Genomic DNA, 246,636 nt, shown 5'->3' with positions numbered 1-246,636 from the left:
ATAGTTTTCTTCAAGGCAGCTTTTATCAAAAATACATATTTTATCACAATCCAGTCCCCAGTCGGCCAATACCATTAAAAGTTCTTATACTATTGCATTTCTGCACATATAGAATAACAGCTTTTAGCTTATATGTAACAGTATAATACATTTATATACAAACACAACTTAAACATCTGAACTGCTCATCAGAGCTGATTATAGTAACAAATGAGCAGAGTAGTTGTTCAGTGAAGAGTGCATGAAACGAAGGACGAAGGAAATTTACACCTTTTCTTATGCAAAAAAAAAGCTGCAGAAATCCTCAACATGCATCAAAATAAATTGTGTAAACATGTCATCACATATACATACATGTATATTGTGATATTTGTGTTTTTAGGATTCTATTTGATCCTCAGTGTCAGACTGGAGAACATGAGCAAAATATTGTGCGGTCAACATGCACCCAAATATGAGCATTCAGCAGCATAGTGCTGTTGCTGCTTCTTAAAGTAATTCCACTCACACGTCTTTGGCTTGATATTCTATTTGACATAATTAAACACAAATAAAAACACATTATCTCAGCAAATATCCCACTTATTTGCAAAACAAAAAATGTTTTATTTTAATGTTAATTCCTTTATTATTCCACATCAAGAACTTCTGCTTTTCATTTAGACATTACATGATTGAAGCTTTGCAAGTAGAATAACCTGAAGTGTTGCATGTGCTTGTGTTATCCTGCAGATTATAAATACAGGACATATCCACAACTCATGGAAAATTATATCTTAAGGTGTTTTTCCCCTGCAGAACAACACTGTGTGCAAAAAAAACAAAACACCACCAATGAGCTCATAAAGTATAAAGTATTTTTTTTACAGATTACCCAGAACCCCCCCTGAAAAGTTGAATCAGCTCCACAAATATATCATTTTAATGACTTCATAAAGAATAAAAGAGGAAAAAAACAAACAAAAAACTAAACAATAATAACAATATTGATAATAAATTATTTTAAAGCCTTTCGATAAAAGTCATTTTATGCTGCTATTTTATTGCATTTGTTTGACTGTGACGCATCTAAAGATTGGTGTCTGTGAAATGTGCTGCAGAAATAAACGTTGCTTTGCTCGCACCAAACATGTTTCCTATATACTCAGCATTGCGCAGAGTCACGTTCACAGTATATATAGGGGTTAAATTGTGCTCAAGGACATTACAGAAACATGCAGGAGGATCCCCTTCTAATGCAAAAATAATTATGATGAATTCCTATTAATTTATATTAAACCAAGACTAAACGGGTTAACATCAGAGGGTAGAAACAGGTTCATTCTCTGTGCAGCCGGAACCACCTAATGATGTTAGATTGGAGATTTTTCATGCATTAATGCGGGACATTATTTCAAAATATTACTCCAAGGTAAAACACACGAACTTATCTAATGTGTGTTTTTCTCTCCTGCAGCAGACATGAATAAAATATGGCGCAGGCTCTCTCTCTGTGTGTATTGATACTTCAGAAAGCAGCAGCAGAGAAATCCTTTAACGTTTAAATCTCGTGTGATTGCATCTGAGAGGAGGGAAAACCCCGGGCTCTTTCCCCTGCAGCTTCATGGCCGTTGATTATTGGTATTTTCCGAGTTTTCCAAACTAATAAGTGGCACTATCAAGCATTTGGAAGCGCCGGGAGACTACAGACGGGCTGCTAGACTTAATTGATATTGAGCGAGGCGCTGGTAGGCGCGGACGGGGCCGCTGCTGGGTAATTTGCAGTTTAATCAGCGTTTGTAATGAGAGCCGCTGATTAGCGCGGGGTGGAAATAAAAGAGAGTTACAAGGAACGTCTGTCAGAGTCCGGTGATAATTCACGACTAATTGTAATGATTAGAGCAAACTGGATGACTTTGGAGTTTTCTAATGCGCTGCCTCGCCTGTGTGTGTGTGCAGTTGTAGTCTTTATACGTGCATGTGTGTGTGTGCAAGCTATTTCTGCTCCTGAAGAATCAGATATCAATTCACTTTAGAAATTTTCTCTATCAAAATAAGCGTAAAGCATCTGCGTAAAAGCGTGTGCGCGTAAAAGTGTGTGCGTGTAAAACTGTGTGCGTAAAAGTGTGTCTGTGTGAGAACAAGGCTGAATCGCACAGATTTGATTATGAAACAAAACAGCTAATTTACAGCTCGGGAGGGAGGAGGTAAGGAGGGGGAGGAAATCGTTGATGGACTCTGCAGCAGTGAGGCCGAGATGTATTCCTCGAGACGTGCCGCGCGGCCACTGCTGGAATAGCAAATGAGAAATTAGTGAGAAATGTGTGTATGAACGCCGTCGGTCAATTAGCGAGAGGCGAGAGGGAGGAAGATGAGGGAGGAGGAGGAGGCGAGGAAATCAGCTGGTACTCTCATATAGTGCAGATAGTGCCTGGAGAGTGCGCGCGCGCGCACACACGCTGCCTTCTGTCTTCCCTCTCTGAGAAGCTTTATGTGATTTCCTCTGAATTATAATACAGTTTGGAAATAACATCTGTGCCTGTAATGACGGAGTGAGAGAAGTGTTTTATTATTGGCTGTTTATCTGACTGTACTTCCTGAACGCACAGCAGAGGCCTTTAAACATCGACTAAAGGGTCAGTTCGCTCATTTTGCTCGCTAACCTTTACATGCAGACTGTTTTGGTTGTTCTCGTCATGTTATTTTAATATCCATCACATTCTGAGATTCGTTCCAACAGGAGCAGAATGGGATTGTGTTTCCTTACAGCACAATTATGTTGAAACTAGGGCTGAACAATGTGATGAAAAAAATAGATATTACAGTTTCAATGGAATCACGATTAGTGGGAACGATTTAAAAAAATGAGGATTACCTATATTTTGTCTTTTGGACCGTCTCAACCTCCTCTGGAGTCCATCCACTCTAAACATGCTGCATTTATAATAAAACCTAACTAAAGACAGTGAAGAGAAAAACTGTGAAACCCAGATAAAATTGCTTTGTGGGAAAATCTTAAGTATCTCAGTCATATTTATAAAGAGTAAAATGTTTTGAATAAAACTTAATATGTCGTATTTCCTATGATTAACATATATTTACATTTGGTTACAGGGTTTCTCTGTTGCTCGTCCAGCAGTCTCCTCATGGCAGCTGCTTTGTTTTTCTCACCTTTTCATCTGAAATTTTATTGGACAGTGTTTCACTTCACCTATATCTACAATCATCTCTACATGCTCAACTAACCTAACCATTTAGTGAAAGGTGTACATAGTGTATATATTTCTTATTATTGTATTTTATTAATGACATTTTATCCATCACTTATTTTCACCTTTACTTTGAGCTGTTGTGAGAAGTGAATCATCCCCAGTGGATGCTCGATAAACTCTAAATCTTTGATGACGAAGGCACAAATACTGGTCGTCACAAAAACATCTTACATGTAATGTAAATAGTGTCAATTTCAATGTATTTTTTTGGGTTTCTTGCAGCTTTATTCTTCATTATTTAATTGTCAAATTGAAAAGTTAAACTTGTTAAACAGAAAGCAGACCATGCATGTGGGGTGCAGACCAGAGCTACAGCTAATGATAATCTGTCATACTGGCAGAAAATAAACCGGAAATGATTCACATTTAAGAAGCTGGAATCTGAGGATTTGAACTTTTCCTCCTAAAATATCACAAAAACCAGTTAGCCGATTATGAAATTATTTGGGGATTAGTTTAATTATTGATGACCAGTCAGTTATTCGTTGCAGCTCTGGTTCGGACAGATTAAAATGTGCTAAAAGATAACATTTCCTTTACAGCTCAAAGTACAGGACAGGGTAAACAAGTGAAACAACAACAAAAATGCGAGACAAAAAGACAATAATATTATTAATATGTACACTATGTACACTATGTACACCTTTCACTCTATGTGGAAGGTTAAGTCTGAACCTAAAAGAACACAGACTTTAGAGAAAGTCCTCTTTTTCTTTTGATCCTGAATGTTTGGCTGTTAACGGTGGACTCTGTCACAGTCTTTGTCTATTTTTACAGATATTTATCAATTCCTCATTTTGTTCCAGGAGGCCCCTTTGGTTTGCCCCCTCTTTGCAGGCACCCTGTTGGCTCCAGAACCCCTCCTATCTAAATGCATAAGGCCTCAGTGGGCACCGCAGTGGCAGCACGGATGACCTGTTCGGTATCAGGTGTGATGTGCCACTAAAGTGACCTTCTCCATCTGATCCTCTGCTCGGCTACACACACACAGGGAGCCGGAGCCGGACGGGGCCCGCAGGAGCCCACGCGATCGATTGTGCAGCGAGAGGTTATCTATACGTGGTATTTTAATGTCACGGAGTCAGGCCAAATTGATGGTGATAAATATTTGCCGGAAGATTAGGCGAGGGGAGTGTGTCGAGGGCGCTCCATCTCAGACCTGTAACCCCGGCAGAGCTGTTCCTCTCTGTGCCGGATTAGCCCCATCCATCCAGTGTCAATGGCTGTCTTGTTGAGAAAATCAGTGAGTAAACACGGCTGACAGAGAGAGGGAGCAGCGTGTGTGTGTGTGCGTGTGTGTGTGTAAGCTGCTAGAAAGGCGGCTGATTACTCATACAAATAGACTCCAAACTCCGCCTGGTCCCTCCCAAATGTGTTTTCCCTCTCTTCACCTCCTCTCCTCTTTCTCTCCCCTCCTCTCCAATATTTACTCCCCCCTGCTGTCTCTCAGGACCCCCCCTCTCCCCCCTCTCCCCCTCCCTCCCCTCTCTGTCCTGCTGTTCCCACTTTGTCCCCCATCAATCACTGCGGCATTGTGTCCTGGATGTTATATAGAGTGACTTAATATCCCCTCCTTCATCTCTATTCACTCCCAAAACTGCTCTCCACGAGGGGCCGGCGCTGCAGACGTGTGAATAAAAGAGGAAACACACTCAGTTTTTAGTGTAACAGAAAACGTTGTGTTCACTTTGCGTGTCATTTAAAGATTCTCACATTTGATTTTTATATAAAAGTCTAAAATGAAACTGAATGCAGAGGTGCCTATGTGGGCTATCGGGTATTTATGCAGATATGTGGGGCCTTTGAATGACTCCTGAGACCGTATTAAAGCCCTCTGAGACATAAACGCTACATAAATTAGCCTAAACATGCTCCAGTTGTTACACTGGTTTAAAGGATTAGACTGACTTGTTTGTTTTCTTTGTATTATTTGCTTTCTTGTGGAGAATTAGACGACAAGAACGACACAACTCTCATGTCTGTGTGATAAATATAAAGCTACAGGAGATAGTTAGATTAGCTTAGCTTAGCATAAAGACTGGACAATGGGAAAAAACATAACATGGTTCTGTCCATAATCTCTGTTTTTTCCGTTATGACGTGTTAATAAGTTAGCATTAGGCATGATAGTAGCTTAAAGTCTTTATGCTAAGCTAAGCTAAACCAAGCTAAGAGTCTCCTGAAGTAGCTTTATATTTAGTCCTGCAACAAAAAAGTATGTTAATGTATTTTATATCTGGAACATTTTTCCAAAAATGTTGTGGTTCAAAATAAAATTGCTGCTGATGCATTAGCTTATATATTTGTGTAAGAGTAAGAAGCGCTGGCCAGCAGGGGGCGACTCAACCGGTTGCACAAAGAGATCCGATTGTATAGAAGTCTATGAGAAAATGACCCTACCTAAAAGCCTATTTTTTGGTTGCTAGCTACAATAGCCAATACCCATTACTATTACACTTACAGTGAAGCATCTTGCTAATGAAGCTAGTGCTAACATGCAAACATTAGCTTCTCTCTCTTAAACAAATATGGTAAAAGTCCACATACCAAACCCTCTCTATTGCCCCCTGCTGACTGGCTGCAGTATAGGTCATAAAGCCCGCCTCCTCCATGTTAACAGATGGGACATGAGTCAAACTATAAAATCCAAATACATTTCTCTCAAACATGGTTTCTGTCATTATAGTTAGTTCTTATCATGCTGATTTATGTCCAAGTGTTCATTTTTCTGACAAGTTTATTTTCAATTAGTTATTTGATGCTATAAAAAGGATGATTGACAGCTCTGTTGACCAATACGGCTCCTGCAGCCGATCTGTTCCCGAGCAGCAGAGTAGAGGAGGAACGGCGAGAGGAGACGTAACTAAAACAATCACTACAGTCACTGAACTTTGCATATCTGCTTCAGACCAACACAAGAAGCTGTTCTGCTGTTAAACATGCTGGCGTGCAGGATCCTCGCTGGATTTTTTTCGGTAAGTTAAGTGTGTTTTTTGTTTAGCAGAAGTGGCTACAGCAGCTCCACCCGCCGATCTCTAACAGCTCTGGCTCCAAATGACGTCACCATCACAAGATGGCAGCGCCTATCACAGGGGTATTTATATAATCATTGGTGACCTCATGCTACATCCACTTATTTATAAAGTATATGTATTAATACCAGACCACAATCTCTCTCTATAAACTCAGAGCTGCCTGTGCTTAAACACGACCATCAAACATGTTCATAATGATGCTTCTGACACCTGCATGGTTGGATGTCAACATTCAACATTTTTGTAACTTGTCAGAGGCCCTAATTAAAAGCAGATTCTCTTTTGAGAGATCAATCAGCTTTACGTTACCCTTAAATGTATCTGTTGTTGCAGATTAGTTCGTTATAAATGTAATTCCTCGGACACACGGCTGTTAATGGACATGATAATCTCAAGAGAGCAAAGAAGAGTAATTCCCTTTTTAAAGACAAATTAAACACTGAAAAGGGGAGAAATTAGTTTCCAGTGACGCCGCTTTTGACAGGAAACAACACAAAAGGCTAAAAGAACAAAAGCAGCACGTTAATAAACTCATTTTAGTCCCTATTTAGACAATACAGATAGAAAATCATCCAATTTGCTTCGTGGTCGTTTACTACTTAACTTAATGTAGAAATATTCTGACCAGGCGATTAGCTCTGTGCAGCTTAATTTCTCTGCAGCGGCTCTTAAAGCGAGTAAAGAAGAAAATCCCTGTGGTGCTTAAATTCTCTGGAATAGTCTTTTAGCCTTTTTGCCCTCTGTGTGAAATGAAGACATCACTTCTCCGGCACAGCGTCCCCGTATTTTATGAAGGCTCCCTGACAAATAGGGCCTCCCCGCTACGCTCGGGTGGCCGCCTTCATTCCGCACTTGGCTTGTTTACATAGCACCAGGACCATTTCCACGGATTAAACAAATCACTGCCCGAGGGGGACATCCATAATCCGCTAACGGGTCACCAGCAAGACAGTTATAAATGCCTGTGTCTGGTATTAGGGGGGAGAATAGATGTCCGTGTCCAGGGATGACCTTCCCCTGAATGCAGCAGCGGCCGCTCCCTGCACTTTATTATAGAGGAGAAGAAGAAAGAAAGGCTTTGTCAGAGAAATGTGTTATTATATTGTTATTAAAGGGCCGAATTTAACACAAAAATAGGTTATTCTAGAAATGAGGTGCAGTGAAAAGGAAGATTGAGGCTCGGTGATGAGAGCCCATCACATTTTATCAGCTTCTATCACTGTGCGAGAGACTCTCTGACACCTGCAGTAATAGTTGGAGACATCTTTCCCACCAATAGAAGGCCAGTGAAGGAGATGGGTAAAATCTTGTGCCGATCTCGGACCAATTTGCTTCATCATTCCACATTACGGCCTTATGAATTGTTCAAATTCGATAACAAGCACTCAATCCACTTTATTATGTAAGTTAATTTGCACAGAGAAAGAAAAAGTAGCGGTGGCGTTCAGTGGATCCTCGAATAAAACGTAATTTGTGTGAGAATTTGTTGTATCTGTCACAAATATTCACAATTAGCGGCGGTAATTATTTGATAGTTTCTGCAATTACGGCTTAAACGGTTAAATTTGGAACTGTGTGGAGCCTTAATTGGCCTAAATGCGATATTTTGCATATTTGCATAATGAGGAAATTGGTAGAAAATTGTGTTCATTCATTTGTGAAAAATCCTATGAATTTTATGAATTTGAAAGGTCTGTTCCTGCAGTCTGTGACTTTGCTGGCTGCTCCCCCGAGGGGCCCCGCTGGAGAGGGGAGCACAGGCGGAGGGCCAAATGGAGGAGAAGCGGAGGAGGAGGAGGAGGAGGAGGAGGGGGGAAGAAAGGGAAGAAGGTGCACAGGTTTTTATAGAAAGTTATGCATGTAGTCGGCACCAGAACTTAAGTAAAGCTGTGTTTTTATTGTAACAAAGATGCTCCAATATGCTGATTAAGATGCAGGTTGCTTCGCAGACGAGATTAGTGAGAAATGTTGGTTGATTTGTTTCCCTTAACTAAATATAAAATACAATTTCGAACCTTTAACTCACTTCATTCATGCTGGTAAAGATTAAACTCAGGGCATCTTATCAGTCTGTACACCAGGTACACATATAATAACTCTAAGGTAACTATAGTGAACTTTTCCTGAATAATTACGGCTGTTGTTTAAGTCTGGGATATTGTACATTTTTCTTCATGTCAACAAATCTCATGAAAACATCAAAACCAGCAGCTAAACACTAACAAGTATCTGTGTCTGTGCCTGTACTGTGACTGTATACAGGAAGTGGATGTAGCCTCCTAAGCCAACGCAGAAGTGCCTTAAACCTGCATTATGTCTACTGACCAGCAGGGGGCGACTCCACTGGCTGTAAAACAGGAGTTGGACTGTATTAGGGCGGGTTCACACCAGCCTTGTTCAGTCCGACTGAACAGAACCCTGGAGCGCTCGTCCCCTCGGTGCGGTTCGTTTAGGTCGGTGCTCTGGTGCGGACCAAACAACTGAACCATGGTCCGCTAGAAAAGATGAGTCTCGGTCCGTTTCCAAACGAACCACAGTCCAGTTTGATTGTGATGAGAACGTAAACGGACTTAAAGTAGAACCAAATACAGAAAACAAACCATAAAAGTGTGCATGGTAGTTTACGGGTGCTGACATTTGCAGAGACACGCAGCGAGATGAGTAGAGGACAGACGTGGGGAAGCGATGAGGAAATAGAAATATGAGCTGACCAAACAATTTCACAAGTGCTTGTGGAAACGCACAAAAACTAAAGGAGAATTGAACTGTGGAACAATGTCAGTTAAAAGTAAAAAACTCAGACAACAAAACATTAAAGTCCGCGATCATGTTGAGTCTGATTGATCAGTGTGCTCTCTCTCTTTGTTTACTTCAGGGAGTTTTTTGTGGAAATTCTGACCAATCAGAGCGCATCAAAACTTTTGGTCCGCTGGTAAAAGCTGCCGTGTGAACACAAACCAAACTCGAGGCAAAATGCAGCATCGTAACAGTTTGGTCTTTGATTGTCGTTGATTCGGACCAAACCACCGGACTTTAGGTGTTCTTCAACACAGCATGATTTCATCGTGTAAATGATGGTCCCTTTAAAGCTCCTGTAAGTCACTTTTTGTTTGTGTTGATTTTGGCGCCCCCTGTGGACAAAGCCATACCTCTTATCTCTTTGCTGATCTTGTCCTGTTCATGCTAAAGTGGTGGTTTCTTTAACAGTCATATGTATCACTCACTTTAAATGTCTGCCCTGGAAAATGTAAACAAAGGCAGCGTGGAGATATGGTCGCCTCTGGTTCAAAAAACCAAGATGGCAACAACAAAAATGCCAGGCTGAGGCTTTAAACGTTAGGGTTAGGGCATCTGAAATGCAAAGCTGTCAGACTCAACACGTCTAACGACACAATACAGCTGGAGGTTGTACGAACAGTTAACGAAGAGATGGGGGACGTAGGGAAGGCTTTTTTTGTGGCCTGTAAAATGTTTTAAAATAAACAATTTGGAGTGTAAAGAGCGAGTAAAGTACCATAAAGAGGTTCTGTTAGTGGCTCAAATGTAAACCTCACGTGTTTCTTCATGTCCACGAACACACACGCACACACACACACACACACACACACACACACACACACACACGGTAGTTTATTCTGATTCGGTTGCTGACGACACCAAATGTGGATTCATCCACGGCTGAAAATAGTCCCTAGCAAATGTACTGTTTACTCCTGTTTGTGAAAGTTTGCTTAAGAGGAGCTTTATCCTTCATTCGTATCTGCTTACAACCATATAACAGATTGTTGTTCAGGCCAGTTCAGATCAATGATTCGCAACGAGACTTGATGCAACCGCCAAAAGCATCCCTCGACATCTGATCGTAAACGTTCTAAAACTGGGCCGTTCACATCAAAGCAACGGAATGCACACAGACACAGCTGACCGTCTCCATAGCAACGACGCACTGACATACCCCACTACTTCTGCGTTAATACTATAACGTTAGAATTAGGCCCAGGTTACATGAATTAACTAGCTGGATTTCTGTTGAATAAACGTCAAAGACGGAGAGTTTGGAAAGAGAGGATCTGGAGCCGTCTTTGGCTGCTGCAGCGCCAGAGCCAGGGTGCCTACACCAACGTATGCTGGTTCCTGATTGGCTGAAGTGAAATCGCGACATCATTCAGTTCTAAAACTGCATTTGGAGATTTGACAAGTCAAATCTTTTGCAACTCCAGGAAACGGCTTCAGACGCTCTGCAACTAACCAGCTCACACCGCTGCAATTTTCTCTGCAACATCCTGAAACGGTTTGGTTGCGTTGCGAATAATTGATCATGTCTTTATTCTGCTTGTAAATGCTTAATAAGGGAAGTTAGAGTAAAGTATGGATTCCACAGACGGTTTACTCGGGTGCATCACTGCGCGTTCTCCCTCCTCTCTGTCGATACGATATGAAAAAACGTTCCCCTCAGAACTCAGATGACATTATTCTCATCTTAATGAGAATCTGCTTTGTTTATGTTTTGTGTTTTGTGGATCATCCACATTAATTACAATTTGACAGATCCAATTAAAACTGTAGGCCCATAATGATGCGACGGGGGCCGCCACCGGGGGAGCCGCCTCAAAACAAACAGCACCGCTTTAATGTAAAGGTGGAGAGGCCGGATCACAGAGCGACGAAGAGCAGCGTGTGTGTGTGTGTGTGTCGTATAGCTGCTCTTCTCTGCCATTCCCCAGAACCTCATAAAGCTCATAGACAATAATGATCCTGCCATAGACTGTAATGATCCCGCCATTTCATGGGGTATTACACTATAATGATGATAGTCCTCCACATTTGCATCCCATCCCGGCTTCAGCTGCCGCGCTGCACCTCCATCTTATACCTGGCACGGGTAATTTATGGAGCAAAGGCGTGAAGAAGCCGCTCTGGAATAATACAAGCTGCACTTAGAGTCAACGCCGAGATTTATTACAGGGGTAAAGGCAAATAGAAACATGGAGCACGCTCGTGTGTGTGTGTGTGTTTGTGGACGGTGTTCAAGAATGAAGACATCCTCGACATGCCGCCGATGACAGCACATAAAGGATGATGGGGGAGGCGGGGGTGAGACCTGGGAGGGGAGGTGGGTGTGGTTGAATCGTAAAAATATTAGAGGGAGAGGACGGAGAGGGAAACTCCATAAATATGTTCTTTGCTCGAGGAATTCTTCTTTACAAACACGTGCGGCAGAAAGACGACACGCTAAAACACACAATCCGAGCAAGGTGGAGGAAAGGAGGATGAGGAGGTGGAGGAGGAGGAGGAGGAGGAGGGGGTAAAAAACAACAACCCTGTGCGTATTTTACTCGCAGAGTTAATGGGAATAAAATACCTCGGTGGATGAGTGCAGATGTGTTTGATACAAATAGTCATTTTCCTATTTGCTGCCTCATTGAGCATGATGAATGATGGGAGTCAGGGAGGCGGCGTGATGAATGGCAGCACCTTGGCTCCATTGCATGCCCTATTGATTCTCCTTCTTTATTACTCCTACAACCCAGCTGGCTGCTCCTGCCCTCCCTACACTCGCTCCTCTCCACTGAGGAGGAGAAGAGGAGGAGGGAGGGGAGGTCTTCTTCCTACTGTAAGGCCACACCTTTAACAGGAAGCGTGTGTGTAAACATGCGAGTGAACAGCGCGTGTGCTCGCGGGCTGCTGGGAGAAAATGAGTTTTGTGATTAGCGGATTAGAGGCCAGCAGTCGCTAATAAGGACGAGTCTGGATGCTGCTTCGTTAGAGGGATGCTGAGGGGGAGAGGAAGAGGAAACAGGAAGAGGAAGGAAGCAGACATCTGAGGGACGAGGAAGGGAGGCAGACAGCTTGAGTCAGGAAGGAGATGTTTTCAAGCATGTACAGGCCAAGTGTAAGCATTCAGATGGTGTAAGGGGGCGGGGGGATATAGAGCTCATTCTCTGTTCATACTAACACCCATGTAACAGTGAGGCAATTAGGAGGTCTTACCTGAGGCAGAGGAAGGGGTTCTGCAGGGTTTTGTACAGGCATTCAGCATTTCAGGAAGTCAGGTGACCTGGTAGAAAGACTGATATGCTACAGGTGGCAGTCGGGGGCAAAAGCATCTTTCATCTGAAACAAATATTCTACGTTTAGTTTTAATGTTTAACCCTGTAGCTTTTGTGCTTAAACTTAAACCCAACAGACCGTTTACACGTGGAAGAGAGTAAGAAAAAAGACGCTGAAGGGTAACTTTAAGGTGTCTAAAGCGAACACCCTAAAGTTGTTTGCGAACGATCTGATTCTTTTGCTCTTTGGTGTGAACAACGGAAACCGAGTCGCAGGTGAGAGCCGTTCTTTTTATAGTTGTGCCCAAGTTTCACTGCCTGCCTGTTACGACACCGTCCAGGGGGTGAGGGTGCAACACAAGAACAACAGGAGATTTTATGTGGAACTGCAAACAGGAGAAAAAGTTGTGAACAAAGACTAAAGACTAACCAGCTTTGGTTGAAGCTTGCAACTTGCTAACAGATGGGTATATTACACAAACACAAGGCTCAGGCTACAGCTAGCGCGAAGCTAAACCCAAATTTAATAGCACGCTGATCTAACACAACACAGTCCAAAACATCACTCGAATATGCAATAATACACCAAAAAAGGACGAGGAGGAGCAGAGCCCTGCAGCATCCGTCCTCTTCTCTCATCCCGATGACCCGGAAGCTCAATAGAAACACCTGCTGATCAGCCAATCATGCTCTGCAAACAAGAAGATGTACGAGGGAGGGAGAGCTCTCACTCCCCTCCCAAGATTAAGGATTCAAAAGAAAATACACAAAATATACATTTCATATAAACACGGCTCGGGCCGTAACACTGCCTTTGATCCACTCCCCTTTATGCCGAATTACTGCTTTTTCTAACTGCATCTCCGCTATACGAGGTCACGTGCAGAGAGATCATGTCGCCACAACATAGTGCCGACAGTGAGCAACATTATAATCCTCCCTCCGCCATCTGACGTCTCTGTAGTCATACGGAGTTGTATCATAAATGATTGGCATAAATTGGCAAAAGAAACGATGAAGAACGACGAGCCGGCTCTTGGAAAGGAACGGAGCAATAAGATCCGGCTCCCTTCACAGAGCTGAAATTCCTAACACTTGCTGCTACAGGGTACCTTGATACAGAGGATAAAGTGTACCCTAAATAGACACTTAGGGGTACCTTGAAACAGAGGATAAACAGACACTACCTTGTGCGCCTGTAGGAGACAACCTGGGACAACACATTGGCTCTGTTAGGATTAAACACTAAAGATTGTGTTTAACTTTTTATATGAGACGTGGATACGTCAGATAATATTTGTACATAATTATTGATGCTAAAATGCGGAACTACTCAAGTACTTAGAGAATACTTTTTGAAGTTTTGTTTTAAAGCATAATATTCATGATGCCAAGAGCAGCTAGTTCTTCATAACATATGAACATATCAGCTCATGAGCAGCCAGTGAAAGATCAGAGACTTAGACGATTTAGGGCTGAACCCAGAGATTATTTTCTTGGTTGATTAATCTCTTTATTGTTTTTCCATTTCATCTGTGAAGCCGGGGTTAAGATTACACGAGGTTTTTGTCTTTCACGATGGTGTCAGCTTAATCAGTCACAGTGGCATAAAGTCGTGCCGTGTCTTGGTCGGGAGACTGGCAACGCTACAAGTATGCCGCCGACCAATCACCCTGTGCGAGTGCATAGGCCATTGAGGAGGCGGGACAAGAAACTGTCAATCATACATTTACGCGTCAGAGCACTCTGTCATCCTATTGGTCAACGTCGGGGAACACGTCGTAGGAGATATCAAACCAGGAAGGAAAATACCGACTTCTGGTCGGGGTGTCGTGGAGTGTCCCAGACGCAGCATGGCTGTTACACGACACGTCAATTCATCGTTCCCGATGTTCATAATCGGGCCTGACACTTGAAATTTGTTGGCCACAGCGAAATCGTGTAAAAATCTGCCTGAATTTGTGTAGTCTGATCCTGGCATTAGTTTTTTTGTTGATAAAATGTGAAAAATACTAATCGTGTATTAATCCGCCATATAGGAAAATAGTTCCAAACAGATGTAGTATTTCCTCCTGTTTGATAACTTTAATATAAATTACGTTGACCAGAGGTTTTAGGAGCTATCAAACCTATGTGAGTAATGCAACAAGCAGAGAAACACTGTGACCTGTTTAGTTAGTATCTGAAGACCCGATCTGTCTGGACACGGTAAGTTACAGTAGATGTGTGAAGTCCGAGGTAAAACACTTATCATACAGAGTCATGTGAGTGACAGCTCCGTGTTCCTCTCAGACTGCATCCTTCAGAAGATCTGAAAACATCTCACCAGCGACTGTAACCTCCGTCCCTCAGGGTCTGTCACACACCGGCCTGTTCATCCATCCGTCCGCTCGTCTGAGTCCACATCTGAGACGCCTCGGCCTGCAGGACGCTCTGCGTGAGTGTGTTGTCACCGCTCCGTCTGTATGACAGGGACTCTGGATCCAGCTTAGCGTAACATCATCGGCCCGCAGGATGACACAGAGAGGGATTACATAAAGGTCACGACAGGAGAGACAGTTGTTTAAAGGCAGCTCCATTTACAGACTCTGCAGTGTGACGCTAGAATCAGGACGCACGGTTTAGGAAATTTTCCTGAAACACAGTCTAACGATGCATCACTTCTTGTTGGTAAAACTGTTTCCTCCATCACCCAACATGTCTCTTATTCAGAAGCTGGTTTAGCAGTTTGACCTGTTGCCCTGCCGTTAACAAGAAGGATCATAAACTCAGGAATGTTGTCTCTGTCGTCGAGGAGGAAAAAGATTTAGGCAGTACGTTATCTTCAATGCAGTGAGAATAAGACAGGAAGCTGCAACTGAGACAAATGTAGAAAATATGGAGGCCAACCAGACATCCTTCTGCTCGCTCTGCTCCACTCGCATGCTCTGATCAGTCTGACATCAACACTGTACGTGTGAACCACAGACTGTATAAAAAGATGGACGACATAAGTGAAGCCAAACCCTCTCTATCGCCCCCTGCTGACTGGCTGCAGGTTAGCTCATAAAGCCCACCTCCTCCATGTTAACAGATGGGACATGAGTCAAACTATAAAAGCACAACACACGTCAATCATTATAGTTAGTTCTTATCACGCTGATTTATGTCCAAGTGTTCATTTTTCTGACAAGTCTACTTTTAATTTGATGCTATAAAAAGGGGGCATGGTCTCATGATTGACAGCTCTGTTGACAAATTGGGCGTTCTGTTCCCGAGTAGCAGAGTTAGAGGAGGAACGGCGAGAGGAGACGTAACTAACACTAACGCTACAGTCATTGAACTTTACATGAGCGTGAATATCTGCTTCAGACAGACACAAGAAGCTGTTCTGCTGCAGACTGAGCCCACCTGAGGGCTCCAACACGACAAGGTAAAGGTGTGTTTGGGGTAGCGGAAGGGGCGGGGCCTCCATGGCTCCATCAGCCGATCTCTACTGGATACAAAAACGTCACCAGCAGAAGATGGCAGCGCCCACCTCGGGGGTATTTAGGCTTCAGTTTTATACAATAAGAGTGTATGGAGACGTGTCGTCTGTCTTTATATACATTACACCTGTAAGCATGGTGACTGTGCACAACAAAGATGGCGTCGGCTGCAGCCTGAAGACATAGAAATGATAAATGCATGATAAATATGATTCTGATGAACAGTAAACTTGACTAAAAACACAAAACCAGGTGGACAGAAGTCCCCTGCTGCAGAGTGTCTCATGTTCCTGCAGTATTCAGTGTTTCTCTGCGTGCATCATGCACTCTACGAGTTCCACTGAATCCCTGATTTGAAAAACAATACTCAGAGAAGTAATGGGCAATCTCTGCAAGTGATGAATTAAATTTCGATTCATTTCCTAAATGGGCGAGCCAGAGATAGAAACGATCCCGACCAATAATATGCAGACACATATTACCCTCCTGAACACACACATGCACCGTCCTCCTCTCAGCACGGCCCGCGTGAAGCTTCCCGACTAAATTACAAATGTTTCAGAGGATTGGAGTTGCAGGACATAATGAAGCAGTGCGGCACGCTGAGAGGTAATTACCCAGCAGCACTCCTGCAGCCCTGCGAGGTGAGCGAGAAGATGAATAGCCAAAGTACAAAACCACTGACCCCTCAAAAGTTTCATTTACCGTCTCCCCCCTTCTATCTGCCTCCCCCCTGGTTTTGGGGCGCTGGGAAGAGGTAATCATCGGGGGACAGTTTTGGTAGCTTGATGAATGGTGTGTGTGGATTTGGTGCTCGTACACACACACACGTATTTATCTGTCCGGGCTTTAAAACCGAGCCGAGCAGGGCTGGAGACGTGGAGCATGCTGAGTCTTATTGAGTCACCAAGCCTGGTTGAGCGGAGAGGAAGGGGAGGAGGAGGAGAGGAGGAGGAGGAGGAGGGACGGAACGATGGAGAGAGTACAGATCGCCTGGCTGGGAGACGTGGAGCCGATCAATTTTCCCCTCCAGCCTATCAGTCATGTCCTCTCACTCTGTCCGTTTCTGCTGATGACACACTTTCTCTGCCCATCGGCCCATTTCCAGGCCGAGGAGAGAAGTGTGTGTGTGTGTTTGTCTTGTGTGTTTGTGTGTGTGTCAGTCAGAAGAAAAAGAAAGAGAGAGAGAGAGAGAATGAGAGAGCACACCTGGGGGTTGTCCGAGGGGAGAAGAAGTCAGAGACGGCTGGTTTCTGTCAAAGTTTCCTCTCCCAGGAGCGCAGCGAGGAGGAGGAGGCCCGAAATATATCACAACACACGTTTACAACATGAAGCAAAGGATGGGGGAAATATCAGATTATTATTGAGTAAAAGTAGCAATACTGCAATAAATAAATACCAGATTACAAGAAAATGTCCTGTATTTAAAATGTATTGTTAGCTAAATGCTAAAGGCTAAATAATCAAACGTGAAAGACCTCAAATATTCTGCTGTCTGTCCCAAAGTGAGTCATGAAACAGGGAAAAGGTACGTTTAGGTTCGCTGCTCCTGCTGCAGGAGGATTTAGTTTTGGGGGAGCTGATCTCTTTAAATCTGTTTCGAAGTAGATTGAAGGTGTTGGAGGAAGACGCATCAGGTTGTAGATGCTTTGACGTATGACTTTCCGCTATGAGTTTACCTGTGTTTATAATTGTTGTGTGTTGTTTGTCTGAAACTTTGTTAAAATGAGTGCTGATGTCTGTTAAGTCTCTATCTATCGCTGAATGAGGTAACACAATGGTGATTGAGCCTATGGCCCACTGATGAAAGCCTTTACATCTGCAGTATTACAGACTGGGTGTCTGTGGTGGAATAAAATCCCAAGCGGCACCCAGTTAGTGACACGTTTTCCATCAGCCAGCAGTGGTTGGTCTCCCAGAGAGGGTAGGCGGAGCTAAGCAGCTGCTTTTCCGCTCTCTGCAAGTGTTGCGAGTAAACAGTAATCTACTATGGCTGAACAAACAAAGAAAAGATGGATGACTACAGATACAACTTCAACAAGAAGTGAAAATCCAAAGAAGAAGAAACAAACTCGACGCTCAGACGAAGGCAAACAACAAGACTAGGTAAAAACCGAGTATGTGGCTGACCGCTTCAGGTCAATGTGCGCTCTTGTGGTCAACACTGGAAGCGTGGCGTGTGTGTGGCGTGTGCGTGACGGCTGCAGGACGTGTTCATTTGAAATGCATGAAAACAGATGAGTCTTCACGCTGCTGCCGTGACACGCGCGTATCTCATGCGACTCACGCGCCGAAAATGTAGAGAATAGGAGGCTCGCCTATTTTTACCGCGAGCCGTGCGCGGTTCTCGGTGAAAACACACAGTGAGAATGAATTTTGATGAGTCCAATTGATCTCTGACAGCAATGTTAACATCTCTTCCTGTAGTAAAAGTAGCAACACTTCCGGTATGCTTTTTCAAAGTGAAAGCCGGATCTGGAATTCTGACTCCCCTCGTTTGTACACGATGCTTTTATTTTGAAATGTTTCCCGGGCCGTTGTTGTTGTTTTTCTGTACTTTATTTGGCTCTGAAAGTACCGTCGGTCAGTCACTCAATCACATACAGACCCATGTGTAGGGCTGACCCCAGCGGTCAGCCAAAAATACACTACATGTAGTGTGTTATACCTTAACCTACGCAGTATTTACAGCAATAATAGAGGAAGTAGAGTGAAGCAGAATGACCTGAAAATGATGAAGAATAAAAAAACATTTCCACATGTCGCATAAATGTAGAAAAATATACATTAAAAAGATAAACACAGCGGTGGAGGAAAGATTCGGATCATGACTTCTTTTGGTCCGTTTTCAGGCCAAGAGCGAAAGAGAACGTGTGTGTGTGTGTGTGTGTGTGTGAGAGAGAGAGAGAGAGAGAGAGCACACACCTGGGGGTTTGAAAGGGGGAGCAGCAGTCGGAGACAACTGGCTTCTGTCAAAGTTTCCTCTCCCAGGAGATCAGCCAAGAGGAGGAGGAGGGCGAGGAGGAGGAAGGAGGCCCCTCAGGTGAGCTTGACTCTGCCTCCTCTCCCCGGCGTGCCAGCGGAGGTGGCAGCATCCAAAGCCTCGTCGATGCATAATGCATTAGAGGCCTCCTTCTGCTGACAGCCCCCTCTGCCTCCTTCCACTCCAGCAGCCCGCCCGCTAATCAAAAACGACACATCCCAATGTCCAGACGCACACACGCGCGCACACAAACACACACACACAGAAATTTACTAATCAAAAAGTGTATTTCCTAGAGGCCGACTCCCAAGAGAAATCCAGCTGGAAGAAATTGGAATAATTTATTAGCTTACAAGTTTTCGTTGACAGTTAGCCCGAGGCTATTTATCTCAGTAATAGAGAACGTCTCCAATGTGGCAAAATTGACCAAATCAAACAGCTTTGATCAGAAAATGAATCTGGCAAGGCTGTCTGTCTGCGGGCGTCCCACGAGGCGAGCGGGAAACAAACAAACCTGAGAGACGGAGAGGAAGACTGAAAGAGAGAGAGAGAGTGACCACGGGCGGCAAGTGAAGGATCGGCTCACACGGCGAGTGAAATCTCCCGCGCTAAATTATTATTAACTCGACAAAAAAAGAGGGTTTAAAAGGGAGGATAAATAATGTGACAACGGCAGAACATCAGAGTAATTTGTAGAGTTTACGGTCTCTCTTCATTGAGTTTGAGACGCAAAAAATGGCCCTGCTTTTTCATATTACAGCGACACGACGGCTAATTCACTTTGTCAGCTACAGAAAGAGAGGAATGGAGACAAAGACGGCAGAAAAAGTCCCATCAACACCAGAAGTATATATCATACTACAGGATTATTACCGCTGATGCATTGTGGGAGCGTGAGTAGGATTTTAGTGGAGGTTGAGCTTATTTAACAATTTAACAAGCCGTTGGGTGGTTTCATCTCCAGCAATGCTTCATATTATATAAAGTAATCACAGGTGAAGTGTCGAGAGGTAAAAGGATGAAGCCAGTATAAAAACTGGACCTTCTTTACAACTGTTTAAACTACAACATTCTGTATAACAGTTCATACAAAAGTACGGAAGCCCGAGGCGGACATGCTTCCATACATACGTCGTTTTCGACTTATTTATCTCATCACGGGAATTATCACAGGAAGATTGTCCGCTTAGGGCTTCTGTAGAAAACACATAAAAGTCACACACAAAAACTACAACTCCCATGAAGTGTAGCATGAAGTGTAGTTTTCAACATTTCTTTCTACTCAGATTAGTTTAGTTAATAACTTATTGTACTGTTCTTCCATTAGGCACTGTGTCTTTACATTTAACCCTTAAACACTATATTTTATATTTTATATTTCACTCATATTTCAGTCACATTTTTGTTGTAACTTTGGAGCAATCTGGGGCCAGAACATCCTTCAGGATTATATATATGCTATTTTACTCACCTATTTTAACTGTTGATCTTTATCTATAACGTGCATATAAACTCTCCTTTAATGTAACATGTATGGATGAATGTCAAATACTCTAAAATTCAGTGTTTAAGACTTTAAAATATTTTTTAAATCTATTTATAGAAAGATTTATAGTTTTTTTTCAATAGCGTCCAGGTCATGTGACCCAGTGTCCTCAAATCAATGTCAGACGTTAACACATTCTGGGACAATAAGACACACCTCATTACATTGGATTTATTGCTGCTGATATTTTATATGAATATTTGTAGATCCTCAGTAGAGTCCATGATGAATGTTTTCAGCAACAATAAAACGCAGGTTTCCCTCCAAAGCTTCTCCTGTTGCAGCAGCTACAGACGCGCTGTCAGTCCAGCTGATTATTGCTCAGTCGTATCGTCTCTTCTTCTTCTGAAGCGGCAAAAACCGATCACTCTGCATCAGAGCAGGCCTCGGGCGGGTTTGCAGTTTGCTTTGTTTTCTGAGATCTCAACTCTTCGGCCCATCCTGTCGAGGCAGACATGTTCAACATGAGCCTCGTTCTGCTCGAGGTGTCTGCCTGTTAAAGGGACGTTTTCCTGTCAAAGTGCTGCTCACGGTGGACTTATGTTGAGTCTCTCTCTAAGTAACGTAAAAAAAGAGAGCGGTGTGGAGCTGCTCGTTTTGTAAAGTGTCTTAAGATAATTTATTTATGATTTGGTGCTATGTAAATAAAATTTGATTGATTGACTTATCTTAAGATAACAACGCTTTTATGCTTATTTTTTCTTCTTCTGTGGTTTATATCAAGTGTTTTACTCATTTTACACATTTACATGACAACAATAGTAACCAGATACTTTGCATGTTAAGATGATACGCTTGCCCTCAGTGGACATGCATCCGTACTTTTTATTTACTCCATTTTCCCGTGATCTCGACGTATTTATCTCGACACAACAAAGCTGGTTTTCTCGTGATAACCAAAAAAAAAAACAACAGGCTGCTCAGTGTGATGTTACAGAGCAGGATGTGCCGTGCTGCCATCGCCTACACTGATGAGCTGAGTTCAGCCTGTTTCTGTGTTTGTTCGGTGCCTTTGCAGCTCTCGAGATACGAGTTATGATCATCTGACGTTAGGGAGGTGCAACCAAGTGAATAAAATGTATGGATGCATGTCCACTTAGGGCTTCCGTATGCATGAGGTTTAGTTGAAATGTAGGTTTGGTTACTTCACATCAGGAAAGGGTCACAATACTTACTAATACAACATTTTCTGCAGTGATAAGAAGGAAACAAACATCGATAACCAACACAACATGTTTCAAACACACACGTGCACGCGTGGATCTGTGTGCAAGAGAAATGAGAAGTGCGCCTGGAGATGATTTTTCATTTTGTGCTTCGCTCCAGCTCTGCCCCCTTCTACAGAGGATCCAATCAATCTGCCAGCTATTAAGTTTGTTAATTGATAATGCATACTAATTAGGCCGAGCGCGCGTACTTTGGAGACTCCGAGGAGGTAATTGTAGGCACGGCTCCAAATGGAGTTTAAAACAGTCTGTGCCAGGTAAAAATTCATTAGGCGGATAGATTGGAGAGGACGAGGAGGGGGGAGGAGAACAGGTGGAGAGGGGGGAGGAGGGGGAGGTCAATGCTAATGCCAGTCTATGGAGAAATTTCCCACCGTGATCCAATCATTGTTTCACTTATGGAGAGACTTTGTTGTTGTTCTGCAAACTTCTTTTTCTGCTCGAGTGAAACTTATTTAACGCTGCAAATATCCGATTCATCTCCCACAACCGCAAACTCCCTCCTCCTCCTCCTCCTCCTCCTCCTCCTCTTCTATGTGTGTGTGATTGACATGCATTTAACATAATGAGACCTATCTCCGGGATCCGAGCGTGACGGCTGTGAATCAAAGGCCCCGGCTGCTAATTGAGACGGTTGTGGTGTGTTTACTGTCCCCTCTCGGCGTCAGCCTGACGACCCTTTGAACCGTCTGTCAGTCCGCCCGACAAATGAATGTGTCCCTCACAGTGAGAGGCATGCCGGGGGATCATGTCAGAAGCATGTTTTACAGCTCGCCTCAGTGTCTTTGTCACTGAGACGGACACGGAGTGACGTGTAGAGATATAGAGCGTCTGCAAAAAGCCCTGAAGGAGTTCACAGATTGCACATGGGAAGTCAGGAGTGCACATGTTGTTGAATGCTAACTGGATTGAAATATGTCCAAACAGATGTGCTGTATGTGCTGTTCTTCTATATCTATAGCTTCCATTAGCCGCCTTTTTCTCCTTCATAAAGCTCCTGAGTCTGAACTACAGCAGGTTTTCTTTCTGTCTCATATATAGTTATAACAGAAGCTTGTAAACGCCCCCTTTTTCTTTGAAGAATGTATTAAAGGACCCATTAAGTCCATTTTGAAGGATCGAGAAATAGTTGTCTTGCGATTTCTTCTACATTTTTTGGTGAAATTGTTGAAGAAAATTGAGCCTGTGTGTGTTTCTGAGCTCACCCTTGTGCTGCATATTGAACGGATATTGTCATCACTGTGTTGTAGTGACGGACAGGTGGATTTTTGATGTTACAATTTAGTAGACGCTTTAATCCAAAGCGACGTACGTCTGAGAGTTAATGCAACACAAGCAACGATCAATACAGGCATTAAAAATAACTATATAGAAATAATCCATCTTGTCGCCGATGGTCTGCTTTGCTTTTCTAGCTCATATAGAGGCATCAGAATTAATTTCAGTTTCATAACCAGTGAAAAACTCCTCACAGGAGCTTTAAAGGTGAAAGGGACTCTGCAGACCGAATGGAGTTTGGTAACTTGTTCCACCACCGGCGGACTACAGAGGAGAGGCTAGCTAGCAACTCAGGGCCCTGTTGTGATGGGAGTACTAGGCACCTTTCATTGGCGGGAGGGAGTGTAGACCTGGATGATGGCGTTCAGGTAGGCAGGAGCTGGTTTTGCTGCTGTTTTATAAGCGAGCAACAGGGTTTTTCTGTTTGAGTACCTGAGGAACAAGCCACCAGAGTACCTTTCTCAGTCTGTTAGCAGCTCCAGTCATGTCTTCAGACATATTAAATGCTCTGTTTAGCATGTCAAAATATGTTTTATTACCTTGTAAAAATCATCCCAAGGCATCTCCTCCTCCCTCATTAAAAATGCTTGAATCTGCATAGGCCCCGCCCACTATGCACATTTCCGACCGCCCCCTATGTCGCAAAAACAAAACACGTCCCTGCCATCGTTTAGTGGCAACTTGTTGAAACAGCAGCTTGAAATGTAGTAATTAGTAGTAGTAACGTTAACGTTAGTAGTCAGTAGTGAGTTTGCAAACATTACGATAACGGTTACAGCTGGCTCGCGCATCGCCAAAGTGGTTGCAATAGGTGACACATAATGATATGCATAGCGTCACCCCATCCATTAACGTGATTGGCTCCTTAGGTTTGTGACGTCACAAACCTGCCGATTTGAAAACGTGTTGTTCAGCCTGTTTTTAACTGTGTAAAGCACTTTATGAATTACTGTAAGAGAACTTTATATTTACTTTGACATTTGGGAAAAAGAGAAGAGCACGACAATTTGAGGTTTTTTGGTAGTTGTAGGAGGTAATTGTATTTATACTTCCTTTATTAAAAAGTTAAAAACACACCCAAAAAAAAACAATTTTGCAGGTATACAGTTAAAGCAAGAGATACGAGGTGCCATGCTTGAGTCTTTGTTTTAGCTCCTCATGTTGTTTTCTAAGTAAAATCTTTATCTGTGAAGCAACAAACAGTCTGAGTTATAAAGACACATACAAACTGATTTATTTGTCAGTGAGGATTGTGCTTGGTTTGTGCATCTTTCTACATGTCTGTTTAGTTTTCTCCTTCTGCAGCACAGACACGAGGCCCTGCTCTGTGAACACGACGTGAGGCGGTGAAAACACCTCCTGTAATTCAGAATTAGGATCTTTATGAAGAAGAAAAAGCGTCTGATGGAACCTGCGGAGGTGAAAAATGGAAACACAGAGCGTCTGCTTTCCCGGGAGGCGTTTGGCGGCCGCCGCGAGAGGCGAAAGAAACCAATTTATCAGGAAGATGATCGTTAAAGCGAGCATTCATTTTATAAGACACTGACGCTCGCCGTTAAAATGTGCTGTCGGACATAAAAGTCGCTGAATGGAGAGGAATGTGGGCATTTTTCACTCTTCTCTTAATTAAAGCCACCTGTTTTAGAGGCATTTCAGAGGGAGAAAACAGCTCACCTGCAGGGTTTGTGATGCTGTGAAAGCACACGTTAAAAAGGTTCCTTATTATGGAGCCATTGTGGTGGATGATCCTGCATCCTGCCCTGTTTTTAGGCAGCTTCTTAGGATCACTCTTCCAGCCCATACTCTCTTACTTCACGTGTTTTATGAGGGAAAATAATCCACCTTAAAACGCAGCACTAATGCACGAATAACGCTCATCAACGCATTACCAAAACATGTTTGACAGAGCCGTTTTGGATGCAAATTGGCCGAAACGTCCTCAGATTTAAAAATGAAAGCTGCATCGATTCTCTGCACGCTCGGCGTCGTAATGAATCCAACAATTTCACCTGATTCAAACGGTCTGATTAAAGGAACTCGCTTATTTACATAAATATCAATAAGAAGACATTATGACAATTACTCGCCCTATTGGCCACAAACTTTATAAGCTTGAAAATATACTTTATTTTCATTAGGAGCCATGAAATGCAGTCATTAGCGCATTAATTAAAGCCACTATAAACAATTATGTGGGTTAGTTTTTCAGTTATCCTGTAATGGGTCATTGTTGTGATGGAATCAACACCGCACTGAGACTAATTTCTACACGGCGGCGCCAGGACGGCACAAAGGGCGTGAATTCCTGCAGCAGCAAACAGACAAATAGAATAATGTTTGGGCTTTTATGCGACGCTCTCTGTGCTGCAAACAGAATCTCTGCACATCAGCAGAAGTCCAGAGGAGAGAAGAGGGGGGGAGAAAAAATCAAACCAAAAACAATCCATTACCGGCTGCAAACACCGCTTGTCCACATAGTTCATAGCGCGGTGATAACGGCGGCAGAAATGTGCTGTAAATGCAGGGAAGCAGCGAGATTGAGGAGTCACATACAATGAGCGTCACCTCTGGGGGGGGGGCAGTGGCCTCAGGGAGGGGGAGGGGGGCAGAGTCAGCAGCACTTCCTGTAACACTGCAGCAACTTTGAGGGAAATACAAGAAACTTATCTGTCCTAGAATGTAAAATACAGCAGCGACATGAACCTGTAGTTAAATACAAGCAATTAAAAAGTGTTATTTGAGGATCACAGGGGGTCAAGACGGAAGGTCAGAGGTCAGGGTGACACATTTACCTCCTGAGTTATAGCCTGGTGTACTTGATCTAATATATAATAATCAGTTTTAACGCCGAAAAGCCAAAAAGCTTATGAAAGAATGTTATAGGAATTGTAATAGTGTAAAAAAGTGCTGAAGTGGGGAGGATATGTTGCTTTTATAAAGAGTAGGGTCAGGTGGAAGCAAATGAATCACACGTACTTTAAGGTGGATATTAAGTTTTATTAAGTCTTCACCTGTGCTTAAAATGTATTTATTTGTTATTTATTTTTCTTTATATTTTATTAATACAAAGCCACATTTCTGATGTATTATTTACCCCTCTTGCTCTTGGGGTTACACGTTGTGTGTAGGGAGCAATGTGGAAGTGTGTATTTGTGCATTGAATGTTTGCATCATGAAAAATAAAAATTGCAATACATAAAAAAAAAGGCAAAAAATATCCAATTCAAGCTTCTTAAATGTGACTATCTGCTGCTTTTCTTTGTCATGTTTGATATTAAATTCATCATTTGTGGTGTTTTAGACTCTTTGTCAGATAAAACGAGCATTTTAAAGACGTCATCGAGCACTCAGACAAACTTTGATGTGCATTTATTTATTTACTTTTATTTATTTATTTATTTTTTAGCATCAATTCATCCTTTATATACTCATATATATATTTAAACTGTAAGTGTTGTACTTTGATTGTTTTTCACTGTATATGCTCTTTGTTATTGTTGTTATTTTTTTCATGTATGGTGCCTTTGAGTACCTTTTAAAGCACTATACAAAATAAATGTATTATTATTATAATTACTATTATCAAGGAAACAATCTGAAGGTGAGTTGATAATAAACAACATAAACAATAGATTTGATGCAACCAGTGCTTGATTGAGGTAATCATTTATTGTTATATTGTGGCATCTTCTCGTGTTGTATATAAGTGTTGTTTTTTTTACATTTTTAATCCAATAAAGCCAAATAAAACCAAGTTTTTCTATTGTTATTTATCTTTTTATTTACAGACTGGACAAGTTAAACTACCAAAACCTTAATAAAAATATATTGAACTACAAGTTAGGGACTTTATTGGTCTCTTAATTGGAAGTACAGATGTTGACACAAGGTGTATCTAAAGTACTCACTAGGCTTCTTTTATCATCTAACACATGCGTACAGTACTGTCAGTGATGCACTGATGTAAGCTTGCTTAGGTGATAAATGTCACTAATATATGAACATTGTTTTCTGTTTATTGCCTCCTCACTTGTTCAAGTTTTCTTATTTGTAACAAATGTTCTGAACTTTCTGCTTTGATCGAGTCGTTAAATGGTTCCCTAACAGAATATGTAGAAAGGAAAGTCATAATAAGCTCTACATCTTTTCGTCTGGTTCATCCCCAAATGTATTTATTCGTAATGTTTACATAACTTCTATGCTTTGTTTTTTTTAGGGGGGATATATTGTTAATGCTGACTGAAATAAATAAAGTAGCTTTTGCAGAGTTAGCAAAAGGTGAACTTAGCATTTCTAGCATTGCAGTGTATTTTATAAGTTCCTGATGGTGTTGTATGTAAAAAACTGCTTTTTATTCCTGTGGTGTAAAAATAAACATGTCGCCTCTGAAACGTCGAGAAGAACAGGTGTGAAGTAGAACCAGATGGAAGTACAAGCACCTCAAATTTGCACTCTTTTATTAAACTGAAACTGGTCTTTTCCAGATCCCAAATGTGCAAAGACAATAAAAAAGGAAGCAAACTGCAGACGTACGACAGGAAGACTCCAGTTCAGCTCTTTGTGACGGACTTAAAACGTGTGTAAAAAGGTGCAAATTAAAGACTTCTATCTTGTAATGGTTGTATTTGTGGAGCTAAGTGAACATTTGAGGGTTTAAAACGGCTCAAAGCAGCTGCTTGTTTTGTGTTCTTTTGCTCTGAATAAATACTGGAAATCACAGAATCAGGACTTATTTTCTTCCGAGTATGAAAGCCAAAGAAGCAGAGAAAAAGGAGCACACACACACACACACACACACACACACACGCACACACACACACAGAGGGCATGTGTGTGCTTCAGTCCTGTGTGTGAGCATGTGGCTCCTTCATCGTCTGTGTTTTTTTTTTTTTGCACTGATGTATATTTCGTTGTCCGCCGGCTTAATTTTGATTTATAGTCCGTCCATAAATTAGAAAAATATGTTTTAGAATTCGGCGGCGGGGAGAAGGCGGCCCGTGATGTCAGGGGATTGGGTGATATTTAAGATGTCAGAAATACATATTGGATTAGTGCGCTTTGTTCCCCGGGAACAGCAGGTGTTTAATCATAGCTGATGGCTGCAGAGAAATGTGTTAGGACAGGCCGGGCACCAAAAAACTGGAGCTGCGTTCCCTTCGCGATAAATCATACGGCCCCTTACATTCACTCTCCCTCCCTCCTCTCCTCCCCCCCCTCTCTCTCTCTCTCCCCCTCTCGAGCACTCAGGTGTGTTTCTTTTTACATCACGTGACTCTCACACCTTTCACACCTGCAGGTTAAATCAGCTGATCAGGGGTGTAATTGAAGCTTTGGTCCATTATCTGAGTCTGATGTGGTGACAGTGAAATAATTACACTCTAATTCTTTCGCCTTAATCAGGATTTACACACAACAACCACTCCAATTTAGAGCATTAATTTACTTTAAATACAATTTTCTACTCATGTCAGTGAACGCAGCACCAGGTAAAGTAAGGTATGGCATGCTGTTTTTTGTCATATTAGCATGGAGACTATTTCTGGCCAAAAAAAAAAGATCTTGTATTATATAGGAAAAAGTATTATAATGGGAATCTCTCTCAAAATGATAACTTTCAGTATTTTTCTCTAAATAATGACTTAGTATTTCAAAATAAATAATGCCTTAATATCACAAAATATTGGCTACGTTTCTTGTAATAATACTAAGCCTTCTTAAAATAATAACTTATATAATAATAACTAACTGTAAAAAGATAATGAGTTAGTTTCTCAAAATAATGATAAACCTTCTGAAGATAATGACTTATCCCACAATGACTTAGTTTTTTGAAATAATGACGTATCTCATAAAAATTACATTTTTTTCTCAATACTGACCAAAAATAATAATCGTTATTTAAAATTTCTCACTAACAGTATTCATCTCAAAATAGTGACTTAATGTCTCAAAAAAATTATAAACGTAATTATTATAAATAATATATAAACAAAATAACTAATTCGACTCAAAATAAAGATAAAGTCCTCAAAATAAAAGGTAAGTATCTCAAATGATGGTAAACTTTCTTAGAATAATGAATTGGTATCTAAAATAAGGATATAGTTTCCCAAAATATTGACCAAATTTCTTGAAATAAAATGTTGTTTTCTTCAAAAGATAAAAAGATTATCAGTTAGTTTCTTAAAATAATGATAAACTTTCTTAAGACAATGACTTATCTCAAAAATAGTGACTTAGTATTTTGAAATGAGTTTGTACCAAAAAAAAAAAAAAAAAAGACTAAACAAAATAGTGACTTACAATACGTTAGTATTTCAAAAAAATTGACTTATTTTCTTAAAATAATAAACTTTCTCAAAACAATGACTAATACTAAAAGAAATTAGTGACTTAGTGTTTTGAGTTTATGATTTAATATGAAAAAAAAAGTATTTTTTTCTTAAAACTGACTTAGTGTTCTAACATAATGAGAAATACTGATTCATTTTTTCTTAAGTCAATTAAGTCAACTTTCCTAAAAATAATGACTTGGTGTCTTGAAATAATAAAACACACAGTACTTATCTCAATTTAGTAACTTAATATCTCAAAATATTAGAAAAATTCACAAGATAATGACAACGTATCAAAAATAAGGAATTATTTCTCATGATCTCATTTCATTATTTCTCAAGTCAACAAGGTACGTTTTCTAAAAAAAATGATGTGGTGTCTCAAAATAATGAGACTTACAGTATCTGAGTTAATAACATCTAATAATGAGAAACTTTATTAAAATACACAGACAGTATTTATGTCAAACTGATGAGACACAGTCTGAGATTAGTGCTTAGAATCTCAAAATAACAACAATCACAAAGTCATGATAAACTTGGTATCCACAATACCGCAATGAGAAGTTTTCAAAAATAATGAATACGTATTTTAAAATAATGAACTTTCTAATTATAATGAAATTATATCTCAAAAAATTGTCATAATTTCTTAAACGTCCTGATAACATGACTCACAGCTCATATCTCGAAATAGCGACTAACTCTCAACATAATAATCATGTTTAAAAAAAATCTTAATAATAATTTGATATTGCAAAATAATTATGAGCTTTTTCAAAATAGTGAGTTATACCAATTCAATATTTGAAACATTTTCTAATTATAATGACGATCAGAATGTTTTATTTTTTTGGCAGCACTGGGCCTCCATAGCTGAGGACAAACCAACTTTTACACTGGAATGAATTGAAATGGCACAAATGAATGTAATCCATCATGCTCAATGTGCAACAAAAACATTAATTCACGCCTTTCCAATTGGTTTGTGCTGATACTGGTGTTTGTTTTGCATTTAATGACGATATAAATGAGTGTTTTTTTAATACCTGCACCTTTAAACATCATATCGTTCCATCTTTTGGGCCCAGGTCCGGCCCGTCCGTGGCCCCGTCTGAGGCTGTGTTTTCCTCGAGGATCAGCCGAAATGGATGAGTGGTGAGAGCTCAGAGAGGACTACAGGGAGGGGAGAGGGAGACGTTTAGGAGAGCAAACATTTTCAAGGTCACCCGGTGAACTGGAACCAGCGCGGGGGGAGATGCATGGAGAAAATAGTGCGTTTTGACACCAGCGCGGCGTTTGATTAAAAGGCAAAGTAATGGGTTTAAACACACGCAGCGAGAATGCCGCCAGACTCTGTTGGCTTTTTTCCCCCCGCAAATTACTTAACGGTGCAGTGATGGAAATAAGGTTGTAATGTTTGGTAATGGAAAAGAAAGCCTATATATTCTTTTTTTCTGGTCTTCTTGTTTTCTGACACACACAAAATAAATTGCCCGAGCTAATAACCATGGAGCGGGAGATTTTTTTTATCTGTTAGCCACTGTGGGAATAGGAGCACGCTCCTTTCTTTCTTTGTACATTCCTTACTATGAACAATAATGGTCAAAATGATGAGACATCAATCTTGTAATGTGACATTAACACTTGTGACCAGTGAGCCAAATAGCTGTTGAGGGCTTGAAAGAGGAATTAAAGAAGTAAAGAGAAGAAAGAGAAAAAACAAGAAGGAGAAATGTCAAGCTTGCAGTTGGAGGCAGGAGTCGTGCTTGTTACGTGGAGCCTTAAACGCCTCACAGAGGGACCGGGGGCACCTGCAGAATGAAGGAACCTGCAGAGCAGAACAAAGAGGGATTGCAAAACACACTGGAAGATGATTTAATGCTGTGAGCGTGGGGAAAACAACCTCGAGCATATTAGCTGCCAGAGAAAAGTGCTAATCATGCATGCTCGCCGGCGGGAAAAGCGGCTGCAAATCAAACCTGTATGGCTCGCTAAATATAGGCTTTATTGAACATGGAAATTCAATAATCAGAGGAGCTGAAAGAGAGAGAAGAAATCCACCGAGGGCCTCCGACTCGCTGGATTTCTTTCTGTCCGTGTCTGTCTGTTTATCCTGGAAGCACCTCCTCAATGAGTCTCTTAATTCCTCTCTAATTCGGCGTGTCAGGGCCGTGTTTCCCCGCTGTCCCGCCCAGTGGCCCTTTGTCGCCCCGTTCTAACTCTCCCCAGCATTACTCAGCTCAATGACACACGGCAAATTGCATTTAATAAATTAGCTTAATGGATTCGACGATCGGTTAGCGGGCACAGTGTTTCCTCTGGTTAAGCAAAACATTTATATCCCACAATCCCTCTCTCTCTCTCTCTCTCTCTCTCTCTCTGTCTCACACTCTCTCTCTGTTACATCACAAGCATCTCTGCAGGATTATGAATGTGTACATCTGGCTTCTTTAGGCCAATCAATCTGAGTTCATTCACAACGTCACATGCACGGTGTTGTTTCACTCGGCTCGTGCACATTTCCAGTGATGTCCGGCACTGGAAACCCAAAACCACTGTCGCCTTTTAACTGTGCAAAGTCGGGTCTCATAAAATATTAAGCATCTAAAATGTTTAAGAAATGAGATTCAACCTAAATCTTAAATATTGTCTTTTAAGTTTCTGTAAACTTTCCTGATATTGTGTTTGATATTTACACAATCCAATCATAGGAAAAGTCACAAGGAAGCTATTCAACTGTTTATACCGAGCGTTAACATCAGCCGTGGGCAAAATACTTATGGCCAACAGTAATTACCTAACGCCACAGGGTTTGAGGGGTGTCGAGTGGCAGGCCTTGAAAACCTAAATCTACAGTATCCCCATAATTATGTAATTTAGGGTCTTGTTAGGAGTGATAGGGGGGTTATAATTTCTGTCTTTCCTTTTCCTTCCTTTGGACTGGTTTTTATTGAGACCAGCCCTGAAAGGCTTCCGCCAGGTAGTGGACTTAGAGGTGAGCTTAGGGCTAGGTCACACACTCAACCCGAGACTTGACTAGTCCGTAACATAAATGGGGGCCTGTCCGGGATCTGAATTTGAAGATAAATAATAATTTGGGGTTCAGTGTCTTGCCCAAGCACACTTAGACATGTGATTGTAGCAGTCAGGGATCAAGCCGCCAACCTTCTGATTGAGAGACGACAACTCTACCACTGAGCCACAGCAGCTCTGTATTAAAACAGAACTAGCTGATGCAACAGAGCTAACATTTAGCATTGCAGTCAAAGCTTTGAGAACAAATACAGGCATCTCAGCTAACATTTGTGCTAGCAGTTATCCTTCATAAAGATAGCTAAGCATTTGGCAGAAGTGAGGACTTGAGACTTGGTGACTTGGACTCGAGTCGACTCGAGTCACTGTTTTGATGACTTGCGACTCAACTTGACAAAAAATAAATGACTTGAGACTTGACATGACTTGAGGCATGATGACTCGGATGACTTGCGTGTGTTCATAAGTTTGAATGTTAGCTGTTAAATATCAAATGATAAAATTGTTTCTGTCTAATTATCAAGTATGACTGGCTGTCAGTCAAACTCCTCGCTATGGCAACACGCAACATCAAAGCCCCCAAATAGAACCCTCATCAGTCGTACTCGTTACTACTCAATACGGTCTCAGACCAGACCATCATCATGGCTGCGTCTGTGCCAAGATAATACAGACACAATTCACTGTCATATTGTTTGAACAGGTTATATAAATTGGCCAATAATATCATTATTAGACGGGCTGCTAACACCTTGTGTTTTCTCTTTATAAAGACCGGATACTACAGGTAAGAGTGCTGGATGTCAGATGGCATGGCTCCTGCTTCCTACTCTGATTCTGACTTCAAACCGAGTAAGCTGCACAAGAATGATTGTCACATGCGCCATTATCACGCAGCTGAACCAGGTAGATCAAAAGGTGATTGGCCACGCCCACAAAGTCCAGAGTGTTTTGGATCGATCTGATTTATCAACAGTTATGACGGCATATTTTTTACACAGGTTTTGAGGGGCTCTAAAATTAAATATCATTTATGTATTTTTCCAGACACTTTAACCTCTGTGTCGTTTAAAGCTGCGCCTAAAGGTGATTCCAAAAAGGCGCCATATAAATCACCATCATCATGACCATCACCTGCAGCAGCAGCATCATCCTGTCTTGGTGCAGCCTCGATGATGCACGCGCTTAAATGTCATGACACCCCCTCCCTCCCTCTCCCTCCCCCATCACAACAATCCTTTATGGCCTCTGCATGTTTGGTTGCGCAAAACAATCTCATCGGACATTATTGATGTTACAGATGTTATAGTAATCAAATTATCGGCGTGTGAAGGGCCCCGCTGTCACCGCGCCGCGTGATGAATTATAGGAAAGGTCACAGCCTGCCGCCGCTTTATGGAGGGTTTGTACGGTAACGCTCAGGTGAGCGCCTCCAGGGCCGGCCGGGCCTTAGACACACACGCGCTAACACACACACTTACATGCACACGAGCGTTATTCGTTCAGGTTAAGGGGTTCTTGCACCTCTGGGGAGGAAGGTGGTCACCTTTTCTCATAACACAACTTTACCTTTTTGCATTTACAGGTAATGGGAGCTAAAGTTCCCAGGAGAGAGAGTTAAACAGGCTCTTTAAGCCAGGTGATGTTTTTCTTTTGCTCGATAAATCCAACGAAAAGACCGAAACCAACAAGTATTCTGTGTCTGAGTTACCTTCTTCCTCTGTGCCACACGACAGACGCGTCCTGCTGCCCCAAATCTTCACTAGAGCACCAAATGTAGATCAATCCGCCCCTAAAAATAGACCCCAACAAAAGCACTATTTCCTCCTGTTTGATAGATACTTATTGATCCTGAGGGAAATTCAGGTATCCAGTAGCGTACAAGAAACATGAAATAAACCACATTGTTTGTTAAACCCCGAAAAAAAATTACAAAAGTTTAAAAAAATCTAAATGAAAAGAGATGCTATTGAAGGTACAGCACAAATGTAACTGTGATGAGCAGAGAGGTGTTAATATGCTTATTAATAACTAACTTAATGTTGTAGCGTCCGAGAGAAAGAGCTGTACTGTAAACATCATGAGCTGTGTGATCCATGTGTGCAGTGGGTGCTTTAGTCCAGGAGGAATTCACAGTTGTTGTTGTTTGTTTCCTCCTGCCGTCACTCTGAGGAGTTGTATCGTCTCACGGTCAGAGTAAGTCTGCAGCAGAAACCTGCAGAGCTCAGTGAGAGGCTTCAGTGAGACGACGACTGAAAGGATCAAACGACTACAGCTGAGTTCATGAGAGAAACGTTTCGGCTTCTTTGCTGCCAAAGTTTACCTTCTTCAATAACTCTATAAGTCTTTATGTCTGGACTGGACTTTTAGATCGTCTGTTCACTGCACTAGTTTTAGTTTTAGTTTTAGTTATAACTTTTGCACTCACTAATATCCTGCACATCTGTACAGTTTTTAATCACACCTGTTGTACGTATTTTGTATTATACGTATTGCTTTTTATATTTTTATTCTTATTGCCTATTTTTTATATTATTCTGTTTAAGTACTTGGCAATAAACCTGATTCTGATGTCCTGTAACCGTCCAACAGTGAAGACAGACACAGACGTTTACTGAAGGTTAATCAGTCAGCAGATCAGCCATATTTAACTTTACCTTTTATTGTGCTTCAGTGTGCTTCTTCTCTTTCCTGTGTTTGCAGTGGTGTAACACTGAAAATGTCCATGTTGTGGGATCAATAAAGATATCTATCTATCTATCTATCTATGCAAAACAGTTCTCAACACTAACTAATGATTAATTAGTTAATGATTACTTTATCATGATGAGTGAAGCACTTAAAGGACACACTATGCCCCTCTAAAGTCACTGTAACAGTGTGCATAGTGCAGCATTATTACTGTACATGTTTCACATATTTACATCGACTTCTGACCTGCTTCATGACCTTTAAACTTTGCATTTGAGGGTAGTTAGTCTGGTGATTTAGTTGCTCTTTATTTCTTCTTTTCTTTAAGTTACAACCAGTGATTCTATTAGACATTATAATAAACCAGATATTAGATTGATAGGGTTATAGTTTTCTGTAAATTCATGTACTGTATTTGTATAATCTTGAAAAACATTGGTGATACATAACGTACAGTTTTCAGAGATTTTATTAATCTACATTCGTCCGCTCGCAGACGCTCAAACATGTGATGCTGTTTGTTTAAAGCATATTAAAGTGTGCAAACATGCAGTTATTTTAATTAAAGTTAAATCTTTAGATAAATAACAGACTAATCTGCTTTATTGACCTAAAATGTTCATAAATTCAAAGGCAGACGTGTCCTGATCTTCATCGGGTTTTAAGCTGTTTGTATTGAAGCTGTGCTGTCACTCACATTAATCCACACACAATTACGTGTCAGCGCCGCTGCTCTCAGTTTGATGATAGCCTTGGGCTGAGCGCGGCGGAGAGGGCCCTAATCAGGAGAGTAAACTCCGCTATATTTCAATTTGGGAGGGCGCTCTTCCGCTCCGGGGGGCTGTGGCACCGGTGATAAATAAAACGCCCATTTACTCCCCCGCTCGCCTACCACAGACATCCAAACTGCACTCGCCACCAGGCCCGTAATCATGGCTGCGTTTGGACGGCGAACATAAATCACACAATTGGAAACGCCATGATTAGGGATGCCAAACTCAAACAAATGCAGCGTGTAACCTTGTCAGCCCGCGAGCTGATCTGAAATCATCCTCAATGAGAAATGAAACTAAATGGAACCATCGACACTCGTCCACATATTCCTCAAACATCACGCCCACAGCACACAGTTGTAATCTTAACCTAACAAGATTAGCGCCTCCTCTGGTGTAATCCCTCAGTATTATGACACATCTGTTATTAACAAAGGTGACAAAGGTCTCGGCACAAGTGGACTCGGCTTTAAACTCCTTTCAAATGTTAACCAGCATGTTCCCCGAGCCGCTTAAAGTGTTAATTGGCTGATTGAGTCCATTTATCTAATCCCTGAGTTTCAGCGCTGCCCTCAAACCCTCCAAACCGCCGGTGGATTTGGGTGAAGTGCTGCACACGATCTCTATTCAAATATTTCCATATGACAACTGCTCACGGAGCGCTCCAATTAAAGGCCAGTCACTTTCTATTTAAGTCGCCTCAAAAGATCCCCGCCGTGTGCGTGGAGCAAACAAAAGGATCCTTCCAAAGCATTTAACTCCCCAAAAGTGACTCAGGGGGGCCGGCCCGGGGTCCGCCCCCTCAGAGGCCCTCTCGGGGGATTAGATGCTGGATTCAGGAGGAGAATTTGGGGTTGCAACACTCTCTCTTTCTCTCTGCTAAAGAGGGGGCTGCATGTGCGTGTTCAGCACCGTGGAAATGAGATGCGCATTTAAAATCCGAGAGCAGGGTCCGCCGCCTGTGGCCGCGCGCTGCCAGGAAACCTCCACGCCCGCCCCAGCGTCCGCCCCCCCTTCGCCCGCCCCCGCCGGCCGGCCTGGAGGTTAATTAAGCAGCCTTCAGAGGAGAGGAGGCCAGGTTTGATGCTCTCTACATCTGTGATTTCTAGCAAATTCATCCAGTCCCCCCCTGCGCTGCAAGGGAGGATTTTTAAACAGCAAATTAGCATTCAGATGAGAGAGCAGAGCGATGTGGAGCTGCCCTGCAGAGCGGGACGCAGCCAAAGATTACACTGCTGTTACATTTATAAATCTATGGAAGGACGGTGACTGAGCTGCAGTCAGACCAGTTCTCTGCTCCCCTTTAAGTTCTCGGTTTAAGGCTCAAACAGAAAGTAATGTAGCTGCTAGTCAGGCTTCAAACTTCCCTTACCCCATGATAAGTCTGAAACTAGGCCTGATGGCTTAAACTAACATTTCATATAATTACAGAGGAGGAATCTGCTGCTTGTGTTTCACTGATATGGTCCGCTCCAAAGGCTCCACAGGCTCCACAGGCTCAAAATTATGGTCTAAAACATATTCAGGGTGATTGTAGCTTAGTAAAGTTGGTCCTCGACTTTACTTGAGTTTTGTGAAATGTGCTACTTTACACTTTTATTCGACCACATTAATGTGACAGAAGAAGTTACCTGTAACATCAAAACTTTATCCTACATGTGGCGCTGGTTTAGCTCAGCGTGTAGATCAGGAGCTCCACATTCAGAGGCTGCAGCCCTCGACTCCCTCGACTCGACTTTGCTGCACGTCATCCCCCGCTCTCCTCTGTCCGTGTTTCCTCTCTTTCTTTAGCTGTTTTATCTAATGCAGGCAAAAAAAATCAGACATTTACATTTAAGATTAAGATCATTTAAGATAAGGTAGACCTTACTGATCCACCATTGGGGGATAGTCACCCTTTACAACAGCTCACAGTAAAAGACACGGGTACAACAAGCGATAGATTAAAAAATGGAAGACAACATAATAAAAAACAATAATAATTATATTAATAATAAATATATATAAACTATGATGTGGTTGTGGATAAGGTAAGGGTAATATTGCAGAATTGTTTCAGATGATACATCCGTCTAAACATCTCAAGTTTCACCAGAAAAGGCAAATATGAGGCGCCTGGAGAGGTGGGGTCTGCTCTCAAGGTAGAGCTGACCTGCAACAGGCCAGCCACCTCCTTCGGGTCTGATGGCGGCCGAAAGCAGACAGCAGCATGAAAACCACAGTAGGGGGGGGACAGGAGAGAGGTAACGGGAACAGAGGACAAAAAAATAAATAGATAAATAACAGAACAAAAACAACAACAAGCCAACAAACAAACAAATACAAACAGGTCTGCCCCGTGGCCTCTCTGACCTCAGGGCCACATCAGAGGTCATCTTTCTCTTCTTATTGAATCCCGTCTCCCCCCTTATCCCCCCTCCCCGTCCTCCACACAAACATTTTTTATATATAAAAAATATATGTGAGACGTTTGGCAAAAAAGGAACGTTTGGGTTAGGGTTATGTCATAACATGTTTTAGGAGGAGTGCCACCCTTCCGTTGGGAACCACTGATCTAAACAAGCTGAGTGTACGTAGAGTAAAACGCAGCAACACTGATGCTTCACAATAAACAGAGTTATAACAAACAGTCACAATGGAGCATCTTCTGCACAATGAGGACTTTTACTTGTGATACTAAGTAGTAAGTAAAAGTAAGTAAAATGTGCACAGAATACTTTTGGATTAATTATCATTTAATTCTTATTAATCTGTCCTTCATATTTAAAAGACCATCGATCCACTTCTCAGTGTTTAATCTTTATTCTTATCTCTTATTTATTGCGTACGTATATAATGCATATTTAATATTTTCTTACTTCTAGTTTATGTCGTATATTTCTCTAATCTTTCTGTGCCTGAGCATCTGTAACGCCCGAATGCAGAATATTTACAGTTTGTGTAATGGAGCATTTAGGTCCTTTTAAGTGGGAGGATATTTGATTTCAAACTATATAAAATGGAGAAAAGCAACAAAGCAATGAAAGAGTTGACCCTGCATTGGAAATAAGAAATGATTTTAACCCTGCAGGTATTTTTTGGGCCTTTTATACCTTTAATGAAAGAGAGAGGAAACAGTGGGGACGACGAGAGGCAGAGGGCCGAGGGTAGGAGTCGAGCCTGGGGCCGCACAAGCTAAACCGGCGCCCCACCCAACAGGTCATTTTGCTTAAAAAATTCTGGAACACAAGTTGATTTAAAAAGTCGATTAACAGAGCGATCCTGCAGCTCTGATGTTTTAAATAATACCAGGAATATAAAGAGTAATGTGCTCTGAAGGCAAATAAACTCATGCAAACATAATGTACCCTCTAACAGGAAGCAAATCAGCAGGTAGGACTTCGGCGAGGATGCAAATTCAATCTTCTAAATGCGACTAAACTCCTCGAACGAACAAAACATCCCGTGAAAGCACAAACACTCGTGCGATTCAGGCTCCGCTCCGGCTTTTACGAGCCCAGCGAGGACGGCGGCTGATGGATGCAGATGCGGAGTGTTTGCAGGCGGAGCGGCCCCGGCACTCTGCCTGTCACATACAGGTCTTCATTAGGAGCGTCTACAGACTCGCTGAGGGGGCTTTTGTGTGTGAATCACGGTGCTTTATGTGTCTTTTGCACCACTAATACGCCACTATGTCAGAGGGAGTCTGTTTTATGGGGGCAAATTGGTGGCGGGTAGGAGAGCGGAGCACTTTAGCAGCACTCACCTTCCCCTCACCCCTTTTAACTTATTAACTTATATTAACTCATTGTAACCTGTCAACAGCTCTGCATGTGTATCACTAATAAATCACAATAAGGGAGAGTTGCTGGGAGCAGAATGTGTTTATCGCTGTGTGCTTTTTGCCTCCCAGTCACCGTTAATGAAGCCGTCTCCTCTCTGACTGTGTGATCACTTTTTAATGCACTGAGTGTTTTTTAAAGTGCAATCAAACGCAAATTAAAGGCTGCAGGGCTGACCACGAACGCTCTTTGCTTTCACGGATGCTTTCCAAAACATAAGCATGAGCCAATTGTTAAATGCACCTGCAAGGCGGTGCTCGGGGCGGCGGGTTCCTTCTAAAAGGACACAAAGATGGAGGGTAAACAATGTCATGAAAGCCTTTCAAAGAATTTACAATGATGAGTTTTTCCTTGCTCTTTGAGTGACAGCGCAGAGGACATGAGAAAGTGCATGAAGCCACAGAGCTGCAGTGTGCTGTCAGTGTTTGCTTCTCATATTAAACAATATCATGTCGGAGTTTAAGCTATAAAAAGCTTTGTGTGAAATGTTAATCAATGCAAAACAATGACGAGGATTACAGGGCCGCGCGGGAAACATATCTCAGAGTTTCAAGATATAATGTCAAAGATTTTCATGTTAATAAATGTCTGTTAAGTCTGTCGCTGAATGAGGTAACACAACGGTGATTGAGCCTATGGCCCACTGATGAAAGCCTTTGCATTTGCAGTATATAGTATTATTACAGACTGACTGTCTGTGGTGACTTTCATGGAAAAAAATCACAAGCAGCGCCCAGTTAGTGACGCGTTTTCCTTCAGCCAGCAGTGGTTGGTCTGCCAGAGAGGGTAGGCGGAGCTAAGCGGCTGCTTTTCCGGTCTCTGCAAGTGTTGCGAGTAAACAGTAATCTACTATGGCTGAACAAACAAAGAAAAGATGGATGACTACAGATACAACTTCAACAAGAAGTGAAAATCCAAAGAAGAAGAAACAAACTCGACGCTCAGATGAAGCAAACAGTCTGAAAAGGAAAGCGACCGTCAGCCAGGAAAATCAAGAGTTACAACCAGAGCTGACCGTGGACGTCACACATGCAGCACTGTCTGGATATCTGGGAAGTGTGCTCCTGCAATTACAGTTTAACTCCATAGGTGCCGCCAAAGAGACTTTGTCGTCTGTCTTTTAATTGCTTCGGTAATGGATTCGATATCATTGTAAATGAGAGCTGCCCCTCAATGATCTCTCGAGTATACATAAAGATAAAGGTTATAGATAAAGAAAAATAAAGGCTGATAGAATCGACTCCAGACAGCTACCAACCTACGAAGGTTTTACATCAGTAACTTGTAATTCTTCAATGACTCAAAACTTTAAATACGAGGGTTTAGAAATAGAAACAGTGCATCCGACAAAAGTTCAGGCCAGTGAGCAACTTATAAATATAAGTAATATCATATTCATCGCCGACGCTCGTGGTGTCCAGCTCCGGAAAAACATTAAGAGACCAATAATGTGTTGTTCTCTGGTTCTTCTGTTTATAGGTTTGTGTTTGTGTCAAATGAACTTTTGTTTTATTGTAAACAACATTTCTCTCATATTCTCATTGAGGTCTTTTATTTGCACAAAATGACGACTGGTTAAGAAAACCAACAGATGTTTTTCAGAGCTCGAATAATGCAAAGAAAACAAGTTCATGTTGAAACAGCAGAATGTTTAAACTCAGGACGAGTTCACAGATCGGTTGGCTGACGTCACGTCGCTCTTTGTTCGATGGCTTGTGACCGTCCATCTTCCTCTCGATCACATTCAGGAGGTTTTCGATGGTTCACATATGATTGTTCTGTCCATGACATGCAGAGAGAGATGCTGACTTAAGTAACATGTGGAGGAGGTCTCTTTTTTCCTCCGGAGCTGTATGAAGATTTTACATCAATAAATTGCCATTTTGACTTAAATGCCTCTGAACGAAAAGGAGGTTCAAACAAAAAGTGAAGGAAGTTATCAAATTATATTCATCGCCAACACTCGAGGTGTTTTCAGAGAGGACACGGCGTCAGAGGAGGGAAATAAAAGTAAGAAAAAAGTCAGAATTCTGAGAATAAAATGAAGAATTTCACTTTTAGAACAATTAGAAGCTGAAATAAAACATTTTTCCTCTTCTGCACAGAACATCACACATCTTATCTGTAATGTTCTTCTTCACTGAGGAGATATGTCTCCGTACGCGCCCTGTAACCCGACAGAGCTCTCTCCTCCTCGTCTCCTCCCGCCTGCAGATTGATAAATGTGGGACACCGAAAAGGAAAGTGAAAAATCAAATCAGCAGAGCTGAATGTGCCTGTCCCCGTAATGAGGCGCTGATTGAACATTTCAGCAGGGAAACATGTAGTCATTAGTCTCCGTGCTCCAAAGAAGCATTTAAAAGAAACTTCAGAGAGGAGAAAAAATGTAATTACAACACAGGAGGCGCAGGAATAACTGTGAAGCATCAATTTAAGCATAATCACCACAATTACTGCTCCCAGGGGTCTGCAGGAGACGCAGTGATTGTTTTGGGGGAGAAATGTGTTTGTGTGGATGTGACACCTTTACCGTCACATGTCGCGCATCTTCACATCGTCACAGAGGTCTTTGTTGTAAGTAAGGTGTGTTTAACTCGTCAGGGGAACTTCTGTCTCTGTCGTCGCAGGATTAACTCTGTTAGCGACTCATAAAACAATCACTTAAAGGATGTGTGATGTTTTTATTTTGCCTGTAACAAGTTTGAGAGCTAAATGAGTCTGCATGAAAACTTTAAGATCCTGTTTATATGTTTAGTTCATCTAATTAAAGGGTCAAAGTTCAAGCTTGTGACAGAGATAAATGTTTTTCCAGCTCAGAAAATTACACAATTGCTACAAATCCAGCCTTTGCCAAACATTTCATCAAGCAGTTCAATCCATTTTTAAAGAGTTAAAGTCGTCTTTGTATTCTTTTATTTCTCTCTTTATTTGTAATGCTTCATCACTGCTCTAACTGTTTGAGATCTGCCTGTTTTATCACTTGTATTCCAAAAATAACAAGCAAAGACGGTTAAAGGTTAAAGGTCAGCAGGTTTAGAGGCTGGGTGGTTGCACCGATGGGACGGGGAGCGCTGAACTAGACTTAAACATAAGACATTACAGCTACATGATGGGAAGGACACGTTACAATAAAGGAGAGTGTAGACATCATGGATCAACAGTTAAAGGGCCAGTTCGCCGATTTTCAACCTCAGTCCTGTCATGCTGTTGGAGCCTATTCATATTTTTTCATATTTGTTAATTTTTTGGAAAATGGTAAATCAAAATCATGCTGGTGATAATGTTGATTAACTATTGAAAGTGGTGGATATATATTGCAGATAAATGATCATTTATTCTGATGGTTTTCTCACGGCCCTCCTCCTCCTATGATTGGGGACAGATAGAGGACAGCTGGGTGCTCCTCTGTCGGCTTTTTGTGTTGAAGGAGTGAGACAGTTTATCTACCGCTAAATTAGCTTTTTGTTTTGTTTATTGTAGGAAGTCAACCACGGAGATTATTTTTGTTTATGTACCTTTTTAGAACCTGGAAAGATCTCCGCAAGTGCTTATTATTTAGGGCGTCATAGACCTCCTCCTATGCTTTTTTTACACTTACATCTACGCGTATCTAAGAGTAGCCAGAACACTGCTTTTGGAGGACGCTATCTGCTTCTCCAATGGGCCCTGTAAGATAATTTGTTTGGCCTTAATTGACAGAGAGGACAGAGGACAGTGTCAGATGACACGCAGCAAAGGGCCGAGGAAGTTGAAGCCGGGGCCGCCACATTGAGGACGGTAGCCTCTGCATGAGGTCACCGATTTAACCTCTGAGCCAAACCGGCACTGTGTTTTTTAAGTTGAATTGCTCTTGTATATTGTGTGTACTTTTATTCCTTCTCTTATTTTTATTCTAGATGCCTTAACTGTTTTTTTTGTACTTTTCTTTGCTTTTAATTGAGTCCTTAAGCCACTGCAACATCCAAATATCTCTCGGGATCAGTAAAGGTTTATCTTCTCTTATCCTTCTCATATGTTCATCTGGTTAGTGTGATATGTGACAAAAATGTGTAAAAAAGTCACTAACAGCTTTCTCTTTGCGTATTTATGCAGAGTAAGCAGCCTATAAAGAGTTAAAAAAGCATAAAGAAGCTGAAATAAAGATGATATTTAATATCCTTAATAATTCAGGAGACTTAACGACATCAGTGACATTTCTGCCTTTGATTGTGTGTGTTGCATCTCTGCCTGCGTGTGCGTGGCTCCTGTCAGACCAACGAGGGGCTGATCAGAGACACGCCGGCTAATGAGAAGTTGCTCTCTGTGGTAAGGTCAGACAGGCGTTTCCTCAGATGGGATCCTCTGCTTTACTTCCCCCAGCAACGTCCCCTCCATCTCCTCTCCGCTCTCTTCAAACACACGCCGTGATAAGACCATCTGAGCAGCCCATCATGTCGCTGTGCTGCAGCCCAGAGAGGAGAGAAATCAAGCTGTCACTGCGCGGCAATGTGAGGGAGGAGAGGCAGCCCCCTGTTCTCTCATTCCCTCTCCAGAGTCCATTATAGCAGGTGCCAACACGGGAGATGGATCACACACACACATACACACACACCCTTAAAAAACTCTGCCCGAAAATTGAAGTTACCTTACCTTAACTTACGGAGGCCCCAAAAAGGCCAAAAATCTTATGCAACAGATTAGAATCTTTTGCAGGAGATAAAGCTAAGCGTTTACGACCATGCTAACATCTCTGTGAGGCTTTAAGCTAGCAGTGCTTTGAGCTAAATGCTAACAGCAGAATGCTAACATCCTCACAATGACAACAGGCGTTATCTGGACCCAAAAAACCTTCAGACTGAACATACCCTCAAGGCCTTTTGTCCTGTTTGCATCGGCACCTGATAGGAATGCTAAAGTGACGTTAGCCGACGAGCGCTGGGTTTAGCAACATGACATTAGACAACAACAACAACAACAACACACCATGGTTGGACCACTGTTTGTTGTGTGTCTCAGGTTTCCTGCTAAAAGAGTCGGGAAGGACACTCGTGATTTTAAACGTCACTCTCCATCAATTTGTCCGTGTTTTAGTCCATTTTTTAAGGCTACTGTTACAAGCTGTTACACAGGCTTTTAAAGATGGAAGCTCAGGCTCATGTGTTTGGACAATCACGGTACACTTGTGTCTCAATCAGTCAATCACTCTTTCTTCTATACAGTGTTAAAGGAGCAGTTCACCCCTGGAAGAAGCCACTGTCAGTCAAAGCTGGTGTTCTCTGTAATCGATAGAAGCAATAATATTTGAAAATGGCGCCATAGCTGTGGAGAAAGTTGTACAAACAGCTCGTGGTTTTGCCCATTCTACATTCCTACAACACCCAGCATGCATTGCGCCCCTCCCTCTGAAAGGAACGGCCCTGTGAGAGATGCTGGAGTGAAATACTACTACTCACTGCAGGCAGCAGCTCAGAGTGGGACAGAATCTGAAATACGACGAGAATATACCGCTGGATTGTCCAAAAAATCTTCAGGTCTGCAGTCTACATTTCAAACCTGACGATTTTGAACGAGACATGACATCGGAGGCGGGCATCCAAGATTGAGGAAGTGTAGTTTAGCGAGCTCCCTGGCCTCTGCCAGATTAATCGTTTTACATAGTCTGGCGGAGGTTTTCCAGGGCCCGTTGGAGAAGCGGATAGCGTCCTCCAAAGGCACAGAGCCAAATTGCATAATAGCATTAGCTCCTCATAACAGCATGATAGGACTGATGTTGAAAATCACGAACTGACCCTTTAACTGGCAGCTATTTTAGATTTAGTCTTCAGACGAAAATGTTTATTAGTTTTAGTCACATTTTAGTAATCTTTACCCTTTATAGTTTTAGCCGACGGAAACTCAAAACCATTTTAGATTTAGTCGATAAAAAGTCACATTTTAGTCGTTACTTTTTGTCAAAACGTTTCTCGAGAAAATACGACCCCCCCCCCCCCAGTCTCCTCCTTGTTTTTACCTGTTTGCTTCAGGTAAAATCAAGAGCTTAAATTTCAGCAGATCATCTTTACAGTAAATGAATGATGAGGACACAGCATCTAAAGATCTTACTGAAACACTCTGACTGAAGCAGACAGTCGATGATCGCTCCTTTCTGGGCGGAAGAAGACTGACGAGTAAAACCCCTTTTTCTGTGAGCGTGTTCAGAGCCTGAAGCAGAAAGCTTCACAGCCACCTTCCTGTTATCTCTAACTGGTGCTCGAGCACTAACATTTTAGTCCTACTTCATCAGAGTCTTTGTTATAAACGATCTATTTTTAGCTCTTCTCGTCTTCGTCATGGAAAAAAAAGAATCCTTTTTCATCATAATTTTCGCAAACAAAATTAACACTGCTTCTAGAGTGACATGATTCTTGGTGCATTACATTTCCTGGTTTGTAGTCCGAGAAGTGTTAAGTTTTTGTTTTGGTAAAACATCGTCACAGCTGCTTTAACGTCATGTCTCGCGCCGTCATAGAGTCAAAATCTTTATGTCTAATAATTTAGTTTATTACCAAACACCTGAAATATTACTAAAAACATTCTCATTATCCTTTTCTGTACTAATGTTAGCAAATGTAAGAAATCTTAGCAGCTTCGCCCTGTCATTGTTAGCTTATTAGCATGCTCATGTGTCCAGATACAGCATCTAATAGCTGCTAGCATGGCTGGAGACATATAAACAAAATAATTTAACTCTTGGTAAGAAGGTATAATTAAAACGCTCTTTCTTATGGGCAGATTTTGATGTAGAAAATGTGACACATGTGAATCTGAAGAGTCCAGATGCTCTCTGAATCTGTCAGCTCATAACTTTGAGTTTAAAAAACTTAAAATAGTAAAATAATGTGTTTCTGTGATAAATTAACATTAAGTAAGCGTTTGAAAATCTTCCATGTGTGTGTGTGTGTGTGTGTGTGTATCTGGCAGGCCTGACGCAGCTCGTGTGTGTGTGTGTGTGTGTGTGTGTGTGTGTAATGGGAACAGCTGGCTGAGGGAATGAGTACAGAGGGAGAGGTGATGGATGCGAGTGGAGCTCCTGTGACAGATGAGCTAACAGGTGTTCACCACAGCCCTCAGAGAGACGCTATTTATGAGCCGGAAAAGACAGCCAGACGCAAAGCTCACGACGCCACCGGCCCGCTCCACGCCGAGACACATCACGTACAAGCACACTACTTTACTCCACACAGCAGAAATGTCTGTAGGAGGTGGATACTCAGGCTTTAGTTTGCTACAAGCATCCTTACTCACCTGGCAAAGCGTGCGCAAAGTCCTCACACGTCTTCCTCTGTAGATCACTAATACAAAGTACAAAATGCATGCTGGTTCTGGTTGTCGATATACATCGTCTGTTTTCTTACATTTCATTTAAGAATAAGACTAAAAAGATCGTCTTAAGACTGATCTCAGGGCAGCTGGAGTTTTAGTCTGTGCCTCTTATAGACTGTAAACTGATATCTGGTAACGTTTGTTCCCTTTCTTCAGTAACAATCTGGCTCTAAAGATTTTTACTGAATCCTTAAAGAATCTTTTCACCATCTGGATAAAAAAAATCTTTTTCTGCTGCATAAAAAAGTTGCAGTTGTAGTTCCTTACCCACTATAATGGCACACTAACATCAGTGTGGTCAATAATAACTGATACTAATTCACATTCAGATCGAGCAAAGATAAACAACATGTAGTTTCCATCCATCATCTTTGCTTGATTTAGAAAACAAGTGTACAGATATATATATAAACAGATATTGTTTTTCATGTACCGTAAAATCTGGAATATAAGTTGCACCTGAATATAAAGCCCTTTTTACACTGCCAGGTCAAGGCGGGATTATTACGACTCTGTATCACACGTTCTGTCTTGGCGAAGTCGCTCCGCCTCTGAGCCGGCATCAGAGGTAGAAACGGAGGTGAAACACGAAGCGGAACAGCGGCGTGTGTGTGTCTGTGAAGCACGCGCCGTTTGTTTGCACCACGTACATGTTTTGCTTCCACAACACTGGAACGCATTTTAAAAAACACACACTGGGGCGGCTTTACGACGGAGCTGCATGGCCCAATTTAAAATGCTGAAGGCAGCATGACGGTGACACTTCGTTATTCTAAAAAGGGCTACTGTGTTACGGTATTTTACCCAGACCATGCACCGTCATGATCGCCAGTGCAGCTGTCACCCTCACAACTATCAACGTTAACGTAGGCTGCACCGGTAGCTAGCAGGACTGCAAACTCAACATGGCAAAAACAGATGGCAGGCGATAATTTATGTTTGTTTTAAATGAAAATGAATTGAAATAACTTGTATACACATTGTTATTAATAAACAGCTATAGAAGACATTTTTCCCTCTAGGATACCCCCCAAAAACAGACTGCGTCTTATATACATCTATTATCTTTAATGATTTAGAAAACAAGATGATGAAGAGATTAAAATGTTGTTTTTCAGTAGCCTTGTATTAATATTGATATAAAGTATATTTTGGAATAATTACAGAAGTTTTCATGTCATGAAACGAGATATCTGACAGTAATATTTTTGTTGGGGGGCCAGGATCCGCTGCCTACTCCAGGTTCAAAGGCGGAAACATGGGGAAGGAACATATGTGAGCAGGTGGAGCGACAGATTCATCAAAATCATGATGTCATGAGTACATGGTACGCGCCTCGGCCTGATAATTAGCAAAGATCATCATTAACGATTTTGTGTTTGAGCCACGATCATCTAAAGAGGATCAATCACCGCAGAGATGTTGGAGAGACACGGACAGCGAGGAGGGATGTGACTACCAAGAAATAAAACAATAAATACTGCTTTAATAAATTCACTTTTTATTGCTCAGCATGAAGCGATACAGATAAAAAGACCTTGATTTAAATCTAAAGTATGTTTGGTTTTCTAAATAACATTATTTTCTCTCATAGAAGGCACTTTGACACGGGGGGGGGTTCAGGGGCAGTGTAAAGGCTGGAATGTGACACTACATCAGGGACAAGACGAGAAGAGATGGATGGATTTAAATGGCACAGAAATCCTGTTTTTAATTAATTTGTTGGAACTAAAAAGGGCTCAGACATTACGGCCGACGAGATACAGTCGAACGTTAACGCTTTAGTGGAGTATTTTATTGTGAAGGCAGAGAAATGGCCTGTAAGTGTGGCAGAGTGTCATGTTTCAGAGGTATGGGACATATGTTCTTATCACTTCTATGATGCCTTCTGTGTGTTTAAAAAAGGGATCACACTTTATTTAAGACTTTCATAAAGTTCAGCAGTTCAGGACAATTACCTGCAGAAGAAGAGACCGGAAAGAGATGAACCGCTGCACGAGTGCTCTTCACGTGTTTCCAGTTCCTTCTCTGCAAGCTCACTTGTCCTCAACAACAGAATTAAATCATGAAATCCTTAATAAAGGAGTGTTCCCCTTTACCTTTACTAAAGGAAGTAGGGAGGAGGAGTGACGATGGGGGGGGGGGGCTCTATGCCTGGGCCAGGGCTTGTTTGAGGTCTCGGAGCAACATGGACGCCATGACGCTCTTCTCTGTGTTGATGGTGAGGAGGGCAGACAAGGACTCCTTCAGCTCCAGCGACACCAAGACCAGAGCGCCGCTGCTGACCGTCCGCCCGGCAAACCTGCAGGAGAGGAAGGATGTACGGGTCAGAAACACAAGACATGCACACTTAAAAGTTTAATGTTTTCAGATGCTAACTTTTGCAACATTTGCACCGAGCGTCCACATTTATTTAGGCTTTTTAAAAACCCCAAAACAGACACTTTTGAGCGTGCATGTTTGCTACCTGGTGTGTAGTCCTTGTTCTTTCTGCAGGCAGTTGTTGTGCAGTTAAATATGCATGTAATTGCTGCACACATTACAATGAAGATGATGCAGACTGTTTGTTACTACTTTGCATTTTTAAATACAAGCTTCATTTACAGAAAACACCTGGATGTGACGCTAATACAAACATTAAGCACCCTTCTAAATCAAAGGGAGAGATGTGTCGCCCTGCCAAAGGTCTGCACACTTAACTCACATTCTCCCCTAAAGCCATAAATCCTCGTGTAGGAAAATCCCTCACACCTTGTAATTACTCTAAATGAGTGAGTGAGACAAAGAAGGAAGACGATGTGACAGGAAATATAGCGAGCAGGGTAACAGACAGTCTATTATCCCGCTGACTAAAGAGCCATTAGGGGGGAGACACGCCCTCCGTGCCAGTCAAACTGTTTTTATGGACTCTGGGTGTCTATGAGGGTGTGGGAGCCTCTGGACGCCCCGTCCCACCCGCTCCCTCAGGACCATCGGGGGAATTCTCAGCGCGCCGTTTCTTGGATACGGTCCCTGCAGACTTGGGGCCAAATCTGGGCACACATGGTCCCCATTGAGAGCGCTAACAAGAGGCAGACAGGGGCTACGACCCAGCGTGACCCTTCTTTCAGGGGCGACAGAGCCGAGCCGAGCCCCCTCTGCATCCCTGAGCCTCACGTGGATAACTCCCCGCCATCTGCCTCCATTTAGCACTACATCCCCGCAACAAAGACCCCCCGTGGCAGCCCGCTTAGGCCTGACAAACAGCCCACAAAGAGCCCCACTTAGGCCTGACTAAAGCCTGTGAAGAGCCCCCGCAGGACGGAGGAGATGTCACAGAGCCACGGGGACGGCGTGCTGCGCAGCAGGAGCGACTAGCACGTCCACCAATTAGCACGCACACGTTAAAGACGGGCGGAGGAGGAGGGGGGGGGCATGTATGCACAATGAAACAGCCCTGGCTCACAAACACCAGTGTGTCTGTGGGCGTCTCTGGGGAGCTGCTAAATTACCATCAACAGAGGAGAGGGAGTTTATCAGCGAGCTCTCAGGGAGGAGAGAGAGAGTCCTCCTCAGGCTTAATTAAAATATTAGCCACTTCAGCAGGAAACACGAGACATTCAGGAAGAGGATTAATTTCTCTCAGAAATACCAACCTCGCTGCTCCGCTCTCACGTCTGCTAATCATTCAGGGGTGGTGCACTAATACACATTACTAATTGTAGGAATTCAGGGTGTAATTAGCTCCAGTCTTTACAAGAACTAATAATATTTATACCAATACAACTTAATTTATATTGCACCTAACATACAGGCGTGTACAATAAGGGAAGAAACAGAAGATTAAAACAAAAGTGACAGTTAAAGGAAATGTTAAAGAGCAGCTCCAGTTATTTTTCAGACGTATAAAATGCTCTGCTTGAAATAATAAATTGTGTCTGATATGTTTTTTCCACGTTTAATAACCTTGTAAAAATCAGGCGTCTCCTCCTTCTGCCTCATTAAAAATACCTGCATCTGCGTAGGCTCCGCCCACTGTGCACATTTCCAAAACACGTCTCTGCCACCGTTTAGTGGCAACTTGTTGAAACTCAGCTAGTTTGAAATGTAGTAATAAGTAGTAGTAACGTTAACGTTAGCAGTCAGTAGTGAGTTTGCGACGACGGTTACAGCTGGCTCGCGCATCGCAAAGTGGTTGCCATAGGTTACACATGATGATATAATTACGCTCCTTAGGTTTGTGACGTCTCAAACCTGCCAATCTGAAACGATTTTGACATGGAGATGTTACAAGGAGTCTGGGTCTGTTGTAGCCTCACGCAGAGCCTGAAAAAGCTGGTGTTCTCCGTCATCGCTAGGAGCGATAATATTTGAAATTGGCGCCATAGCTGTGGAGAAAGTTGTACAAACGTTCTTGTTAAAAAGCCTGAAAGCAGAGTTGTGATAAATTGTAGTTTATCAGCTGATTGTTTTTTAAGAAGTGAAAAATAATCCTTTATATGCAAAATAAATGAATAAATTAAACGTTCGTCTCCGTCCAGCTCCCCCAGCCGCTCTCCTGCCCCCGCTGTCAGCAGCCCGAGGTGTCTCCGTGGTCCCTGTGGCTTTGCTAATGGATTTAGGATATAAATCTATCATTTACTCAGCCAGTTAACACCACCCCGAGGCCGCTTTCATTCCGTCTCAGGAGACGCCGCCGCGGGCTTTTGTTCACGTGTTGTGATTGTGTTGATTTCCAAGCTTTGAATATTCTCTCTTGGCTGTTTGTGGCGGTGCAGGTGCAGGAGTTAGAGCCGCATCACATCCACATCTAACACAACATCAGTGCATTTTAGGGTCCTAGAAGGGGAAGATTAAAGGACAAGCGGGGGCCCTAAACGGGTCATTGGTATTCTCCTGTGCTCTTCTCACACCGGCCTAAACACTGGATTAATTGCAGCGTATGGAAAGAAAAGCAAAGCATAACCCCTGGACTTAGAGCAGGCGGATTGGCATCGATCGGCAGGGCTGCGGCTAAGCATCGCTCTCCAATTATCTGTGATTCTCCTCAGTGCGAGAGCCTGTGTGTGCCATCTGCCTCCCCTCCACCCTGCCACTGTGAACACAAAGCGGGCTTCACCTTTACATTCAACCTCATGCGGAGAAGACACAACGATTCTGCGGCTACGAGTGCAGGACTTAACCCACGGCGAGTACAACAGGCCCCTGCATCTTGGCATTAAATCGTATAATCTGATCCAACATAAACATTCACAACTGGGAGAAAACCTTCTTAAAAAACAGCTCATTTTGCAGCTTCGACCGTGTCGCGTGGACGGAGAAGATCATGTTTTGATCTTCATGTTACACTCGGCAGCGGCCCATGTGACAATCAGAGATGTATTAGTCTGAGTCAGAATCAGAGGAGGAAGCTGAAGCCACAACAATTCAGAATATCTCGTTTAAATGGTCACTCAATGATGAGTTACAGAATGCCTTGCTGTCCATATCATAGTAAGTAGTTAGTGAACACTCAGATGCCCCGATTTGTCTTCAAAGCTATGAATGCAATGCTTAAAGAAGAGGCTCTGTAGTGATAGATAGTGCTTTATTATTACTGAACTAAACTCCCCTGACTGATGCAAATCACCCGCCGTCGAAAATAGATCATCAGCAGCGAGCGTGCACGACACGCCTGCAGCTGACTCCAAGGTAATTACATAATAAATGTTTGAGCATAACCACGCCCAATTCAAACAAATATCAAGATGGTTTACCGGTAACTTAAATTTTAATTTAATGTAACCTTTATTTAAAGTGGTAATCTCAAAGATATCAGTTTCTTTCTCTTTGGCGTCACCCATGGTGATAATCAGTAACTGCGGGAGCACACTTCGCAGATATCCACACAGTGCTGCATGTGTGACGTCCACGGTTGGCTCCGGTTGTAACTCTTGATTTTCCTGGCTGACGGTCGCTTTCCTTTTCAGACTGTTTGCTTCATCTGAGCGTCGAGTTTGTTTCTTCTTCTTTGGATTTTCACTTCTTGTTGAAGTTGTATCTGTAGTCATCCATCTTTTCTTTGTTTGTTCAGCCATAGTAGATTACTGTTTACTCGCAACACTTGCAGAGAGCGGAAAAGCAGCCGCTTAGCTCCGCCTACCCTCTCTGGCAGACCAACCACTGCTGGCTGATGAAAACGCGTCACTAACTGGGCGCCACTTGTGATTTTTTCCGTGAAAGTTGCCACAGACACTCAGTCTGTAATACTGCAGATGCAAAGGCTTTCATCAGTGAGCCACAGGCTCAATCACCATTGTGTTACCTCATTCAGCGATAGATAGAGACTTAACAGACATTTATTTACATGAAAATCTTGAGATTATTACTTTAACTATGGAAAAAGCTGAGTGTCCGGGCCAAGACTTTTGACGAAGTTTCTGACCAACAATGAGCAGCCATACACACAAACATAACACAGGATACACGACTATAATAAAATAAAAGACACAAAAAGTGAAATCAGTCAAACTCATAAATATCTCAAGCAGAACATCTACAGCCAGATGAACCTGCCTCCAAGTTATTCTTAAGAGCACCTTAAAAGCATCCAATCAGACCAGTTCCTTTAGTTTCAGGTCTTTTTCTAATCTATTCAAAGTAAAGTTAAACACCTTTCTCCCAAAGCCTGTGAGCTCCTGCACTCTTCTGTCTGATGCATGTTAGAAGGTACGAGGGAAGCAGACTTAAAATAGACTTGTAAATAAGAATACGCCAGTGTTTTAGTCTCCGTGTGGACAAGGCAGACCGTCCAACGCGTGCATACTGCAGACAGTGATGAGTGAGGGCTTTAAACTGAGTGATGAACCTCAATGCACCATAATACACAGTGTCCAGAGCATGTAAGCTTTGAGTGGAGGCGTGCATGTCTGAAACATCACCAGCGTCCAGCAATGACATAAAAGTCATAGCAACCAGTTTTTTTAGACTCAAAAGAACGGCAGGATTTGATTCTAAAATAAAAACCCAGTTTAAGTATTAATATAAGATAGTAATTTCTAACACTTTTACATGCTAACATTGTGCTCATAAGAACCTTAACTACAGAGTTAGAAGGCTGTTGTTGATTTAGGTTTCAGAAGGCTTTAATTTAACGTCCACCAGGTTTAAAAAATGAAAACAGCGCTTCATGTTTTCTCCAAAATCAGAAGAGTTGAAGCCAAACATGTGGCTCCTGCTGCTGGATTATTATTCCTCCATCCTGGTTCTTTTTGGGCAGGTGGACAAGTGGACGAGTGTCCTTCAACTGAGTGGTCAGCGTGGCCAGAGCAGACCAGGCTCAGACCAGGCAGATGGCCAGAGCTATTAGCCCCAATTAAAACCAGGAGCCCTCCACACATCTCCAGAGCTCGAGCATACGGACGAACCGCAGGCTGCACGCGGAGGGCAGAAGGACGCAAGGAGGCGAGGTAGGAAACAGACGAGGAGGACGATTAAAGCGTTTACATCTGATAGATCATAAACCATGCTAAAGCAACCTACAACAGAGAGCAGGCGGTTAATTAGTCAGGTTATAAATGATGTCAATTAGATTTTAAACAGGAACAAGAATTCAACTTCACAGAGGAGAAGCAGAATTCAGTGATATTTAATTAAATCAAAGTGTAAAGTAAAGAGAAAGCAGAGCTTATAAATCAGCGGGCTCAGTTTTTCCTGCAGAATTAGTCTCTAAGCAGACAGATTGGCAATGCGTGCAGAATTCGATCAAATTTGCTTTCAAACGGACTGAAAAATAGAGCACATTTATTCTATTCCGCCTGTTTAGACATAAACAAGAACAGCGTTTTCTACATTTGCTTTCCTGCTTGATTTATTGCCATCCTCCTTTCCAGCAATCAATTTCTTGTGTTTCATGGCACCCCCACCCCCCCACCCTCCGCACGGCCTCGGCGCATGTTTGGGAAAAGCAGTGCTGCACCCTGCTGATAAACAGGGGAAATGCAGGGATGCAGAGGGGAAGAGGCAAGCTGCTGTCAAACAGAACCTGTGTTAACTTAAAGCTGCAACACAAAATGCCAGAGGTCAGTTTAAAGCTGCAGGCTTCATTCATATGCAAATCCCGTCCATTACTACGACAATAAACCCAAAGTGTCTCTCCTCCAGAGGGAAGATACTCCGTGTGATCCTCCCCGGATTACAGGATCCTCTCTCTGGGGGGAACGGAGGAGAAGAAGAGGGGGTTCTGGATGGAGGTCACCTCTCACATCACATCTAATGCAGAGTGACCTCCACAATAAGCTCTCAGTGGGTGTATCCGATCAGATCGATCACTCAGCTGCGCGTGTGTGTGTGCTTTTTATTCAGAGTATTCAGTCGACCGACATTTAACAACTGACTTCTCTGATTTCTGCAAATATGATGCTTTCTGCTTTGCATCTTCTCAGGAGCGCAACATTTATTATAAAAATGTGCAACATAATAAAAATACTTGTTGACTTCCTTCGACGATCACCTTAAATTTGACGTGAACACCGAGGCGACTGTGAAGACGGGGCGACAGAGAATTCACCTTTAAAGGAAACCAAACGCCTCCTCAGTCAGTCCTGTAATCCTCTTCTATTAAGAGTCGTCTTTGTTGTTCTTTTACCGCCTGGTTTCACAGCCTCACAGTAAAGACAGAAACAATCTGACCAACATTGTTAAAAGATCTTTTGTAACCAGCAGATCCTACAGTAGGCTGCGGGTGTTTTAGCTTCTTCTGCACAGGTTCTTTTAAGTGATATTTTCTCTGTTTCCATCAGGACGTCGTTCTGTTTTACCTGCTTGTAAAACTGTTTTTCGTTCTGCAATTCATTTGCTAAATGCTCCTTAGGTTTTTATATTCCTTCCATCTTTTTATCCTTTTATGAAGACTGATTCTTTCATTGTTTCATGGTTTTATCCAGTTTGTCTATTTATTAATCAGTCTACTTAATATCAGTATTCATCTTAGATCTTATTTAATATTTATAGCTCTCATGTTTGATTTATTGTTGTCAGTACGTCGCTGTGTTTTGTACAAGCTGCTCCAAATCAGTTGCCCCTAAAAGGGAATAATAAAGTTGTTTGAATTTGAATGATTGTGTTGATAATTTTTCTTGTTTGTACATTTAAATATTTAAATCTGAAATCTTGTGGTGGGAATTTCTCACAGTTTTTTGATGATTAATTGCAAAAGAAATCATCAGATAAATCAATAATTCAAATCTAATAATCTAATAATAATAATATAATATCTCTTTTTGCAGCCCTTATTATAACACGACTCTTGTTCTCTGAGATAAGACGACAACAGTCTGGATGCAGGGCAGGTTGAACGTGGTGTAAATAAAACCTTGCAGTGCAGTTAGTACAGGATGTGAAGTTGTCTTTCACTTGGAAAAAGAATCTGTTTACAAACGTTGCTTTCATATTGTCCCAACCCTAGCTCAACTCATATTTAATAACGGATGTGTTTGATCTTAAATAGATGAAAAAAGGCCAACTTGATGTTTAGGTCTTGTTTTGACTGATCCCTATTAGTCGCACGACCAGATTCTAGTACAGGAAGTGTGGTTGGAGTAGTATTAACCAAACATGTATCAGCAATCTTCAGAGTATGCAGGAAAAAACGATGATTTATCTTCTTATTAATCTCTATAAACAGACGTCTGCATGCTAACAGCTAACAATCTGTTCTAGATCTAAAATTCAACTTGAGACAAATTCCCTTAACGCTGCGACGCCAAAACCGTTCAGCATTTAGATTTCCCGACTTCCTCGAATGTACCAGAAATGATGGATCCGACCTCCGTTCAACAAACTCTTGAGGACAGACCTGACAGAGCCTCATGTTGACTTGTTCCTAATCTGCATCATGATGTTGTTATTTCTGCAAACTGAAGAGCCGTTAATTAAAGTCGATCAAAAGAAAATGTGTTTCTGTTTGGGCTTCATCCCGCTGAAGTAAGCCAGAGTGCAGCCTCTGTGTGACTTACTGTTTACAGTGAGACTGAGACTCACAAACAGATGAACGGGCGCTCCTCTGGGGGATGTGATGGACCAAGAAATTACGTCGTTTATTTTACAAACATATCTGGTCATATACTCAATTTTGATCTGACCACACAGTCGCTTCTCAAGCTGCTAACTGGACTGTAAGCAATGCAGCGTACAGAAAAGGGAGTCTTGGCTGGAAGTCGCTTAACGCTAAATGCTGGCTAAACCGGAATGCCTGAAATGTTCGCCGTCACTGTATGTAGAGCCGATGGGTTCGGAGGATGTCACAAACCAAAACATATTTACTTAATAGTCATGAAAAGTAGAAAGAAAACCCCCAAATGTTCACCTTTTACAAATTCAGTTCATGTGTGATTTTAGTTTTTTTGCCTTTAAAAGACTAAAATTATTAACTGATAGTAAAAACTGTTGCATATAATCTTCATATCAGTGAACTAATTATTAAAGGAGCAATGGAAGAAGCCGCTGTCAGTCAAAGCTGGTGTTCTCTGCAATCGATAGAAGCAATAATATTTTAAATTGGCTCCATAGCTGTGGAGAAAGTTGTACAAACAGCTCGTGGTTTCGCCCATTCTACATTCCTACAACACCCAGCATGCATTGCGCCCCTCCCTCTGAAAGGAACGGTGCAGCGAGAGACGCTGGAGTGAAATACTACAGTTTCACTGCAGACAACGGCTCAGAGCGGGACAGAAACTGAAATACAATGAGAATATACCGGTGGATCGTCTAAAAACTCTTCAGGTCTGCAGTCTACATTTCAAACCTGACGATTTTGAACGAGACATGACATCGGAGGCGGGCGTCCGAGATTGAGGAAGTGTAGTTTAGCGAGCTCCCTGGCCTCCGCCAGATGACGCGCTTTATGTAGTCTGGTGGAGGTTATCCAGGGCCCATCGGAGAAGCAGATAGCGTCCTCCAAAGGCACAGAGTGGCATTGTATTTTTATCTACCATACTGGCATTAGCTCGCCATGATAGCATGATAGGACTGAGGCTGAAAATCGGCGAACTGGCCCTTTAAGCTAATACTTGGCACAAAATCCAAACCAGGACACATTAAGAGGAACCATCTTGAGAGAATGAAACACAAACAGTATCCTGCTTTCTTTGTGACAACGCCTCAAAGGCAGGGTGGTGAAATCTGCCAGTTACGTTCGAGGAGGAGAGGACCGAAGATTTCTTACAATATAAAGAAGAACCTGTCCGCACGAGGACAACAGCAGAAAATAGTGTCTTAATTAAAAAGGCTGAGGTTCAACATCTTCCTCTGTAGCCGTCACAGAAGCAGGAGAGAGATTGATAGCATGGACTCATCTGAGCTATCGGTTATTCTGAATGAAGTATGGGCTTATTGGCTGAGGCCTCTCCCACTGGCTCACATTGATTTCCACTCACTCTCTCAGCTCGCGGTGCCCTTGTGCTGCTCCGACTGTCCCTTACTGATCCACCGTCTCCTCCATTCTTACTCTTATCGCATCCTAAAAACTACAACATAAAATCATTCGGAGACGAGAAGACGGAGCAAAAAGACGGACGGACGGAGACGAGCGGGAGGAGGACGGAGCGTGGCGCAGAGGGATGGAGCGAGAGACAAAGAGGAAGTGAAAGAGAGACAGCGGTGTGGAGGGAGAGACAGATGGGGGGGGGGGGAGCAGAGATGACGGGAAAGAGAGACAGAGCAGGAAACAGAGGGAGAGAGGGAGGTGTAATTATCTATCAGGTGTTCGGGTGTGCGTGACAGAGGAGGAAGCTCATTAGCACACTCTGTGTACACCAATTACACAGCCAGGCTTCTCAGGGCATTCCCCTGGCATGTGTGTGTGTGTGTGAGGCTGCAGGGGACACACAGACACTGTCGCTACATGAGACACACTTTTTAACTTATCATGTAAAATACAAAACAACAGGCACGTTCACTCCCTCACTCTCAGACAGAAGACATAAACACAAGGTATGGACTTGTCAGAGTAAGATTCTGTCCCCATTGTGCACTGGGCTTTACGAGGGACGACTTTGGTGACATAGACGGACAAGAAGGGGGGGAAAACAAGGGTAGATTTTCATTGGCATTATTTTTACTATGAAGACACCAACTCCCATGATTCCACGCTGCTTCACAACGCCATCAAACAACCTGCAGAGAAGCAGAAATTCTCTGCGTTTAAATATTCCTTGTTTTAACTGAGTGACGTCTTTCTTTCTCTACTGATTTTTATGGTTTCACTTCATCACACATCTTGTTTTTTATTATCCAATGTATATTATTGTCCTGCATTAACCAGCTTAAGGTTACCTTCGTTACATTCTCCTTAAAAATGACATTTTAATTGATTTAAAAAAGGCAACATTTAACAGATACTTAAAGTGATAATCTCAAAGATTTTCATGTAAATAAATGTCTGTTAAGTCACTATCTATCACCGAGTGAGGGAGCACAATGGTGATTGAGCCTATGGCCCACTAATCTCTATTTAGATACATAGAAATGTAGAACCTGTAGGGTTAGGGTTTGGGTTAGCAGGGACGTGGATTTCCGGGAAGGCAAGTTTTCTGTTTGAACTATGTTTGTAGTCCGAGTAGTATTGACCAATCATGTATCTGCAGGCTGCGGCGTATGCAGGAAAAACAGTCCTTGCGGAGCGTAATCCGCTGTAACGACCCATCAGCGTGATCTGACGATGATTTAGCTTCTTATTAATCTCTATAAACAGACATCTGCATGCTAACAGCTAACAATCTGTTCTACATCCAAAATTTAACTTGACTTCCCGACTTCCTCAAATGCATCAGAACGATCTGACCTCCGTTCAACAAACGAGCATTTTAAAAGTGTTTTTCTCTTCTTGAGAACAGACCTGACAAAGCTTGAATTTTTACTTCTTACAAATCTGCATCATGATGTTGAAATTTTAGCAAAGGTAAGACCCGTTAATAAAATCACACGGTTTCTCTTTCTGTAACGATGCAGCACGCGGAAAAGGAAGTCTTGACGGGAGGTTGTTTATCACTTACCGCCCGGCACGTTCACCGGTGTCCCCAGAGGCTGTAACGTCTCAGACTATAGCCGATGAGATCTTCGAGATTATAACTTTAAAGTGTTTTTTTTTTGCCAGTAATCAGATTATTCAAAGTGTCTGACAGAGTAACAGAAAGTATCCCTCGAGATAGATCTTTTTTTTCTAGGGAGTCGGATCCTTACAAACAGAGGATTTGATCTAAAATGATGAGTCGCACTTGGAGAGAGGACATAGGGTGTAACTTTCCAACAGCTGACAAGAAACTGCTAACACGTGTCACGTAGTGTGAAATACTTTGTCAAAAGTCTCATAGTCTTTGGCTGGCTTATAATTACACATGAAAGATTCTCAAATGAAAAGATAAAGAACAAAGGTCTCTGAAGAAGATGAAAAAGAACCCTTATATTTGTCTATGTAGCATCAGTGTCAAAATGTCTCACCTGTGGAGGCTGTTCTGGCCGGATGAAATCACCCCTACGTTGGCCACAGACAGGACGTGCTTGTTGATGACCTGGCTGGAGGAGTTCGCTGTCGCCAAAGTGATGGTTGCTGAGGTCTCGTTCATGCCCAGGAGCTTACCTGAGAGGAGAGGGGACAGAACAAGGAACAACACAAACAGAAGCTTAGTCCTGTTACAGAAATAAATTCAGCGCAGTTGTCGAGTTTAAACTTAAAACAAAGCAGCATGTTTATGTCACTATACACATCTAAAATGTCCATTAATCTGGATGTATACAGAGTATTCTAGGACCTGGTTTTGGGACTGACACTGACAAAACAACAGGATAAATACATTACTTAAAAGAGGGAATCTAGACAATAAACAAGTGCCTTTTTCGTCTCTTTAAAAATGCAAACAGAGCTGCAGGAAAGACTCCAAATGACCGGTTTATGTGCACTTAGTAATGAGCGGGGATTTGAAAGAATGGAGATAAATATGCACAAGTTAGTCGGAAATAAAAGAGTCTTAAAGGCAAATATAATGAAAACCTGTTAACTGAAAGCATGAATTAACTTCATTCAATAACTATAAAGCAGTCATTTGCTAGAGAGAGAAAAGCAACTTGTTATTTCTCTTCTGAGTGCTGCTGCATTCAGTGGAGCTCAGACATTAATTAATGCAGAAGCAGCATTAAGCAGCACTTAAGAGCACGCTGACGGCGAAGGCACGAGGACGCTCTCAGCTCTCAATAGCTGCCTCAGCGTGAAGCGCTACAGGTGTGTGTGTGTGTGTTTGTGCAGGACACACCATTAAGTGCTTGATAAAAGGCGAGCATTTAGCCCTAATGACAAAGGTGAACAAATGTTTATCAGGGTTTTGAGTCATTAAAACACAATTTAGAAATACGACAAAGAACGCAGGAAAAAAATCAGGATTAAAACTCTTTTGTCCAAAAAACTACAATTCATTGTTTGCACAACATTTAAGATAGTAGCAACTGACTTTGTAACAATTTGAACACCTCAAGAAAACGTCTGTTTCAAGTCAAGAACAAAACAACAATACTTCCTACTTAGTATTTTCAGTTTATCAACAGCCTGATGTTTCTCTCTTCTCTGCTTCATGGGCCTCCATTGTTGTCAAAAAACTAGATTAAGCACATTTATCAGCCCAGTAGCAGACGTGTCATTATTGGTGTCCATGTGGCCGATAAGTAACAGGAAAGTAAGGCTGGATCTGACTCTTGTTTTGTCTCTGAGGGTGTTTAATCGCTGGGTGGGTTTTCCTTTAGTCCAACGTCACATAAACAAGCCGCTCATGGAGCATGTTTCTTTAATAAACACTGTAGGAGCCAAAATGTGATGTATGCCCATTATCATACGTTTTGTTGCACTCCTTTTACAGTTTTATCCAATGACTGTGTATAAAGATGGACGACGTGTCTCCATTGAAGAGAAAAATACCCCTGTGACAGGCGCTGCCGTCTTGCGATGGTGACGTCATTTGGAGCCGGAGCTGCGCAGGAGAGCTCGGCGGATGGAGCTGCTGTAGCCACACGCGAACCAAAACACACTGTTCAATGACTGTAGTGTTTGTGTTAGTTACGTCTCCTCTCACCGTTCCTCCTCTACTCTGCTACTCGGGAACAGAACGCTACAGGAGCCTGATTTGTCAACAGAGCTGTCAATCATGAGGTCACACCCCCTTTTTTATAGCATCAACTAATTAAAAATAAACTTAACATAAATCAGCATGATAAGAGCTAACTATATAACAGAAACCATGTTTGAGAAAAATGTATTTGACGTGTAATCTGATTTTACAGTTTGACTCATGTCCCATCTGTTAACATGGAGGAGGCGGGCTTTATGGCCTATACTGCAACCAGTCAGCAGGGGGCGATAGAGAGGGTTTGGCTTCACTTTCAGGGAGCTGTCATGTCGGCCATCTTTTTATACAGTCCGTGGTTTAATCACTTCCTGTGACTGGCAGTGGTTTCACCTTTATTTTAAGAAAGAAAATAGTTCAACTTTTGGAACACGGCGCGCTCGACACTTCTCCCTCGCTGACCAATCAAAATCAAAAAGGGGCGGGACTTCCAACATCAACTTTGTCAACAACAATGGCGGAGGAGGGTAAAACTGAGGGTAAAATTTCCAGGTGTAGAGCTGCTGCTGACGTCAATAAAATCAAATATTAAGCAACCAGGCGTAACAGTCACCACCAAGGGAAGCGGAAGTGCTGCCAGACAACTTTCGTAACCTAGCAACAGTAAGTGCCGGGACTAACGGCATTAGTCGGCACAGGTCCTCAACCTTTAAAACTCATGCAAATTGGACTCACCTTGCTCTTTGCAGAAGTCCTGCTCGTTCATGCTGCTGGGCATTAGCAGCTCTCCCACAGCCGGCTGGATGGACACACTGAACTGATCCTCCTTTGTGCTGAGGAGGGAACACAACAATAAATAGTAGTGACTTATTCACAGGATGTCTAACGTGTAGAGTTAATAAGGAATCTTTTAAATTAGGATTTGGGACAGAAAAATGAGAAGGAGCAGATGATGACTCAGGTGTTTTGTGCACTTTGTGTATTAAATGTTTCTCATGTTATTGCCTCCAAACCGCGCTCTGTGAATGGCATTTTGGGCTCGATTGATTCCCCCATCCTGAACAGATTTTCTGATCAGGGTATTGATCAGCTGAGCAGCAGTGCCAATGGCATTCAAGCAGGTTGATTTGGGCCGCGGCTGATTACTGGAGGAATAATTGTTATCCCAGCGAACCAGGGATCAATGGTGGCTGATGTCTCACCTGGGAGCGCTGGCACAGAGCGGGGCAGGAAAAGGAGAATTAACAAAGAACAAATGAGAGAGGGAAAGATGTAAGAGGAGATGAAGAGGAGGAGGAGGAATCCGGAGGCACAGGGTAGAGAAAAAGATGTACAAGTGAAGGAAAAACACGCCTGACTTGATATGAGTGGGTGTCAGCTTGTCTTACCACAACTGGAAGTTGGCTGCTTGCGTCGAGTCGCTGAAGTCAATACCCATGGAAACTGTCACCGAGGCCTCTTGCTCCAGCCGCTCTGAGAGGGGGAGAGAGGGGAGGAAAGACGAGAGGAGAAAAGGAAGAGTGAGTGACAAGGGCACAGTGTGCAGCGTGAGGAAGGATGGAGCAAAGGGAGAGACGAGGAGGAGGAGGAGGAGGAGGAGGAGGGGGGCAGCAGCAGAGTGGAACAGACAGGCATCCACACCACTTGTGTTTTCTACTTGGCAAAGCAAGGCCACCGTGTGTGAGAAATCTATCCTTCAATCTCATTCCCCCACACCTCTAGCCTCGGGGAGAGGGGGGAAAAAAACACGTGAAGGACTAGCATATTTCCAAAACAACAGGCTTGTCATAGAGAGCATCAGCATCAAGAGAGACGGGGTGAGGAGGAGGGGGGGAGACAGAGCGGGAGAAATGTGAGCGAGACAGAGAGGTAAGTAAAAATGCTGAGGAGGACAGCTGGATGAGAGAAGAGGAGGAGGAGGAGGAGGAGGGGGGAGGTTAAGGATGAGAGGAACACAGACAGACAGAAACATCGTCCACGCTCCCTCCAGCCGGCCTGTGTTTCTCCCTGTGGAGCAGCGGGGATGTTTGACTGTATGACTCTTTCCACAGACGAGAGAAGAGAGGAGGAGACTCCAGAGGAAACATCTGAAAACAGAGCCATCATGGACTCTAACACATGCAGCACTCACAGGCAGTTCCTGCTTTTTACCTCTGTTTTCGTCTCTTTATGCCTAGTGAGGAATTTGTTTCTCTGTGTGTACAGACTGAAAACATTTACTCTACAGAGGGTAACAAGGAACGGATATAACTCCAGATTTGAGTCTACATACCTCCGCCTCATTCAATGATTCGATCATATAAGATACAGCCACAATTTAGACTACGAGCTGAAGTTGCTTCTAATTTCAACAAGGCTTTTTCTATTTTATTCTACTACTTTGTTTCAGCTGAGTCAAAATGTTTGTTTATCATAATGCTGCTATTATTACGTTGCTACTATGCTACGTCCAAGACTGCCATTGCTACTAAAAGCTAGTTAATTACTTACTTTTGTGAGCAAACTGTTTATATTTCTTATAGAAACGACAGCAACCACAAATAAATAAAACTATTGCTGCTATAAACCGGGATTAAGCTTTTTTTTATAGGTGTATGAATTATGAAAGGCTGAAGATGAGCTAGAAAAAAATGAGGTGTTTCCAGTTCGTTAACAAGAAAGTTGTTAATTAATTTAGCCGTTTAGCAATCACAAATAATGTGTCATTTTATGCCGATAAATTATCGGTCTGACCGCTGTTCTGCAGCATTGTCAAGTTTTGCACCTTGCAGAGGCATCGTGCAGTACTCCTCATCCAGTCCAAACCCTGTTGTGTATTTTCCTTTAACGAACACATCGAGAAACAGCCTCACATAAAGCTTTGTCTGTTTTCATCCTCTGCAACTTCTCCAAACCGACTCCAGCCACCCGCTCACAGTGGCCGGGCTCGATCGATCCAAATTACCCACTGTTTGGCTGCTTGAGTTCCTTCAATGCCCAATCAATCCGCTGCAATTGACAGTTTTAACATGCTCCACCGCACACCAGCTCTGTGTGTGTGTGTGTGTGTGTGTGTGTGTGTGCATGAGAAGGAAGATCTAGAGGGACCTCCGCTCTCAGTCTCATATGACTGTAGTGTAGCGATCATACGTGCTGAAATATGGAGATGGTGCATGTTTGTTTGTCCTGATCGATACTCATGAACAGGGATTAGCTGGAGTGATATCGGCTGGTTTCATGTTGGGGAATGGGACCGGGCTATTTGCTGAGCTGATAGCAGGTTTCTGATAACGTAATGATCATTTAATATCCGTATAAAACACAATCATGTCATAGGTAGAGCTGCAGAACCATACCTGGGGTTTTTACATTGCAGAGGGCAACATACTGAACAATTGTGTGAGTTTGTGGAACGTAGAACATTTTAACTGTTTTTGTATTTGCATGGGAAGTAAATGACAATGAGCTCTAATAATTACATTAAGATATAATTGCATTATAGTATGATAACATTAAACATCACACTTTGGTTAAAGGAGCAATTCGCCCTTGGAAGAAGCCGCTGTCAGGCAAAGCTGGTGTTCTCTGTAATCGATAGAAGCAATAATATTTGAAATTGGCGCCATAGCTGTGGAGAAAGTTGTACAAACAGCTTGTAACTTCGCCCATTCTACATTCCTACAACACCCAGCGTGCACTGCGCCCCTCCCTGTCAAGGACATTGATCGCTGCAGGCAACGGCTCAGAGCGGTACAGAATCTGAAATAGGACGAGAATATACCGGTGGATCGTCTGAAAATCTTCAGGTCTGCAGTCTACATTTCAAACCTGACGATTTTGAGCGAGACATGACATCGGAGGCGGGCGTTCGAGATTGAGGAAGTGTAGTTTAGCGCGCTCCCTCTCCAGGGCCCATTGGAGAAGCAGATAGCGTCCTCCAAAGGCACAGAGCCAAAGTGCATTTTTTTTCCTACCATAATGGCGTTAGCTCCCTTTAATAGCATGATAGGACTGAGGCTGAAAATCAGCAAACTGGCCCTTTAAGGCTCAAATTAAAGTATAACTACTAATAAATGTTCAAAATAAAGATTCTAAATAATGTTTTCTACAGGGTTAGATTAAAGTAGAGCTCAGTGGTAACATCAGAAGGGGGTAGAAAAAAAGAGCTTTTGAATTACTGCTGATAACAAGGAAACTATCTTGTGAGAAGGACTAGACGTTAGGCTGCAACATATGAAGACAAATGGTTTATTTTGACCGATAGCTGTGTCCCAATCCAGAGGCTTCATCCTTTGAAGGACGTATTCGAAGGCAGATTGCGTCACAGCGGCGCGTCGAAGGCTTTCCCATTTCAAAGGCTCCTTCAAACGCGGCCAAAAATGCGTCATTCTTTTCCCGGGCCATGAAGGATCCATTGAGTGCATCCCTCGCGACCCAACATATCCTGGGATTCATTGCACGGCAATTCAAACCAGATGGCGGACTCTCAAGCAGCCGAGGAATACACTTTAAATGTAAACGTTTCTGGTTTCAACTCAATCGAATAGCAGCGATACAAATGTTAAAAAAATGAAAGGGGGCCTTGATACTTTAAATTATCTGTAAAATAAGAGGCTAAGTTACCTGACGTTTGTAAGCCAGTTAGCTACCTGTTGCTAGGCGACAGGAGCAGAGTTTGGTGACGCAAACAGGAAATCCTCCGTAGACCAGACCGTCTCATTTAAGTTCGGCCTTAGCGTCGACAAAGGCTACGAATGACTCGTCCTCTGTAGACAGCGTCCTTTGAAGGGTGCAACCCCTGAATTGAGACACAACTTATGATTGCAATACGACTGGTAGGAATAAACTGTGCATATGTAGGGGACTATTTTTAGCAACGGATTAATCCACATTTGGCAATCTAGTTTCTTGCAGCAGGACGGTGAATCTGCGGATGAGTCAAAATAAACTACAGTGCTTTGAAATGTTCCTTAATTACCATCAACACTTTAACGGTAGTTAAGGAACACATCAGCCACTGCAGCAGTGTGATTCGACGACAACAACAAATGAGCTCTATAGCACCGAGAAAGAAGATACAGCAGCCGTTGGATACAGTCACATCACCTGTTTGGTGTTTCATGGGACTTAGAAGGTCATAAATGAGAGTGAAATATTGGATATACTTGATAAATATCCTCTTGTATGACCAGCAGATGAATTTGCTAAGAGCTCCTCATACTCCTACGGCTCTGTGTCTCTGGCAGTGGAGGGTTATACTCACCAACGGTGTTAAAGCAGTGGATGTTGAGGCCTGCCGGGCTTCTGTCTCCTATGTGGATCTCCTCCAGGCTGTGATCTGAGCCGTTGGTCAGTATGACCTGCACTGACACCATGCTGGGCTCGTACAAACACGGCTGCCTGGGGAAGTGGTACTTGGCTGACAGGCCTTTTCCCGACATATGGTGGAGAAGCTCGTAGGTTTTCACAGGACCGAAAGATGGAGTGGTGACCTAGAGGGACATGTGAAGACAGGGATGAACTCACAACAACAAACTTCTTCGTTATGAGAGAAATAAACTGCATGGACTGGATGTTCGAACAGCTAAGCACGGCTGGAAACAAAAGCCTGAGAGCAGAAGCAGAGAAGAAAGACGAGGAAAACAGTCAATGCAAGCATAAAGCGCTCCACATCAACACGACATCCAGGGACGCCTCGTACATTACAGCACAAATGCATCCACACGAGAGGACAGATTAATACAAGAAGCTCCGCTCTTTCCATAAACCTATATTCATGCGGTTTATTGTGTCCAATCAGCAGGAAGAATGCGGCACTTCTGGGACCAAAGGGTTGGCTGATAACTCCCCACCAACCCTCCCTTCATTAACTCTGTAGGGTAAAGAGGAAGCCATTTAAGAAATGTCCTCAATCAGCCCAGTTAGATGGAAATGGGCTGGATGCTCGGTCGAACCAGCTGAATAAAAACAACCTCTAATGAATGGAAACACAAGTGCCTGCATGGGCCAAAGCTGCCACTCGCAGGCCTTTATCACAGAGGCTTTTACCTTTTCAGAGCAGGAAATTGTATTACCTTTGAGAGATGAGGAAAGAAAGGATGTTTTCTCTCCTAAAGATTTACATCTTGGTACTCGGAAGAACATGTTCACACTTGGTGGCTTTCAGTTTTTTGGATAGAGGCAGCTTTTAATGGAAAAACGAGGAGGGTCGGTCTATACAATAAGGTAAATCTGCCTCGAGAAGATGCAGAAAAATAGGTCCTAAATTCTTTGTTTCAGGCTGGATTATTGTTATTCTAATTATCAACAAGTCTCTTAAAGTGGTAACCTCGAAGATCTATAAAAACAGTATTTGCAGGAGCACACTTCCCAGATATTCAGACAGTGCTGCATGTGTGACATCCACGGTTGGCTCCGGTTGTAACTCTTGATTTTCCTGGCTGACGGTCGCTTTCCTTTTCAGACTGTTTGCTTCATCTGAGCGTCGAGTTTGTTTCTTTTTCTTTGGATTTTCACTTCTTGTTGAAGTTGTATCTGTAGTCATCCATCTTTTCTTTGTTTGTTCAGCCATAGTAGATTACTGTTTACTCGCAACACTTGCAGAGAGCGGAAAAGCAGCCGCTTAGCTCCGCCTACCCTCTCTGGCAGACCAACCACTACTGGCTGATGAAAACGCGTCACTAACTGGGCGCCGCTTGTGATTTCTTCTACGAAAGTCAGACATTTATTTACATGAAAATCTGCAAAATTATCACTTTACGTCATCGTCGTGTTTTTCATGCTGTCCTTAGACATAACATTGTTTCCCAGAGCTGAGTTGCTGAGGGCTGAGCCACCTCACATCCTTACTATCTCGGCTGAGAGTTGAGCACGCAAAACAGCAACCATGAAGCAAAACATAGCAACATGCCGGCGGTCAATGCAACATCATCGCGTCCTAAATCTTGTAAAGTCTGCGAGTGTTTCACCCTTTACGCTGCAAAGAAAAGGATCGCCTGCAGGATTTGTAAAGCGGACCTTGTTATCACGGGATATATTGTTTATATCAGCACTTTGTCTGTCCTTAGTTTTACCTAGAGAGCAGACGACTATGGCCCCCGTTGAAAAGACGTTCAAAACTGGTTCAAAAGTTTTTTCACCGACTATTTGAAGACGTTTATTAAACGTTTATGTTTAGAGCAGACTTCACCTGCTTCTGTCACATGATTCATCACACATTCACACACATTAACGGCAATTTTCAAGTCGCATAGCGGCTAAAACGACTGTACAAGTGAGCAGTGCATCACGCTTGCCAACGTTTTCAACATTTAAAAAAACATGGATGAAGTTGGAGTCCATCCCAGGATCGCTATACTCGGATCAGGCGCTCATACCCGCTGCCCCGCCAGCATTTTCTTACAAATTCTTGTCCGTCAGGTATTAACGAAGTACTCCAGCATCCAGGGGTCGTCACCTGCAGGTCGTACCTGCACATGCCCAGTGTTCTTTTTTATTCTTCCGTGAATGTTTAAAACTGCTCCCTTTACGATGTCTCTAATCCTTCTTGTTAACTTTACACAGCCCATGAAGTGTTTAAGATTTTTGTATGAACAATAAATTGCGCTGAAATGACGTCCTTGTGTGGACCGGATTTTACCCACCGCTGCAAAATGATTTTGGAGAAACGTCGCTACAATCCTCCCTTCTGTCGCTCTTTCATTTATAAAATGAAAAAATCAACAAAATTATGAAACAAAAATGTGTTTCTGACACGTTGATGTTGCGACGTTCAGACCTGATTTCACCCTGTTTTCAACTGAATGTCAACGTTGAAATCCCGGTCGTGCTCACTGGGTAAATGGACAAAAACTTGATATTGACTTTTCTGTCAGTAGTAGCCAAAAAAAAGCTGATATCTAAAAGAAGCCATTAAGTAATTGTGTAATTCATTATGCGATTAGTCGATTAATCGTTTCAATAACCAAAGAATAGTCGACCATCGTTAGTTGCCGCCCTACAGACAAGTATCTAAATATTGTACTTGTCCCAGCTTGTTTGTTTTGGCTCGTTTTGACATCTAGAATTAGACTTAAACGAGTGTCATGAGAAAATGTTTGACTGATACAATCATGTTAAATAAGGTGCTTTCAAACATGAGATTATGCACATAAATGTGATAAACTTCAGACATACTTCTGCTGGATCGTCATCAACACAAAGTCAGACAAAAGTACAACAACTTTAAGTAGTTTCTTCTTCAATCTTCAATAAAGGTTAAATAGGGTCAGTCTGTGTCAAGTGACAGGACTAATTAATCACTAGGAAGGATACAGCCTTTTCAGAGGATGCACCTCAACGTATTCATGCACTGAGACATTCATGCCATCCTGCCTCGGAGAGATAATAAATCAATAAATGTAACGCTCAGGAAGTTGAAGAGTGTCAAAGAGGACGGTAAAAACAGCAGCATCGTATAAAAAAACAAGAACCGTCGGTATAAAAGCAGATCCAGTTAGCTAATTAAGCTAATTGAAAGTGACTGATAACGTGATATGGAGAAACACAGTGGGCTTCATGGTGTGGTGTCGGTGGGGGTTGTTTTATTGAAGCAGGACGTGCTGCCAGCGTGCGCCGGCTCGGGTCAGAGATGTGCGAGGCGTCCTCAGACTTGTCATGTGACGGGTGAGGCGAGGTGAAGACGAGTGGATGAGGAGTAAGGAAAGTATCTAGAAATAAATCATCATTAACCATCAAAAACTATATCTAACATCCTGGTACGATCATTTATCAGTGCTGTTTTTAAATGCACTAATAGTAACTTTGAAAGCCTGAGAGTCTCATCCATCCTGTTAACTTATTCTTTTATTTATTGGAGTTTATTAGAGACATTCTTTAAGGTGAGGTTCTTTTATTGTTGCTATTGTTAGAGGATAAAGCTTGTGTGAATCTATCCAACTAACGAGTGCTGCCTCTCCAGCTTTAAACAACTGACCCTCATATGGACAATAAAAACTTCTGAATTTCTTTATGCATACAATTTGCTCTACCTGTCTCATCTTAAGTCTTTGTCTCCGTAAAGCGACTTTAGTGTGTTTTTAATACATTTTGGTCTTAAGTCTTAAGGACGACAATGTAACATTTCTGCACTGATGTGTCAAAGAAATAAGGCGAGACCGATGTTATATATTTGAGTTGAGTACTTCAGTTATCCCAAATGTTTCCAGCAATATTCAACCCAGTGAATTAATCAAAGAGCATTTCATCTGGTCCCGTATCCGTGGTGTCGTATCCCATTTGCCTCCTCTCATGAGCTCCCTTGTCTCGTAGGTTTCCGGGGATCGTTGCGGCAGACCACCTGCTACAACTATTTATCTTCCTTATATTATCATTATTATAATTATTAATGTTCATCTTAAAGCTGCTTGAATCAAACTGCTATCCTCAATATAATCAGACTTCCTCATATTATAGTTGCTAATGCTAACAACAGACCTGTTGACTTCAAACTGTTACAATTATTATGATCAGCCTTTCATCATCACTGTGCCGTTCTTGCTAATTTTACACATTTGTACCATTATTACTGACATTTTAAACACAAGTGTGTAATATCTGTTGTTGTTGTTGTTGCTCTCTTTGCCTGTCTTTATCCTGCAGCTCCTTCTATCCCACTTTTCGGCCCATCCAGTCGAGGCAGACGGCTGTTCAACATGAGTCTGGTTCTGCTCAAGGTTTCTGCCACTGCTGCCAAATGTGCGGCTCATGGTGATTCATGTTGGGTCTCTCTCTAAATAACAGAGTACGGTAACAGACCTGCTCTTTTTGTAAAGTGTCTTAAGATAATTTTGGTTATGCAACAATCACAGTAAAAGCCCGAGACATCCTGGAGGGACTGATTTCCCCTCTGGTTGTTCTAACTTCAGATGTTACACGGAAGGAAGAAAGTCGGCCTCCACGTGAATAAACCTGACTTCACATAGCATGGATAAAACTTTAACACATTACTTCTTCTGTGAAAGTTTCTTCCTGAGTGGCGCCAGCAGATAAGGTTTAACAAAACTCCCATGATCCCACGCTGCTTCACAACATCAACAAACGACAACATTTATTATTGTTCTGATATTGAGACCCCACAGCGTGAGAAATAACATAATGTGCCTTTGTTAGAAATAAAATCGGCACTGTAGTTTATTTTGAATTAATTCCACACACACCAACCTGCTGCATAAACACTGGTCAAAATACGAACCATCATGATTTCTTATTCCTTGTACAAGCCAAGCCTCAAAAACACAAGATCCTACATTTCCCAAAATGCATCTCAAAAGCATCTTTAGTAAAACCTTCACGGCCTGTTAAAGGCTGTTATCTTTCAAACACTATAAAAGCTAGTAATTCCTGTTCTTTGTTTTAAATATTAATTAGTATTAAACCAACTCTTGCTCTGATTTATGATAGAATGATAAACTTTACTTATAGAGCCAGGTTATTATTGATTGGTTATCAATAAGGTCTTACAATCAATCCTTAAAACAAGCAGGGAGGCATGTAAAGCGGCTACAACCGGCTTGTTGTGATTGTACCTTTCAGCTCAGGTTAAAAGCCACTTTCTCCCCTCACACAGACATAATAAGTACTCTGTTTATGCTCTTTGTGTGACACAAGACATCACACCTGTTCCTTTGTGTCAGTGAAGGAAGGGAAGCGTGTTTGTGACCTGTTTTCACAGACGTCCACAGAGGTGTAGAAGCTCGGGCGCTCAGCTTTAGCCCCAATATATAAAACATCTCAAAACAATAACCTGCCAAACAAGACGCAGAATAAACGCTCCGAACACAACGCCATCTCTCAGTCCCCTTGACAGAGCAGCGGCGTCTCTCGTGCCCAGACCGCCCGAGCGCCTGTGAAGGAGGTCAAACAAACATTTGTCGCTGTGCCGTAACGCCGCTGCGCCCTCACAGGCGCCCGTCACGCCACCGCCAGCCTGCAAATTTATTGGGCCACTTTTGGATGTGTCAGAGCAGTCGGTGTCGATAAAGCCGGGCCATAATGTTTGCCACCCCATCACAACAGAGATTTACCTCCCTGACAGACACATCCTGCTTCAAGGTCCTGTCTGTCGCCTCGGGAGGGAGCAACGGAGACAGGACACGGGCTTCAAACCGCTTATTATCACCAATTTGACACAGTGGACAGTTAAAGCCTGACACCAGTGCCCACACAAGCCCCGTCACCCGTCCATCCATTGTTGCCTTGTTACGCAGCACAAGCCCATAACACCTCAAGTGTAAATAAGAGAAGGAGAGGGATGTAACCTTGACTTCTCTGGCAGGTTGGTTTTTTTTTTGTCTTTGGGCTTTGGCTCGCGTTCTCCGCCCCGGACAGGAAGGAGGGAGGTGACAATGAGGGAGGAAGTTGATTGAGAGGCTCTATTATGCATCAACTTAAAGGAAGCTCCTGTGATGGATGACACAGACAGCAGTCACCTTCAGAGCCCGGACGCCACGCTCCCAGCATCCTCTCTGGCAAATGACCTGAAAATCCCGCTGACATATTCAAAAAAGAAGGGGTGCTAACCGGAGCCGGGTAGCCTTGTGCTGCGTGCAGACGAAGAAAAGGAAGAGAAGGCCAATTTAGAAGAAAGTGTAGAGGCGCAGAGAGACGTATGGGCGTATATTGAAAATCCATTTGTGTTTTCAGACAGCAGGGACAGGATTTCATTACGCTCGACAGGAGTTGTGAGGATTAAGGTAAGGGACATGTGTTTGACTTTAGGGCCTAATTGTTCCCCTCAGTCTGGAGATGACAATTAATCGAGGGACGTCACAAAGACCTTGGCTGCAAATTGAATTAAATAAATGTTACTACAGCCGTCTTAAACTACTTTAATGTAACAGGAAGTCTCTCCCGCGCGTGCAGACAGAGGTTACTTCATTTACGCCAATTTGTCAGTAAATTCAGAAATAATTAATTTTAGAAATTTTCCATTAAAGAACATTAGATTTAATGGAGGAGTGTTATTCAGCAGCTGCATTGTCCTTCATGTAGTTGTGAAGTATTATAAAGAAACCGCTAACAGATTCTGTGTATTAGCACAATGTTTAATAGAAGAAGGGATGCACAATGCCGCCTCAATTAATCAATTGATCGTCAACTTTAGTGTTTCCATAAAGAAGGTGCGTGCAGCCTTGAGGGTAAATTGGAGAACTGCAGGAGCTTAATTTTAAAGATACCAGTCATGCACAAGTCCTAAAATAATTAGACTTGAGACCGCTCCAAACGTTCCTTAAAGGAGAAGTTCGGTATCTTTAAACCTGGTTCCAAAAACTTTTGGAATCGGTCCAGTAGATACGGCCGCAATGGCTGCAACATAATCCAGGGGCAACTGCGCCCGATAAAAGTATGTCCACTAAAAGTGTTTGTTTTTGCCCCCGACAGGCTCAGGTTGTTACTCCAGGTGTCCGACAACATCACGGACATGATCCCTACAAAGATCGTCCTTTTTTTAAAAAGTCAGATCCTTTTTTGTGCAACCAGAAACAGAAGTCTCGCTCAAGGTGAAGTCTCGCTCTGAAATCCCGCGGGTGGTGAGATGTGACCTGAACAGGACGGTGGAAACGTGAGTTGCAGAGAGGATTTGTTAGAGATTGTTGTGTTGGTGTACAGGAAGCGCAGGTTAGCGTATTTGTTTCATCCTCCTCTGCCTGTTGCCCCTTCTCTCTCTCTCTCTCTCTCTCTCTCCTCAATTTCTATGAGCTCTTCGTCCGTTTCCTCCGGCTCAAATAAAAAGGGACGGTCATTAAACTCAAATGCATCTTCTTCATCGAAATCAGCTCAGTACTCATGGCCATGGCTTTTAAAGCCCTCTACGTAAACAAATCCTCTCTCCAACTAAAACTCACGCGGGATTTCAGAGCGAGACTTCTCCTTGAGTGAGACTTCTGTTTCTGGTGGCACAAAAAGGATCTGACTCTATAAAAAAAAGGACGATCTTTGTAGGGATCATTTCCGTGATGTTGTCGGACCCCTGGAGTAACAACCTGAGCCTGTCAGGGGCAAAAACAAGCACCTTAAGTACTTAGATCAGGCGCAATTGCCCCAGGGGATTAAGTTGCAGCCACAATGCCGTGATCGCGGCTACGGCGGAGGACATCCACTGGACCGATTCCAAATGTTTTTGTTCCTATGAGACATTTCAACACCCAAATTTGTAAAAGAGCCGAGGTTTAAAAATACAGAACTTCTCCTTTAAATCAGCATCTCTCTCTACGTGTCATAATCCAGATCTGAATCCCATAGAAAACATCCTGAATGTGATCAAGTATTATAGTAGTTTTACTTCTTAACACTCCCTCCCTCACAGATCAAAACAAGCTGCATATTACAACGGAGATGTTGTCATGTAGGCCTGGATACGGCATAATTTGTGATCATTAGCTTACAGTAATTAGAAGTCTTTTGTTGAGACAGAAGTCTCAGCTGTTGCAGGAAACGATGCGAACACGTGATCTGACACTTTAGAAAAAGGACAAACTAGACGGACAAAATAAGGCGGAGAGAGTGGATGAAATACTTTTACACAAAGACAAAACTTGTCCTCACATCGTCTGTAAAACAAGCTAATGGGAAAAGAAACGCTCCAACAGCTGCATTAAAACATTTCCCAAACTGTCCTGTAGCTGCGCCGGCCGCTGCACTGCCTGCCTCTGTCTGTGTGGGCATTTATTCCTATTTAAGAGGCAATCTCCGCAGTTTGAGTGGCAGCGGGAGGTTTGCAGGGCAGCGGCTGCTATATTCGTGGCGCTCGGGGTCCTTCTGCTGATTCATAATTAGACGTGAACCCAGAGCGCCCACTACGGGGAGGTCAGAGGGGTGAGGAGGGAGACGGGGGAGGAGGAGGGGGAGAGCTGGCGCCCGCCTGATGGACACCAAATGAACAAATTATGATGGCCCCCTCTGGGCGTGATGGGGTCAAACGCCCTGCGCCCCGCCGCTGACAGTTCAATTTCCCCCCAACGCAGCCCCATTCGCCGACTGCTAATTATGAATGAAAAGTTATCAGCCTCAGCCGCCCCGCCGCACACACGGACAGCGGTCGGAAGAGGTTTGGGGCGGGGTGGGAGGGTGTGTGGGGGGGATTTAAGAGGCATTTGTGAGAGATCCTAATGTCAAAATGTTATTAGAGGGAGCGGCAGCATGCAGAAAGTGAGGAGGAGGAGGAGGAGACAGAAGAGGAGGTGGGTCAAAGACAGTGACCGGGGTTAATCTAAATGCCTTTGATAACCATGCAGTAATTCTCTAAAAGGGCCCGAGCGCTCAGCTGAGACAGACTCGCTGCCTCTGTGGGCAGATTGCTGAGAAATAGAAATGACACCGGGGCTAGCGTGTGTGTGTGTGTGTGTGTGTGTGTGAGCGAGCTGATATGTAAGTGTGTGCATGCACAGGGAGGGGTGTGTGTGAATAAAGGTGAGGTTATTTACCCTTGTCTATGAATCCCGATGCCCATCATGTATTTATGCATAGAATTGACTCTAAATCAGATGTTGATGTGCAAAAAGTTCCCTGTTCTAATCTGCATTTCTATTCTCTATTACTCCATGGCCTTCACCTGAGGAGGAGGAGAGAGCGGCTAACAAGAATGCATAAACGCTGGCCTGAGAGCAGCTGTCAATCATACTGACTGACAGGCGGGCAGGACTGACGGGCAGACTCAGAATATAGAGGAACAAACCACAAAGCTTAAAGAGCTGGGACAGTGTGGAGGCTGTGCAGACGGATGCAGCAGGTTCGTTACATTACAAGTTAACACAGACTAAGAGAACCCACTACACATCTTTAACATGAAGTTAAAGACTATCATTGTATTGTTAATAAACTCCTTCTTACTTATGCTGTGCCTAAAGCTCACTGACTTAAAGCTGCACATTGCACATGCATTCAAACATTGCATTGATTTTAACTGACTTGGATGCAAGCGCATGAGGCTGAAGATGTTTTGAATGTGGCTGAAAGTTTTTATCTATCTAATGAGTCTGTAACTTTTTCTATGTTTTTATTTTGAATTGTTATAAGTTGCGTTTTAGGTCTGTGTCGGTGTAACTGTGCTGATGCCTGTCTTGGCCAGGACAGGAGTTATTTGATATATGTACGACAGAACGTGCTGAGGTTCAGACCTCAAATTTAAAGTAATAATCTGGAAGATTTTCACATAAATAAATGTCAGTTGAGTCTCTATCTATCGCCGAATGAGGTAACACAATGGTGATCGAGCCTATGGCCCACTGATGAAAGCCTTTGCATTTGCAGTATTACAGACTGGGTGTCTGTGGCGACTTCAGCAGAAAAAATGACAAGCGCTGCCCAGTTAGTGACACGTTTTCCATCAGCCACCAGTGGTTGGTCTGCCAGAGAGGGTAGGCGGAGCTAAGCGGCTGCTTTTCCGCTCTCTGCAAGTGTTGCGAGTAAACAGTAATCTACTATGGCTGAACAAACAAAGAAAAGATGGATGACTACAGATACAACTTCAACAAGAAGTGAAAATACAAAGAAGAAGAAACAAACTCGACGCTCAGATGAAGCAAACAGTCTGAAAAGGAAAGCGACCGTCAGCCAGGAAAATCAAGAGTTACAACCGGAGCCAACCGTGGACGTCACACATGCAGCACTGTCTGGATATCTGGGAAGGGTGCTCCCGCAATTACAGTTTGTCACCATAGGTGGCGCCAAAGAGAACGAAACTGAGATCTTCGTCTCTTTTTGCAGCTTTTCCTCTTTCTGAATATCGTAGAGGCAAAAATTTAATTCACATTTAGTACTATCTCTTTGATGATGAATGGACAAGATGATCTGCAGAAAACAAACCTTTCCTTAATCATTATGTACAATCACGTTCTTGAATCTTCAATTCATAATGTGAAACAGAAGTTTGACTTCTTTTTAACTGTCAATTTAATTGCCACCATTACTTCCTGCTTACTTTTGTAGACGACTGCTGTCATATTGTTATTGTATTAGGCACGGTCTCTTTTACATTAACCCGTACACGTGTTTTTTCTATTTCATTAATTTTGTACTGTATTTTGGGAGCTTTCTGGCACTAAAATTTCCCTCGGGATTAATAAAGATAAAATCTTATCTTAAAATTATCGAAATTATCTTAAATTAATTTATTGTAACTGAATGTTTTGGGGTTTAGCCTGTTGTTTGGATAGATTAAGCAACTTAAAGATTGTGATGGACATTTCTCACAGTTCTCTCACATTATAATCTTTAAATATCACACGATTAATCTGTCGAGTAATCTATTTACAGCACGAATAAATCAAGTTCAAGTCAGTTACATCGTAAAAACACGTATCATCAATGCTGAACATATCAAAGACAAAGATATACTACATCAGTTTAGTGATTAAATAGACACACACAGACTCGCCATCGAGACACAAAACAGACACAGCAGCAGCAGCAGAAAGAAAGGTCTGGACATTTTCCTCCCGGGGGGGAAGAGACGAGACACAAAACACACAGACGTGCAGAGCCGCTCACACACAGAGGAGAGAAAGGAGCCGTCACACCAGGAAAGGTCAACCATCAGATATACACAACACCGAGACACGAGGGACACAACATCTGACAGAGAGAGATGGAAGGTGACAGAGAGGAGGAGAGAGATAAGAGAGAGAGAGAGAGGGGAGAAACGGAGCGAGTGGACTTCTAGATGAGACGCAGAAATAGAGTTCAAGGGTGTGGAAGAGCAAAAGACAGCGCGGGTGAGAGAGACAGACTATAAGAGATACAGGAAACAGGGAGAGCAGTCGGACTGTCCTGACTGGCTATAAATATAAGAAGGCAGAAAAGGTCAATAGTTGGCGTCTGAGGCAGAAATGTTCCACCAGGGAGAGAGGCTCATTTCACCATCTCATACGCCGCTCTGCTGTTCTGTCAGTGTCAGACGCACAGGAACAATTGACTCCCGGCACACGCTGATAGAGGAAGTGTCAGCCTGTGTGTGTTTCTAATGCAAACACACACACACACACAAGTTTACGACTAACCTGCATGTTGGAGGAGACGTTGGAGAGAGAGAGGCCCTCCAGGTCGGAGAGGAGGCTGGAAGAGACGGCTGAAGACTTTGGTGCGTTTGTGGGAGCAGGGGAGACTAAAGGAGGCAAAGACACACGTAAATTGAGTGAGCGAAATTTTTGCGATTTAAAAAAAATACAGGAAATTATACGAGATAAATGCAGTGTGTTTTTATGCACATATAAACAACGAACAATAATTTTATTATGGGGGACTTTTAGGGCTAGTTTCTTCTAACAAAACAAAATCCCCCCCTCCTACTTTCACCACTCTTAGTTCAGAGTTGAGTTGAGAGTTCAGGTGGAGCGACACGTTCTTCATAAAACAAATACAAACAAGACTCGTGGGCTGCGGATGCGTTAGTGCTAAAGGTGTAGCCGCTAAAAGTAAACCCTCCACGGCACGTCCGCTCCGTGAATGGTCGGTTTATGTAGCCACAGCGCGGACGAGCACCGGGACCAGGTGTCACTGTAAACGGGAATGCTCTCACTCACAAGACACCTAGCGTATCGGAGCGTCTGCCTCGATCGTCCTGACGACATGATCTGTGACGGCAGCAGCGTCACGTCGCGTGCTTGTTTACGGTTTACAGGCAGGTGACACACAGACCCTGCAGCTCAACGGTCAGTTCACTCTGTGCTCTGATGAGGAGCTGCATGTGATATCAAACAAACTTTTCCTGCATATTAATGATGGAAAACAAGCTTGTTCCAACATGTTCCACTGAATTTGCTTAAATATCCCACGTCCTGCAGTGTGACTATTGCATATGCACACATCACAATATATCATGCAGGGAATTGCAGTGAACATATCTTTGTTGGAAGGCTGGATTCGTACCGCAGGTCACTCTTTGCCTATCGCTGCATTAGAAGGCTAATGGGCAGGAATGTGTTAAAAACTGTCCAAGTAACAAAACAGCAGACACAGAGCAACACTGGCATTCATTTGGATCTGTGTTTCTGCCCACCTGAACATAAGCCCAATATAAACTCTCCTATAAGCTCTATTCTGGTGGCTCGTTTAGGTGCGGAGAAAGAACATTGAAGTTGTCAGATACCCGACCTGCAGTAAAAAGCACGCTGCGGTCCCGGCAACCGGTGAACAATTTTAGCGTCGGCCCTCGCAGCCAGAAGAGCCCGAATCTCTTCATCGTTTGTATTTGCAGACATCTTTGCTGTTGTCGTCTTTTAAATGATCCTTCTTCTTCTTCAATCTCTTTTGTTTTTAATCATCCTGTTGCATGTTGGGAAATGTTCAGGAGTACAGTGCATGTGTTAAAGGGTCTCCTTCCCTCTTTTGGTGGGGTAAGATTCCTCCTTTAGGGACCATGAACGTACCAAAAGTTTGTACCGACATATCCAACAGACGCTGAGTTTCACCTGTTTTCAAGGCGTAGAGCTTACAGGAAGTAACAGGAGTTCATCCTCTGGGCAGTTTACTCGGAGGCTTGCAGGCAAACGTCTGCATAAAGTTGGGGTGAAAAGTTGGCGTTCACACATGCAGCATGTGTTAAAGGGAGCTGTAAACTTAATAATAATAATAATTCACTGTACAAAAGACCGTCAATCAGCTGTGACAGCGTACTGCGCAGAGTGCAGAGAGCGACACGTGGAGGAGAGGAGGCGGACGGTTGTTTTGGATTGGCTAACGGACTGAAGTGACGTGTGCGTGCGACCTTGAGAACTGTAAGTTGGAAACTTTAATTACTATTCCTTGTTCTGTTAGATTGTTAATCACTCATGTGACCTGGGCAACTTGTGTTAGCTAGCTAATTAGAGGCACGTGTCTGTTAGCAGTAACTCATTAATGAGCGTTTTTGTATTTTGAGGACATTATTATTTCACACATGTATACAGTAGATGGACGTGTGCATATGTACATGTTGAAGTGCATATGTAGGTGGGTATATGGATATGTAATATCCATAATATGATTGGATTTATATTATTTACTTCTTTACAGCCCATGTTTGTACTGTGCCTCAAGCTCATTAAAGCCTTTAAAAGGAGAGAAGTTGTCTGCGTCCGTGTTTAACAGACACACCTGAAGCGAAGTGAGAAATCCGGCCCAGCCGTATATACAGTCCTTTAGCCCTCACTAACATTTACAATGACAAAATGAAAACTTACAGTCATCTAGATCCAGTAAGGACACTTCCTTCTTGGACTTCACCTCCACCTGAAAGAACAAACAAACACAGCAACATGACGACACACACAGGAGAGGAGCAGGCAGGAAATGGCGACTCAAAACAAAAGCACTGAAACTGTTTGATATTAAGGGGATGAAATGTTTCAGTTATGCTGACAGTGTCTTTCAAGATACGGCACCATCCATCCATTCATTCATTATCTTCCGCCTATTCGGGGCCGGGTCGCGGCGGCAGCAGGCTAATAAGCAAGTTAGCCAAGACGTCTCTCTCCCCAGGGCCCGAGGCGTTCCCAGGCTAGGTTGGGATATACAATCCCTCCAGCAGGTTCTGGGTCTGCCCCGGGGCCTCCTCCCAGTTGGATGAACCTGGAAAACCTCCACAGGAATGCGCCCAAGAGGCATCCTCATCAGAAGCCCAAGCCATCTGAACTGGCTCCTTTCGTGCGAAGGAGTAGCAGCTCTACTTCGAGCTCCCCCCGGATGTCAGAGCTCCTTACCCTGTCTCCAAGGCTGAGCCCAGACACCCTGCTTGTATCCACTATCTCATTCTTTCGGTCACTACACAAAGCTCATGACCACAGGTGAGGGTTAGAACGTAGATCGACTGGTAAACTGAGAGCTTCGCCGTACGGGTCAGCTCCTTCTTCACCACGACGGTCCGGTACAACGCCCGCAATACAGCTGACGCTGCACTGATCCGTCTGTCAATCTCAGGATCTATTTTACCCTCCACCTTCGCTTCTTCGCTGTAATGTGTTGAATTTTCAATGACCGGTCATGCACAGTGTCATGTCACACTTGATACACGCCACCTGGTGGGACTGAGACGGGCTCGTCAGGTGTTGCCTTGTGGGAATAACAACATACGCCTCTAGCGTGCACGACAACAGGCCCAATAAAAACACATTTAAACAAACAAGCGCTTTTATCACCCTTTCTCCACACCCTCCTAACTAACCACAGCTCCATTCACGTCACATAAAGAACCATAAAATCCCACTCTGCATACGCGGGGCTGAGCAGACAGGAAGATAAAGAAACAGCGAGACAGGGGAGGGAGTGAGGAATGGGAGTGAAAACAAACAATAAAGTTAGGAGGCCGTATCGTATCACATCGTCAGGTGTTGGTAATAGAGATGGAAACCTTGTTAGTAAATGGAGATCTGCAAGAGCACGAGCAGGAGAGAGGGAGACCAAGATGCATAATTCATAGGCCATGTCCAAATGACAAACTGTATGAAATGAGAATTTCATAGTGCAGAGAAGCAAAGGGAGGAGAGAGAAGTAATATGATGAGTATAACAGGTATAACAAACCGGTGAGGGCTGCAAAGGGGACAAATGAAAGACCTGAGGAGCAGAAATAAAGCTGATAACAGAAGAGCAGGATTTTATTCCACCATATCAATGTGGATTTTGATGCTCTCTGTGAAGACAACTCCTGAGGAGAACTATGGATGTGTTGGAAATGGCATACTGCACAAGCAGTGCGTACTGATTTGGCCAAAATGTAGTATGCAGTATGCAAACAAAAGCAAAATGTGCAGCACGCAAAAACGGATGTCGTACTGATTCAGAAAAAATCTCCAGTATGCATCGGACCAGTCTACCTCGTCTACTGTATCCCACAATGCAAAGCGCTGGAACGTCACCGCGGCAGTTGAAATGGCAGACAGCAGCAGAAGAGCAGAAGGGGAGATATAGATATAGAAGCAGCTGTTTGCTATAGGCGGGCTGTTGTTTACATCCACTTTCCAAAACCGGGAACTGCCGTCTGGCGTACCATACTGCAAAATACATTTAGACAGCTTAGTATGCAGTATGTAGTATGTAGTATGCCATTTGGAACACAGCCATGTGTTTGTACTCAGGTGTTTCTCCTTTATCCTGTGCACAGTAAAACCACAGTGTACTCCAGTTTAAACATACTGTAGATGCTTCTCAGTATCTTATCTCGTCACATGTCATATAGTACAAGCTTTAGATAAGTACTGTTAAATGTTGATAATCGCTCCAACATCTGTTGTATTTAACACTAGATAATGAACTTCAATAGAATGCAGTGTGTTTCCAGGGTGACAGGGATCTCAATGAACTATCATCAATCTAATCTAATGTTTCATTTAATGTAGAAATTCACCCAAACATTTTTTAGAGTGTAGTCGCTGTTTGAGGCCGTTATGGAGACCAGTAACTCGGCCGACGGGGTCAGCCCTACACATGGGTCTGTATGTGACTGACTGACTGACTGACGGTACTTTCACAGCCGTAGAGAGAGAGAGTTGCGACATCGCAATGGCGGATCATGGAGCATTTTGGACCTCCATTGACGCAACTATCTGTCTATACGGCTCTGGATACTTTGTTCGGGGAGTAGGCGGGGCTTCTCCTCCGCTGTCCTCACCTACGTCTGCAGCGCGCACCTGCTTTCAAACACGTTGTCATAAGCCCCATGAGGACAGCCCTTGTAACACATTGCCCGCAAAAGCGCACATTGACCTGATGCGGTCAGCCACATACGAGGTTTTGACCTCGTCTTGTTTCCCTTTTACCCCAAAAAACAGACTGCGACTTATATTCTGGATTTCACGGTAGGCCATTAGAGTATTGATTGTAAGACTCTTAACAACATTAAATATTTTGTATTGTTATTTTATCTATTTTTAAGCGTACTTGTTTAATGTATTTTGACAAAGCTTAAAATGAAACCGATCATGTGAAACTATCATGATGAGGGTTCAAAAGGTCAATCTGTGCTGCATGAGAGCTTTTCTGGACAGCTCCCGCCTCCAATTCAATTTATACATTTATATTTAACTGTTATTTATAATCATAAAGTGCAATATATTTGCTCCGAAAAGGTCTTTTCTCTTACGTCCGACTTAGCTACGACCAACCTCTTGATTCAAATTTACACCGAGTGCACCAAGCCGAACTGACACTGGTCGTAGCTGCGTCTGGTCTTATGACGCGCGTCCATGTGAACACTCCAAGCGGTGATATGGACAACACAAAACAAAAGTCAAGAGAAATAAAAAGAATCATATTTTCACCTTGGGTTTGGACTTGGGTTCACTCTTCTTCTTCTGTGGTGTGACGGGGTCTGAGTCGGAGTCATCCTCAGAGTCTGTCTCTGAGCCGGACGAGCTTTCAGCTGACGAGCTGCTGGCCTGAGCCACAGGTCCGTTAGCGTTTTCATCCGAGTCACTGAAACACACAGCAAAGTCCACGTCAGACATGGTTTCAAATCAAGTAAATAAATACAAACATGAACATATCAGTACCACCTGTTTACTTTGTTTTAAGGTCGTGGGGGGGCTGGAGCCTATACAAGCTGTCATTGGGCAAGAGGCGGGGTTACACCTGGACTGATTGTTTGTCAATCACAGGGCTGACACACAGAGACAGACGACCTTTCACGCTCACATTCACACGTACGGGCAATTTAGAGTCACCAGTGAACATGAAGCCGGAGTACCCGGAGGGACCACACACTTGCCCGGGGAGAACATGCAGACTCCACACAGAAAGGCCCACCGTGCAGCCTGACCCATTTTTTTGGCCTTTTATGCCTTTGTTTCTAAAGAGGACAGTGGATAGTGTTGGAGACAGGGGGTGAGCGAATCAGAGATGACCTCCCGAGGGTGGGGGTGGAGCCTGTGGCCTCTGTACATAGGCTGCTGACTCTGAGCTAAACCGGTGCCCTCTAATTTAACCTTTTAAAAGCCTCCTGTGGACAGAAGATGCAAATTAACGCCGTAATATTGTTTTAACCGCGTCAAATAAAACAACCTATATACCGTTTTAACTCGGCTTGTCTTTTATTTTCCTTTTAAACTGAAAGCTTCAGCGTGGCCGCGGTCAGAGCAACACCAATCAATCTGTTTTTGTTGGTGAAATTAATCCAATGTTGCTCTTAGTCAAAAAAAGATCTTTTCCATCTTTCTCCTCTCTCCTCCACTCGCTCCGTCCCTCTTCAATTTGTCCCGATAATGAGTGTTTACTCCGCCTGCCCGGGATTTTCAGCCGTTAAATTAATGAGGGGAATTGTGACGGTAACTGGCTTTTTAACTTGGGCGATGATGAAAAGCCAGTATTAATTTGGCCTACAGATTTCATTTGCTGCGAACAGGAAAAAGTGATATAAATCACTGTGGGCCTGATTAGGCCCTGCCTGAAATGACTGGGCCATAATGAGGGCATTATGCTGTGTTTGTTGTGGAAGCACTGGGGTGAGCTGCTCTAATTACTGTGTGTAAGTGTGTGTGTGCGTGTTTGTGTGTGTTTGAGCACTGGGGTGAGCTGCTCTAATTATTCTCTCTAATGGAGAGAACAGGGTCAGCCGGCGGCCTGTCACACACAGAAATCAGGTACATTCGCTGTGAGTCTGTGTGTCCGTGAGCCAATGAAGTAGAGTGCATAAGAAAGCAAATGTGCCGGTGTGTTAGCGCGTGTGCGCGAGCATATTCGGTCGTAATGACTCAAATCTCATTCATTGGTAACACCAGGCTGCTAAATGACCAATCAAAAGTCATTATCCATTAGCCATGTAAATGTGGGTTACGCTACAGGAGGAAAATTCTCCTTGATTAGATTGTTAATGGAACTCACACTAACGATATTCTAGCAGCTCTGCCGGCCTCGTGTGTGTGTGTGTGTGTGTGTGTGTGTGTGTGTGTGTGTGTGTGTGTGTGTGAGACAAATAGAGACAGGAGGGAAATAGAAGGTGTACACTCAGTCTAACAGGCTTGTGTTGCTTACAGAGTGCACTGATAGCTCTTTTAAGAAAGAAGGTTTGAGGACTTTTTTTCTCTCATCTCTGACAACATGGATTCAGACCAAAATCTGTGGCCTCATCTTTGCTTGTTTAAGTCAGTGGTTGTCATCCCAGCCAGTCCCTCTATGCAACCACAGATCAATATCCAGTTTGGACAAACTGAAGTCATACCCACTAAGTCTGCCCAGAACCTGGGTGTCACAAGTGACGACCAGCTAACCTTTAAGGTTCACGTGGCCTCGATTGCTCGGTCATGTCGATTTGACCTGTACAACATCAGGAAGATCAGACCCTACCTGTCAGAGCATGCAACACACCTGCTGGTACAGGCTCTCGTGATATCACGCATTGATTACTGCAACTCCCTACTGGCAGGCCTTCCTGCATGCACATTCAAACCTCTGCAGATGATCCAGAACGCAGCAGCGCGACTGGTCTTCAGTCAACACAAAACAGCAGATGTCACTCAACTGCTCATATCCCTCCACTGGCTCCCAGTCGCCGCTTGCATCAAATTCAAAACCCTGTTGTTCGCTTACAAAAACGTCTCCTGCCTACTTGAACGCCCTCATCCAGGTCTACACTCCGTCCCGCCCACTACGCTCTGCCAATGAAAGGCGCCTGGTTCTCCTCAGTCGTCCCCCGGTGGTGGAACGAGCTACCAAACTCCTTTCGGTCCGCAGAGTCCCTTTCACCTTTAAGAAGAAGCTGAAGACCCAGCTCTTTATGACCTCTGACCTTAATGATGTTGATGCTACTGATTGATGATGATGACATCGAGGATGTAGTTTATGCTGACTAGGATTTTCATGATGATGATGACGACTATACTGATCTTGTTGATGTTGCTGATGATGATTATTATTATAAAAAAAAAAATGCCCTATGCACTTCCTGTTGGCAGCAGCGTCCGATCGCACTTGAAGCTGTTTGTCGGCACTTACTTTGTTCCCTTCTGTCTCGATCGTTGCTTGTGTTGTCTTAACTCTCAGATGTACGTCGCTTTGGACCAAAGCGTCTGCTAAATTAAACTGTAACATTGTAACATTGTATAATAAATGATAAAATTGTGCTCATCATTAAAAACTGCATGTCTACAACGAGGACCATTTGCACAAATGAAACAAGCATATTGTGTCCATTACTCAAACCCACATTAGCTTTGGACCAATAGAAACTGACATGATTGTGACACATCAAGTCAATTTGTCATGAATCACTTAACTCACTCACGTCGCAACGAACCGTTCCTGCAGCTTCTTTTAAGATCAATTACTTAAAGTTTAAATACTGAGTTGAGTCCACAAGCAGTTTGAATAAGATGAGCCTCTGTTTTAAAATGTCTTAGTGGTGTTAACATGATTCAAATGGAGATGTTTTTCTGTTTATCACTATGAGAGAGGGCAAATGGTAGTAAGCATAGGCTTAATCATTGTGACAGTCAGCAGGGGGCGATAGAGAGGGTTTGGCTTCACTCTTAGGGAGCTGTCATGGTGTCCATCTTTTTATACAGTCTGTGGTTTGGACGTGTATCCAGCCTCGATATGGGTTTAAATCTCAGTTTTTCGACGAGGCAACTTTTACAAGGTTTGCATTAATCAGAGTAAAGGTGGAATATTTGTTTTTGTCAGTCATGTAAACAGCTTAGTAAGAATATTGTTGCTCTTTTCCAAAATAACAAACAAGAGTATTTTGTGCATGTGTAGTAGTCTTTTGGCACACACATGAGAGGAAAGTACTTCTTCTCCCTTGCCGCTCGTGCCAAGCTATAAAAATCCAGCCAACTTCAGACGCTGCTGGCAAATACATTAGCTGACGTACAGAAGGAAGTATGGTGCCAGCAGGTGGGCTGTCATATAGATGATAAAAACGGCTGAAGGTGTGAACAGATGGGAGTCTGAGATTATTGAAGCAGCAAAGCACTGATCACATTTGTTGTCGACTACGACTCTGCAGCCTCTCACAGACACACAGCTGGATAATTAGCTGAGCGAGGAAGAGAAGAAGAGAGAGAAACAGGAAACATCTGGACTCACAGGGAAGAGGAGTGATGCTCTCAGAGTCTGACAGACAGGAGGGGTGTCACTGTACCTGTCAGCAGCGGGCAGCTTGCTCTTCTTCTGTGGTGCCTTCTTGGTCTTTTTCTTCTTCTTTTGTTCTGCTTCAGACTCACTGGAGCTCTTTTCAGATCCACTGGAGCTCTGTCCAGAGTCACTGGAGGTCTTGTCTGACTCCTCGCTGCTCTCCTCGTCGCTGTCACTGCCCGACTCTGCACAGACACATTTCAAACACAAGCCTTGAGAGCTAAAACGACAATCCTTATATTTTCAATAATTTACACCCTGTTTTTTTTTAAGATTTCTATTGTCTTTATTTCCTCAGCAAAAGTATAAATCTATTCACAAGATAAAATAAGAGGATCTTTATTACAAACAGCTCATTGTTTGTTTTCTGAAGACTAAGCTGTCAGATGAAGATCTTCAGGTGACTCCTCAGCAGGCTACATACCTTCTATGTATGAAAAGCTAATAGCATCGTGTACAGTATCGAATTCCATTTTGGTTGCTCATGATGGAAAAAAGGCAGATTTCTGCCTCCTCCTTGATAAACAACATTTTAATCACCAGCTGTTCCTCTTTTGTATTTCAGACTCTTCAACCACACAGACGGACACAAACCTTCACTACTGCTGCTGCTGCTGCCGTCCTCACTGCCGCTGCTCTCAGATCCTTCCTCCTCTTTCTCCTCCTCATCGTCTGAGTAGAACTTGTCCTCAGATTTGGATTTCTTGGCCTTGCCAACCAGCGGTGCCCACTCTTTGATCTGTTGCAGAGAAGTGAAGTAAAACAAATAACAACATCTGAGACTCATTACTTAAGGCTGAGCGTACGGACAGATTTATTATCCCCACACTAAATACTTTATTCTTTTTGTGTGTTTATTGTGAGGAAAACAAATCTATTCCCTCACTAAAGAAAAGAGTAAAGCATCTCCCCGTTATTAGTCTGCGTAGAGTGTTTACCTCTAAATCGCTCTAATAAGATGCAATTGAACGAGTCAACTAACCAAAACAGAACTTAATTCAATCACTTTTTCTGACATTTGTTTTGTTTTACTTTTAAATCCACATTATATTTAAAACTAGGAATAAAGTTTGTTGAGAAAAAACACTTTTTGTTGCTTTGTTATTTATTGTTGTATTAGGTTCTTCATTAGCTGACAAAGAGGAACTAAAGCTTGAGCTGACGTTTAGGGGAAAAGCAGAATCAATGGAGTCCAACGCTGATAATAAAGGCTCTTTATATTTTTGTTATTTGTGTTTTTTAACTTATAACGAGGCACAAAAGTTATTTTTGAGCTGAAAAGAAAGAGGACTGAATGTTAACTTCTCCGTCACACTTTACATCTTTGTTTCAGTTGAGTGTGTTTCATCTCTCAGACTTTAAGAGTCACTCTGGATCATTTCAACGCCCTGAATAAAACACAGGTAACAAAAAGCTCTTTATTGTCATCTCAAGCTGCACTTTATTTGATTAGTTTTGCAAGTGTTTGTGAGATGTAAACATAATGACTCCTAATGTTATGTATTAAAAACATGCTAATATCTCAGTGAAGTTTTATCCTCTGTTATGTAAACAACATCTGAAACAATTAACACCCTAACGAGATCTGTGAATGATAAATTAAAGACGGGTTTTTGTTAGAATTAGACGTTTAAGAAGTAAAACTGTGATTAAAAGGTGTGTGGAAAGTGGATTTCTTACCGGCTCGATGACCTCTACGTTCCTCACTGATTGGTCGGGAGCGACATCCGGCCAGTCTGAGAGCTCCTGGTATCCTGTAGCTTTAGTGTTCAGGCTGTGGGACAGAGTGCCCAGCTGGAAACGGTCTCGATCTGAGAGCAGAGAAAAGAAAATGTTTTTATGCCAAAAACTGACAGAAGATTAAACATTAAAAGTAAATATACTCATGTACTGTAATTCATTCCAAATTTAAAGAAGAAGAGTCTTTTACTTGTACTTTTTACTCCAGTGAAATTGTCAGATAGCTTTAGTTACTTTATAAAATGTATTAGTTGATTGACAGAAAATTCATTGGCAGGTTTCTTTTACAATTGCTAAGTCGTTTTCATGGTCACAGATACAGATACGCTAGTGATTTTAAAGCTCCTCTGATGAACTTTCAGTTTGTGTTGATTTTGGCGCCCCCTGTGGACAAAGCTGATTTTGTCCTGTACATGCTTAAGTGGTGGTTTTTAACAGAAATTCTCATCCTGCTTTCTTTAACAGTCACATGTATCACTCACTTTAAATTTTCTACCCTGTAAAATGTAAACAAAGGCAGCGTGCAGTTACTCGCTTCGTCTGACACCTACCCCCCCACCAGCAGTTTCAGGCATTAAAAATAACTATACAGAAATAATCAATGTTGTCGCTGATGGTCTGGTTTGCTTTTGTAGCTCATATAGAGTCATCAGAATTAATTTCAGTCTGTTTCATAACCAGTGAAAAACTCCTCACAGGAGCTTTAATGTCATTTTAATCATTTAAAGGTTTGGAGTGAAGGTGTTACTTTTTTTAAGGCTTTTTTCACTATTTTCAGAATTTTTACAACTGAAATTATCAGTCGATTAATCGAGAAAATATTCAACAGAATAACAGATAATGAAAATGATGAGTTCAAGTCCTAAATAAAATCGTTCAAATGAGTTTTGCATCGAGCACTACAACAGTAAAATCCTGCTTTTACATTAATGCATGTGTAAGAAACATCTAGTGATAGAATACATAATAGTACAACAGTCACAGGGGACATCTCTTTTTAATGCAATAAGAACATTTACTAGATGATACTAACATACTTTTACTTCAGCAACATTTTAATGCAGGACTTCCTTGCAACACAGTGTGGTAATGGTACTTTTACTAAAGAAAATGATCTGAATAATTCCTCCACCCTTACGAAGGGGGAGGTCATTAAGATATTGTACTGCAGATAAAGGATTGTACAAAGTCACCTCTGTCTGTCCTGAGTGAGGGAACCAGTGGCTAATGTAACAGTATACATTAATACACTTTTAATATAAGATCCAGGCATCCTGTAGCTCATCTCACACACTTTTAATACCACTTTCAATCTCCTCTCACACACAGGAAGATAATCAGTGTCTGTGCCTCGGGAGGGTTGCTCTAAAAACTGTGCTTTGCTAACCAAAAGAGAAAAAACCAGTGAATATTAAGAATGACAGGGGTGGTTAACGCTCTCCATAAACATCCAGTAGGTGCAAACTGCCTCTGAATTTTAATGCTGCGGGAGGTTGTTTCCGTCCCCTTTGTTGAGGAGGGAGAGAGAGAGACGAGACAGCTAAATGAGGGAGATTTCTCTCCCTCTGAGCGTCTGAAAAAGGTTAGCATTATCTCAATTATTTACCCATCTCATTAGCCCAAGGTAAAGGGGTCTGACCTAACTGCCCTTCAGAGAGACAAACGCAGCTGAATAATAAAACCACTGTCTGAATCAACTTTGCATACTTCTTCAGATGGAGCCGCTAGACGAGAAATAGATGAATTACCGCAGAGGAATGGTCTCTAATCTTAAACGTTCAGTCTATTTAGAGGATTTAATACATTTCAAAATAAAGAGGTTGATATTACAAATGTATGAAGTACCTTTGAAGGCGGACTCCAGCACCGGGGCTGGTTTGGGGGCCAGCAGGATGCGTCGGGCGTACTTGTTGAGGGCGCCGCTCTTCTCGTTCGGCACGATCAGCTGTCGTATGAAGCGCGTTCGGTCTCTGATGTCGTAGTTTTGGTCGTACTTGCCGAGGTTCAGGATGTACTGGGTCAGCAGCTTGGTCTGGGGGCAGAGAGGGACGACATGTAAGAGAGCAGGCAAGGACAGAGACGAGGATGTGTGAGAAAAGATTGGTAAGCATGGCGTTTTTGGAACCGATTTTGCAGAAGAGAAAAACCCATTCGAAGGCATCTCCACCTGTTTTTAAAAATTAGCCCCCTTTTCTGTTGATTTATTACCTTAGTAAACATTTGACTTTATGGTTTCAATCCTAGTTTCAAGTCTTATTCGAAACAGCATGATGTTTATTTTGTAAATGATGTCCCCATGTAGAGTGAAATCATCCATCTGAGGATGCTACAAAAGCAACCTGTCAGTCAGGATAGAGGCAATGCATATCCATCCTCTTGTCCAGATCCCCTTTGGCTGGATAAAAACAAGAAAGAAGAAGCCAAAATGCCGGGCAACCAATCAGATGGGGCGGCACTCGTCACCCTGGTTACCACCAAAGATGGAGGAGCAACTTGTTTTGGCTGTTTCTGTCTCCCCGGAGCTAGACAGAGACCGAAAAGCACATTTGTGGGAGCAGATCGTCCGGACACTAAATGTTGCCGTAAGTGTTGTGCTTTTATCGCCCTACGCGTTGTAAACTTATTGTTGTCATAGAAACAAAACCAGCATGCAGAGTTTTTTCTCTCAAAGCACAAGCGCTTCATCCCAGCGCTTTTCTGCCAGAAAAAGGCGCTATGTGGACACGCGGCCTTACAGTCTATGCTTAGGGCACACACAAGAATGAATTATAGCCTCATACTTTATGTAACATCTCTGAGCTGAGAAAGGATCCCAGTTAGTGACTGTTTCTTCAATCAGAAGACATCCCCTTCACCCCTTCTGTCTCCTCTTCCTTCCTGCATTCTCGTCCATTAAAAGGCTTGAATCTTGTCTTAACCTGGAGAAGCAAAAATCCCGTCCTCTGGCCTAAAACAGAGGCAAAGATTGTCTCCATTTCTCCCCCTCTCCTTCTCCAACCTCTCTGTAACATTAAGAGGAGCAAGAGGTGTAATGAGGTGCTCGTTTGAGGAGGCAGCGTCTGGGCTCATAAACCCAGCTCAGAGGCCAAAATCACCCCATTGAACTGAATGGGCCTGCAGACACCAAGCTGTGCTAGGAGATGCCCCATTAGACGTCTCATTCGCAGCTCTATATTTAAACTATGCTCTCAGTTTGTTCAATTACTGGAAGACATAGCTGTGTGATTTTACGCAGGACACATTCTCTACAAGTTCAGCCCATGTCGTACCTGCTTGGAGTTGGTCAGGTACAGTTTGGCTGCCAGGTTGACCGTCTGCAGCTTCACGATGTCGTCCTCTGCTGTGAAAGACTTCGCCATCTTACGGAGAACATCAGGTGCAATTTTTGGCACCCGCTCGCAGTACTCTCCCATCAGCCACAGGATGCTGGCGCGGGCCATTGGGACCTGCCAATGGGTGACAAATAGCATATAAATAGCATCCGAATTGTCATGTAAAAAAAATACAAATGGACCACTAGTACGAGTAAAAAAACGAGGACTCGTACAGTGATGTTGTCGAAGAGCTTGGCCATGTGTTTGATGATCTCGCAGTGCTGGGTCGGCTGAGTCTGAAGCAACTTCTTGATCACCACCACGCTCTCGGCCACCACAGTCTCTGCCAAGAAGAAAAGGAGGAGTTAAACAAGCTGTGACAAAGAGACCAACCGCATATGTCTGTAATCAGTGAAGGCATCGTACCGTCTCTGTTGGAAAGCAGCAGCACCAGACCGTTGAGACACGTGTCCGTCACCTCAGTGATGTTGGTGGCACACCTGCCGATGGCCTGAATGGTGGCTGCTGCAAATGCTTTGTCCTGGCTCTTCACATAGGTCTGATAATACGACAAGACAGAGGACAGTGAAGAGAAGATGGAAAGAGTGTTATTTTAAAAATCTCAAATGTTGACTGTTGATATTAGTTCATAGTTATGATTTAGAATAAAAAGACAAACCTGAAATTCCCTCAGGATAGTGGAGATGTTTGCTTCATTGGCCAGATTGGTCAGGATCTCCAACTAAAGAAATCATAAGGGAGAGGTTGGGTGAATAACAGGCCCTTGTAAGGGAGAAGAAGACGTTGGTGTTTAGAAATAATATTAAAGTCTTTGTAAACCTGTGAATAAACCGCAGGAGAACATTAACTTTGTAAATGTACACAAAAGATTTGCAGGAACTTTTAAAATGTGTCTTTTAGATGCAGAAAACTGTACATGAAGTCCCCACTCTTTGAGCCTTGGAGCTGGATAAAAATAATCACTTCTATTCTGCATGCTGTTTCCTTACTTTTATCCGGACGCAGTTGTTGCGTGCTTTTAAGCAGCGTTAATTTAGTTAACGAAAATAAGGACGAAAAATGTTCGTCTGCAATCTTTTTCCACGACAACGAGACGTTGACGTGCTAAAAATATTTAATTGTTGATAATAACAACTTTAATGACTTTGTTTTCATCAACGAGAGACTAAAATGTCAGTGACTTAAATATGAGTAAAACTAAGAAGCATTTTCGTCTAAAGACTAAATCTAAAATAGCTGTCAACTCTGAATTAACTCTGCTTTTGAGTGATGTAGCTTTTTTTCTACACATTTACAAACTTCAATTTCTCATGCAGAACTTTTTAACAGGAGTGAAGAGGATGATTAACAATAAGCGTGTTAAATTGTTAATTCTGATTACATTATAAAGTTCAGCTCTTACCGGGTACACTATGATTACAATGCACAACATAAACTGGTAGTTACCTTCAGCGTTTTGATGTGTGTGGCGTCTGTTGATCTCACATAGAAGCTCTTCATGTAGGGCTCAAACATCCCCTGTTTGGAGACAATTCATGTCATTAGATAAACTGCAGCAGCAATGCATGACACCATGATTGTTGAGCTGTCTGCATGCAGACTTTACCTTCCTCTGAATGGACATCGTGGCGATATTCTGCAGAACAATGTACTGGACCTCTCTGCAAAAAAAAGGACAGAGAGATAAATTGTCAAAGAAGGATGGCAAGTCATTAACTGCAGATGTGTGATATTTATATTTGCATTACCTGTGGCTTCTTAGTAGTCGAACCAGAGACTTGGTGACAATACTGACTTCATGCTTAGGGGCCAGGTGCCAATAGAGCTGAGCGACAGACATCACCACCTAAAGAAAACACAGAAATCAGAAAGCGTTTAAAATCTTTTTAGACCAGCTTCTGTGAAATCTCTTTATTTTTCTTGCTTTTTATTCTTGCATTGTTGTTTTTAGTTTCTTACCACCACTGTTTGATGCCCATTTTATGATTCAACACATTACTTCTCCATGTTTTTATGCACTTTAACGCTCCTAGTAGCACTTTGCAACCTTTACAAGCTTGAACATTCTTAGTATTACACCACCTACAGTAAAACACTGGCTGTCGACCAAACCAAACTCCCCCACATGCATTTCTTTCGGCTCCACAAAGACGTTCATGAAGGTAATTTTTCAGCGCAGCTTTAAATAGCAGGCGGACGTGTGTCCATCGTTGCAGGCAGAATGAAAGGTGTTCAGGCGTCGATGAAGATGGAGGATGTCACTGTGTTGTCGCGAGTAAAGACACAGCATGTCACATTTTAATCAACACTTTCATTTGGGAGCATTTTTCCTCCCGCTGCTACACAGCGACAGAGACCTTGAGGCTCCTGGGTGATGGAGATCTGCACTCACTAGTTTTTTTTTTTCAATCTGGGGGGTGCACTGTGGCAGGTATGTGTGCAGATCCTCTCTTACTCTCTTGTTTTCTGCATCCAGGTTTGCCTGTTTCATATTACAAAAAGGGGAACTTGACATGCATTACTGTCGGGACTTAACCTGAAAGTCTGTTTACACAGCAGCACTGGCTGATGTGTAGTTTTTATGTATAAACCAGCAGTGAGACGCAGACAGAGGCTGCACTCAGAAACCTAATCGAGGTTTATAAATCTCAGGTTTAAAACTAGAACACAAATCTTCAACACTTCACCAATGAAGTTCACTTTAATCTTAGTCATAGGTAGCTTTTAGTCTTGCAATACAACTTTGTAAAGCCGCGTTTCCACTGCAAAAACCTTCCTCAGGAACTAGGAACCTTTTAGGAACTCATTTGAGCGCATCATTTGAACCCACAATAAGCCCCTGCTTTGGGGGTAGTATTTTCTAACAAGGCCTTTGGGGTGAAGGCTTACAGTCATGAACACTTCTGATTGATCACACATTGAAAAAAATCTCAAACTCAGAAACATTAAGTGTGTTTTTTTTTCATTGTCCTTTGGGTATCAAGTGAGTTGGAGAAGAAATCGTGGGACAGACAGACCCATAACAACGGCCAGGCCATGTTGAGCGTTCATGCTGAGGACGAACTCAAACTAGAATTGAAAACTGTTGATTATGTGTAAAAACGGCAGTCAGTTTTTCATAAATGAGCTGAATAATTCGCCGTATCTTCACAACAGACGGACAGTTTTAGTTCCTTGAAAAGTAGTTCCTGGAGCCAAAAGTTCTGGGTCCTACGAGTGAAAACACAACTTATATTCGAGCCCTTTTTACACTGCGGTTCCGCCCTCATGCAGCCTTTGCCTTTTTACATTGGACCAAGCAACGTCGGCGTAAAGCCGCCCCAGTGTGTTTGTACATAGCGTTCCGGCGTTGCGGAAGGAAAACATACGCAAGTGTAAACAAACAGCGCATGCTTCAAATGCACACACACTGCGCTGTTCCGCCCTGCTGGCACCACTGTTTACACAGACGCCGTTTCTTCTCTGTTCCTACCTCTGATGCCGGCTCAGAGGTGGAATGACTTCGCCCCACAATCTGCCTCCGTGCAATTTAACATAGAAGACGGAGTGTAACAGAGGTGCAATAATCCCGCCTTGGCCCGTGCAGTGTGTAAGGGGCTTCTGCGTTGAAGTGTCGAGCTAACTCACAGCGGTGTTCCTGCTCTGCAGGAGAGGCTTGGTGTTCCTCAGCAGCAGTCGGTGGTCTGGATCCATGATGTAGGGCTTTTCCTCCGCCTGGTCTTCCTTCTTTTCAGAGTCGGAGTCATAGAACGCCTTGTCGTTGTTCTCATCAAACATGGCGCCCTGAAACACAAACAACACGTAACATCACTATCAAGCCTTGTTCGGGAGGACTTTTTCTTTGGTGCAGACACTTTCTAACTGAGTAATTACACTGAAAGGGAATTACTGCCATATCTGAGAAGCCTGCTTACTACCAAGAATGCTTACAAACTAAAAACAGGAAAACAAAGTATATGGCAAGTTTATGGATCTTTTTGGTCCCCAGGGCAATTGACCCTTCGCTACGCCCCTCTCTTGAACGGCCACTCTCCAATCCTACGTTAGCAACCGTAACTAGGCGCAGGAGGATTGTCAAGCTTTCAGAAGTCCGACAGCAGACATCATCAAAGTTTAGAGGGGGGTGTCATATTTTTCGCTTTTCCAAAGCCAAAAAGCTCGAGAGGAGAGATGTCGGACCTCACTCGCAGCTTAATCCATCGAAATATTTTTCCAGAAATGTGCTATTATTTCCCTCGGAACATCTCTAACTGTTGCAGTTAAAAATATTTACATGCCGACGTGAAAGCTTGTCAAGCGTAGCAACAGTAACCAAGGGGGAGGCGGGACTTATCGATGGGTCACTTAGCCCAAACCGTACCTCCTTCCAGGGGCTGGTGAACTGCGTCCTGGCGTAGCGCGTCAGCATGGAGATGATGACCACCTGTCCCCACTCCTCCACATCCACCAGCAGGTTACACAGCTTCCTGTAGTTCTTGTGGATCAGGTCGATGCGATCTGGACACACTTCCTCAAAAGACATCACCACGCTGCCGGCCACGAGCTGGAGAGGAGAACGGAAAGAATCAGACGAAGAGAGAAGAGCAGCTCACGAGGGAAATGTTGATGTTTTTAAGTTGTGTCTCGACAGTATTAACATTGAAGTTAATTGAAATTGTAAAGATGCGCAGCTGTTTGTTAGACAAATTGAACAAATACTTAAAAAAGCCACTATATACAGACTCTAGAGAAATAACAGACTGCTTTACAGCTCTGACCCTGGTTAAAAAAAGGCTATAATTGCACTTAACAACACATTGCCAATCTACAGCTTTGATTAGAACGCTCACAGTTCAGCCTCTAAGTGGCTAGATGACAATTAAAAGGAAGATGTTGGAGATTTAAGTGACTCATTTTAAACAAACTGTGAAAGAAATCAATCTTTGAGATTGTTTCTGCGGTAAATGATGTTTTTTCTTCAGGTAAAAAACTCATTTTAGGTTCAATTCAGGGAGAAGAGAGGACGAGGAGGAGGCAGCAGCAGCCGAGAGAGCTAATAATCAACCCTGTTTTATTGGTAGAAGGAAAAAACCCATTTGGCTGTTGCATGCCCCCCACTCCCCTCCCTCCCTCCACCCTACTGCCTGCTGGCTCGCTGACTGACTGAGAGTCTGAGTGAGTGACATGGCGGTGTATTAATATGCAAACAGCATTATCATGGGCAGGCGAGGGTGAAGAAGAAGAAGAGGAGGGGAGCAGAATCTGGTCTTCTCAATTAAAGCCTTCTGGCCCCTGGTGGCCCTGTGGGAACCCGCTGCATTTACCCATCAGCATTGTCATGAGCCTGCATTGATTGTGTGTGAGACCGTGTGTGTGTGTGCGTGTGTGTGTGCACGGCAGCTGCCTGTGGATTCTGACAGAGAAATGTGGAGTTTAAATCCGAGCGGCCGTTAGCTTTTCTGTCATTCACACACTAACATTGATGAATAGATTACCGGAGGGTCAAACAAGTACATTTTATGGTAGCACACTGATCTATGGAGCCATATTTACTCAGGAGGAGATCCAGCTGGTGGAGTTACATGATAAAAATGCATGTACGCTTAGACTTATCAAACTAGCACATAACTCCTACGTGATTCTAAAGCTGCGTCAAATGAGTCGTCTTTATCTATTCGATGTAGCGCTAATAAATAATGTTTTATCTTTATACAGTTTCTGTAAAGGTTTCCAAACCAAGCACAGCTTTTTGTAATATTTTGGTCCTGTAACAGTCCACAGGTAATTAAAGCATGTGGACTTAAAAGAGGTATTTCTGGATTTTGCATCTTATTTTGTAAACAATATTGGTATCTTTTTCTTCTTCATTAAAAACAGGATCTTTACTGATTTAATAAAAGTCATATTTGTTGGAAACTATAATCCAAATGTATCAACAAAGTCGACTACAGCTGTGTCCCAATCCAGGGGCTTGAAACGTCAAATTATCTTTAAAATAACAGGTTAAGTTACGTTAGTTATGATAGCTAGTTAGCTACCTAGCTAACCGCTAGGCGACAGGAGCGGTTAGCGGTTTTGCTGGTGACGCAAACAGGAAATCCTCCGTAGACCCGACCGCCTCATTTCAGTTCAGCTTTAACGTCCACACAGGCTACAAATGACTCATCCTTTGTACGCCGCAGCCCCCGAATTGAGACGCAAAGCATCACACAACCCAATGCCTAATGTGTGCTGGAATATAACATTGGAAGGCCTCTATATTTACTTGTTTTCAGTTGGTGAAGCACTCAGTCTTTTGTTTTTCAATGAGGATAGTTCTTATTTTTAGGAGTTGTTTGACATTTTTGGATGCATGTGTGTGTGACAATTTCCGAGCCCTAGTCCTGACGTAAGAGAATAACAAATGGAACACAGCCACCATAAAATCCAATGCTTTTAGCTACACGTGTGCATTTGAACCTACAACAAAGCATTTGGCTGCTGTTGTTGTTTCTTGGTCTTTTTGCAAAGGATTTGAAGACTTCCGCCTGCGAGACTTCTGCCAACAATCCAGTACAAAGCTGTTCCAATGGAAGCTGTTCATAGTGACTTATATACAGTACAAATAAAACACAGGAGATCTGAGTAATACATGCTCCCAGCAGGGCTCCTTTGTTAATATCTCTGCACACATATTCCACTGTAGACAAACCTACTCAAAGCAGTTAATTAGAAGATGTACGTTCAGCATGTATTCATGTATATTTGCATCCCTCTCCCCCGGGCGTCCTCCCGTTTGGCCTCTCCCGTCTCTGAGGCTATTACAGGCAGCTACGTCTCCGAGCGTGTGCATGCTGCTTGCAAGGCTTTGTGCATTCTCCACCAACTTCCCCCATTAGACACACGCTCCAAGGTAAACTACATGCACCATCAACAAAACTGACACCCCAATCTATGGAGTTCATACCCCTCCTCCCCCTCCTCGACCATATTATCTACCCTGCGTGACAAGCCGGTAATGGAAAAATCACACTAAGCAAATGGTTCTTCTAATAACAATAAATTTCCTATAAAATTATGAAGGGCCCAAACCGTTTCCTTGCATCTATTTTGCTATGAATTCTAATTAGGGTGCCAGAGAGGCAGAGAGTGCTGGGTCATCACGCCAGAGACAACGTGCGCCTTTTTGATTGATGGCCCGGTGTGGGGTCGGCCTATCCTCCCCTCGCTCGCTTCTCTCTTCCTCCTCCCTTCTTTTTCCTCTTAAATTAATGGGCATCTCACCTAGCCCCTAATCATAGTACCCCCCCTCCTCCTCCTCCCTCCGCCTCCTGCCCCTCCTCTCTGTTCTCATTTCAATTTTGCAGAAGGTGCATGGGAGGGAGGATGGGAGGGATCGATCATTTATCTTGTAATGGCTGGATAATAGATCCATCACGGTAAAACAGCTGCACAAACTCCTATGTTGTCTCTGTCATCAGGCCTTCCCATTTTCTCTTTACACCATCTTGCCTATAAGCAGCCCCCTCCACCCTTGTCTCCCCCCCCCCCCACCCGTGTGTGTCACAGCCATTTAACCAAACAGGCACATCTGTAAAGGTAAATGTCAGGAGCGGCCTGGACACCCCACAGCCTGGAACAATAACCAAATGTTTCCGTCTTCCAGCAGCACGGTGACATCAGCTAAGTAGCATTTAGCTAAATGAAGTGCAGTTAAATAAGGTTCATTGATGTCAGGTACACAACGTAAAGCTAGCTGCCTTTAGCCTTTAAAAGCTCAAATAAAGTGCCAATAGAGCTTTTAAGCAAGAGACATCCTGACCTTACACGGAGGACAAGGTTTAATTCATACCATGAAAGATGAGATGAAGCGGCATTTTTTTAAGCTCTCATATCGTTACAAACACCTGAGTGAAACATGAAAGGCACGACACGATGATGGGAAGAGTTTGATTTGAACAATAAAAAGTGTATACAGTGTCAGAAGAGGAGTCAGTTCATCGTTCTAAAAACTGCTCAGTGACGCATGGAGACTTTGAAGGAGCAGTTCTCCCCTGGAAAAAGCCACCGTCTGTCAAAGCTCTCTGTAATCGATGGAAGCAACAATATTTAAAATTGGCGCCATAGCTGTGGAGAAAGTTGTACAAACAGCTCGTGGTTTCGCCCATTCTACATTCCTACAACACCCAGCGTGCATTGCGCCCCTCCCTCTGAAAGGAACGGCCCAGCGAGACATGCTGGAGTGAACTGCTACCGTTTTCCAGTCAAGGACATTGATCGCTGCAGGCGACGGCTCAGAGCAGTACAGAATCGGAAATACGACAAGAGTACACCGGTGGATCGTCTAAAAAATCTTCAGGTCTGAAGTCTACATTTCAAACCGAACAATTTTGAACGAGACATGACATCGGAAGCGGGCGTCCTAGATTGAGGAAGTGTAGTTTAGCGAGCTCCCTGGCCTCCGCCAGATGACGTGTTTTACGTAGTCTGGTGGAGGTTTTCCAGGGCCCATTGGAGAAGCAGATAGCGTCCTCCAAAGGCACAGAGTGAAATAGTATTTTTTTTCTACCATAATGGCATTAGCTCCCCATGATAGCATGATAGGACTGAGGTTGAAAATTGGCGAATGGGCCCTTTAAAGACGGGCACACTTCTGAGGCTTGGCGAACAACAGAAGACACTGTCGTACCATCCTGTTGCTAGCTTTCTAACACAATGCAACAAAAGTCTTTACATACACACAGTTTAAATTAATAACTGCTTATAACTTAGAGCATGCAAAGATAAAAGGAAAGGAATATTTAACTTATTAATTCGTCCACTAACAGATAATTAGGATTGTGAGAATTCAGTCCGTCTGGGATTTTGCAGATTTCTCTGTGATTGCTGCCTAAAATGCCTGATTTGGCAACAGATTTTTGAAAGTTGCCATGTTTTATCAGGCTTATTTGTGTATAACACATTACACATTCACTGTGAGCTACAAAAGCTCCAATAAAGCATCACTGTCTGTCAATTTCTGTGTCAAGACGGCAAATAAAATGTGAAAAAATTGAATGAAACTACAGGAAATTAAAGTGGAATGGTAATTTTGCACTGCGCCTGCCTATTTCGATGCTATCTATATGCTCAAAGACACATTATTTATTACATTTAAGCTGTTCTAGTTGTTATTCCGGTGCTCAATTGTATAAAACGACTGTGATTACTATCTCGCGGTACAAACACTCTGAGATCAACACTGATTCATGTTTGTAACACAGCCTCTGGTTGGTTGAAAGTTAAAGGCACCAGGAAGTGGCGAAGTAAACAGCTAACAATTTTTAACATGGATAAAAAATCACAAGAAGACATTGAATATTGTGTTTGTTATTATGGATTCACTGGATAGAGTCTCATCAAAGACTCTGTAGTTTGAGGCCGGATCAGGGAGCTCATGAAGGATAGATAGCACCATGTTTTTAGAACGGCGCAGCTGTTTGTCTCTAGCATGCAGCATTCTGGAGATATTAAAGGCACAGTAAACGATACTCTCTGATGCAGACCTGTGAAGATCAATATTTGATGATGTACACGTTGACACCCGTGGGGGAAGTAGAGTTGATTGGTCAAATTTGCAGAAAAGGTGCGGAGATCGTCCAAAATTGCACGGTCGCAAAGAAGTTGTGTGGATTGGCTGAATCTCAGCTTCCTGGAGGGGCATTTTTTATACACAAAAATGGCCGAAAGCTGGCTGGTTACATCTTTCCAATTTTGTTTTTTTTTTTGCATTTTACACGATGCCACCATTAGCATCTTTTCCACACTGCATGGGAAAGGCAAAATCTTTCAAACTACCCTGCCAAAACGACTTCCTGTAAAAAATGTGAAGCTAAAACAAACCTGATGACACCATCAGAGCTTGTTGTCTCAGGCTGAAGACATTACAGAAGTGCACAAATGTCACAGGCACTACAGTACCCTGTTTAACTCACCGAGAGCCTCTAACAGCGCTCCAGGATATCCTCACACAGCATCCCTCCCAGCTTACAGATTCATAAATAAAACAACAAGAAGGCCGGCCATCGTTACAGGACTTCTACATGCTACATAGTGTCGTCCTAGCATCATAAAAATGCATGGCTTGATCGACATTAAGTGTCCGCTGTGTTTGGCTTTTCACCATTCATCAGCGACTGATAGTGCTCGTGCGTCTGTGTGATGATAGTGCCCTCTCTCTCCGTCCCCAGCCTCACAATGTGGCTCCAACGGGGGAGAAGTCATCTGTCTTCGTTAGCGTCGGGGGCTAAATATGCTATGCATCTGGTACTGGGCTTTCCATCCCCCCTTGGCCTGAGCCGCTTTGTTTTGTTTGTATAACTAAAGGTATACGCTATGAATACATAATGACAACAAACAGTGCACGCACAAACACAACACAATCTGCATTCTGTAGCCGACGTCTAAATATTTGAAATTGCCATTTAAGCACCCTTAGTATTCACTGTGACCTCTTCAAATTAATGTGCTGCCTGCTGACTTCTAATGAAGCGCCTGCATTGTGTCTGTGACTCGCCTAAACACGAGTTTGAGAGTCCGACTCATTTACGGTCCATTTTGGGCGGAAAAAAGAGAAGAAGTTGGCCTTTGAGAAAATTAAGCTGACACTAGCATCAGTGCGAAAATGCCTTCCAAATGGACACTTAACAAGGAGCATCTGAAGATGTGTGGGTTTAAGTGGGTGTTAACAAACCGTGGCATTGCCGAATGAGCTGTGGGATGGAGAGCTGAGGGGAGAATCGCTTGACTGGGGCGCCCTCCAGTGGCCTCGATTCTCCAGCAAGTACTGTAACGCTGCTCGGGCTGTACTTACTGTGCTTTTGTCTTTCAGTAGTTTCTCTATCACTTCGATCAGCTGCTCTTTCTGGTCCGCGTCCAGGCTGAGGACACAGAGAGAGAGAGAGAGAGTAATTATTTATGAGAACATGAAAACTTGATGGACGTACAAATTAAATAATGTCCTCTCTGTGTGCTCAGAATGCAGAGCGGCCTGTGAGCTTACAGTGGCTCAGGTCAAACAGGTCAATCCTATCACTGCTCGCCCTGTAATATACACTGAGCAGTTACTCTATAGTGAGAGATATGCTTCTGTATTTTACCACACAGTTTGTATTTAATTGATTTCTTATTTTGTACCATTTTTGTGATTTTGTCCTGTTTTAGCTCCTGTTTCCTTTTGTCTGTGTAAAGAACAATGAACCCCTCTTCGTTTTAAATGTGCCAAAACAAAATGAAGCTGCCTTTCCTTAAAAATACATTGAAAACATTTGTGTCTCATCATCGTTTCATTTAATCACTGACGGGAGTTTTCAGGAAAATGTAAAACGACTTAATCTATAAATGGTTTGCCAAACATTTGCTGCTTAAAGCTTGTGATGATGTAATAAATGATTGCTTTTCTTTGCCGTAACTGATGGAAGAATCTTGCACTGCACTGCAGACCCCGCCCTGAAAGTTCCTGGACCTTTGGAGAGTCCTACCCCCTGAGCACGGACTTTTCAGGGGGTAAGTCAACTACCCTGGAACTAAATTTAGACCTTGGTTCCTGCTGTCGAAACAGTTCCTGAAAAGGTTCCTAGTTCCTGGGGAAAGTTCCTGCTGTTGACAAACACCTTTGGACTGTTGGTTGTATAAAAAAAGCTTTTTTAAATTATTATTTTGGTCTTTGGGAAACTATTGCCGTTATCTTTTAGTATTTTTTGGCGTTTCAAGACAACTTTTTTGAGGAAATAATCGCCACATTAAGGGCCTTATATAAATACACTTTATAATAAATAGGTAAGACTTTAGACCGAGTCTTGTGAAGAATTATCACCTGATATCAGCCATTAAATCAAATGTGATTTGCTCACATTTCAAGCTTTTATTCTTTAATCCATGCCCGTCATAGAAAGCTGATAGAAGAGAGATAACTGCAGGGGAAAACACCTTACATCAACATTAACCAACAGTTACTGATCACTTCACTGCTCAGGAATGAGGTAGTGCACGGACACATGCAACTGGCTTTATTGGTCCACTCCAGCTCACATGGTGCAACAACATCAAACATCGAACTGTACCTGTAGAGCTTCTGGATAGCGTGAGCCGATGTCTTCCTGACGTACGGGGACAGGTCGGCTGCCGCCTCTTTAATGGCCAGCATCATGATGGGGACAATTATGGAGACGCGGATGCTGGAGAGAACCCTCAGAGCGCTGGCTCGGATGAACTGGTTTGGGTCCTGCAACAGAGATACAGAAAAACACCTTGTGTTTATGTTTTTATACTGTTAAGATGACTTTATGTGAAGCACAGAGCCTCATCTCAAAGTCATGTTTTTTTATGGATTTCTGATAAAGTGCCTGAAATAGGGTCGGTGGTTAAAAGAAGGTGTTTTTAATGTTTTGTTCTTCAAATTTTGAAGCTGATTTGTGTCTTTAAACAAGTAGTTGCTAACAAGTGCCTTAAAGTCGAGCTGCAACAGCATTTCGAGAGTATCTAGCTTCCGTATCGTGACGTATTTCCGAGTGAAACAGGACGTGCAGGCGGGACATATCATTAGAGGCATTTGATTTGATCGTTGAGAAGTGGGCATAGACAGACGTTCTCCACAGCGCAGTAGCTAGCTAACTGACCGAGCGTTCTTGGTGCTCTGCGGCTAAATGTTGCAGATTGATTGGTTGAAATTGTTTGGTGCTAACTTACGTAAGCACGCGGGGAATTTAGTTTTACCGGAAGAAAAAATGATCGGATTTTGATATAGGAATGAATTTTCTGTAATTTTTTTTGCCTATATTGTCTAATAGATGCACAATATTACCGGGGATGTGATCTAAAAGGATTAAAATGACATTTTTCATTTCATTTCATTTCGACTTTAATAAGGTAACAGAAGTTATAGAGGACAGAAATGGTCCTTACATCGAACATGGACAAGTTGAAAGCTTATAGGTAGTGAAGTCAAAGTCATGTGACAGTGATGCAGTTTGTTACCAGCCTAATGTTAGGTTATAACTTCTGGCAATTACTTTCATGCTACACAAATCACATAAGTGGTGTTCATTTGTGACAACTGTGTATTGTGACAGCGCTTATGTTCTGCAATTATCCAAATCCAAAAGGTACAAATTCCATCGGCCTTTCGAGGAAGACACCAGAGCGTTGATAACTTACAAGCGAGCCCTAAATTAAGTAGAACATCAAGGTTAGACATTAGCCCCTTTTACACTGCAAGTTAAGGGCGGGATTATTACGCCTCTGTTACGTTTCGTCCTCTAGGTAAAACGCACGGAGGAAGAATGGTGGAGCGAAGTCGTTCCGCCTCTGAGCCGGGATCCGAGTTAGGAAGGAGTAGGAGTTATCGGAGGTAGTAACGGAGGCGAAATGACGCCAGACTTAACAGCGGAGCGAAACAGCAAGCTTCACGTACTCACACACGCTGCTGTGTTTGTTTACACCTTACGCATGTTTTGCTGTGTAAAAACACAAACTGGGGCGACTTTACGCAAACTTTGCTTGGTTAACTATAAGATGGCAAATGCGATATGACAGCAAAGCTGTGGGAGGAACTGCAATGTTAAAAAGTTACTGTATGCAACTTTGTTTAGAGATGAGGAACCACAACAACATAAAAGGATAGATAACAAAAACAACAGGGCTAACATCTCAACAATACACTGAAGAGGCGAGAAACTATATAAATAAAATAAATGTTACACTGAATATCAACCGTGTCCCATCCCCAAAGTTTCTGCGAGATTCGACAGTTAGCATGCACCTGAACTAAACATTTTATACATATAAGTAATAAAGAAGAGGGGATGAAAGAGTCAGCAAGAACAAATGTTACCTTTAGGGCTCGCTGGAAGGTGCTGATGGAGAGCAAAGCCAGGTCCTGCTGCTCCTCTGCATACCTCACCAGGTACACATACACCAGCTTCTTAAGCTGCAAAGGACAATTACATCAAACATCAATCAGTTCAAACAGCTGCAGAGGACAATTATTGCAGCACATAGGGGAACACAATCTGGGAACGCAGCTGTGTTCGCAAACTTTTGTTCGACAGGACAAGCTGCAAGTTTTACATCTAACAGAGCAACAAAAGCTGCAGCTATAAAAGGAATAAAACAATATTGAATGAAACAACAGGGAGAGTCGCTCCCAGCTTCTTCTTCTTCTGCGGGAAATTTGAGTTTATTATTTCAAGGGGTGAAAAAAGTTGGTAAAGAAAGTTTCCCTGATATCGCCAGCTGCAGATTCGCTGCCGTGTTGTTTCAGGCGGAGAACGAGGTTATGTATTTTTGTTCCTTTCAGAAAATTGCCATTGAATTTTTTTGCCCCCCTCTCGTTCCGTGTTTTGGCTTCCTCACGTCTTCTTTTCACGCAGGAAGGCCTGAGATAATATTTGCGCTGCTTCCTGACAAGTTCAAGCGGAGGCCAAAGGTCGCTCCTCTGCTGATTCGCAACACTTTCTCATGTTAGAAATGAATTACTCAGCTGGTTTCTTCCCATAAGTCTGCAGATCCACACAAAATGATAAACGATGAAAGACTTCAGGAACTATTTAAACTTTCATTTAAGAACAGCTTTTAAGGTCGAGGTCAGGGTTAATGTGACGTTTTAGGTACAATCGCAGAGAGCTTGATTAGTAATCAGCACCATGCCTTCTAATGCAGCGAGTATCGACCTGCAGCAGAGCTCCACAGTTCTCAATCATCGTTCTGGTCATTACTGCTGGAATTAATGGCATTACTCACTATAAAAGGAGACACCACCCTTCTGGCCCTTAAAGGAGGAGTCCAGTGCTTTTAAACCTGGGGCCCTGTTTTTACATTTTGTGGGGTTTAAACGTGTAAAAGATACAACAGGTTTATTTTAATTGCTCCAGCAGATTGCTTCACCTGAGCGGCTCACAAAGCGGCTGTCATGGTTGCAACGTAATCCATGCAGGAAAAGAACCCACATCTAAGTATGTCCATTGTTTCTGGTTGATAAAAGAAGCATCTTACCTTAACACAGCTGATATATCACTCTCTTGAAAGCCACCAGACTCCATTGAGAAAACACGGGAGTTGCTGATCAACCGCTGTCTCAATCGGTTAGTTTGTTTCTGTTTTTTTTTTTACTTTATTGTTCTACTGGGCTGGTTTGGATCCATCACAATATTTCTGTAACGCATGATAACACAACACAACTAACACTGAGGCAGCAGTAGACGAGCAACTCGTCTGTTCTGAGAGGTAAAATTACCGTTTATGTCAATGAGGTCTGGTGGATTTGAAGAGAGAAATGTAACACTGGTTTTTGGTTTAAAGTAATAACCTTGAAGATTTTCATGTAAATAAATGTCTGTTAAGTCTCTATCTATCTCTGAATGAGGTAACACAATGGTGATTGAGCTTATGGCCCACTGATGAAAGCCTTTGCATTTGCAGTATTACAGACTGGGTGTCTGTGGTGACTTTCACAGAAAAAAATCACAAGTGGCAGCGCCCAGTTAGTGACGCGTCTGCTTTTCCGCTCTCTGCAAGTGTTGCGAGTAAACAGTAATCTACTATGGCTGAACAAACAAAGAAAAGATGGATGACTACAGATACAACTTCAACAAGAAGTGAAAATCCAAAGAAAAAGAAACAAACTCGACGCTCAGATGAAGCAAACAGTCTGAAAAGGAAAGCGACCGTCAGCCAGGAAAATCAAGAGTTACAACCGGAGCCAACCGTGGACGTCACACATGCAGCACTGTCCGGATATCTGGGAAGTAGGTGCCGCCAAAGAGAACGAAACTGAGATCTTTGAGATTATCACTTTAAAAAAGCAGATTTCTCTTTAAGAGAAATGTCTCTCTGTAGGGATCTTTTCTGAAATGTTGTCAGACACAAGCACTTGTAGTGGATGTACTTTGATTGGGTGCACTTTCCCTCAGAGAATTACGTAGCAGCCATTTAAGCTTGCCTAAAGCTGCTGGTTGAAGCAATCACGTGGAGCATTTCCAAAACTTATTGCACCTATTTATAATTTTAACCGCAAAATAAATACTTGAATAAGATGAGACCCAATGAACTCAGGTGCAGGCAGTTTATTGATGTCCTTCCCAACTCTGCCCACTGACTTCTGAGAGGACGGGACTTCAACCGAATCATGTGGCCCACGTTTGAAAGTACCAGATCTTGTTTCTATGACCAGAAATGATTCAACTGACTGACGAATACAAATGATTTCACTGTTCAGTATGACATCAACTCCACAACTTGATCAGCATTTAATCAGACTCTTGTTGGTGTTAATAATCTTTTCTTCATGTCACTTAGATATGTTTTTCCAAAGCACAGAAATACTAAAACAATCATGTCTGAAATGTTGTTCAAATGAACTGAAGCAGGAGTGTTAAAAGAAAATAAAGTGCACTGATATTAAATCACGCATCACCGTCAATAACCTGCACGCTCGTGTGCTGTTTTCTAATTAGCCTGGATCAATGGCGGCCATTTTTAGTGGGATATTCTGTAGGTGAGTGAGGTGTGAGAGAGCCGGGAGAAGGAACAGAGAGAGAAAGTCGCGCTACCTTAGCAGCTGGTGAATCTGAGGTGGGAGAGAGGAGACGTGACTGTGGGCCCTGTACTGTCAATTACCTCCACCCACCTGCTCCCCTACCCTGCCATGAGCTGCTTCGGCTGCATGCCTCGCACACAGCGCCCGGCTTCAGGCCCCCCGCTCACATGCTGCCCCTCACGCTACCTGATTATTCTGCTGCTGCTAATCAATATTCACACAGGCTCTGGGCATGGGAACCCCTCTCGAGCTGTTGCTTAGTGTTCGGTCAGTCACTGGAAGAGTCTGAGCGAGTGTCTGTCATGGCTCACACATTACGTGATTTAGTATTGGAGGATTTACACAGGCCCCTTACAGCACCTTTACACTGCTGCTGCTGCACTAACCAATGATTCTGCAGCAGTAATAAGAAATAATCATTTCATCCAGTCACAGTTATGTGGATCTGAACAGCTGACGTCTCAACTGCTTATCTTCTAACCGCATATAACAAGACGATTACTGCGCTAGTTGAAGAAAAATGGGAGTGATAGTTGAAAGGTTACAGAGCCACATATCTATAACTCCTCTTGTTCTATTTTGCCAGTTATGTAGCCGGTATATACGTTAAATCATCTGATGATAAACTTTTTAAAACAAACTGGAGATAAGAAAGTAGCCCCGACGTCACCGGATGCTTTTCATGTCGCCAAAAGTGACCATATTTGGACAAGAGGATGGTTACTAGGGCGGCACAATAAATTTAATATTAATCCCGATGATGATTTTGTCTTCCCACGATAAAATAAACATGATTGACGGTGATATTGATGTTTAAAATACTTGCTCCGCCCGTTGAAAATTCTGCTGCATATCAAATCAAACGCTCTCTAAACAAACAGCCACTCCACCAGGGGGCGATGGAGAGCTTATGAGCGCCTACCTTGCAGCGGCAGTTTGGAGTGGAAGAGTGAACAACAGAGACGGTCGGGAGAAACAAAAGTCAAACGTGTGGAACAGAAGACGAAGAGCTGGTCCCCTGAAACTGCGAGTCGTCGCGTGTTTTGAGATATTTCATGTTTAGGGTGAGTGATGTTAAGCGCTGCAGTGCATGACACTTACACCTGCGCCGCAAAGCAACACGACTAACTTGTTCAAGAAGCTGAAAAAGCTGCACAAAGTGCTGCATGATGAGTGTATGAAGGCCGAGAGGAAGAAAAAGCTACTCCCCATCCTCGTCCAGCGTCAAGTCAGAGACGCCGCAAAGAAGACACCCTGTCCACTCAACTCCCAAAGACACACTGAAATTACCCATGATGCACCAATGCAAAGATGCACCAAATCCAGGTAAAGAACCTAATTTTGATGAAAAAATGTGTCCTGAAAATAATCGTGAGTATCATTCTCGTGACGCCCCATTGGTCACGCGTTGCTATGTCTCTACCCTGAATTACGAACGCAGTGGTAGTGACATGTCAATCACAGGCAGCCGCACACTTTCGCACACACCCTACTCTACCATCTATTTGACCCTAAATGGAACCATAATTTAAAAAATAAACAACATGCTGTATTTAAGATGTCTTTGAACTAACAACTGGCATAAACACGTAAAAAAAACGTTTACAGAGACAATAAGTCGAATGAGAAGTACGCTCATTTTCTGGTAGACCTCTATGTTTGATATGATCGCCCCCTTCTGGCCCTTAGAAGGATCTCAGGTTTGAGGCACTTCTGCGTTGGCTTCACTTCACTTTCAAGCCCAAACAGAATAAAAATGCTCCATATGAACACCTCAGTCAGAAAGAAAAATCTCCAAACCAATTGAAATATCTTTAGTTTGCAGAGGGAAAGTTTTAAATTTACTGATTTAAATTTGACCAAACAAGCCAAATAAATTAATCCCTTTGTTTACACTCTGTTTATTTCTCAACCCAAGTGTCCAAAAGACAAAAGAATGGAAGACAGATCTCGGACAACAAAAGTTGTCGTACACCTGAAAGGATGAATCGTTTTAATATCAAAGCTTTCTCCCAGACTGTAACAGAAGCTAAACTTAGAAACTTCCAACATATGACATGGTGGTGGTTTTAAAAGCTTGACTCATAGGGGGGAGAGAATATTGTATACACTTATGAAAGTGTTGTAATATTCACAATGGAATCAGTACAATGTACAGGATGTAGCTGGGTACACGGTACAAAATGTCCACTTACACTCTTATATCTATTTATTTTTGTTTAATTCTATTTTAAGTTTTTTAACAAACCGAATTAAACAAATAAATACAAACTTAATTCCTTGAGTGACGCAAACCCACATGACCTGATTATTGTTCTGTATGAGGAAGTTCCCTCTGTGACGCTCACGTGCTGAGTCGCACACAAATTAAATGAATCATAAAAGAACAACTCTACAGATGACAAATGTAATCATGATGTATCTCCATAATTAATGTCTTAATAATGTCGTACCTCGATGTTCTTGCTCGCCACGTTCTTCACGACAGCGGGAAACAGCTCGGAGGCGTTTTTCCCTTTGGCAATCAGCTGGAAACAAATCAAACAATTTTTACCCACAAATTTTATCACTTATATTTAACTCAACAGCTTGAAAAGTACACAACAATATTAGTACTTAAATGTGAATTCCCATGATGCACTCACCCCAACAACCCTTTTCATGGCCTCCAGTTTGAGCGACTCCTTGTTGCTCTCCAACATCTCTTTAAGGTCTTCATTCCTGAGGACACAAATGACTGTTACTTATAAAGTAGTTATTAGAGTCAGCATTAATGAAACATAGTGGGCCCTGCTGACTGGACTAATCAGAAGAGTTAGAGCTTGACCAAAGGTAGTGTGAAAGCTCCATGTATGCAGCATCTGTGTCCGCTTCACAGATCACAGGACATGCATGCTCGGGTCACAGTGGCTCCTATAGGCCAAACTATTCTGTACCCTGTTTAGCCTATAGGAGCTGAAGTATGAAGTGCACTGACAACAACACCACCCAAACAGCAAGAATGTCATCTTCAGCGACGCAACAGCTGCAACAATTTCTGCCAAATCTGCACTCACATGATAGGACAGCGCTCATTCCTTGGCTAATGCTAACACACACGTTGCTATTGTGCAGCTACACGGGTTGTTTGTTCCACACAGAGGCTCAGCACTGACACGGAAAACAACATGTGGCACAGAAATGTAGGGCACCTTTCTCTGAGGTGAGCGCAGAAACATACCTGAACCACTGTAGCTGTGAGGCTGCAGTCGGGCAGTCATCAACTTTGTTTCAGACTAAAAAATCTCAATAACTATTCGAGACTTTAGAGTATGATTCCTATTTACGAAGGTTATGCCCTGACTTTTCATTAAGCACCATAATCAGGTCAGAATTCTTGATTTATGACCAAGTACTTACACTTACTTTGTCGCCTATATTTAGCTTACTATTTTCATTTTATTTTTCAAGTAAATGTCTGTTAAGTCTGTATCTATCGCCCAATGAGGTAACACAATGGTGATTGAGCCTATGGCCCACTGCAGTATATAGTTTTATTATGAACTGAGTGTCTGTGGCGACTTTAGTGGAAAAAAATCCCAAGCGGCGCCCAGTTAGTGATGCGTTTTCCATCAGCCACCAGTGGTTGGTCTGCCAGAGAGGGTAGGCGGAGCTAAGTGGCTGCTTCTCCGCTCTCTGCAAGTGTTGCGAGTAAACAGTAATCTACTATGGCTGAACAAACAAAGAAAAGATGGATGACTACAGATACAACTTCAACAAGAAGTGAAAATCCAAAGAAGAAGAAACAAACTCGACGCTCAGATGAAGCAAACAGTCTGAAAAGGAAAGCGACCGTCAGCCAGGAAAATCAAGAGTTACAACCGGAGCCAACCGTGGACGTCACACATGCAGCACTGTCTGGATATCTGGGAAGTGTGCTCCCGCAATTACAAGCAATTACAAGTAATTACTGTTTATCACCATAGGTGTCGCCAAAGAGAACAAAACTGAGATTATTACTTTCTCATTGTTACAGTGAGCATTTTAGGAACTTACATTACCATTAAGCTAATAACACAGCTTTGCTTTAGTTGCACAGAGCAGTTATCTAATCACTGGCTGAATTGACTTCAATTCTGATATTATATTGTGGTTCATTCAAAACATAATCTTTGCAGGGTTAAAGTTAAAAGGCTACAGCATGATTGAAATGGCAACCTAAATAATAAATGTATTATTTCCCTTGATTGGTTTGCCCTTACTTAGATATGTAACCTTAATTTAAGAAAATATTGCAACAATTATCAGACTATTTAGTTTGCATATCCTTTTCTTGGCAAAGAAACGGCAGCAAACTTTAAAAAACTGTGTTTTTAAAGTGTAACAAGAGACACGGAAGCACTGATGAGAAAACAATAAAAACTCAAGAGAAAGAAGAACAGAGTCCTCAGAGTGCTGCGGTGGCTGATCTTACTACAGTACAGTACCCGGCTTTGTGTGTCTCCTTGGGGTTACTCTTGGTGTGTGTGAGGGCCTGTTCTTCCTGACTGAGCCCGCTCCTCAAACTGAGCTGTAAGTTCTCAGCAGACACCAGCGCCGTCCTCATGGCTCCCACCGCGTCCGAGCGCAGAGAAGACAAACCAACATCCATACCGGCTTTCCTCCACAGCAGTCCAACAACACACTCCTTCTGTGAGTGTGTCTCTCAGCCGTCTAAAGAAAAGCGTCCACAAACCCAACAGACTGTATTTCAAGTAACTCAGGAGTGAAGCGGAGCTGTGGTAATTACTTTCCTTCAGGCTGTGTGTCTCTCTCTTTATTTACAGTTGTCTTCTCCTCTCGTTCTTGTTCATAACTGTCAGATCTGGAGAGAGTGGGAAAACGGCTCAGGCTTCACTGGCTTCGTGCCTGTCAGTCACTTCTCCCTTCCTCTTCTCTTGGGCAAAAAAGAGTCACAAGATGCCCCGTCAGCTCTCTAACAGCAAGTCATACTCAAGCTTGAGTAGTGCCTGCTCACTCGGGTGAAACCTCTGCGCCTTCAGTCGTCCATGTTCCTTCTGAAACTTGCTGCCGGTCAGCTGTGCTCGACGCCTGTTAAGTTGTTTGCTCGTGGAAACTCTAGGCAGCCATCTCACCGGCTTTCTGGTTGTGTGTGTGACTCTGTGTCTCCTGTGTCCGTGGTCACTTCCCTCAAGGGGGAAAAAGGAGGGCCTTATCTACACTGGTGGGTAAACACTGAGCTACTTTTCATCACCTCCACTGTGACTGCACAATAATCCACTTTAGCTTGACACCGCTGCGAGCGCAAACACTGCCAAGTTGGGCCAACAGGACAGGCCCACATCAAAGATAACGGCGCTAATTTGAATGTCAGGAAATAGCTGTTAAGCCGTGAATGTAACAGTGGTGTTTACTTTACAACATATTTGTTCTTGAATCACAGATCTCTAGCTGTTAACATTTGTAATAAACCTTTAATGAAGCAGAGTTTCAACTGTTCTTTCGTCACCTGCATGCGACCTAGATCTGATACTGTTTAAACCAGGCCTGCAGGATAAGAAGAAAATCTGACGACGTCCGATAACAATGTTCAATATACTATTAAAGTTAGCATACTAGCCATAACACCTGCTGTTTAGCATGTATAACACAGTGCCCTTAACAAGTTCTCCCTTCATGAATCTAAATTTCCAAAAAGCTAAAGTGATGTGTTTTATGCCTTCGTGCTCGCTAACCTTTTAGTTGCCAACAAACTGACACCAATTTTTCCAAGTGAAGCTGACTGCGAGCCGGTGCTACAATGGTGCGAATCCATGTATCCAGGGCTCCCTCTGACAGCGTTCGTGTGTCGAACTTGTTAGCTTACAATACACAATTTACACATTCACCAGATGCAACACAATAGTAGCTTAGTTTGAAGTCATGTTTCAGGACATCTGTTAAAGTCTCCGTTTTAGCTCAGTTTTAGGTCTCCACTAATCTCTATTTAGGCAGTGATGTGGATTTTAGGGACGGCAAGTGTTTCCGTTTGTAGTACGCTTGTAGCCCGAGTAATATTGGCCAATCATGTATCCGCAGGCGGCGGCGTATGCAAGTAAAACAGTCAGTGAGGAGAGCAAAAGCCAGCAGAACGTAATCTGCCTTAACGACACCCCGGCTCCCATCAGCGTCATCTGATAATGATTTAGCTTCTTATTAATCTCTATAAACAGACATCTGCATGCTAACAGCTAACAATCTGTTCTAGATCTAAAATTTAACTTGAGATAAATTCCCTTGACATTATGTCACAAAAGCCGTTCAGCGTTGAGATTTCCCGACTTCCTCGAATGCATCAGACCGACACGACCTCTGTTCAACAAAGAGCATTGTAAAAGGTTTCTTCTCCTCTTGAGGACAGACCTGACAAAGCTTCAATTTTTACTTCTTACAAATCTGCGTCATGATGTTGAAATTTCGGCAAAGGTAATTCTTTCTGTAAACAATACAGCACGCAGAGAAGAAAGTCTTGACTGGAAGTTGTTTATCGGTAACCGCCGGCTACACGCCCGACATGTTCACTGTTGTCCCCAGAGGCTATATCGTCGTCAGACTATAGCCGATGGGATCCGAGATTTGGTCTCCACCAACTCACGAGGGAAGTTACTCACATCATGTAGCATAAAGTGGATTTTAAGTAACAGACGCCTACAGAGACTGAAAACAGACAGAAGTTTGGTTAGGTTTTAGACCATCATAAAAAAGGCTGCAGCTATGACGATGAGTCAGAGAAGAGACTGTAAATAAGTTAAAGAAACACTTTTATGCAATGATTGATCTTTTAGTTGTCAAAAATTATTTGATTATTGATGAATAGGTGATACATTTTGTCATTCCAACTTCTTTAGTTCTCTGTTGTCTTTAATCCTCAATGAAGGGAACTATCTCCTGGTTATAGAGCGAGCACCTTTTTTGTGGACACTCAATTAATTTTAGAACAAACAACTAATCGATAAATCAAGAAAACAATTGACAAAAACTATAACGAAAAACGATAACCTCAAAATGCCATAACGAATTATCATTATCTTAAAAACTATTCAATCTTTTTAAGAAAAATAGAGACAGTAAGGGAGTGATGATGTGATGTTTCAGTCGTTGTTTTTCTACGACAAACGCAAACACACACACACACACACACACACACACACACACACACACACACACACACACACACACACACCAACAAGGACTTCTTTGTTGACATAGGACTGTTTTCTACATGAAGAAACGTCGGCTTTAACAGGATATTATAGGCCCACACAAACCAAACTATTAACCCGCCCTTTAAATAGATTTAATGATCAAAATAGTAACTTTAACCGCAGCTTAAATGAAACTGTTCACACAACAAATCCATATAACCAAACCACTCAGCCACTGTGAAATACCTCTTCAGTCACAGATGATAGATTAGTCACATGGTTCTACGCCTGGCACACAGCTTTCAGTGAGAGCACAGAGCACTGCAGGAATTTCTTTGAGCGATTTCAGACAGCAAAAACACACCTTCATTAATGGGAAACAGTCCTCCACTCGTCCTAAAACACGCGGAGGCAACTTTTATTTAACAAATATGCAACACACATGCAGAGGAGGACAGAGCATGTGTGCTTGCACTAATATAAGATACTTGTACTGGCACAGCTCGGGATGCACAGATGTGTGCATCGTGGATTGTGTCAGACAGACACAGAAGCATCATTCATGGACCTGTATTTTCTTTCTGGTCTCCCAGCTTGGCCTAAAGAGGCAGACGTATGACCTGGCCTAGTGACTGATGGTCATGTGATGCAGCTTAGAGGGTCATTTGTGCATAATAAGCAACATGTACCACAATATAAAGTCATAAATCCTGCTGCAAAGAGTACTAAAAACAGTGAGAAGTTGTCGTGTAACCTCAGATATCAGGAAATTTAGTGACATAATTTCTTCTTGGAATGAATGAACTAATTAAGGCTAATAATGAGCGCTGAAAACCAACCAAGCAGCTCAAATCTGATTAGCTATTACTAGATCTACACATGCAGCTTATCACCAACTCAGAAAGCGTGAAACCAGAGTCAGATAAGCTGCACAAACACTGATTCTGCAGGAAATTACAAACTGCAAACAGTAGATATACTTATGATCTGCTGCCCTCTAGTGGCAGGTTTCTGACATGACCCTCAAAACAGAACCGAAAGATGCTGACGATCCAGTTTCAGGTTTATTAAGTGTCAGGCTGATTTAACATGGCTTTGTGCAAGCTATACGAAAGGTAAACATGATCTGATGTTTGGATAAAGTATCACAAGTCTGCACTTTTTCACCTTTCATCTTGAACACCCATGTGGCTATTACAAACCAATGAAATTGCTGTGCTTGGTGCAAAATGCTCTTATGTCTTTACAGACTCTAGTAGCTCAAACTCTGAAGATGTACATTCAAACACGACTCATTCTTTCCTTATCTATTCAAACCCATAAATGATAATAAAACACAGAGGGTCACTTGGCCGAGATGAAGCATATAAAACAGGTGGTTAAAAAGGCCTGACATCTCAAGTTCATATAAATAAAAGCCCACAACACAAACCTCTACTTTCAAACCAACTCAAGCCATCAAAAACACCTGAGCAACTTTTAATGAATGACTTAATTGCTAGTTTAGTCACAGATTGTTAAAGAAGCACTAAGGAATCAAAAGAATTAATCTACAAGTCAATATGATGAAGAAGAAGAGAGTCAACTAGCTGCTGATAAACATTCAATACACCAACCAACCCTGTGTGCAACATGTGATACACATGAACATAAATTAACCCCTGTCATGCATACACACGCCAGGCTGTAGCCCCGCAGCAATATCGCTGATTAGCAGGCCTATCATAGCATATCAGTGTCATTTATCGTACTCCATACAGTTTATTATACGTACAACATTTAACACTCCTTCATGTATTAAAGTTACTGCAGGGTAGAGTTTAGTTTTCAGTTTGTCATTTGACTACAGTATGATAAGGCCTGTGGTGGTCAGTCCAATCACCTGCTGGCTGGTATGTTACAGCGTTACAGTGTTACAGTGTTATAATTTCATCTAGCAGATGCTTGTGTACTCCTTTCATGCTGGTTTAATCAATGTGATAAATAAGAATTTTCACCTTTGTATAAGAAAGAAATAGTTTGTTACACCTTCAATAAAGTAAGAAGCTCACTCATTATTTAAGAAGACTTTACTGTGTTACACTCGCTCTCAAAATCCTCCAAAATAAGGAATTCTTCTGTCTTCTTGGGGAAACGAAAAGTGGACGTCATTCAGACTGAAGTGTCATTTCTGCTTGGATTAGCGTCTGCCTCTGATACAGTATACTTTAATGGTTAAAGACTTGTTTACTGAGCTGATCTAGATGACTTATCTGCTGTTGTTTTTTAGTTTAAGTAAGACCTTAAGAGAGTTGTTTCTTGTCAACTATTACAAGTCTACTCATTGCTTAAAATGTTATATTAAGTTTTATTATTGTGTCATGCATGCAACTATGGGAATCAGACTAAATGCTGATTAATATTGGCTTATTTTCCAGGCTTTTAACACAAATTAGGGGAATTTAAATGCATGAGAATAAAACAAATATGCTACTTCTTGATCACCTGGAGACCACCTGGATCACATGTTTGGGCAATCAGCATTTTCAGTAAGAGCAACAGAAAGGTGGAACTCAATTCCCACTCATATCAGAGACTGCACCAGCTTAAGCATTTTTAAAACAAAACTTAAAACATGGCTTCAGGCAAACCAGTCATGTGATTGAACCATCCTCCAACATGGAGAGAAGGAAAGATATATTGCAATGTGTGTTGTTTTGTCATACACTGTTTGTCAAATGTGTTAATTTGTACTGTTTAAACTGTTTGTATTGTAATGTGTATTTTTTTTAGATCTCCCTGCCCAGAGACCACAGATGTGAATCAGCTTGCTGACTCTGGCCCTACAGCTGTGTTGTGCACGGCCCCGTCAAATAAACTAATAAACTAAGCTAAACATAGGGTATTTTAAGGGTTGAGACAATTTTTTTATGTGTGTATGATAGAATTGTGAAACCTATTTCGTTTCCTGAGTATATAAGAACAAAACCATATATCAACTATGCAAATAAAGATCTTCAAGATGTTTCAAGATGTTATGATAAAACAAGTATATTTCACTCTGTAACGTTAAATTGTATCATGCAGCTGCGTAAACCTGTTTTCCCTTGTGAATAGCGGCTTTATGTCAAAGGGCCAGTTCTACAACACAAGGGTTGAATAAAACAGAGTAGCAGGTATAGAAAACACCTCAATAAGACATCAAAAACAATACTTAACCATATTTAATGATACCGTGGCAAACAACAGTCCGTCGCCATCACTAACTAGCTTGTTGATGATGCAGGGACTTGCTGGCCTTTTAAAAACAGCTAAACTGGAAGTTAGCCGCACAAAGTTTACTATAGCAATCTAATTAGCTAACTTTACCACAATGGAACAGCTTGTACAACAGACAGGACACATGCTAAGCTAGCTTACTTTTTGAAGTCAGCGCTGAACAGTCCAAAGGCAGCTCCGGTGCTGGAGGAGGTCGGGGTGGTCTCCTGACCCGCTTCAACGGCAGCCTCCGCTCCTCCTTGGTCGTTGTACAAGGCGGCTGTCGACATGCTTCAGCTTTTAAATAAGTTTACGTATGTTTTGCCACACTTCCGACTTATAAACTGCACATTAACTATATTACTGTAACGTAGCTTATAAAGTTCCTGCACAGCCAAACTTCTCCGAGATTTCACCCAACTTTTTTACACGCAGTAGCGGAAGTGTGAGCTGGACAAGTTGGTGTCACATGACAGGGCTTCAGCTGCAGATGGAACATAGATCCGCAATTTCTAGAAATGATAGCTTTAACTGCCCTAACTGACGACTCGTTTATGATTTCCAGATCTATGATGAAAACGCCCCGAACCGTTGTGTTGCCGTGGTAACAACGGTACTGTGGTTCTAATCGGAAAGGGAGAAAGTGAACGAAAATGTCTGTACTCGTCAAACTTTTTCAATGATTTAACATTAAATTATGGGATAAAAAAAAAGAAATACATCGATGATGAACTACTACTCCAGATAACTGTCATAACCTTATTACGTTTCTTTTTGAGATACAACAATTACAGTTACAACAATTAATGTACCAAACCAATTTGCCATTGTGATTAATATCATACATTTAATGCCCCTTTTAGTTTGAAATGTTTAATTTTTCGAAAACTGTCTCCCAAACCCTTTAAAAGCGGGGGCGGTGTAGGGAGTCAAATATTATTCTGCATGAATTTCTTAAAGAAATGTTTACATTAATGAGGAAAAGGAAAAACAAGAAAAAGGCAATCGGGAGTACACTGAAATAAAAGTGTCCCACCGTTTCATACTTTTTTGTTTACTAAACTTATAGATTAAAGCAGAGATCTTAGTTTTTGGGCCTTGGTGGTGACTTAGATCATTTCTGTGTGAGAAATAAAAACTTTTCACCACCCATTTTTTTTATTGAGAAAGATCATTCTAACAAGCAGGGTAAAAGCTTATTTAGAAAACACAAAGAAAAATAAAAGACAGGGGATCTTGTAAACACTGAGATTAGAAATTGATCCATAACATAAAGATATGTTTTTTATAGCTTTCTTATCTTGGGAATAAAGTATTGAAGAGATGTATTGCTTGACCTAATTTATAAATGTTAAAAAGGTGGCTTATAATTTGTAAGTTTGGATTTATTTATGTGTGATTTTGCAAGTAGAAAAACATTTTTCACAATTTTCTTCTTCCGCATCTGGGACGTGACGTTTTTCAACTTCCGCCTGCCGTCACGTTGTATCCGGTTGTATTGCATTTGATCCTTGATCAGCTGTTGGTGACCAATCCCCACCTCGATAGTATCTCTGGACACAGTCAACACTTCACTTTACCTCCGACCGTGACATCTCTTGCGTCTGACTCAAAGCCAGTCGACCTTCTTTTTTAAGTAGTTATCTCTGAGAAGTGGTGTAACTATTAGTTTTGAGAGACACGTTTAAGGGAAGGGAAAGGTATCCTTTGAGGAGAATGTCAGATTTCGACAGCAACCCGTTCGCGGACCCGGAGTTCAGCAACCCTTTTCAGGTAACGTAAGCTAGCTAAGTTAGCTATATTAGCATTAGCTCTTGAATTATTTCACTGTAATACCAGGTTGACGCTGTGACACTGACTGCTCTGTGTTAAGCAACGTTAATATAAGTAGTAACGTTTAAATAATAGTGACAGTAGCTGGCAATGAATGTTAATTTACTTTTTTGATTGGCTTTAGTGAGTCTGTCACTTATTACTGGTACACTTTGTCTGACTGGTGTGACATAACATTTAAAGGTAACCAGGCAGTGTTGTGTTAGCTAGCTTGATATGTTGTGTTAGCATTCTTAATGATACACCATGTGCTATCTTATGATTTATCAAGCAGCAGGTTGTTTATGTGGTGCTTTATTCAAACCCGCCGTTTCCCATTTGCATCTTCACTTTCACTTTCTAAACCTGTAAAGTGAACATGCTAATATCTATTGTTATATTGCATTGCTGTTTGCCTAGTGTTGTTCCTGTTTAGATACATGTTTGGATTATATGCCAATATCTGACTTCCCCAAAAAAAGATCATAATAACAACTCAATATGAGGGCTATGATTTAATGGGATGATTCCATAATTCATGCATTATAAATAAGCCTCTAAAAGGTCATTTTAGTGGCTCTTGAGAAAATTGATTGATGAAAAACACTTTTTCTTGCCTCACAGCAGCTCCATTTGCAACATAAGAAGTAAAGACAAGATACAAAGATGCATACACTTTAAATAACTTTATGAACACAAAACGGTATTAAAGTCCCTTCAGCGTACTTCTGATCTTTGATTAAGCTCCATATAAAATCTGTTTATTGACTGGTGTACAAAATAGTGATTAAGTCTTACTTTATTATTAATGCTGACCAGCCTCGACATGATTTCATTGTAGAGTTTCTCAACTGTTCTTTTGTGAAAGAAACTTGTACCCTGTGTTGTTACAGTACTGCAGGACACAGAAGTATAATACAAAACAAGAATTTGACTACTCTCCAGAAAAGATATAAAACAATGGAGGAAAGAAATTCTTTGTTTTGTCTTTTTTCAGTGTGGTCTCTCCAGGATAACAAATGGTCGATCATGCGACCCGAGTATACCTGCTCGATTTCCTCGTTATGGTTAACAGTAGGAGCTTCAAGAGTCAGATGGTGAACCAAATGCAACTTCCTCTGAGTTTAACCAGTTAGACCACTTTGTTTATAGCATTTTAGTGCTGCCTAGGGTCATCATATTTACTTACCAAAGATATGAGAGCTGAATCAGAACACTGACCTGAGTGGCAGTCGTCTGTATAGAACAGGAAAAGAGAGTAAATGAGAGCAGAACATGCAGCCTGATTGTGGTTCTACATTTTGCTTACTGTCATGCCTTTGCTATGTGGTTGGCCTTGTGTAAACAGTGTCTTGTCATTGTGAAAACATGCACTTATTTGATCATGTGCTCTTCAGCCCTTCATTCTCAGCCTCCCTCGCAGCACAGTGTTTCCTCCCCTATCTCCTCATATCAGGTGTACTTAACACGGGCACCAGAGCAGCAGCTAATTAGCATTTTCATTTGAGCTGAAAAGGCTAGCAGATTAATTGATTAGTCAAGCAACATGCTGTATATTGCAACTTATTTATAATTATTTGTTTGAATTTAATAATGCCAAAAATCTCTTACCTTCCAGATCATTCAGTGTGAATATTTGCTGGGTCTCTTAGTCTTGTTCTATTAAAGTTTTACATTGTTGGTCGAGTAGCCTACTTGCTTTTTTACCAAACATTTGATGGTTCCCGGCTCTCAGCTGTGAGAATTCAGTACTTTTCGTGGTCTTGCGTTACAATAAATTGAATAGTTTGGACTGTCGGTCACTTGGTCAGACATAATATGGTCCTGAGGGTATCGTGATTAGCATTCTTTACTTTATTTCTAGTGATATGTAATAGAGAAAATAAAGATCAATCAGTAATTTTAATAATAATTAGTTGCATCCCTTTTATGTTTGATTTAGTGCTTTATCTTGTAGCATGTCAAAAATTATATTGGGACTGGTTTATAAAGAAGGAAATAAGAAGTTAATTTCATAAGATTTCATATACAGAAAAGAAAACCAGCATTCACAAGTTATTATCAGCACATCTGGGAATTTAAAGACCCCCTCCAGTGAACATCAGGTGTTTAACCCTGTAAACATCTCCATGTGGTGTTCTTCATGTGCTAAAAGACATATCAGGGACAACATCAGCAGTCATCTCCATGGCTGGGCCTGTCTGCTTTTAAACTGCAGTGTACCAAGGACAGGCTGAACAACACGTATTCAGATTGGCAGGTTTGAGACGTCACAAACCTAAGGAGCCAATCCCGTTAATGGACAGGGTGACGCTATGCATATCGTTATGTGTAACCTATGGCAACCACTTCGGTGATGCGCGAGCCAGCTGTAACCGACATTGTAATTTACGCTAACGTTGCTACTACTAATGACTACATTTCAAGCTAGCAAAGTTTCAACAAGTTGCCACTAAACGACGGCAGAGGCGTGTTTTGTTTTTGCAATGGAGGGGGCGGTTGGAAATGTGCATAGTGGGCGGGGACAGATTCAGGAATCTTTAATGAGGGAGAAGGAGGAGACGCCTCGGGAGGATTTTTAGAAGGTACTTAAACGTATTCATCAGGGAAAAAAAGTCAGACACAATTTATTACTTCAAGCAGAGCGTTTTATACGTCTGAAAACATGACTGGAGCTGCTCTTTAAATATAATATACTTATACATCATGACACAGTCATTCCTAATGCATATTTTCTTCTATTGTAGTGGCTGTAATGTGTTATAAACTTAAAAAGCCACCGCCTTGCTCACTCAGTGTGTGGAAGTGAAAGAAGCTGACGGCACAGTTTGACCGTTGGACGCATCAAAAGCGAATAACTCAGGCAGCCACATTAACATAGTGACACGACCAGTGAACCCCTGCTGTCCTGCCATTTTCTCTCATTTGTTGGCTCACACTTTTTGGCCCGAAGGAGAAGTGGAGCTTTGTTCCCGTCTCTGAGCGAAACTCTTCAATAGTTTATGAAATCATATGGCGCTGTCAGAGGGACATGTGGTGCTCCGGTCCCCTCCGGCTGCTTCTTTCTGCTGAATTTCATCACTCCCAGTCATGCGTCAGATTGTTCATTCGGTTTTGGCCTAATTCTCTGGATGTAGGCTAATTACAGGGAGCTGAAGGAAATATGAGGAAGCGTAGATATCACAGAGATGTGAAATGTGGGTGATGAGCGTGAGCTTCCCCGTCACATACATCCAGGTGGTGGATACAACCTTCATCAGAGGGTATCACTATAACATGTATGTCGTAGATCAAACGGTCTATCACACATAAGAAAGGAAAGCTTCGTTTAAGCCGGTGGTTCCCAAACTTTTTCTGCAGGGCCCTCCTTGGTAGATGAAAATATATACAAGCCACCCCACCCCTCACCATACTCATCGACACATATACATCCATATACGCCAACACAAGCTATCAGACACGTGCTGCTCCTCCATATCTGTTGGCATGTCATAAATGCGCCTTGCAATGGTGTTGTTGACAGAGTGATGGCCTTAAAGTTCCTGCCTGTTGCTTCATCAATCAGAGGTGAAACCACAATAGCTGAGGGGCGCGAGTTGAGCGTCGTAAAGCCACTCTGTTTGGTATGACAGTTGAGAATAGGGCTTTGGCATGACAGTTGAGAATAGGGCTGAAACCACCATCACAGTTGTGAAGTGTAGTACAATAGTCACATTGCAGGACGTGTGATAGAGAAGAAAAGTGAAACAGGCCAGCTGCTACTTTATTGCTGCTCAGTGCAGAAGGAAAACTCCCAGTGTGTACAGGTGAAGCCGAGGGAGAGATATGATTCTTCATATTTCTTTGTCTTTGCTTTAGTAGTTTGATAAAGATTCATCGTCAGCCATATGTTGACCTGGCAGTCCAGGTTTGGGCATCACTGGTTTAAGCTGCGGATGAAGAAAGTGGATGTCTTCTGTTAAAGGGAGTAAAGATAATAGCATCAGCGACTGTTAAAGACAGCTCCCTTTAACCTTCTAAAATAAGGACATTGCTAACCGAGAGTGGTAAGCAGCTCTCTCGCTGGCTAGCGGCCCCCCTCACCTGACTTGTTGAGTACCAGAAGGTTTTAATTACCAGGTTTGTTTGTTTTAAAGAGGAGGAGACCTCTGTGGATAACAGGACTCGGTAAAAACCAATGACTGTATCTATAGATGGACGACGCGCCTCCATCTGCTCTCATTGTCTCAAAGTGATGCCAAAATAGCCCCTGTGATAGGCGCTGCCATCGTGCAATGGTGACGTCATTTGGAGCCAGAGTCTGCGCAGTAGAGATTCACAGGTGGAGCCACTTCTGCTAACCAAAACAGAACAGCTTCTCTGTGTCGGTCTGAGGTTAACGTTCACAGGTATGGAAACTTCAATGACTGAAGTGATTGTTTTAGTTACGTCTCCTCTCGCCGTTCCTCCTCTACTCTGCTAATCCGGGAACAGATCGGCTGTAGGAGCCGTATTTGTCAACAGAGCTGTCAATCATCCTTTTGACAGCATCAAATATCTAATTAAAAATAAACGCACACTTGGACATAAATCAGCATGATAAGAACTAACTATAATGACAGAAACCATGTTTGAGAAAAATGTATTTTGATTTTATAGTTTGACTCATGTCCCATCTGTTAACATGGAGGAGGCGGGCTTTATGACCTATACTGCAGCCAGTCAGCAGGGGGCGCTTCACTTTCAGGGAGCTGTCATGTCGTCCATCTTTTCATACAGTTTATTGTCAGAGAAATACTGATGTTTTCTCAAATGTATTATATTGTGAAGTTTAACACATGACCCGTCTGGTTTCTTCAGGCCTCCTTCATTAACAGGATAGGCACCGTTATCAAATCACTCGTGGTGATAGAAATCGATCAATATAGATATTTGTTTCCACATCGTCCAGCCCTAGAAAGTGTTGAAGTCTTGGCTAAAAGAACATCACTTACTAAGACTTACGCAACTGCTCGTGCAGCTACTTTGCAGATATGCAAGCTTGTTAGCTTGTGCTTTGTTTGGTGACAGGAAATCTATAACCAGCAGATGAGAGTTCACACCTTCATGCAACAGGCTGAGTCTGCATGGTGATGTTTCCTCCTGTAACTGTAGACTTCAAGAAGAAAACTTGTGAATATGCATGTGTTTGTTTGGCTGCGCAATAGGGCGACATTAAACTTTAAACGCAACATACCCTGAAATATTCATGACCCCGGTCTGGTGACAAGTTGCAGCCTTCGAGTGTGTGTGTGTGTGTATGTGTGTGTGTGTGTAGAGGAAGAGATGCTCCCACAAGAGTCTTCAGAGAGACAGAGAGAGAGCTGCACTGAGGCTGGATGAGGATACCAGAGCAGGATTGGATTTTAATCTCAGGCAGAAGATTTGAATGAGACTGGTGTGTGACTGACAGCTGCTGATGGTAAGCCCTTTATAATAAGAAACATATGGAAATGTAGCTGAACTGATGTGAGCAGGAGCAGGAATTATCATGCAAATAGAGGCTGAAGACGCCTTTGAAGTGTGCAGTAGCTGTAGTTGCATACACGCCATATGTAAACATAGCTCACTGCAAACAATGAGAGGCTTTTCCTGGACGTTCTGGCTCCATCCTTTACTTCACCTTCTGTGTTGACATTGTACTTTTTTTTTGGTCTTGAATTTGCTTGTCTTGCAAATCCAGAATGTTCTCAAAAGCAGCATTAAGTGCGTTCGTGCTTTGATTTTGTGCCTAGCGCAGCATACTCGTCTGTAGCAGCCAGAAGCATTCCCACCCCCCGCCCTCTGAAACTCATGGACACGGCTATTTTAAGACGTCTTCCCGTGGAAATTATTGGAATCATCCCATCTTTGCCAGCATTGAATTACAGGCCTGTTGCGTTTTGAATAAAGAGGGCTGTTTGGCCTCGAAGTGGCAGAATAATGGAGGGTTTTTACTCTCACTCTTGCTGCTGTCCTTGGTGAAAACACACGGATAGACGATGCCAAGGCTGTGGCGTTCTCACACCAAAACTATTCATAACACTTGAGTCATTATTTCACACCGCTTGTGAAGCTTTTCTTCTTTTCATTTAATGTGTTTTCATCTTTTATAAATGTGTTTTCTCAGGATCCATCAGTGACACAAGTAAGACAGGCGGCTCCTCCGGGGTTAGAGGAGTACAATCCCTTCACAGATGCCAAACCAGTGAGTACTTTTACACCTTTCAAGTGGCAACAAGTCCGTACAAAGATGTAAGATCGAAATTAACATACTTTAAGAGCTGCCACCACTCATTAATTAGTTGTAAACTAGTTCCAAATGTTTTAATAATTGATTCATCGGTTTGAATTCTCTGATTCCAGCTTCTTACATGTGAATATTTCCTGGTTTCTTTACACATTCGAGGACGTCCTCTTCAGCTTTGCGACACACTTTTTCTGATATATAATAGGCCAAAAACTAATCAGCTAATTGAGCATAATGTGGAAAATAACATTAGCTGCGGCCCGAGTTGTTTCTGGGCTATGATGTGACTCAGAAGCCATGAGAATATTATCGTCCCTTTTGATTTAGAGATGGTGTGAAACGATGAGTAAGACAATTATCTGAGCACGCCGTGTAATTCCCTTCGCTCATCACTCCTACATGTATCAAAGGAACCACACACACATCTCACACGTAGGCTCAGTCTCCTGAAGGCTCGGGAACTATTTCTGTAGTAACAGAAGAGATCAAAACAGTCAGACCCAGTTTATTATTTACATCTCAGCTTCACTACTTTTCGTTTCCACTACATTAGAATTAAATATTACAGACCTGTATAAAAACTAAATTAGATACTCGACTGTAATAACTGTAACTGCACAGTTCTCCTTACAAATAAGATCATAGATGAGGAAAGGAAACAGACATTTTTCACAATTAAGAAGCTGACATCAGATCATTCTTGCTGCTCATAATTTTTCTGTAAACTTGTATTTTTTTACCTTTTATGCCTTTTATTAAGAGAGGACAGTGGATAGTGTCAGAACAGATGGAGAGAGAGAATGGGGATGACACACGGCAAAGGGTCGAGGGAGGGAGTCGAACCCGGGGGCAGCCGCATCGAGGACTGTAGCCCCTGCATATGGGACGTGCGATTTAAGCTAATTTGAGCCTAAGCCGCACTACATGGCTTTTTTTTTTTTTTGGAAAGAAAATTCAAACACATTAAACAGTTATCAAAATAGTTTGGGATGAATTTGAGATTTGACAACTAATCTAGAAAATCCTGCAGTGCCAGATAACTCAAAAGGTAACTGGAATTGGTTGAAGTTCTCGAAGACGTTTCGCCTCTCATGCGAAAGGCTTCTTCAGTTCGGATGAGGGGTGAAACAAGCTTCAACCGAGTCCAGTGTCCTTTTAGATCACACTTCAAATTCCCATGACCTGGTTAGCGCTGTCGCCTCACAGCTGGAAGGTTCCTGGTTCAAATCCAGGTTCAAACGTAACAGGCTGTTTGTTTGCATTCCCTCCGGGTACTCTGGCTTCCTCCCACAGTCCAAAGACATGCTCGTTAGGTTCATTGGTGACTCTAAAATTGCCCGTAGGTGTGAATGTGAACATGAAAGGTCGTCTGTCTTTGTGTCAGCCCTGCGATCAGTCCAGGTGTAACCCCGCCTCTCTTCACAGACAGCTCTAGATAACATTCATCTTTATTGCTGCGTACTGAGACAACAAAATACAGTTAAGCATTAATTCCAGAGTTCATATACAGGGGGAATAAGTAGAGTAAAGAGTAAGGGGTAGTTAAGGATATATTCAGATACATAAACAGCATGAACATGTGCAGCAGTTATTTTTGCAAAATTAGTAGTGCTAGTTTGATATTGGCAACAGTATGATATTATAGACAAGGTAAAGACAGCTAGAGGTATGAAGAGAACTGTGTTTATAAAATAGATGGAGAAGAAGAAGAAGAGTGAAGTTAGAATTGTCTATAAAAAGCATCCCTGTCGTTACACCACACTGTTTATGACTGAAATGACAACCTGGTTTGGCTTAAAATTCATGTATGCGTTTCCTCCGAAGGCTCCTGCAGGTATGGCACCCAGAACTGCAGCCCCCACCAACACACAGCCCGCCATCATGAAACCCACAGAGGAGCCTCCTGCCTACTCACAGCCTCAGGCGCAGGTACGACAGACCAGAACACTCCTATTGTCTTTACTTTGTGCTCTTTGGTCCGCTGAGGAATCTTTATATCGTCACAAAGCTGGTTTAGCATCCATCAAGCAGAGATGGTGAGGGGAAACAGAAAACACATAAACATCAGAGCCGGTTTCATGCTGAGTTTGTGGACTGAAAAGCCGCTCAGTGGGAGGCTGCTTCCTCCTCGCTGAGGGAGACACAGAGAAACCCAGACAGCCAGAGGAAATAACTTGTGATGGTGCATCTCATTTCTCGTCAGCCTCCTGGGAACATGCTGTTGTGGTGTTTCCCTCAGGGTTGTGCTGCACCTGCAAGAAGGATGGATTTTCTTTAAAGCAGAAACAGAGAATTCCTATTGAGCTGAAAATAGTCTGCAGGAACAGTCTCACATCAATCCTGTTCGACATATGTTTTATATCTGTGTGTATTTGTGTGTAGGATCAGTCACGAGGAGCCGCTGAGCTGCTGAGGAGACAGGAAGAGCTGGAAAAGAAGGCGGCAGAGCTGGACCGCCGGGAGAGAGAGATGCAGTCACTCAGTGCTTCAGGAGGTCAGCATCAGACAAACATCAGCATCAGATCAGTGCTGTCATGACTGAAAAATGATACTGTTGATGCTGTACTGATATAGCCCACAGAGGCTCAAAATGACCTTCTACAACAGCAGGTCAAGTGCAGCTTTGTAAAACCACACTAACTTAACGCATATTATTATGATTCAAATATCTGTGTGCTAAATATGAAGCTCCAGGAAATTAGCTGAGCCTCCCACAGTCATTCCCAACCAGGAGTTCCTGGTGGCGTCGATAAAGGAGTACTTGATTATTTTATCGGGACAGGTTGGGAACCTTTGGCTCTGTTAGAGCACGATACATTACGACGCGATACGTTACAACACGATACGTTACAGCGCTATACGTTACAGAGCGATATGTTACGACACGATGCATTACAACGCGATACGTTACAGTACGATACGTAACAATACGTTACAGCGCAATACGTTACAGCGCGATACGTTACGATACGTTACAACGCGATGCGTTACAGCGCAATACGTTACAGCGCGATACGTTACAGCGCGATACGTTACAGCGCGATACGTTACGACGCGTTACGTTAGGACGCATTAGGTTACGACACGATACAACACTATGACACGATACGATATGACATGTTTTGACACGACATGTTACGATAAGACACGATATGATATATGATACGATACGACATGACACGTTACAACACGATGGGTTACAACACAATATGGCACATTACGACGCAATACATTGCGATATGACACAATACGGCACGACACAGCACGATACATTGCGATTATTCAACATGACACGACATGATACGATACACTTTGTCTCCGTAGGGAAATTGGTCTTGGACTCAAATGCTGCACACATGCTGCTAAGCTCAGATGGCGCTCTAGCTTTAATTTTAGCATACAGACATGGTGGTCGATCTTAACTAATTTGTAATGCAAGAACATGTTGAAACTCTAAATTCTCGTAGCTTCTCTGCAGAGCCTGAACATATGGCTGCTGATTTGAAGCTTAAGGTTTCTATTTTAGACCTCATTAGGCACAAACAAGTCAAAGCAGCTCCTTTGTATCTCACTGCCAACCATATGGTGGGTTTAATAAAAGGTGTGAAAGACAGGAAATCAGAGGATGCCTTTGTTTACTGTAGATAAGCTGCAGTAACTCAGTTAATTATATAACATGACTTTATGTTTCTCTAAAAACTTTACAATCACGTCTTGTGTGGTTCTGTTTCAGGCAGGAAAAACAACTGGCCTCCCCTCCCAGAGAACCTCCCTGTGGGCCCCTGTTTCTACCACGACATCACAGTGGACATCCCTGTAGAGTTTCAGAAGACGGTCAAGATCATGTATTACCTCTGGATGTGTGAGTGGCTTTTCTTTTATCCCTCATGTTGAACATTCGTATTTAGCATGTCTGATGCATCATTTTCAGTCCCAGGCAGTGAGTTCATTCACACAGGGGAGCGCAGCATAACCCACAACTGAAACAATCAGTCAAGTAATAGATTTGTTGATCCAAAGAGAAATAATCTGCAACTATTTTGATTATAGATTAAGTAGATATTAAGCAAAAATGCCAAACGTTCCCTTCTTCTTCTTCTTCAACTGATTTTGGTAATTATCCAACAATTTGAAGATGTTTCGTCTGGCCTTCTTTTCACAGTTTGGTACATTACGGACTAAACAATGAATACTCGCACTTATAACACTTAGTAGTCAGTCATCAAATTAATCCTTGTTGAGCGTCCTTTAAAGGAGCAATTTGCCACTGTCAGTCAAAGCTGGTGTTCTCTGTAATCGATAGAAGGAATAATATTTGAAAGTGGAGAAAGTTGTACAAACAGCTCATGGTTTCGCCCATTCTACATTCCTACAACACCCAGCATGCATTGCGGCCCTCCCTCAGAATCTACAGAATCTCAAATATGACGAGAATATACCGGTGGATCATCTAAAAACTCTTCAGGTCTGCAGTCTACATTTCAAATCTGACGATTTTGAACGAGATATGACATCAGAGGCGGGCGTCCCAGATTGAGGAAGTGTAGTTTAGCGAGCTCCCTGGCCTCTGCCAGATGACGCGTTTTACGTAGTCTGGTGGAGGTTTTCCAGGGCCCATTGGAGAAGCGGATAGCGTCCTCCAAAGGCACAGAGAGAAATTACATTTCTTCCTACCATAATGGCATTAGGTCCACATAATAGCATGATCGGAGGTTGAAAATTCGGCAAATTGGCCCTTTAAGTTTTGCAGCCCTAATTCATCCAGTTACTGACTGGATTTAATAACACTGGACTTACTGCAAGAAGTGATTATGATTTACAATATTACATATTTAGATTTGAAGTGTTTTTATACAGTAGCTCAGTAACAGGAATATTATATGAATTGAAAGAAACTTTGCTCTTTGATCAAACTAACCCAGAATGAGAGAAAGACACTGTTTAGCCATCTTTAAAGTGACCTAATTTAAAGAATAGCCTGGGTCAGTTTGACATTTTAGCTTTACAGTTAATCTACATGGTCAATAAATTATTTACCAACTGACCCCAGAATATTTGCAGCCCCTTTCCCTCTCTCTACAACCTCTGTATCTCAGTCCTACGAGGTGAAAGAAAATCACAATCTGCACTTCTGCGATTTAGTGAAAGAATGGCCTCGAATGGCATTCAGCAGCCACATGACGAGGGCATGTGGTGCAGTCATGTGGTCCGACGAAGGAGCTGGGTCAGATGATCCCTGAAAGGTTGGTTTAGATGCAGACTTAGGACAAAAGGAGATACTTTTTTAGGCATGTTAAACTCTCCCGAGTCAATCTTCACTCCCTCAAAGAACATCACGTTAAACCTGCTTTTCTTTTTGTGTCTGTTTTGGTGTTTTTATGTTTGTTGTGTTTTATTCCAGCTTTACTGTGAGGATTTTGTTAGACTGTTGCTGTTTTTCCAACACCTTTTTTATCTTTTCTAACACGTTATCATTTTATTGCACAATCAAACATATAAACAAACACACTTGTTTAGTACTTTACAGGTTAGAGCCTGATAACTCGCATCAGCTCCTCCCCCGCTCAGCCCTGTTCTGCCATCCAGCAGGCTGATGTCATATTTGACAGTGTGATGTGAAATCCCCTCGGTTACACAAACCCTGCTGCTGTACAATCCTTTTACAGGCACTGCTGGGACCCTAAGAACAAATGGTAATAATGAATAATAAATGTGAGCGTGTGTGTTCTGGTCTCAGTCCTGCGCCGTGTTACGTGTTGAAATATTAAGCGTCTGTGTTTCCTTCTCTTCCATCCCGAGCCGGACTTGGCAGGACACTGGACACTACAGCACCAGCCGCTAGCAAACACTCCTCCACCCGCTTATTTTCCATCATACACAGTGAACACAAAGGTTAAAACACTCATTCAGACTCTGACTGCACGTTTGTTTCCTTCAGTTCACACTGGGACGCTGCTCGCCAACATGGTGGGCTGCCTGGCCTGGTTCTTTGTGGATGCATCGCACGGGGTGGACTTTGGTTTGTCCATCCTCTGGTTCATGCTCTTCACACCGTGCTCCTTCGTCTGCTGGTACAGACCGCTTTATGGAGCGTTCAGGTAAACCACACAAATGCATTTACCTTTTATTTACAAATAAACAAACTCTCTGACTGTGTTGTTTATACTTTACGCACGAGTCTGACGGACTGACGGCACTTTCACAGCCGTAGAGAGAGAGAGTTGCGACATCGCAATGGCGGATCATGGAGTATATTCGACCTCCACTGACACAACTCTTTGTCTATACGGCTCTGGATACTTTTTTCGGGGAGTAGGCGGGGCTGCTCCTCCGCTGCTCCTCCGCTGGCCTCACCTGCTTTCAAACACGTTGTCATCGACCTCATGAGGACAGTCCATGCAACACATTGCCCACAGGAGCGCACATTGACCTGACCTGAAGTTTTGACCTTGCCTTGTTTCTGTTTTCTCTCTCTGCAGGAGTGACAGCTCGTTCAGGTTCTTTGTTTTCTTCTTCGTGTACATCTGTCAGTTCGGAGTCTACGTTCTCCAGTGTATCGGCATCGCCGGTTGGGGCGCCAGGTGAGAAAACGCATCAAGAAGAAATCTGAAAATCATGCGTCATTCTTCTGCCATGTTTAGAGCTTACCCTCTGTCTCATGGATTTTTTTAATGGCAATGGATGTTTAATATCTGCAACAATTCACAGATTAATCATTTAATTATAACATGAAACATGATCTTAAAGGTTCATGCATTTTCCAAATAATTGCTAATACATTTCCTGTGCGCTAAACTGGCTCCAGATTCTTAAGTATTTGTTGCTTTGTATTAAATATCGTTCAGGTTTTTGATTTGTGGTTGGATAAAACAGGACTTTTAAAGCAACTTCTCGAGCAACAAATCTAAAAAAATCTCTGATGCATTGATTTATTATCAAAATAATCATAAGTTTCATCGATTTCTGAAATGGTTTTATTTGAAATATTTGTTCACACTAACTTATTCTTACTTTAAGTCTTGACTTTGGTGAAAACAAGTCTCACATCTTCTGTATGTACCTTTATTATATAAAGAGGCTCAGTCATTTCCTGCTTGACACTTTAGTTTTTAGCAAATGCTACTCAAACTAGTGGTGATAACAAGTTTCTGAGCACTACCAGCTAAGTACTAATGAATGACTTTCTCGTCCTCAGTGGGTGGATCTCGGCTCTGATCGGCCTGAACAAGAGTATCACAGTGGGCATCATCATGATCCTCATCGCTGCGCTCTTTACCTCACTGGCTGTCATGTCCCTCATCATGTTCAAAAAGGTACACACACAGCAATCCCAGAGGAAGTTTAAGTAGCCTCTATTAAAGGGGAACTCCAGTGCGTTTAAACCAGGGCCCTAAAGATGATCAGTTAGTTCCAACAGTAATACACGTGTCTAACCACATTATCGAACGGATCCCTGCTGTGAAAGATCGTTTGGTTAAAGTAACATCCTGTTTTTTTGGGGGGGGAAACTGCCGTTAAATTGCTCGCTTGAAGGCCACCAGATTTCATTTACAAAAGGAGTCATTTTACTTGCAGGAACAACGGCGTTGCTGGTCTCCAGCCGCCTCGATCGAATAGTTTGTTTACATTATTGTGAGACTTTGGTGCTCTAAGTGGTGAGTTCGGCTCCAACAAAATATTTGTAGAACGCAAAAAACCCCGAACCAATCAAAGTAGCCGAACAAAAGAAACTCCTGTGTTCTACAAGGTAGCATTTGTGTCTTTTGTCAATGGAGTCTGGTGGCTTTGAAGAGAGTTATGTAACAGCTTTAACAGCAAAAAGGTCTGTCGTAATCTTTTCTGTAGTGATATCCGACACTCGGCACTTCTAGCTGACGTCATTTAATTTGGCACGTGACCTTTAAGTCATTAAACGCCAGAACATGTATAAAAAAATACTTCCCCCTTAGAGCTTCTTCCGTTGTAATCATCTCTTCATTTCCCTCCTCCTCCTCCTCAGGTCCACGGGATGTACAGAACCACGGGTGCCAGCTTCGAGCGAGCCCAGCAGGAGTTTGCCACAGGCGTCATGTCCAACAAGACGGTCCAGACGGCCGCTGCTAATGCCGCCTCCAGGGCCGCACAGGGGTCCTTCAAGGAGCAGATCTGATCGGCTTAAAGAGGTCGCTCATCTCTCCGTCCATCCCCTCACCCTCCTCCTCCTCCTCCTCTTCATCCATGCCCTGTTTGAACACATGGAGAGTCCCACAGCCTTCTGACAATATCAAAGGAACAATCTGACAGGATTTCACGTCTCTCGCCTCCACGTGCCCCGGCAACAATTGTGCACTCTCATCACAGACTCTGAGCCCCCTCGTCTACGCTGCACTCCTACAACCACTCAACCAGCGTGCTCCAATTAACCTTCTCTGTGTGAGTTTTTATGTGGTGTGTGCGAGTGTGTGTTTATGTGTGTGTGTGGCTAATTAAATGAATGTTTGTGTGCCTCTTTAAATGTCTTGTTTGTCCTCTGTAGATGGATTCTAATGTAGCTGAACCAAGTCTGACTTTCTAAACCTACCTGGGCATTTCCCTCCATCAGCCGTGTGTGTGTCTGGGCCTTATCTACCCAATCACAGCTCTCTATTTTAAGATTAATTTATTACTGCACAATAGGATGTCCTCTCTCGTCTCTGCAGCCTTCTCTCGTTAGTGTTTTTTAGCTGATTTCCATGAGCACATAACTGAACACTGCTGCCCCCCGGTGGAGTGACTGTGTATTGTTGAAGATGAATGCCGTGCATTCCTGTTCACTGCCTTGCCTTCTGCTTTCTGCTTTCCTCTAAATTATGTTATAAAAAGTGTCTTTTTCTCACCCAAAATCTTATGTGTTAAGTATCAAACAAAGAAAATATATTCTAAATTAGCTTTTTTTTTAACAGACGTTGTAAAAAAGCATTAAATATTCTAATTAAGACAAAGCCAACAGATGATTGGTGTATCTTGCTATGCTAGCACTTTGGTCACAAGGACACGAAGGTCTGTTGGACGGTCCAAACTACTTTGATCCTGACTGAAATAATTCAACAAGTATTGGATTTACTGCCGTGATATTTTGTCCAGCTTTTTAATCATCCCCAGACGATAAATCCTTAAGACTTTAGTGATCTTCTCACTTTTCCTCTGCGCCCCACAACCATCAGGTGGATTTCCCTGACATTCGGCGCCTACAATCATGCTCTCCAATTTCAACCCTCAAATTTAGACTGCTTTAGTTTGTGATCAAATTAGGGATGCACGATATTATCGGCAAATCGGCATATATGTAATTTTTCCGTTTAATTTTGCCTAAACGCTCGACGATTCCACCAAAAAAGAAAATGTTACAGACAAATAAATATGCCGTTTTGTACATAACCTAAGATGAAGTAGTTTTCTATTCTAGTAGTCATGTGCACATTTTAAGAAGCACTGTATTATGTTATTTCTGCGTGATAGGAGGCATGATATAAATTCCACTACAGGGGAGACTTGATGTTCTCTGCAATTAGGTGGAAAAAAACATGCGCTGAATATATCGGAAAAAGGGTTGGAAAATATCGGCATATCGGATATTGGCAAAAAATCCAATATTATCAATCCCTAGATCAAATACATGCAAAATATATATTATTCCCAACAGCTTTGGCAGATTTTAGCAAGCTAACATGCTAAACTAAGATGGTAAACATGCTCTACCGTTGTACCAGCTTAGCAATAGCATGCTAGCTTTTAACTTAAGCATTAAGCTCAAAGCACTGCTGCTCAGCTGCTAGCTAGCATAGCTGTAGAGTTGTAGTTTTCCATCCATTATCTATACCGCTTCTCGTGTTGGGGGGCTGGAGCCTATCCCAGCCGTCGAGAGGCGGGGTTTCACCCTGGACTGATCGCCAGTCGATCACAGGGCTGACACATAGAGACAGACAACCTTTCACGCTCACACTCACAATTAAGAGTCACCAATGAGCCTAACGAGTCTTTGGACGGTGGGAGGAAGCCGGAGTACCCAGAGGGAACCCACGCATGCACGGGGAGAACAAACTCCACGCAGAAAGGCCCGCTACGTCCAAACCGGGACTCGAACTAGAAACCTTCTAGCTGTGAGGCGACGGCACTAACCACTGCACGGTGCAGCCCCAGCTGAAAGATGACTGAAACATTTTACTGATTGTGAGATCATTTCCTGTCGTTTAACCAACTGACTAATCGTAGAAGCTGTAGCTCTGTAGATTGTTGCCCTCTTTAACTCTGCTGGTGTGTTTAGTCATACATTGGCAACATAGTGACTATATGGAAAGAGGAAGGAGATATTAATTATGTAGATGTTTGAATCTGCTTTGTAGCAACTAAATTTAATGATCAGAGTTGTTTTGAAGTTCAAAACGGCAGACTTTAAACCGCTGCCTTCCCCGCCTACACGCCGTGTTTGATACTTAACAGATTTGGGTGAAGCTTCTCTTAAAAGTTTGCTTGTTAGCTACGATCTTTTTTGCCTTTTAACAGTCTCCACATCCAATTTAAAGTTGCACTTTCAGTCTCGTCATTAGATTCCGTCTGCTCCCTGTAATCGGTGCAAATGGAAGGATAATTAGAATAACGGCCTCCCCCCCTTTCTGCTCGTTACTGCTCACTCGTACGTGCACCAGCTGAGTTCAGCAGTTTTCACATCCAGCCTAAACCGTTTCCATCGCGTCCTCAGAATGACGGTAAGACATCCACTGCTGCGTACATACAGCTGCATGTTTCTACAGGTGACCTGAAGAGCAAAGTGTGACTCGTCTCCAGCTTTCCTCTGTGAGACTTACCTCAGTTTCTACTCAGGACGTTCTCTTCACGTGCATGACCGGTTTCAAAACGTATACGAGATTGTATGAAATTAAAACACACGCTGGCCCTGCTGTTTTTAAACATATATGCTGTAAATCAATATATCGCAATATTAATGACAAAATATGGGCCAGTAATGCTGTAATGATACTTGCCTGCATATTGTGGATTGACTATCACTGACCTTCAGCTAATCACATCTCTGAATGTGTCTTTTTCTATACGATGCCGACCTTATTTTGCGTCAGTGAAAGCTGCAAAGTGTTTCGAATGTGTCTCATGTTAAAGCCAGTTACGCCTTCTGTATGTGTGTGTTCGTGTGTGTGTTGTGTAGGAGTGTAAACAGTGGGAGTTTGGCCTTTTAAGTCTGTTTGTGGGACTTTAAGCTTCCTGCCTTATTTTGCTCCTCTTTTATTCCCCACCTGTTTGATTTGGAACCAGTGCATGTGTATTCCTCCTGAGTACATTCATACGTACAAAGCGACATGAGATTATTCGGTCTTGAGTGGCTCCTGCTGTTGTTTTCGACTCGTTTAATTAAAGAGAGGCGTTAGGCTGCAATGCCACGTGACCTGTGTGCTGTACTGTAGATGGACCGTGGCTTTAAGCTTCATAATCAACCTGGTTTGTGGTAGAAACACTGAGAATGAAATGTTCAAAAGCATCTCCGACTGTAACATTTAAATGTATTGGAAAATAAAGTCGTGAGGGGTGTTTGTATATTTTGTACGATTATCAGACGGATATTTGCTCTAAATTTGGCTGCGATTTTAAGATGCACTCTGGTTTCACCTTCAGCCGCATGTTGAGTAGTTTGAGTTTTGTATATTTATTGTATTAACACTAAATAAAATTCTTCTTCTGTATCTGTTTTTGTCTTTAGCTTTTTTGTGTAGAGTTTTTCGACCTCGCAAGACGAAGCTTCGTGTCATTTTACGATAAGATAATTCTTTATTCATCCCACAACAGGGACATTTACAGCAGCAAAGTGGATAGTGCGACATTACAATAAAGAGCATATAAAAATAGGGCTAATAAGATAACTAAGTGTACAGCATGAATTCAATGAACAAATGGACCACCTGATGTAATAAAATAAGAGAAGTATTGCGCATGTTGAGAAGTGAGATAGTGATATTGCACATTAATAAATAAAAATAACATTTAAGAACGATGCTTTGTCTGCGACGGCAAATGAGTGAATATGTCAGTGGGCTGCACCAGCAGATAATGACCACATGAGGTCAGTAGTTATCAAAGAACCCGACAGATTAATTCACTGCAAATGTGATTAAGTGGATATGTAGTTTATATAGTTATTAACTCCAAAAGTATTAGAATACTCAGTAGGGAGGCAGTGTTCAGATCATTTACTGATGTAAAAGTAAACACGACTGACCGGGGTCAGCCCTTCATGTATGTGACTGACTGACTGACGATCATGGAGCATATTGGACCTCCACTGGCTGCTCCTCCGCTGTCCTCACCTACGTCCACAGCGCGCACCTGCTTTCAAACACGTTGTCGGCCTCATAAGGACAGTCCTTGTAACATATTGACCTGATGCGGTCAGCCACATACGAGGTTTTGACCTGGCCTTGTTGGTTTATAGTAACACTATGGTGTTAAACTTTCTTTGTACTCCACAGTTAACTTATTTTTCATGCCTCTGCGCCGGTGACAGCCGTGGACGGAGGCATTATATGTCCATCCGTCCGTCCCATTCTCTGCTTATAACTCAAGAATTCCTACGCTAATTATGATACAAGGCACAAACACCGTCTTGGACTCGAGAATGATCTCATTAGATTGTGAAGGTCAAAGGTCACTGGGACCTCACGTTCATCCCGTTCTTGTGAGCGCGATATCTCGGCAACGCCTTGAAGGAGGCCGGAGCCTATCCCAGCTGTAATTGGGCGAGAGGCGGGGTTACACCTTTACAGATCGCCTGTCAATCACAGGGCTGACAGGTAGAGACAGACAACCTTTCACGCTCACATTTAGAGTCGCCAATGAACCTAACGAGCATGTGTTTGGACTGTGGGAGGAAGCCAGAGAACCAGGAGGGAAACCACGCATGCACGGGGAGAACATGCAAACTCCTCACAGAAAGGCCCGCTACGTCTGAGCTGGGATTCGAACCAGAGGCAACAGGGCTAATCATTAAAGTCGCAATAAATGGAAATACCTGAGTAAAATTCAAGTGCCCAACATTTGACCTTAAGTACTTTCCACTGGTTTTGGCCGTGATTAACCATTAGGGAAGAAGCCGTTTAAAATATGTCCACACACACACACACACAATGAATTCAAAGTGCTGAGTCCTTCAGACAGAGGTGTGTGAAATAAAACAGAGAAACAGTCTCACAGAGGAGGAAGCTGGTAGCAGACCAGAGTGAGTGCCAACAGGAAGGGGCACAGAGGAGGAATAACACTGTGAAGGACTTCTTTTCTCTAATGACCTTCATACAGTACAGGAGCGGCTGGAAGCAGCTCCAGTCTACTGTACAGACAGCTGCTACATGTTTCTGACATGCTCTTCCTCCTCTGCTCGTCAGCTGCTCGGCTCACAGCTGTCAGAGGATTAGACGTGTATGATTTCCTTTCTGCGTTGCATAGAAGCAGGTTGGAGGGCCTACATGTTGACCTACATATCCATGATGAAATTAAAGGAGAATGAAAAGTAAAAGCCTCTGCAACTGAAACCGGCTCTGCTTCAGATTGCACGATCGGTCCTAATCTGGAAGTCATCAGGCTCTGTGCTCTGAGTGCAGTCCTTGTGGAGGAGCCACAGGGTTGTTCCAGAAGCTTCTCTGCCGTCCACATGGAGGAGGAACATCTGGGGAGGGACTCGTCGTTTTGTGATCGCACAAACACAAACACAGATGGGTAGTGCAGGAGTGAGACAGGGGGGGGAAAGAGAGCATACTTTCTAGCTTTAGATGGGTAAGGTATATTTGTGCATTTTCGAGCGGCTATAACTGATTTCCTTTTATAGTAGTGTATTTAACAACAGCGCAATTTCTTCATTTTAAGATAAATACATAATGAAAACGTAAGCCCCAAAGTTTAGGCTAGGCTCCTGAGTTTGATTTAAAGATGAAAAAGGCATCTGTCTTAAAACATCTCTTATAATCCCTCTGTATACTAACTGCTCAGCAGCGCACAGCAGACATAGCAGAGCATTTAGCAGCTTAAGAGCCAGATTTTCCCTCCGGAGGTGGTAGAGACCAAACACAGAGAGAAAATTGGACCCACATTTATCAAGTGGACACAAACACAACACAGAATGAGTGTTATGTTTCTCTGTTACTTCTGGATGACTTAATATAGAACTGTTTACTGATAAGTTAAAGTTGTAATCTCAAGGATCTCAGTTTCGTTCTCTTTGGCGCCACCTATGGTGATAAACGGTAATTGCAGGAGCACACTTCCCAGATATTCAGACAGTGTTGCATGTGTGACGTCCACGGTTGGCTCCGGTTGTAACTCTTGATTTTCCTGGCTGACGGTCGCTTTCCTTTTTAGACTGTTTGCTTCATCTGAGCGTCGAGTTTGTTTCTTCTTCTTTGGACAGGTGTTGTTTCTGTTGCCCCCAAAAGGCTAAAAAATACAGGTTTAAAGTAAGAGCAGTGGTTTAGAAAGTATTATGGTTTATTATTATTATTATTATTAAAAAACATCTCCATCACAAATAAAGATCCTGCATTCAAAATATATACATTTTCCCTGCGGGGATCCACTGGGAAATTTGATGTAGTGTGGCAGCCTTTCATTTCCTATGTGGAACGTCTGACTATGCCGCTTGCCCCTTGAAAATGGTATTGCTTTGTATATGCAAACTACTCTGTGAACTGGTGTTTTTTTTTTGTTTTGTTTTTTTTGTTTTCTTTATTTTGTTGTTGTCATTTGTCTATTTTTGTTTATTGTTGTTGGTTGCTTTTTCTATTTTGTTTTATTTAGCTTTTTCTTCGTTCATTATATCTGTCATTCCTGCTGTATCTGTATTCTGTATCTGTGAAAAAATTCAATAAAAATACAGTGACAAAAATATATATATATATATATATTTTACTTCTACATAGATTGTTTCAGTTGCTGTCCAACAGTTCCCGATGTAGGTGTTGGTCAATCCAAAGGGTGTCAAGATAAATCTGAGGTGTCATGAGATGATTAATTGTGCAGGAAGGATAACACTTCTGCTCTGCCACATAAATTTGTTTTATTTTGGTGGATTTTTTCGTTGAATATTCCCCAACAACATAAGCCACACAGGTTGGAAACTATCAGTTTAATTTATAACCGTGTTGTATTTTGTCAGCGAACCACATGATGTACTTATTCATAAAAATGTAGACTAACTAAAGCTTTCAGATACCTGTATTTTTGTAGAAGTACAAAGTGGCATGTGACAGAAATACGTCAGTAAAGTATAAGTATCTCAAAAGTGCTCTGAATATGAGGCGCACATGATACACATGCGGAGTTCTGCATCAGTGGAAAAACTGATCACCCGCTGGCTGGAAAACATACCCACCCCCACCTCAAGGGCCAAACCGAGGTCTCAAGCTGGCTGCTCCACTTGCTGCATCTCCTCCTCCTCCCACTCCTCCTCCTCCGCTGGATAAAAACACTCAAACTTCATTTTTTTTCCCTTTTCTTTATTCGTTTGGCAGAAACAAATGGGAACAGATAGGACTCTATCTATGACTCGACAGGCTCCCTGAAACCAGACATTACTAATAACAGCAATACTTCATTTGTGTGTCCTCATCATTCAGTCTTTGTGCAGAGATTACAGGATGTCTGCGGAATGAGGACCAGACGCAGACCTTTCACAGGTCAGCTTCGGCAAGGATTCAGCTCACTTCATTTCAGGATTCAGGACCTTTTCTCTCGTCCCTGTGCAGTCTGTGTGAAAAACAATTCCCATCGATACATTTCAAAGGTCTACAGACACATAAATCAGTCAATAACAGTACATTCTGTAAGCTTCTTGAAGGACATCCACTCTGATTCTGCAAGTAGTTTATTCTGGCTGAGTAGTGGTTCCCTTGTTGAGTTTAACACTCGCTTTGCAGCTTCAACAGGTTCGCTGGTCGTGTTTTTAAGGCAAGAGTGACCAGCCTGGATCGAGCCGACCGATCATTCTGCGGTATGTACAAAATATATATAATCACACTTATTTACAGAGCATGTGGAGCCCCTCTGGGCGTCCACATGGCTAACATGAAAACAGACACAGCACCTCTAGTGGCAGAAAGACAAAGACACTGAGAAAAACTTGGCACTTTCTTCAGATTTCTCCCACATACACGCAAAACAGAAACAAAAGGGGAGTCAGTTTTAGTGGTAAACAATGCAGGAGCCTCCGTTTGTTGAGTGTTAATGGCCTTCTTTTACTTTCCAAAAGTTTCTGGGTCTCAAAGGAGGCAGATGAGGCTTTTCCCCTCCTCGATCTCCTCCTGAACCTTGTCGCTGGACGTGGCGATCTCGGCCTGCGCGGAGAAGACGGCGCACAAGAAGGTGAGCACGGTGCAGCCCATGGCCGTGTAGAAGGCCCAGCCCATGGAGCAGAGCCCGGCCCGGTATGGAGCGGCGTCGGGGCCGCAGTACAGCAGGACCTTGTCTGAACCCCAGCCAGCGGGGTACAGCATCAGACCCAGGATCAGAAACAGACCTGCAGAGGAGGGAAACAGAGAGGAGGAATGTTAACCAGTGGTAATTTATCAAGAGAAGTCCAAACAACATAACCATTAAAGTTCTTGACCTTGGAAATAGAAGTGTGAAAATGTCATCTTTACTCCATATCCACTTTCTTACTTCAATTAAATTCAACGACCTCCATCCTCTGGTACGTCTCTTGCCAAAGTGCCATCATGGCGTTTAAAGCATCTTATTAAAAAAACAAAAACGTTCCACCACACAGAAATGATTTCCTGCCGACTGCCTGAAACGTGCCTGCAGAAGAATCACCGTAAGCCCTTTAGGAAACAAAGACCTAGACCTGAAACTTGACATACACGTCTGTCAGGTCAGCACACGACAAGAGAGAGGAGAACAACAGGAAAAGGTGGCCGGAGGGCTTTCCCGCCTGCCCCAGTCACTCGCTGACCCTCCGGCGTCCTGCGTCTCGCTGGAAGGATGGGGTCACTTCCTGTCTTACAGTGACCCACTTTTACTGCCGCTCTGTGCAGACTTGGCTTCGATATCTTAAAACAATTCCCGACAAACAATTCCAGTTCTTCTTTTAGATGCAGCAGATCATCAAACACAACCTTTGTTCTTTCAATTGGGGCTGAACCTGACTCCAAACTCCAACATGAGTCTCTTGTTTTACCTTTAAGACTGTATATTGAAGTTTTTCATAAGTAGTGGCTGTCAAACGGACATTAAAATATTTTCTTAGTGTTTTAAGTCACATTTCAAGCGTTACCATTTAACTTGAAGAAGGGTTTTAGTTAGTTAGCAAGCTAGAGTTAGCCTGTAAGCTAGCCTCTCCAAAGAGAGTGGAGAGACACTTTATTCAGTGTTTTTACATGTTTAATTGACAAGGTTCATTTGTGTTTGTGTAGAGACATCTACAGAAACTTGGCTCTGGGTAAAAATGATGAACAGTGAAGAAATCCAAACCTCAAAGCAAACTAAGAATCGTGAAACAAGCTAGCAGCAGCTAAGCTCACAAACCTGCCCGTCATCCTCTGTCAGCTAGAAAATAAACGGCTTCTCCTTCTGTGAAACTGCTTTTAAAAACCTATCCTATTAGTTTTGGAGAGTTGGACACCTCTGCTTTAATTTCGCTACAGGTAAAAACTTTGTGAAAGATGAACAGTGACGTTAACTTAACCGAAAAACAATCTACAGTAAGCATCGTCAAAACAAGCTAGCAGCAGCTCAGCTAACAGCCACTCCTGATGTCCTGTGTTCAACACATAACAGCTTTAGAAAACATAAAATAAAGCAAGTTCACAATATAATCTGTGTTTTTTTTCTGGTTTTAAACACTGGGTTTGTTTGTTCTGTGCATAAATTAAGCTTTGGGTAAAAACAAGCGAAGCACCGACAAACAAGCTAGTGGCCAGCTAGCAGCCCCTTCTGATGTCTTGTTTCCAACGAAGACGAGTGTCAGCCTAACACTGATTTTTCACATAAAACTGCTTTATTAAGTGTTTTTATAGGTTTTTATCACTGGGTCTGTTTGTTTTTGAGAGCTTGAGATCTCTATAGCTGTTGTGCTTAAAAAAAAGATCCTCTTGAACAATGACAACTAAAAGAATTCTAACCTAGAAACAAGCTAGTAGCAGCTTTGCTCACAGCCTTTCCTGATTTGAATGTGCCAGATGGAGAAGAGGGTCAAAGAAAAAGGGATTTTTTTTTTACTTACTTCTTTGCTTTATTCATTGTTTTTTTTTAACCTGTCATCATCACTGGCTCCATTTGTTTAGGAGAGGTAGAAACCTCTGTGGTAAATTCGGCTAACGGCTAACAAAAACCTTGTGACTGAAGGTCATTTTGAGACTCGGTTTACAGCCTGCCGTGCACTTGCTCTTGCATTGCTTTGTGTACAATAACTCAACAAAAAAAAGCCTGGATTTGACTAAATAGTTTGGTTCGACTTGATGTTTTCTCGACTGTTTTTTAGGGGGTTGCCCTGCTTCAAGTATATCACTGACATGAGGTTTCAATTCTTCCATCTGCTCTGCACTTTCTCCAGTGATAGCAAATCAGTCAGATGGCCAGACAAGGAGGCGGGTCACCAATCAAAGCACAGGAGGAAACATTTACAATAGTACAATTACAGCTAATAAACCAGATGAGGAGAAAGAAGAATATCAGTCTTAATGTCTTCACCCTGCAAAGAGCCGGTTTCTCTGCTTCGCTTCGTAAAAAACAAACGTGGAGGTGAAACAGTCTCGCTCTCCTTACTTTCATTCTCTCCTAATCTCTCCCTCTCTCCCTGCTTCCTCTCCTTTCTTTCTCCTCCTCGCTCTCTCGCTCTTAAAGCACCCAATATCGTATTAAACAAGGAAATGAAAACTAGGTCATAAATTCTTTCCACATGTTGCTGCATTGCCCTGACATCCAGACCGGCTCTAGTGATGGATTGAAGGTATGGTTTTAATTCTCAACTCCACCCCTCCAAAGACCCCCTCCACCCTCCTCCCCTCTCTCTCTGCACACACACACACATGCACACACACAACACACACGCAAATCCCCCCTCTACGAAGCTGGACCTTCTAACCTAATATCCCACAGCACTCCACCCTCCCAGCCTCTTTACTCCCTGCGCTGGCTCTTGTCTCCGTTAACTTCCAAACTGTCAATTCTTCACCATCAATCCATTTCTGATAGCTGCTTCCATGCCGCCACCACCACCACCTCTCCCACCCTCCCTCCTTTCTTTAACCTCTGCTCCCACAGCCTCCACCCTGTAATACAGCACAGCAGGTCTGCTCTGTGCTCCAAGAAATCTGGCCTCCCTTTCCCTTTCCAGGAAAAAAAGAGGAGCTGCTGATGAGGAAATAAGAGGGGACAGCGAGAGGGCAAAAGGAAATACTGGCAATCCGTCAGCTATTTTCTCTATTTATTCATCATGCTTTGGTTTGTAAACCAGTGAACTACCATTAAGCGTCTTGTTCTGTCCAACCAACAGTGTAATTAAGACAATGAGAAGCAAGCAACATTTGACACGCTGCAACCATAAAATGCTTAAAAGAAAAAGGGCTTAATCGATAACCAAAATAGTTTAATGTAATGTAGAACTGCAATGATTAATCGATTAATTAAAGAATCTATTTGCCAACTATTTTAGTAATCAATTTATCTTTTCAGTGATTTTTAAGCAGAAATGTCCAACGTTATCTGGGTTTGCTTTTTATAACAGTAAATAAATAGTTATTTGGGTTTTGGGGCAATTTGAAGACTTTGGTCTCTCATAAATTTTATTGACTAAAACATTGATGAATGATGAAAATAATCGGTGGATTAATGGCTCTAATAACTAACAACTTATCGATAAATCCTTGCACCTGCAATTTAAAGAAATAAAAGACCCTCTCTTTAGCTCTGTTTCAGGGAGAGGAGGTCTTACCATACTCTAACATTTTATTATAGTAAGTTGCCAGTTTTCTAATCAGGTTCACCTAGCTTAAACTAGAGCAGGCCAAAGTGCCAGCCTGGCAATAAATCCTCCCTTCATGATGGTTATATAGTTCAGTGTTTGCTGTTTTATTAGAGAGGTGTTGATTCAACTTTATGGCCATTACAAAGGCTGTGATTTGTGGTGCTGTTGATTGTACGGCGTTGGACAAGCAGGTGTTTCTAATACTTTGTCTGTGTTATAGAACAACTTTATACATTTTAGCTAGGCGTACCTAATTAATTGTCAACTGAGAGCATGTTGTATTAAAATCACTCGTCGTCTTTTTAGTGCGCCTGCTAGCATGTTTAGTACTGTTTGGCTAACAGTACAGCCTCTCAGAGCCGTTAGCAAGCCTCTTAACTCTCAGTATGTTTATATCTAATGTATTATTTGTCCTGAGAGCTTCATTCATTGACTGTTTGGCAACTTGGAGGTTAGTTCAACAAGCTAACACACCGTACCTTATAAACTAATATGGTAAACATGTCAGCAAAGAGACCTATTACAACATCCAAAGGATACAAAGCAACGTTAGCTTAATTTGGTTGTGTTTGTGTCCACTGAGTGAATGCTAGATCAATTTTCACTCTCTTTTGTTTCTGTTTTTGGTCTCCACCATCTCCTGAGCGTAATATCTTCCTCTATAGCAGTTAAAGGTTTGGCTATGCTCACAAGCTAGTTGCTAACAGTTAGTGCAGCCTCATAAAGGCGTTAGCAAGCCTCTTAATTCTTAGTATGTTTTTATTTAATTTATTATTTGTCCAAATCTTCATTCATTGACTATTTGGCCACTTGGGGGTTAGTTCAACAAGCAGTATTATCCCCTTATAAAACTAATAAACATGCTAGCAAAGTTACCAACACTCATCCTAAAGGATACGAAGCAAAGTTAGCATTAATTTGGTTGTGTTTGTGTCCACTCGATGAATGTTAAGACTAGTATTCACCCTCTTGTAGCTCTGTTTATTGATCTCCACCATCTCTAATTATATCTTCCTCTATAGCTGCTTAATGTTTGGCTCACAATGTTCACAAGCTAGTTGCTAACTTGGTCCGTCAGTTAGTACAGTGGGTTTATCAGAGCTAATAGGTGTGTGATTACAGTGTTTGTAGGGAGCTGCTGGAGTGAATTAAACTGGTAAACCTACAGGCAAGAAAAACAAAACAATGAGCTTAAAGACGCTAAAGTGTAAGTTTTAAAACGCCTCCCATTTTAGAAATCACAGAGATATAAATGTAAATGTTAAAGTGTAAAAATAAAGTCTTTCCTAGTGCCACGTGTCCCCTACTTTGTAACAGCCACACCTCCATTGTAAACACTGATATCCAGTAAAAGCATGAATGGAAATCCCATTTCCTATCAGTCAGAGGAACAGTACTGCTGTCCTAATATCTTATGTCAGAGTTAACATCACACAGTAATGCAGCTTTAATTCCTGTACGTTGTTATGTTTGAGTCATGGTCGACGCTTAAACCTGTGACGAGGTCTGTGAGTCACGGCGGGAGACAAAGTTTATGGTAGGTTATATAAGCATTAGACCCCAAACACCAAACACACAAGATTTGGAGACAGTTTTATGGCTGAGTTTGTTTGCCGTCTTGTCTCTAATCCTTTGAGGCTGACTCAAATGAGGAAATCTTTTCAATAAATGCATGAAAAAATAACTTAGAGGTAGACTAACTGGAGCGCAAGGAGCCTTCAGGGGCCCTGCAGGATACACAGCGTACCAGACTGACCCTCAGCAGAAGACCGTCTGTTTTAGCCATTTGATTACGTAAAGGAAACGGAATGGATCTACCTTCAGCTGAAATCTCTAAACCACCTGAGCTCAAACTGACCGTCAGTTTAATGGCATTCGTGGCCATCGGAAAGTGTGTCATAGGGGACGAAGAAGTAAAAAGCAAGAGTGACATCAGTGTGAAGACTAGGTCAATGGGCTTTGGAGTAAATCCAGTGAAATGACGTGACCATCTCTGGCAAGGGGATCACAATCTTCCCATCTGAGGTCAATCACTTCCCCAAACATCTGCCGTCTGGCTCCAGTTTTCTTATTAGCGGAGGGTCGGCAGCACTAGTGGAAATAGTGATTAGTAGGGAGTCAGCGTGGTAGTATCAGTGAGTGTGATATCATTTACAGGCCTCATGAAAAGGCAGCAGTTTGAGTTCAAGACTCAAACAAAGCAAAGGAACCTCAGCAGTGACACTGTTAGATATCAAACGGACAAATGCTGGGTCTTATCTCTTCCTGCGGGCGAAATGAGTAAAAGGTTATCGGCCTTTAGCTCCAGAGGCCTGAAGGAAACCCTCCCGCCTCTTCGGCTGTTTGAAGCTCCTCTCGCCCCCTTTCCTCTTCCTCTTCAACATCCTCATCCTCCCCACAAAGAGGAGACTCAGCGGTGCATTTCCCTACTTTCATTACCTGCCATTTGTCCCAGACTCAAAGTCATTAATAAGGATGATAAATAACAGGCTAACAGAGATTGTTTAATCATTGCTTAGCAGCTGTAAATATGGATAACAGGCGTGTCAATCTTGAGATTTCTCTCGAGTAGATTTCTCGATTACTCATTTAACAAAAGCTATTTCAATAATTGTTTCTTATGAAAAGAAAGCCAAGTGAAATATGATTATTTTCTGGTTTCTTTCCTCCTCTATGACAGTTAATTTAATACTTTTGTCTTACAGAGGAAACAAGACCTTTTAAGACAACATCGTGGGCTTTGAGAAACATATTTTTCACAATTTTTTTATATTTTATAGACCAAAAAACTAACCGAATTATTCCTAAAACAATCGACAGATTAGTCAAGAATGGAAATAACCATCAGTTGTAGCTGTACTAAAAGGTTTTGAGCTTTGTTTCATGTATTTATCGCAGATCTGACACCTAAAGAATAACGGAGGAATCATGGAAGCAGAGCAGCGAGTGTAGCTTGTTTTGCTAACTAGCTTGAAAACCTACAGTAATAAATAAGAATTATTTCTAAAGTGAATTATGATATAATTATCTGACTACATTATTAATATAACAAATTAAACATAGAGGGCAATCTTTACGTTACAAAAAAAAACACGTGGGGCATCCAATGTGTGGGAGCTGAGATGCTACTTTGTCAGTTAAGCTAATGTTTAAGCTAGCAACTGACTGTAAACTCTACTGCACTAAGAATTCTTTTACTTTTCACACTTTAAGTACATCAAAGTAACAATAAATACTGTTTTGATTGTTAAGGTAGGATGTTTCCTAGAAGTGGAGTACTTTGACATTATTAGTACTTTTTCTTAAACAAAGGAAATGCATCCAACAGAAACATACTAGCATACAGTGATGTGATATAGTCGATTTTAGAAAGAATCCGTGTATTAAATCATCCAGCAAATTTAATTTTGGACAAATAAATTACATTACATTGACTTGAATATAATTTAAAACCCAATACCGCCTTTAAGGAGTCCTGCTTATTGATTTAAAACCCTGCCCACAATAATTCACCACAGATACAGTATTAAAGGGGCACCCTACATCTAACTCACACAACTATATTCAGACAAGTGAAGAAAATATTATCCTCTCTTGGGGTCAGCAGGCCTGCAGAGAGCTGAGTTTACAGCTTGGCACGTCCGTCACCACACACCCACCTCTTCTCTGTTTGGGCCTGCACCAAATAAACAACTGTGGGGGAGGACAGCCATAATCACCACAGGGCTGAAAGCTACAGTCTGCGCAAAGAGGAGGTTCAGCGGCCTGATCTCATGGCCTCCTCCCTCCCATAATTCACCACAATGAGTCAAAGTGGCCGGAGCCACAGGATACACAGCCTTCAAACACACACACAAAGAGATACGCATGCGTGCTGGGCTTGATTTAAGAGTCAGAAAAGCTCCAGCTGACCGGGTAGAGAGTAAATATTTGGGTGGCAGTTACTCTGAGTGACAGCTCCGAGGGGGGAAATAAGGCTCCAAGTGTTTTAAACTTCTGACTGCTTTGTGTAAAAAGTCACAAAAGGCGCCACGAGAATCAAACATAATTCAAGAAGAGTGGGAGTTGTGGCGCTCGTAATGAATGTGTGCAGCTGAAAGCACAACTTTTCATTTACCTTGATGAACCGTGGACGCCACAGGAATGAAGACAAACAAAAGAGATGGACTGAGTTAGCTTTAAGACATCTTTGTTGTCTCTGCGTACAAAGGGCGATAATGAGGAACCATCTCAAACAGTATATGACGAAACAATGTTTTGATGTCGAGGAGGTGTGTGGCGACGCTGTAGGTGGGACTGAGATGTGTTATGCTAGCAGAGAATGGCGTCAAAAGGGAGGTCATTACGGCGGCACACTGGACCACACATGCTGCCGCTGTAGATGCAAAAGAGGTGTGATGTTAAAGACAGCAGCGTCAACGTCTGGTGTGACTTATTACGGATGAGTCGGGCAGCAAATACATGTCCCGTCCTGCTGGTTCAGTTTACAAAGACGTTGTCTCAGCTCAACATCAGTTTGTATATTTTAGACAGATCTGTTCAGCGTATAGGGCCACATTCCCACCTTGAAAAGGTTGTGTAAAAGGGGCTTTAGGGAGAGAAGCTCAAACCCTGCAAACTGTCACATGTCCAGACACCTGGTGCATCACATTATGAGGAAGTTGGTTACACAGAGGAGGGAGTGAAGGGGTTTAACCATCCAACGAGCAGTTCTGATGAAGTGTACTTATGCCATAAAACTATTTGTTTAATGACACTTAAGAACACACCTAAGTTTGGTACCTTTGAACTTGAGGAAGAAACAATTTGAGCCTTCAGACGCTTTAGCACACAGTACGCTTTATATCAGCAAAAACCACCAAAACATTTAAATATCTGTGTCGTATCTCACCTGCGATCCCTTGCAGCAGTCCACACACGTTGAAGATGCTCTTCTTCATGATGCTCTGGAAGCACATGGTGAAGACCGAGATGAACGCCACGGCGCAGAGCAGCAGGATCCCCGCCGCCAGGAAGATCGAAGTAGCCTGCCAGAACCCGCTGGCAATCTCCCCAAAGTGTATGGCGTACGGTCCGCACAGTATTCCACGCTGCAGGTGGGGCAGTTTTATACAGCGGCCGTAGATGCCTAAAGTTGGCCTGTAGGCCTCTCCGGCTGTGGTGGACCCATGGTGGCCGAAGACGGCGTCTGGGGTGCGGGGGAATCCCACCAGCCAGTCTGTGCTCATGAAGGCGATGAGCTCCCCGAACGCGGCCACGATACTCAGCAGAGTCCAGAGCATGGAGCGGCAGGTGACGATCACATGGCACATGCTGACGGCGGCTGGAGTCTCACAGCGCTGAGAGGTGAAAAGGTGGAGCGGAGGCCTTCAGAAGACCAAGGAGCTGAGGGTTGTGATCCTTTCTGCGGCGGAGAAGTGAAAGCAAATGAACACTTTACAGGAGGTGACAGCGCCGTAAACACAAGGTCCAGGTCAATGATTCACAGTCTTCTGGTTCCCTCTTCTCCTTCTTTCGCTTCTTATCTTCTGTTGTTCCTCCTCCTCAGACTCGCCCTCCTTCTGTCGGCTCTGCGTTCAGGCTCTTATTCAGTCTGGTTTTTGGTGTCTACATTGTATTGAAGTTGTGTTCCCTGAGCCAGCCCGCTGGCGTCACATCAGACACACCTAAGACATAAAACAGAGAGGCAGAACAACAGGGTGAGCGCTTTAATTGCATACATAAAATGTAATTGCACGTGTACAAAGAGCTCCAAGATAATCAGTAATTCGTGTTTTATTTGAGGAAGAGCAGCTCTCCTTTTTCTCTCCTTCCTTATTGCGAACAAGCAGAAGTGCAGATAAAGAGGAGAGAGTGAGGAGGAGGAGCAGAGGAGGACGGGAGGCTTCTGGTGTAGATCTTCAGGAGAGGATTTAATGAGTTGTGTGTTCATTTGAAGTGGGCCTCTTCTGCTTTCAGTGTGTTTATGTTAAAGGATTTGTGATCAGGGCTCTCGTCATGTTCCCTACTCCCTGTGGGTCTCCGTGACTGTGGTTGTAAAGATGAAAACTAGAAAAACATTATGCTTGTCCCTCTCTGTGTGTGTGTGTGTGTGTGTGGAGGTGGAGATGGAGATCGGAGGGTTAAAATAGACGTGGAAACGGCAGAGCGAGAAGCGGATGCAGACACAGAGAAAAACAAGCCAGAGGCCTCTCTTTGAGCGGCCCCATAGCTGACCCGGGGTCAGCCAACGGTTGATAACACATCGGCCGTCCGGCTGTCACATGACCGCTGATAACCTGGGTGACATCAACCCTGCTGCACTGCTGAGTCAGTGACACGACAATGAGGAAGCTGCTAATGGTGTCAGTTCATAGTAAGGCCTCATCGTACAGCAAGCACTACACAACTGACACAATGACATAGAGAAAAAAAATAAAACCTTTCTAAATAAATGTGCTTTGCTTCTTTTTATAGCCGTCTACAATCCAACAACAGTAATCAAAGCTGTAATCGGTTCGCATCAGCTTCTACACTTAAACACAAGGTGTCACAAAAGTCTCAATTAGGCAGATCTTACAGTGCAAAGACGGTGATGATGGGCTTTGAATCTCAGGCAGCAGTCGCACAGGTTAAGTGATAGCCTTCACAGCCAAACAGTCACACAAAAGATTTCTACTTCAAGAATCTTATAAGAATGTAAAGATACACCTTTAAGCCATGCTAGCAGCCGTGTGAGGAGGCTGCACTTCGGCACAACGTTGCTTTGAGCTAACAACAGCAAGCTAACATTCCCTAACATGTTGATGTTAAGCATTTATAAAAGGTTCCTCATGTTCACCACTTAGTTTGATGTGTTAGCATGCTAGCATTTACTAATTAGCGTAGCTGAAGCTGATCTGATTTTCAAGAAAGGAATCAAATGATATTTTAGGAAACATGTGGATTTACATGTCTTAGGATAAAGCCTTGCTAGCAACCCTGTGAACAGGCTGTATTTAGGCACCTTAAGCTAAACGCTAACATCAGCATATTAGGATGCCCACAATGGCAATGCTAACATTTATTGTAGGTATTATATCTATCATGTTCACCATCTTAATTTGTCGTGTTAGCATGCTAACATTTGCTTATTAACGCTTAACAAAAATTACGGCTTAAGTAAAAGCTAAAGTCCTTTCTTTAGAAAGAGTCTGTTTCATCTTTCAAGGAGTTACTTTGCATTTATAACGTATCCTTTGTCAATTATTAAAGTGGTTCCCAACCTTTTTTCCTTGGAGCCCCTCCTGCTTGTGTCTAAGAAAGGCTGAGCCCAAAAATGATCACCAATCAGCTGATAGTACTCAGAGGTGTGGCCTATAAAGTAGCTACTATATTTCAATTATGACCAAAAAATATATTTTTTAATAGTTGTACAGACTTTTGATGATCAAGTTAGTGTTTTTTTAATGATTGTATTTAACAGCAAATCTAATCTTGACAATCTCAATGATGACAAAGCCTTGCGCACCCCCAGCGATCTTTGGCGCCCCGCTAACAGGGGCCCGGACCCTAGGTGAGGGACCACTAAATTACTAGATGGGGGCGGAAAAAATGCCAACTTTGATCTCTGTACGTTAGCTAGGAGGTGATTAGCTTAGCTTTGCACTAAAGATGGAAGCAGAAGCTAGCCTGGCTCTCTCCAGAGTACAAATATGTTTCTGCAAACAGTGAGTGGAAATGTTTTCAGTGTGTGGAGAACATCACAGACGGGGCAGGAAAACCTATCATCTCAGATCCATTGGAGCCTTCTGAGGTTGGGCAACACATCCTGAGGCCGGCTGTGGGGCTTTTCCCTCAAGGCCTCTGTTTACAAAAAACATGGGTGTTCAAAATCAAGTCTTCTGAAGCTTATGCATTATATTGTGGTATTGAGTTGTGTGCTGTCCTTATTTTGTGTTCTTTTAACTTTGGGTGGAGCTAAGCTAACCATTTCCCACTGCTTCCCGCCATTATGCTAGTCTAAGCTAGTCTAAGTCTTAATGAAGGAGTGCATTTCCAAACATGTAAATCCTTAAATCCTTCTTCAACGAGCAGAGCTTTTCCCAAAGATTGAAGTGTAAAACCACTAACTTTAAAAGGTCTTTTTGACTTAAATGTTCCTAAATGAATAATAAACTCGCCTGTTTTATTTAGTACAAAAATCACATCCGAATCACGGACCTAATTTTTACACCTTGTCTGAACTTTTAGAAGTTTTCTTGCCAAAAACAGCTGATTTAAGGAAACAGGCGACCAGTCAGAGAATCAAAACTATTTTTTTGCATGGCGTCCCTGCCTGAAGCCCTTAGCATATCAGATCTGAAGAGACTAAACATTCAAACACTAAATCTATTTAAAGTTGATCTATGAGGGACATTAACAAATTTGAGCGGAGCGCAGAAGTTGGCATGCCAGAGAAGATTAAACGATGCTTACACTATACAGGCCTTTGTGCTCATGTTATAAATACAGCTCTGGGCCAAAGCTGACAGTTGTTTCTTTTCTTTTGAGTCTCTGAGTTTTTTTTCTGCCCTTGTTTCCCCTGCTGCCTCTTGGGAGTCTGTTAGTCATTCTCCAACCAGTGTTTGGCAGGGCAGCAGAGGAGGCCGGGGGCCGCTGTTGACACGTGTGCCGCCCAAACTGCGAGGTTTCCAACCCGCGGTGTGCCCTTACAGCCAGGGTCGAGGAGGCCATGGGCGTCCCTTGTGGTCCCATCACAGTGCGTAGGACTCAGTGTGTGTTTGTGTGAGTGAGTAAGAGCATTACACAAACTTTGATCTTAGTCATCCTGTCGAGATATCAACAACAGTTCTCTTTTCTTTTTCCTCCCCTTTTTCTTCTTTTCCAGCGGAGAAAATGACCCAGATCTGCGGTCTCTAACAGGGTGGTGTGTGTATGCGCTAACGTTGAGTATGTTTGGACTGTGTAAAACAGATGAGATCATAAGAGCAGGCACAGACAGCCGCCTCTGTGGATTTGGACCTAAATTAATTTTATGAATCACAAGCGTTTTCTTTGCGTCACCGTGAACAGATGCAGGAACAGATGCAGGCTCACATTCTCTAACTGAACTTTTCGGAGACAGCTCTTCCTGCCCCCTCGCCAACAGTCCGTTGACGTTTGGAGGGGGTTGAGTCCCAGAGGGTTCTCTGACGAGGCTGATGTTTGACGTTTGGATTGAAGACAAACGGGCAGGCCGGAGTTTTAGGGTCAAACATTTGCTGGCCAGTTGCGAAGACTAATTCCTCTCTGACAGGAATATTGTTGGAAAACACTTTGGAGTTGAAAACAATTCGAACCAGCTGTAGAGTTACGGAGCTTTGAAGACCTGGACACTTAACCTTTGACCCTGCTTGGCTGCAGTGTGTTTGCATCACATGCTTGCTGGTTACACAGCCCCCACAAGTGAGTGTCAATTTGTCCAAAGCATCCTTGAATGTGTATTAGATTTAAAACAAGTCTGGACATGTCTGGTTCTATTAATGTACCTGGTATTTGTCCCAACATAAGCCCAGACGTCTGCTCACTGTTCCCAGACGGACAGATTTGAGAAGTTATCATGAACAGAAGTTTCCCAAGATAGACTGAAGCATGGTAGTCCATGAGGCTGGAGGTGGATTTATGATGTCCTTTATACTCCCTGAGCAACCAGAGGATTATTCGAGGCTCGGTTTACATGCACATTGGAGTTTACAGCCCCCACACTGCACCTACCACTGCTGACCCCCAACACTAATCCCCATGCGCGCAGACACTTACAAGACTCCCTGCTATCTCACACATGCTACCCCAAAGTGTGAGCTAGAGGGGAACTCCACAGTTGGACCTCAGTTTCCCTTCAGCCTCCTTTAATGAAAAGGTTAACCAAGGATTAACCAATTATCAATGATCTGATTAAGATGCCTGATCAGTTATATTAACTTACAAATTTGCTCTTAAATGAATAAGACAAGGTTTACACGCTAACAGCTCTATGAAGTCCTTTGAGCTACATGCTTACACCAGCTTACATGCTCACAGTGCCAGTGCAAACATCAGGTATGATGTTGCAATGTTAGCCATCTTTGTTTGGGGTAATAGGACGCTAACATTTGCTAATTAGCGCTAAGCACAAGAACAATTGAGGCCGACGGGACTGCCATTAGTTTTAAAGGTATTTGGACATAAACCAAAGTAATGGACAAAGTAAATTTGACCTGATGATGGCGCTAGCTGCAAAGTCAGAAGATACAAGATATGAATGGGTGTATCAACTTTAATGGCAATCCATCCAATAGTTGCTGAAAGCTTTCACCAAAAACCCAAAAGGTCAACCTGCTAGTGAGGATGGAGGAAATTTCACAGGTCCACGGAAGTCAGACAGATTCACCCTCTTGGGATCGTGAATTTATGTACCAGATTTATTACCAATCCATCTTTTAGATTTAGAGATAATGGACAAATTCAAGGGATAAAGAAAACACTTTGATATGCTAGCAATACTACAGAAGCAGTTATGCTTCAACCTCTGATTACCATGAAAGTTTGTGCCAAAATTAATGGTTCCCAATCAAAAGAAATTCCAGAATGTCACTAAAACCCCCCAAAATTTCCACCTCGTGGTGGAACTACAGGACAAATATGGGAATCAACCACGCCATTATACTTACAGATCTTGAAACCTTGAATTTCCGCACCAAAATTCATGATTATCTATCAAATAATTGACCACAATAACGGGCAACATCTGACGCTAAAGGCCAAAAATGCCTCACACCTCATTATGGAATCACAGGATATGTCATGGAATCCCCAAAGCCATTATGCCTCAGCCTCTGGGAAGCCGCAACAAATTTTATTGTAATACATCAAGTCACTAAAGCCCCCAAAATGGCACAACAGGAAAAAGTAGGGAATGACCAAAGCCGGTAGGATTCGACCTCTTGGGACCCTGAATATCTTTACCAAATTTAATGACAATCCATCCAATAGCTGTTGAGATATTAAAGTCTGGACCAAAGTGGTGGACCAACTCACCAATCAACCATTATTGCCATCCCTGTCCCAATGCTACCCCTTCATGTATGTCCAAAAAGCTGAAGTGCACAACTTCTGCTCAAAGTGTCCACTCAGCCTCTCTCTTATCACTGCAACAAAACAGCAGGAAACGCCTTTCCACGCTGCCGCTGACAGGAAACAATCTACATATGTATGGACATGCCATGACGAGAGCAACGCCTCACCATGGAGACTGTTTGTTTAGAGCTGGATGAGGGGTTAAGGGAGAGTTTACGGTGCGTTTACATGCTGAGTGGAGAGAGCGCTAAAGATAAGCTTCTACAACCTGTCACCGCTCCATCCTGTTAAATATTATCCAACGTTTTGCCATGTCTTTCCAGTCCACACCTCTTTTGCCTTATTTAACCCAACAGGAAAGTCATTTTAAAACAAAGGCAGTGCTTATAATCTGTGAGGATCTGTTTGAATGAAAAGCCCCTGCAGCTACACGAAGGGAATGCAGGAGATGATTGGTCATGGAGGACTAAAAATGCTCGTCCTGTCTCTCTTTTAAGATAAACCACATGGAAAAACTTCAAACATAACCAAAGCACAGATTTGTAGGTTTTTCTTCCAATGGGCATCATCTGATTTTGTGTTACTTCACAGCTCTTCAAAGGTCTTGGCCTTGGCGTCATTATTTAAGGAAAGTTGCACACTCTATTGGTAATAATAGCAATTTAACAAAGGAGTGCATGGTCAGGCTTTCCACAGCCAAAGGGCCAAGTCTTTCCTAACACTTCTGCACATCTGCTCAGCATCCTGAAGCTCTGTGACGCTACAATGAAGAGTGATTCACATCTCAATATTTATGTCCTATTACAGCAGCCAGGACGCCAGCTGTCTGCTTGTAAGAATAAGAGACTCAAATGTTCACATTAAATTCAAATTGAAAGTAAATGCAGGACAATAAAGAGGAAAACAATCCAACCTGTCTCCATTGGTCTGTGGATAGTCCAGCTCTCCTGGAGATGTGGCTGCTCTGCCCTGACTCTCCTCCTCTGCTCACTCTTTACTGTCTCTCTCTCTCTCTCTCTTTCTCTCAGACTCCTCTGACTCCCAGACCCCTCCCCAGCCACCGACGTCCCTCCTCCCAGGACCCGCCACGTCTCCCCTGATTGGCCGGGGCCGACACTGGAGCCACACTTCTTGAGAGAGTCCACATGGTGGCCATATTTCAGAGCTGAATCTGGGTTAAAATAACAAGAGCTGGAGCTCTCTCTCTCTCTCTCTCTCTCTCTCTCTCTCTCTCTCTCTCTCTCTCTCTCTCTCTCTCTCTCTCTCTCTCTCTCTCTCTCTCTCTCTCTCTCTCTCTCTCTCTCTCTCTCTCTCTCTCTCTCTCTCTCTCTCTCTCTCTCTCTCTCTCTCTCTCTCTCTCTCTCTCTCTCTCTGAGTCTCAGTTTCTCTCACCTTCTCGCTCTGTTTTCGTTGCTCTCTGCACCCCTTAAATCAGCCAAGGCAAACATCTCATTATCAGCATAAATGCATTTTCACTTCCTTTACAGAAAACAATAAGTGCACCATTAGGAGTGCTTCAGTGAATGAGTATGCTTGTGTGAATATACTGTTAGATAAACTGTTTAAAGTGGACTAGTTCAGTATGTATTCAGACTAAATTGGCCCATTTCTTTGTCTTTATTAGTGCACTTCAAAGTATATTAAGTATTATTTGTAATGTTACAAAACTACTTCAATTTGTTCTTAAAGTGTACTTGGTGTGCTATGGCTGTTGTTATTCTGGATAAACTTACAGGTAATTTACAATTGTTCAACTAGTGTAATGTTTATGTGTCAGTTTCTGTTGTAAATAATGAGGAATGAATGATTATAAATCAATAAAAAAGGCACATTACTCTGAAATGGACCATTCTGAATAACGAGTACTTTTACTCATTATATCATCAGCAGCAAATTCTGATGCAAACACATTTGTACTTTGCCAAACGCACTGCTGCTTTGTACTAGACTTACTCGTACTTGAGTACTTCTACAATTTGGCATTGCTGCTTTTAAGATCTGAGTACTTCCTGAACCACTGCTTTAAAAGGATACTCAGAAGATGCATGTATACGTACTGTTTTTATCCGATTCTGTAAATAGGGTACACCTCAAGAAAGCATGGAAGTACACTGGTGGTTAAATATTAGTGTTTCACAAAAGTACACGGCCAGTGTACGACGAATTATTAAACTACAATTACTACTGCTGCTACCACATCTCCTCTAAAGCAAAACTGACAGCACCTCAAAGTTGGTACTTTTACATTTTGCAGCATATTCTGATGCTAATAATTTAGCTCCTTTACTGTAAACAGATTTTTACACTTTGGTATTGCTGCTTTACTAAATGTATTTATACTTGAGTAGTCAGTACTAATTCTAACGTGAACTGAAAGTAGCTAAAATGAGTATTTTTGCTCTTTATACTCTAAGTATATTTGGTTGCTAATACTTTAGTATCTTAACTTGCAGGACATTTCCTTTAACAGTGTTTTTACACTGTTGTATAACTCTACTAAAAGATCTGAGTACTTCCTCCTCCACTGGTTACAGGTTTGAGTTTAAGGGAATATGGGTTTTTTTTAAGTGTAAATACCTTGTTTGAGTTTTATCTAAGAGGTTAGGTAAGGTTTAGCTCTCATATACAGAGGCTACAGTCCTCGATGCGGCGCTCCCAGGTTCAACTCCTTTGCCGCATGTCGTCCCCACTCTCTCTTCCCCTGTTTTCAACACTATCCACTGTCCTCTCTATCAGTAAAGGCATAAAAGGCCATTTTTTTGAACTTAAAGTTTACTAAAAGAAAGAGTTTAGTGTAATTTAAACTGGTTCACTGCATAGTTTAAACTTCCTGTTACGTAAAGTGTGATTAACTCTGACTAAAGCTTAGTTCACTCAGAGTTAATCACAATGAAACCGAGACATAAACTTTGTCTATTTGTCCTCACTTATGACCAGTACATGAATCAGATCACACGTAGATTGTGTTACATCCTCTCCAGTCAACAACAGATATGTGACTCTCAGATGAATGAGCTGCTGGATGCCCAGTTAACTGCCTGATAGAGCAGATGGTTCTCTGTCTGACTAATGGATTACCTTTCTGGCTGCTGGGAGCAAAGTGTCCCAGGACTGCTTACAACAGCACTGGGAGCATTCAGCCAACACTGCAGTCAGCTCCAGCGTTTGTCTGACTTTTGTGTTCGCTCACACAGAGGAGACAAATTAGAACCATATGAAGACAGAAAAGAAAGGGGGCAGATTCAGACAGGAAGAGATGCTGATAGGCCAGCTCGGCACATGAAGGCAGCGCGGAAGGCCAGAGGAAGAGGCCTTTCTTATCAGTTTGAATAGAAGTTTCTAAAATAGGTCCTTTCAACCCAGAAGCATTTATGGTGAAGCTAATAAAACCTCTCCTTTGACCCATTTCCAATAAATCCTGGTGACTCATCCCCACCCTGTGGCTTTCAATTGGATGGGAAGAGGTTAATGGGCCGTTTTAAGGTCTCCCTAAAACGTCTAAAATATCTGGAACTTTTCTCAGCAAAACAACTGACCATTAGCTTCACCCCCCCTTAGATCCTGTTGTATTGCGCCTTTTAAGCTTTCCTTTATCTTATCAGGACTGTTAAGTTAAAGTAAAGTAAAAGTTGTTTTAAAATAGCTCCCCGAGCTGCCAATGCAAGATTTTATCAGCTGCAGCTAGCTAGCTAAGTAGGCTAACAGTTGTTTCATGAGCTTTTGTTTGTTTTATTCTCATTTTTTTAGGGGGTGGGGGGTTTACAATAATACTATAAACTAATACTAAACTTCTTTATATTTTCATTCATCTGTTTGTTTTATTTCTCATATAACAAATAACAGAAGAAATGACTAAACATCTGTCCCTGGCAGCTGCCGCTAGCTAGCTTATTAGCCTAAGTTTAGCTTGTGCTTGTTTTTAAAGTAGCGCTTAAATAGGCCTACTTTATACCTGTTTATATCTTCATAAATCTCCTGTACCTTGAGGACAAAACTATATGTTTGGCAAAAGTATTGAGGTGTTGTTAGCTAGGTCTATTTGAGTATTATCTTCAACTAATCCAAGAACAGGACGGAGCTGCGACGTTAGCTTACACTCACAGTAGTAGCATCCAGGACCAACAACAACATTTTTTGGACGTAACCTATAGTCAACAAAATACCGTAAACTAGTTAAGTAAATGATGTGCTTGTTTTATGTGCTTTTTGTGTTTAGTTGCTACTGTAAATATTAAGCTAGTTAGCCTAGCATGCTAAAGCTCTGACTTACACCACTGATACTGAAAAACTATGCTATTAGAAGTCAACCTGACTTTAAGAGGAATCACACAGACACAGATCAGACAGAGACTGACCACATATCATATTACAGACTTATGGAAAGCTGGCTGTGCTTCGTGAAGATGCTGCGTGAGATCTCTCTTGGCAGCCGCCGGAGCTCGGACACAGCGCAGACCCTCACATCAAAGGGCGAGGGATCAGAGGAGACAGCAGAGGAAGATCCTCAGCAGTCACGATTGTTGCACACGCTCGCACACGCCGGCTACACAATCACTCATGCAGGTTCGACAGAGAGTCGAGCTGGTGATTCATCTTTCCCTGTCACACTCTGATCAATAGTATCTTGTTGATCTGAGGAAAGTGGATGAAGCACAGCAGAGCGAAAGTGATAACAGCCAGATAGCAGGTGGGGCAAAAGAAATCCACTTGACAGTTTAATTAAGGAGAGGATTAAAGTGTTTTATGGAGCGGCCTTAACATGGAGATCTTGTTTTCTTACTTTGGTTTAAAATTCCTTCTTTTAAAAACAACTTACATTAATATATTTTTACTTTAAAGTCGAGGTGAAATGAAAAATGTCATTTTAATCCTTTTAGATCACATCCCCGGTAATATTGTGCATCTGTTTGACAATATGGGCAAAAAAAAATACAGAAAATCCATTTCTTCGTATTCTTGTATCAAAATCCAATCATTTTTTCTTCCGGTAAAACTAAATTTCACGCGTGCTTACGTAAGTTAGCACCAAACAATTTCAACCAATCAATCTGCAACATTTAGCCGCAGAGCACCAAGAACGCTCGGTCAGTTAGCTAGCTACTGCGCTGTGGAGAACGTCTGTCTACGCCCACTTCTCAACGATCAAGTCAAATCCCTCTAACGATATGTCCCGCCTGCACGTCCTGTTTCACTCGGAAATACGTCGTAATACGATACGGAAGCTAGGTACTCTCGAAACGCCGTTTCAGCTCGACTTTAAGGCCCTGAAAAGATTTTCTTTAAGTGACGGCACTCAACATGCAGAAAATGAAGGAGACTTGTTTATTCCTACTAAGCCAGCAACTAAAAACATTTCCATTGTCAATTAATCTGCATATTACTCTCCAGATTTAACATTTAGCCAATTTAAAATGTTATATTACTTCTTAAAATGTCTTGTTTTTCTCGACCAACTGTCTACAAAGATATAAAATAGAGAAAGGCAGTAGATCATCTAATTTCAGAAGCTGGAACCAACTTTTATGCAACCTTCTGACTTAAAAATAACTGAAATTATTCATCCTTTTATATAGTTGCCAATTCAGTTACTTTTATATCGTTTTACCAATTCATCGAGTAATTGTTGCAGAAATGAGAGACAAAATTGAACTGTAGAAAGGACGCACAATCAGGAAAATGTCCAGACAGTATTTGAAAGAAGTAGACCTTTAAGGAGTTTATACACTTCACAGAGTTATGTACAACAACACAGTCTGTGTCTGTACACCTGTGAGCTGGATCTGCAGGTGTGCCAAAGCCGTAAAGTTTGAAACGGGAAGAAAATGATTTCCTACGACAGAAACCAAATGTCTGATTCTGGCTCGTGTCGACACACATGATCCCCGGACGTGCCTCGGATATCTCACTAAGGTTTTTTTTTATCTCCACGTGTTTTCAATCCGAGACGGCCTGAACCTGTTACATCACTCCGTTACCCAGCCACCCAGGAGATGAATCACAGGGCTCACTTTTGAAAGCCACCGTGGAAAGAAATGACAGCGAGGGACGGACAGATGGAACACTTGGCTCTGACGAGTTTCCCTAATGACAGCTCGCTGTGTGGTGGAGTCAGATGTGGAACTCTACAGAGTCACAAAATGAAAGGCAAACCTGATGGTAGCATATGTACGTGAACCGTATACCCATCTCAGTTTAAATGTGTCAGGTATTTCTCATCACGCAACAAAACAGTTAAATCGACAGATGGATATTGGGGACACGTCGCTGCTACTTTTGCTTCTTCGTGCAAACAGAGAAACCGGAGCCGAGTTTGGACGCCACAGAGGGAGCAGCTACGACCATCTGGCCACTTCAAGGCCGCTGCTGCATTAAAGCTCCATCAGCAGGCACATGCAGGCAGATGTTTAGCATCCAACTCACAGACTGGGAAGGGCTGGGTGGAGTCTCAAAGTTTTCCCAATCTTACTTGTAAAAATTAGAGTCTTTGGCACTGAAATATTACTTTTTTGTATCCTTACTTTCAGAAGATCTCTTGCGTTAAATGTCTAAACAAAAGCAGACGTTCACTTTGCTTAAATCTGCTGAATCTTGATTAAAAACAGGAACTTTGTGGACAAAGAATAAAAGGAGAGGAGTGCAAATCGGACAGAAGATCCGGGCTTATATGTTTTTCGTTTTAAAACCTGCTAAATTGACACCTCACGTGTAAACTACTTCCTACTACAGAGGCTTTTGTAAACACTGCTGACCCTGTCTAACTCCGGTTTACGATAGATGGTTATTGTCACTGTTATAAAACAAAGGCAGTTCAGCAGCTCTTTGGAGCTTAACATATTAAGAAATGGCACAGTGACATTTAATAATTGATAAAGTGCGTGTGCTATGATTCAGTGTGTTTGGGCAGTAACGGAGACTTTTGGAAACTATGACACAGAGACAATTGGGTCATATCAGTCACCACATGTCCTTCCCTGAACTATCAAGCCACCGTCGCCTCATATTTTTACAGAAGAAAACATAAGACACCGGCCTAGACTTGCAGCGGTCACCTAAACATGATTAACTTTTTACAGGTGCAACAACCTTGTTGTCTACGCCCGCTGCTGCATTGCAAAACTCAGCATTTTATGAAGCTACAACTGCCTACGTGTGCAGCAGGCAAGGTTTAATACGAGTGATGCCAGCTGCACTGTCATCTCTGCATGGAGCTGATAACGTGTCTGTGTTGCATGGTCATGTGACATGCATTTATAGCTGTGCAAGTATGCAGGGAAATCAGTTTTGAAATGGTGCTAAAATGCTCTGACACAAAAGTAAAGCCCTTTTCACAGACGTAGTCCGAACTATTTTTTCCCTCTAATCGGGAGATTTTCCCTGTCAGTCGGGGGAAGGTGGGTCTCGTGAGGCAGGACATGACTTAAAAAAAACGCCAAGCAGCGTAGTCATTTGGTCGCTGGACAATTTCGGCATCAGCTCGTGAATCTCTTCATCTCTCCAGTCTGCAGACATGTTTTCTGCCGTCTTGTAAATGATCCTTCCTCTTCAATCATGGATGTTTTTAATCATCCTGTTATGTGTCGCTCACATGATATAAACGTCACAACTATTACCTGCTGCGTTCGGCTCACCCCGACTTCTTGCAAACATTTTACTCGGAGGCTTCACAACGTCGGCCCGGACAATGTCGGGAAATCTTCAGGAGTGCGGTGCATGTGTGAAAGGCACTTAAATGTGTGCACGCTTTAAGCTTTAAGAACTTGGATTTTTTAACATCCGTGCTTTGGACACACTAATGTTATCGTCAAAACATCTCTAAGGTGGAAACCCAACCCTCGTTCTGCCCTGTATCACCGACTTTTAGGAGTTTAGCATAAACGTTGAAGGTGCTGAAAGGAAAATATTCCGCCGTTGAGCTGCATGAAATGTGTTCTGCTGTAACGTCAGCATCTTATTCATACATGTGACACGGATCCATTTATTTAATACGACAGCTGAGGCCAAGAGACGGATGCATTCCCCAGCGAGGTCACGCCACATCATTTTTACCCATCATGCTCTTGTCAGCGTCGGCCGTACTCCAGCACATCCTGGTGTGGGAGAGTTATCTCCGAGGCTTATTTTGCTAATTTATGAACTTTGTGGGGAGTACCGCTGGAGCATAAACACAGGGATGTGTTGAAGGTGAGGAAATCCCAACACTGAGCTGCGGGGGCAGCAGGACGGGAGCGTGGGAAAGAGAGAAGGAGGGAAAGAGGGATAATGGTGCGGAGAGCCGAGTGTTGAACAGATCCCACAGCTTTAAACCTGTAGGGAGTACACCTGTGAGAGGTGTGGAGCGAACATGTCGAGGACTTATAACACCTCCGACTGAGAGGGAAAAGTTTGAGGAATTGTGGAGCAGTGTGAGGGAGAAAAGAAAACAATTACACCCATCCCAGGAGTCTTACTTTAGTCTGAATACATGCATGGAACATAATAAAAACACAGCATAGCAGCGAACGCATGAACACATGTGGAGCCGAGCACACTAAACATGCACACCTCCGTTTGATCTCAGTGCGAGTGGTCAACTGTTCCCCCTGGAAACATCTGTTTATACGCTCCGAGCGGCTGTGTGTCGGTCCGGTCTGAGCTGTGAGGTGGAGCAGGAGTCGTGCGGTAGGAGGTGACGGGGTAATTCTTCAGCTGTGCCTCCGAGGAGGAAAGCGTAGGTCAACAGTCCCTCGTCCTCTCATGTTGACCATAACAGCCCTCGCATGGTGAGCCCGCTGCACGTGGGTTAAGAGGGTGATGGAAAACAAAGAGCATCTGACGTAGCGCCGTCTGGCCTCAAAGTGGGTGGCCGAGCGGGCAGACACTGACAGACGGGGAGGGTTTCACTGGAGGGCCATCATGTGAGAAGATTGCTGTGTCCTGTTGGTGCTCTGACTCAGTCTGAATGGCATCTTTAAGCAGTTACATATCAGCCTGTGCCGTTTGAGCTGAGGATTAAAGAGGCAGCAGAACAGAGATAACACGCAGCACAATGACACAGTGCTATCAAAGAGCGATAACAACAAGCACGGATGTTTGTTGTGTGTAAACAGAAAAGGGCCGTTTCTGTGTGACCACAAACAAGTACTACAGGGGTTATAAAGCACATTAAACACAACTAGTGCTTTTTTCCTTACAATGAAATATCCTTAATCAGGGGGAGCTGATTTAGCTCAGTCTGTAGAGCAGGTGCCCCATGTATAGAGGCAAAAATCAGCCACTGGTTCGACTCTGACTCACGGCTCTTTGGTGCATGTATACCTCCCTCCCTTTCCCCCATTTTTCCTGTGTATCTTCACTGTCTGATCGAATAAAGGCAAAAAAAGAAAGAAATTATCTTCATCTTTAAACTTGATAAGAGACCAGCCTAGCCATGCTAGCAGCTGTTAGCCTGTTACTGGTTACGATAGAAATAACCATTTGATCGAATACCACGACATGTGGTTTAGACATTTATTTATAGGTGCAATGATGACTCTTGATTAATCTGTTGTTATTTTTCAATAGATCTTTTGTTTTGTCTATAAAATGTCAGAAAATTATTAAATATGTTGCTCAGAGCTTCTAACGGCTCAAAATGTTTTGTTTTGTCCACAACTAGTCAAGCAAATTTAGGAGGATTGAGTCAGAGAATGTGTATTATGTCCTTTTAAACCGACTCATTGCTAATCAGCTAATCGCTGCAGCTCTTCAGTTACCATTAGCAAGCTTTAGTATGGTAAACTAAGATATATAATATTATAGAAGGACACAAATTTTATCTGCTATCACCGTGTTAGCATTGTCATTGTGAGAAAGTTAGCATGCTAAGGTTAGCCATAAAGTTAGCCCTAAACAAATTTGTTTAGAGTGCTGGTTTAGCTCAGTCGCCCACTGTACAGTCCTCGTCTCGCTGATCACAAGTTCGTCTGGTGATCATTTGGTGCATGTCTTCCACCACTTTCTTCTCCCAGCGTTTCCTGTTTATCTTCAGCTGTCCTATCGATTAAAGGCAAAAGCCCCCCCATCCCCAAAAAACAACATTTTTAAGTGCAACCTCACAGAGATGCTAGCCTGAAGCATATCAAGCAGCCTAACTTACTACAAATCTCATATTATTGTTGATAATTTAAAACATCCTACAAGATACAGAATATCTGCACTCTAGCATTTTCACTGAGAGTGTCCGGTCATGCTAACATTAGCATTTAGCTCAAAACACTGCTGCATTTAAGTGCATCCTCACAGAACTGCTAGCATGGCTGTGACTGTACATCTTGTTAAGAAACATATTCACTTTAAACAGCCTTCTAAACATCCTACGAGAGATATAATATCAGCGTTTAACATTGTGATCATGTTAGCATGCTGAAGTTAGCATTTAGCTATAAAAGTGCTGTGTTTAATTACAGGCTGACAGAACTGCTAGCATGGCTGTAGACTCTTGGCCTTTTAAAGAAACATATTTACATGATTAAGCAGTCTGGCCTTTGATAACCCAAAAGGCTGGAGTCACACAAACTCTCCAGCACCCCAAATGATTCCCTGGGAAACAGACAATTGACCACAAATACACACAAAGTTCTGAGTTGGTGTTTGCAGATACACCGACAACTAGAGAAGCCACATGGAGAACCTCTCGCTACCTCTGAAGGTGAGATAATGAGTCAGCACAGAGCACTGGAGACTCAGGGTATATGAAGACTCCCCACACCTGGGCTTAATCAACGCCAATCAGTGCCACACACACCTGATTGCAGTGAGTTGATTCTTTCACCACTCTCACAGGGCCGAAAGGTTGAGTGCCCTCACAAGCCTGCCAACTACAAATCTTGTATTATTGTCCATCCTTTTTTAAACTTTTTAAAACTCTTCTTCTTTTCAGCCCTTAATTTAGACATTAAGCCATATTGATAAAGTTTGAATATCAGCCTCCAAACTTCAACAGCTTCTAAAACTTTTTTAGGGCAAAGAAATATTACAAGATACACATTTTTGACTCATTTCTTACAGACACTTAATCAAAGTGCTAAAAAGCTTTAATACCACTTTAAGAAACTCGGTCTACATTCTTCACACCTATTTTCCTCTGACTGCTGACGGACTGAGGAGCCCTGAGGAGCCCTTCCACCTCTCCTCAGTTTCCCACTGCGGAGCGCCGCACAGTTTGAGGCCCTGAGGCCTAACACAGTCTCCATTATACCTAACCATTTCCAGCCCCACCTTAGCCCTGCAAACAGCCCCAGGGACCATAAACACAGGGGGTCGCAGGAGAGAAGTCCTTCCACTTCAAACCCTCATGCTTCAAACCAGACTCAGGAAATCAGCCTCTCTGCTGAGCTGGTTTGGATGGTATTTGGCCCTCTTCTCTGGGGGGTTAAACACCATTGTTCTCACTGTGTTCTGTGCTCTGGATGAGTGCAGCTTAATCCCAACTTCCCTGCGGCTGTGACACAAACTCCCCCTGCAAACTGAGACCTGGCTGGCTGCTTTATCCAAACGCCCCCCCGGGGGTAGAGACATGGCTGTTGTGGGCGCTCAGAGATAAAACCTGATACTCCGCTCAAAATCAGACGTAAGCACCGCCGGGGAAAGCTGGCACCGGACCCCTCTCGAGTTTCGGATAATAAAAGTATCGAGTAAAATCATCTCTCTTGCCAAAATCCTGTGTATAGGAGGTGAGGGGACGAGGGATGGAGACAAATGAGGGGAGAAGACGAGTGAAAAGGAGACGATGAGGGCAAAACAGAGAGGTGGGAAGCTGAGAAATGAAGAAGCGTGTTGCTTTTGTCAGACTGGTTTCGGGGGAGTAAAGTGAGATGTGTACGCGCTTTCACTTGAGGACAAAGAGACGAGTGTTTTTCTTATAAAAAACTCACATGAAATGTCAGACATCTTGCAGACACAATGGGAGAAATCTGTCTGAATAAGAGCTGACATGACAGGATGTATAAAAGCGGTAATGTCTCATATTTTCCAGAATAAATGAGGCGAGAAACAAAACATATTCGAGGCTTTTATGAGACTCTGAGAAGAAATAAAAGTGTTAAATAGATTAAACCTCAGTTGGTCGTCTGTTTCGGCTGTCAAATCCAGTTAAAAACAAAGTGAGATAACAGGAAGTGGACGACTGACATGAAGTCTCAAAGTGACAAACGATGATTGTGTTTGTTGTGTTAGCGGGGGTTTCCACTTTGAAATGACCTTCACAGGTGGTCCCTGCTCATTATCTCTCCCTCCATTGTTTTTCCCCCGTATCGGAAAAACATGCGTCCCCAACTTCCTCCTTCATCCTGATAAATAAATAACAGGTTTAAGAGTCAGCCTGGCCGACAGGGACAACACGGCGTGAACTTGAAGCTGGTGAAGATGCTGTCTCACTTACAGGCTCTCCTTGCTTTACGGATAACTAGTACAGGCCAACACAAACTCTTAGTTACAAGTCCATTAGAAACACATGGAACATGTAAGTATGATTTAAAAGCAGTGTAAATATAACCTAAAAATAATTTTATAATTAAACCAGAACTTAACAAAAACACTGCTAGCTTAGTGAAGGTAGCATTTATTGCAGGGTTGTTGAATTAGCCTGCATTAGCTTTAGCTAGGTGTAGCTTTTACCTCCACAGGCCTCTAACTGTATGCAAATATATTAGATTTAAAATAAAGTCTGTGGCTAACCATCACTGGTTGCACAATGCACTCATGCAAACGGAAGAGGCCGCAAGGTGACATTACTTTGATTTAAGGTATCATAAGCCAAAACTGTTGAGGAATACTGCAACTGAACCTGGTTTAAAACTTAAGTATTGTTAAATATTCATGAATTAATGAGGATGATCAAACTTTAAGTCCATTAAACATGCATACGTTTAGCTTAGTGACCCCCCGATCCCACCACAGCGTGTGCTGTGGAATCACGATCATTGACTTGAATGGGCGCAATCGACTCCGGAGGTCGCGGCGCACACAGAACGGAGACGGATCCTGTGGAATCGAAGGGTAAGAGTTTAACGCCTACAACCCCCAGCTAAAAACTGCTTATCGGTGTGGATTGATCAGATTTGATTAGCTAGTTTTGCATGGTAAATAAAGAAGATGAGCATGGTATATAAACGGCATGTTAGCATTGTCAGTGCGAGCATGTTAGCATGCTGAGGTTGTAAGTAAGCTATAAAAACTGCTGTGTTAAATTACAGGCCTCCCCAGCTGCTAGCATGGCTTTAGAGTCTTGGTCTTGTAAAGAAACATGCTCATCTGTTAAAGCAGCTTAGTAACTATAAGTCTTGTATTATTCATTATAATACATATTGTTCATCTTGTCCTCAAAGTCCATAAAAACAAGCACATTAAGAGTTTAGCGCCTAAAAACTCAGCAGAAAACAGCCTTTCGAGAAGACTGTGCAGCTGTGGATCAATGAGATTGATTGAGGGAAGCTTTGGCAGCAACAGTGTATGAAAAACACTCGTCTCGTCCACTGAACAAGTGAGAAGAGCTCAGATAAAATCACATATGTAAGATGCAGAATCTGATTCATGTAGAGCAGGAAGAAGCTGCCCGTAGTGAGAAGCAGACTGAGGCCTTTAAAGCAGCGATGTGAGCGAACACCTGGCCGGAACAATAGCAGACATGGAAACAGCTTGTGTTTCCACTCATAACAGACAGGTGACAGGAACCACAATAATACCACAAGAAGAAAAGCAGGAAACCACGTTTCACTTTGTTCTGTTGGTCAACACGACTCCGAGTGGTTTCACATCTCCTGAGGAAGAGGTCGAGTCTGGAGTCAGGCCGGCACTCGATTTGAGTAAAGTTCCTCCAAACTTCCTGTCATTTAGCGGATAATCACAACGATTCTTTACTTTCATTTTGAGGCATTTTATCTCTTCCTTTTTATATTTTGTAGAAAGGCGCCTTATATTAACGCATGTGTGTCATATGGACATTTTATACTGTCCTTAAAATGTCCGGTGATGCAGTGGAAAGGCCGACAAAGTCCAAGTAAGGAGGAGGTCAGGGGTGGATAGATGAGTTAAAACTTTGCACCAGGAGGATGCTGTTCGTGTCGCGTGTGAAACCAAATATTCATATATTCAAAGATTTGTATATAATTGATGTAATTTCATATATGTACAGAAGTTAAGCAACATAAGAAACCAACCATAATATTTTCCCAAAACTTAACAAAGTAGATTTTGTGACTAAACTGAACCAGGTTAAGTTCCTTTCACAAACTTAACATAAAAACGCAAAACAAAATGACACTCGAAACGGGCTAAAAAGGCTTAAAAGTGACACAAATAATGTCCTTAAAAGTTAATTTAGCGAGTCACATGTCAAAGAATCAAAAACACCGACCTCGTGCGTGGAAACTCAGACGCAGAGAAGAATCTTCAGTTAAATCCAAACTCTGTTAGATTCCTTCTTCAACCTGCAGAGACAGAAACAATTCAGCGATGAGTCCAAATCTTAAAACCATACCGTCTCCGGAGAGCCGCTCTTCAGTCATAGTTGGCTGGCTCCACAGCTGAATGAGCATCTCGTTGGTATTTTCCATCTAAACCTGAGACAGACGAGCGAGCGAGCGAGCGCACCTGGAGAAAACCTTTAAACTGTTTCACATGTTCGTAAAAAGGAGACGCTGATGTCTGCAGTCCTCGTTTGACTGAGGCGACACGAGTTGCATAATGTTCAGAGAAAGCAACAAAATATGTTCATATATAATCCAGCAAAGGCACTAAGTGGGATAAGTCACAAGCCCCGTGTGAAAGGTGATTTAAAGATCACAAAGACCACTACCCACTTTCTGACCTCCTAATTCTAACTAGGTTTCAATGGTTTATCGAATTTTCATAAAAACCGTTAAAAAGCTAAGTGTGTTTTACCAACATGTTGCCCACAAAGGGAAAATAAATTATGATTGAGTCACTTCCACATCAGGACGTCATCTTTGATCATTTATTAAGTAGACAACGATCTAAACTCATTAAATCGTGTGATTTACTTTACAATATATCCCCTCAAGGTTAAAGAGTATTTCTGTGCTTGATTAAACCGTCACAACATGGAGAGAAAACTGACGGAGAGTATTTCTGTCCGTCACGTTGTGTTTAAATTAACTTGTAATCATGTGTTTGTCAGCAGAACAGACACTTATCTTTCGCTAATTAGCTGACATGCGGTCGGACAGACACTGGAGTGTCTGAACATAACAATATGGAGTTTTTGACTAAAGTGAATCTTTTATTTATTCACAACAGAAACTTGAGCAACAATTAAATATATATTGATTATTTACATCTGTAAGGGTCCTGTGTCTTTCTCCCTTTGTTTCCCTTGTTCCCTTCCCTCATGTGGATGTTTCGTGTTCCCCTTGTCTCTGTTCATGTTTGTCTGGAGCTGTGGCGGAGTCAAGGATCTCTGTCTACACTGATCAGTCTGCACACCTGCTGTCATCACGCACCTGTTCCTGATCATGCAATCAAGCCACCTACACTGCTGCAGGATGAAAGAGCGGCTCAGTCATCCACTCCTCGCCAGATCGTCCGTTACCCTACCCTACATATTAACACCCATCTGAGGTGGAGGTTAGGCGAGATGTCAGGGTCAAATAAACACAAGACTTCCACCCGAGACAGCCTCTGTGTTAAACCATTTACATATTTACTCGAGTTAAATGTGCAAAGTCACCTACATTACACCTGATCTGACGTAACCCATGTTTCTAACTGAACTAACACTACTAGTGTCTTGCAGAACATGCGCTTCAACTGGAACCAAGAGACACTCAAGAGGACCGCTGACGGTCATCAAACATGTTCAGGTTCCTCCGCCGCCTTCATACTAACGACACACATACGTTAGGCTGTCGATAATTAACTAATGGCCGACTCGCTTCCCTTTTTCTCGGAACAACTGAGGCTTTCTAATGTCCACTGAGAGCAGCACTCAGCTCAGTTAACAGTCAGGTCAATAGTCTAACTTCAATAGTCGCAGCATTAACTGGATTGCAGAGCGTTCTGCTAACAGTAACTAACATCTACACGGTGGGACACGTGGAGCAGATGTTTTATCAAACATAGACATCTAAAGGAAGCTGAAGGTGTTTTGTGCAGATAGATGAGGAACTGTTTGATTTGACGATGCAGTAAATCTATCAGTGGAGTGATCACGAGAGGGGTCACAGGGGTCATTTAGTGCCTTTCCACTAGGATTGTTTCTCTTACACACACACACACACACACACACACACACACACACATTTTCGTGCCTTCTAGCAGCAGGTCATATTTTTAATCCAGTTCCATCCAATCTTTCTTTCTGACACAACAAGCATCAGATATACAAATACATCCAAACTCAGAGACCCAACTGTTAACACATCGGCTTATGCCAGGTTCAGACCACATAATATCCTCCTGGTGATATACAGAATCTGTCAATAGAGATTATGTAGGCGATTGGGAAGCAAGCTGACTGAAGAAGCAGTTCTTCCTGCCCGTCGTCCGCCATGTTTGTTTACTCTAAAGTCTCGTTTGATATCGAGAGATTTAGTGAGATTTCCATCTGTGAGAGTCGCACTCTGTTAGTGTGTGCTGCGCTGTTTGGGAACAAAACTGTTCAACCTCTCAGTATTTGTCGTCATGTGTGGGCTCGCTCACATTTTCAACATCTGCTAAGATTTTAAACATCTTTTATTGAGGGCCAGGCTTTAGATGTGTCTCACCAAACTAAAAAGACTCATAGCAAGGGATCAAGACGCAGAAACAAGACGCAGAGACAACGCGCTGCAAGTAACCATGTGAGCTCCTGAAACAACCTGACGACCTGCCCTCCAGCAGCAGGTGTGGCCTTGAGAAAGCACCCACACTGTATCCTGATCCTCTGATAAGGAAATAACGCATCACCGAAAAAGCTCTAATCGACACCGGCATCAGGTGGAACAACAAACAGGATTCTGCCACACAAACTGTGCATTAAGCTCGGAGCAACACACGACCCCCACAGAAGCCTGGCTGGAATCACTGCACTAATAAACAGCATACCAGGCGTACAGCGGGCCCTCGCAATCAAGGCTCCGCCATTGAATTAAACCTCCACGCTTCTTTGTATTTAATTGGAGGATAAAGAAACTTATAATGAAACACCGGTTGTCCCGGAAGTGCAGTTTGATTGTGATTGAAAAAGTCCCGTTTACACACCTGACTCTCTACGTTTCTCACGCCGAAATCTGATCCGACGCACGGGAACCTCAATTTTACACATCAGTCCCGTGAAATTCGTCCTAACAGCGATAAGAGCTGCGACAACATGGCTGCAACTTGTGAATGGAGACATAACAGCAGAGTATATTTTCCTGCTTAGCATCAGCAGATTTATGTTTTGTCCTTAGAAGAACCTCAGCGGCGCGCAGTCATGCCAGGAATTTGTCAGGATACAAGAATCGAAGGGATTTTCCTTTCAAGTGTAACTGTTGTGGCCCCGACAACTTGGGCCTGGTTAAATCTGTGCTAGCCTGGAGCTGATCTGTTGAACACTTCCACAGCTGGGGGCAGGCTATTATGTGGGGACTGGGGGGGATGTCTGCAGCTCCAGCCCACCACAAAAGGGTCTTTCTTATAGTATTTAAGACCTTTGGGAAGAGGGGAGCTGGATGGAAGGGAAGCATGTGGGTTTTAACGCTTATTCGCTTTCTTACTGGGAGTTAAATGAGAGCTTTGGCACCGGTCTTATATCTGTCTGTTAAATATGAAGCTGCAGCGGGATGGTGATTAGCTTAGCTTAGCATAACGACTTGAAAGCAGGTGGGAAGAGCTAGCCTGGCTCCGGCGTTATGTCTGTTTGGTACAGTTGTGGTTTGACAGGGGAATATGGGGGGGACTATTTCTCGGCGGGGAGCAGTTACTTCCTGGATTTTCTGCTTTTTTTTGCAATTTTAAATCTTTATTTGTAGTACAGATCAAACAGACAAGAATGCTACATGATGAGATTTGTAGGCGCTATTTCTTCATCGTGCACGTCCTTGTAAACCATAGTTTAAAGATCGTCAGTGTTTTTATAGGGAGCAACTGAGGGTGGGTTTAGGCACCAAAACTTCCTGGTAAGGTTTTGGAAAAGTCTAAGTTTGGGCTTAATTAGTATTTCAACAAGAAGTGCCATGGGTGATAAAGCAAGAGGAGGTGCACATGTCCGAGAGTTGCCCAAATCCAGGCTTCCCATGTACACACGGCAGTTAATCACTGAGCCTTTACGCTGCTATGAGGCAGTTTTTGTTCACATTTTTGCCTTCTGCAGCAACAAATAGTTGAGTCATAACGTAGTCAAAAGAAAACTGAAACATTTCTCAATTAAATGCAATTACAAATGCTAAAAAAAGTTGTTTCGAGGGTCTTGCGTACAAGCATTCACTGCTGTTTGTGGTCTTGGAAGTCAGTGTCAGACTATTTTTCAGTGGTTAAGATGCCTCTCGTTTGGGCATCTGACTAGGATGCCTCCTGGGCGCCTCTCTGCGAGGAGACCCCGGGGTGGACCCCGCTGGAGGGATTAGATATCCCACCTGGCCTGGGAACACCTCGGGATCCCCCAGGAGGAGCTGGAAAACGTTGCTGGACTAACTTGCTCAGCCTGCAGCGACCGCGACTCGACCCCGGATACGTGGAAGAAAACGGATGGATGGAGTGTTTTTCACTTTTGGACTGTCGGTCAGGCAAAACAAGACATAATTGAGAACATGATTTCTTTGCCGACCAGTTGATTGCAGCATTTCTTCTGTTAGATTCAGGCCGTTTCCACCTGCATCCAGTCTTAAAGTTAAGCTACGCTAACCTCTGACTTAGCTGTAGCTTCCAGGACGGTGTTGCTCCTCAACACTGACTCTCAGCTCTCCTCATGCTGGGACTTACACGGGTGAACCGTGTCGAAGCTGTGCGACACATCGAGCACTAATATTTGATCTGGCAGCGAGGAGAGAGAAGAAGAGTTCGACTCCATCGCCGTCTGCTTCTGTTTAACAATCACTCCTCCAATCATCTCTTTTCCTCCTCGCTCTCTCTCGTCCGTAATGAGAGTCATGTGAGGCTGAGCTCATTATAAGGAGCCCCCGACCCTCAGGCCAACACACACAACACAGGTGTGAGGGAGCAGCCAGGACCCGCTGAATCTCTGACACCAATCACTGAGAAATGCACCGCTCCTGCAAAGCGTCCAACGAGGTATTTAGAGCAAACATTTAAAGTAAATGCAGACGGAGATCGAGCACAGGAACAGATGTTTCCTGAGCTGTAAGGTGCGACTCACCTGGCTGATCTTAAAGGTCAAACATGTTTATATAAAGTGTGTGTGAACAATAAAAGCGCGATGTACAGTTGTTGAGCACGCGGGAACATCTGTTTCTGGCATTTACAGAAACACAATACATATTGGAAGTGTAAACTGGGTTATATAAGCCCCGCCCCCATCTGAAGACTGGAATGGGTTTGCAGCTGCTGTCACACAATACAAAACAGACTTGACCAGAATTACCTCACCATTGTGCTCAGCAGCCAGTGTGTGTGTGTGTGTGTGTGTGTGTGTGTGTGTGTGTGTGTGTGTGTGTGTGTGTGTGTGTTTTGTCAGAGTCACTGGAACATTTTTTTATTGGAGCAGGAAACTGTTGCTGCATCAGCACCACAGAAACCGCTCCGTGGATCCACTATCAGACATGTGGGACGGTTTCTTTCCAACACAGTTAAATTAAATAAAAGTGAAAGTTGATGATGAAACTTTTCTTTGACGAATAAACAAGAAAAACTCGATTATTGTTCTGCAGGATAATGAGCATTGTCTGTGGCAGCTGTGTTTTATTTGCCCCACATTAGAGCAGACACAGAGGGGCTTTGAAAGTCCTGCCAGGAGCGCTTCAAAGGGAAACCTGAAGGGGTTCTGGTGCCTGTGCTGCTTCCGGTTTGGGTTTGGGCACAGTCTCTGCCTTTTGATGGAGACCAGGAGAGAGAAACAATCCTGTTTCACACTCGCAGTGAGTCGTAAAAAGGGAGCTGCTGGTGTTGGAGGTGTTTTCCCCATTCTGTATTCTTAGGCGAATATACTCAGTGTGTGCGACTGATATCAATACCGACTTAGGAGGGGAAGAATGCAAAGATTACAGAGATGAAGGGTTATATAGTACACTTTTGAGGTGGACTGAAAACAGACTCAGGCACCTCTTTAAGTTTTAAACCTCAATCAGCCAATCATCCTGCAGCAGTCAAACTTGAAATCGGAATTTGTAGCTGAGATGACGAGGAGTCGCAGAAGTTACAGACGGAACATAGCATCACGTCGGAAAGGGGGCGGAGATTACCGTGTCGACACGGGTTTTGTGTTCCCATCAATGCCGATCGGAGCTGAGGAGATAATTACCCGGGTCTACTGCAGAGTCATTTGACCCGGGTCTGAATGCCAATTGTACCTTTCCCATTAAGGAAAAAAGCCGGGTGTCAACATGGAAAAAAATCGTATCAATGTTTGAGTCAAAAAAACTGTAAGTTTGAGGACGTAGGTTTAAGAAGTATAGAAGGCACGGATAAAGAAAGAAAGAAGACAGTCGATGTTCTTTAAAAGGATTATCTGTACATGAAAATCAGTCCTTAGTCACATTAGACCTCTCTTGCAATGACATCACACGACTAAAGTCCAGCCTTATCTCTTCAGTGAGACCCTAATTCCCTTTGACACAAACACACACCCCTTTCCACTTCCACAAATAACACTTAACACTGCAGCCTGAGCCATCACAAAGGGACTCGGCCTGTAAAGCAAAAACACAAGGTGTGTTTTACTCCCTCAGGCGCTCGCTGATTACACACTCTGCACTAATGCAATGATTATCCACACTCTATCCAATTTCCTCCTGTGTGTGTGTGTGTGTGTGTGTGTGTGCGCCTACATGCATGCATTTCTGTGTGTTTGCCTGTAAACCACAGACCGCACACAGCACACACAGATGACATCACCTCGCAGTGATTAGCCTGTTAGCTCAACGTTAAACACAGCAGATGGCCACACGATCCAGCGAGGAGGGTTTATAATTCTTATTAAAGCTAACGAGCTTTTAAGAAACAACGCTGCAGATATGGATTTAAAGAGGAAGAAGATTAAAGATTAAAAACTTCTGAGTGACGTCTTTGTTCAGATGTGGTGAAGTCACCACTGAGAGCTCCCCGTGTGATAGAAGACAGGTGTATTATGTGCACTTTAATGTGGATGGGAGGGTAATTTCTCTGCGTTGAATCAGAGCCAAGTTTCTCCCAGACATGATGACAGACATAATGGGCAAAGAGGTTTCACGAGAGCTCACTCACACACACACACACACACACACACCTCCCTTCAGGACTATTTATGTGCTGCAGCCTCACTAACGTTGTTACCCAAAGACAGAGAGGCATCATCTTTCCTGTCTCGCCTCTGAACCCGTGAACCTGCAGTGATAATGATTCCCACTCGGTGTCACGGGCTGTTGGCTCACAGGAATCTAATGGCTCTGCAGTAACGAGGCCATAACGGCTCCTTTAATGTGCCTAACCGTCCTGAGAGGAGGATAAGACGATGCAAGTGTTTACATGAAGTGGGAAGTGCATGCCTGCCATTAAACCGCCTGAATAAAGCTGTCAACACTAAAGTAGATGCACTTAAAATGCTGTGAAGGTATTGAAAGTTTCAATACAGATACAAATATACAATGGAAGCATGTGGAACATCTTTCTGGTGCTCACAGAAAGTGACATTTAATAAAACTAAACTGCAACATCTCTTTTAAAAGCCCACAGAGCACATGGTCAATAATTTTCATAGGCAAGTAGTTTAAGTAGTTCCAGTGAAAACATCACATTTGCAAGATTCCACTGAAGGTAAATAAAACATGTGATGCAGTGCACTTAAAGGTTCCCCAAAAATAGAGAAAATGGGATGCAATACCATCTGGAGAGCATTTTTAGAGTACAAAACATAATGCAGTGCCCTCTGGTGTGCCATTACAGTGGAGCAAATATGATGCAGTGCACACAGGGTTCCTTAAAAAACAACAGGAGGCTATGATCTCTAAGGTGACCTTCAGTGGAGAAAAGTTGATGCAGTGCAATAAAGGGTTCCCTTTAAACAAAAAAAAAGATGATGCAGTGCCCTTTTCTCCCCCAAGTGGAGAAAAAGTGAGGCAGTAAACTTCAGGGTTCCCCAAAAATGTAGAAAACATAATGCAGTGCATTGGAAGTTGAGAAAACACGATGCAGTGCACTTCAGGGTTCCCTAAAAGTGGACCATGTTGCATTGCCATCTAGTGTCACATTCCAAACTAGAAAACACATTGCAGTGCCCTCTGGGATGCCATCAGTGGAGAGAATATGATGCAGTGCACTACAGGGTTCCCCTAATGGACAGATGTGATGCAGCGCTGTTTAGGGTGCGCTTCTAGTAGAGAAAGCATGATGCAGTGCGCTAAATGATGACCTTAAAGTGAAGAAAACACGATGCAGTGCCCACAACAGCGGAGAAAATGTGAGGCAGTAAACTTAAGGGTTCCCAAAAATGTAGAAACGACAATGCAGTGACCTGTAGGGTTGATTTACTGGAGATAAAACATGATGAAGAGCTCTCTAGGTTTCCGTTCCAGTGGAGAAAGGATGAGGCGTTATGCAGTGCCTTCTATAAAAACATGGATAAAACAAGATGCAGAGCACTAAAGTGTCCTTTCCAGTGGAGAAAACACAAAGCAGTGCACCACATGCTAGAAAAGGGTTTAACTATTAATGCATGCCACATTCTGCAGGCTTGTGACCAACCATATGCTGCTGATGCTTTGTTTTCTGCCCCCCTATACAACTTCTGTCCTTAACTACCCTAATGTGGAGGACCAGGTATTTTCACATGTATCCACTTTGGAGACCGTTTACCAAAACCTGTCTGTTCAGGGATCAGAAGTGTCAGCGCAGTGATGATAGAAAGGCAAATCAGAGGAAAAAACTGTGCCTTCAAAACAATATCAGCGCGGACAGAATGATGGATGAAGGTCAGAGGTAGCTATTTAAAAAGTGGTACCCCTCAGAGTGAGTGATCTCTGGGGCGGTGGGCTTGTCAAAGGGAAGTCACGACGCTGGTGGAAGGAGGGGGGAGAGGGATGGAGGAGAAGAAGGAGGGGGAGCGGGTACAAAGGCAGCTCCAGACGGCTGCCCCTGGGAGATGGATCACAGATGTCTGACCCAGGCCCGCTCCAGTTAATTGTCAAACAAAAGCCTTACCTTGTCTCTCTCTCTGTCTTTTATTTCCCTCTCTTCCTTTGAATCTCTCCTTTCCTTTTTCTCCCTTAAACATTGTTTTCCTCTCCGCCTGCTCTTTGTCTCCCAGCACCATCATTATTGCCCTCTATGATTCACTTTCCTCGTGCCTGTGTTTACTCTCCGCTGTCCTTGCAATGAGGGGCGGCCTAATCTCTGTCTTCAGATGACAAATACCACTGCTGGCTGCTGAGGACCGCCCTAAATGACAACAGCAAACAAAGACTCATTCCCTGCATTCTTTTCCCCCCCCACAAAGCGAGCATGCATATCTCATAAAGTCTTTGTATGAGTCAGAACAAAGGTCAATCACATGGAGACGGAAAAATGAAACAGTAGCTGCTTTTGAGTGAAAATACAAACAAAACTTTGGTGAACTTTTGTCCCCGTGGATGCTTTTCTAACTAAGTAAATCTAATTTAGACAGTGGGGAGGTTAAGAGTTCAACATAAGAGGATTTATTTAACTGGAGCCATGTTGATGCTGATTGTACCTGAGATTGAATCAAACAGGAAGCATCTGTTGACAAGCCGGTGGCTGGGAAAAACTAGCCAGGCTAATAAGGGTTTAATTCAATTACGCCTGTTCGTATCAGCGCGGTATAGTGGCTGGAGCTTTGGGCGATGTTGTTTGATCTTCCTTACGACCTTAAAATCAAGCCTGACTGTGTTTTTATCGATAAAACCTCTTAATTTATCCATGAAAAATGGGAAAACATCTTAAAACAAGCTGGTTTTGTGTTTGTGTGTTTGTCTGTGTGGTCCCACAGGTGCTGTAACACAATCCCAGCCCAGTCTTTGGGAGAAGTCTCCCTCACCTGGAGTCCTGACACTACAAATCAATTCACAGCTGCACAGACCATTAAGCAGACCTCTGCTCAGTGACCAGGGTGGAGATCAGGGGAGGCATTGGGTCAGATGTTCCTGAGGTTTTACACAAAGCGCAAGATATATTGGCAGAGATGGAATATAATATTCATACAAATGTTTACATTAGCGTATAGAGTTGGGGAGTTTGGGTTAAGTTGGAATGAGGCCTTTATATCTACAATAAAGGCACCAATGTTGCACCCCCATTTTTCTTCCGTAGCCCAGAAAGGACAAACCAAACACTGGCTCTAGGAAGGAACTCTGGCATCTGTCACGGCCACAGTAGGTAAGCTTGGGGGGTGAAGGGAGCTGCCAATTGGTCGCATTCTGGAACCACATTGTTAGATGCCTTTAAATTCCATGCGCCGCTCCTTTCATTAGCTAGCTAGCATCAGCCGATCTGCTAGCGACAACATTGATGGTCATTGTATAAAACTAAAGAAGATACTTTGATGTTCTTGTGGCTGATATTAAAGTAGCAATCTCAAAAGATTCATTATCTTTGGCAACAGCCTTGGTGATAAACTGCAGGTGTTTTTATGGACCTCACACAAACAGCATCCTTGCTAGCAGCTTTGATTGTTTTGTTCTGAATGTTGAATTTGTTTCTTTTTTTGGATTTGCTTTTTAAGTTTAATCTTCTGCAGCCGTTGACAAGTTGTTTGTTAGGCCATAGTAAGTGTTAATTCGTAACTCAGCAGAGACGGTACATCTTTACCAAAACTTGGACCAACGATGGAAATGTCAACTAGACGCCCAGTTTGTTTGAATACTGCAAATACAAAGGTTTCCTCACTAGACCATCGCAGTCATTAGGCAAAACATAGCGTTTAAAAGACACTTATTGCACTGTAAATCTTCAAACGTTAAAGAACCATTATGAGAAGCTAAAGTTAGCTTAATAAGCTAGCAGGCTACAGCTAGCAGCTCAAACCTGCCGGGGATAGCTGTCATTGAAAAATTGTTACTTTAAGCATAGAGATGACAATCCTTCTTCTGTCTCATCAATCTTAAATCAATGACCTATTTTCTCTTCAGACTGCTAGTATTCATGTGAGAACTCAATACCATCATTGTATACTGCACACTTAGGGAGAGGGGAAAGCCTGAGAGGCGAAGCAGCCGTTACAAACGGGGGCAAACGTTCAACTACTGTGAATACAGTTAGTAATGTGAGCAGGATTAGGTCACACCAGTGACCTGCTTTTTATTTTAGCATGAGTCACCTCTATTAAAAGTACGTCTGCCAAGGCAGGATGCAGAGGAAGACAGAGCAAGCGTTATAGAGATCGGTCCTGCTGCTGTGCTCTCACTTCTGCAGTGGTGATAATGACCGGTGACAGCCTGCCAGTCCAAACAAAAATAGAGTTTCCATGGTGCTGCTGAGACCTGGGCTCAAACACAGGGATTCAGACCTGCGGTTTTGAGCAACATGGGATTGACCGGCTGGAGGATTTCTCAGTTGTTTTGGGATTTTACTGGAAACGTGAGTGAAAGCAAAAGCTGTTAGAAAGCTTAACCAGTCGGAAACGGCTTATCAGGAGATTTTTTAGTAAATGGAGAAATACTCAAAGTGAAACTACTGTGACCTGGTCAAAACTTCCCCGCGAATGTGTCCAGAATCGATCAGCTTGAGGTTCAATTTACTAATTAAGTCATTTAACAAACAGCATGAAGCAAAAGCCCTCAGGAGGTTAGCTTAGATTAGCAGGAGGAAACCAGCTAGCCTGGCTCTGACGGCAAATATTTCAAAACCATAAGATGCCCTTTTTATACTGTGTACTGTTTTAATACAACATGTTGATTAGCGAACATTAGCAGTGATGGTACAGAGCCCTAGCTAGCTGCTAGAGGTGGGGTATGTTATTCTGGAGAGAGATTGTTAATATAGTGTTATTATTACAAGAGTGGCAACAAAACCCTTAACAAAGGTAAACAAAAGCAAGTAATGAAACTAACGTTAGCTAGGTTGCTGGTGCTACAGTTGCTACCAGCACACAGCATTACTTACAACTCTAATGCTACTAGCTAACACCACAACAACAGCAGATCTTAGCAAAAAAGTTAGCTACATTTCTGTTACTTTTCCTGATTCACACCTTGGCTGTGTACAAACATCAGATTTTTCTTTTTAGCTCGCACAGAGAACGGACAACTAGTAGACCTTGAGGGGCAATGAATGCTAACTGCCTACTAGCACTAGCTTCACAGTTAGCGTACAGACATGGGAGTAGTATTGGTCTTTTGGCAAGAAAGTGATTAAGCACATTTCCCAAAATGTCAAGCTTTTCATTGAAACAAAGAATTTGATCATTTGATGTTTTAGAATCCATAGACCTTGTCTCTTTGTAGTCATTGTTTTCTTTCTCTTATTTTGAAAACCAGCTGAAACACAAAGCACATTATGACTTTAAGTGGTGACACAAACACAATGTGCAATCTGCAATCTGCTGTAATCTCCTTCATACAGCTTAAAGTCTTTTCCATGACCGAAGCCAAACTGAACATATGATACTGCCTTATCGCACATTACACAGACTGCCTATTGTAGCAGGTCGTAACCTTTCATCATTAGCATACAGCTGTAAGGCTGAGTCCAGGACTGACTCCAGCTCCACTTAATCAATATTCGAACATGTCTGATACAACATTAGGTGGTTGAATAAAAAAAAAACAGGATACTTGGCAGGGAGGAAAACAGGAGGCTCAGCGGTGGCTGAGAGTAAACTGAAGTGAATGTTGAACACAACCGGCAGAGTTTAATGAGCCCACAGTTGCTCAGGGACTAGATTAAGTGCTGGAGGCCATGCAGCTGCAAAACCCAGCGTCCGTCTGCCGTGCATTCCCCTGAGACTGACCTCCAGCTCCCCACAAAGGAACAAAACCCACTGCAGATTCTTTCTCCTCATTTCACCCGACAGGAGGGGTCCTGCCCCCCCTCCCGGCCCTCCACAAGTCATTCACTTCTTTGGATGTCTCTTTCTTTCCATGCTCAAACACTAGCACACACTCAGCCTTCAATAGACAGAGGGGACAAGTGTAGGGTAAGGGCTTTGTTATTGTGAGGACCCCACCCTGCTGGTTTCCCAGTAAACAGCAGGCTGTAGAGCTGCTGGAGGTAGATGTACCCCCAGGAGAGGCTCATCTCTGGGCGCCACAGGGGGGGGGCCCCCGAGGACGGGGCGCGTCGGAAAATGAAAGAGTGAACATGGGAGTGAAGAATAGCAGGGGAGAGGAGAGAGAGGGGTGATTAGCTCCATGCTGCCTAATCTAATCAGTGTGCATGACTGCCCTACAGCGTAGCATGGAGGAGGGAGACAAGTAGAGAGTAAGAAAGTTTGGTCAAGTATCATTCAGAGAGGTATGGAGGGTTGGGTCAAAGTAAGAACAAAAGAGGAGTCCAGAAAGGAAAGGTCATCATGTAAACACTGCTGTGCAATGTCACATTTCACAAGGATATGAGAGGTTTGGAGCTCTAATATTGCTCTCTAACAAGTAACAAACAACTAACTCACTGCAGAATTCACAAGAAGGCAGGTTTAACAAGGAGATGCTCCATCACGAAGAGAATAGGAAGCTCAGGGTTAATCGAAAACTTATTAAAGCCAACAAAGTTGCAACAAGTGAGAAATAAAGCATTTGTTAGTTCTTGTTTTAGCAGAAGAAAATATCTAAGAGTGTGTTCATTCTCAATCAGATCAATCCACTGTAAGGATGGAAAATCACGTGTACAGGTGTATTCAGCAATTAATTGTGATACTGGTTACATGCAATTGCGCAGCACAGCTGATGCTGTCACTTATTAAAAACTCAGTCAGAAAGTGTGAAAAAAATCTGGAATCATCTCTTTGATTTAAAGGTTAATAATGTTAAATTGATGCTTGGAATCCAGTGAGAGTTAGTAAAATGCCTTGTCCATTCAGCCCAAGACGTGCCCTTTGCCCTCTCAGCTAACAATGCTACCGTTGTCTTTGCTAACGAAAGCCAGAGAAAACTAGCAAGAGCAAAGCTGGAAAGTTAATAATTAACACTAACACATCTGAAAGTAGCGTGTGGAAGCTTTTAAGATTGAAAAATTGATAAAGATTAAGCTGTTTAACGGCTACGTAAGAAATGTAAAAGCTGCTTTAGCTTAACTTTAAATTAACATTAGCTAACGTTAGCTTGTGACGTTAGCAGAGTGACCACAAATAAGAAAACAATATGAATTCAACAATGGAGTTTAGGATGAATGTAAGGCTGTTTGCTGACAGTGTTGAAGTTTTTAATACTGCCTCAGCTTAACTTTACGTTACAGTTAGCTAATGTTAGCTGGCAAGGTTAGCTAACGTTTGCTGGCAAGGTTAGCTAACGTAAGCTTGCGACTGATGCTGGGCAGAGGAGACAGCACAAATAAACAAAACATCATGTCTAAACTGCAGTTAGATACAGCTGGCTTCATGGGTTACATTCAGATTATTTCAGGTAAATTATATTAGTTGTAATGACTTAAAACTTTTTTGTATTTAATAGTGACAGCCAAACAAAGGGAACAAAGCTTCCCGGACGCCTTTTCTCTTCTGTACTGTGACACAGACTTTTCCAGTACTGGTGTAACAGCTCATCTCTGAAGCAGCTCTATTAAAAAAAAGAAACAAACTCGGACACACGGCTGCTTTTAATTCACTCAGAAATACTGCTTTTAGAAGCTTGGAGTGGAAAACCTTATAACGTAATGTGACCCACTTTAAATTTGTCTGAGTTTTAAGAGTCTTCCTCGCATTACATCAGTTTTATAGCCAAATAAACAATCTCAAGGGTAACAAGCATTAAAAACTTCTGTTATGTGTTGGTTTCATTAGAGCACTTCCTTGGATGCTCCTGTTGAAAGTTTTATTGACTTCGCCCAGTGAGAAACAAAGGAATATTGTGGGGTTAAATAATGACCCCAAAAGAAGCACAGACTTTAAAAACAGATGTGAATGTTGTTTCTCTTTTCACAAGTGCAACAATTACAGTAGTCTGAGTAAAATGCAAATAAACCAGCCTTGTTATCAGGGCCATCTACACTGGAAGATATCCATAGCAGGGTTTTTCTGTCCCAAACTGAATTCCAGATGTTTGTCCAAGCCGGCCGGAGTCGTCTGGTTTAACCTCTGACACGGGAGCAGCCGTTCATTTAGTGGATTTCACACTCTGGTCATGGTGACACCACAATCCTGGGTTTGGTTTCAAGCACACACTGATAATGCCCAGGTCTTATTTCCATCACTCAGTGATATTTACACTCATAAAGTAAGTGTTTATTTAGGATCCAAATGCGTGGAGAAGATGTAAATTAAACCCTCCACTGAAAATAGTCCTCAATCCAGGAGAAATACACTGACCACCCCAATAAAGTGCAGCCAGTATCCTGGAGTAATGACAAAAGCACTGCCATCAAAGCTCAAGGAAGCACGAAAGGCAGATGATGTGGTCTGCATTAGCAGTTAAACTTTTGTTTTATTTTCTGTGACATAGCCTATATTTAGGGTATCACCATCTGCATCATCTGCACCAGGCTGGTTATATTTTTCCATGCTTTGAAAGTTTACCATTCTGTTAAGGAAATAACCATAAAAGAAGTTTTCCAAGGCATCTGTGGAACCCGGCTGCCAAGAAAGAGAAAAACGCATGTATTTATGCTTTTCTTGTGGCCTCAAACGAAGGAGAAGACTGTTCTGCAGGGTCATAATGAATGAACCCCAAGCTTTTTTAATGGGCCGAACACAGAGCCCTGAGGGACCACGTGCGCTGGCTGGCATATAAGCATGAACCACCGGCAATCCCCTGACCAATCCATGAACCACCATCTTTTATGCTAGTCACTCATTCAGAGATGACCTAAGCATCATTAAACATCAGATGCTCAGTTGTGAGCCTTTAAAAACTGGAAAGAAATGGCTCAAGCTAATTACAGAATGTAGACATGACAGAGACCACACAGTGGCTGCACGGCCGCAACCTCCCAGCTGGTAATACGGTGAAAACAATACATGGAACTACAACAATTTGGTAGCCTGGAAACCAGAGGAATCTGCAAACTCATGGTTTATTTGGTGCCTTAAACTTACCCAGTACATGGTTAACGTTGTCTCGGCTAGTTTTAGGAAAAGATTGTGGTTTGAGCTAAAACAACAAGTCATCGTGGACTTTTAAAGTGGACACCAACAATGCTCTTCTGTACTCCTGGGTTAAAGAGCTTTCTGAAGCAAAGAAGTACAAGCCAATCACAGCAAAGAAGTACTTGCCAATAGCAGTATTGAAGGGCGGGATTAGTTGGCGCTCCTTTGGGGAAAAATATACTTCTTCTTCTCCGCCTCCCATTTAGACAGATTTCTATTCAACCTGATTAAGGTCAGGCCAGTCACAACCATTTATCCAACATGGGGCATGTTTAAATGCTGTTATGGCATATTTGTAAATAACCAAGATGGCTGCCGCTGATTTGTAACGTTCTAAATCTAAATCACGTGAATATTAAACAAACTAGGCGGTATTTCAATGGTAAGATTTGGCTATCAAATCGTGCCACCTCAATGTTCTTTGTATTATGTGCAACTAGAAGTCGCCAAATGCTTTTGATGTTGGAACTAGCTACGTAGCCTAGCATTCTACGGCTACATGACATGTTTTGGTGCTCTTATTGGTTGTAGAGTTCAGAGGCATTTTACTCTACATCCATTAATAATTCAATTGGGGAATCGTTCTTGTTATGCTAGGCTAGGGAATTAAGCACATTCAATGTATTAGAGAGAGCATATTCCATGTGCTAAGGGAGTTCATATGGGTGTGATCTTTCCAACCACAACGAATCAGTGGCTGAGGTTTGGAGAAACAACACTACATCCCTTATGAACAGTGTTTCTATTAAAACACTGCAATAAAGCGCATCAGTCATGGAAAAAAAAAACAATGTTTGTTGGGAAACACAGGGAGAAAAAGCGAAGTAAAGCTCTTGTTCCTGACTTTGATTACATCTCTAAAAGTTCTTTGCCCCTAGGAGCCCTTTTCTCTTCCACACACAAACACCGGTTCACAGGTGGGACCAGTTCTCAGGTTTACTGTTGAAACACAACACGAAAACAAGACAAGAATCTGTGTCGCAATTTGTCAAGACCACTGACAGACTTTCTCTTGAAGTGACAAAGGCAAGAGCAACCTTAGACCTGCAATATGTAATAAACACAGTGACAGGATCAGGTGTTTGGGGTAAACGATGCTTTTAAAGTGCTTCAGTGGGAAATAAAACCTGTTTGCATGTAAAGCTGAGACCCCTGGCTGATTTGTGATTTGTCTTTTAGCTGAAAGTTAATTTTATTTACAAGAAAGTACAGAACAGAATATCTCATTATAGCTACTTAATTGAGAGGATTTGTTGCTGTTCTCTGTCGTATTTTACAGTAAAGTCAATATATTTTGGTTTTAGACTGTAGGTGAGAGATAAGACTTTTGCTAACATTATTTTGAGCTTTTGATTGACATTTTTAGCCATTTCCTGAGCAAATAAGAGATCAATCGTTTCATATAGGTGTCTTTTCCATCTTTAATAAGCTTTTACTGGGTAACAATGCCAATCATAGACCAAATGAAGTGAAACGCATGTTTGTGAAGTTGGATTTTGCCCACAGTAGGGGATGAAACTGATATTTTCTTGAAAAATGCGAAGTGTAACCGATTAATTGATTCGCCGATGAAGCCCCTATTCGGATAATTGACTAATCAATAAGTGAAACTCTCAGACATGACATTTTAGGCTCTCATTGAAAATTGGCTGCTGTTTGTTGTCTAAACATTGGAATAACTGGATATTTTTGCAATTTTACGACGTTTGATAACACGATTTCACCGATAAAACCCATTTCCGTTTTATATTAAAGAATTGTACTATGTCAGCTTTAGGAAACGACTGAAGGGACACTTTTATGAGTTTAAACTGCAATAATGGACGAATTAAATGGCAACAAGTTACTGAAGAGTGTCAAACGGACTGGATCACATATTAACTAGGGTCATAACGTGGGGCAGCATCGCCTGGCAAAGCATCAGTCTGCTCGGCTTTCCTGCCACGAGTTTCCCCTCAAAGCTCCGGGGAGAAAAAAAATCACAACTAGACATGTGGAAAAACTTCTAAGAAAGTCACGATATGTGTGGCTGACATTCTCCAAAGAAGACTTAGTTTCACAGACGAATAATCTCTTCTTTGTTGGTGCAGAAGTAAGTTTTAAAAGAAAGAGGATTGTCTCTACTTACGTGTAAAGTTGCTGGCGGAGCGATTTTTGCAGCGACGCGTCTGAAATCCTGCAGAGATGAAGGATCCTCTTGTGTCTTCCTGCAGTTAAAGTTTCTCGTTTTGATCCTCTTTTTTCCTCTCAGTGTCTCCTCTTCATCCTCCACGTTTTGCCTCAGACCACAGAAGAAGAATGAATGGCTCCGTCCTGCCCTGCTGGCCGGACAGATTTCTGTTTGGATGGGAGTGACTGCTCCGTCAGCTCCCTCCCCCCATCCACCAATCACTGCTGCTGCTGCTGCTGGACTCCGGAGAATCTATTATTTATTTCATGTCACTTAAGTAGAAAAACCCCCTGCTGTGCTGTTGGAGGCTGTAAAATTAAATCAAGCTACACTTAACCAATTTCTCTCATTTTAAAGAGAGGGAGATTCCTGATTGGTTCGCACGCCGGCATCATGGGAAACGAGTGTTGGAGAAGAAGGGTACTTTTACTCAGACACTGTGCTTGACTTCAATTTGTAGATATATTTACCCTTCTACATAACCCTGGAAGCATTACAGGCATACTTTTTAATCAACTAACGTGGAAAACAAACATTAAAGATAACTGCAGCAAATAAAACTATCTATAAGTGTATTAACACATATTTAAATGAGCTTTGCAGCGAGCTACAGAACACCTGCATCTTAAATCTTACTTCATTTAAAATAATAACACTCAGTATTATTCAGGCTATGATACACAGTTACACCAAAATACAGGTTTTAATGTTGGAAGCTGTGAAATGTGGTCTCTATTTTCATAAGTAAAGACATCAAGAGCTGCATAAAATCAGTATATCTCAAATTAAAGTCCCGGATTAGTTCCCATGCAAATTCGTGGGAAACACTGTAATATCAAAGCTCTTGCATGTACAAGAAGTAGAAAGCAGTGACTCTGTAATTACAGGTTCAAAATGTTTCATTACAAAACAAAAGAGCAAGAAAGGAAGGAAGAAAAATGTGGAATTATTCTTTTGTTAAACAATCTGTGTTTCTAACCTCGAAACCTCAGACCTATTTTTGGTCCCTAAAGTTTATTTTGATGGTAAAACTTCTGTACTTTCACTTTTAAGTCTGCATGCAGGAATTTAACTTGTAAAGCTCTGTTTGGGTCTCCTCCACCTTCTGATGGATATATTAAGGCCTTAAATGTGCCTGTGCTCACCAGCTTGTTGCTATCTGTGTCTGTCTGCTGCTTGGTGCTGAGCGGGGAGTGTGCTGTGGAGCTTTTTTCCTTTTTGGTCATCAGCTGAGGGCTGCAGCTGAAAACAACCAGGATGAGACCAAAACAGAGACGTTTTGGGCCGTAAAAAACACAAACAATGAGCTGAGAGAGAAACCATGGAGGAACTGCAGAGTCAGGTCGCAGACAGATGATCTCAGACGTGTGTGAATGTTAGTTGCAAATAGGGGAAGAAAGTAGAAATGATAGGATGTTTTTTAGGTTAACAGAAACTTTAGCAAAAAACAACATGAAATTAATCTGCAAATATTTTCAGAATCAACTTTTTTTTTAAAGTTTTCCTGTTTTTCTTTGTTTTCTATGATTTTAACTAAAGTCTCTTTGTTTTTGGACGGTAAAGGAGACATAAAAGATCTCTGTGAACTTTAGGATATTGATGACGAGCATTTCTGATATTTATAAACCAAACAATGAATCAGTTCATCCACAAAATAAAAGGCAGATTATATAACACATATAATCGAAAGGAAAATGCATGACTGATTCCCATCTTATTTCCTTCCACAACAGCCCCTCCTAAATCTACGGTCATCTCTGAATGTAAAATATCATTCAGCAGCTATAACTGAACATTTGTCGTCTCTGTGAAGCAGTTGTTGTCTGTGCGTCTCTGATTACCCGCCCCTCTGTAAAGACAATATTCACACAGTATACCATGAACATTATGGTTGTCTATATGTCACATTCTCTCTAAATCTGTGTCTTAACCTTTACTGGAGGCGAACAGCTGAGCCCAAGACGCCGGCTAACGCCAGTCCATGCAGATAGCTCACATTCTGAAGGCTCCATCTCTTCAGACCCGACATATCAGTCTATAGGCCGAGCAGCACAGAGACATACTTAGCATTATTTCCAGACATGTGTCTATGCATGCACCAGCTCCTATTCCAAGGCGGCCGTCTTCTTTTGCTGCAACATGCTGCAGGAATAAATGCTCATAGTAAGCAGTCGGAACGGTGCAAAACAACAACTTTTGTACCTTCATTTTTGGTTTGCACGACACAGAACGAGTATGAATGGACTATTTTGAGACTGTTGTGACTAGGAGCGGACACGCTGGTGCCAGGACCTCGCTGCCCTCTTATTTGGCTCCTCGGTCGGTCAAATGTGACTCGGACGGAGGAAAAAAAACAGAAGGGAAGTCTCGTGACTCGGTCGGGGAGTTTCTGGCCAAACAGCTCTGCAGTCATTGTCAATAAAAGCAGCCCTGATGTTATCCGTCCGTCGCTGAAGCTCTGACTGACTTTCAGAGTGAACACAACAACAATGCAGGACTGTTTCCTCCAATAAATGCAGTTTGTCATGAGCTTCCTTCTGTGAGTCAATTCGAAACTCCGGCATGAAATGTTTTTTTCCTGTTTAGATTTTGATCTAAATAAACTGATGGAAGCAATTAGGACGATTTGGCTTTGATGTGGAGCAGCGCACATATGACAATGTCATTATTTACAACATGAGGTAATTATACTGGATCAGATACTGTTAGCTGATGGGAAGCGAACAAGGGGTTAGGGGATTAAAGGGTTAAATAAAGTTTAAACATGGCAATGTAAATATTTCTAAAATTATTATATTGTGACTCAGTAACATAAGATATTTTAAAACCATGATTTACTGATGTTCTAAAAATGCTCAATTCATTTTTATTTTTAATATGCTGTACATGGTAAATGGACTGTACTTATATAGCGCTTTTCTAGTCTCTGCGACCACCCAGAGCTGCTTTTACACGACATGTCACATTCACACACTGATGGCAGAGGTGATGGCTGCTACCTAAAGTGTCCAACTCAGTTACCACATCAGTTATCACATTCATATGCCACTGGGAGCCATCTGGGGTTCAGTGTCTTGCCCAAGGACACTTTGACATGTAGCCTGAGGGAGCTGGGGATCGAATCTCCGACCTACCGATTGAAAGACGACCAACTCTACCACTGAGCCGCAGCTGCATGGGCTGCATGGAAGTGCAGTGGTTAGCGCTATTGCCTCACAGCGAGAAAGTTGTACGTGTTCTACTTGTGTATTCATGGGTTATGCTTGTTAGGTTAACTGGTTTGCCTGTAGGTGTAGGTGTGATAGTGAACGGTGTCTGTCTCTATGTGTCAGTCCTGTGAGCTGTCCCAGGTGTAACCCCGCCTCTCGCCCAGTGACAGCTGGGATTGGCTCCAGCCCCCCTGCGACCCTGAACAGGATAAGCGGTATAGATGATGGATGGATGCACATTATGAGCTATAACACAGCTCAGGACATTTTTATACACATTACTGTAAAATATGGGAGAACCAAAATGTAGTGTTGCACCTATTACAAAATATAGCATTATAAGCAAATGAGGAGCTGAATACATGATACAATATAAAGCAGAATATATCATATTTTACATTAAAGTTTACGATAAGTCGCTGTTCGCCGGGCTGCCAGCTGTGTACTACTTTGGCTAAAACTTCTCTACTTTTTAAATATGATGTAACTTTGCTCACACTTTAAAACAGGTGAAAATCAGCATCTGTTGGATATGTAGGTACAAAGTGTTCATTCATGTTCCCAAGAGGAGGAATCCTACTGGCTTTGGTGATGTAGTAAATTATTACTGCATCATCACCATGTTTACTTCTTACGCCATGTCCTGCCCCATGAGACGTGTGTGAAAGGGGCAACTCTGGACAATTTTAGGGGCAGACTGTCGACTGTGCGAACGCGACTTCTGTCTGTCTGCAGGATCATGGAAAACTTACCGGCCCGATTTTCATGAAACTTGGTGGAAGGATGCAGCTTGGGCCAAGGAAGAAACGACTTATTTTTGGACCACATCTGACTAAAGAACAAATACTGACCAAGTTGAACTCTTGTTGTTTAGGGAAATACATCCAGACATGTAGTGGTTTGCATTTGCTCTGACCTTTTAAACCAGGGAGGAATCGACCTCTTATGTCCTCAATCTTTAAAAAAGACGATTACAAGCTTTAGGAACAAGTAACAGAAACAGAAGAGACCACCACACCTCTGTGGTGGTCTGCAGACACTCAGGAACTGCTGGGTGTTATGTTTTTTTTATTGTTAGGTGTGATGAGCTGCTGGATTTCCCCCTTTCCAGGCTCAAGGTTCAACACATTCCTGGCTGCAGTGGTCACAATGATTTTAATCTGTTTTCACAAGCAGACACAATCTAGTTTGGAATTCCTCTCCCGCTTCACCGTGAGCCTCTTCAGTGTCTCCTGAGGACATACCAGAGAGGAATCAAGGGTGACGGACCTACAATTAAAACACGTGAGCCTATCAGGCTCTAACGCTGTCGTATCTTTCAGGGTCATCACACTGGAGGCTCTCTGATGGCACACACAGCTCTGTCACAGCTGAAACAACAAAAGGGGTTCAGGGGGGGGCGACGTCAGAGCCGGAGAGTCACCGTGTTGATTCAGCAGAGACGAATCAGAGCCGCGGCGTGTTTGTCACTCGGCGAGGCAGACTTCACAGGGCCCAGTCAAAGAGCAGGATTAAGTGTGAAAGAGACACCAAAACCGCTTTGAAAAGTATGAGGAGGAGACGAGTTGTGACACCGCCGAGGTCGGCCGCTCGTAATGACAAGAGGGTGAAGATGGAATAACTCGTCAGGAGGGGTAGCTCACCACGAGCGGGGTATGAGAAGTGCAAACGTGGTCTGAGAATCTCCCCGGCCTCGGTTTGAGAAGGATAACAAGCAGTGGCAACGTCTAATTAAACGAGCGATCCCATCGAGCTGAAACGCAGAGTTTTGATTGTAGAGTAAACTAACAAGAACGAGCGAGTGACAAATTTACGTCCTCAGCGATGTAAGAAGTGCTTTCTCAGAAGCATCAAATAATCATGTGGGATTCTGGGAGGCAGCCATCACCAAAATCCCAGTTTAAATTCCACTTAGCAGCCGCTCTGGTAGAAATATGTCTTATTTTAGGCACACATACGCGTTGGCCGGAGTTCATACAGTCACATTCTCAGAATTAGAAATTTGTTCTTAAAAGAAATGCAAGAAAATATGCAAAAAATGTAGAAAAGGTGTTTAAAATTTAAGCATGAGCTGCAGCACAGTGTTGCCTTTGGCGGGCCATATGGGAGGACTGTTACTGGATAAATAATTCAGTGAAACACGACCGAAAATCTCATAAGCCCTCATTAGTTAAGCATTAAAGTTCACTCAAGGCCACGGAGACAGAAGTTTCACACAGTCTTTATCTGCAAATGTTTGGTGACTGAACACAACCATCTACCTCTCGTACACCATCGTCTACTGTCTCCTGTCTAGGTGTGTATATAGTAGTTTTAGATTTAGTTTTTAGTGCATTAGTGTCTGTGTAACCTTGTCTAACCTGTCCTTGTTTTTAATGCGTGTCTGTACATTGAGAGCACAGAAAACCCGGAGTCAAATTCCTTGTATGTGCCCTCATACTTCTCCCCAATAAAGCTGATTCTGATTATTATGAGAGTCTTAAAAGTGTTGTGGATGAAGTCACAGCATAGCAACAGATGAATCTCTGCTGATGAAGACCATGTGATACTGTTGGAAGCTCCTGAAAAACATTCTGAGAAATACATGTATTCACTTACTAATGAAGATGGATTCCACTCTCTTATTTGTCCCTTATAATCTCAAAGACTTTCATGTAAAATGTCTGTTAAGTCTCTATCTATCGCCGAATGAGGTAACACAATGGTGATTGAGCCGATGGCCCACTGATGAAAGCCTTTGCATTTGCAGTATTACAGACTGGGTGTCTGCGGCGACTTATGCGGAAAAAATCACAAGCAGTGCCCAGTCAGTGACGCGTTTTCCATCAGCCAGCAGTGGTTGGTCTGCCAGAGAGGGTAGGCGGAGCTAAGCGGCTGCTTTTCCGCTCTCTGCAAGTGTTGCGAGTAAACAGTAATCTACTATGGCTGAACAAACAAAGAAAAGATGGATGACTACAGATACAACTTCAACAAGAAGTGAAAATCCAAAGAGAAAGAAACAAACTCGACGCTCAGATGAAGCAAACAGTCTGAAAAGGAAAGCGACCGTCAGCCAGGAAAATCAAGAGTTCCAACCGGAGCCAACCGTGGACGTCACACATGCAGCACTGTAAAACCCGGAAACCACAGGGTTTCACTTTGGTTACATGTCGCACTATTTTTTGGCTGGATGCAGTGACTTGTTTCTTAAATTAAAACAACAAATTGTTGATCTTACACTTTTTTTTTTTACCACTTAAACAAACAAGATGCACAGGTGAGCTTTAGATGTGCTGGAAGATTTGGCCACTCTGAATGTTCCTTAAATCAGCGTCTCTCTCTTCATGTCATAATCCAGATGCGAGCCATTGAAAAAACTCCTGAATGTGATCAAGAGGAAGACGGATGGAACAAAGACAAGCTGCACCAAGAGCGGCCTGACGTCACCCAACAGCTCTGTGACAGACTGGTGGAGAGCACGCAGAGATGTTGAGAGAACCAGGTTATCCACCAAACACTGATCTGTGAACTCGTCCTGAGTTAAAACATTAGTGTTCGGTTGTTGTTGTTTTCTTTGCATTATTCGAGCTGTGAAAAATATCTTTGTTGCATCTGTTGGTTTTCCTAACAAGTCGTCATTTTCTGCAAATAAAAGTTTGATCTGGAAGTAGAGAGAAATGTTGTTGTCAATTAAAAAAAGCTGTATCTTGTTACATAGGCTACATGTGGATATGTGCCGGATTATCTCCTGGATGGAGGCAGCAACTTTCTGGTCATAAAACCTTTTTGTGTTTAACAATAAAGATTTAATGTGTTAATTACTGAGCGCTAGAGGTGCCTGTAGGCAAATACATTTTAGAACATAGCCAGGCTACCTGCCTCCCTGTCTTTTTTGTTGCTAAGCTATGCTAACTGCCTCCTGCCTATAGCTTCTCATTTACAGCAGCTCTGCAAGAAATCCGACTTTTTTGTGCAATTTAGGCTTTTTGTTTCTTATCAAACGAGAGCTGCCAAAAAGCTGAACCCAAACTACAACATAAAAACCAACAAAACTTCGTCTTATAATCTGAAGCAGGAGTCGCTAACCGAGCAGCTAATGAGAAAGGACTCCTCAGGCTTCACTGTTTTCCACAGTAACCAGCTTTGTTGTTTAGCTCGCTCAGCTGCCAATCAACTCACATGGCAGGTTAAAGGTCACAGCCCACATTAGGGCCGGACCGCCCACTCTCTGCAGGGAGCATTTCCTGTGGTAGTCTGCACGCTGCTACTAGTGGGAGGTCAATCACAAAGGGGTCAAAGGTCAAAGAGGGAGTATGTATTAAGGAAATTAGTTTCTCCTGCTTAGAGTCCAAATATGTAAATCATCCCTCTGGACGGATTCAACATCGACTCTTTGGTGGTTGTTTTCTGTGAATTTGTGACTTTAACTTGTTAAATATTATTTCCCGCAGCGAACGAGAAAATATTTCACCATAACTCTAAATCTGAATCACCGCAGTGAGAACAGTTCAGGCATGTGGGAGCTGGAGCTGGAGCCATAACATCAGAGATACCCGACGAGCTCGAGAAATTCCTCACATTTTCAACCTCTAAACAGAAATACACCGCTAACCCATTTAGCACCTACTCGCTAACTTTAAGGAGACTGATGGGAAACAAGTGACCTAAAAATAGTCCAGAAAGTAGCTGAATATAAGACAGATTTAAGGCGCCCAGATTCACACTTTTTGAGTCAGTTATACAGATACCTTTTCAGCATTTTAGCTTCTTTATTGAGTATTTCATGTTATTTCCAGACAAAACAAAAACTCATCTTGTGCTTTGAGCTGAAGGCACTTAAGAATAGTGGTGTCAACATTTAATACATTAAAAAAATCCAGTTAATTTAAAGCTTAAAATAGTTTAATCACATCTAAAAGGTGCATTATTTCATTCTTTGGCTGCAAAAAGTTGCTTATTTACACATCCAGCACTCATGGAGCAACATTCATGTTAAGTTCTTAAAACCTGGAGATTGCAAGTTAAATATTCGCTCTTCTTTGAGCTCTGTTTTGGTCTCCACCAGCTCCATCTGCGACCTTTTATAAGCAACTCTGTGATCTGGTCCCCACCAGAAATGTTGGGGAAATCAATCAAACGATTATTTTTTACCCGTTTTCTGGCAGCTGCCTACATATTCAAAAGGTATAATCGTAACATCATGGAAGTCCGAATCTAATATTTACACGAGCCCTTTTTAGTCTGCGGTTCCTCCACAGCGTCAAAGGAAAGCTGACGTGATGCAGCATTTTACATTTTACATTGGACCACGCAATGCCGGTGGAAAGCCGTCCAAATGTGTGTTTTTAAAGAGCGTTGCAGAAGCGAAACGTGTGCGAGGTGTAAACAAACTACCCACACGGTGCTGTGCCGTCCTGGCGGCTCTGCCGGCGACACCGTTTCGCCTCTGTTTCTACCTTTGATGCCATCTCACAGGCAGAACGACTTCGCCCCATCATTCTGCCAACATGCGTTTTACATAGAAGACAGAATGTAACAGAGGCGTAATAATCCCGCAGTGTAAAAGGGGCTACAGAAAAATAACCCTGAAGTTGTTAAAAGCAGCCTTAAAAAGGAGGAGCTTCATGATTCTCTGAGTTTTTCACTTAAAGTAACACATTTAAGCTATTCTGTTCATTGGCGGTACAAAAATATTGAACAGTGCAGCTTTAAATTTCATAATCGAGATAAAACAAGCGCTCTTCTGTAAAATCGTTAAATAAAATCCATATAAAGACACCACAGCCTGGTGGTGAAATGTTCCTCCTCTCTTAAATGCAGCCTGCATACGAGGAGCCCGCGGCTTCACACCAGCAGATAAACGAAGTGCAAATACCTGAAACGGCAGGGAGACCATCTTTACAAATCAGCAACATGTGCAGCCAACAGAGCTCTAACAATGAGATCAGCGATCACAGGAGCTTCTGTCTGTCATTAACGACTGATTTTCTCCACCGGCTGCTGAGAAAGTTAGAGATGTTGTCGGTCACATATGAAAATATAAAATAAAACTTTCCTAACAAATCTGCTGAATAGATTTTAGACTGTCTGAAGTTACTGTGTGATGGAAGGAGCTGTGTTTGAGTTTATAAAAGTTTGATGACCGTAGAGTAAAGAGATTCCCGCTCTCTGTAAACACATTAAAAATAAGTTCTGCCATCTTCATCACTGTCTTCTAAGCCCAGGGTCCCCAGGCTCCAGTGGGGCCCGGGTCACATCTGGGGTCGTCATCGGGGAAGTTTATGGGCGCAGCGCTTTTCTGGTAGGAGCTGAGCCGACCGAGGAGATACTCCACAACTAAGGGGAACTGAGCGGACACTTCGTTCCTCTCCTCGGGATCTTTCTCTACGTCAAACAGCATCACAGGCTTCAGGGGGTCCACCTGGGAGCGGCTCCACTCCGAGCCGTTGTGCCCGGGTTGGGGGAACCAGACTGCACAGCCTGGAGAACAGAGATGAAGGACTTTAGCAGCAGCGGTGGAACGTTAGTAAGGAAGTTTACTAAAGCACTCGAGGTCAACTTAAAAGTATTACAACATTTTTGGCTTATGAGACCTTGCAGAAAAAGTAGTGTCTAGTTGAGGGCCACATTTCAGCTGACGAGAAATTTTCCCTCTAAACTTGATTTCATTTGAATGCCTGCTCTTGGAAAAAGGTGTTAAAACTCTTCTATTCTTCACAAAAGAGCTAAATTAAGAAAAGTATCCAATGAATGAATAAAGATTAGGTTACAAAAGTGAGTTTCTCCTCAATTCCTACTCGATTAATAATCTAACGACTCATTTTGAGGACGCCAAACCCTATGTTGGGAACCCCTGGACAAAACGTACTAGCTCCATATAAAGTAGTCGGAACTGGCTTCCATCCGATCTGCGATATCGGTGACAGTGATTACACACGAGATGTGTCCCAATTCAGGGGCGGCGTCCTTCAAAGGCCACATTTAAAGGCAGATTGTGTCACAGCAGCGTGTCAAAACCCGTCCCATTTCAAAGGCTCCTTCAGATGCGGTTGACAAATGTGTCCTCCTTTTCCCAAGCCATGAAGGATGCACGCGATGGATTCCGAGATTCATCGCGCACCAATCCAAAGAGATGGCGGCCTCTTAAACGGCCGAGGAATACACTTGTAAACGTTTTTGGTTGCAACTCAATCAAATAGCTAGAGATACAAGTGTAAAAACAAAAAACAAAAAGGGCCTTGAAGCAAAATTATCTTTAAAATAATGGGTTAAGTTACATGACGTTAGTTATGTTAGCTAGTTAGCCAGCTAGCTACCTGTTGCTAGTCAACAGGAGCCGCGTTAGGTGACGCAAGGTAAAGAGAAACAGCTGGTGACGCAAACAGGAAATCCTCCGTAGACCAGACCGTCTCATTTCAGTTTAGCTTTAACGTCTACACAGGCTACGAGTGACTCATCCTCCATAGACCGCAACCTTCAAAGGATGCAGCCACCGAATTGAGACACAGCGAAGGTTTCACCAATGTTAACAATATAACTACATTATACACACACATTCGTATTTTTGTTCCCATTTGAAATGAAAGATCTAAGACAGGCCACTTTAAAATGTGTCATTTTATATACAACACAATGCTACAGAGCAATGTGATAGAAGTATTCAGGTGTTTACTTGAGTAAGAGTACAGAAGTGTCATCAGTAAAATGTACTCACAGTTTCAAAAGTAAAAGTGCTTGTTACATAAGAAAATGTGCCATGAAAACGATTGTGTTTATAAAAGATTCAAGACTTTTTCTAAGCACACAAATGATTATTTCTAACGCTGATTAGCTCTCATAAGAAGTGACTGTGTGTCTGTATGTTTGATTTCCTGCTCCCCACTTAGACTAAACATGTCGTTACAGGTGACAGGAGATACTGACCTGGGTATCCAGTCAGCAGCTTCCAGTTGGAGGATCGAATGGCTGCGTGAATGGACACATTGAAGCCGGACTTGGCCCAGGAGCCTCCGCTGACCACCTGAGCCAAAGTTAACTGCCGCTGCGTGCCAGGACCTGCAGAGAGCAGCGAGGACAGAGCTGATCATGGAGGTCATCCATCTTTTTTTGTTAAACCCGCTGATTAAGATGATATTAAACTCCCACTGCACAAAACGCCCTCTGTGGGTGTCTATTCAAAGCATACGAGAAGACAGACTGGCACCAAGTTTCAGTGCATACCTGGGAATCACAGCCAGTATCAAGTGAGGTGTGAAAATAAATATAGCTATGAGAAAGAGCTCTTTTTGTGCTGTTAAATCAACAGTGAAACAGCAACAATTGAGCCGTCCAATACAATCCTTGCCCTGAAAAAGTGTTCTAAGTATGGAACTCTTCAGCTGGAGGAATTTGACAGATATGGTGGAAATGTGGTCAAGTCAGCACCAGCCTTCAATTTCTGCCAAGCACAATGAATATTTCACCATCACCGCAATCAGTCTGAATTAAAACAGTCAGCAAACAAGGAACAGGATAAACATTACGTAATTTACAACGTTTTATAAGATTAAAGTGAATATTTTATCCTTTTTTGATATGATTTGATCATGAATTCCTCATAAATAGCCTTGAAAACTAGGTTTATAGTAAGGACACTGCTTTTTGATTGGTTTCATTCCTACCTCTCTGGCAGGTTTGTCTCTATTGTAAAGGGAAACTTCTCCTCATCCCCAGCCCCCTATCGTGTGGTGTTCCCCAGGGTTCAATCCTCGGTCCTCGGCTTTTGTCTGTATATAAGCTTCCTTTGGGCCAGAAAATCTGCAGATATTATGTTACTTTCCACTGTTAAGCAAAAATGTGTGCTTGCTAAACCTTTGGTCTTTTTATCCCGCCCCTCAAACCTGATCTATGCGTAAAGAATGATGGGAACCTGTCCTCCAATGTCACACATTCAACCCGACATTTTTGTGGGATTTTGACCTTTTATGTGACAAAATCGCCAAGGTAGTAAAATCATGCTTTCTCCAACTACGGACTTTTGCAAAGGTTTAAATATTCTCATCACAAGTGGACCTCGAAAAAGTAATTCACATTTCCAGCTCATCATGATTGAATGATTGTGTTTCCTGTATTAAATGCTCAGTGAGAAGGCCATTTCTAATCTTCAGCTTGTTCAAAACACCTTAGGGTTATTAACTAATTACAAAGGTGACTGCACACTGCCCAGACAACGCCCGACTCACCTCAACATGCTAAAGTTGGCAGTCGCTGGTTGCAGTCTTTAGAATGTTCTGAAAACCAGACTTTTGCTGCCTTTTTTCCTTGTTTAAGTTTTAAAATCATGAATCAGAATGTTAAGGCACATATTGGTGTGAATTTCCATGACTCCACTAAACCCGACTGGACATGTCAAACTTGAACAACTCCATCTAACCAACTCCAACCAACACCAACTGTAGGCGCATACCGACCCAACAGTTGGTGTTGGTTGGAGTTGCTTGGCGTTAGTCTTGGCAGTGTGCATCCACCATAAGAGACCAAACAGTATTATTCCCATCCTTTCGCAGCTACACCGCCCCACTGCTCAGTAGAGAACTGATGCTTCTCAGGCATCCTAACTTCTGTCTGACTGGTAACAAGAGGAAACCAAGCATTTTCTGTTTAAGCTATGCAGCTGTTGAACTCCCTCCCTGAGAAACTTAGCAAAGTCAACATCTGCTTTTAAATCACTCCACAAACCTTTAGAGGAAGGTATTTTTTTATCATAGACTAGGGCTGGGAATCGCAGGGTGACTCATGATACGATACTCGATACGATACGCGATATGTGGTCCATGATAACGATAATATCACGATACAGCGATTCAGCGATAATTGATATATTGCAAGACAATCATATAAATGATACATCACGATATCTGATTAACTTCCATTCAACTTACCCTCACTCGATATTTGGCAGCAACCGATCGATAAAAGTTTCTATCCGTTTTTATATCACTTTTATGGAGCTGTTGTTTTTATTCTCTGTTTTATTAGGTCTAATTTTTCACTTCTTTAATGTTGTTTCACCCTGACTGAGTGCTATTTTACTTGGTCCTTAAAAGGCGCTATACAAATGACATATAATATTATTATTATTACCATTACTTTGTTCTAAGTGCTCCGCAGCCTCCTGCCATGAGCTATTTCTGTTATTGCGGGAAATGTCTCCCAGAAGTGTGCACACTTCAGAAAACGGATATCTGGCCTTGAGAGTATTCTCAGGTTCATGCCGTGGCCGACCCCGACAATGTGGTCCTGATTAGGCAGATTTGCAAGTAATTTGGGTGTCCTAACACTGTCAAACACAAGCGTTTCCTCGAATTCTCTGCAGATAGACAAACACACACCCACACGGATCCCACGTTCCCATCAGAGCTCGTTTTTATGGACTGGATTCGACCACAGCGACATGACTGGAGAATTAAAACATTTCCGATCTCAGCGTTTTTGCGACCACATGATAAAAGCTCTGACATCGAATTCTCCACTGATCATTGCGTAAACGACATGCGGGCATCTTAATTGTTCTCACATGCATTGAAGCTGCGTTGCTCAATGTGGAACGACGCCTGAAGCGAACTTATCACACATCTGTGGAAACAACAGACATGCGGAAACACTGTAAAGTAGAGCATCGACAACATGTGAGATCCATGTCTTTGTGCTGGAAGAGGCCCGGCTCATCGGGAGGAGAATCCACAAATGGGCTCAAAGGGAACGAGGGAGGAGAAGCGGGAAGAGACCTTAAGAGAGCCGGGGAGCATTGAGGGGAAATTTGGGGGTGATTTAAGGCTTGGGCCACGTCCAAGGTTTCTCTCTCTCCGCAAGCGAGAAGTTCAGGGACCCCTCGGTGACCCATTTAGTCGGGATCCCTCTTCTCACACAGCAGAGAGCAAATGAGAGGGATTTTGAAAACTTGAAAGGAGAAAAGAATGTAGGGAAAATAAGGGGCTTTTCATGAGCTCAATAGAGAAACCAAAAGAAGCCTTAAGAGAGGACTGGGAGACGAGAGGAAGGAACGTGGAGGAGCAGGGACTCAAAGAGAGGCTGGGTTAACAGGAACGAGGGGAAGAAAGGGAAGAGGAATCTCAGCCTGGAATGCATCAGGAGGAGCGGCTTGTCACTGTGGTGGCGGACAATAAAGATTCAAACACAAGAGCATTTTTTTTCACTGGGTTCTCTTATCATCCAAATGATTCAGATGCTAATGACGAACAGAAACTTAGAGGAGGGTTTGAGCAGCACTGCTTTAAGCTGCATAAACATGGACTTAATCACTCAAACTAAAGCTATGTGGGGTTTTTAGATGGTTCTTGGCTACTTTGTTAGGGATGGAAATGAAGGTTAAAAAATTAATTTCAGCATCTTTCAGCTCTTTTTTTGGATTTTTCGGGACCTACCTTAAATGTTTCATGTCTCACTATCCTGTCAACCTTGTTTCCAATTGCAGAAGGCAGTTATTTCATCAGTAAGACGACAGAGCGGCTAGCTGGTGGGCATAATGGAGCATTAAGGAGCTAAAGCACAAGATATATTTCTCAGACGTTGGTGGGGACGCGGTCAGAGCTAAGAGGACGGCAAATATTGCAACAAAGTGCCGAAAATCAATTCAATTGTTGGTGCTTGAAACTTTAACCATACCCTACATTTGTACCTCCATCCATCCATTATCTATACCGCTTATCTTGTTCAGGGTCATTCGAGGGCTGGAGTCTATCCCAGCTGTCATTGGGCGAGAGGCGGGGTTACACCTGGACTGATCACCTGTCACTCACAGGGCTGACACACAGAGACAGACAACCTTCCACGCTCACATTTACACCTATGCCCAATTGAGCGTCACCAATGAAGCTAACGGGCATGTCTTTGGACTGTGGGAGGAAGCCTGGAGGGAACATGCACGGAGAGAACATGCAAACTCCACACGGAGGCCAACTACGTCTGAACCGGGATTCGAACCAGGAACCTTCTAACTGCGAGGCGACGGCGCTAAACACTGCACCACCCTGCAGCACCATTCGTACCTTTAAGAGTTAAATTATGTAAACCAAGTATGGACATGTAAAATGTGTTCCACGGACATATCAACCATTAAGAGTTGCTCCCTCACCAGCTTTCCACCAGTGAAGCTGAAGCTGAAATTCAGCCCCAGATCTCTTTACAGTTTACAGGTGACTTTAAGTATGAATTAAGTTGTGAACTATATAAAATCAGGGCTTGTAGGTGCGATTCTTTACAAACGTTTTAAGACTGAATTTCCGGATGTCGATGCCAAAGAAAACCCCAGTTACACTTTGAGTTTGTGGAAACTCCTCTCAAAACTTTTGCATCAGATTACCAAATTACATAACAATGCCACATGTGGCAGCGATCAGTTATAATTAGTCTTCTGCCATGTCTACATGTTAAAAGAGGAGAAAACTACTGTACTTTGAGAGGATGAAGGGGATACCTTTACAGTACATCAAAGGGTGGGCTTCTCCTCTTATTATGCTACATCTGTGAGACATTTCACTACTCCTATATATATCTTTACTATTTTTGAACTAAGGTGCAGCGTCCTCCGCAAAGACAGAAATAGTGGCCTCAGACCAGAAGCAGGACCGCCTAATATTAAGTGGTTTAGACAAGAATGAGAGCAATCCAGCGAGTCTGACAGGGAGAGAAAGAGGCCGTCACAAGACCCGTTTCCTGGAAACCTCCCTGCAATCACAGAGTGTAAGCACACACACACACACACACACACACACACACACACACATCAACTATCTCAGATTACAACACCGTTGATTGATCACAGTTTCAACATCGTCTTTATCAGCATTCTTTAGATGAAAACAGAAAACAAACACGACTTCATGAGGTGCAGAAATCATTAAGAGAAAGCCAAGATCTATAAAAAGCTGCTTATCGTCTGCATAGAAAAATTCCTTTACGCGCATGTAATAAAACCGTGAAATTAAAGTGTGTACATTTCAGGTCGGCCACATTTAAGGACACACACTTATAATAATCCACCCACCACATCCAGCCGGATTCCTCATAAACTCTTAATCCACTCAAACAAAGTCCGACACTCATAATAAACGTATCGTGGATTTCTGATACGCTAATGTGAGTTTAGTCACATGTGACGTAACGTGCTGTTCTTAGGCCCCAGCCTGCTTTGACTTGACTTAATTGGATTCATGATGATGTCTGGGTTTTGTGAATACCGGCTCAAACAGTGAGAGTCTTTTGTACATAGGGAAGAGAGAAAACAGGAGGCTTATAACATTAGAAAAGGATGATAGGTATCAAGCACACACAGAAGAGGTAACTTTCCATCAACGCCACATGCTTTATCAAACTGTCGTCCCTGGCAGATGAATAATGGCTGAAATAAACTGGTGCTCCTTGTGTCTCTCACCCCTTTCCCACTAAAATTAACACATTGACGCAGGTTTTTCAGACCCGGGAAGACCCGCTAATAAATGCTGATTGTCTCTGTTCCCATTGCCAGTGAAGTATACGCCTGTCGGTCTCTTTTCTGCTGCGTCACCGTCTGACGTCACAAACACGCCAGAGACAGGGTTAGTAAATAGTGAAGATGTTACGTGGGTAGGTCTTTATTGTATCTATTACTCATTCAGTCGGTTTATCAAACTCGGCGCCGACAAATTTGAAACAATGTTCGAGCGCTGCTCGGATGGAGACAGGCGGAATTTGTAGCTGAGATGACGAGGAGTCGCAGAAGTTACAGACGGAGCATAGCATCATGCCGGAAAGGGGGCGGAGATTAGCGTGTCGACACAGGTTTTGTGTTCCCATCAATGCCGATTGGAGCCGATAATTACCCGGGTCTACTGCAGAGTCATTTGACCCGGGTCTGAATGCAGATTGTAACCTTTCCCATCCATCCATCCATTATCTATGGAGCTTATCCTGTTCAGGGTCACGGGGGAGGGGGCTGGCGCCTATCCCAGCTGTCATTAGGCGAAGGGCGGGGTACACCCTGAATTTGGTCGCCAGTCAACCACAGGGCTGACACATAGAGACAGACAACCTTTCGCACTCACACCCACACCTATGGGAAATTTAGAGTCGACAATTAACCTCACAAGCATGTCTTTGGACTGTGGGAGGAAGCCGGAGACCCCGGAGGGAACCCACGCATGCACGAGGAGAACATGCCCTATAACCTTTCCCATTAACGGCAGGGTATGAGCGGGTTTTTTGACCAGTTGGAAGTATGTAGACTTCAATGACTGTAGTGTTAGTTGCGTCTCCTCTCGCCGTTCCTCCTCTACTCTGCTACTCAGGAACAGAACGCTGCACGAGCCCGATTTGTCAACAGAGCTGTCAATCATGAAGTCACACCCCCTTTTTACAGCATCAAATAACTAATTAAAAATAACCTTGTCAGAAAAATGAACACTTGGACATAAATCAGCATGATAAGAACTAACTATAATGTCAGAAACCATGTTTGAGATGAGTGTATTTTGATTTTATAGTTTGACTCATGTTCCATCTGTTAACATGGAGGAGGCGGGCTTTATGAGCTATACTGCAGCCAGTCAGCAGGGGGCGCCCGAAATGTTTTGGCTTCACTTTTAGGGAGCTGTCATGTCGGCCATCTTTTCATACAGTTCATGCTATGAACTCCAAATGTTCCAAAATGACACATCAACACTGAAATCCGAGTTCACTTTAAGCTGGTGGCAGATGACTGGGAGGATTTTCCAAATTTCCACTGCAGCTCCATTAGCCTCAGGAAACTCCTCCAACAAATACAGAAGCACAAGACATGAAGCTGCACTGGTATAAAATGAACCAGATGTAAACGTCGAGTTTCCACATTTACATACAGAAGAGAAATTATATCAGCCTGTTGGCAGGATCTGCTGCTTTAAATACTTTTTGATAGGTTGTCCTGCAGCCAGTGTTTTTATTTCATGAGATTATATTTCTAAATGTCAAAGCACAGGTCTGGATGGAAGCATAGGTACACATACTGCACATACACACTTAGACAGGGTGGGAATGGGAGTTCAACTGTGTCCAAATGCAATAATGAAACCCTGCTGGAGGTGCGGAGTTTTAACCTGATGTGTCCTCATGAATATGAAGTATATACAGAGCTCTTTATGTACAGGGAATATGTGTACTTACAGGGAGCGATGTCGTTATACAGAGGGTCAATGTTGTGCAGCAGCTCCAGCCTGGGTGAGGCAAACCCTTTGCTGGAAGATAAAAGCAGTTTAACTCTTTAACATATGGATACACAACCAACACAAGCGCACACACACACTGATGTCTGACTCATGCACTGTAAAATCCTCTGAGGTCTGTAAATCTAAAGCAGCTGGCCGTCGTTCACCAGGCAGTCATATGCTCTGACCGCACTCCACCACAGAGAAAACACACTGCTCTCTCTGACCACAGTGTCTGATAACACAACTAAAATAACTCTCTCTCTCCTGCCTGCCTACTGTTTTCAACCTCCTCCTGGTTTGTAGTGTCACCGGCCAAACTGTCGCGCTGCTGTTTTTCTGCAACAGGCGAGCCAATTAAAAAACTAAAATGATATTTTAAAGCAGAGAAAACAAACAGCAGTTTGTTGTGCTGCTCGCACAGCAACGGCAGCAGCCCGGCGGTCAGCTGACGTGCGGCAGCCAATCGAGTCAAGTGGAGGCTGTGAGTGGTAGTTTGTGGTCCGGGCTAAGCCTTGATTTTCTGCTGCAGGCCTCAATTTCACCTTCTGCACTGTGTCCACATTTAGTTTACAAATATAATGTGTCAGTCAAACGGGGCTCGGTGACAGCCTGTGTGATGACCTGAACTCAAACCAACATGGACAGCGCATCAGGGGGGTTTAAACTGTTTCATAAGACTTATTAAAGCGTGTGGGGATTTGGCTGGAGATAGTAAAAATATTTGAGTCATATCAACGCTTAAACATCTGCAAAATCTGACTAAAAATAAACATGTATAAACTTTAATAAACAGCTGTTTAGACCATTTCCTCAAGACTGTGTGGGCGGGGCTTATTACATTTTGATTGACACCTGCCTGGGTCCAAACACAGCAGAGTTTTGTGTTTAAGACTATGTTTCAGTCATCTAAGTCAGATTAACTTCAGTTGGTTGCTGAATGATGAGTTAGAAAATGCTTTGCTATCCATATCATAGTTAGCAGTTAGCATGCACGTGCTATGTTAGCTGAGATGGTCTCAAAGCTCTGCTAAAAGACAGCTCTGCAGAATTAGCTGGTGCTATATTATTATGGAGCCAAACTCCCCGCACGGACCTTCAGGGGTAGGCAGTAGTTGTAGGGACTCTGGAACCGGAGGGTGGCCGCTTCAAGCCCTGCTACGGACCAAGTGTGGAAGAGGGGCTGGTAGCTGGAGAGGTGCCAGTTCCTTTCCTGGCAAGGCACCGAAACCCCAACTGCTCGGGGCGCACGTCCACGTGCAGCCCCCTCACTCTGACATCTCTCCATTAATGCATGTCCATTGGTTCCTGTTTGTGCATGCGTGTAATTCAGGCCTTTGTGTCTGTAGCATGTTTGTACTATCAGAGTGAAAAAATTTCCCCTCTGGGATTGATACAGCATCTCTTCTTCTTCAACATCTGTCGCCAAATTAAGATCATCAACTGCTGCTACACTGGTCGTCAACACAGCAACTGCCTTAGTCGATAATCACCCTTGGCCAAAAGCTGCCGTGTGACTTTTCCTATGACTGGCTCCGTAATTTATTGAGTAACCTTGGCAACAAATACCTGAGCTAACCCACACCAAATTCAAGCCCTGCCAGGAAAGTTTACAGACACTTACTAACTTGCTTACGATTACGTACAAAGAACCTAAATTACTTTGTCAGAAGTCAGTTGTGGCTTCCAGACATCTCAGGTTTGTTCCCACATTTAGCTTAAGTAATAAACTCATCACACTTTCAAAGCAGCTCTCAGGGGCAGAGATGGGACTGAAGAGGGGATAAGGGCAAAAAAGAAAGGGATGGAAGGACTACAGATTTGTGTGAGAATGACTGATGGAATTTCCTTCTCTTTGAGCTCCCATTGCCACAGTAACAAAGGGCTTATTGAAGGAGCAGGGGCTCCTACAAGAAAAAGACGCTGGGTCAGGGAGACGGGCAGAGGGAGTTGGAGCGAGAGCGCTTTGGGGGGGATGGATCGGAAAGAGGCACAAAGAGAGGGCAGGCTGTCAAACTCAAGAGCGGGTATCACTCAGGATGTAAACTCTGACACAAGAAACATCTCTCAAGTGGGAGTTCAAGTCCAAAACAACACAGCAAACAAGGCTCACCTGATCGTGTTCCACACGTTGAATCCGTCCAGTGGTTTTGTACCGTTTGTTCTTCCTCCCGCCAGGCCCACAAGTGTTGGCAGCCAATCAGAGATGTGGATGAGCTCGTGGCTGACGGTTCCGGGTTGCTTCAGTAGCGGGCTGGCGACAAATCCTACTCCCCTGGTCCCTCCTTCCCACAGCGACCACTTCCTTCCTCGCAGTGGCCAGTTGCTTCCACCACTGAGCGTCTGACCTCCGTTATCTGTCCAACAAGTACAGCGAAAAAATGTTACGACACATACAAGGAGAGAAAAGACAAAGATAGACAAGATGGACAGATGCAGAACATTGCACGTGTAAATAATGTAGTTGTCCTGGAGATTCTAATATGAATAAATATAAAGATTAAAGCATGAAGACAAGAAATGGGGAGTCTTCAGCCTCACGTCTACCATATAGAAAACAAGCCGATACTTAAATGTAATATGTCCATAGACTACAGCCTTCATTTTCTTCCTGTGAAGAAGAGAAGAGAGTGGCTGAGTCTGTGGAAAATATTGATTTAAAACATTTGGTTTGCCCTGGACAAACATTTCATCTTTCTCTGCAGAAAGCAAACTCATCAGCGCGATCATGAAACTACCTTTGAAGATCTAATCTGCTGCAGGAAAACAAGTAAACAATGTTGTTTCCACTCGTGATTGCAAAGTTTACACTGTGCAACAAATTGCAGATCAATGCACTGAGAGCTGAGGCTTTAGCTTTGCTAGCAGCTCTTTGAGGTAGTACTTTGGCACAGTGGAACTTTGAGCTAACATCAACACACCAACCAAAACGAACATGATAAACATGCTAATGACTAGCAGGCATTTTCCATGCTCATCATCTTAGTTTAGTTATTTAGCATGCTAACACAGCTCAGTACAGCTTATGTCAATGGGAGTTCCATTGGTTTTACAGGTATAGAGCAATGAACCAAAATATTTAAACGATTGAAAATTGGTGGTGGTGAGAGGATTATCAAAGTCATCCTCATGGGAAAATATGTGTGTGTATCACATTTCATGCCGACCAGTCCAATGTCATTTATTTGATATTTTACTAAAATGTAATCCTGCTGTTGCTGCTAGAGGAAATGTCCAAATATCACAAAAGTCATTAAGATTCATCCTCTGGGAACTACGAATGGTTGTACCAATTTTATCGCCAATCCATCTTTCAGATGATGTGATAACTCTTTGGATATCTTGTTAACATGTTGGCTGTGCTAAAAGAAAAGTCAAGAGAATACCAAAGGATACAACCTCTGGTGCCATGAATATTTGCACAAAAATGCCATGTTAATTCATCAAGTAATTCAATGGCAAGACACGAGAAAGTGGGAATCACCAAACTTATTATGGTTTAACCACTGGAAACCATGAATATCAGCACCAAGCTTTATGTAAATTCGTCAAATAATGGTCAAGACTTGTCAGTAAAAGACAAAAATTCAACCTTATGGTGGCACCAAAGGAAAAGTCAGAGGATCACCATACTCAGTAGGACACAACCTCTGGGAACCATGAAAATCTTCACCAAATGTAGTGTCCACACATAAGATATTTGTCAAGAGATGACACTAAAAGCCAGAATTTCAACATCCCGGTAGCACTACAGAAAAGTCAAGGAATCACCCAGCTCAGTAGGGTTAAACCTCTGGAAACCAAGAATATCAGCACCATACTTCTTGTCAATTCATGAAATAATTGTCAAGACATGTAGCACTATGTTTATCCATAGGGCATAACCAAAGCCATTAGGATTCAACCACTGAAAAACATGAACCAAGCTTTATGTAAATTCATCAAATAATGGTCAAGACTTGTCAGTAAAAGACAAATATTCAACCTTATGGTGGCACCACAGGAAAAAGTCAGAGGATCACCAAAAGTGGTATGATACAACCTCTGGGAACCATGAAAAATCTTCACCAACTTTAGTTTCCATTTATAAGATATTTGTACAGAGATGATAAAAAGAGCCAGAATTTCAACCTTATGATAGCACTCCAGAAAAGTCAGAGGGAGTCAGTAGGATACAACCCCTGGGAACCATGAATATCTGAACTAAATTTAGTGTCCACTCATAAGATATTTGTCAAGAGATGATACAAAGAGCCAGAAGTTAAACTTCATGGTGGTACTACAGAAAATTCAGAGGATCCCCAAAGTCAGTTGGATACAACCTCTGGGGACCATGAATGCCGATCCATCAAATACGACCAAATTGCAGGACTGACCAACGCTGCCATCAATCGATCGACACCACGAGCCATTTGTCTCCCCTGTTGGACCAATACTTCTGCATGCTATCCAACCATTACACAAGTCCACACACTGGCAGTTACACTGACTGTCATCATCCCAGCAAGTCTCTCCAGTATAAACACACTTGACCAATCACATCCAGGCAGGGCTCCCCTTTCAGCAGCAGAGTGACATGCAAGTCCAGGAAGTAGTCTGCTGGCGACTCCCGAACTGTTCTGGAAGAGTCCGTCTGCTCCTTAATGCCTTTCCAAGCTGCTTTGGCTCTCGACAGGCCGATTCTCTCTTTCCCAGCTTCCCCTGAAGCTTTTTAGCTCATTTACTCTTACAGTAAAGTCCCCGTGAGGCAGTCAGTTTCATCATAAAGGAATTTCAAGGTTAGGGCTCATTTATTTCCTGGTAAGCCTGACACATGTGGGTCATTGACGACAGCCTGAACAAAACAAAACATAAGCCGTTGATGGACCTTGCTGGACTACTTTTTGGTACGTTATTAGAATGCTTTCGTAAAACATACAACTGGGAGCTGAAGTCAGATATCAGATTGGCACAGAAGCAGGAAGTGTTTTGAGTTTTTCCCCTCAGTTACAGATCAGCAGAGTCAGTGTCTGCCCGGCATATGGCTGACTGAACCCTTCAGAGGCAGAGCCAACCAAATGTGTTGGAAGAACAATGAAACAGGCCACCTACACGGGCATTTAAAAACCCTCGCACTTTACTTTCACAGCATTGTTCCTGTCTTCTAATTACCCTTTAAAAAACCCAAAACCCCCTAAAATAACCCTCAAAGGAGTTACCTACTTCAGATGCCAATCATTAGGAGCACCACATGTGGAAACCTGAGAGCAGGCAGATGTTTAAAGGATGCAGCACGCCCAAATCTTAGCTATATAATGCACTCTACAAAACATCTTTATGAAGCACATTCTTTCTTTCAGTTTGATTTCTTTTGGAAATCTCCTTCTGCTGCTTGACAGGCTCCTGACACAAAACATAACATACTATAACAAACACTGCCCTCTAGTGGACACCCAGAGTAGTAGATCCGTCTTTTGCAATCCAAGACCGTTTAATCCCTCTTACTTTTGTGTCTGTTTTTCAAGGCAACATTGGATTTGATCGCCTGATACTGACAGAAAACGTTTCTACGTTACAGAATCCAGATTACCAGTGCTCTAAATGGGACTATGCACAACTATGTACTATGGCTACTGGCTATGTAAAAAAACAATAGATAGAAATCCAGCACGGGGTCGCTTTAAAGACCCCCTCCGGTAAAAATCCAGTGTTTTTAATGTGCTACAAGACATATCAGGGACAACATAAGCAGTCATCTCCATGGCTGGGCCTGTCTGCTTTTAAACTGCAGTGTACCAAGGACAGGCTGAACAACACGTTTACAGATTGGCAGGTTTGAGACGTCACAAACCTAAGGAGCCAATCCCGTTAATGGACTTTGTGTTATATTGTCAATAGTTCTTTTGTTGTGTGTGATGGTATGACACTTTTTATTCATTGTTTTAAGGGTGGGGGGTGTTACGGCTGTATGTGCTCCCTGTTCTGTTTGTCCCTTCTCCCCTTCTGTTCTCAACTCTGCAGGTGAACCTAATTGCAAATGAAGTGCACCTGGCCTTGGATCAGCACCCTATTTAAAACACCAGCACTACATCAAGAGAGGCTTCTGGAGTGGGGACTGCTGTAAGACTGGGATTCTGTGCTGTGTTCTAGTTGCTTTTGTCAGACTTCAGTTAATGATTCAGTTGTTAGTATTGTCTTCAATAAATCCCTTGGTTTCGACTTTTTTAAGGTGTTTCCTGTGAGTTTGTTGGGTCAAATGCAACCTATGGCAACCACTTTGGTGATGGGCGAGCCAGCTGTAACCGTCATCATAATTTTTGCAAACTCACTACTGACTACTAACGTTAACGTTACTACGACTAATTACTACATTTAAAGCGAGCTAAGTTTCAACAAGTTGCCACTAAACGACGGCAGAGACGTGTTTTGTTGGAAATTTGCAGATTCATGATTTTTTAATGAGGGAGAAGGAGGAGATGCCTTGAGAGTTGTTAGTCGGAGAACAAATACAGCACTTTAAACCTGTACAAACATCGGTCAGACTCATCTGAGCCACAACAAGTATCTCACAACAGTCACATAGATGTATAAATGTGATAAACAGACGACGACATGCAGCAAATGATTGAGACCTGACCTCGAACAGAGTATATAGTCTATAATAACTGAATAATTATGTTGAAGGGTAGCTGAGCATCTGAACTAATGTGCAACCAGGTCCTCAGTGGCTGCGTCACAGAACCAGGCTGTCTCCTCTATCCTCTGTCTATTTGTTGTTTGTGGTTGTTTCTGTGTGTTCTGTGTAACCTGCCATGTCAGAGTTTCTTGTAATATAATTTTGCAAAACAAAAAAAGAAATAGACTTGCTCGGGTCCCAGGTGGATTATTTAATAGGGACAAAATCCTTTTCATACTGCACAGGAAGGCTAAATAGGTATCCTAACATCAGACTCATCTATGTCACTGTAAAGTTTAAGACATCAGCTGCAACATATAAATAAATGTTTACAGTATAAACTACATGATAAATTTGATGTATTTTTTGATCAGCATAAAAGATTTATTATATTTTCTTCCTCCCTGAATTCTCTCTTCTACCAGGATCACAGTAATCCTACTTTTCTGAATCAAAGGTATCCCAAACCTACCTAACACATACTGAGTGTGTGATCCAGATCAAACAGAAACCTGATCATGTGATCAAACACAAGAATCCTTCTCTTTCTTTTGAACTCATTTCAAGATTTGATCTGATCGTTGGAACCCAATCAGAAAGCTTTTGAACACTGGACCATGAAAGTCCAGAGAAAAAAACATGCAGGTATATCTGTTTCATGTGCCTCCCTCTTGACCTTGTTGTGTAATTAAAAGTGTTACATAACCCCCTGATACTTTAACTCTATAAACCCGCCACCAGGATGTCACCTGAACCTCCCCTACGCGCTGGAAAAACTCGCTTTGATGCACAAAGAAAATGCAGCTTTGAGTCTCAGGACATAAAATGTAATTGCTCTTTACTTAGCACTCACTGATTCTGTTTCCATTCTGGCTCGATAGAAAAGAGTCAGAGGAGAACAAATAAAAGCTGTGGAAACTGTATTAGCATTCCCAGAGGCGTTCACCTGATTATCCCGTCTATGTGCTTTCCATGAAGGTTAACTCTAGATTAAATGAAGTAAGAGAGAGTAAGATGTAACATTTGCTTACATCTTAAAACCTTCTACAAAATTCTACAAAGCAGAAATAATACTGCATCAATAACGTGGTACAGGATTGTTACAGGATGTGTTGATCTGTAACAAAAACAACCCTGTAAGCTTAGTTAAACATGGCATGTTTATTTCTGATTAAGAGCAAAACACTGTAATACTTTTATTATCACTAGAATGGCTAAAAAGTTTTGGCAGTCAGCAACATTGGGCTTTAAACCCTGGCTGTAACAATGTTTATCCAGTGTCTCACTACGTCAACATACCTGTCGAGAACACCAGGATCGTGTTGTCCCAAAGTCCTCCCTTCTGCAGAGCAAGAGTGACGTTGCCCACTGCCTCGTCCATGGCCGACACCATGCCAGCATACAGCCTGCGGTTGTGGTCTTTGATGAAGCTGTAGGGGGCGATGTAGCGGTCGGGCACCTGCAGGGGAGCATGGACTGCTTGCAGCGCCAAATAGAGGAAGAGCGGCTGAAACATAAAGAGGGCAACGTGTGAAGACTTTCCGTTGTGACTTCCTGTTGTAAGTGACGCAATAGTTGGCAGTAGTCTGCAGTAACACACCAATTAAACAATCAACAATCCTACTAATTAAAAGTACCAGATTTAACTGTAAATGTACCGAAATAAAGTGGTTATTTCGCAGAAAGATTTCTCCTTCGACCTACTTTCTCTGCTCTGACACACTAACTACTGAAATGGCATCCACTGAGAAATGTTGAAGGCAAATGTGCTTTTTTTTTATAGCTGGTAATGTCTTCACCTTCTATTTTTTCATGCTACTAAAGTTAATTAGTTGACACGGTGTGCATGTGTGTGTGTTACCTTGTTTGAGTTGTGTTTTGCGATGATGCTGATGGCTCTCTGGCTAAACAGCTCAGTGGAATAGACTTCTTTGTATCCGGTGGCGACCTCTTCTCCGTCCCGCAGGTCCAACGCACAGCGCGTCAGGTTCAGAGGGTTAATGTGACTACAGCGGACATGGGTGTTGTAGTCCTCGCTGCCTGTGAGGTAGCCTAGAGCACACGTAGGGGTTGAGGACAAAGGGCAGAGATTATTCCAAACATAAAAGAGTAAAGTTAGGAATAAATCTGCATCCTGGAGTATAAGAGTGACATCAAAGGATTTATTTCTTATAAAATATATACCAAAGTATGTGTCAAAGCCTCGGCGTGTGGGCAGGCAGTCCTTCTTGTACATGCCCAGGTGCCACTTGCCCACCATGTGTGTGGAGTAGCCGGCCTCTTTCATTAACTGAGGCAGCATCTTCTCATCCAGAGGCACACAGTACGGCTGACAGGGCCAGATGATCTGGTGCTGCATGCCTGTGTGGATCTGAGGAGGACAAAACAAACACATATTATTAGGAAATAAATGCTCCTTGTGACAAATAAGGCAACATGTAAGAATAGCAAAAGGGGGAAGCAACAGCTTCTGTGGTGACAGTGATGCAAACAAAAGTTTCTAAATAAATGTCCTGGAATGAGGCGCCTCTGTCCTGACACTTTCCACCAGTGACAAAATTAGATTTATTTCCCTGGACAGTTCTTCTTAACACATAATAGTGTTCACAATTGGAACTGGAATTTACAGCCTCATGGTGCAACTCTTTAAGTATGAAGATTACAATGATAAGTGGATTTTTAAGTTTAAGTAAGACTTTAAAGGAACCGTTGAAAAAACATTTCTACTGTTTTGCCAAAGTAAATATCAAATGTATGACAGATAAAATGCAGTGACCAGACAGGAGGATGTCGACATTTTTCTTCTAGTTTGCATCACTGTACTATGTGGTGTAAACTCTAAACAGAGGTACAAAGAATAACAGTGAGACGTCTATGAATGTAGACTTTTTGTTGAAACTGTTGGACTGTAGCAAAATTTCTCTGCAGTGAAATTTCAATAGGTTATGCTCAAACTCATGAACTTATATACCTTTGACACACGAGTGCAGTGTTTTTTAGTGAATAACTAAAAGTTAAAACTAATAATTTTAGTTTTTTTGTTTTCTTCTGCACCATATTGTGTAGAAAACAAGCTACACGTTTCCTGCAATGTACTTACAGTGTAATGACATAACTTCTTAGTTCATTATATTTTGTATTACTAATCTGAATATAAGAAGTAACAAAAGGTATCAGATAAATGCAAAGAAGTATAGAACACCTGAAACTTTAAATACTCTATAATTAAGTACTTGCACAAGTGAACTACTTGAGTAAATGTACCTGGTAGCAGTTAAGTGGCTCTCACCTGATACCTCCCGGTCATGAGCTGGTTTCTGGAGGGAGTACACAGAGGCTGAACGTAGTAGTTCTCCAGGCGGACTCCTCCGGCTGACAGTTTGTCCAGGTTCGGGGTCTTGATCTCGGAGCTGTGGTAGCCGACATCATACCAACCAAAGTCATCCGCCAGGACAAACACGATATTAGGCTGCTGAGTCGCTAAAACCAGCGGAAAACTAAGGTAGAGAGCAGCTACGAGAAGCGAACAAACCGACTGCGTTTTGTCCATCTTTAGTTCTGAACTCTGCCCCATCAATGGAGGTAGTTTGTCACACAGTAAACAATGAAGTCCGTCAGGTTGTGTTGAACGTTTTAAGAGAAACAAACATAGCTAAAAGTAAGCTTTCCTAACGGTTGTTCTAACTACATGAATTGATCGTAATAATATTAAAAAGTGGTAAAAAACCGTTAGAAATGTATTTAGCTGTCACTTCCGTGTTTAAAAACACTGCCTTGGCCGCGGCAGCCAATCAGATCACTGGAAAACAGCGAGTCACGTGAATTTACGGAAGCCGAGCCGGGTAAAAACCCTGGTAAAAACATACGACAACAAACAAATAAATAAATCTTCAATAATTTGGATAAGAACAGTACAATTTGTCGATTAATCAATTAGTCAGTAGACCGAAAATTAAAGGGTAACTGTTTTAATGATTAATTAATTGTTAAAGTCACGTTTAAAGCGAAGTTGCCTAAAATCTGCTGGTTGTAGCTTATGAAATGAGAAGATTTTAACACTTAATTGGTACCCTTTAGATTACATACCCTTTAGAAACATATCTACCCACAATTAGTTTTATATGACTACATTACCTAAACTCTGCAATCTTATATACTCTCATCTTATATTAATTGTGCTTTTCATATAACTATCCACTTGTGATGTTTTTCAGAGTAAGAATGAAGACTCTGGCTCTATTGAAGATGTGAAGGAGTGCTGAGCAAAAAAGAGGACTTAAGAAACACAAACAAGAAATACAAGCCAGTAAGTAGATTGCTTTAATTAACAACGTATTTATGTAAACCAATTAAATTACATATGAGTAATACAAATAAGATTTATAAAACAATCTTTGTACAAGTTTGTGAGCATTGTTCCTTTTGGTTACTGATGTGTACATGTATCATTACATTTATCACAGTTCCAAAGTACTCTTACGACTATGTAAACTGCCATTTTTTGCATTTCTAATAAAAAACAAAAAGCTTTTCTGTTTAAAGAATCGACATTTCTTACAAAAAAAACTGTTGACCCATAATGACAAACATCCATTCATGGAATTACAGAAAGTCAATTACTCTTCGAACACTGTAAGACTTTGTTGTGCGAAAACATTTACATTTATTTCCCTGTTGCACAAAAACACATTCAATGAGATGCACAAAGCTCCTTCACATGCTTCATCATTTTTCTAAACTTCCTCCTTCTTAAGAGATGAGACAGGAAGAGGAAGTTGTGAGGTGATGTGGCTCTTTTTACCTAAACTGGCCGAAACATCAGTACAGAGATCACACATCATTGTTTTTAATAAGACTTCCATTCATATTTTACAGTGAAATTCTTCATTAGCTGTGCTTATGCCTTGCTCTTTGCTTTCTTCTGCAGCCTGGTCCGCGTGGGCTCGGTGAGGACCAATGGCTCCTGGATGACCATGGCGGGGTATTTTCTCCCCAGCAGCTCGACCTCCACCTTCTGGCCCACAGAGCACAGATCCAGAGGCAGGTAGGCGAACGCCAGGCTCTGCTGGGTGCTGTAGCTGTATGCTCCAGATGTTGTGTTGCCAACCACCTGATGGTTCAAAACAGGGAACAATGATTGCGTAAGACAAACCACAAATTAACCGAATAAAGCTGAATATGAGCTCTTCAATTTGGCTTGCCAACCTTTCCGTTGAGCCACACGGTCTCGTTGCCTTCAGGGTCGATATCATCGGTATCCAGCGTGATGTAGGAGAGCTTCCTCCTCAGGCCCTTGGCTTTGATCTCCTGGAGAGCTGCTTTGCCGATAAAGTCAGCAGGCTGGACAGAAAAAGAATGGTTAATGGACTTATAAAGCTCCTTTTCTTTTTTTTTTAATATTATATGTTTGGCCTTTTATGCCTTCATTAAGTGAGAGGACAGGGATCGTGTTGGAAATGGAGGAAGAGAGAATAGGGGGTGACACGCAGCAAAGGGCCGAGGGTGGGAGTTGAACCTGGGGCTGCCAAATCGAGGACTGTAGCCTCTGTACTTGGGTCCTATAAAGCACCGTTTCTCTCAACACAACACACCACTTTCAACCAATAACACACACGTTTATACACTGATGGTGGAAGGTGCTAACCTGCACATCAGGATCTTATTTAAACTATCAACATACACGCCCTCACACTGATGCTCATGCCTTCAGGAGCAATTTGGTCCAAGGACACTTTGAAACATGGCCTGATGAGGCCGGGGAACATACCGTTCTTCTGTCCACAATTAATACAAGCCAGCCACTGACTTAATACGCCATGGCTTGGCTAGCCATTAGCAACATAGCTTCAGTCTATGTGTGTCTGGTTTCTGCCAGCTTGTGAGTGTGACTGCAAACTAAGAATCAAGACAAGAAAACGGTGTTAAAGTGCATTATTGCCACCAAATGTGGATCTGGAAATGTGCATGCATGGAACACCAGACCAATATAAACTCTCATTTGTAGTATGAATAGACTGTGTGTGTGTGTCTGTGTTTCCTCTGGCAGTGTGTCTGAGCCTTTATAGAGGAAATAAGACGGTATGGAAATATAATGTTTGGAAAACTTGAATAGCTACCTTGTTCATTTTGATGAAATAATCCAATCCAGCCTCCAGAGGGTTGGTGTCGCAGTTCATCTGTAAATTACAAATTGATCTCATCAGCACAAAATTCATAATCTGTACTACTTAAGGGAATAGTTCAACTTTATTTTATCGATACGAGAGAGAGATATCGATACGACTAACATCGTAGCAATTACTGTAAGGTTCCATAGAAATAGTCGGAACTATAGCTTGTACTTCTTTACCTTCTGCCTTTTCAGACTGACATGAGAGTGGTATCTAACTATACCTCAGCTCCCCAGCCTCTGAAGCCCTTTTCCAGTCTGAGAGAGTTCATGGCGTAAGTGCCGAAATTGTCGATTCCTTCGTCTTTTCCTGCCTCCATCATGGCCTGGTACACAGCGGCCATGTTCTTCTGGTCAATGTACAACTCCCAGCCAAGCTCACCTAAACACACATGCAAAGTAGGTAAGCATATAGTATGTTTTCTGTCAGTTAACCATGGAAAGAAGAAGAAGACTAAACAGGGTGTCACTTAAAGTCTGCAGTACCTGTGTAGGAGATCCTGATGGCTCGGACAGGGAGGCCGGCCAACTTGATGGACTTGCAGTGGAGAAATTTGAATCCAGCGTCGCTCATGTCCTCGTCTGTCAGTTTCTGCATAACTCTGCGGGAGTTTGGTCCTGCGATGCCCAGCACGCCTATGCCGTCTGTTACGTTGCTGATGTCGACATCATATCCACCGTTTGCAGCCTCGTCCTCAATCCACCTGAGTTCAAATGCACAGAAACCTTTCAGCAACATGTCCTGCTATAATCCGTCAGGATATACTAACAATGGAGTATAAGCTAAAAAAAAATCTATATGTAAATCAAAGTAGATTTTAAATTGTTATTTACATGACATCTTTAATTTCTTTCTCACACTAAGTATTTAACATAATGCCACATCTGAGCCATCTTCTTGGGTGTTACAGGCTGATTTGAGCTCCTTGATTCTCCACTAGAGGTTGCTACATAGCATGAAATCGTATTGCACTGCAGGAGAGAGTTGGTTTATACTGGGGTATTTAATGTGCCGCTTCCTGATTGGAGGAGATGCAGGGGCGTTTTGTTGACAGCTGCAGAGCGGTTTTATGTTTCTGTTGTATAAAACAGACTGTGAGAGAGTTTTATTCAACACAGCTTGAGACTCCAGCTTGTATTCCTTTAAATGCTGCAGAAAAACTGACCAAAAGACCAACTATTACTTTTCATATTCATATTGTCTACATTTTTTATTTTTATAAATGCTGTGGTGGCATTTCTAAATCACATGACAATAAATTGAATCCTATTTCGTGCATCCCTGGAAGCAGAAGTAAACGTTTTACCCAGTTTTTCCATAGATCATGTGAGGTGATTGATAGCAGGGGCACAAACTCTCCTCGTTGAATCATCAGTGCAAAAACCGTGCAAATGCATGGTACAATATCTGGTTCTTGCAAAAAGAAAAAAGGTGTACTTAAAAGCCTTTGTGCATAAAAACATTGACTAAGATGATAACTACAACTCCCATGGTGCATTTGGGGAAGCAACGTCCTGTACTGCTACACTACTGCTAAGCGCCTCTGAAGCCCGAAACCCTAAAGCAATGGAGGCTGAGGCCCACTGCCAAAATGAACGACAAAACAAAGTTGACCACACGTTGTCCATAACAGTTACTTATTAGACTGTCAAATACTCGCAACAGGGACAAGGAAAGTATGGTATCGTATCATATCGTATCGTATCATTTTGTACCGTATTGATAGGCAGATAGATTGTATGAGTATAAAAGCAAACAAAACGTTTAAGACTAACGTAGCTTCTGCTAGCTAGCTTGATTAGCTTCAATGAGATCGAAAACTGCTAACAGTTTCACCTGAGGTCATGCCGCTCTGATCCCGAGCCTGTGATGAGCATGAACTCTCCTGGTGACAGCTGTGTGATGGTGACTTCAGCAAAGACTCTCCCAGAGGGCGTCAACATGTGGCTGATGTTAGTCAGGCCCACCTGAGAACAGAGAAGTCAAACGGAACCAGAGTCAGAGAGAGACTTGTTGACCCGTTTTTAAAAGACAGAGAGGACTGTTAGATGATGTGTGATGAGGAGCTTTGAGTCTCCACTGGACTGTTCACTTTTAACTCCACATTTTCACTTATGCAGGCTTAAAATACACAGACGCTAATGAAATGTACATGTGCTCTACCTTGGGCATTGTGTTGGCAAACAGGCGGTCCAGCAGCTTCTGTGAGTCCTTCCCCTTCACTACGAACTTGCCAAAAGGTGTGAGGTCGATCACTCCCACCTTCTCCATCACCAGCTTGCATTCTCTGCCAACTGGTGCAAACCAGTTGGTGCGTTTGAAACTGGGCCTGAACACAGCACAAAAACAATGGCTGCTTTATATCTGGGTCTGACGTGTTAATTGATACAAACTTTTCCAAAACATTTCTAATAGCTCTTTTTTTATTGGCTTAATTGCGTAATGCAAAACTGATGCTGAAGTATAATGAAGAGCATTGTTCTTACACAAGCTTTTTTCACATTAGCTTTTTGATGTTTAACTATTAACCAGACTAAGTATGCTAACTGCTATGTAATGCTTTTGTCAGCATTCTAACATGCTTGCAATAAGAATGCCAGCATGCTAATGTTCAGACAGAATGTATTCCTGGTTCAAATTCTTTATTTAGCCACTTAGCATGCTAACATTTGCTTATTAGCCCTAAACTTAAAGAACAGCTGAGGCTCATAGAAATGTCATACAGCTAGTAGCTGAATAAATGGGTCAAAAATGTAAACCCTAGATTATTATTGTATCTCAGAATATATATTTATTTCAAAAGATAGCAAGAAATGTGACACAAGTCCAGAGCAGCAGAACTAAAGCCATGCTAGCAGCTGTGAGGCTGTATTTAGACACAGTGGTGCTGTGTACTAAATGTTAATCAGCATGCTAACATGCTCATAAGGGCATGGCTAATGTTCTGATATTTAGCAGGTAGTTAACCATGTTCATCTTTGTTTAGGGTGTTAGCATGCTAACATTTACTAATTAGCACTACATTGAAATAGCAAACACCTAAGGCTAATGGGAGCGTCATTTGTTTTGCAGGTATTTGGTCATTAAATAAAGTACTGGACAGATTAAAATCGTCACCTGATGATGGTGCTACACCTAAATAAGGAGATCATGAAAGTTATTTAAATTCATACTGATGGAGGATGTGAATGTGTGTGCAAAATGTCATGGCAACCCATCCAATAGTGGTCAAGACATTTCAATCAAAACTACATAAACAGATCTCACGCTGACGCTAGATGTACATTTTGAGGATCGAATCATGCATCCAATAGTTTTTGAGATGGGCAAAAGTTATGGACCAACCAAGCGAAATTGCGATATCTAGAGCCGTTCTGATTGTGGACCTAAAAATATAATATAACAGACAAAAAAACGAGGAAAGACATATGAAGATCATGACTGTAACTCAAATATTTGTTCAGGACAAACCTCCATTTCACAGATATAAGCTTAATATGAAGCGACTGAGAGGGCCAACTGGATTAAACACTTGCTGAATCATCTCAAGAGTTCTGTGACTGTGTGGTTTTTAAACGATGTCATGGTGCATATTAAAAGATCCTGCACATGGTTTGTTTCTGACAAATGCAGTTGTGACAGTTATCTGCATGTGTTGGTAGCAGCTGTCTTGTTCATTCAGTGTGGTGTCTAAATATCTAAATGGCTCTTTTGTGCTGCTGTTCACAGCTAGAAGAGCCGTGAAATGATCTGTGCTGAGTTTGCTTCTGCAAACGGTTGGCAGGGAGCTCTGTATCAGAACATGTGTTTATCCTCTGCTGCAAACCTCCCATCTTTAGAAAGGAACCCAGTGACCTCGAAGATTTATTCTGACAAGCACGCATCGCCAGCAGACACTATCACAACTCCTTTCTCTATGCGTTGGTATGTACTCGCTCAATACTCAAGAGCCTTCACCATATTCTGCTTCCTTCTCCACAGTAATGAGAGGTTGTTGTAAAAGAGAAGAAGAGAATGTGGTATGGATAATTGGAGGACTGCACCAGTAGTTAGCGATCAAATTAAAAGCAGCTATAAAACTAAAGCTACAAAAACAGTTAGGGAACATTTTGTTCTTGAGTTGATTGCTATTGTTCAGGTCTTAGACAGTTATAGTAGGCATCTAATACTAAATACAATGTAAAGCAATGCAATATTTTAGGCCAGCTCTGGTAGCTGGATGACTTACTTGTATCCAACGTCATCTCCAGGTTTGTAGAACCAGTGAGGTTGTTCCCAGCCAGCGTGGAAGCCCATAGATCCTTTGTCCTTCAGCAGCTCGTAGACACCACTCGTTCGGCTGGTTGGTCGACCGGCGAAACGCTCCTCCTTGGGGTAACCGACTAGAGAGACCAACAAGAGTTTTGTGACGGTAGAAAAGACTTTGACTTTGTCCAATGAATGCTTGATTGATTTGTATTCTTCTTACCCACATTGTTGAAGCCATAGGATTCTCTAGCTTTGGCACACATGAAAGGCACATCCGTCCATTTGCCGTAACGGTTGGGGTCGCATTCAACCAGGTCGTACGGAGGTTCTCCATTCCTGATCCAGTCGCTCAGGAACTTACCCATACCGCCAGCGTGGATGACTCCATACCTGAAGATAGTCGAAGCTTTGAATGTAAGGAATCAACCCTCTCGCCTAATAAGTAGAAACTCTCCGCTAAGGTGCCAACATACCCAAAGCCAATGGCACACCAGTAGTTCCTGACTCCATGGTGTGGTCCAACCATTGGCAGCAGGTCGGGTGTGTATGTGATTGGTCCGGACACCATGTTTATGATGTCAGCTTTTTTCAGCACGGGGATCATCTCCATGGCCATCTCAACATGCTCCATGATCCGGTCGAGGTCCGACTCGAACAGCTCCTTACCGAAACCTGCAGCAGCCAGACAGAACAGCTGTAAGGCTCACTGAATCACAAGAGTTAATCCGCTAAATCCAAATAGAAGATCGTAAAATCCTACGAGCTGTGTACGTATACTTTTGGTATGAACATGACTTCAAAAAGGACAAGTGCCCGTCTAATAATTTGGCTAGTGATTAGTCACTGCGCCCAACCAACCTAAACCTATTTAGCAAAACCTGTAAGAAATAACACATATAGAAGTTTTTAGCCAACTGACAAATCTTTATCCACATCAGACAGACCTGGAGGCACTCCTTCTCTGACCCAGGAGTCTTGTAGCACCATCTTCTCCATCTTTTCATACGGGCCAAACAGCAGACCATCTCTCTCCTGTCTCAGGTAGTAAGAGCCCTCCAGGTCCCTGATGACAGCGAGCTCCTTCTTCAGAGCCTTCACCTCCGGCACCGTCGCTGTCACTACGTACTGGTGATGCACTGGGATGGTTGGATGGTCGAACCCAATCATCTGGCCCACCTCTCGGGCCCAGAAACCTTAAGAACAAACAGAGCTGGTTTTAATTTAACATAAAACTCTTCATCTCAATGTTGTTATTGAAATTGATCAACATTGTTCACTTTGGGTGATGCTCAGAACTATTCCTGCTTCCACTGCACCGGTCTTTCGGTAAATTTGGCTGTTACACTACGTTCTCCATCACCTCCATGTTTTATTGGGCCTATAATACAGAGAGTTTATGTCTCCTGGTGGACACATTAAGTTTGATGAATGGTTTTGTTTGTAGGTAGGAAGTTACTCCCCCTGCACCGCCCCCCCCTTTTACCATTTGGTAGGAGCAGGGAATTGTTTTTTCCTTGTAAGTGCTGAATGTGCTTTTTCTCCAACCCTATGTTCTATACAGGACAGCGTGTACCATCTGGGCCACAGACGCTGCCGACTTTTCATCAGGTTTTCCAGCAGGTTTGTGAAGAGTTTCATTGTCTTTTGAGATACTTTCATACAGCTAACAGACAAACCAAAAGAAGAAAGTTTGATAGCATTAATAAATTGACCTGGGGTGGAATTAGACAATTCAGAGACGTGCATGAATCTACTCCTTCATTGAGCAGTAGATTTAAACATTTATCTGACTCTAAGGTTGAGATCTGATGTCTCCTCGATCAACACATGCAAGCCAGAAAACAGAAACAGACAGAAATAAGTACAAACACAACCACCAACAAAAATAGAAATCTAACACCCATGCAGTTAGATCAACACAAATGTGAACATCCTGCATCACCAATTTAGCATCAACCACGGGTCATGAAAACCATTTGTAGAGGAGAACATTTTGTGATAACCACAAACATTTCCTGTTTTAACATCCTGGCATTTCTAAAATGGATCAGAAAGAAAACAGGAGCATGTAAAGCACAGGTTTAATCAAACGTTTAATGGCTGCAGGTACTGCGTCATCAGCACCCTCTCTTGCGTTGCCCCAAGCCGCACTGTCATGCGACACCTGACGTGTCTGTGAGAACACTGGATAACATTTTGTTTGATAGCAGCCGTTTGCCTCTGGGTTTTACCGTGCATTATGCAACAGCAGCCATTTTTCACCGCATGGGTCCTGAGAAGTTCTTCTCTCATGCTGATGCAGTTTTGAGTGCTGTGAAAAAACATAAAAGATCTAACAACACCAGACTGATATGAAAGTCAGATGACTGAAAATGTGGATCAGCAACACCAACACAGCATTCTTTGACAGCTGTAAGTGTTTGCCCAACAGGGAGCTTTAAAGACTTTATTGAGTTTGTCTTGGCTGCTAAAGTTGATGTGTTAGCAAATACATATTTGGGTTACTTGGCTCACTATTAAAAACGTTTTTTTACAGAATTTTGACCACTTATGCCGGGGACACACCGGACGTGGAAGCGCCACAAATAGCCGCGAAGCGCCGAGAAGCGGAGAAGGTTTCCTTTCGGCGCCCATGTTAACCGATTGTGTCGTTCACACTAGACACAACTCCGCGACCGGCTCGAGCCCTGCAGCGATCGTTTCGGCATCTGGTCTATTTTTTTTTGCGATCGCGTCAATCCTGGCAGGAAGTCACACATGAAACAACGAGAGACACCGGTCAATTTTCCAAATTAAAACAATTTTCAAAATAAAACACCGCGATTGACAAATGCGATGTTATATTTGTGTGCTTTTATATATTTGTCAGTATCTAAACAGAGCGTGAGAGAGATGAAGATACATGCACGCGCACACACACACACAAGAAAGAGAGAGACACAAAGTGGGCTGGCTATAGGGGTTGGGGGCGGGATGTCAAAACACATGCAAACAGAGAGAGAGAGCATGATGAAATAACAGCTCCAAATGTGAGTAAACGACGATGCGCTTCGCAGCGCTTCCTCGTCCGGTGTGTCCCCGGCGTTAGGGACACTGCAAACAACTTTAACCCAACACTGACTTATCATCTTTAAAGTTCACTTGGCTAACATGTTAGGAGACAGTTGTTCATGCAGATGCAGAGCAACTGTAGCATTCATTTGAAGATGTCTTTCTGGTTTCTTGATGTATGTAGGTCCAATATTTACCCCAATTTAGCTCTGATTTTGGTCTCCACCAACTCCTGAGGGAAATATCTGGCTCTTTAGCTGCTAAATGCTACACTATGTTCACCAGCTAGTCGCTAACTTTTCTACGCAGCATTTGGGGCTTGGCAGGAAGCACATACTGGGTTTTTAGAAACTTTTCACCAAAAACAGCCACCATGCTGCTGACAAAAACAAAGCTAATGGTAGCAGTGAGGGCCACACAACAAATATACTCTAAGTGGGTCATGTATACTGAACAGAGATCACTGTGGGACCTGTGCCAACTCGGACACTGTGACATGGAGTTTGAGGCCAGGGCCTGCTGGAGCGAAAAGACCTGTTGATCTCACAGCTATCTTCAGCTATGTGTTGCAAGAGTAACTCTCATAAACACTGTTCTACGAACTCAATTTAAATCGACTTAAATGCCCACTTCATGCAATTATAGTTTAGGTGTTAGTGTGTTCAATTACATGCAAGTTCACAGCCTATTAACATTGCAAGATCTATTTATATTCTGTGTGTGTACATATGTGAACCTTTTCCAGTGGTGCGTACAACATCCAGATAAGGATCCAGGCAGTTTAGGTAAGAGCTCGGCTGTAGGGGCACATGTTTTTCCCTCACTGTCTGCACACAGGGCCAATTCACTAGATTTCCCAGGAATAACTATGAATAGAGTCAACAAGTTTACAGACAAAGCAACCTTTGAAACAAGGCCTGTTATGTTCACATCAGCTGTGGATGCTGATGTGTTTCTCTATTTACAAATCTAAACTGTTATCACTTAGGCAAGAATGTTTTCTAAAGTAAGTTATTCCCAACAACAGGTGCTTGTACTCCAGAGGCAACTTCAGAAGTCCATCCAATGAATACAGTTCAAATAGTTGGCCAAAAGAAAAGGATAAACAGCTGTAAAGCTAGATGGAATAGTAAGCTAAGACTAATGGATGAGCAGTTGAAATTGTTAGCTTAAAGTAATGGATATATGGTTGAAATAGCTTGTTGAAATAGTTAACTAAAATGCATAAACTGTTTAAATAGCAATATAAAAATAATGGCTAATCATCTGAGATAGCTAGTTGAAACTGTTAGCTAGCTAAAATTCATTGATTAATGGTTAGTTAGTTAAAAGTAATGGAAAACAGTTGAAATAGCTAGTTCAAATCGTTAGCTTAAACGGTTGAAATAGCGAGATAAAATTGTTAGCTAAAAGTAATGGATAAATGGTTGAAATAGCTAGTTGAAATGGTTAGCTAAAGTTACCGTAAACAGTTAGCAAGTTAAAATTAATTGGATAATCATCTGCAATAACTAGTTGAAATAGTTAGCTAGGAAAAAAATTAATTGATTCATGGTTGAAATAGCTAGTTTAATAGTTAGCTAAAAGAAATGGAAAACAGTTGAAATAGCTAGTTCAAATCGTTAGCTTAAACGGTTGAAATAGCGAGATAAAATTGTTAGCTAAAAGTAATGGATAAATGGTTGAAATAGCTAGTTGAAATGGTTAGCTAAAGTTACCGTAAACAGTTAGCAAGTTAAAATTAATTGGATAATCATCTGCAATAACTAGTTGAAATAGTTAGCTAGCTAAAATTAATTGATTCATGGTTGAAATAGCTAGTTTAATAGTTAGCTAAAAGAAATGGAAAACAGTTGAAATAGCTAGTTCAAATCGTTAGCTTAAACGGTTGAAATAGCGAGATAAAATTGTTAGCTAAAAGTAATGGATAAATGGTTGAAATAGCTAGTTGAAATGGTTAGCTAAAGTTACCGTAAACAGTTAGCAAGTTAAAATTAATTGGATAATCATCCGCAATAACTAGTTGAAATAGTTAGCTAGCTAAAAATCATTGATTAATGGTTGAAATAGCTAGTTTGATAGTTTGCTAAAAGTAATGGAAAACAGTTGAAATAGCTAGGTCAAATTGTTAGCTTAAACGTTTGAATTAGAGAGATAAAATTGTTAGCTTAAAGTAATGGATAAATGGTTGAAAGAGCTAGTTGAAATAGTTATGCATAAACAGTTAGCAAGTTAAAAATGATGGATAATCATCTAACTAGTTAAAATTAGTTAGCTAAAAGTTATGCATAAATAGTTCAAAACGAAAGTAAGCTAAATATAACGGATAATCCACTCAGATAGCTAGTTAAAATAGTTAGCTAGCTAAAATTAGGGCCTTAATGGTTGAAAATGCTATTTTATATAGTTAGCTAATAATTAATTAACTTTCTGTTTCTCTATTTATGATCTAAACTTATCAAGCCACATTGGTTTAAAAACAAGTAATTACCAACCAAGGGTACTTAGCTGCAGGGGCTACTTTTGCAGTTAAAATTGATAAATAAACTGTTCAAAAGTAATAGATTAACAATTGAAACAGCTAGTAGATAAGGTAGGGGAAAAAAGAATGCAAACATATTTAAATACTTAGTTATAAATAATGGATAAAGAGTTGAAATAGTTACAAAAAAAGTAAGGATAAACCTAAATGACAGATAAAGTAAGGTATAAGATGGTTACAATAGATGTTTCTAACATGCTAAAAGTAAGGCAAGATGGGAGGAAGAGTTAGCTAAAGCACAATGGACAAATCGTTCAGTTGGACAGCATTCAGTTACGGCTATTTCAAGTTGTGGTAGAAAATGTAGAAATGACAAAACTGACCTACATTGCATACCATACCATACCATAATTATTATAGGCTAACTGTTCTAATCTTAGCAATACTTAAAGACATCCCGTGGGAACCAGTGGGCTTAAACATATAATCGTTGTGTTGTGTTCAAACAGTGGTTGAAAACATTGGCTTCTTCCTTTTGGTCTGAGGCTGATATGTTAAACCAAGCTTACAGAGAACATGACCTTTGACCTTGATTTTGACTGTCCGGGGAGGTAATTTATTGGAAAGACGGGGTACAGCCTGCGTTTCAGACGGTGCCTTAGTTTAAGTGCCAGCAGTGATAAAAATTTATGAAAATAAGTAGCTGGAATGAGACAAAAGAAATGGTTAAGTCTCTGAATGAGGCTCTGTGGGGGCGGTAGTTGAGAATGGGGGAGATGAAGAATGTTAAAAAAAAATTAAAAAAGGCCTAGAAAGAGCAGAGAGAAACTAAAGATGGTTGGTGTTATGTAAGCTCAACCAAAACAGCCGTGGGTACAAGCTTGGACCAAAAATTGTGAGAACAATGCATTTATAAAAAGGCTGAGGTTGCAGTTGTTTGTTAGGAGTTCTTTTCTTCTTTCCAATGTAGGATTTTAAACTAGGAGATTTTGAGCAAGCTGCTTTCTCATGGGGGTCGTATCTACAGCCCCCACAATGGAAAAGAAGTTTAACTTTACCCTTTCAGATTTGTACGTATATTAAACCAAAAACTGCTGAATAATCTCACTGTGGGAAATCATCCGTGTAAACATGTGATATCTATCAGTTCATCTTATCACTCCAGGGATACAAAAAGCACCGAAAAGCAGAAAAAATTACTATCAGGAGGTGTGCATGTGCTGCTGCTTCAAGATTGGATGAGATGTGAACTGCTGACCTGTTTGGATTGGCTGCTGGACACCAGGAAGGCAAAGGGCCAACATGACCTACGATAAAACTGGCCTCCACCAGAGTACAGAATGTGCACATATAGGGAGAAAATGTGGAGCAGGAGGATGTGAATGAGCTGTGGAACATTTGGCCTGCAACATTTTCTACTATACTATAGACAATGTAGTGCTTGTGAGTGTGCTAGAACATTTTAGAGGACCGTTTTTTGCATTGCACCAAAGCTGCAACTGTCAAAGCAGTATTTTAAGAATGCATACATACTGTGCAAGCAAACTGTATTTTTTAGGGTTGCTTGTTTGTTTTAGTTCACTTTGATCTGTTACTGCAGAGAAAATGGTGACTAAGGAGAAATATGCATGGCCCATTAATTGCCATGTTACACAATTTCCTCCATAGAAGACCAGAGACTGAAAAGAGAAGAGCGTTGAGCAAATTCCTGAACCTTTGGCAGGCAAACAAGCAACAGCAGCGGGGATGAAAGGAGTGTCAGCCAACAAAATCCCCCCAGAACTGGTATGACCCAGTTCAAGCCAAAAAACTCAATTTATCTCAACTCGGTGAGCAGCAGGCTACATGTGCAAAGGTCTTCGGTGGCAGAGCGTCCATAGATAACAGGATTTATAGAGCAGTGACCACGGATGTGTCTGTTTGTGTCCTAAATCAGCGGAAATTTTAGCCATGGTGGAAGAATAATCAGATCCACTACTAAACTAAAACCATACTGTAAAAAATGCATTAAAAATGTTACTTGGTTAAAAGTCTGTTTGTAGTAAAAGCAAGATTTTACTATTGCGGTCTGTTGTGGTGAAACCAACCCTTGATCAATGTGATTATTTGGTTTGTAAAACTTCAAAAATGGGTGATAAACGCAGTCCAAAATATCCCGGCCCAAAGTGACACCAACACAATGTTTGCTTTGTCCAACCAACGATCCGGTAAAACTAAATTTCACGCGTGCTTACGTAAGTTAGCACCAAACAATTTCAACCAATCAATCTGCGACATTTAGCCGCAGAGCACCAAGAACGCTCGGTCAGTTAGCTAGCTACTGCGCTGTTGAGAATGTCTGTCTACACCCACTTCTCAACGATCAAATCAAATCCCTCTGATGATATGTCCCGCCTGCACGTCCTGTTTCACTCGGAAATACGCCACGATACGGAAGCTAGATACTCTCGAAATGCCGTTTCAGCTTGACTTTAAAGCGTCCGCTGTGCACGTCCTCATAAATTAACGCTAGGTGGTCCCAAGAAGCAGTATGAACATGAACAGTAGAGGGAGTGCAGAGGCGGAGGGGATGTGACAGGGTCAACACAGCAGCAGGGACAACAACGGCAGAAAGTTCTGAAGACAAGCTGATAGACCGAGTCTGCAATGTCCACATCTGTAAGTCATTGCCGCTGCACAGAGACAAACATGCCTGTCAAAGCAGCTGGAGACAGATACGATCCATTAGAAGTCGGCGTGGAAACCTGGAAAACTAAATGGAAACAAGTCCGGGACCGTTTCGTCCGAGCACGGAGGAACATGTTGAAGAAACGGAGTGTGGGCGGTGCAGACGGTGTCTGCTGTCCATCAGCCATCAGTCGCCTGAGTTGGCTACAGAATTTTGTCAGTCACAGAGCCACTCAAAGTAACCTCCTCGAGTGTCACCATGTCTGTTGTTTAACTCCCACACATATGATAGTTGAGCTCTCTAGAGAGAGAGACATGTGTAGTGCATAGACAAGTGTGTGAACAATTACGTTAATGATGCAGCGGGTTGTGTACGGGAACGCAAGGTTAAACAGCAAGTGTATCTCTGGTCTTAGCTGCACCTGCATCTTACCTGCGATTGTAACTAAAACTGTCAGATAAATGTTTGCAGTAAGAAGAACTAAGCAGGAAATATCACTAAAAACACCACATATTTAAGTTCTAATTTCAGTATTGTTGTAAAAGTGACTGAGGCGGGGTGTGTATCCTACATTTAAAATGCCTGATGAAACACCACCAAGCCCAAAACAAAGTGTATGAACTGTAGAGTTGGAATACTGAAAAACACAGACTAACTAAAGCAAACTTTCAGGGTAAAACTGACCTTTTAAAAGCTGTACTTCTTGAAAATAACCATAAGAAATCCCATGTTTCTGAAAAACACTGCTTTATGAGTGAATGTGCATTTGTAATACGAATCTTAAAGTACCAACCTGTTGCATTGACAATGCGGTTTGCTCTGATGGTCCCATGAGGAGTCTGGACGTCCCACTTTCCATCAGCGGTCGGGTTGAGGCCGGTGACCGGGGCTGGGTTGTAGATTTGGGCACCGTACATTCGAGCACCAGCAGCCAGAGCCATAGTCAGAGAGTAGGGGTCAATGTGGCCGTCTTCTGGGGTGTACAGACCTGCCAACACCTGCAGATATATATAGAGAAGCCTTCATATACAACAAATACAACAAAGTCATGATTATTCAATTGTGCTAGATAAAAAGACTTGCTGGGGCTCGCTGAATCAGGGGGGATTATCTTCTGGGGATCATGAATATAAATGGGAAAATGTGTGCAACAATATGGCCTGAAGTTGTTGCGTTTGATGATCATGATTGACTGTTCATTCAAGGACTTTTAGCACCAGTAAATCTGCCATTTATCCATGAGAATAGCAGTGATTTGTGTGATGTTGCCATGGTGCATACAGACCTTATCGATATTGAGCAGAGGGAAAAGTTCATGGACTTTCTCCGGTCCGATGAGGTACTGTTGCGTCACATGCCAGTGTGTGCGGGTCATCTGGTACTTCATCTCATCCACACGAGCCGCTGTTGAAGCAATGCGGACGCTGCCGGGCTGATGAAAGCCCACAGCCTGCAGAGGAACACACTCTGGGTTACATACGAGCAAACAAAGAACTCAAACACTTTAACACGAGAGGAGATGAACGAGGCTCCTCACCTGTCCGGTTTCAGCCTCCAGGGTTTCATATAATTTGATGCTGTCATAGTGGATTTTCTTCACGTTGATGCCTGGATGGTAATATGTCGTCAAACCAGCCTGAAATATATAAAACGATGAATTAAACATGATGGATGATAAGAAAACACATTCACAGACTTAAATCTGCCTTTACATTGTATGAGCTTATGGCCCACTGATGAAAGGCTTTACATCTGCAGTTTATTGTATTTTTACGGACTGGGTGTCTGTGGCGACATTCGTGGAAAAAAATCCCAAGCGGCGCCCAGTTAGTGATGCGTTTTCCATCAGCAAGCAGTGGTTGGCCTGTCAGAGAGGGTAGGCGGAGCTAAGCTGCTTCACTACCTGTTACTGAAAGCATTGCGAGTAAACGGTAATCTACTATGGCTGAACAAACAAAGAAAAGGCCGATGACTACAGATACAACTTCAAAAATAAGTGAAAATCCAAAGAAAAAGAAACAAACTCGACGCTCAGATGAAGCAAACAGTCAAAAAGGAAAGCGAGGAAACTCAAGAGTTAGAGCCATGACAAAGGGAGCCAGCTGTAGACGTCTGGTTAAATTGGGATAAGTACCAATATAAATACCAAATGTTGCCAGTGGGAGGCGTTCAAGAGCATATAAATCTTTGAGACTGCATCTTTAAGATAATTTTATAAAAAGAAAAGAATCTTGCAGTAAAATTCTTCAATCAAATGTTCAACAATTTATTGTTTGTTTTAGTGTGCATGGCGCTTTGTGAATCTATCTGCAGTAGAAATAATATCTAAAAGTAAAATAAATGCTTTTCCAAAATATACATTTTTGTTTGAACAGATTTTGGGAGAGGACGCAGAATAAACTGTCAACGCAACATTGACACATCATCACCTTTAAGGGTTGACATGCGAGCATACATTTGTGAATTTACGCAACCAGTCATTATAGAAAAACATTATGATTAATCTGGGGTCATGTTTGTGTCCTCACGGTGAATGCAAGTCCAATATTGACTCTCCTATTGGCTCGGTTTTTCATCCGCCATCTCCTCAGACACGTATCTCTCTCTGTCGCTCTTTAGCTTCTTAAAGCTCCGCTATGTGCGCAAGCTAGGTGCTAACTGTGTCAGTCGCAGTTAGATTACTTCTCTTTCTAAAAAATCCACCTGTTGGATCTGCAATTGTCACTAATGCAAGCAGCAAGAGTGAGCAAAATCAGTGTAGCTGCGGGCCGTAATAAAACAATACAATATGTTAAGATGCTGAAATGCACCAAGAGCAGAGGGGAGCTGCAGGGTCAGGCGGTTTGACATTATGAGCAACCACTTTCACATTATCATTGTTGATGTAGAAATTGTTTTTAGCAGCTTAAATGCTACACGGGCGCTTTTTAATACAACACTAAACTATTCTATAACAACATACTGTGGATAAGAGAGTATTTGAGATTATTTCCACCATCATATTACTACTTTTTCCCTTTAAATTGACTTTTTCTATTTTATTATTTGCTTTACCACAAAGAGTCTGTCTGTGTGGAGTTTGTTTTCACACCTCTTATCTGTGTGTTTCCTCCAGGTGCTTCACTTTCCTTCCACAGCCAAAAAAAAAATTGCATCTCAAAACCAACACGTGTGCATGTTCACCCTGCCTCTCACCCAGTGCATGCTGGGAAAGGCAGGAGCCCCCCGCCCCTCCCACCCAGATGTAGGGGTAACTGAATAAGAGCGAGTCCCCCCTCTGACATGTCAAACATGTATTTATAGCGTTACAGTGAAGTGCTCCTGTGTGAACGAGTGAAAGGAAAAGTGGGTCAAGACCTCAGATGCCTTGAAAACTTAGAACAGCTGCCCTCAATGGTTATGATATTATAGCTGTAAACACCTTCACTAAATGAGGCTGTCGAGGAAGAAGCTCTACACACGTTTGCTTTACCTGTCCTATTAGCAATAAAGTGTTTTTTAATAATTAAGAAAAAAGCCTAAAAATACAAATAATATCACTTCTGAGAGCTTGTGATCCAGGTTTGAAGTTCCAGCCACTAAAATTCAAGATATCTGCTTTTTCTTTGTCCGAAATTATTCTTAACTAAACAATGTTTGTTTCTTTGTCTTTGGTCGGGCAAAACAAGCAATTTAAAGATGTAATTTTATGGAAAAAACATGAATTGAGAAAATAATCTGCATATAAATCACCAGCATAAATAACTGTTAGCTGCATCTGAAGTCTTGTGCGAGAGGAACTGAATAAACCAGTATTTGGATTTTGGACTTTTGCTCACACAAAACAAACAATCTGATGACATAACTTTTGCCGTAAAAAATAGAGTAATGGTCAATTTTTACAAATTCCTGACATGTTACGTTCAATCCAGAATATAAATTAAAGTTAAATCATCAGAAAATGTTTGGAAAATGTTGTTAAAAGCACAAAGTGTGACATTACTGGACACCTTGGGACCCTTCGGACCTCCAGGGTCCTGCTGCCGCAAATAAACAAACACATGAATGTAGACATTGTTAGACGTACAGCGTGCCAAGTGGATCCAGCTGTCAGCTCAGACTTCTCCAGCAGCACCACATCTTTCATGCCACCTTTGGCCAAGTGATAGGCCAAGCTGACCCCCACACATCCGCCTCCGATGATGACTGTCTCTGCTGTGTCCTTCCATCTCTTTCCCAAAACCGTGGATGCATCACTGAAGGAAAAAAGATCAGGTAGAGAAGGAGTTACAAGTGAATGATCACAGCTCAAGTGCAACTAAGCAGTGTGTTTACAAAGTGCCACGACTTAAAAATGTCTGCAACCAGAGTTTAAGTCTATGCATGTCTTATGCATGTCGACCATGTGTGACCTGATGCAGAGCCACCATGACTACTTTAAGTGTTGTGCATAAATCTTGTTGCATGCATGGTTCAATAAGCTGTGCAGTTTTACGCACATCTGAAACACTGAACGTTCATTCTGGTTGTTTTAAAACCTCATCTACAACAAAATCTTCTACCAAAGCGTGTTGCATTAAATTTAAAGCTAACATGAGTGTTGCTTTGAAGCAGACTTAAACTTTCTCACCCCTCCTCGGCTTGTTTTCTTGAGGTGCAGCTGATGGTCCTTAAAGGAAGCCGAGCAATCCCTCGACACGCGGACAGATCTCTCCGCAAATGAATGTTTAGTAAGTTAAATATCCGCGACATATTCGAGGCAATATCTAAAACCCTATAAACTGGTTTACATGTAACTCAAAGCATAACCTGCCCCCCTCTCATGGACCCCTGCACTGTCGTGTGTAGTTACAAATATCCCTCTTTTGCACTGACAGGCGTGTTGGCCCGCCCACAGGTCTAAAGACCAAGTCAGGACGAAACTTTACCCAGATCAACGCTTGGTGTAGTTAACACTTTGTGTGCCGTGACCCAAAATGTAGGTCACACAGCCCCACATAATCATCTATGATGGTTTCAATGTGTTTAATTATTCTGTTTTTCTGTTGTGCATGTAATTAAGAACAGACAACAGCAAGTCTGTTGCGCAACAGGTTTGATCTAGCTATCATGTATGGTTTGTTAGCATGCTAACATCTGTAATTAGCATCAAACATGTAGACAGATGTCGGTGATGGAAATGTTATTATTTTGCAGGTTTGTGGTCACAGGGATTTTACATATGTGGACATAGCGTCACAGTTTTTTAAAAGCGAAGCTAAAGCAGAAGTGCCTTAACCTGCATTGTTTTTAATGGCCAACAAGGGGCGACGCCACTAGATGAAAACAGAAATTAAAATATATAGAAGCCTACCAGAAAAATACCTTCTTCTTACTTGATTTGTTACCTCAGAAAGGTATAGGTTACCTCTGAAGCAAGGTATACTTTAGGGCATTGCTAGCTGGGATTGTAAAGTTTTACCACAATGATCTGAAAACCAGGATAGAGGTGTAGATTTGTGTATCTATCCTCTGAGCCCTGTGGTCAGTTTTGGCTCCAAGACCAAGATGGCGAGAGCCATATAGCCAAAATTGAGTCGTCAATTAGCACCAAATTAGTCTTCAAAACTGTGGTCCAAAAACCAATGGCTGACATTATGGTGGCTACATACAGCCTTTGTTTGGTCTTAAATCACAGTATTGGACACTTGATGGCACTGGATGGACAGTTGCTATGAACAAGGTTGCTATGAGTCATCCTGAGGGGAGCATGAATATTTGGATCAAATTTCAGACCAATCCATCGAGAAGTTGTTGAAACATTTCATTGTGAACCTCAAGCGTGGGTGCCGGTTTAGCTCAGCGGCTAAATTGGCGACCATGTACAGAGGTTATAGTCCTACAGATGCGGCGTCCCCGGATTCGACTCCAACCCTCGGCTCTTTGCCACATCATCCTACACTCTCTCTTCCCCTGTTCCCGACAGTATCCACTGTCCTCTCTCATAAAACGCCAAAACCTCCACCGTCAACCTCATGGTGAAGCCAGAGGAAAAAGTCGGTTCAACACCGAACTCAGTGGGATTCATCCCCTGGACACCATGAAAATCTGTACCAAATTCCACACCAATAGTTGTTAAAATACTTCACTTTGGACTGTGTACTGAAAGACAATGCCATCTTTATAGAGCAGTGCAAATACCTTGTTAATTTGTGTGACGTGCATTAATTTATTTACATGTGGAGATTAAAAATAACCCTGATGCAGCTCTGCCCCTTGCACTACTTAGTTTAGCGTGGATTATATAACTTGTGTACGAAAAGAGTAAAAAAAAGAATCGACCTGGACGCCTCTGATAGATCCAGTCCGAGCAAAACGTTTATCTCTGAGAGGTCCTTGAGCCATTTATTGCGACACAGCCTGTAACCCACCAGGAACAGCCACAGCAGGTTTGAACTGGATGTTTATCTTCATAGCTGGTTTATATAAACACTGAAATACAGGTGAATATGTGAACCGTTGGTTGGATAATATTGTGTGGACTTAGCAGAAATTAAACAAGGTTGGAGGTAACTAGTTTGTGTCAGCAAACATGGTGCACTCCACCTGAGTTACACAACAAGATGGGGTATATAAGCTGCCACTATCTCTCAGTGGAAGTGTTGTCTTCTATGCACACATTTGTTTGAACTCAATAAAAGTTCATGCCCGGCTCCAGTTCGTACACTAGGAGAGATCAAGCCAAATTACTGTACTGTTTAGTTTTCATGTTACACTGTAACCCACATTAGACTGAATGGATGACTCAAGGGTCGGCCTGTTGGTCAGTCCACCACTTCAGTTAAAAAACAACAACTATGGGATAGATGTTGTGACATTTTCTGCAGACATTCATTATCGCCAGGGGATGACTTCTTATAACTTTGGCGACTTTTTCAGCCAGTCCCACCATGCAGTTAATATTTGTGGATCGGAGTAAAATATCTTGACAATGATTATATTGATTTTAATGACATTTTTTATGCAGGCGTTCGTGATCCCCAAAGGATGATTCCTATGACTTTGGTCAGCCTGCCAAGGATATTAACTGGAATTTATTTTAAGCCATACAACAGGACTGATTCTATAGATGTTGATATTTCTTTCCAAGTTCCAGAATATAATATCTCCTAAGCTAATGGAAACATTGCTCCGAAACTTCAGAGTTTAAAGATCCCCAGAGGATACATACCAATAGTTTGTGATTCCCTAAATTCATCGTGTGTTGCCACCATGAGGTTGAAATTAGTGGTTCAAAGTAAAAAATTTAAAAAAAGTCTGCAAGCAAAAAGATAAATTGTCATGAAATTATTGGTAGATATTCATGCTCCCCAGAGGATGAATCCCAATTACTTCAATGATCCTGCCAAGCATATCAATAAATATCTTTATGTTCTTGATCCACAGAGGATGAAATCAAAGACTTGATTGACTCCCAGTTTTTTTCTTTAGTGTACCACGATGTTGACATTTGGTGTTAAATCTCTTGAAAACTATTGGATGGATTGCTGGAATGTGTTGTGCAGACATTCATGGTCCCCACAGGATGAACCCTTTTGACCTTTGAGATCCTATGGCTTTTCCTCTAGTGGCTTCAAATGTTCAAATATTTCAAAAGTATGCAGTGAAACATCTTTACATCTACTGAATAGATTGATTGATTCGTGATCCCCTGAGGATTACTTGGATAGACTTTGATGATGCCGTCTCTTTTCCTCTTTTGCTATTTTGAAATTCACATTTTTGTTTTCACCGCAAATTCCCTTTAACTTGGTCAGTTCATTCATGATCCCCAGAGGATGGATTGCAATTATTTAGGTTATTGGAACACTCTTTGTGGGTAATAAAATAATGAGGTTCACATTTCTTTTTTTATCACAATTGTATTAACTCTCAGACAATTGCCTCTGCTAAATGAAATCGTAACATTGTAACAATTGCACCGAAACTTCAATTCATTCATTCTCTCCAGAGGATGGATTGTAATAGCTTTGAACACCTGGGCTTCTACGAGTGCTACAATGAGGTCAAAGTTTGTCCAATACTTTTGTTTGGAAAACTAATGACATTCCCATCAGCCTTAGCCGAAATATGTGTTTTGTGCTAACTAGCAAATGCATTTGGTTGTGTTCGCTACATCCAAACAACTAAACAGATCCTAGTGTTAAAATTAAAACTACTGAAATGAACATTCTTTACTTAAATTCAATTGTTAGGCTTTATTGGTGCACAAGTTTCTGCAACACTTTTGGCAAATCATCAACATTCAAAATGATCAAATTATACAAAAACATTATTTAAAATGAAGCTCTAGCGTGAGTTCAGTCAGGAAGACTATATTGTGCATGCTAGTTCTATTATTCATATTTCACACCTTTCTGCTCATACCTTTATTTTATTGCACTCATCACCTGGTCACATAGCTCTGCAGCACACCCTCATCGATAGCCAATCACATTGCTGCTGCCTTTTTAAACATGGCTTTTCTCTGCCTCCAGTTCATTCATGCCGTCCTCTTGTGCGACCCTCCACCTCCCCAGTCTTCATCATCAGCTCATCTTCTAATCAGCCTCAGATGACGTCATCAGCCAACACCTCCACCACCAGTGTCCGGACTCCATGGGGGGGATATATCTTGTGGCCTTTCAGGGTCGACACCCTTCGATCGCCGTATCTACCCATAGAGTCCAAGCGCCAAAGACTTCTGACCATGATTCATTATCACATCATCATTGTAAAATACATGTTCGTCCTTACTTCATTTACTGCTCTCTCCTGATTGAAGTACATTCATGTCATTTGAATATGCTGGTTCATGCAGTACCCAAGTGTTACTCATCTATCTAAGTTGTGTGTTTAATAAATACAGAAAGGCTGTCCTGTTTAACCCTCCCCTCCTCACACTGACATACCACTGGTCGCCTTGACTCTGTCTGTTGTGTTGAACTTGACTGCTTGCCGGAGGCTGTCACAGTCAAGTTCATCTAGACAGAAAGCTCTCCTCCGGACTTCTCTTCAGTCTGCATGTTTCTGTGTAGTTTCAGTCTGTTACGGCGTCTTTTCAGGAGCCATACTGTCTCTATCATTACACTCACTCTTATCAGATGGTCTCTTGCACCACCACTTAAGTGAAAAACCAGTTTCTCCACTGCACCTGGACATTTGTGTGCATTCAAGGGTGGGACAACATCCAGCTATATCATTTTATGAGCACATACTGTTCCTTATGTCATCCCCTTATGTAACTGCACTGCGTCATATTAGAGGGTGTTTAATATTTCTGCACCCTAAATAACAGACACACTTTTGTCTAACGGTACTAAAAATGTCACCCAATAAAAAGAGTTTAAATGAACAAGCCCCAAAACATTACAACTTTCAGAAAGAGAGGATCTTTGCAGGGCTGATGTATCACTCGGTATTCATTTAATAAACATGCAACCCCAGTCCGCCGTCCTTCACCCTGGTTTAATTAGCCCGAAATAAAAACACCTGTGTGTGTGTTTATCTGTGTGTGCAGGAACATTTTGTTTCTTCAGTCTCTGTGCCTTTTTACAGGGTATCACCATTTTTTAAGACACTGAACGTACATTTTTAAAAATCCTTTTGAGGCTGATTTATCTAAAAACAGAATATGAGATTGTTTGAACATTTGAAAAAAGTTAAATGTGACCTTTCAAGAGATTTTCCACATTTACAACTCTGCCAGGTTTTCATGTGTGGCTCAAATTATTGGATTTATTCCGAACTAAACCAAGTTGTAAGAATAAATTAACTCAACTAATAAAGATGCCTCTTGTGGCTCAGAGATGTGTTTCATCTCTTGAGTTAATAGGAATAAGTGGGCAGGTATGAGGCTAATGATCAGGTTATCAGGCACAGGTGTGCTGGGAAGAGCAGGTTCAGGTGAGGTGAATAAATGGCAAACTCTGGTGGAGAGGTGAGGAACGACCGGAGAGGTCGGGAACATGTAGAGAGCTACCTTCCTGCATGTTTTAGGTTTCTCCGCACTCTAACACACCTGATTCGAATGTTTCGCTCGTTATCAATCCCCTGAGATGTTTCATTTGGGTGATAACGAGCAGATCATTCAAATCAGGTGTGTTAGAGTACAGAGAAATCTAAAACATGCAGGAAGGTGGCCCTCCAGGAGCAGGGTTGGCCACCCCTGATGTAGAGGGAGGTTACAGGGAGAGGTGGAGGTGGGCAGGTAGCAAATGGGTCACAGAACACTGATAACACCTGCGCAGTGTTATTCGTATGTTTGCAATGACAGTCTAACAGATTATTTAAATATCTCGCTCCAGCTGAGTCCACCTGAAGCTCCTCCAGCAGCAGCTCTGCAGTCGCCTCTGTGCAACAAGGCTCATCTGCCATCATGAAATTACACATATAGGGCTAAAGTTATAAGTTGATTAATTGCTAAATTCATCAAAGGTAAACCTGCAACTCTTGTTGTAATCATCAAAGTGTTTAAGTTATTCTTTCAGGTAGAAATGGCAAGTCTTTTCTTTGTGACATTTTATTGCCCAAACTAATAATTTATGAATCGAGAAATAATTATTGACCGATTTCAAATTGAAAAATGTAGTTTAAATACACGACTCTGAAATAGGACATCCTGAACATTGAGTACTTTTTTCTTTGGAAACTGAAACACAAATAAAAAACACCATGCTGGAAAAATAATGTGTTTGAGTTCTTTACATTTCAATGTTTTTTTCACTTGTTCATCTTTCAGTTGGAAGGTCAGAGGTCATGGACATGTCGAAGTGTCCTTGGGCAAGACACTGAACCCCAAATTGCTCCCGGTGGCATAGCCAACGGGTATGAATGATGAATGATACGATGAATGATTGACAGTTGGGCACTTTAGGTAGCAGCATCTGCCATCAGTGTGTGAATGTGCTTGAATGGGTGAATGTGACATGTCGTTTAATCTTCCACTTCTCCATCAGTGAAAAATCCAGAGTCCAAGAATATGCAAGAATTTTAATTTCAAACAGCTTGATACAAGATGTCCCAACCTTCACTGAAAAGTCAACCTTACCACATTTAACTTGTGTGAGTTGCATACTGGGACATGACTGGAAGATCACGCATGTGTTTTATTTCTGAACCTGCCTTTACCTCGGATTGATTACAAGTGCAGAGAAACTTTCAACCTCCAGCAGATGAATGTCAAATCAACCGTCTCGTGTCAAACTGCACATGGGCTTCATCACTCTGCACAGGGAAAATAAAACATCCAAATGAAGAAGAAGTTTATTTTTATCCCAACCATTTCCACAGTCCCTCACAGCTCCTACATGTTTCACAATGTCATTACCAAGCCGTAAGGTGTGAGATGTTTTGCAGAAAACACTTTCAAATAAGTTTGTTTTGCACTTTAAAGGCAGATAAACCTGCAT

The 246,636-nt window shown here is 42.4% G+C and overlaps 5 protein-coding genes across 9 annotated transcripts; 1 reads left to right on the top strand and 4 right to left on the bottom strand.

The window, feature by feature from the left end:
* Positions 1–48,287: 48,287 nt before the first annotated feature.
* Positions 48,288–120,376, bottom strand: ap3b1a (adaptor related protein complex 3 subunit beta 1a). Of its 2 annotated transcripts, none has more exons than XM_069673072.1 (27): positions 114,028–114,191; positions 112,207–112,282; positions 112,015–112,089; positions 106,859–106,954; positions 105,090–105,250; positions 103,841–103,907; positions 97,391–97,573; positions 96,658–96,813; positions 94,779–94,876; positions 94,637–94,691; positions 94,477–94,548; positions 93,689–93,751; positions 93,436–93,568; positions 93,243–93,352; positions 92,965–93,141; positions 91,541–91,727; positions 89,636–89,766; positions 88,550–88,694; positions 87,963–88,140; positions 84,148–84,301; positions 81,074–81,122; positions 78,914–79,017; positions 67,141–67,369; positions 63,287–63,371; positions 62,634–62,731; positions 60,289–60,427; positions 48,288–49,135 (listed from the first exon to the last, which is right to left on the bottom strand). In XM_069673072.1, the coding sequence occupies exons 1-27, from the start codon at positions 114,189–114,191 to the stop codon at positions 48,982–48,984; spliced, it is 3,339 nt and encodes a 1,112-aa protein (XP_069529173.1). In that variant the 3' UTR covers positions 48,288–48,981. The 2 variants fall into 2 exon arrangements, with proteins under 2 accessions (XP_069529173.1, XP_069529174.1); XM_069673073.1 differs by lacking the exon at positions 114,028–114,191 and adding an exon at positions 120,124–120,376 and having other exon boundaries at positions 48,289–49,135.
* A 1,184-nt stretch (positions 120,377–121,560) lies between these two features.
* Positions 121,561–139,718, top strand: LOC138602084 (secretory carrier-associated membrane protein 1-like). Of its 2 annotated transcripts, none has more exons than XM_069673474.1 (9): positions 121,561–121,734; positions 127,901–127,978; positions 129,845–129,949; positions 130,403–130,514; positions 131,754–131,882; positions 133,959–134,118; positions 134,500–134,601; positions 135,216–135,333; positions 136,020–139,718. In XM_069673474.1, the coding sequence occupies exons 1-9, from the start codon at positions 121,678–121,680 to the stop codon at positions 136,167–136,169; spliced, it is 1,011 nt and encodes a 336-aa protein (XP_069529575.1). In that variant the 5' UTR covers positions 121,561–121,677; the 3' UTR covers positions 136,170–139,718. The 2 variants fall into 2 exon arrangements, with proteins under 2 accessions (XP_069529575.1, XP_069529576.1); XM_069673475.1 differs by lacking the exon at positions 121,561–121,734 and adding an exon at positions 127,117–127,213.
* Positions 139,719–143,524: 3,806 nt separating this feature from the next.
* Positions 143,525–191,676, bottom strand: lhfpl2a (LHFPL tetraspan subfamily member 2a). Of its 3 annotated transcripts, XM_069673570.1 has the most exons (4): positions 191,507–191,676; positions 173,419–173,491; positions 152,884–153,658; positions 143,525–144,545 (listed from the first exon to the last, which is right to left on the bottom strand). In XM_069673570.1, exons 3-4 carry the CDS (start codon positions 153,302–153,304, stop codon positions 144,289–144,291), a joined length of 678 nt encoding a protein of 225 aa, XP_069529671.1. In that variant the 5' UTR covers positions 153,305–153,658; positions 173,419–173,491; positions 191,507–191,676; the 3' UTR covers positions 143,525–144,288. The 3 variants fall into 3 exon arrangements, with proteins under 3 accessions (XP_069529671.1, XP_069529672.1, XP_069529670.1); XM_069673571.1 differs by lacking the exon at positions 173,419–173,491; XM_069673569.1 differs by lacking the exons at positions 173,419–173,491; positions 191,507–191,676 and adding an exon at positions 159,961–160,055.
* A 7,833-nt stretch (positions 191,677–199,509) lies between these two features.
* arsb (arylsulfatase B) lies at positions 199,510–220,159 on the bottom strand. The gene is made up of 8 exons (XM_069673416.1): positions 219,899–220,159; positions 218,794–218,980; positions 218,471–218,661; positions 217,909–218,116; positions 212,068–212,311; positions 209,914–209,984; positions 202,660–202,791; positions 199,510–201,216 (listed from the first exon to the last, which is right to left on the bottom strand). The coding sequence occupies exons 1-8, from the start codon at positions 220,157–220,159 to the stop codon at positions 200,951–200,953; spliced, it is 1,560 nt and encodes a 519-aa protein (XP_069529517.1). The 3' UTR covers positions 199,510–200,950.
* Positions 220,160–221,002: 843 nt separating this feature from the next.
* dmgdh (dimethylglycine dehydrogenase) lies at positions 221,003–240,024 on the bottom strand. Its single transcript, XM_069673434.1, has 16 exons — positions 239,838–240,024; positions 239,295–239,463; positions 236,766–236,864; positions 236,514–236,678; positions 236,022–236,226; positions 227,972–228,220; positions 227,501–227,699; positions 227,248–227,417; positions 227,008–227,161; positions 224,943–225,108; positions 224,616–224,746; positions 223,265–223,482; positions 223,003–223,160; positions 222,726–222,785; positions 221,815–221,949; positions 221,003–221,719 (listed from the first exon to the last, which is right to left on the bottom strand). The coding sequence occupies exons 1-16, from the start codon at positions 239,957–239,959 to the stop codon at positions 221,507–221,509; spliced, it is 2,613 nt and encodes an 870-aa protein (XP_069529535.1). The 5' UTR covers positions 239,960–240,024; the 3' UTR covers positions 221,003–221,506.
* Positions 240,025–246,636: the final 6,612 nt, after the last annotated feature.

The sequence above is a fragment of the Semicossyphus pulcher genome, unplaced genomic scaffold (assembly GCF_022749685.1).
Source record: "Semicossyphus pulcher isolate SPU_LCO1_2020_fin unplaced genomic scaffold, fSemPul1.0.p SCAF_22, whole genome shotgun sequence".
Taxonomy (NCBI): Eukaryota; Metazoa; Chordata; class Actinopteri; order Labriformes; family Labridae; genus Semicossyphus; species Semicossyphus pulcher.
The sequence above is the reverse complement of the archived record's forward strand: the minus strand, read 5'-3'. Positions and strand labels throughout refer to the sequence as shown.

Excerpts from the sequence above, each read along its gene's own strand:
- ap3b1a (XM_069673072.1), bottom strand. The coding sequence starts at position 114,191 with ATGGATGTTGGTTTGTCTTCTCTGCGCTCGGACGCGGTGGGAGCCATG. Across the intron at positions 106,955-112,014 it reads TGGCGAGCAAGAACATCGAG|CTTAAGAAGCTGGTGTATGT; the intron begins GTACGACATTAT and ends TGTCCTTTGCAG. Across the intron at positions 79,018-81,073 it reads CTTACTGGATCTAGATGACT|TCTCCCCTGCTCCCACAAAC; the intron begins GTAAGTTTTCAT and ends TGCCTCCTTTAG.
- LOC138602084 (XM_069673474.1), top strand. The coding sequence starts at position 121,678 with ATGTCAGATTTCGACAGCAACCCGTTCGCGGACCCGGAGTTCAGCAAC. Across the intron at positions 121,735-127,900 it reads AGTTCAGCAACCCTTTTCAG|GATCCATCAGTGACACAAGT; the intron begins GTAACGTAAGCT and ends GTGTTTTCTCAG. Across the intron at positions 127,979-129,844 it reads CCTTCACAGATGCCAAACCA|GCTCCTGCAGGTATGGCACC; the intron begins GTGAGTACTTTT and ends TTTCCTCCGAAG.
- lhfpl2a (XM_069673570.1), bottom strand. The coding sequence starts at position 153,304 with ATGTGCCATGTGATCGTCACCTGCCGCTCCATGCTCTGGACTCTGCTG. Across the intron at positions 144,546-152,883 it reads ACTGCTGCAAGGGATCGCAG|GTCTGTTTCTGATCCTGGGT; the intron begins GTGAGATACGAC and ends CCTCCTCTGCAG.
- arsb (XM_069673416.1), bottom strand. The coding sequence starts at position 220,159 with ATGGACAAAACGCAGTCGGTTTGTTCGCTTCTCGTAGCTGCTCTCTAC. Across the intron at positions 218,981-219,898 it reads TCATGACCGGGAGGTATCAG|ATCCACACAGGCATGCAGCA; the intron begins GTGAGAGCCACT and ends TGTCCTCCTCAG. Across the intron at positions 218,117-218,470 it reads CAAAACACAACTCAAACAAG|CCGCTCTTCCTCTATTTGGC; the intron begins GTAACACACACA and ends TTTATGTTTCAG.
- dmgdh (XM_069673434.1), bottom strand. The coding sequence starts at position 239,959 with ATGTCGCGGATATTTAACTTACTAAACATTCATTTGCGGAGAGATCTG. Across the intron at positions 227,162-227,247 it reads CTATGGCTTCAACAATGTGG|TCGGTTACCCCAAGGAGGAG; the intron begins GTAAGAAGAATA and ends TGGTCTCTCTAG. Across the intron at positions 224,747-224,942 it reads TTGCCAACACAATGCCCAAG|GTGGGCCTGACTAACATCAG; the intron begins GTAGAGCACATG and ends CTCTGTTCTCAG.